Source organism: Anopheles coustani, chromosome 2 (genome assembly GCF_943734705.1).
Source record: "Anopheles coustani chromosome 2, idAnoCousDA_361_x.2, whole genome shotgun sequence".
NCBI classification, from domain to species: Eukaryota; Metazoa; Arthropoda; class Insecta; order Diptera; family Culicidae; genus Anopheles; species Anopheles coustani.
In genome coordinates this window covers 54035836-54319276 of record NC_071289.1, presented here as the reverse complement: position 1 = coordinate 54319276, position 283441 = coordinate 54035836, and the positions used below count along the sequence as shown (strand labels likewise).

The window sequence follows — 283441 nt, the reverse complement described above, 5'->3', positions numbered from 1 at the left end:
GCGCACCGCAACTCTAATACGCAACCGCCGTGTGCAAGTATGCGATCCAAGTTGGGTCAATGTCTGAGTGGAGATGTTGTGGCGGTGGTTTTTTGGGGCAGGCTGAACGAAAAGTTCCCGTACCGCATTGGCTAACATTGTGAGAGCAAAACAAGCAAATGTATTGTACATTTAGACTCAAATGTATATAAGATTTTTCAATGTACATCGGAAAATTATAAAAAAAAAGTATATAAACATATGAAAAATAATAAATTTGTTTATTTAAAAATATGTTGAACTAAACGCTACATTAAAAATTAGTAGGTCTCTAGAAAATCTTTAATTCTGTTATCAACTCCTCGGTAGCTTCCTCAAAAAAAATTCTAAGATTCTGTCTACCCAACTGTAGTCTAGTTTAGTAAGTGAGAGTAGACCACAAACTCATTAAAAATTTAAAAGGAAAATAACAGCATAGGAAAATGTAACAATTTATGAACATGAAAATTCACGCGCATACATCAAATGCCACTAAGTTTTACAACATTAAAAATCTCTTAAGCTACTTCCATAGGTTCTATTGACATATTTTCTTACGCGTTTGTAAGTGTCTCGTTCATCGAGTGACCTAGTGACAATGAAAGCAAATGCTGAAGTATTAGTTAGTCTCTTGTAATAACCGTCCACCACCGACCCCACAATCATTTTTTCTCATCCCCTCTGATATCACCGGCGTACGCTGCGTTGTGTTAAAATTAAAACAAAACTCAACATAAAGCATAAACAAAAGCCCAACGCTGCGTTTGGTGCCCTCGGTGCTCTAATTGGGTAAACACGTTAATTCTCAAGTCATTTTTCCACTTTTTATGTTTTTTTTGCCGTCCTAGGTTGTGGCTTCTTTATTTGTCTATTTTCCTCTCCACGTTTACTAAAAGTTGTATGAAATTCGATGCGAAACCAAGGGGAACTCAGAGGAAAGGTACGGGGTGAATAATGATGCTATCCTCAAGTACATCACGAAATGAGATCACATCATCATGGAAGGGGAACGAAAGGTGGTAAACATAGTCTACCCTTACAAACTCTAACCTAAAAATTACCCACTTTAGCGAAATGCACCACTGGCGCAAAGAAAAGTGAAACCTGCGTGCCGATTTCTTACTTCAATTAGCAAGTTCCCCTTAAAATTATCGATCGATTATCTCATCACTCCTCTCACGATGATGTTCGACTTTGGCGCACAGTTAAACCCGAGTAAAAGTACAAATAGGGAACAGGAACGGAAAGAAGAGGGAAAGTGTTCGTTCGATCGTTGGACGCCATCGATCAGCTGCTTCCGGTATCGGTTGGGTTTGGAGATGGTTCGACATTATAGGTTCGAATTGTTTAGTCACATGCGAATACAAAAGTAAAAGTATTTTTACCTAAGCAAAGGAACTAACGTAACAAACATCAAACTGAAATTTAATCTGTCATCGATTACTTCATAGTTTAGAGGTGGAAAACCTGTCGAATAGGAGTATCTTTGGAGGGCCCTATCTACAAAACCTACCGCAAGGTGAAAAGAAAATAATGAGCACAGCAAAGCACTATCGGTTGAAGCAATCGTAAACATTTTTGCCTCTTCAGCTAATTATACAGTGGGTAACAAAACGGAAATGCCGGTACGCCGTGCGGTAATCGAATTGAGATAGAAGCAGTTTGACATGCATTTGGGAGTGTGTACACCATTGAAAGAATCAATCATTTGTTTGTTTAAGAGAACAAAATACGTTTTTCACATCCTCGTTCTCGTTCCATAGGTGTGTTTTAAAGACATCTCATAATCCAACGGTAGTTTAAAATATAGGTTACGGAAAAATATTTTTCACAACTAAAAGTGAAGAGTTTGAGGAAGTGTGTCGTAGTTTACCGATAAGCAGATCTATATTGTTGGTTATTACGGAGTTTACTCACGCAAAACAAAACAGTATTTTCGATCGTCACATAAATTTCGTTTCTTTCGCCTGTTCGTCACGTGGTCCGTTAAACAGGATCCTGTAGGTAAAGAAAAGTAATAGTATCTCATTTTACCGACTATTAGTTTAGCTCAGCAGGAAAACGAATTTGTTAAAATTACTGAACACAGTTTTTAAAAGTATCGCCAGGGTACTTTTTGATACCCAACGAATGTTTCTTCCTTTATTTAAAGAATTTAATTTTCAAAACTATTTCCTACACTTTTAGGGCCTAAAATGGGGGAATGCACATCAACTTTTCATGATTGACTCGGCTTTTCTTAGCATAAAAACTAACCAACCAATAATTTTGATTTTTCCTGTCATAATTACGTTGTGAGTTTTCTACATCTACAAACTTAATGAGATTTCAATAAAATGCCCATTCTTTTATAATATACCGGATCACATGTCCAAAATGATCTATATGTACACTGGCAATGGCTAGGTGGATCAGATCGGAAGGTGTTGGTACCGTTTGTTTTTTTTCCGGACCGCTTCGCGCCCGGAGAAAGTCTCTCCTCGTCGGACGTGATCACCGCACCCCGAAGCCATACGACCGCTCTACGCTTCCAGCAGCTGTTCGGCATGCCTTCCAAAATGGTGAGCAGGAACAACTTCACATCCCTCGCACGTGCCGGTTGGAATGCCTCCGATACTCTGCCTTTCACGAGCCAGCTTCCACGCCGAGATGCTCCAACGCCGAAGAAAGTGCGCCCTGTGTGAGTAACGGGGAAACACACTCACTCTCTCGCCACACGAACCAATAGACGAGTAAATCTGTGACGAGAGAAATGTATGTCTTACAAGCCCCACAGTCGCGCAATATTCGAGAAAAGATCGAGCCTGAACGGGGTTGAAGTTGGTCCAAGGTTGGTCAAACCTCTTGACGCAGTTAGCGCTCGGAAGTCAATGGATCCGGTTTCGTCAGGCTTTGTGTAGGGAAGTGTTATGGTCTGCGATCAGAAAAAGTCGTGTTAAACGTCCTCAGCAAGTGTATTGTTTTAGCAAGTGCACCCGTTTGGGAGATTGTCAATTTAGAGGCATTTTTAGCGTTATAAAACCGGTGATTAAAATTAGGTCAACGCCAAGCCCGTTCAAATTATATGAAAGTTAATTTCTCTGATGACAAATCGTACAATCCCGTATTTGAGTGCACTCAAATCTCTATATTTTACTAGTGCCAACGAAAGGAGCAATACATTTTGAGAAACAAGAAAGTCAGGTTTGGTAAGTATGAGTTTTTGAGATGTGAAATCCTAGAAAAAATAGACTCAAATTTGACAGACTGTGTTTAAATACTTTATAGTTCAATCCGCTAAATAGCGGCAATAAATAGTTGACCTACAAACATGTGACACCTTTGCAAGTTTAAGATTTTTAACTCAATGATAGAAGATAAACGGTTGTGTAAAGCAGAGTTTTTAATTATGTTTTCTGTTGTGTATTTTTGCAGCATCTAATATGCGTTAGATTAAGATGAAACGTAGATTTGAAATATATTTAAATTTATTTACACATTAAACATATTTGTAATTTGTAATTTTTATTGAAATTCAACGGACCATATTTGGCCCCCTTGAAGCGTTTAAGTTAGTACAGTACATAGCTTAATACTATTTACATCTAACGGGTGACCGGTTGCACCCCACGAATAGAAAACAAAAACGCGGATCTAGACATGTCAGGTTCAAAATGATCACAGACAGCATTAAATTCACGGCACATATAGGAGTTTACAAGCAGATTTACTGCCAAGTTGGGGCCCTGCTGCAAAATACAAAACGATCATTTCTTCTTTATTTCAATGGGAAAGCCGATAAGCAGTTGCAGATCCAAACAGAAAATTTCCATTAGATAACGGTTCGATCAAATTATGTAACACCCTGGTAGGGTCTAATTGGGCCATAAACCTGCTTGTACCGTTTAGTTCGTCCGTTTATTTGAAAACGCCCTAACACTACGACTGGCGTTTCGTTTGTCGGAATGCTTGAAACCCCGAGGGATATGTTGTTGCCCCGGACGCATAAATCGATACGAATTCGGTTCGGAGCCCTAATGCTCAAATTTATTCTGTTTCCAATTCTCATTTCATCTAATAAAAGGCATCCTTCAGGAACCGTTAGTATTGAGTTTCGTTTCAACAAAATATTTATTGGTTTGCGTCCAGATCTGGATCCAAATTCAAATATTTTAATTGTTGACAGTTTGCTGTATATTTTCCTAGTATTTTGTACATAGTGTAATTATTGTTTTCGTAAGACATCAAACAGAATAAAAATACAAAAAGCGTTAGTTATATTAAACAGAAAAACTAATTCGAAACACATAATAAATATTCATTTGCCATATGACAGAAAGTGACACATTCATTTGCTTTCATTTCAATCTCTCATTATATTGCACACCTTACTTCCGTCTCCTTTATTGCTTGTCACCTACACCCGCATCAATGAAACAGGCGGCTAAAACTTACTTCATACCATACTTTGTCCTGCATTCCAACCTAAGCTCTACTTTAACTACTCTTAAGACATCATCACCATCCCTGGGGTCGATTTCACGTCTATTCATATTCTCCTAGAGCGCCATTTTCCAAACCACACGTGTTTAGCGTCTCCCACACTATTCACAACGACCCTACTGGCCACTGCCTGACACTTGACGTCTTGCCGAGGGCTGTAGACCTTTGTAACAGCCGACATGGCGAACAAAAAGTAGGTGACAGTGAGGAGGTGAGCGATTTCTTTTCACTTTCAAATGCTTCGGACGTCCTGGGGTGTATTTATCGAAATAGTTTCTTATGCTGCACGGCGGTCGATACGCATAATTTTCCCCAAAAACTAACAGTTGTTTATGTGCTCTACTTCTATTTGTTTTTCCTTTTCCAAATAAGTGAACAAATGGAAAGGGCCTGCATTAATTAAAGCTTAAAGGCAACGTTTTTTTATTCTGTTGAACTATGTCTTTCATTTTATTTAAACATCACTGCGACCATTTTAAGTATGTGGTGCACCATCCAAAACGAACACAGTATCCGGTTTGACCCGGTAATATTCGATACATCAATGGACACCCTAGAAATGAAAAAACAATCCCCAAGCATGGTGTGGTAATTTAGAAAGTATTTCCTGCATTTACGAAATTTCTTTCTGCCGATTTCGAACACAAACAAAAGTTTCAGTAATTGCGGAACCTGTCGAGTGAAAGTTATAAAGTATAGAACAATCCAGAAGTTTGCATTGGGCTCGTTTATCTTTAATCTGTTTGATTTTAACATTGATGATGATGATTTGAAAATTATTTCAACACATAAAACGCGTAATACTAAATAGCTAAATATATTGAAATAAGTCTATACTACTCTGTACTCATTCCAAATATTCTGGCAATAATGCATAGCGAAGATAGTTTTCGAAACCGGACATACATATCCATGCACATACCACCGGCGTACGTCAACCATTAAATCATTCGACGAGGCTTTGCGGGGATTTACAAATGGTGCAAAGTACAAACCTCAGATATCGCTTTGTTGTGCATTTCGTTTACGCGTTCGAGGTGGATTGTTACCAGTACATGCATCTCGAGGAGTAGATAGGAATGTAAAACATCACGCGCCGCAACAGAGCGAAGGAGAATTAGCAGTCAGGACTTTCACTCATACCGAAATCAAACCACGAGCGTAAAGTAAAAAAAGTGAAACAAAACCCCGAACAAGGGCGATTTATTTTACAGCATGCGCAAGCCCCGCAAGTCCAGATGCAGCTCGCAACAGATAACACTAAAAACAACAATACCAGCGTCTCGAAAAGTGGACCATCAGAAAACGCACTACAAAACCGCATACACCTTCGAAACCAGCTTCCTCGAACAATAGTCTGCTCGATCGATGGATCGATGCAACAGATCCGGTGGAGCGCAATTGCTTTTGATTCTAGACCACTTTCTTCGTCTGTTCGGTTGCGGTTTCGAGCCATTCCTTTCTCATTCCGATCGAATACTTTCCTTTTGTTCATTCGCAGATTGCAACAGCCGAATCGCGTATCCCTCCGATCAATCAGTCAGCGATAGTCGATGAAGGTGCTCGGATCGGCGATCATTGGAGTGCGAAGATTTAGCAGAACTCTTTGCATGGATCAAGAAAGTGTCTACTGGAAGTAAAGTTAACTCAAATTTGGTTCAATAGTTCTTGTGAGATATTTCATACGAAATTTCGTGATGTCGCTACTGCTTAGAAAACACAGAACGGTACCTATGCTATGGCAGGTCATTGCTCTGTTCCTGATTACGATCATCCTAACGACTACAGTCGATTCTGCTAGTCTAACGACGGATGAACACACCCTCGGAACGGGAATCGCTGGTATGTTTCCTTATGTCCCAGATATACCTCAAGTATTAATCCACATATTCCACCTTCCTATCCAGAGTCTCGGACATTCGGGCGTATCAGACGACTGCAGGCAATGATCGTTCCGGTAATGTTCTTCCTCGGTGTGATGAAAACGCTGCTCGCCTTCCTGGTTGCCATCAGCCTGAAGTCCCTGTTCGTCGGTGTGTCGATACTGATGATCAACATCGGCCTAGCGATGGCTAAGGTGATCGCCTTCTTCAAGACGAAACACTCCTACGAGCATCATGGCCACGGTGGAGGTGGCTGGTCGGACAAGAATATCCACGTGCACATCCACAACGATGGCTACGTACAGCACGGTAGCTACCCGGTGGAGTTTGAACACCCGCCAACGGGACTGCAGCACACGGCCCCGAACGTATTCCCCAGCTATGGTCCGCCGGTACTACAGGCGTACTCGACGGCGGCACACCGATCACGCAGTGACGTCCTCAGCAATCCGGTCTACGTTACGTCGACGGTGGACCATGAGGAGGATCGCTATCCAAAAGTGCTCGTCACCGACAGGGATAAGCTGGACCAGATTTACGCTGGATGGCGGCAGCTGAACCGCAAGGGCCGATAAGAGGATGTTGATAGTCCTGAAACCTCGAGGCGGACCATTATCGCCGCAACTTCCAGAAAACAACCGATTGCCTCCCATGGATCTAGCGATACCAAAAATGAAACACAATTTAAACGAACCTTAGGTTTTCGACCCATTTTTGAGATGTAGAATAGGCCATCTTGTAGCGAAAGTAGCTCGGGTGAAACTTAAACCTCACTGTACTATATTATTTAATTTCACTGTTTCACGCGGGTTCTGCGAAACCGCCAGTACTAAAATAGCATGTAACTAGTTAATTGTAAGCTAAGGAAAGGATATAAATAGATTTCAAGGTTATCTCGCGGAAGTAATGAGAACGCAAGAAAGCAGCAGAGACGAGGTTGAAGAAAAATCGGATCCCTACAGTGAATCCGTGATACGTCGAAAAGCTGCCCATTTTGGAGAATATCGGAACTAATTGTTGGGATTTAATATGAACAACAAAAAAACAACTTGTAGGGTACCTGCCAAGCGGTGGTGCGTGAAATGAAGAAATGTTAAACATGTTCAGTGGTATTTTCTAGAGAAACGAATGTTAGTAAAAAATTAAGAAAATTGAATAAATGGGAACACAACTATGCATACCCGACCGTAATGTTTTGCATTGATGGGTCCAGTAAAAGCTAAGGAAATTATCCCCCGGAGCCAGAAGGATTGCGGTCATTCCTTACCTCCGGGTTACTTGAACATCCGATTCAACAAAACTGCGAGCTTAAACGAGGTGCGTCTGTCGGTTTCACTTTCGATGGGCATTAAAACAAGGTAATTGCATGCCCGGGAAGATTTATAAGCACCATTATACGAGGGAATCGGGAATATGCGAGTCGAAAGTAAAGACAAAAAAATCCAACCATAAACTCACACGCGAGCTGGCAGGTTTCAAGATATGATTTGATAGTTGGGGTAGTAAAGCATGTTGCCGGCACAAGCTGCAAGGCGCGGTTCATGCGACGCGTGCCGGATTCAAATACATTGAGAAACCCTGGCAGGTAAGAGTTGTTCCCTTTTTGTAGCTTTATTAGGCCAAAGCAAATGTTAGCTAATTAATGCTGACCGTTCCCGTGGGTGTTTTCCCTGCGTTTAATACAACTACGAAAAAACAAGCTGATCGACGTTCCATTTTTTTCGGGTTTATGGGTTTCAGGGCTCACAAAACTAATTTTCTTCAGTAAGTTTATTTTTCTTTCAACCAATTCTCCATGCTCAGTCAAGGATGTAAATTATTTGTACACCTGGGAAAGAAATTTTTCGCTTGTGTGATCACAACGCCAATTTCCAGCATAGGCACATCATTGTCCAAAGTGAAATGAAAAATCCAATTCAAATGTCACAAACCATGCTACATTGTGTGCCACCTACTCACTAAGATGAGATCTTTTTGGAAAAATAAGAATCGTTTGAACAAAAGCTTTCTAACTGTTCTAATCACCTTACCTTTACCTTTTTCGGTTCATGATTAAAAATATATTGGGATCGAAACTCAAAACAAAAAAAAAGAAAACTATGGGATCATTCAAAACTGCAAGTGGATTTTACTTAACTCTTGTTGTCTTGTGTTCTCCTTAAAACAATGATTGAAAAACATAGATAACAAAAGATTTGTTGTAAACATTTTATATTCGTTTATATTCGTTCATAGGAGAAGTATAGTTTTTTTCAGTGTGGTTACTTCCCGGATGACAACTTTCGTACTATTACTATTTAAGATCCGGTCAACAACCTTCTTAAAAAATGTAGTTTTAGCACATGATAGGAATAGCAACATCAGAAGAAATTGTAAAGTGCATCATGAACGGAAATAATTTAAGATTTTCAAAAAAAAAACACGTAACCGTGGGAACAAGCAAGTATCTGCGATTATTTCCTCCGCTTTTTATTCCGCTTAGAGAGATTTATTTATCTTAGAAAACGGGTAGTAAAATAAAAAACGACCAATTAATTACAGAACTTAAGCTATTAAGGAAAAAATGCAGAATGAATGTCTTGTGCAGGAAGAAAATACAAACATTAAATTAACTGAGGCAGTAGTAGTAGTGAAGCGTATTGCATATATTAAGGCGCCTCGAGTAAAGCTCATGGAAAGCTTTTGTGCAATCCTCGTCGAGGCAATGCACTGTTGTGATTTGTCTTGCAAATAAATTATAATTTACACTTTTTAAATAATCTGCATAAAACATGCAATTTTACTAAATTTACAGTGATTACTCGATTCTACATCCAAGATAAACTTATGAGTGGCTTACATATTTGAATGCAACAGGTTAGTCTTCATTGCAGATTGTTGGTTAAAACTGGTTTTACAGTTTTATATTCTTCTTCTTCTTCTTCTTGGCGTAACGACCTCTTGGTCATGCCTGCCCGTTAAGGGCTTACGAGACTTGTTTCCCTGTTGTACGTGGATAGTCAGTCCTCTCGTACAGGGGACGGTCCGGTCTCGGTTGCGATTCGAACCCACGCCGTCGAGGTGGTGAGCCCCGGCGCTCAAGGGCCGATTTTCTAACCGGCGCTCCACTCGGCTGTCGCGGACCCCCAAACAGTTTTATATAAAAGTATATATTATTTCGGTAAAAATAATGCAACAGTACTAGTCAAATCATGAGTGCCATTTTTGGACGAAAAGGCGATAGGGAGGGGGATGTCATACTCTCTTATTTCTTTGAGCAAGGACTAAATGAAATAGCCCATGTTTGCCTGTTCAATGAGTAAAAAAGAGTGCTTCTGATAGACATTATCTTCCAACAAGTCGGTGCACTAGCTGCTAAGAGGACCTACAATTTGCTAGCGAATAATATTCCGGCATTTCAAGAGAAGGAAAAAGCCCAATATCAATTTATAGGGGATTTTTTTCTCTACTGATAAAAATATTAAATCGAAATCGGGTCACCCCAAGCGGAGATCACGAAGGTAATTATATGATTAGACCGAGATACAGGAAACCTTGTATGTAGTTTTTGGAAGCGTCTTGGAAGAGTATAGTAAAAATGAAAGTTCTTTGAATGATATACCTAAACATTTTCACACAAAACAAAATGAAATGACCCGCGAAACATTCGATTCATACATATACAACAAAGTATTGTAAATTTTCTAAACCATGTGCGTTACTGCAAAATGTTATCACCCACGAAGGTGTAATCAATAATTGCTTATTTTAACTTCCTTTATCACATTCCATAACAACTTTATCCCATTTTTAAAAACTGTATTTTAAAATTTTCTATCAACCCAAGCCGCAAAAACTTACCTTAATTGTTACCGAAAAAAGTTTTGTAATAGTTATTTCTTACGTTTAATATCTTATTCTTTCACACTAAATCAATAATTCTAAATTAACCAAATATTTTCGGCTCCATGTTGATTTGTTTCTTTAGAGTTATTCCAAGCGTATTTCCGATTCAATTTCACAAATTCTTCTAATTATACACTACGGTCGAGTTTGTGGAAAAATCTATGAAAATACCAACATTTATGCAACAATCAATCATGCACAATAACTGCTACTTTTTAACTAAATAATGAAAAGCTATCCACCCACCTTAAACTACAATATCATTACATCCTTTCGTTCACATTTCCCAACGGTCACCGCCGGGACAAAATTCCATTAACCTTCCATTCAAGTCCACTTGACGCGCTGCGGCAATAAATGAAAAGCGTCTAGTCCCCATCAATTGACCATGGCCAAAGGGACCCTTCTTTGTTTGCGATTTTTCAGCTCGTTATCGACTGAATGCGATGAGCAACGCTCAACTGCAAATCATATCGATTGGGGCGCGCGGTGATTAACATCGAACGCTGCCACAACATACAACATAGTTTTCCACTGGCCGGTTGTGTCTGCGTGCCGCTATGCGGTGATAGTTTCGCAGTGATTGAGATGCAAGGCGCTGCAATGAAGTGAAGAGTGCATGCCTGTTACTACTCCAAAAAGTTAACTCTTTCGCGCAAACTTTTCGCATGAAAAAACAGATATTCTCCCTATTGTATTGGCATCTGCCGCTTCCCCCAAACCGAAGACAAGGCTTAACGGGAGAGATATTGAATGATTTGTGCAGAAAATAATAAGGGGGGAAAAGGGAAAAAGCTGTTAAGAAAATGCAAAACGCAACCAAACACAAAAGAAGCAACAGAAACAGCAGGTAGGATGTGTTCCCGAAAGGAAGTGACAGTCTCCCGACGTCCCGGCCATCTTGTGTCGACTGAAGGTTGTCATGGAATATTAATGAGCCTCTAGCCTATCCTCCAAAGGGTTTATCGGCAACGGGAATGAGCGCACCCTTCGCAAAGTCGGCAATATTTTCGCTTTCTACTGCACAATCCCAGCCATTCAACGTCGTTCCAATCGGAAGCCATCCTCAGATCGAACGCGCCAGGAAAAGCTCACATTCCCGGTAATGTCTTTCGCATAATGGCCTTTTCCTCGGAGCTTGCTGGGCGAAGACGAGTCGAAAGTACAGTATCTTATCCTATTCGTCCCTTCTTGAGAAAAGTGAGCAAGAAGTGGCGAAAGGGTAGTCCTCCAGGTGGGCACGATTTTTCACTCCAAACCAAATCGGACTCTGATCAACGGACCTCAACCTCGCGATGGGGAAGCATCCCGTATGTCGGCTTGGATCTTCCCATCGTCAGCCCTACAGCATCCGACGATGCATCTGTCCCTGACCTTACTCAACGAAAAAAAACTTAGCAGCAACAGCCGTTCACTCACTTCTACGGCGGTGGTGACAAGCGTTCCGCAAAAGAAAATCGTGTCTTGTTTCTTGTTTCACCTCGCGACACCCATTCCGATGCGAAGGAATCCTTCTCCGGTTACGGATTCCACTTTTTCCTGCGTCCCAAAAAACCGTACGAAAACCATCCCAAAACCGGCTTCCGCTTGATATGGTATGCGATGGACACTTTCGCAAGAACCGGCACCGGGGGATGGATATTGGCGCACGGCACCTGAAGATTAACGACCGGTTAGACTTTTCTAGTACCAGCAGCTGCAGACACTACATTTTTCCTCTCAAATCTCTAGCTCAGCTTTCCGATTATCCTATTGGATTCATATGTCGTGTGTGTTTTTCCTAATTTACCTTAACGGATAAAGTGACAGCATGTTAGCGGTATGCGAATCAAATCATTTATAGAGAAATTGAAAAAGAAGCCGGCACAAACCAGAGGGAAAGAGACTATCATTTTATATTTTGATGTTGTACTTTATATGATTTTCAGCTGATTCAAACGAAACATTTCACCCATAATTTGAATCAATTGAAATAAATGACTTATTACAACACGGAAAATATAGAATGTGTTAATAGACAGAGTTAAAAAATTAAGATAAGTTTACTATACAAATTGCTAAACAAATCAAACATAAAAATCACTAAAATGATAATCACACGAATTTGGAAATTCAATCAGCTGAAAATGAATATCATGTTGAGATTTCAAACTTGTTTTGCTCTTGTTGAGGAGCTAATTACAGAACTGGATATAACATGGAAAAGGTAATCAAACCGGTTATAATTTTCACACATCGGATTCAAACAGAAACCTTAGTTTTCCTTTCAAAAATATGCAAATATGCAAACACAATCAAAAATATGTTTAATACTTAGTGCACTTTTACTCAGTTTTTCATAGTTTTGTTTAAGTAACATGTTTGAGAAAAATTAAAAGAACATAAATTTTACGAAATACGTAAATACGCGAAACACAAATAAAATGCAACAGTAGATTAATTTCGTGGCAGATAGAAACACCTTAAACGATTACCGATTGCTATTAAAATCTTTACCTTCCCATTCATGGTGATAAACGTTTTCGAAGGGTGCAAAGAGAAAAGCAAAATACACAAAATAACCAACACATCACCTTGCTAACAAAAGATGCCAATGGGCACGATGCACTTTTGTACAAACACCATCGGTGCAACAGGCAACTGCATCTTCAAAGGGCTGATAATCGATGTACGTGATGCCTCTTATTCGCTAATGTGTTTCTCATTCCAAATGCACTGACCGTTGCTTCTGCTAACGACCAGACACAAATGTGACTTTCTTCTCTCCTATGAGCTATTAGGAACCAAACCCTTGTGTTGTTGAAAAATTTTGTTGAGTAACAAGTAAAACATTTACAAGGCATAACAAATGATTCCTTATTAATATTGTGAAACAACCCAAAAACACAACAAATGTGACACATAATAGACTAATCCAATAAAAACTAAAACCAAAAGAAGGTTTCGATAAATATGGCTCCAAAGCAGTCCGAGATGCTGTTCACATAAAAAAATACAAAAGTGCAACACCATTCAAAAATTGCTTTGCACGTAACAAATGATGACATCGACAACAGTTTGATTAACATTAGGGTATATTGCTTTGGAATCTTGTCCAAAAGCTTTTTATCGGTCTTTTTATTATCTTTTAGTGGTTTTGAATTTTGATGCGCCTCTTCATCGTTCCATAAAGTTGTAATACATTAAGCCACATAACAAATCATCTTTAAGATGTCAAATGACCCAATAAATTGACATAATTTTAGAAGTAGTTTTGGATCTTTAGAAAAGCTTGTTACCTTTTTTTAAATTACTCACATTGATTTTGAGACATTGAAGTCGAAAATCGGATTCTAGTGTTAAGCTCATGGGAAAATATGTTTGTTTCTATTAGCTGGAGTTTATCTCTTCACGAACACAAATTTTGCCAAGCGTTTATAAAAACTGTAAATAATTTAATTTATACAAATACATTGTGGAAATAGAAGCAAATTCATTTTTGAAAAGTTGATTGCACGACGATTTGTAATGAACTAGATTTTTTGGTTCATAGTGAGACATCGTGTTATTATATTTGTCGTTAGCCTATGCCAATACCAAAACTTGCTGGCCCTTGGTCCAAGTAGTAATTAAAATTATTAAGAGCTAATGGAAATTATTAATACATACACGAATAAATATGTGTTTGAAAAAGTAAATTAAAGTATCGAAAACTAGTTTAATTCTTCAAATGCTTTTATCATTCAATCATAATTTGAACGAACCAACGAACCGAAGGGTGCCATTGGTTCCATAGCTATTTCAAGCAACCAACTGCACAAGCCCCTTGAGCTTTCACTTTCAAGTAGGAACCCAGCGCCGATCATCACGAAGATCAACACATTCTTTAGTTTTTCGTAGCGCCACATTCAGCTCATGTCTCAAAAGTTCGAAACGCCCAACAACTCGGTTCATCTGTTAATCATCTGCAAATGAACTGAGCGACGATCGGGAAATCAAACAGGTTTACGCGTTTTAAGTGAAACTATTCGTTACTATTCACTGTCCGGTGAGCAGTATATCGTCCGTTGGGGTCGATAACATCCTATCTGATTAAAATTCTGTCTGGGTGTTTGTAGGTTGAAATTTGTTAGCGAAATCACATTTGATTTGGCGTGAAACAACAATCGATTCCTACTAAAGTAAGCCGTTGATCCATTTGGATTATTTAAATGTATTCTAAATCGAAAAACAAATTGAGTCTGATAAACATTTTATCAATTATTTATCTGCACTTATTTAAATTAATCGGCTTACATCTCTTTAAAGATTTAAAGGATTGCACTACTGCCTTCTACAAATCAAATGAAACATCATCTTCAGCACGCACAATCATTAGCAATTAAATGTGACCTGAAAAAGAACCACATCCGTCTGCAACACACCCAAGTGACCCATTAACTGCCCTATTTCCCGGTAAGAAAAGAAAAACTCCTGGCCAGACCGGTTTCGTTAGATAATGTGTGCCCCGATACCAATCCGCACGCGATCGATTTGAACATTCGTCGTTTACAACTGTTTACTAGAGCCCTTCGGTGCCGCAGAAGTTGTGTAGCAGCCTCACAACAGTCGAGCCTTCCTTCCGACAGGCGAGAGAACGGTTAGCGAACAGAGTAACATTCCTATTGATCTGTTTTAACGCTTACAAGGGCCGTCATGTCGGCTGTAATCGGTGAACTATGGCGAGGGGGAGCAGACAAGACTGAAACATATCTATCAAGCCGTCGTTATTGCTTCCTCGCGGGTTGGGTGGAGATTGATGAGAGTGAAAAAAACGTGAGAAAGACGCACATGTGTGCAGAGTGAGACGTGCTTTATAACCCTCTCGGTTGTCCGCAATTTCGCTCACGAGATTCCGTTATCCCACTGCCATATGAAGATGAAATTCTACGTTCAACACCGGTCAACATTTCGCGGCGCGATTTCCGTTAGTTACTGAATCGAGTGGACGATGAGATGAACATCTTACAGCTTCCTATACGAAGCCGGTTTCGTGGCGCGATCGTGTGATCGCTTGTTCACTTACTGAACGCTTCTACTCTCACTTTTGACAGCACAAAGTACACCCTCGCTACACGATCATTTCTCTCTCTGGCTTCATGTACGATGCAGCCAACTGAAATTCCTCACGGAAGGGCTCACGCACATCGAAAGAAAGTAGAGGTAAAAAAAATGCCCATCCCTTCAAAACGGAAATCGCGGCAACGGAACACCTGAACGTGAATTTACTCATTATTTCACCTTCTCACCGAAGCGATGATCGCGATCTCTCGCGCTCACTACGATCTCACTTCGGAAGCGGGCGCGAACGCGGTATAAAACCGATCGTCCGGAAGCAGCGCACGCTTAATATTACCTTGATCTTGAACCGGTACGTATCAGCTGAGTTGAAGCCATAAGTTTTGCGTGTTTTCTTGTGTGCTTCTGTTGGGTGCTTTTGCTCCAAAAATGTTGCGAAATGTATTCACTGTTACATCAAGTTTATTAACAAAATACACGTGAAAAGTGAAATAATGTGCCACCTCCGTTTGTAATTTAGTTCCTTTAAAATTACTAGTATTTATAAAACGAACGTTCAACGAATTCTTGTGACGGTGCATGAATAAAATGGTTGTGAAGAAACACGGTACAGAGAAAAGACTGAAAGAAAGCATTCGTATTTGTGATATGCACTCGCTCTTCGAACATTTTGCATCTCAGTTATTGAATGCAGTCGGTGCAAGTGAAGAATGTGGGTACAACGAACACAGCCTCCACCATAGGAACACTCGCATACCAAATAAAACCTCCCGAAAAAGGTCAAGTAGGCCTGAGAAAGTGTGCGTGCATCCGTATCGACAATTTTGGACACTCGTTTCCTTTTTTTTATTTCCTTTTTTCCTGTCCATTTCGATCTTCATCATCGACTGGAATTCGAAAATCTCACTGACCCATTGCCCTTGAATTGGGGCGAGGGAGATCTTTGTTTTGATAATCGCATCCAGGGAGTTTTCAAAAAGTTAAAAAAAGAAGAATACAGTTTGAAGAAATAAAAGCTGAAAATGGGGATTAAATAATTTATACAATTAAAACACCACACCCGTTTCATGATGGAAGAGGTTTACTTATCGCACGCGTTAGATGTTAACTGGTTTTAATTTATCCTGAAAACGCATCTTGCGCTCATCCAGGCGCAGACGTATATCTTTTACCTTTTCGGCCAAGTTTATCACTGTGCGTAGCGTCCGTGACCTCACCACGACACTCGTGAAGACGCAGCGGACCAGAGTGCGGATGATGATCCCGTACACACAACTGACCCGCTTTTTCTCCGATTGTGAAATTTTTGGAAACGTTTCATTCACGTGTATTTTGAGCATCCATCAGCAATAATAACACCAAACACATTCATTACACTCCCGGTGTATTTTTAACACAACGCTCTGTTTTCTTTTCCCAATCCCCAATGCTGCGCTGGCTGGCCATCCATCGGTTGGCCGAAAATTTGAAACTATCGAATTGCGCCCAGCAGCGCGCTCGACACCGCGGCGGAACGTCGAACAATCGAACGATCGGAAGTAAGTGCACGTGACCGTGATACGAGGCGCGACACCGTAAACATGACCAGCATAGCCAGGCGGAACGGATGCGGGACACGGCGGCAGAGACGGCCAACGGTCGGAGTCGTCTTCGGACTGGCGCTGCTCGCAACGGTGGCCATTTCGGGGCAGGCGCGCGCCGAGGTGAAAGTGGAAAATGCAGGTAAGTACTGCACGCGTACACGCAAGGCCGGTCAATCAAAATTGTGTTTTCAATCCATCGACCCGTGGGATGTTCGCTATTTTATTTTTTGCCAGTTGCCTCGCGGAAGAAAACGGTAAGGTGTGGTTGGGTTTTCAATTGATGGAGATTCCATTAGAGTCAAATTCCATCCGGCTGCGGTACGTGGAAGGAGTGCGGAATGTGGATCGTTGACGCATGATAAGATTCGCAAATGCGCCAAATTATCGTAAGCTTCCTTTTTTCTCCGATGATTTTGCCTTTTCCAGGTCAAATCTTTAGAGTGTTTGCATCATTTATTGGAACAATGCCGTTCAAAACGATGCAAAAAAGAAACAGTTTCAAGTTGAAAACAGTTTTCTATGATTATTTTTGTAACATTTCTAACATTCAATAAATGATTACTTATTATTGAAGAAAACTAGAAAACATTTCTCCGCGACGGTCCGCGACAGCCGAGCGGTAGCGCCGGTTAGAAAATCGGCCCATGAGCGCCGGGGCTCACCACCTCGACGGCGTGGGTTCGAATCCCAACCGAGACCGGACCCTCCCCTGTACGAGAAGACTGACTATCCACGTACAACAGGGAAACAAGTCTCGTAAGCCCTTAACGGGCAGGCATGACCAAGGGGTCGTTACACCAAGAAGAAGAAGAAAACATTTCAGCCAATATAATCTCAGCTATAAACATTGAAAATGCTATTTAACAGTCTACTGGAAGTGCAGAAAACAGTATAAAATATTACAAATCAAATAAAAACACCTTAAAATTTTAGAAAAATGTTGTCATTCAAACTGGTAAAGATTATTCTAATTATAACAAACAAAAACAAGATGGACAAGAGCTTTACGAAATACTCAAATCTTATATTCAGTCAAGACTTTAAAAGAGGCAAAATCAAAATTGAAATTTTTTGTTTTTTTTCTGAACAATAGTTCAGAAGATCTATCAGAAAAAATACTCCTTGCACACCGAACGAACGCTAGCTCTAATCACGAATAAAGCCACTATCTTTTAGTACCATTACCACAACCATTTCCACCGGCAGCGATGATGAGCCATTAAGCTAACACCGTACCATAAAATCTCGCCTCCAGCTCTCAACGAAATTATCATTTCCTTCGTAACCACCTTGCACGAAGGGAAGACCCTTTTCGAAATCGCTCTAATAGGCATCATCTCAGCTGTTCGTTCATTCCACCTGAATTACATTCCCTCACATCCCCGAAGGAAACGAAAAACGAGCAAAAAACACAGAGTAAACAAATTAGCTATCCGAGACGGGAGAAAGAAAGACGACCACAAAGTGACCAAAGATCATTCACACTAACACGCAGGTGAGGAGCAAGTTTTACTTTCTACGATCGGCTTTGATGCGCAAAGCACAAATTGATGTTTGTTTTGGACGAGTTCGGTGGTCAAGGTGGTCAGCAACACCCTTCGAGAAGCTGCCCCAAAGGCTAATGTTGCGCCGGAGAAAGTATTACAAATCGTCTCCACATTAGTGTCTCGCAGGGCTATGGGAGAGAAAATGGAGAAAAAGTTACCGTAATCATCCACCACCTTAGATAAGATCTATGATCTATGAGAAAGAGGTAGTTCAAGGTCGTAATCTCCTATTCTGTTCTTTGCGTTTGATCCCAAACGATGATGTACCTGTCAGCAGTCGTTGGATGATGGTTGCTTTTGTTGGATCCCGAATGGATTAATGAGATCGAATGTCAAGTTCAGATAGTGACATGAAATGCGTCTTCAACTTTGTTGAGATCTCACTATAACCTTTGTTAGTGTCTTCATGCTTCTACAACTTCATGATGAAAGAATTTCGTTCTATAAAAAATAATATAACTTTAAATTAATTTCATATTTCAATTTTAATTTAATTAATTAAATAAGAGTTGTTCCAGAATGTTTTTATCATATCATATATTTAAGTAAAACGCATTAATATTCATTCGACCAATCCAACCAAGTGGTTATTTTTCACGGCGCCAAGGATGGTGACCTCAATGGTCAGTCAAAAGAATCTCAGCTTTGAGTTAGTTTCATTTTTGACAGCCCATAAATAGCTATTTTTTTATAATCCCCCGACAGACAGACCTACATTCAACGCCTTCCGACACGATAGTGCATCGTAAATCAATAGAAAATCGCCGTTTTCCTCATGCCAACCGTTTGCGGCCAAGGTAGTTTCAGTGTTTCTCTTTAACTACGCAAATTCATCAAACGATTTGCTTGACAAAGGAAAGAAAGCGCTGGCCACAAGCAACAGACACAGCGTGGGGAGAGGGCCCGAAATTTCAACCTCATCGAATTAATTTTGATTAGGATTTTGCTTTACCTTTTTTCCCGACGGAAAGTCGTACTTCCTTCCGCCACTTTCATAAAGCGAAAAAAAAACCTCAAAAAATTGTCGACCATACAACCACAACGCAGGTGCGTACCAGAGATCAAAAGATTCACCTGGGTGGGAAAGCGACGAACCCGTCAGTTTGTGACAAAATTGCGATGGAACCATATTGACACGAATCTATGACCTATGGCCATCCGGGGCAATACAAAACAATGGTAAGAAAAAAAAATAATTAGACAGTTGAACATATCGTACATCCACAAAAGAAAACAATACGTGTTTAAGTTTATTCGAGAGAATATTTCTCAGTCCACTGCTTCATTTAAGTTTCGGACTCCCTTACGTTGAATTCCGTCATTTGTGATACTTTTTTTTAACAATTTTGTTAGAAGATTCATGAGCAAATATAACACCTTCCATTTCGGCTGCAGATACCCGCCTTTAAAAAGATTCCAGCATCTATCTCCCGAAGCGTGAGTTCGCAAAAAACGGCCAGCAGAAAACGCTTTCACTTTCCCTTTCCGGGATCGTGGGACTACTAACGTACCACGCACTGAATCATCGAACAAGCGTTTCGTCTTGCGTCCGGTGTATTTGAATACAGTCAAACCCACTGGAGCACCTCCAGGGAAGGTTGGATTCATCGATCGCTCGTAAACGATCTCGGCTAGCGGAAAATCCAACCGTACGGTTTTGTCCTCACCGTACGACCTACATACTGCCTAGATCGAGACACGCGCAAATCCTGTTCCGATACCAGCCGGGGCCGGCTTTGGCTTTGACCCATATACGACTCGGAGATGACTCGCGGGCAACTCGACCGTTCTTCTTTCATTATCGTTCGAAGGCCTGATAACACAGTTCCTCCTTACATCATCGTTCCCGGCATCAATTCTCGTCCGCCTTGCAGCGGGTGGCTTCCATTCCGATGAAACTAACGGTAACTGTGAAGAACCGGATCCACCCATTAGCGGAAACCCGATTCCACCCGGGCAAGACCCATACCACGCTTGACCATATCCGGGTGAGCCCTCTGGCCCATCTCCGGGGATCCGCTTTGGCACATTTTATAGAGCAAATCTTCAGATCAAGATGGTTCCAGTTATCCTCGGAGGATCCCTCAAGGCATTCTGATAATTACCGCTAATTTTTCTATCCAACTCGGGCAGGAAAACCTGAAAAACAAACTGTGCCACTCATTTTTCCACCCTGAAGGACACCATTGCGTGTGACAAGCGAGTGTGTTGGATTAAACTGGAACAAATATCTTAGACGCACTAGAAGCACATTGCTTGCATTTCCGTGTAATTTGTTTAATTGTAGATCAACAGTCCAGTTGCAGTTGGTGAGTTAAACGACCAACAATGTGCATAAACCGCAAGTGCTTCACCACACTCGGTGGCATTTTCTAGAAACACACACCGCGTGGCAACAACGAGGCACAAATTACGGCCTATTTGCGTACTGTTTAATCCCGTCAAGCGTTAAATGTCCCACAGGCGATGCATGTACCACCCGGAGGTGCTGAAATAGGTGCTTCAACTATCGCTGCGGTTTCATGGCGACGTTGCTAACGATCGTTTTGCTCGTTTCTTGCTTTCCTTCACAGTTCCCGTGGACTCGTCGGCGTTACTAGAGGCGGCTCTATGCGTGATGAAGGCCAACCCGGGCCAGTGCGTCCGACAACAGGCCGCCCGTGTGCTTACCAACTGGGAAGACATTCTCAACGCGAAGAAGATGGAGATGTTGGGTAAGTTGGCATCAGTTAAGTAATTATTCATAAAACACCTAGATTTGCTCTTGCTATCAAAAAAGGTTCGTAGCTTACTGGTTTATATTTAGAAGCACCTTTGTCGGAAATTCATACGTATCAAAAAACCAACCTAACGGAATTGAAATTTTCTAATGCATATATTTCATAATTCTTACACAAAGTTGAAAGCTTCATAAGAGGTAATAAATTGTATTGTTTATGAGATGATACGGTAGAAAGATCACCAGCATAAGTGTACAGTTGTAACTCACGTAAATTGATAGAATATACTTTCATGGATGTGAGAGGAAATGCGGCATGGATGTCAGAGGAGATACGATATAACAATGTACGATATAGTTCCATACATCCGTACACCATTGATTAGTTACTTTTTCCCTCGAAGCCAAATCGTAATAACGACTTCATTAGCGGTGGTTTTTCCTATTCGCCCTTTCAACATAGTACAAGTTCATGAACCATTCAACCGTTAAACTCTTTGAAGCATGGTTGGTCTGGGTCAAGAAGGAGTAAGTTATTCGCCCCTCGTGGCCTACTGTTTCCTCAATTGGATTATATCGAATATTTTACAGCTCATTTCACTTAATTTATTTTGACCGTAGGACACATTTCTTTTTTCGATAATTCATATGTTAAATTGCTATATACCAGAGAATTTTAATTTAGAAAAATCCTCATTCATTTGGCGATGAATTTGTTTAAATAAAATGGTTTTCAAATGAAATGTTAACTACAGAGCTTGATTTCCAACTCGACTATTTGAGCTTTATTACAACCAAGCACTTTAATTGTCTTTATATTGACAAACAATAAGGTCACGAGCATCATCTTCATTTCGTGAATTACTCTCATTACTGTGTATTTTGGGTAACTCATCCAAACATCCAAAGTTGGATAAGCTACACTTTATTGGAAGCATTGGCGCTCTAATAATTAGCTCATAGTGAACCAGATTGAAGAGAAATTTGCAGATGAAAAAACTCACTCTAGTAATTCTTAATTACTGGAAAAGCTAGCTTCTCTGTGCTTTCCCAAGCCATACTTTCTTTTCCTTAAGTGCTTTTATGTTGCTTTGTTATTAATTTTTTTTATTTACCCTAAGAGATGCTAATAAATCAAGTAATTCATTTCTCGTATTACAGCTTTGTGCCATCCAATTCAATGTTTAAATTGTATCGTTTAAACGTTTTAATTTGAGGTGACATTTATGGAGGCTGAGAAATTGGTGAGAAGTAGAAGTGCAAAGCAACACTGAAACCTATAGAGCATGGTATTTGTCTACCATATAGTTCTTTTCCATAGATTTAACCTATTCAGACACACGGGTTCACCTTAAATACTCTGTTTCAGAATCCAGAAACAATCAAAACTGATAGTTCTTAAGTTCTTATGCATATCAATAAAGGGCAAGCTTTACATCATCAAATCAATCCTCGTTCAATCTAACCCGCTCTAGACGGCAGTGGGTGAAAATTGACAACAAAAACTAACAATCACAAATTTACTGTAGGAATACTTTCCCTGCAAAATATCTGGGAGTCTTCAGCCTACAACCACCAGACTGGCTGAAGCGAGAAGCACTCTTGTGGAGTATTTGAAGCGAATAGAAAATCTGAGGATTTATGTGAGGAGCCTGTTTGCAATTCAAATAATCGTGCAATTGCTGCGATTATTGCATTCCGATAAGCTCAATCAACGTCAATATGTGTACGACCACAATGCTCCCCGGGGTAAACAGCGGGACACCGGTAGCCTTTTCGGTAAAGTTCAGTTCAATCGTCTTCTCCTTTCAACGGATGGTAGAAAACGTCCTCACGATGTCGTAGAAAATGGAAAGTGACTATTGGTAGATTTCCGGTAGCCGCTTTCCTCAATACGGTAGCTAACGATGGGACTACTTCCAGGCGAACATTATGTCGAAATATTATCCCAACCACTCACGGAGATCGTCCCCAATCGTGCGCTTGAAAGTGAAAAGATGAAACAAGAAAAAAGTCGATCCAAACTTTCACCGCGTGGGCTGTGCGAATAGTGATTCTCGAAGAAGATCAAAGATATTAGAAGACGTTCACTGCAGTTCCTTTCAGAAGGAACGCTATCGCTTTCCAAAGGGGAACTAAATTCCACAAATGCCATAGGGCTACCGTTTCAATGTTCGTATTTGCTTTGAGAGAATGTTTTTTCAACTTAAAGCATACTTACGATAATTGGCAAACATTTAATGGGAAGGAAATACATCCTCAAGACTCGATAATAATCATTCCTTTTTTCTTGCGTCGGCAAAAGTCCATGTTTATTAAAGAAAAACAAATTTGTTACATTTTAATTCAATTGGCTTAATGATGAATCAAAAACGTTTCCTTTGAATAAAATAATGTATATGCTAGAAAAAAAATGCTTCTACGGAAATTATCTTTTTAAAAGTACTACCACAAATAACTGTTTTAACGTTAATCTTGAATCATATTGTACTCGTTTAAAAGACTTCAATGCTACCTGTAAAAACGAAGCTTAAGTGAAACCATTTGTGAAAATTTCAATTACTTTCAAAATTTTCATAACAAAAAAATACCTAAAACATGGTATTGTTTAAAAAAAAGTACCACAGAACTGTAATAGACGAAAGTTCCACTTTAAAATCCGGAAAGCAAAGGAAATCCAGTATTGCTGGTTTGCAAGCCGGTGCAATTTTCCTACTGACCAGCTTTTTTCCACGGGCCAAGTACGGTCCACGATGCTGCCACAGCCTCGAGAATCTGGATCACGAAGATTTGCGGACCTAATTATCTCGTACCACTCGCACTGCCTCGTCGTAGCTTCAGGTCGGAAATGGAGCAAACTGTAAAAACCGCTGGCCATACCATATCGAGACGGAGCTACCGGTTGCACGGCAATGCATAGGACAGGAAAAAGCGTTGCTGACAACGCGTTAGAAACCAGTTTATCGAGTGAATCATTGCTCTTGAAAACCAATTTCAGAGCGATTCATCACACCGACTAGGAAATTTGCATGCTCTTGAATTAGCTGCTTTCGTTAGTGTAGTTCACTTTCGCTTAAATTTCGACATGAACAATTACGATTGCAATGAAAATGAAAACTCCAAAATAGGGGACAGAATGGATTTTGGACTACTTATTTTCTATCTAAACTACTTATTTTCTAACCAAGGTGCCAAAAGATAATCAACAAATCAACAAAAAGCAGCAATCAAACAGCGAAAATTGCAATCCAAAGCAATGCGTTCTATTATAATAAATATCTAAACATTTGGTTATTCTTTGCAGCTGAAGCGGACCAGGAGGTGACAGCCAAGCAGCAAAGCCGTGGTTTAAGCGACGCCGAAATCGCCCGCGGAAAACCATCCACTCTCATGGAGCAGATCGAGACCGGACTCACCGCAATAACGGAGTTCGTATCGGACGGTGTCGACGAGTGAGTGTTCGAGCGTGCTTCACCCAAGACCAATCCAATGTCGTACCGATACTTCTCGTACATTCGTTGTTAACTGAATTTGACGCATCCCTTCGCACTCCGCAGATACGTCGACGACAAGCGCCAGGAGAAGGCGGAAGAGGCGGCCACATCCAAGACGCACCTGCACCATCTGCTGAAGCTAGGTAACGCCGGCAACGGCTCGGCCCAGGACGGTGCCTCCGTCGCTCGAGCGGCCGACGACGAGGACTACCGCGATCAGCTCGCCGCTGTGGAGGATGGTTTGGTGGATTACGCTGGCTTGGCGGGCAGCCCGGACAAAGCACTTGGTAGAGGCAAGCAAGAGGGTGACCAAGCGGATTATGGGTTTGGTAGTGGCGAACATAATGCTGGTTATGGAGGTGGGTCTCGTAGCGCCATCGAGGGCGGTAGGACGGCAGCCGGCGACGGCGACGGTACGGTGCAGCGGCAACGGCACGATGCAACAGGCGAGGCGATCGAGGGGGGCTCGGTGGGCGAGGCGCGGCGCGGACCAGCTCCGGCGGCCGCCGTGCGCTTCGACGACGACATCGGTGGACTACGGAGACGACGTACGCACACCAACGGGCGAGCAGATCTGCTCTTGCCCTACTATGCTTTGAGTACATTGGGTCCAATGATTTTCATCACAAGAAAAACGAAAACCCACTCAACCCACCCACCTACCCGTTGACCTTCAGGGGATCCTGCCCACGAAGCGCAGAACCCGACCTATTTTCCCCGTTTTCCTGGGAAAGGTTGCCTCCCCGATTCCGATTGGTACACTTTAAGTTTTTCCTCCGGCTACAACTCGATTGTATCGGAAGTCCCCGAAAGTAGTCTCATCTTCTTTTCTCGTCTCTTATCACTCCGCCAACACGTGCTACAAACACGGGAGAGTGATTTATTTCAGCAATAGTTCATTTTATCCCTTGCTCTTGTTCTCTGACACCTATTTATTTTCATTCTCTCAACGCCATGAAACATAGTTCAACAAAACTCCAAATTTTATAAATCATCGACACCGGTTTTATCAAACTGAGTTGTATTTGACCCGCGATGAACTTACTTTCCAACCATGCGATCAAACTTTGCTGGTTTGAATCCCTTTGAACACCCAAATATTATGGTATGATAAAACTATTATTTTCAGAAACACTGCCCACACACGCACACACGCCCACATTATCTCTGCAAACAGACGGATCGACATGCAAACGAAGTAAAGCAGCAGCAGATCAGTTTTCCTCCAGAACAGTTCCAGAAGCGGCGGTTATGTTCGAACTTTAACTGTGTAAATCTGCCACTCCCAAACGAAAAAAAAACCATATCAAAAACATAAATGAAAATCCGTTGGTCACCTTCTGGGGCGCATTGCATGTTGGCATTGGAGTCGGAATGTGGCTTAATGATTTGTTTTGGCATGATCATTTTGGCTTTTGGCACGCTGCACGTCCTGATTAATTCGGCTTCGAAATCAATCATTTAGTTTAACCGGAGCGAACATTCACTGTTTGCATCAAGCGAACGTCATCAGCATCATCTCTCATACCCACGCTGGACTCGAGACAAATTATCACATACATCACATCACCCACACAATCATCTTACACACCATCAGTACCATCATATTTATCAAAAGCATCATTCTCATCGTTCATACGCTTTGCAAAAATGCACGATTTGGATCGACCTTATACAATCACTATAGTATTGCAAATATCTTCCTTAAAGTTTCAGTTGATATTTTGTTTTTATACTGTTTCACTGTTTTGAAAACCAATTCTGTCATAATTGGTTCAATGTTGCACAGGCTTATTAAATTTTTCTGTTGCATGTCTGTTTTTCGTTTTCAATATAGTTTTAACACCTGGTTATCTTTACGCGTTGTTATGCTCGGTTTTCTTTTTTTCTCACCTTTGTTTTTTGCGCAATTATATATTTTTTTAGATCGGACATAACACGCATTGCGAAAAGATGTTCATTCATGCAAAGATACTAGTCACGCCAAAGCAAAAACTGTTGACTCCCAAAGCGAATTAATGCTATCTATAAGCACACAAAATAAGCTTTCTTTTTAAGTGCTCGCAGTCACTTATGTATAAAAAATATCTCAACTTGGTGTTAGACTTACCATCAATCTGTCACATATTCTTTATCGTCCGCTCACGAAGATTTATATCTTAATGTGTGAGGTTTTTTTTATTTCTGAGTCAAACAGCCCATAACGCGCTTTGGTGTAGAAATATGCGAACCTATTCCACAAGATACATTTTTTCCTATCTTCGTCGAAAACTGTGAAGCTGGATTTAAATTCACAATACCGTCCGTTTTGTAGCTACGGAACGATCTACAATGTTTGATTTCGGACAATTAAGCAGTAAACAAGCTACCAGTTGAGTACATTATTTTAACATGTCACTCTGCATATAAGGAGACAATGTTCGACCACACCTATTGAGGAAAGAATAAGTTTTTCGGAAGAAGTACGATGTCCCCGTCGTCGCCATGATTCCGCAATCCGATACCACAGTGAAACGATAGAAAACGCGACTTCACGCGACATGAATAATCAACGGCCGTCTTGAGACGACCGAAGGAGGAAACCCGTATCGACGCATTTGAACGCTTATAGGTTTTGTTTGGTTGTCGTGCCCCGATTAATCCCATTAACATAGAAGTAGCTCACTCCGTAGTCTAACCGATAGAAAGCCCAAAACCCCTCCCCACCTCCCCGCCATCCGTAGAGTTTGTGCATTCGAAATGCTTTGGAGTGTTCGTAGCGCTTTTCGTTTGTTTTGTTTTCCATTCAGTTTGCTAACCGTGTCCGCAGTAGAAATCCGTAGTCCTGAACTAACGCAAACATTCGTCCGCCGTAAGGGACGTCGAGTGGAAAAAGGTTTGGAATTGTATTAACGATGTTTACCATTTTCTTTCCCCCTTCCTCGTCTCACTGGCCGATTTCATCCACGTCACACATTAACGTGGCCCGGACCGGGTGAAAATACCTTTTCATTCCGATCGCTTCAATCCCCCCCCCTTCCACCATTAGGAAAGCGTAAGGGTAAGAAGAAGAAGACCTTCATGAAGTTGTTCATTCTGGGTGCCGCCCTGAAGGCCAAGATCGAGCTGCTGCTGAAAATCCTGTCCTTCAAGCTGCAGCTGAAGTTCTTCGCCGTCGCCCTGATCGGGCTGTTGATCAACATCGCTCGGTTCTGGATCGACTTCAAGAAGCAGCCTTCCCCGCAGAAGGTAACCGAACCGAGGTGGCCCCCTACCTTTGCACATCTCACGATCTTTTAATGGACCATTCTAGGTTATCTACTACGAGCACGCACAGCATCAGCATCACTACGACGATCACGGTGACGGAGACTTCGGTGGCTACTGGAAGCGCTCGCTGCACGCCGTGAACGACGACGAGCCTTACCAGGGTGGACACGATCGCTCGGAGCGCTACGACGAACCGTACCCGTACCGGAGTCCAAAGTACGCTCCGACTGGAAACCACTACGCGCCCCAGCATGCCGATTCGCACGCCATGGCGTACCAGCAGCAACGGCCATATTGAAGAGCTTCCGGAGTTACTTACTATTGCGCAGAACCGCTTTTCCTAGTGGTTGAAATGTTTTCCCACCCTCATCTAGGCCTTGGACCTGGTGTATGTTTTTTGTGCGTAATTTAAACAGCAAACAAATACGACATCATTAGTATCTTTTCCGTTTGCTTGCCTGAGGTAGTCGAAATTAAATTGGTCAATTTGGAGTTAGTTTTTCTTTCACGAATTTTGCTCTTAATAAGGTTACACAAAATTGATCCAATCCTTCATATATCTTTGACAGAAAGCTGCATGGCTCATCAGCTAGCGTAATAAATAGTTAAAGAGGGATGTAGATTGAAAGGAAAAAAAAGCTAAGCCCAAACGAGAAAATTTAGTTGATAAAAATGTTCTTGAATGGAGATTTGAAAACGGAGGAAAAAAGAAAACTGAACACCACACGGACACGCATTCAGCTAGCGAAGGTTCATGCAGTGTACGGGCACACTAATTTATTAAACTGTTAACTTATTCATATTTATTTGCCCGTTCAATGCGATGCGCACTTCATCACTTGCTCGTCTTTATTCAAACCATTTTCAAACATATTGCTTTCTGTTTGAGTGTTTTCTCGGTAGTTGTGTAAGATAATTGTCAACGTTCAGTGACAAAGACTGTTTAAAGTTTTGACTGGATGTTTCCTTGCGTTAACTGTACTTGCGATTTGTAATGAAATAACGTACGAGTAAAGCAATAAAAACCCTTGCGATTTAAAAACAATTATTGACTATTTTGTTTGAGTTCATTTCGCGTAGCGAATTAATGAATTCATTTATTATTCTAAGATAATTTTAATTTAAAACTGAAAAACAATTGCCGTTCAAACTACATTTAAGATGTAAAGATTCTCTATTTAAATTTAAATTTTATATTTAATGAAGTATAAGTCTCATGCAATAAATTAGTATGCAAGCACTTTTACAGTCCTCTTCAGGAATTTATATGATTCCGGAACAACTCATCATCATAAGTGTAAGTCATCATTATCCCAGGATTAATCCAATTCTGTTTGGTATCCTAGTCAGAAAGTACCATATGATTCCTAACAATCTGTATTAATTTGGCATTTGTAACTTTTAATTGATCCTGTAATACATCAATTTGAAATGAATTAGAGAACTTATCGTTGAGCTACCATATTTTATATAAATTGGGGAGCTACAAATAAGTTTTTATTTAACATCGGTTTCTAAGATGTTTAGATACAAATTCCGTTAGATGATAATTTAAATTTTGTAATAAAGTTTTTGAAGCCTATTCAGAATTATCTACTTTATCCAACTCGTACCTTTTTTAATAAAAATAATCAATCGTTTTCTATCTTGAGTACCATTGAATCACTAAGCTGAAGAATGTTTCAATTTTAGAATGCACCAAATGACAAAATAATGTACCCAGCTTTGTTTATTTCCCTCATTAGTTTAGTTTAAATTGCACCTACTACACTTTGTTTCAATGTATCCTTTATTCTTAAATTTCAAAGATCCATATTTGATTACTCTTAAATTTCGAAACAATGTGTTATTTAAATGTAAGAATGTAAACACTTTTTGTATTTAGCATTTCCATATGCGTAGATTGTTGCCAGCAGTTAACTTTGGAGTTATCAAACGATTAATGCATCGTCTAATTTTTTATTTATAGTTTTACATCTGGATCATTTTAAACTTATCCTTATTGTGATGTGCGCGTTAATTAAAGATTGCAACGCTAAGGTTGTAAAAAATGCATTGTTACGATAGGGGAGAAATTCGAGCCCATTGACCTTATCTCACGGTATACTTACATACATTTTTGTCTCCATTCATGATTTTATTTTTAAAACGATAAAGGAATAGTAATTTAACAGCAGGGGGAAACCTGCCATCCAATGAACACAAGTCTACGGATAGCAGTTGCAGGGCGAATCATTCCTAGGAGGGCACCAATAAGCGCAAAAAAAAACAAATGCTGCTCGCAAATATTAATTCCAATCACAACTCAAAAATCGCAAACCGTTCGAAACCGTGACGCCTCAGGGCGAAAAAAAATAGTATCCCCTTGCATGACGAGCCTTCGTATCGGTGCGGAAGATCGCGCACGTAGTACTGCTGATGGATACAATGTCAATGTGCCTGGTTCAACCCGTTTCCTTGCCCAGTTCTTCCACCCCTCTCCTACCATAAGAAAAACTATTTGTGGAGATGACGACTGCTCAAAACTCGGTTTGGTTCTTTCAAGATACAAAAAAGAGTGGGGTGCCATGACACAAGCTGCGATAAATTGAAACAAAAGACGGGATCATTCCGTCATGATTTGCTTGTGTGCATTCCTGACAGGTGCAACCAGTACTAGAAAAAGGAAATGTTTCAGTAAAATGTTAACGAATTCAACAAATTAAATTTTGAAATACAAATTTTTCAAAACAAAAACTAAAATTGTTTACTTTATTTCACCTGTACCATTTTAAAAACTCGAACAAAAAGCATCGTTTTTTTAATGATATCAGTTTTTTCAATTATCTTATGGAAAGGACTTCTTAGAAATTTCGCTGCTCAAATATAGTATACACGAGAAGTATTATTGAACTTTCATGTTCCTTAGTAATTTTGTTCTATATTATGATTTCAGTGCAACAAAAGCTACTCAAATTTTGCTTTAACATTTTGTTTTTTGTTAAAGTTGAAAGTAGGGATAGCTATTGTTATTTGTAGCAAACTATTTGGGTGTAAAATGTTGTCCATTTGTCGAACTAACTGTTCCTACTATTCGTAGAGACCAATTTCTCACCAAACGACAAGTTTTCGATGAAGACATCAAGTACCGAGCTACTGAAACTCCTCCCGCGAGTACGTGCTCTCAACAATTGGTTATCGTGGTGCAGGGGCTGCAGAAAAGAAAAAACCAACGTACGTCGATTGGTGGTAGGCTTTATGCGTTTTTAATTGAAAGGAAGCGCACGGCACGTTTACCGATTTTCCATGCTGCCTCGAAGACTGTGTCGATGAATGCAACTGGCCTTTCTCCGGTAGGTTCATCTGTTCCAAGTAGGAAGCACCAATTTATGCTGCACTGTGTGATTTTTTATTGGGATTTAAATTATTTTGAAATGATGAAGCTAACGCGATCAAATGGATCAAATGATATCTAATAATCAGTATAAACTGTAATATTTCAAATAGGATCATTCGCAATATATTTAATTTTGTATTGATTATTTGTGGTTTTAAAAGTAAAATATTTTAAAATTTCTTGCTTGGTACAAATTAACCTTGATAAAAATGTTTTTCAACAACTTTGTCCAACAAAAGTGTTCTATGGTAGATGTGCAATTTAAAAGCAACTAAATATTCCGTAAACCGGGTACACAAAAAAAATGTAAGCTCTTGGAGGGGATACTTTGGTTTTTACTTCTCGTTGCACTGCTACCCCATGAATAATTCAGATGGTTAAGAGTAACCACAAGCTAAGGTAGCCTGAATCGGTCAAGAGCAGCGGATCAAATAGGGCGATTTCTACAAGAGTGTTGGTGACAAGTTTTTGGTGATCTGGATTTCATGCAAATTAAATTGCCTACTTTCCATCGTCCAATTAGGAAGATCATTTTTCACCTGTTTGTTACTCTAGATAGCAAGCAGTTAGTTGATACCGAATGACTTATTAGCTACAAACTTTAAAAAGATAGGTTACTGTTGTAATGCAATGTTTTTTTTTTTTTTTTTTATATATATTTGGACGGCCAGGCCGTATTGTACTTGTTGTACCGAAAATATAACATTTTTCTTAACCTACTGCTTAAAACTAATTGTAGCGTGGCATTTCCTCCAGCTAACAGCGGCTGTAACCTTATCCCGGGTTAACTCGGTTGTTGTTGGCGGATTGGCTGTGGATTGTGCGGGCGGGTTGTGCTGTGGTCGGTGCGGGCGGTCGGTGAGTTGGGTCTCATGTATGGTGCGAGGTGGCTGGAGATCGCATGTGTGGTGCTCGGCAGACGCAGCGATGCAGCCCCCCACCACACGCTATCCCCTCCCCGAAGTCCATTGCATCCATACCTACACATTAATTCACACAACAAAAGGAAGACAGGGATAATGACAAAAGGGAGACAGGGAAACGGGAATGAAAAGGAGACAGGGATGGTTAAGAGTAACCACAAGCTAAGGTAGCCTGAATCGGTCAAGAGCAGCGGATCAAATAGGGCGATTTCTGCAAGAGTGTTGGTGACAAGTTTTTGGTGATCTGGATTTCATGCAAATTAAATTGCCTACTTTCCATCGTCCAATTAGGAAGATCATTTTTAACTTGTTTGTTACTCTAGATAGCAAGCAGTTAGTTGATACAAAATGACTTATTAGCTACAAACTTTCAAAAGATAGTTTACTGTTGTAATGCAATGTTGTTTAATTTAAAAATTGTATGTCCGAAACATTGTTAGCCTTTATCTTCATATATCCAGTAAAATTTCTCTTTCAAAGTCACATACATTCGACCACATTAATTAACCAATCCTTAAAAGCGCTACTCGCTTCCGGCTGCAATGGAAGTGCATCGTAGAAAACCACAGAGCCCAGGAACGTGAATAACGATCCAATCGCCGGACGTGATTGACTTTCCTTCCACCCCGAGCGGAACGGGTGCATCCTTCGCGTGGACCAACCTTTTATAGCTCGTTCCGTCAACGCTTCCTAGCGCTCCCTTTCAGTTACAACGAGATCCGAACCGTCAAACAGCACGCACCAGGCTTGACGTTGGCAGTCATTCAACCAGAACAACACACGTGACAGTCATAAACGATCGATATGTCAACAATTTGGAGATCGTTCGTGTGATTGGGGGGAATTTTGTTTCAAGTTTCCATTTTATGAACGAAATCGACAATTCTCGTCCCACCGTTGAGCGGGGCTGATTTTCACACGTTTGCCACCCTCTCTGTAGGTCAGGAAATAAATCGCCGTAGAATATTAATTTTCGGATACTTTCATTACACGTTGCTGGTGTCCGCATTGGCAGGGTGGTGACGGTCAGTGTCACATTCTGCTGGTACCACTGCTCAATATTCGGTTGACATGAAACTGAGCCCGTAGGGGCCTGGTAGGGACGCCGGGGGTGAAAAACCGGTAAAAAGGAGCGACCTGTTGCTTTGGAGCGAGTGAAAATCCGTTGCCATCCATTCCGTGCGGTACGTGCGATCAGCATGTAAATCGAGGAGAACATTTGATTTCGAGCGATTTTGCCCCCAAAAATAGAAACATTCGGAACCCCTAAGGCAAATTAAATTCACGTTTAGGGTAATTATTATCGTAACGACGACCTTAGCTACGTACAGTCAGGGAGCATCACGCCGATAGTTTTTCTTTTATTTTCGGGGGTTTATTGCTTACATTTTATCGATTTCTATTCACTGCAAGCCATTTCACTTTTCACGCTTTCGAGTTTGTTTTTAATAGGTATAAGTTACGCTTGCAGTATCATACAATTCCGCATTTGATGCAATTCCGTCAATTAAGAAAGAATGCGAAAATTTTTAAATCGATTTAAACACAAAAACTTTCATTTTCTTGCTTTAATTCAAGAAAGACAATGTTGTTTTCTGCTGGAAGGAATTTTATTGAACTAAAGCTGAATTGATTACTGTAAACTAAAACTTCTATCACATGAAAATCATTCACAAGGAAATTATGTATTATGGTTAATTTAAATACAGTTGGTACTATATAACACGCGGGGTCCACGACAGCCGAGCGGTAGCGCCGGTTAGAAAATCGGCCCATGAGCGCCGGGGCTCACCACCTCGACGGCGTGGGTTCGAATCCCAACCGAGACCGGACTCTCCCCTGTACGAGAGGACTGACTATCCACGTACAACAGGGAAACAAGTCTCGTAAGTCCTTAACGGACAGGCATGACCAAGAGAAGAAGAGGTCGTTACGCCAAGAAGAAGAACTATATAACAGAGTGATCATCAAGGAGGATTATTAATTATATTAATGACAATTTAGGTTTTGTATATGTTTGTAGTGGGAAATGTTCTACACTAATTAGAATTGATTACTATCTCGAGAATTTTGATCATCTCACCTTAAAAAAAATGAATACAATACGACACAAGTAATATAAACAATGAAATAAGTTTTTGCAAATGTGGGTCATTGAGTAAAATAATACACTGCATCGCAAAAATATTTAGTGTAGAAAAAATAGTGGTCAACATTCAGCGAAAAACATTCTTATGATATAGGTCTCGGAATGGTTGGTGGGTTCAGGTAGGAAGCCCGAAGTCTCCAACCAACATCGACAGGTACGTTACTGCAGTGCTTGAAATAGCCCATAAACTGCTCCAAATTCCGTGGCGTACCAACTGCACTGCCCACCGGTCACACTCTGACCTATATAGAAATAACAGTCTATAAAATATTCTGAACCTGTCAGCCGAGAGGAAGCCTCCTTTGCAATGCAAAACGCTGGCAATTTTGGTGGCCGTACCGTAGACGGCCGATGGCGGGACCGGGCGCCTCAAGTGGGTGGGACTTCCCAGAGCCTAACCAGACGTTACCCGGTCAATTCCAGAAGCGCCACTTGCGAAAGGCGCCGTTCCATCTGCCTCCTTCTGCCTGGGGACGCGTTGGGGAATGACGATGAGATGTGCATATGTGCCGTTAATGAAATTATTGCCGTCGAAATGCTACGCGCAAAGGTGAGCACGCGAGCACGATCGGCGTAATGGTGGCCGTTGGTTCACAGGTTCTAGTGCAGGGGTGTTACCAAAACCGTCATCAAACCGGTCACATGATGTCGGGCTCGCGACTCTTTTCCGCACGGTCGGCTTGGGTTGAATAATTTATGAGTCCTACGAGTACATTCTTCGTTCTGCTTGCCCAACCCGTTGCCTACGGGCAATGTTGCCGACGGACAGCGTTTTAGAAGAGCCTAGAGAGCTGTTTCCCATAGAGCACTGCCACTTAGCACCCGAGTTGACGCCTTCGAGTGCAAACAAACGACAAAAAACCCCTGACAATCCAAAATGCAACGAGTCTCTTTCGTCCTGCTGCACTTACTGCAACTGGCAGAAGTCTTATTTAGGATACGCACAATCTTATCAGCCCTTACCATCGTTCGATCGATGGAAACGGACAGTTCTAGTTTTAATCGACGAACGCAACACCGGACGTGCCTACCGTCCGGTTAAGGGCAACGTTCATGGCCATGAACGTTTGCAAATTTCTACTACTACTGCACGCTGCACCTGTGGCTAGGGTTCTAGTCAACCATAGAGGTATTAACATTCATGTATCGGACGGAGGTTGTTTTTGCTGTACTGCGTTACCACGTCTGTTGGTTGGTTTGGTCACATTCCTGTGCGTAAGAAATATTCTGGGACGTTCTTCGTTCGGAAAGAAATTGCAATTATTTGCCTTATGGCTAATGAGTCATCGATGTACACAACCCTCAGTTCAATAAGGGTTGATAGTGCCGTCTAAAAAACTAAAATCACAACAACCAAGAGTTATTCAACGGTTGTTAACTATGTGTTTTCCGAACAAGTAAATAATATGAATAAATTATTATTATTTACAATCACATATTGATATCCATGAACATACCGACAGATGCCTGATCGATCATCCGCATAATTTACTCTACAAGGGTTTGTGACAAATTTTTGCAGTAAATTTGAGTAAAATGTTTCTTATCTTTAAGTCCAATTATTCAGATAAGTTTGACAGCAATGGAAAGGTCATTATATTGAGTATCAGAAAAAATATCCAGGGATTGCTAATCGTAACGATATCGAACTAAGAAACAATCGGTTTTTACACCGGAAAAGTGTAAAAGATTCTATTCAGTCAGTAAATGTATCGGAAGCAATCAGTTTACAAGCTCAAGAAAGTTGAATGTACCTTTAAACTTTTAAACATAATCTTCAAATCTGATCAAGACATCGTTAAAACTTTTAGGGTATAGTTAAACCTCGGTACAAAACGGTAAAACTACGAGACCGAAGTTTTTGACTTCATTAACAAATTATAAGATTTGAAAGCGATTTTTTTATATACCTAATCTAATGATCTAATGATACAATGCCCTTAAGTGTATCTGTGCCGCTAATATAGATAACAACTAGTTTTTTAAGTTGAGGGCGACAAATTCCCGATGCTTCACTATTTCAATCCTGACAAATTTATCAATTCTGACTAGTTGGGGAATATTGATACCCAAATAATTTATTTCAATTTACTACAAAAATACTTTACGCACCCTGTAATTCAACAATTGCCTTAAACAATTTACGATCTCATACTATAGTTTACCGAAAATGCACTCGTATTAAACTTGTTCCGCAGCAATTTTCTACACATCATTCCGAACGCCAGAATCCACACTGTCTGACTATTCTGTACTGAGGTTCACCAAACTTGGTCTGCCAGGCCTTCGATCGACCCTGCAAAACGTCGAATGTCGAAGAGGAACGCAAAGGTCGCCGGTTGGTTGTGCCGCATATTCACTACAGCCGCCCGCGTCCGGCCAGCTCTGGTTCGGCTTCAGCTCATCGGCCACTTCCTTCCTCTCCCGGCAGACATTGCTTAGCCGCATACCGACGCCAATCCGGTCCACCCGGTCCACGCGAACCTCTGACGGCGGTTGGACTATGCTGCTTGCATGCATAACCATTTCAACGGGCGCATTTTTCTTTTCTTCGCGCTTACCGCGACCCAAGCGCGGGTGGATCGGGCCCTCTACTCTTCCAGAAGTTCCTTTCCTTATGCTTCTGTGTGTGTGGGTATGGAGTACCTTTCTGCTATCTTTCTTACACGCGCGTACTTTAGTCGAGGTGAAAACTGAACATCGTGTAAGACGACGACGTCAGCATACCGAACTAATCGAACACCGGCGACACCTTCCAGCTTTTGGAGGCATTTGGAGGAACGCCCTACGCCGTGCGCTGGTAGTTGTGGCCGGAGGGCCACACGTGTATGCGTATGTGGCCGGGTGTACGGACGAAATTTGATGGTCCCTACACGCGCGAGCGACCACACCGCGGCCACGGAGATTAGTAAGAGCTTTTCACTATAAATTGGTGGTGTTTGACAAATTTTCCGCACATACCACAGCTGACCGAGCAAGGGTCGGGTTCTTGTGTCCAGCTGCCACGTTTCTCGCCACGAATTGTGTCTGCTCCCATCGCTTCCACCTTGACCAAGAGCTCGAGGAAGTGCGGTTCCAAACGAACGTTGGAGTACCCGTCAAGTGACCACAGTGGCAGATCGATATTGAACCGTACCACAGTGAACCGTTAGCGTGTACCGTGTTGTGACCGTGATTCTAGCTGTTCGTGCGCGAATCTGTTTCCCTCTATACCTGGTGGGAGAGTGCCGTAAGGATTTGAAGCGTATGCCCGAGACGGTTGTTAGCTAGACGGTTGTAGATCCCAGTTCGCTTTCGACCATTAGTTAAATTGTACTAACGCACCATGCTGCCTCCTGCCACAATACAAAAAGCGTTGATAGCGCTTTTACTGATGCTAGTGACGATCGCCGACGCCAGAATACTGCCGAGCCGGGTAAGTGATAGCCCATTGCCGTTCAATATTATCTTTGACGTGCTCGATTCTTCATTCCACATTCGAGTCAGGGCTGTGATGCTAGGATTATTCAAGCCAATTTTATCAATTTCTATAGAAATTTATCAGTTACTTAATTTATCAGTTTCTCTGTTTCTCTGGAATACAACAGTAGACCACTTTATTTCATAAATAAAAAAAACTAAATCCTGAAAACTGACGCAAAATTCAAATTCATAATAACAAAACCGCAAAGAGATTAGTGGAGCAAAAATGGTTTTGAACGCGAAGATAAACCCTAAGCTTTGGCCGATCCAGAATTTAAGCTAAAACTTTTCTCTTGCAGGATAGTTTTGGTATATTCTTATTTGAAAGGTGCTATTTCGAAAGCTGAAGTTAGTACATTGCATGTTTAGCAATTCCGTAAGGTAAAAAATTATGTAGCCGCTAGAAAGCAATACATCACTAGTAAAAAAATTCAAAAAGTAATAAAACTAATAATAAATTATGACACCGATTGGCGTTATTAAGCCAAGACAATTCATAATTTGTTATTTATCTTCGAAGGATAAGCAACAAAAGATTACATTTGCATACAAATGTTTATTACAATCGGTATAAAATTGTACATTAAAACTAAACGAGATATTGTTTCTTTCTAATTGTCTGATATTTTAAACATTAACGTAAACAGTCGTTACAAAACTTTTTTTTTCTACATATTAAATATATGAAAAAAATAAAGCAGAATTACCTGGATAAGACTGCAGTTAAGTGCGCAGAATTTTCTGTTGGGTGGTTTAGATAGTACAAAGTAAAATTTTACATTGCAAGAACCATTGTTTTAAGCAGAAGAATTGTTTCAAGAAACTCCAAAACGTTGCATTGTATGAAAGGATCTCTTGAGAAATATTGATTAAACTCGATTTTTGAAATTTCAAGAAATCATCTTATAAGCCTTAAATCTGTCCCATGCAGTACTTTTGAAAATATTTTTAAAATTTATTATTTATAATCTTCCTTCAATGCGCTAAAAATAACACTATTGACTCATCTCTTCTCTCTATCTGACACTCCCTTTCCCTCCTCGTTTTATAATTCCGATTTATTGAACTTACTCACAACGATCCTTTTCTTCCAGAGCAAACAAGTGAAAGTATACAGCTACGTGCTGCCAGCGGGAGCGGAGGAGATACGTGACGATATTAATCACTCGTTTGCGTGCGCCAACCGTTCCGATGGGTTCTACGTCGATATCGACAACGACTGCCAGGTAAGGAGGATGTGCGAGGCAATGGCCGGCGTACAAATGGTACACGTGTCACGCCACATACACGAAAAACTAAATAAAATACGAAATCAAAGCCCCGCTTGGTGGGAAAAGCTTTTTTAATGGCCACCCGGAGAAAGGGGCTTCCAATTCCGCCGGTCTTGAGTTTCTAATTTTACGCTCATTTTATAGCCACGCGTGTTACCATTATGGAGTTGAAGTGCCATCCGTGACATGGGTGGGTTCGCCTCGCGAATTTATTGATCAATGTAATAATGGCTTTGTGCGTGTTTATAGCCTTTAAAAACATCTTGATTTTCATTGTCTCGAACCATCGGTACTCTTTACGTATCATTAACAATGCTGTATCCATTGTCATCTTTCTTAATGAGATACGAAAAACATATTTCAACATCATAACTCGAATGAATATTAATCATTAAAGCATTGATTTTAGGTTCTATAAAAAAATTGGCTACACAAAAGATGCGATAGGAAATTGAGTTAGCACAGTATTGAGTTCTGGATCAACACAGTATTGTATGATATATAATTGTTTATTATCTTTTTGTTAATCTCCATGCTGGATAGAATTGTTTTACTCTTGGCAAATCAAAAAATAAATTTTCAATAGCAGTAGCTAATGGTTTTTGAACTAGTCTAAATACATAGATTGGAATGTTGGTAAATCCTTTTCCATTTCGAAGAACACGATTCCATGCAACGTCATCACTTTATAATTCCTATATTTTCTGCATAATTAGATTTTCCATCGCTGCCAGGATAGAGCACGGTTCAGCTTCATTTGCGCCGAGCGCACAGTATTCAGCCAGATGTACCAAACCTGTGTTCACGATGGGCAGCTAGGTTATCCCTGTGAGGACTCCGTTCAGTATTACCCCGAGGGTGAAGACTATGAGCCTTCGTCGTCCGGTTACGAGTCGGCTGCAGCGCCAGCTCAGCCAGAAGAAGCCCAACCTGACCAGCCAGCCGAAGCTGCAGAAGCTCCTCAAGCACCATCCAAGTCTTCCGAAATGTTCATGCCTCCAGTTGAACCTGCGAATGATGTAGAGGCGATCAATGAGGTACAACCAGTGTCACAAGACAATACGCTGGTAGCCTCTGAACAGACTGTGGTAAAGGTGGAGGAAGCGAAAGATGAAGCCGAACAGGAACAGCAGAACGATGCTAGTCATCATCAAGTGAATGCAGACCTTTTCGATTCGGTCGAAGACGAGAGTGACGTGCCATCGGAAAATTCTGCACAAGAAGTTCTGGACGATGCCGAGCCTGCTGGTGCACCTTTCGTGGTACCAACAGAGCTTTCCGGCGCGGATTCCATTAGCCAAGAAGAAACTCAGGAGGTGGAAGTACTGGATGATTCCACGCAGCAGCAACAGGAACAGGAGAACCAGCAGGAACTGGAAGAAAAGGTTCAGGATGCAGCATCGGAGACCTTACCCACATCGGAAACATCGAACGTTTCTCAGGATAGTGAGATTACAAACGCAGAATTTCCAATTCATGAAAACGTCCCCGCCACTCCGGAAATGCTGTTCACGCAAACTGTGCATGGCGAAGAGTACGCTGGTGACGCCCTGTTGAATGCTGTCCAGAGCGTGGAAGAACTAGAACCGATTGTTCACGATATCATCGTCGAACACGCGGATCAAAACGAGCTACAGCCGCAAGTGGCCGAGATGGTGCAAGACCCGTTGCCAGCGAAGGTCGATGCAATGGAGGAGGGCGTCAACGAAGTACTCCCCGAATTGGACAACGCTCCGGCCGATATGGAAGCGGCACCATTGGCACTAGTCACGGCTGACGCTGGATCGAGCGAGGGTGCGGCGAGCAACGGTGTCGATGCTCTAGCGGAGAGTGCGGTAGAAAGTGACCAGCAGGTGAACGAACTGTCGCCCGGGTCGGCGATTGATGGCGACGTCGTCACTGCCGATGATTCATCGGAAGCGAACGTCAGCAGCGTTGTAGGGGATGTTACAAATTCGGACGAACCGGAACAGCTTGCTTCCGCGCCGGAAGTGGCTGACGTTAAGGCGGACAGCACCGATGAAGAAGCGGAGGAAAGTTCTATCTCTTACTTCTCCTTCGCCGCCGTGAACCAGCCTGCTGAAGATGATCAGCAATCTTCCGTTGAAGTTGTTGCTGCCGAGCCTTCGAAGGCCCTGGAAAGTCCTGCCATCGTCGAAGAGATGGTACCACTTCGACCGAATGACAGCGTCGACCTGCCGGAGCTGATCGTGTCAACCGAGTTTCATCTGGATAGCGCCACCCAGGGTCCGGCTATTCGACGGAGGAAAACTTTTCTCTTCCGAGCCGATGCCATCCGGTCGAGGCAGTGAAAGGACTCGCGAAAGCGGTCGTTCTCGATCTGCCAGTACCGGCGCTTCCAAGAGCACGCCTACACTAGCTATATAAATGGGTTCACCGGCTGAACCAACCAACAAAAAGACACAAAAGTTCGCAAAAACAGCCGGAAAGAAGTAGTGTAGCAGGCATGCGTTCCTCCTTCTCCTACCGCTTCCAAACTATTTTTCGTAGGGCAAAAGTGTAGATTAAGTTAATTTATTACAATATACAAAATGATAAATCCGGCAGCATTCGTGCTATGTTTACCTTCCAGCCGAAAGAACAAACTGTGTAAGAATGTTGTATTCCGAACAAGCTTCTGTCGAAGTAAATAGTAAAACAAATATTGAACTCTATATTTGCCTTTTGATATTTTAAAGCGTGTTACAAAAGATGCTGAAACAGGAAAGAAAAACGAAGGTGTAACACTTAAACATAATAAATGTCCGACCCTATTTCCCACCAATTTAAAAACAAAATGAGTACCTAGTCCGATTAACTTACACATCACTGTAAAAAAACAAAATTTACCGACTCAAAATTGCATATTTTCAGGCTGAAAAACAAAAGTTGAATAACATTCTGCTAATGCATACTTATAGGCGTAAAAAGCATAGCGCCAATCATGCTGAATATGTAATCATTCAAAACATTGAGGATTAGTTTGTATAAGTCCATACGCACTGTACTATCAAAATATGTAACAAACAAAAATTAATTTCTTTCAGACCGATTTGACAATTTGAGTGGTTCAAAACATGCACGCGTGTTTTAATGGAATAAAATTACTATGAACTATAGCTCTGAAAAGCAGCTGGAAGATTCCTTCTTCCATTTACACTCAACTTATTAACCTATATAACATTGCTCAATTGTTTGATTCTATATGACATGTGATGGAGGTTCACATGGTCGCCTCTTTCGCTTTGCCTTAAGTAGTATTTCTTGACCGATTGCGATAAAAATTAGTTTTGAAATTTGACGAACAATGAAATGGGCCAAGCTTGGTATCGTCTTCGGTAAGTACCATCTTCCCGCTCATCACTGAACGATGCAATCATTAGCATAAATGACTGTACATAGTCATTAGTGTAAGGACTAGGTTTTGCACTCGGGTCGGTCCCCGCGTGTCTTATGTTCTATTGGTATGTTGTTGCTTGCAGTTTACCGCACTCTTTCGCTTACCCGATTGCTTATCACAACCGTTTCCGTTGAATAAAAACTAGTTCAAAACACAAAACTTGCTCTTAAAAAATGCATCACGCTTCCGTCTCTTGTTCCGTTATGTCCTGCTGCATTTCCTCCGGCGTGCGCAGGTCGATGGCAAACTTCTTCCGTAGGGATTTTTCTGAGTCTACGCCACTGCCACCGTTCTCTTCTTCCGATTCCTTTACCCGCTTCGAGTAGTCCTGGAAGGATGCAGCCAACGCGAAAGTTAATTTTCGTGCCATCGCCCTGCGGGGAGTAAAAAGAATGATTATTAAAATAAAAAAAACATTGCTACACATTCATCCCAAACTCACCTACTGTCACACACGAATGCGTGTACATCGAAGGGATTCTTCTCTTTCAGATTGTAGTTTTCCTTAACAACGATCATTGCAAATACTCGCGTATAGACGAGATCCTGCACGCCGTACGATATGGTATCGATCGTAAAATTGGACACCGACGTCAGCTTCGAGGTGATCGATTCGATTTTCACGCCGTCGAGCGACACCGTAAGATTGCAAAATGGAAGAATTCGGTTCGGTGGAAGATTTTTGGCCACACTGACCTAGAAATAATAGTAAGAAACAAACACCGTATGGTATGCCGAATAGATGGTGTCATGTGTCGTATGTCGCACTTACTAGATGGTCAACTGGGAGCCTCGTATGTTTGATTCCCCAAAGTCCCGTTGCAGGTTGACTGCCAAGGTATTTCACCTAAAACGAAAGGAAAGTAAGAAATGTTAATCTTTGCTCGGGAAATTTTTTGCAGGCAGGATAGCTACTAATGATAACATTTCTCATAACTCAAAACTTTAATAAAGTTCACGGTTTAAGCAGAAAGATTGGAAACATTGGAACAAATGTTTAATTGTTAGAAAATTTGATCACATCATTATATAATTGTAACAAAAGTTATGGGCTCTCTTCAATATTTCTATTATAAAACTGTTGATAAAAGCAGGTTTGTGCTACTTTTCAAGGATAAATAAATCCTTGACCACACAATTGGAGATTTTCACTAGTATTGGGTTCAGTGTTTTCCAATGAAAATATATTGTTATTATAGAAGGATATATAGAAAAAAGATTTCTACAAATGCAACATAAATTTAAGTCAATGATAAAAACACAACGAAAACGCCAGTACGAAATCTTAACCTAAAGATGTTAGGTGATTTTCATGATGAAATTATATAATATTATGTTGCGTTTGAAAATTTTTCATTCAACATAATATAAATTTAAGAAGTAATCATGAACATTAAAATGATCACCGTACCAATCCTAATGACTATCTCAAATTAATGTGATCAATGGAGAATATATATAAATATTATATATTCTTAAAATGTGCAGAAATATTCTTAAAATGTGCAAAACAGAAAAATAATACAAAACATATTTCCTAAAATCTTAATCTTTGAAAACTACTATCATCAAGATTACATTACATTAGGAATTTTTAAAAACTGATGATGAGTTTATTGGAACTACGCATACTATTATATTTAATATTTGACTAAAATCGTTTTAATTTCAATTCTTATTTCATTTACTAGTTCACCATTAACGACACGGTAAGTTATGCGGCTAGTTCCATCTTTATCGTTATCCCTTTTAGCAACATTTTTCCATGCGTCAGCGGAACTGAAATTTTATGCTTGACGAGCGGCCAACAATGCACCAGAACAATGGCGTTCGAAAATGCCACACTATCCGCGTTTTCTATATTCCACAACGATTCTGACCGAACCGGACGAGCCCGCGAGTCACGGGTTGGGTTGGAGCGCACGGAAGCGAAACAACCTGCACCCTTTTACATTGCCCCACCGTTTTGACCGCCTCAGACGAAGGGAACTTCACCTGATTTCACCCCTCGGCGTTACAACAACGCACCCGTTTCATCGGATCTGGTCGAGTGGGTTGCAACGGAAGCGTCCAGCAAGGAAGGGGAAAACTGTCGTAACGCGTTAAACTCACCTTAAACGAGATCGGCAGATCCTTAACGGTCACCTGCACGTCGGGCGAGTCGTTGGTGCTGTTGTTGGTAGTGGTCATGCCGGCATTGGTGTTAGTTCCCGGCTGCCCGCCGTTGCTCAGCTTCGTCGACATTGTTGTTTACTTTCGACCATACAGTGGAGGCTCGTTGACAAATAACGTCACTTTCCGTAGTGGATTTGTTCTTTCACCGATGTTCCTTTTTAGGCACCAACTTTTATTTTGTTGGGGCAAGATTTGCGCTAAGGAAACCAGGGAAAATTTCAAACTAATATTTCATTTCACTTTCACTAACTGACATCGTGTGTAAATCAGCCACGTTGCAGCCCAAATTTCAATAATTCACTAAAAAACAAACGCTCTCGTTATCAAGAATGCATACCTTTTGAGACCTGTAATTAGATTGAAAGTAAAACCAGAAATAACTAAAACAGAAAAAGCGACAGTTCGTGCAGATTTGGCGAAAAATGTTCACAGTACTTTCAATCATTAATTTCCCGGGCTAAGCCGGCGAATGAAAACGTGGCGAAAATGGATGGAATTTAACGATGTAATTATGGCGTAACAGTGCGCTGCGACGTCGCCGGTGTCGAAAAGTCGACTGACTTGCGAAAACTCTTCCATTTGCCAACGCACGGGAAATGGAGGGTTTTGTTATTGTTTCGGTATTTCCAATCGTTTTTTTTTGTCAAAATTACGAAAGGAAAAGCTTTACTCCCCCAACCATGATGCCACTAGGGTGTGTGTGAGTGTGTGTGGCTTTGCAAACATGAAATGTCATCCGTTTGCCGTGTCCACCGGAATAAAACATTCAATTAGTTGTCCACCGTGGCATGGAGCACCGCGGGTGAAAACAACGTCGGATGGCCATCCTTCGGACCTTCGCATCCGGGCAACCCGCACCCCGGTCCCCGCCCCGGTAGCCCCGCTGGCATTGAACCGGAACGCAGACGAGTCATTTTTATTTAGTTTCATCATCGGGGCCGTGTGTGTCTGTTTTTCCCCCATTGTCGGTGTTTTTTGTTACATTTATTGCACTCACTATTCCACTGGCCCCCATCGCGTTGAAGTTCGTTTCCGTTTTTCTTGTTTTTTTTTTTGTTCATTTCTTTTCACTGCCGACCATTATTATTTGTTACCATTATAACGCCACGTCTAGCATTTTGGTTTTTTATTTTTGAAAACGCTTGAAAGAGTAACCCTCTAATGACAGCCATTAAATTGTGCCAGAGGAAGCAGATAATTCACTCACTGATTTAAATTGTTTTAATCGTCAACCGTCCACGACAGGTTCGAAATGACAGTTATTATTCACACCGGCTTTTATGCTTCTTATTTTTTTTTTTCAAATACAATACACACCCTTAAACCGTCCGATTATCCATAGCAAAAGTTTGAAATTACGGAACAGCTTTCCTTCGCTTGCCGGAATCTTTAGCTTGATAAAATGATACTGGTATTTCACTTGCCCTTTCCAGTACAAATAGGCACGTCCGACCGTCTCCTGTCAACAACGGCGGTCCGTTACCGTTTTGCTTCGACCGACTAAACTCAACGACCGTTGGTATGATTTCTACACCGTCGTACACGAAAATAAATAGCCAGCACATCAGACTCGCAAACGGTGGCAAAACCTTCACGCCCAATATGCGCACACCAAAAACACGACCGCTAGTCTCGCGGTCGGCACGACTGAACGGTCAAACACGCGGTACGGACATAAAAACTTCCCACCCCCTCCCCCATCACAACCCTTGGCAAAGGGTGCACGTTCGCGACACCAGCGCCCGGTGCGATTGTTTGCAAAAACCCGCGACGAAGCAAAAACACACATGTGCCCGTTGCATTCGCTGCATCAACCACCTTGGTATACACACCCTAAACAGCCCCCCCACCCCCTTTTTGCGCGTTTTCCACGCGAACGTTAGTGATTTGTAGTGCGCAAGTAGTTATTGTTCTTTTCTCGCGCATGCTGCATTTTCCCCGGCCCGGCTGTCGTTCCGGTTCAGGCTTTTCAGGAGGGTGTGTGTGTGTGTGTTGCCACGCGACAAGCTGAAAATGATTCATTCTTCCATATTCTGGGCGATATTTTCGTTGCAGTCGCGGAAAAGTGTGATCAGCTTCGAGACGAGCGCCAATGAATCTCGTGCGGGGTAAATACAATTCGATTTCTATGTTTAAACATAGCATCTTTGAGCGTTTAAATTTGAAAAATCCTGGGAGCATTTGATTAGAAGTAAAGAAAAATTTTTGAAAATAGAAAACATGCTAAAAATGTTAGTAACAGTAAAAGCAAACAGAGGTAACTGATTTTGATAACACGGCACATTTCATATCATTTTAAATAAGCCACAGTTGAATCAATCAGTCAAATGAACGCCATGTTCTAATGCTCGACTTACTGCTCGCTTCTTTGTGTGTAATTATTCACGAGCAATTTTACAATTCAAAGTGAATTTTACTTCATTAAAACTGAATAAAAGAAATAAAATGAATTTTGAAAGCTTTCATGTTGGTTTCCGATCAATCACACCAACTAAAAACACTCACAAACTAAATACGTTGGCCAATTATTTATAATATTAACAAATAATTATTTGGGCAGTTTTTATTATTTAAAGTTTAAGGATATTGCTTAGACTTTTTCATGAATAGAAAAATGTTCGTTCACAATTACCGTAATTACAAAGACTCATTTTTTCGGAAAATGGTTTCTGTACATTTGAATATCTCCCAATCTAACCAGATTTATCTTTCATAGGTTTATCCTTTTGTTTCTTATTGATAAGTGGATAAACGTTTGGACTAAACGAAAATGGGCAAATTGATTATTAGTAAAACCTTTAGTAAAAAATATATCTACGACGTGTCAGGCGACCTAGCGGCATTTGGCCTCAACTTTAGCCATATCTGAGAAAATTATGGTTGTTGACATGTTTTACAGTTCTATTGTTTACGATCACCTGCGGCTCCGTTAGGGCTTGCAAATTATAGGAATAGATCCTACGTTTAGGGCTTGCCAATTATTTTTCGATTGGTAGTAATTTAAAGGTCGAGGGTTAGCTGAATTGAATAAATTGATGATATTGAATCGGTTTTGAACTTCTCCGATAATCCTAGGGCATGATTTGTTGCGGGCAGGTATTGACGCTTTTATATGAACATGTCCATCTTTTCAATAATATTCTCAACAGTCTTCCAAATGAACTTTTAACCTTTTTCTATAAGTGACAGAATGATAAAAAAATCCACATCAGTCGAGTTTAGTCGAACAAACCTTTAAGCATAGTTCATTTACTGCTTTGGCCACGATGGTTTCAATTTAAACGATAAAGCTCTCAAACTTGTTTTAAGTACAAACGAAATCCTACACTTGATGATGCTTTCAAAAGAAAATTGCCACACATTGCTTTAACGTTGGGAAAAATTCGTAAAATATCATTCTCTTCGTTACTGAATGTTTAGCTTCAATAGATTTCGGTACATAGGATGCCTTTATAGTTTAACATATTTTGAATTTTATATCCTGATTCTTCCCTAAATATCGCCCTACGATCACCTTTGGAACCATGGGCACAACATGTCGCTCACCAAAACACCGCTTTTAACTGTTCGCGTAACCACGGCTTGGCTTCGAGCCAAACAAATGTTGTCAAGCTAAACGTATCCTCCACACACACACCGTCCAATGCCCCACACCACGCACAACTCAGTCAGTCTGTTGACCAGAATCAACTACGACAGCTCGCGGTACCGAATGGTCCAATTATGCACCGGCGCGGAGTATTGATGCACTTGCCCTCGGCACTCGGTGCACACTGGGCCAGTAAACGATGACGACTCAACGACCGGCCTCGGCGTTAAATCGAAGCGCATTTCACTCGGATGCTCCCGTCAACCGGAACCACTTCCCGGTGATTTACACTTCCTGCTACGAATAGATGCCATTCAGTGTGGGGCGTGTAGCCAGAATTTCATTTCATTCACTTCACTGCACAGCACTTCCCTTCCTTGCACCAGCGGGACCCTCGGATGAGCATTTTAAACCACACCTGCTCTATCATCCCTCTCGGTTGGTTTGGCGCTGTTGCAACTCCGTTTGGCCACTGCTAATTACCTTGGGCAGCAGGGCCTGGTTGCGAGATAAAATACGTTATTCCAGCTAAACTTCTCGTGATCCTTCACGAGAGCGGCCCTGTGCCAATTACGTCTTCGAGTTGGTGGCGATTAGTTGATTAATTTCACTTTTACACAACTCATTACCCCGTCGCATCGAACGAAATGCCGGACGGAATTAGGCTGACTTGGTAAGTACTTTCGATGGTGAAATTTTGCTCATCAACCTCTTCTTGTATATAACCTCACTTACTATACTTTTCAAAGCAGTTCCATAGTATCGTTACACTTTCAAAACACGTTGTCTACAACCAGTAACCGTTCACCAACATCAAGTTCTGGATCTTTTAAACTTCCATTAAAAAATGGTAGCACGTGTCTTGTCTCTAAACAGTAACTCATTGTGATAAAAGCACTTTTAAACCCTTTTGAATTGAATTTCACTCCTTTTTTTTGCTTCACTTCACCCACGCCAAAGTGCTGATACACAATTGATAACATTTTTATGGATGTACTCTTCATATCGAAACCAATCAATAATACGTTAACGGAAAAGCGACTGACAGGCTGCTGATAAAGGCCATATTGTGTAGATACACCACGTATTTAGATTCAATTTACCTAGCGATCTTTCATGGACGTTTCTGCTCGAGGTAAAATGGTTGTTGTTATGAAAACGGTTCATATGTACCTAAAACTGCCACAGCTTTCGATGTTTTCCAAAGTTTAGGTAAGTTTGATGCACTTTTATTAGATCTTTTACAACTAGTGTTGTATACATTCATACTATAAAAAAATTGAATTGTTGGATAATTTACTGCTTCGAACATTAAATGTTGAGTTGTTCGCTCGGAGTCTAAAAGAAGAAAAGATAAGATAATGCACGATGTTGCTGATTGAACATTTTCTTATCATTACCACACCTGACCACGGCAATTACCACAGTGCCCGTTATAAAAAAAAAACACTCCGTTCCATGAGTTCACCCTCGAAAACAAAGTGTTTGTGTATCAGTGTGTGTGTTCATTTTTTATACGTAGCAATACGAAACGGAAAACTCATCCATCCACAATGGAACCGACGTAGTGAACTGAAAACACTTTCCAAATAGGCCCATTTCGTCGTCCAAAAAGCAAAAATGGAATGAAAAAAAAATCACTCAAACACGAGCTCTAATGCAGAACAATCAATGAAGATGTCTTCTGCTGAAGCTGTTAACGTGGCCGGTACAAAACGGCCTGCACAATTTCCAGGTCGCAGCAAACCGGTGGGAATGCGCTGTATTGGAAAATGGCCTCGTAGCTGCGTGTACTTCCTTCGATTCCTTTGCCTCCGATATACCGTGCCGGAAGACGGCGAATTCGGAGCTGGCGGATGTTGGCAGTTGGTGTTTGGGATGGGTAACAGAAGTAGAAGAAGAAGAAACAACAGTCAGTACACCGTGAACGCGGGGAAACGAAGCTACAACAGTGAAGGGAAACCCGATGAGAGAACAATAAAAAAGAAAACCCTGAAAACCACAAACCTGCCAGATACAGAAATGATCGAAATGACGTGTTTTCACCTAATTTCGTTTGTTTCCAATTTACGCACGCTGCGCTTATGGATTGCGGTTTTCCAATATGGATTCCGGATGGATTATTCGGTGCAATATGCTTGCCTCTGCGATGCAATGTTATCGAAATAAGTGGAATTAGCTGAACCTTTAAGCTCAACGTTCCCCGTGGGAGTATCTTTATCTATCGCGAGATGTTTACCAATAAATTAAATTTTCTGAAGCAATCTATTTGACTTTTTGCTATTTTTAAATAATTTTGAAAGTATCAAGAAAAAAATAATACATTTATCAACATGAAAATAAATTAAAACATAAAATTGAAAGCTATCCGAAGCAGTAACAAATGATTCTACATCCTATGAAAAAATAAAACGAGGCAAGAAGTATAAAAACAATTCAAAATTTAACATTTGACTGCGAATGAATTTTATCGCATACAATGTGTGAAAATCTATGTTGCTACACTATCAAAGACATGTTTAAAAAAGCGGCTTTGCTGTTCAATCGAAGGCCACTGAAAAACATTTCATTCGTGACCACCGGTACAGAGCGAAAAACTAAAAATCTTTAGCATCACACTAATCCCATAGGCACACGATGGGATTGAGCAGCACCACGGTTCGATAGTTCACCGTCAATGTTTCAGCAACTTCCGGGCTCCAACAGCGCTCTTATAGAAAAAAACCCGTCAAAAAGGCCAAAGAAAGGTCTTCCCCGCGAAACTATCATTTCACTTTTCTTCGCGGGCGGAGATTTGAGAGTTTCTTTTTGGGTTCATTGTAGCCATGGTAGGTTTTTCTTCTTTGTTTTTTATCAAACAATGCTGCACTTAAAGAACACAAAGACCACTCGATGGGTTTACAAAAAAAAACCCAAATTTCCCAACAACGGAAATCGCAAGCTTTAAATCGAAGACGTACAGGAGAAAACGAAAACACAGAACTGTACATCATTTTAGATCACCAGCGGTTCTGACTCACGGCAACGTGTCATGACACATTTGGAACGGTGCTGCCTAACAGTTATTCGCACAAGTAACACATTTAATAAAACATAAAAACTATCACTCTTTAGCGAATCCGGCGGAATCTTAATAGGAGGAACCTAAAGTATCCAACCACCGAAACTGAGCCAAACCAAGCAGCGCGATGGGAGTCTCTCGCGGTCTGATGTGAATCATTCGACCTCCTTTTCCACACTGACCGATCGTGTGGAAGTTGGGCACGGTGTTGCGTCTATGCCTCGGGTCTTGCTTGTGCAAAGAAATTGTACTGCCGAGGAGGTAGTTCATAGTAACAGGGTGCACACAAATACCACAATAGGTTAACAAAGAAAATAAAAATTTCTGTTTATTATAAGTTTATTCATTTGTGACTTTTTTTCATTATTTTTCTATTTCAGTATAACTTTTATTTTATTAAATAACCCAATCACGACGGTCAATGGATTTTTTATAAAAACAATTACGTTTAGCTAGGTATGCTAGAAGCGATATTAAACGATCTTTTCTCTCATTTCCTACATTTCTATTAAAACTAGTTGATTGTTATTACGAAAATTCCAGGGATACGAAGAACGATACGAACGTATACGAGAAACAAATATTAAATACAATACTTGATATACAGCCACATATTTTTTGTTTTATGCGAGATTATTAATTTTTATTTTCATTCATTCACTAGATTGATGCACCCTGTACATTGCTCTCTGCCAGTCAATTTGCGCTGTTAGGGTGGAATGAAACCTACGTACGAAATAAAGACACCTGCAAAAGATACTGCTACATGAAAAAGCAGATAAAACACTCGCTTCTGTTATCTTATCGTACATACTTCAATTGCTCCTCAACAGCACGAAACCTGATAACATTTTTGCTCGTTCACTGATAAAGATTGTTGACAAGCGCCCGCCATCGCGGCAAGTTAAAGCGCATGAAAACCAGACATTCCATGAAAAATTGTAGTTTAGGCAAGAGATGTTCAAACAGCGGTATGATTTTTCAAAATAAAATCAATTAACAAATCATATATGCCACTAGTAGATGAATCACTAACAGTTTCGTAATTTTTATTTGCTAAATATTTTGTGAAAAATTTGTCCACAATGACCAGCAACTCAAAACGCCATATTGTCTGGATACTCCAGATTAAGAATAGAGCAATGTTACTGCAACGTAACATAATGGACGTCCATTCACCAACGTTCGAAAAACTAACGGTTACGGTTCTGCTGCTCGACCCGATAACACGAAATGTAATTTCCTGCAACAACGGAACTGCTGTGTTTTTGTAGACTGGACGAGCGCACTGTATCTATGCATGGGGGAAGATACATGCTGGTAGTTTGTAAAAGTTATTTCAATGATTCTAAAAAATACGATACAACGTAACTGGACTTTGTTGTTCCACTTTCACATACAAAACGTTCATATTTTTCAAGTAAAGCATGATTTGAAAAATGTTGTTACTCAGTTTTGCTTTTTATTTACTCCCGTGTTTTTGTTTTAATTATTCTAATAAGTTTACTCATTGCTACAATAAACTTACCTGCTATGCTAAGTAATAGCACTGGGAAAATGTTTGAAACGAAACTGAGTAGAACCCCGGAGAAAGGTCAATGATACCATAGCCAGTTAGCTAACGCAATAATAATTTACCACTCAAGAACGACGCCACCTTCCAGCTGTTGGTATTACGCAGACAGTCCGGATTATTATATGCAAATTTAGCTTATCGCTTGTGAGCATTTCGGGCCCCGCATTTTTAAGCCTACATCCCATCATGAAAATGAAGCGCGTTGGGCCGAATCAATTTCAATTGGATTGGATTGTGAGCAAAAAAGGTTAATCATGCTAGAATTAATGTACGGAGCTCATGTAAAAAGTCTCAGAGAGATAAACGTATCAGATGGATAAATGAATCAGTGATGGAAACATCCTTTTAATTTATTTCCTGAATAATTTCTTAATAATTACATACACTTCAACTTTGTTAGTACTTAGTATTCCTTAATGAGTTCAGTTTTTTGTGCAGTTCTTTGAGATAAATTTCTTTGAAGCGTTTTCGATTTGCAAACTTATATACTTATTGTATAAGCCAAGTATATACCATGTGTTTGCACTACACACTGAGCCAGCGCAGGCATGTAAAAGTGTGCTGACAAAACTAATTGAACGAAATTATTTGAAGCAGTATCAGTAAAACTTTTGAACGCCACACTTTGGGATTTTCAATTTTTTTATATTTGATAATTTCTCAACGATTTTCTTTTCAACAAAAACTGATTAACCAGTCATTGTAGTATTAAGAATAGAGTTTTGTAATCCATATTCAATTCAGATTCATGAATCTGAATAATTCCTTGCGTTTTAGAGATTCATTATTTTTTTTTATGAGAGATTCATAAATCCCAAAGATACATCAACTGATGAGAAGTGATGAGCAAAGAGTGTGTATGAAAGAATCTAGGAGATTCGTGACACATGAATCAATGAAAGATTCATGAAGATTTATTAAGGGTTCGAAAGATTCATAAATGTTTGAAGATTCGAATCCCTAATTAAAAAGACTAGGTACAAGACATGTTTACAGTGAAGTGACGTAATGCAACAATTTAATGCAATATTTCAAAAAGCTGTTACGCTTACAGTATAGCAATGCTTCGAATGCTTTTAGTGCCAACTTTCTTTTTGATCAATACGTACCATATATGGTACGTACCATAGCTATATAGCTCGGGGTCTAGCATTGCTTGTGTCTGATCAAATGAGAAAATTGAAATTAATATTCTTAAAATATATGTTTTCAACTTCAAAGAAAAATTCGATTTCATTATCAATCGACTAAACCACACATATTTCAAAATTGTGTTCAAGGTACAAAAAATTTACATCGTTGAGAATTTGTCAACATTATCATAAATACATGTTGTGAAGTATTCCAAACTATTTCTTGCAACAGCAACAACCAACACCAATTTAACACCATAAACTTTCATTAACGGAACCGAATCATAAACTTTAACAAACGTGTTTATCATATCGTGTAAAATTGTATAACCTAATACACTCACTGGTATTCGTAAAAAGAATAAACATAAGCTCTCACAAACACTTCCCCCGGTACGAACTGTAAGTTCAAAGACTGGCTGCAACGCAGTCGCACGTGTTTGACATTTGCATGAGCAGGGAACCCTTATCAGTGCGTCCTATTGATACAGGGTAAGGGTTGTTCCACTTTTCACACCTGACATCACTTTTGTATATGTAGGTAAAATAGTCAAGTATGATAACTCCACATAAATTGAATGTTTCTGTACATGCAGCACTATTCTTTTAATTAACGGAGAGGAAATCTTTCAAAGGACCCTCACTTCTTAGCGTAGTGTTCGTTAAAATACTTTGAATCGTTTGGATACTGCTAGCTCACTGAATTGTCTCCTCTCTTCTGCATTGATCATCGCCACAAGCAGTCATAAACGGGAAGCGACATGCATAGTCGGTTTATACTACAATACAAAACATTCACTGCTTTAAACACTCACATGTGACAACTTCCTGAAAACCGCTGCGAAAGCGAATGATCTACAGCAATTGGTGAACCACGACTAACTAAAGTATACAAGCCTACTAGTTACTCCCACAGCGTCTGTTCAGCATTATTATAAGAGCTTCAATAGCTATCGCGACGTTAATCGATGTAAAGAAGCGCAAAAACTCATGCATGCGCAGTGATAGACAATTTTTCCACACATACCATGACAATTATCATCATGAGGGGTTCTGGCTGATAAGGACAATTGTGTACATCGATGGTCTTCCCTAGGGGTTTTTTGCCCCTTAACAAATGTGGGTCTAACGAATCCTCTCGTACAGAAGAAGACTCCCACTTGGTTTGGATTTGAACCTACGTCTCTAAGGGTTTCGATTGCACTTGTGGCCCGTATTCTAGTTCTACCATTGCACTGCTTCTCTAACTGTGGCACACAGCATCGTGAATATTCTTCAATGCTCTATACTTCTTCTTCAATTATCGGAAGTAATTTATGATTCCGTTCCACAAGCCTACAATTATGCTCCACCTTCTCCAATAGTTATCTTGAACTAAACATTTAACGAAGAACTAGTGAATGATCGAGTGAAACAGAATATATTCAACATTCTGAATTAGTTGCTCTTTCGATTCATGGTTAAATTGTGTTACCTTTACAATGAACAGTTCTTGGGTATGTGTTTACCATGAATAATTCTACTACAGTAGCTCTATGGATGCTAATATCCATCAAGATGGGAATGTTTTGTTCGTTTTATTTACCAGCAATAACATGGAGATCATAATATAACATGGCCTCGTAAACATGCATTTAAAAACCTTTATAAATAAAAAAAATAATTTGATAACTGATGTTTGTTTTTATCGCAAATGATTACGTTTTTGATGCAGTAATACCACAACTTTTCCAATGCGTGACTGTTTTTGATCGTACATTTCAATTTTTCAAATTTCAATGAATTCTTCAAACTAGAAATCATCGCCTATAAATTATGTCCAGTTCACCCATCGCAACACCCAAGCGATTCTCATTACATACTTTTAGGCCATAAAAAATATAGATCGAAAAATAACATGCCACCTTACTCTCTATTGCCTACATCTAGGCAGTCCAAATTCATTCTTTTACCGCTTTCGCTTCTGAATTCAAACAACAAAAACAATATGTATGATAATTTTCACTGCTTTTATTCAACCCAAATTGTATGTTAATATTTGACCGTTCCTTAGAAAAGTACCAAGATTATTTTGTATATTGTTTAAATAACTTTCACCCCCACGTAAAAATTTCCAATTGAGTAAATGCTAATGTGAAAAGGTTAAATTTTCACTTCTTCTGTTTGTGGCAAATCTTACAAAAACTGTGAAGCGGGCAAGGTGAATGGTGTACTTGTCTCTTCATTGCAAATCCACACCGAGCCGTTGTCACCTTCACGAATAGCACGCACTACGCAAGCACCAACCGCATCGGGGCTAGAAAAACACATAAAAACAAATTGAAATTAGAACGAATGTTATTATAGCTTCAATTAGATTTTCACAAGATATGATATACCTTTGTGCCACAAAACGAGTTAGGTAGTCTTGAAACATCTGTTTCAAAGCACCTACTTTCATTGAAACGGACCGACAATTCTCGAACAACCTTGTTCGTGTTGCTCCAGGACAGACGGTGATAAATTTCACTCCTGTTTCGTCATAGATCGGTGGCACCTGATTCAATAAAGAATTTTTTGATGAAAAAGTCGATTTGCATGTACAGCAACATACTCCTAGGGAACGCGTGAACCCAACTACTCCATATTTGGACGCGCAGTACACAGGAAGAAATGCAATCGGTTCCAAACCTGCTATGGATGCCACGTTTACAATTACACCCCCTCTGCCTCCTTTTGCTCGAGACATGACATCCAATGTGAAGAGGCAAGCATTAATGACGCCGGTCTGAGAAATGTATACCATTAAAAATGAAGGGTTCTTCATTCTACGATGTTCGACTTCCATATCGTACCAGATTGACATCAATCACACTGTCCAAAACATCTGCAGTAGCGATTCCAGATGAATTGACGAGTAGATCGATCGAACCCAAAGCACCGACAACATCTTCTTGCAATGTCTTCTGCAGTATCGTACGCTTGGATATGTCGCAGTTTTTATACACAATCTCGGCCTGCTCGTTGACATCCTTCAAGAGGACCCTGTTGTGCTCCGATAGTTCCACAACATCCAGTACACATAGTTTCTGAACACCTTCCTTGAGTAGATGCTGACAAATGGCAAACCCGATTCCTCCACATCCACCAAAAACAACAGCGTTTTTGCCTTGGAGAGACATCTTGACACCGATCTGAACTCTTCTAACGCGCGGGAACAACTAACGCCAAAATGCTAAAAAATATTCCAGTTATATCCACACTCACTGACACAAAAATCTCACGACAGCCTCGGTAATTAAAACCACATAAAACAAGGTTGTTTAATCACAACTTCCATCACCAGTAACGTTCTGCGCTCCTTTAACGATAGAAATAATAGAAGCGTTATCACTCTCTTGCTCCAACCTTACGCGGTAGAGTGAACTGGTAGAATGCAGCCTGTTTGCGGAAACGATTGTACTGATAGATTCACCACCATTACCGCTTGTAATGAGAGTATGTAGGTAGGTTTTCAGTGTTCAAACCTGCAACAGCGTCTAGTAGTTAATGAATATGGCTACAGAGACATAACCAAAAAATCTATGAACAAATTATTAGCGTCTATGTTGCAATACTATAAGAAACATTAAATTAAAGAAAACAAACAACAACATTAAATGTCATCTTCTAAAGATGTATATGACATGCAAATCGTTACTTTGCTAGTCATTCCCACAACAAAAGTTTGAATAAAAAAGTAAAATCTGATGCTTCTTACCTCTCGGATATTTTAATCATGTTTTAAATTTGAACGCCACAAGGGTTATTATACTTGTATCAGGGCTGAAGAACCCAGGAAAATTTCAATTAGCTTTAAAACATTTACTTTTAATACAGTTCGTATCCTTATGCGTTCCGATTTAAATCACTTTTACGTTATCTATAACATTACGTATGTAGTCTAGGTTATGTTGGAAAAAAAATTATTTATCTTAAAATACGTTTCAGTAAATTGTCTTACCAACATAAAAAAATTTATAGAGAATGGTCTGAATACTCATATTTTCTGTACTGTTTCTGCTTCAAAATATGCCACAAGTAATAATCATATCATCAAAAAGTTTCTGATTTTATCACCTTGTAGCGCGATGCATTTGCAGTTAGGAAGGATTCCGCAAAAGTACATCGTATCAAAAAGCGGTAATGTCAAAATAACGTACTCAAAAACGCATAATATTTGTGCGTTGTCTTATGTAATCTTCAGCATCTCATTTTTTCGCATAAATATCGCAGCCGAATAAGAAACATTTAAAACAGTGGGCCAAAGCGCTTAATCGGACTCTACTACGACGAGTATTATACTGAGCATTAGATTTTTAGATTAGACAGAACTGTTTGTTAGTATAAGATAAATACTTTTCATTAATATTTTTGAAAAAACAATCCCTTTTGCACCAAGAAACTGAAAACAGTGCTGTCCCAAAATGATAGCCTCACCTAGGGTTTTGAATAAATTATTAACAAAAATAGCGTAAATGGATTTGAAAGTCATGTTCTAAATCATTAGTGGGTCCTCCATAACGAATTTTTACTTGGAAAATTCTTGACGGCATTCTATCCGATCATTTTTCTAAAGTATCTACGGATAAGGAACGCCAACCATTTCGGATAGAAACTTTAAGCTCCTTTATGGTCTCGTAATGCCTCCCAGCTTCATGATCCTTTCGAGCTAACATTCCCCACACATTTGCTATTGGATTAAAGTCTGAGGAAACGGCTGGAAAAGGTATTGTTTTGATACCCAATCGTGCATGGTAAGTTCTTGTTGTTCATACGTGTTGGTACAATCGCTAATTCATTCCTGCCATGTCCGCTGAACGCACCCCAAATCATGACGAAACCCCCTGACGGAATGACGGAAAGTTTTTGAGGACGACCAGAAGACTTCTCAAGCCCATATGGACTTGAATCTTTCACATAATTATTAATAAGTTTCGCGGATCTATCTATTAGGACACCAAGCTCACAGTTCGACTTGCCATTAAAACGATAAGCATCAGCAGCAATTACAAAATGAAGGAAGAGTATATTTTTCGAGGTATTTTTCTGAAAACAGAACTAAAATACATTTCTATTCTATTGAGACGTATGTTTCTGTTATTTATTTTTCCTTGCGATCATTTAAATTTGCATATGAGTGAAAAAAATAGGTGTAACTATAATTTTGGGACGCAGTGTAACTTTAACCTTAGATAAAATGCCATAGGCTAATAATTATATTTTTATGTTAACATGAAAGTACGCTTAAATGGCTGAATTCGTTTTGGATTTGTTCGACATACGATTGCAATTGATTCATAAACAATGTCAAGTATCAATTTACACCGTTCGCATTCTCTGGTTAACTTGCAATTATAACCTGTGCGTCAGGTTCACTTACAATTATAACCTGCCGCGCAGTGAAAAATAAAAATCACACCTCGTTTCTTGCATATACTTAGTTTTGCAAGTAAAACAGGCTTGAACGTGAACATGTATTAACTTCCTCAGTGGATAATATGGAAGCATCAAAAACACACCGACGGTTTTCTTATAGATCATCACTTATCATCCGGATGGCGAGGATGTGCCGGCACGAGAGGTTGTAGCCATCCGTAACAAGTTTAGTAATCCAAAACCTGTTGATGTGCATAATTAGAGTACATACTTTCCGTAATTTTTAAAGATTATTACTGTTTTATTACATTTGCTTTCCTCCTGTTACAGAAACAGAATAAAAATAGCAATTTTATAAAGTTAAATTACGTTGAAGGGTCGTAAATGTTTTTATATCTTTCCGTTTAAGCCGGAAAGGTTGGTTAAGCATCCATCACATTTCACACAAATTAAACCATTAACAATAAACCCACACCGTAGACACAATTGGCTAATAGTGTTCTTCTTAAAATCAGTGAATCATTAAAACCCGTACTCTTGGCAACATCGCTCTTCTCATATTTCCGTCATAGAATTCAAGCTCATGCGATAGTCGTATGTGTAGTTTTGTCGCTGGCGCATTAAACACTTCGCCTCATATTACGATACCGGTAAATATCAACCACCTTCCCGGCTTGGTGTTTTATACGCCAGCTCCATTTCCGAATCCCGATCTTAACGAGCCATCACTGAAGGGGGTCTCGCACCTAGAAGGGAGTTGCTGTTGTTTCTTGTTCTTACCGGCCGAGAGTACAGCCCAAATTTCCTTCTTTCGCACAACTCAACTGACAAGCGGCGTTCGGGGACGCCTTACACGAATAAGCCGCGTTCCATTGAGGCGGGATAGCTGATGAGGATCGTAAAATACCCTGTGACATTTCGCGGGATCGCGTTTTTTCTACTACTCGATACGCAATACTCTGTGGCGATTTCTTCAGATTCCACGACGGCAACAGGTGGTTGAACTTGAACGGCCGACGATTGACCAACGGGAGTGATTGTTGTCATGAGTACACGGACATCTGGTTGGAAAGATCGGCTACTGGTTGCACGGGAATGGTACAATGGATAGTGAAATTACACTGCTGAATGGTTCAATTCAGTCTGAAGAGTTTTGCATGTTGATACATGAGCAAAACATTGAACGCACGTCAGAAAAAGGGAACTACCAGTATTCGATATAAAATTCTCCTATGGAATATCTCCCATAGAAGTTATATTTATTTATATAAAATAAAATAGATTGTTGCGAAAGACACTTTGAAATAATTTGCTAAAAATTAAAAAAACATCTTTTAGTCAAAAAAAAAATTTAGTAATATGCTAATACCATGCAAACCTGTTTTTGATAAAAAGTTGAATCGACCTGCATTCATTAAAAGTTTGATAAAACAGATTACAGACAATATTGTGTTATCTTTCCAATGTAGCATAATTTATGAATTCAGCAATGGAAATTGAATTTCGCATAGCACCACATTATTAATTTAAATCTTTTCCCTTTGCAAGTATTGTTTGTTCATTCGAATTTATTTCTTTTTAACTATTATTCTCACTAGTAATTCGAAGTGCCAATGAAACTTATGTCATGAAATCACGCAATCGTACTTCAATGGTATACTATTAGAGCTGCGAACTATTTAAGCCTGTAATGGAATCTCTGATATAAACTAAACTTAAGTTGTTACCATACACTATTCCCTCGGTCCCCGTAAATTGCGTCTTTAACTTGCTCACAGATAAACAAAAATTGAAGATAATTCAAGAAACTTCTCCTCGCGCAAGGAGATGAACCTGAAAGTGCAACGATGGTGCATAGGGAACCGCGAGAACCTTCTGCGAGCAACAGCTTCCCAATGGATGAATTATTAGCGAATCATTAATTGTTCGAGGTGTTTATCCTGAAATGCCATCCTGCACCTCAAAGTACTTTAACCTCCAACATATTCACTGCTGCCAGGGCAAGAATAAACTCCCCTCCAACACGCAACATTTTCAACACGTTATCGATGAGAGAAATATGCACCAATCATCTCTTTTTTTTAAATTATTTATACAGTCCCACCCAAGCAGCAGCAAGTTATTCGAGCCATGCATACATGGTCCGGCGGCACCGTAGGTTCTACTTTTACTTTTATCTGTAGCGACATATGCGTTATGCTATCGCCAGGGCAACATCATCTCCGAGTTGCATCTGCGTACTCCTTTTCTGGGCGTTCCCAACCGCACTGGGCTCAAAGTCTGGAGCTAATTAATTGTCACACGTTTTACTTCCCGCTGTTCTTTGTTTGGAACATGTTCTCAGCGTAACCCGTACGATGTTGACATATTTTGTTATTTATTTTCCTTCTTAGAAGCGTGATGTAGCACTATTTAAAATTATCTATTTTTCAACCTACGCTATGGCTTTCTGCACAAACCTCTACAATGTTTGGACAACAATCAACTGTAATTGACATTTGGTAAACTGTTAAATAACTAATTAAATGTATAAATTAATTTGATAGTGATTAACTAGCCATCACCAAGTAGCATGTTTCATTCTCAACCGAACATAGGGATGGTCCACTACCATGACATTATCATAATCGCTTCGGGGATGCACTTTTACACCTTCCCTTGATACCATCTTCGGACTTCGGAGCAACCGCTGCCTTTAGAAACACTTCCGCGTGAACGGGAGGCTCCGAGCGGACGTGCGTTTTATCCAATAATCGAACGTGGATGGCCCGTGCTGCAGTGCTTGATCGGGTAGCATTCCAGATCTTGTTTCCCTTTAAAGCATTCGTTTTTCCCAGCAAAAGGGTGTCAGTTGCTATGCAACGGGCTGATCTTGACCTTTACGGGAGCTGTATCCTATTATGCTGAGGCATTTTATATGGGGGCTTTGCTAGGGTGATAAGATTTTTAGGATTAGTGTTCTATTTTAATGTGTTAGTATCGTTAAGAAAATACTCGATATATACGATTCAAACAATATTAATTATGGAACAAACAATAAACAATCCTACTCTAGTTCTGTAACCAAAAGTTAGATTAAAAATTTATAAAACATTTCACGTAGTTCATATTTCAAATATCAAAAATATAAAGGGCTTTGCTTTGTAGTGATAAGATTGTAAAACTTAGTGTTTTATTTGTACGGGTTAGTATCATTAACAAAATGATTAAAATACATCTAGATGGCAAATGCATAAACCATGATACATAGCTCAAATTTCTAACATGCAAAGCTATACTGTTTAGTATCCTGAGACAGTAACTTCGCATGAAACTAGTTCTGAACAAATATGAAGCATATAAAATCATTTTATGATAAACATTACACGAACAGCTCAGAATCCCTGTATTGAGAAAACTCAACCGAAGCCATACAAAGGAAAATCCCTCGGGAGAATGCATGCAGACCCGTCGGGCTAGTCAAGGTGATGGTCATGGTTGCTTCCTCGAAACTGCCCCCGTCCCTTGCATTCACTGCACGGCGGCAACTATAAGCCTTAACATTTGCCGCTGATAATGAAAGTGAATGTGAGTGAATCTCGTCACGCGAAACGATACCAACGAAAAGCGAAATCCTTTCGGAGGGCAGAAGAACGAAGCGGGTCCAGCCGGCGTACGCACCGGTATCTGTAGCAAGGTCATCACCGGTCCCGATGTAAAAGGCAACGCCGAGCGCGGCGTGTCCAGTACTCGGCGGTCCAGAGGAACCGGTTCGGTTCGGGATCGAGAATCATCGCGCGGCATCGCCCCACCCGCCCAAAACCACACGTCTGCTGTGCTCTCCTACAGGACGTGCGTTGACCGGGACAACAAACCATCTCGGGCGGACGCGTATAAATACCCGCCCCAATTAACCGGACCAGCATCAATCGTGTTCTATCCTCCGAGTCGAGCGAGTACTGAGTGGTCCATCCTCCGAACCTTCAGCAGCGCTTTCGTACCCAAACCCCCAAGTATCAAATATGAAACTGTTCGTCGTAGTCTCGTCCCTGTTGGCCGTCGCCACCGCCGCGCCCTCGGCCGCGCTGTACGCAACGTACGCCCAACCGGCTACGTTGTACGCGGCCAACATTGCCGCCCCGACCTACCTGGCGGCGATTCCGGCCGAGCTGCAGAGCCAGTACCACTCCCAGGACGAGCTCGGCCAGTACTCATATGGATACAGCGGAGCACAGTCAGCCAAGGCGGAGTCGAAATCGTTCGATGGCATCACCCGCGGCTCCTACAGCTACGTCGACGCCGAGAACAAGCTCCAGACGGTGGCGTACACCGCCGACGCGGTGAACGGCTTCCGTGTGGCCGCTTCGAACCTCCCGGTTGCCCCGGTTGAGACGCGCACCGCCCCCGAGCCGGTCAAGGACACGCCGGAAGTCGCCGCCGCCAAGCTGGAGCATATGGCCGCCATTGAGGATGCCAAGCTGCGCAATGCTGCCGCCGAGAAGGACGATTCGGCCGAGGTGATCACTGCGGCCGCCCCGGCTGCCATCCCCGCCGCCATCCCGCTGCCGGTGACCAGCTACGCCGCCGCTCCGGCCGCCTCCTTCGCCTACTCGACCCAATCGATTGCCCTCAAGAGCGCCGAGGCTCAGCCCATCGCCTACACGTACGCTGCTCCGGCAGCCGCCGCCATCGAGCTGAAGGCTCCCTCCTCCTTCTCGTACTCGACCTACACCCATAGTGCCCCGGCCAGCTACGCTCTGCCCGCCACCATCCAGTACGCTGCCGCTGCCCCGCTCGCCTACTCCACCAACTCGTACGCGGCGCCCATCGCCAGTCTGCCGATCGCCTCCCAGTACGCCACCTTTGCCCCAGCCGCCCCGATCGCCATTGCCGCCCGCTCGCAGCCCGCGCTGGCAGGCGAGATTGTGGCCCTGCCCGAACCCGTTCAGGATACGCCCGAGGTCGCCAAGGCCAAGGAGGAGCATCTGCAGGCCGTCGCTGAGGCCAAGGCTCGCAGCCTACAGTAAGCTGGTCGACGGTTTTTGATCCCATCCAACCACACGCAATAGCCCCAGGCCCCAGTCATTATCCACCCAATCAGCCCCAGTACATCCCGATGGTAAATGGAACGCAGTGAAATGGCCCACGAGATGATATTAGTATATGCAAACAAAAAACTGTACAGGAAAGTGTAGTCAGAAAGTGGAGGAAAATCAAACTTGTGAAACGAGAGTATAAAATGATCTTAAAAAAAATAAAGCAATACCAACTCTCACCGTCGAGACGAGGAAGGAGGTGACAAACCTTGCAAAATCAATTACATACAATACTTGTTTTTTATGGTGCGTATAATGATATCCGTGGTGCGTATACAGCCTCGGCCACGGTACACGGGAACTTTGTCATTGATTATGGGAATCTTAGCCGTCGAGGTCCGAACTGCGGCCGTAGATGCGGTAATAGCTGTCTCTTTTTGCCAAACGTCGCTTTAAAAATGCGATTCAGCGCACTCTTTCTAGCACACCGTTTTCTCAGCCATTTGGCAAGCATATCAGAACATCCTTAAGGTATGCAATTGATTATGCGCTGTATAATTTTCTCTCACTCACTCACTCAGTTCATTCGATACCAGTGTTCGATATTGAACGCCTGAAGTTATGCCGTACATGTGTCCCAGGTGCCTGTAGAAATTCAAGGGTAGAAAGAGTGCGCTGAATCGCATTTCTAAAGCGACGTTTGGCAAAAAGAGGCAGCTATTACCACATCGACGGCCGCAGTTCGGACCTCGACAGCTAAGATTCCCATAATCAATGACAAAGTTCCCGTGTACCGTGGCCGAGGCTGTAATGATGATATTTGGGTCGCAGGGCCAGTCACCCGGCCCCAGTACCTCCGACTACAGAAAGACGAATGAATATACGGAACGGATTCAACGGTAACGGACCTATGCAACGCCCCCGGACAACGATTAAAACGGGCTCATGGAACGTACGCACAATGTATAGAACCGGAGCTTTGAAACAATTGGACGACGAACTAGCCAAGCTAAACATGGACCTCGTCGCACTACAAGAGATACGCTGGCTAGGTAGTGGTGTGCAGAATAGGCGTGGCAGTTTCTACGACATCACTATAGCTGCCACGACCGCCACCACATGCTCGGCACGGGCTTCGCCGTAGGTCAACGCGCGAAGTCCGCAGTCATTGATTTCAAGGCCATAAACGATAGGCTATGCTACCTGCGCATGCGAGGCAAATTTTATAATATAAGCCTCATTAACGTTCATGCCCCTACCGAAGACAAAGATGAAGAGGAGAAGGACCTGTTTTACGGCCACCTCGCGAAACTCTATGAAAGTTGCCCCAGGTATGACCTCAAAATCATCCTAGGGGATTTCAATGCAAAAGTCGGTAGGGAGTCGATGTACCGCCAGTACATCGGAACCCACAGTCTACACGAGCACAGTACAGTTGGTCCCCGCAGTACGCGAATGTTTGGGACCGAACGCAATAGCGTATATCGAATTTTCGCGTATTGCGGATTTCCTCTGCCATATCGTTTATACCTCATATTAAAGAGTTGACACTGAGAGGGAACCGCTTATTTAACATATCTTTTATCCAAATAACTAATAAGTGTTCCATTTTTTATATTGCATAGTTATATCTCTGTTAAAAAATGCATATTAAAAACTTCATTCTACCAAAACAAAGTAAAATTGACTAATCAGAACTCGAGCAACGCTATGAGCTGTCAGTTTTAAAAAATCGCGTATTGCGAATTCGCGTATATCGAGTATCGCGTACTGCGGGGACCAACTGTAATGAAAACGGTAGTAGATTGGTCCAGTTCGCAGCAGCGAGCAATCTGGTCGTCGGAAGTACCAAGTTTGCGCGACGGGACATCCACAAAACCACGTGGGTGTCCCCGGATGGAGCCACTTCCAACCAGATCGACCACGTGTTGATAAACCGCCGCCATCAATCGAGTCTGTTAAACGTCAGAACTTGCAGAGAGGCCAACATCGATTCTGATCATTACCTGGTTGGCTTAATGATAAGATGCAGGATCGCCTGCCCACGAGCCAATGTGGGTAGAAACAACACGCAGACACGATACAACACGGACTCTCTTAAGGGCAGTCGAGTCCAACTCTCCTACCAGGGAGCCATAGATGAGTCTCTACTACTGCAGCAAGGAGAAACAGATACGAGCCGGAAATGGGATGCTCTAAAAACAACGATCACGAACTGTGCCAAAAACATTTTAGGAGAACGTCGCAGCAACACCAGATCTGGCTGGTACGACGAGGAGTGTAGACTTGTGAATGAACGCAAAAACTGTGCATACCGAGCAATGCAGCAGAAACAAAGAACACGGGCATGCGCAGAAGAATATCACCGGTTCAGACGTGAAGAGAAACGAGTTTTCAAGCGGGAAAAGCAACTGTGGAAGGACGCTAAAATGCGAAACCGCCACCAGGCCACCGAAGCACCTGTACTCCGAAGGTGACCTGCTGTCGCAGCAAGGGTGGAGATCTGGTCAGCAACCAGCCAGAGGTCCTCTCACGGTGGACTCAGTATTTCGATGAATTACTAAATGATCAGTTTAACGAGCAGCTGGAGGCTCCACCAGCAGATGAAATCATGCTTCAGCCACCTAGCATTGAAGAAACACGAAAGACTATCCGTCGCCTCAAGAACAATAAGTCGCCTGGCACGGACGGAATAACAGCCGAACTGATCAAAAACGGAGGCGTAAATCTAGAGAACGAAAGTCATCGACTGATATCTCAGATATGGGATAGCGAATCGATGCCTTGTGATTGGAATCTTGGCATCATCTACCCCATATACAAAAAAGGGAGATAAGTTAGAGAAGAGACGAATGACCGAATATGTCAAAGTCTCAAAAATTAATAAAAAAAAAAAGTTAGACTGCAGTAACTACAGGGGTATTACGGTGTTGAATACCGCCTATAAAATATTCTCCCTCGTTCTTCAAGAACGACTTGACCCATACGCTGAAGAGTTAGTAGGAAACTATCAGAGGGGATTCCGAAGAGGGAGATCAACCACTGATCAGATCTTCACCATGCGGCAAGTCTTGGAGAAGATGGCAGAATACCAAAAAACACTTTCCATCTCTTCATTGACTTTAAAGCCGCATATGATAGCATAGCCAGGGTAAAAATGTATCAAGCCATGAGCTCATTTGGAATCCCGGCTAAATTAATCAGATTTGTAAGAATGACCATGACCAACGTCACTTGTCAGGTGAAGGTGGATGGAAAACTCTCAAGTTCCTTTGCTACCACCAAGGGACTGGGCCAAGGGGTTGGGCTTGCCTGCATACTCTTCAACCTAGCGCTAGAGAGGGCCATCTGAGACTCGGAGGTGGAAACTTCGGGGACCATCTTCTATAAGTCAATCCAGATCCTGGCATACGCTGATGATATTGTGTATGGATACCGTATATCCACCACAATTGATATCATTGGTAGAAGACTCTCCTATTTAGCAGAAGCATACCAAAGGATCGAGCAAGCGGCGAATAACCTCGGACTGCAGATAAACGAGGGAAAAACCAAGATGATGCTGGCACCATCAGCGGCCCTGCCAACAATTGCCGAAAGCCTACGAGGGGGTGACGTACAAGTAGATGAACGCACTTTTGAAGTCGTCTGAAATTTCACCTATCTTGGGTTAAAGGTCAGCACGGACAACAACATTGAAGATGAAATTCCCGCTAGGGTGCTGGCAGCCAACCGGTCATATTACAGTCTGAGAAATCTCTTCCACTCACGATACCTGTCAAGACAGTCGAAGCTGGGACTATACTGGACATACATAGTACCAGTGCTCACATACGCCTCCGAGACATGGACTCTGTCCAAATCTGACGAAACCCTCTTAGCCGTGTTCGAGAGGTAGATGCTCAGGAGGATTTTTGGCCCCGTATGTGAGGAGGGACAATGGAGGAGCCCATATAATGACGAACTCTACGAGCTGTACGGTGACCTCACTGTCGTACAGCGAATTAGACTCGCCAGGCTCCGGTGGGCTGGTCATGCCATTAGAATGGCACCCAGCCCGTAAAGTCCTTTTAGGCTGTCCCCAAGGACTGAGGAGGCGTGGTAGGCCTAAATTGAGGTGGAAGGATGGCGTAGACGAAGCCGCCAATAAAGCCGGGATACGGAATTGGACCAGCGTGGCGAGCGACCGTGAGCGGTTTCGGATGGAGCTTCGTCAGGCCAAGACCGCTCAGCGGTTGTATCGCCACATAAGTAAGTAAGTATAATGATATCCGAAACGTTTCCCCAGGAAAATATCATATAATTCATTATTTCATCGCAAGCATTTCACATTCTAAAGATTTCCTTTATTGCCTTTAATCGAATTACAAAAGATGACAAATCGCGAACTGGATCCTGCACTAGATTTCTAACTAACGAAATCGCCTGTACATACAAGGCATGTATGCAACATTCCATTATTTGATTGCAAACTTCCACAGTTTTCATGCACTGTTCCAGTCAAAATGATTACTATCTCAGTGAACAAATTACATCCCGAAAAAATAGCCTTGATTTATTAGAAAAATAAAGGAAAATTTTGACAATCGTTCTTAGTTTTGTTTATGTCACAAAAACGACCAGATTAATAAAAATCTTTATCTAATCTAAATCTACAGAAGCAGTTTTTTAATTTAGCATCTAATTTTTTTATCAGATTCATAAGGAATTGATGAATTTCAATTCCTTTCATGCCCAACGATTCCGACAGTTCACCCTATGGGCAAGATGCACCATCAAAACAAGAGTAAATCAAATTTCGGTGGGGATCCACGCATTTTTGATTTTAATATGACTTATGTTGAACATGTGATGTGAGTTTCATATTAATGAATATTTATTAGATCTTAACCGTTACCCGTTCAACCGCCTACCTTTTGATTGGATTAGAATGCTTAGAAAAACTCATTTTCTATCGTTTTGCTAAAGACAAAAAAATTCTAATGAATTTTAATAATTTATATTCGCGTTTTTCGGTTGATACCCCGCAAAAGTTCAACCGGACTACCCGGGTAGTCCATACATTTTGTATGGGAGAATCCGTTTTCCTGTACTTCACACTAAATATCTTTTTATCTAGACGTCGGGGGTGTTTCCCAAAATTTTGTATAACTTTTATAATCTTAAAAATTCATTAAGTATGTTAATTTGAGACCGGACCCTCCCCTGTACGAGAGGACTGACTATCCACGTACAACAGGGAAACAAGTCTCGTAAGCCCTTAACGGGCAGGCATGACCAACAAACAAGGTCGTTACGCCAAGAAGAAGAAGAAGAAGTTAATTTGAGGTTCCAAAAACCCTTTTACCCTTAACATCTAGAACCATCTATCTGTGTAGTTCATACATTTTACAAAGAAGTTTGCATTTTTCTGTATTTTAGTACTGATATCTTTGCTCTTAGATACTCAACTACTTCAAACTTTTTGGAAAGTTACATAACATGTTGTAAAAATTAATAAACTTTCAGTCGCTTTATGCTATCTTCATGCTTCAACTGGGAACAGAGTTTTGTCCGTTATTTTATTCTTTTATTGTCGGAAATGCTGTTCCTAGCAATTCTTCTATGTGTCTGTTCAGTTTTATCTACTTTGTAGGATTGAGTTTTTCCATAACTCTCACTTTTACTAAGCTTTTGTTGTACCTCGAATCACATACATAGTCGAATAGAAGCGGATTAATAAACGTGTTTGTGGCGCACATTTTCTGTACAAAATTATGTGTAGCACACTTGTGTTTAATATTAGATTAAGATTTTAAGACCTAAACGTAAGGCATAATTGCTTAAAATAAAGGATTCGTGTTTCCGAATGAAACAATCCTATTTGAACATTTAACATATCTACATGCACCAGAGAGGATCGTTAGCTGTGCACTGGATTCCTGAAATAGTTAGCGAAAAGTAAGGTTTATTGTTGTTGTTTATTATAAAATATTCCCCGTCCGCCGCGAAGACTTAACGAGAGCTCAAACACATTGTACATACAAAACGTTATAACTTAACTTTAAGGTCGAATCCTATTCTTAAATGTGCTAATATTTATTGAAAAGTCAAAATGACTTGCTAGAGTATTGAATATTCGGATCATCGCGTTCATCGGGGCATTTGCAGCGTATTGTGTATTACTTCTTGTCTCATGGAGTAGCCTAGCTGTCAAACGGGGGACTGTGAGCTGAAGACTGTCAAGTAGGGATGGAGCGTCGATACTCCCGAGCAATAGTCCTGCAATGAAGCTTGCTTGATGATTGCGCCGACGTACTTCTAAAGATTCTAAACCTAATAGCTGGCAACGAACATTATATGGGGGTAAGGCGGTTTGATCAAGCCAATTTAGTTTCCTTATGGCATAACGTGAACATTTCCGCTGTACTGCCTCTAGTCTTTGTATCCCATTTGAGGTGTATGGGCACCAGATGATCGAGCCGTATTCGAGGATAGGCCTAACGAGACTGCAATACAACGTCTTAACACACAAGGGGTCGTCAAAGTCTTTAGTCATCTTAAATATAAGCCCTAGGGTCCTGTTAGCACGTCCGGTTATATCCTCAAGGTGAGCTTTAAAAGTCAGTTTAGAATCTAATAATATGCCTAGGTCACGCATTTGGACGGTTCTCGCAATCACGTTAAGATGAACTGTATAGTCAAATTTTAGACTGTATTTCGCAAAGATCATTAATATATAAAAGAAATAACAGCGGTCCGAGATTGCTTCCCTGTGGGACACCAGAGCTGCTGGAGAACTGACTGGATACACACTGCCCAAACTTCACCTTATACGTCCGGTCAACAAGGTACGATCGGAGCCATTCCAGTATCGTATGCGAGAGGCCAAGTATGTACAACTTCTTCAGAAGTATATCTATGGATATGCTGTCGAAGGCGGCCTTCAGATCCGTATAAATGCAATCGACCAGCATTCCCCGATCCATGAAGCTCATACAATCTGAAACAAATCGTACTAAATTTGTAGATGTTGAGCGTTTTGGCATAAACCCGTGTTGTTGCGGACTGATGTATTGCAGGGACGAATTAAGAAGGAAATCGTGAATGATGAGCTCCAATACCTTAGTGACGGATTTTTTGCCAGATTTTTATCGCCTTTTTTGTAAACGGGGACCATCCAGGAAGTCTTCCATATTCGTGGTACCGCACCTTCACAAAGCGACCTCTCAAACAGGTTAACCAGGAAGGTTATCTCGATCGCATGGTGCCGCCGAGCTGGGGCTCAAGTCCCAGCTGCCGCACATCTCGTGCTGTTTGAGTCAATCAAGCGGACCTCGAGTTCTTGTGATCTGACAAACGGAAGGAACTATCCCTCGCGGGGACGGGGTGGACATATGGCTTTTATAGTCGGTCCTAATGGAAGAGCCCCTTCATAGGAGTTCGGAAAGAGTAGGTACGCCTCTGGTTACGACAAAGGGAGCAAATTGTTCGACTTAGAGTAGGAGGATATAACCCGCCTTATAGAATATAATGGAAGAAGAAGAAGAAGACGAAGAAGAAGAAGAAATAGATAATTGAAAATTTTGGATCAGAGTACCTAGGGATTCGCGAGACTGTTCTTCTGTGTAAAACACCGGACCAGGATCCTGTTGGTCGCCATGATTGGCGATATTAAGTGTGATAGTCTTCCTCACGCGCAGGCCGCTGCAGAACATATTTCGAACGCCTCAATTGCTTGCTCTGTTGATGAAACATACCAAATTGCAGTTGTGCCTTGGCTGCTCGTATGAGGTAAACAAAATTTCAACCAACTGTCAAACATTTTCCCAACCCCGCTAGGCGATTTCGGGCAATCGTTCTAAAAACGTCCTAAAATGAAACAAACATCGAGCGGTTTTGTATGGGAAGTAGCTCGAAATAGAACGACTTCTCGAAAACGTCCTGCATTTGTTTCACCCCCATACAAAAAAATAGAACGTTTGTACCGCACGTAGGACGTTTTTAGAACGATATTTCGAGCTGCCTAGCGGGCGGTTTTCGGCTCGTTACATGGTATGCTGCGACCTCTTTTCCATTGATCTTGGTTACTCCCAATGTTGGTTTGTGTGAAGCGATTAGTCAGGTAAACATGAGGCCATCGTGGAATATATGATAACTATACACATTTATACTGATCGACTGCTACCAATAAAATAATTTCTATATCAGAAAATCTGTTTTATTGGAACTTTAAGGAAAACACATATCTGTGTATCTACAGTATCCGGCAATTCGAACCTCAAAATTGCTTCATTTTAGTCATTAGGCATCAACAAGGTAAAGAGACATGAAAAGCTGTGGCGACCCAACCTCTAGTTCTAGTAATCTTGGCTATGGTCAAACCAAGGTGGGTTCTAAGGGAGGTGAGCTCAAAGGCCTGGTCGTGGCAGTCATTTTTAAGTTAAATTTTGACAACCGTTCTTGGTTTTGTTTACCAACAAAATGATAACGACGCGTTAACACGTAACTGGAACGTTGGTTCCAGTTGATACGGTTACCAGAAGATTCTGCCCTCATTAGCCACAACTTTACTGAGGACACAGTTCCATCTACTATATATTGCAAAGTCATCTAGTAAATGAAGTTGGACGAGATGGGTAAAGCGGTTTGGTCGTCCAAAGGCACAACACTTTGTAGCTACAATGCTACACGAAACGTGTTGTTTAAAACGACAGTATCTTCTTCAATTACAGTTTGATGAAATCTGCGACTCGGAAACGTGCTTGAATCGTCACTTTTAAGATGCAACGGGGAAACTGCACTAGTTTTACATGGAATCCAATTTTTTTCTTGAAAATTGAAGCCATTTACGTCACCTTTCATCATCTACTGGAAATAGATGAAATATAACATCGACCCCGCATTTTTTCACATTCCATGAGATACTTTTACAAAAAACAGCTGAACAAGATAAATTTGAACGCCTCAATTCTTTGTTCTGTTGATGAAACATGCAAAATTTGCAGTTTTACCCCACTTTCTTCGCTGTTCGTGAGAAGTAAACAAAATTGCAACCAACTGTCAAAAATTTTACCACGGTTTTCGGCTCTTTACATGGTATGCTACGACCTGTCTTTTGATTGACTTTGCTTTTATTAATCTTGGTTTGCTCACATCACAATTTGTGAAATTGCGATGCACAATGTTGCCATTTTCATTTGTAAGCTGCACCTCGTGTTGTTCGGTTCATAAAAAAATGGTGCAGCAATGTTGTGAAATATATAATAATTGCCGTATCGGGTGTGTCTTCCTCTATTGCAGATGGCCCTTCGACTGTGTTGAAATTAACTGAACAACGAAAGTTGCAGCATAAGACGATCAAGCCGAAATTTTACTGTCCTGACGCGGGGAAACGCTGATTGGAGTGACAGAATACCGCTGCGGTTCCAGCGGTTCATAATACATTATGATTTCAAGATTGGAAAATGGATTTGCGAGAATCATACGACTCCGAACCTGCAGCATTTTCTGCTACGAGTAAGTGTTGGAACATTATCTTTTCTCGTAGATGCAGCCGAGCGTAACACAGTGTGTGGCAGTGTTGAAAAAAGGAATCGGATTCATTGATTTCATATACCACATGTTATTGATTTAATTTGATAAGTGAAGATCTAGCGATAATTTGCAGATGCAGATGCAGATTTTCGTCGGATTGCATGGTTTTGGAGACCGTATTTAGTTGCGGAAATATTCCGGCTTTACCTTCGTATGCTGCAACCGTCGTACTTCATAAAACACCAACACAATCTATGTCATGTGTGTGACAAGATATTACGCGTTACGGCAAATATTACATCATACTCTCATCTGAACAACTCGAGCGTAGAGTTGTCATCGGCAATTTCAGAAAAAATGGGAAGCAGTTACCATCCGTGTCTGTACACTGCTATATTTGCTATATTTTAAACAGTATGAATGGTATGTTCAAAACAATCATGAAAACTTAAAATTAAAGTAAACCCCACCAAGGTGACTGGCGATCGCGTTCTAAGTAACGATTTGGCCATCAACGAACTTATGCTTATTATTTGTAAACTCAAAAACTAACTATTGACTTGAGTTTAAAAGGTACAAAGCACACCAGCAGATAGCAGATGTGGGTACAGACGGTTTCGGTCTTGCTTACAGTAAAAATAGGTTTCCATCTAGATTAGTTTAGAAATTACAATTTAACGTGGTTTCCAGAGTTAGCAAAGTTAAGCAAATTCCACTACATTTTCTCTACTTACATGAGTAGTCTCAATTCAGCCATTGTAGCAGAAGTAGAGATATTTTGAAAAAGTGTCTTGCAAAAGTGGTATTTTTGGAAAATACGAACGAAGCATTCTCATGGTCGGCCATTACAGCCAATTTAACAGTCGCATTTCTGGTTCGGTACTTACTACTACTACAGCAGAAAACGATCCGTTTTTATACGAAGTGTAATGCGCAAAGGGTATGAAACCGTCCATGCGAAGTCATTCATCGGCATGGTATGCGTAAACGTGGCCCAAGAGGCACCTACCCCGAAGCCAAAAGCCAAAATCCATTAAAGGATAGGCAGACATGATGTAGTTGAGAGAATAGTCGGAACGACGCGATCGTTAGTCCCAGCAGATCGAAAGAGATGCATAACGCAGAAGGTAGAGAAACGAAATAAGGCTAGCTGAAGGTGAACACATGACTGGAGAGGGACATGGGCGCGATGTCGCTCGTATAAAATGTTGGGTTATAAATACACACTTGCAGCTAAGACTCCGAATCGAACGGATGATCGAAGACGGTTGTGAAAGATTGAACCAACTTTTCATCATAACCTTCCTTTCGGATGCTTCGCGTGAAACGCGTGCACTGCCACGGAGGAAGAAAAAGCATAAATTTGTTCAGCAACTCGCGCATGGTTTGTAACTCCATCAGATCGAAAATACGTGGTGGAAATTAGGGCGTGCTGTCGCCTGATAAGAACAGCAGTGAAAGACGTGGCATTACCTAATAAGAACAGGTTATGCTGTTATCAGTGACTGCCGTACGGGGTAGGGCTGTCATCATATCCAGCGATATCGGACGGGCCAGTGAGCATTCCAGAAGACACCATTGAAAGGCTCGATAGGTAAGCTGGAAGGAAAAGCCGCCATTTTGCCGGCAGGCGGAAAAGAATGAATATCTGCGTGCAACTGAATTTTGATCAGGTAAATTATTGTAGGAGTTGTTAAAGGGAAAGTTGTGAAAACATTTACAAGCTTTGAAGAATACAAATTTAATTCATATTCAAAAAAAAACAATTGTGTGCAAATCGTTAGACAAAATGGTACAATCCTGCAAACGGTCACATGGTCCCGAAGCGAATGCGTTCCCAAATTCTTACAATAACTGAAAATTTAAATCCTCTTCATCATACGTATGATGTATTTGATATTACAATGGTTCCCAGAATGAAGATGATCTCGTCGCAAGTATCCCTTAGCACGAGCAATATAGCAATATATTCTTGCTTCCCAATCTGACGATGCATACTTTTAGAGCACATAAATTCACTTATCCTTATCTCTTATTTACATGACATCAATTTGTTTCCCACTGCGGAGGTCGATGGTCAACATATTTCTCTCTTTCAAGTTTAAACGTTGAACCGATGTTTTTTAATGATAACCCCCTATCTGAATATAAACTGACAGCGACACCGCATCACGTGATAAAACATGATTTATGAATCCCTACCATCCATCCATGAACATCCCCTACTTGGCACAGCTAAGGGAATTGCGCATAAAAAGTAGAATAACAAATTCAATGCTAAGCCAAATCATACTATTTTTTGTAACTATAAGTAAAATAAGTGAGAAACACGTGCCTTACTTAGTGTTCCTTACTTAACGCAATTAAAACAAAAAGGATTTAGTTCATTAATTGACTAACAGCATTCAATGGTCAACGTTAAACAATAGAAATACATTTCAACAGCAATCAAATAACCAATTAAGCAGCGGACTTAGTTTTCAAAACTTTTAGCTACAGAGACTTTCTTTGTTTCACGAGTTGCTCTCTTTTTAGCGCGAATTTGTCCCTGTTTTTGCTTGTCCGATTCGATCTGTTCATACCACGCACGATATTCGTCGCTAGTGGCAACTGCAGGCAGACGAACTGGTATGCGTGTGCCTTCCAGTGTCGAAGTCTTCGACAAGATTTTTGGCAACAAAAATGCTTTATTGAACAAATTTTCCTTTTGCTCTAAGAGAGTTGAGTAAGATGAATTGTCTAGCATTGGTTCTGGATTTACGCCCGGTCTTTTATCACATGTAGATCCCTCAGACCGATTACTTTGAAATCGATCAACTTCACCTAGACTTTTATCCTTTGTTGGAATTATTGGCTTGAGGATTGCAAACGAATTCCATGTTGATAACAAGACGTGATTCCTTTGTTCTGTAAATTGATAAAAATGTAGTTTAAACGCCTTTAACAGGTTTAGATGTCGTTACCATCAATCTCATCGGGCTCAATCCCAAGGAACTAATTTTGGTTATCATCTCGCGATGTGGTGGGCTGATCTGTATTCTTTTTCATTTCCTGCCAGACGTAGAACAATCCGGCCAAATCAAATGAAGATGAGTGATAGGGGATTGGTATTTCTCGAACATTTGCAGCAGACCAACCTTGAGATTCGATTCGAGGCATTTCGAAACCAACTTTTGCCTCTTTATTTTTGGTGATCTTGTCATTCTCGGATTCAATCATGATGTTCTATTCAATACTCGAGTTATCTTGCAAAAGCATACCATAGTTGATCGCACTTCGTATTCCAAGGCACGTTTCCACATTTGCGGAAACATGGATGTGGTGATCGTTAGTGAAGAATTCTTTTTTTTCGGATTCTGAATCAAAACACGGGGACGTTCGCTTCGCATGACAGCTATCAATCGACTGACTCTTTATTCTACCTTAATGACACTTCTCTACCCTACATACTACCCTTACTCTACTCTTATTACACAAGGATAAGAAAAAAACTCTGTTTTCGTTAATAAAGCTCCATATCTTCAAATCAAGCAGGAGCCCGCAAAGATCGTTTTGGTCTCTGCATTCCCGTGCTTACAGAATTATTATTTTCTGGATTATCTGGAGTTACTTCGGTAGTTTCTTCGGTAGCATTTCCCAAGAATTCGTTATAATTAGTCATATTTAAAGTGATTTTCTTGACATCCTGCACATTTCGAGCTAATCAAACTCCACTTTCTTTGCCTATTACGACTTTAGCCCCATCCCTAGCTAAGACTATGAATGTTTCTTATGAAAACGATGGGTCGGTTTTCGTTTTCCGTTGTGTCGCAACTAGTGTTGGGCAAAGTGCGAGTGTGTGCACTGTGCGCACCACACACCATACTGTGCGCACCGCACAGCACAGTGCTTGAAGTGCGCGCACTTCGCGTAAAAGGTCACGTTCGACTTCTATTGTTCTATTAAGAGCTAGCGGAATATTAGTAAATACGTGCCTCGAAGAGGGCATATTCTTATCATAGCTAAGAAACAGTGGGGGAATATTGAATTTTGGAAATTGAGTATTTGATTGTAAAGCATAAACTGGGTTACCCGCTGAATCCATAACGTGAGGATTTAAAACAGGAACACTCAGCCCTAACTGTAAAACACTGTACAGTCTTTCCCCGACTTACGCGAATAATGCGTGCCGGAGGCATTCGCGTAAGTCGAGTTCCGCTTGACACTTGGTTTATACCTGGTGTTAAGAGATCGAGTATTTAATATCATCATTCAAAACATATTCAAAATAATACGAATACGTTAAGTTCCTCTTTTTATTAAGTTTATTCGAATTGTATTCTATACCAAATTCATTGTTAATATTTTTTAATTTACAAAGTTATAACAAAATTGTCCAACGTCAACTGTTTTGCAGTTTTTTTTTTTGTCTTCCCAAATTAACTTATAGATTTGCATTTTTTCTCGTACACTGCTGCTCACTGCTTCAAATCTATCCTTATCATTGTCCATCGCTTCGATGGCTGATAAAGCTAATTCCAAATGGCTGAATGCTTCAGCTAATCCTTTTGATGTAAAGCATTTATCTTCCTCAATAACATTTTCATCTTCGTCTTCTAAATACTCTTCGAGTACTTCTAGCGTTTGCATTTTAATGAGCTCGTCATTAGATAAAGGCTCTCCCGCTGTATTTACAAGCTCCTCCATTTCCTCGTAATTTACTTCTATTTCGAGAAAATGTGCCAAGGAAACACATTCACTTAACACAGTATCCAGAGTCTCCTGGCTACTGACTGGTGGATGATAATTTACAAAAAAATGTGGATAAACCTTCTTCCAAGCCGCTTGCATTGTTGTCAGTTTCACTTGTTTCCAAGAAGCTGCAATGTTATTTATTGCATTTAAAATATTAATGGTTTTCCAAAACTGGCTAAGTGTCGTAGATCCATTTTCTACCGTTTTCAATGCTTGCTCGAATGTGTTTCTAATGTAATGCGATTTCAATGCAGCTATCACTCCTTGATCCATCGGCTGCAACAAAGACGTTGTTCTTGGAGGTAAAAATAATACCTCTACATTTGGATGCATAGTCTCAAGTTCATTCGGATGGCCAGGAGCGTTGTCCAGTAACAATAGCACTTTGAACGGTATGTCATTTTTTTCGCAATATTGTTTCACTTCGGGTACAAAACTTTCATTGAACCATTCGACGAAAATGGCTCGGGTTACCCATCCTTTCGCATTAGATTTCCACGTGACCGGCAGATTGTTAATATTTACACTTTTGAAAGCTCGTGGCTTTAGAGAGCGGTAAACGGCAAGTGGCTTCAATTTGCAATCTCCTTCTAAATTACCCCCAATCATTAGCGTTATTCTATCTTTAGCTACCTTATAGCCTGGCATTGCGTCCATTTCTTTAGTAATATAACTCCGCGAGGGCATTTTCTTCCAGAAAAGCGCTGTCTCGTCTACATTAAAGATTTGTTGTGGAAGATAACAATTGTTTACTACAACTCTGGCAAATGTGTCTGGAAAACAGGTGGCGGCATCATCGTCAGCACTGGACGCTTCTCCGTGAATTTTAACGTTTCGTAAATTTGTTCGTTTTTTAAAACGTGTAAACCAACCATTGCTTGCTTTAAATGGTAATCCTACAGTATCGTCGTTATTGGCTTGACGTTTTATATCGTGATGTAACGATACGGCTTTATCTTTAATGTTTTGCAAACATAGCGGAATTTTTTTTGTGGTTAGATCCTCAATCCATATCAGCAATAAACTCTCCATTTTCTGTATCGTTTCATCACGATGCGACGTAACTATTGTACCCTGCATCAACGCATTGCTTTTCACGGATTCAAGGAAACGATCTTTTGTTTTCACAATGGTCCGTATTGTCGACTCGGGACGATTCACTGCACGGGCGATAGCTGTAAATCCTTTTCCTTTTTCGAACAGCTTCACTATTTCCAATTTTTCAGCAAAAGTTATTGCATTTCTCTTTCTTTTTTCGGTATTTTTGCGTATGTTATTCATTTTACTCGCTTTTAATTTTGTTGACGACGTGTTTTGAATGGCGGTGTAATGATGTGAAAATTTGCAAATGACAAGTGACGTATGATGAGTCTGAAGAACTGAAGTTTACGTCATAAACTCAATGAACTGTCAAAATTTGAACATTCGCGTAAGTCGAATTCGCGTAACTCGAGTGTCGCGTAACTCGGGGAAAGACTGTATTTGATTGTAAAGCATAAACTGGGTTACCCGCTGAATCCATAACGTGAGGATTTAAAACAGGAACACTCAGCCCTAACTGTAAAACACTGTATCTGGTTGCGGTAGTACACCCCCGAAGAGCCCTTGCCCCAGAACTACGTAAAATTTTTCAAGTGTGCAAGGACGATCAGGCGAAATGAAAAGCTCAGCGACAAAGTTAACGATTACAACAATTGGTTTAGATGAGGCGTCGTCAAAAATTTGATTGGATATATGATAGTTCTCCAACTGACGAAAGGTTCCTTCATCAATCGTATTCACTTCCGCTCCAGAATCGATTATGAATCTCACAAAAATACCTGCCACCAATCCAATAACCGACTCAGTCCCCTGTTAACTAAGTGGATCCAGTGTACACATAATATACTCGTGATGTGATACGTTCGATGAGTTCTTCATATCCGAATCAACTGCAGCATGTATCCCTTGAACTGTATTCTAAAAGACAAAGTATAACATTAGTTTCTGACTTCGGAAAATTTGACCAAGATCGAATAGATATCGAAGTTACATTGTATTTTTTCGCTAGATATCGAAGATCAACTTAATAATTGTCATTTCGAACCTGCTCAATCTGTTCTTCGACATTCGCAGCCGAAAGCGCAGTAACCTTATGCGTCTTCGAAGCGGTAGTGGCCAGGTCATCGTTTGCTTCCCGTTTTGTACGAGTACAAGCTCGCTGGATATGTCCCTTGACCCGGCACAGATGGCAGAACATTTCGATTGCATAGCACTCCTCTGCTCGATAGCTAGTACCGGTGCAGCGCCGGCAACGGGTAACCAATCCTCCATCGCGACCAGTACGATTTGACAATTCTCGACGACGAAAATAATCTCTTGGTGGGGGTGAGCGAGGTGATCCACGGCCCAATGAAAAAACCCGCCGACATTCTTCTGGAGGAGGATGCATCATGTAGATGTCCTCTGCTTGCTTTTCGTAGTCCGAAACACGAACTCGATCGATTAGCTCTTGAAGCGAATCTCCTTTCCGTGCTGCTTTTCGGGCTGCTTCGCGAATGCAGTGATTTGCAGCGTGCCTTTGCAAAACATCCGCGACGATTCCCACCAACTGATCCTCCATATAACCGCAAAGTTTGGCGACCGCCGACACACGGTGGACGTACTTTAGCTCCGGTTCGTCTCGTCCTTGCGGCATCGCTCGTAGTTTTTAGCGTTGCAACAATGCGTAGTCGCGCGAACTGAAGTATTGGCGAAGACGGTGCATTGCATTCGTGTACGGCTGTATAAGTACGTCTGGACCATCTTTAACGAGGGTGTTGTCCAAAATGTCCAATAGTTTAACTTCGTTACTTCGACAATGAAAGTGATTTTATCGATCTCTTCCCCTTCTACCGGTTTGCATTCACCGATTTGCATGGCAGCAAAAGTAAATGATGGGACTGCTCCCTGGTATTGTCCATAAGGGTTGACGCATTGTGGTGCCCCTTCGTCATTTTCTTCAACGAGCCATTCTTTCTTCACTATTTTACGCGGCATAATGATACCTTAAGTATGAACTTTTTTTTATATATGCACTGAACCTCGTGTTGAACTTCGACCTACGAAAGCACCGATCACAATGATTGAGCGCGAAGCATCATGCGGCAAGTATCTTGCTATTACTTCATAACAAGTCGCAATCAAGATGAATAGATACTGTTGTTTATACTATCTTAACTGGGTATAGCGATCCTATAGCGACCGACGTTTTATAGCGATTTCCTTCTACTTTTTCGTTTTGCACATAGACTACACGGATCATTTAGAAAGCTAGCATAAATTTCACATGGAAATACACTATTTCATCGACGACATGATGGACCATTTACAAGGCCGGCATCGATTCACAAAGCAGGAAATGAACCCGCTTGAGATAGTCTTCAAGACTATAACAGCGTCTGCATCGATTCCATCACGGAATGTGCATAAGTCCGGCATCGATTCGATGGAGGTATATGCTCGCTTCGGAAAGGGCAAGATCGGCTTCGATCCCAAGAGAGATTTCTTATAAAATATTCACCTATACCCCAAATTTCAACCTAAGTTCCACTCAAACCGATTGCTACTAGTGCCGCTCAGGCCAGCAGGTTTTGTTGCTTGGGACGAAATTTTTGAAGGAAAACGCAAGACGTCAAAAGTATTTGACGTGACTATGTCACCAACAGTAAATGGGATAGAACTCGTCGATCTTCCGAGAGTTTGGTCTGTGCCGTGACAATGCCAACGCCGATTGAAGTGGGACCGGTAAATTTTCGAATTGCTGAAAAGGTAGAAATTATTAACACGTACTTCCTTTCTTCACAATTGTCGAGGTTGAGATGGCTTTATTCTATAATTTCGTCGGCTCATACATCTAAGATGTTCCTATCGATTAAAAAGCGTGGGCGAGAAGATAGAAGATTTCGTTCCAGAATCCATATTTGATCGCATTTGCGATTGACGTTAAATCCCTGTTTTAACCTGTTCATTCATGTTTCCAGTTTTTCTGAACGAACGGTGCTATGCCCCGATATGCCAACGGGCTTACATTGTCGTTTGCCTTTGTGTTTTGGCCATGCGTTTGGGCCTTATGTTGATCGCGTAAACAATTGAATATTGTTTATGGCGTCGATCGAAACGCAACGTTTATCGGTAAGAAAGGCCGCCATAGCTACTCGTGTAATCCATCGTTGACGAGTGTTCTGGGTGATCAAGTGGAGGGAGATGCACATTAGGGCCAGCCGGATGAACCGGTCCTTCACTGGCCCAGCTCCTGGGATGTACCAACCCAGGTGGGTGGGGAAACAATCCAGCTTCCCTATGACTCAGTGATCTTCTCAGGTATCGGTATTGGTCTAAACTCCTGGAGGTAGAAAATTTCAGCCGCCACAAAGATCTCTTGCACAGGCAGGCCTTGCAACACCACTCGATCGTTGAGACTGTGTAAACCGCTATGGCTTCCCCACGATTTTCACTTACATTTTTGTTCGATGGATTGATTTTTTTTTCCTTTGAAGGCAACGGATTATCAGGAAAGGCCGAATGTAGGATGGAAGAGAAAACTAGAGAAAATCGGACGGAGGACCGAGGTTAAGGAGAGAGAGCGGCGAACGGTGCTGCTGTATGAAGGTGGGCGCGGTGCCGCTCGGTGTCAAGAGTCGAAACAAAAGCCCGGAATGTGCGGGGCGATAATGAGTCGCGAAGTCGAGGTCAAACTGCAGTATCAGTGTTTCTATTCCTGCCGTGAATTCTTCTTCTACCTCCAGCACATTCTTACATGTATCAAAAAAATTGTTTACATCTACTTCGATAATTCCACAGTTTCACCTGAACGTAATTGAATTGTTTTCATGTATCCAAGCGCTTCTTTTTGTATCTGGTGATAATTGTTGAGAACTTTATGTTACCCACTTAAAATTCGCTTCTTAAGTATACAACATTCAATATGGAACTGGATGACCGATTCGCAGGATTGACTTCTTTCTCTTCGGAGCCGGACTTCTTAGAAGAACGGCTACAGACCGAAAGTTTTGAATCACTACGCTCCATACTCGCTATCATGAAAGTCTCTAATAAGCGGATCACTTGACTACTGAAAACTTTTTAAACTAAAATGTATGCTCTTTCATTGTTGTTAAGCGGTTCAAGAACGATATTCTATGTTCTAATATCTCATTCCACGAAACAGAGCTAAATTGCAGCGAAATACTCTGCAAATAATCTGTGAACAAAATTGTTTGCTACTCCTTCAATAATTCCACAGTTTCACCTGAAAGTCATTGGATTGTTTTCATGTATCCAAGGGCTTCCTTTTGTATCTGGTGATAATTGTTGTTATACGAGTTGACAGGAATTTAGCTTATTTCGGAAGAATTGTAACTGTCCACGATGTACCTCCGGCCGAGAGACGGTCAGTGCTGCTAAGGCATTATATGGCACTAAGTTTAGAAAGTGGATCATCTTGACCAGTGGAAGAGTAGTCGTCACGTTCATCGGATGAAGGCGCAGTATCATTCGCGGCTAAAGCATATGAGATGGGCACCATCTCAAGAGATTTGGGTGTAGCTAACATGATGGACGAAGTACTTAAGTGGATAACTGACAGATTGACCACTAAAAGAGTGAGCTAGGGTATCAGTGCAAGTAATATCGGATTATGAACGTCTCTAATAAGCGGACACCTGAGAACTTTTTAAATCAAAATGTATGCTGCTTCATTGGTGCTAAGCAATTCACGAGCGATATTCTAAGTTCTAATATATCATTCCTAAAACAAAGCTAAATAGCAGCGAAAAACTCTGCAAATAATCTGTGAACAAAATTGTTTGCAACTCCTTCTTTAATTCCACAGTTTTACCTGAACGTCATTGGATTGTTTTCATGTATCCAAGCGCTTCCTTTTGTATCTGGTGATAATTGTTGTGAACTTTATATTACCCACTTAAAATTCTCTTCTTAAGTATACAACATTCAATATGTAACTGGATGACCGATTCACAGAATTGACTTATTTACCTTTGGAGCTGAACTTCTTAGAAGAACGGCTACAGACCGAAAGTTTTGAATCACTACGCTCCATACTCGCTATCATGAACGTCTCTATTAGGCGGATCACTTGATTACTGAGAACTTTTTAAACCAAAATGTATGCTGCTTTATTGTTGTTAAGCGGTGCAAGAGCGATATTCTAAGTTCTAGTATCTCATTCTTCGAAACAGAGCTAAATTGCAGGGAAGTACTCTGCAAATAATCTGTGAACAACATTATTTGTAACTCCTTCAATAATTCCACAGTTTCACCTGAAAGTCATTGGATTTTTTCATGTGTCCATGGGCTACCTTTTGTATCTGGTGATAATTGTTGTGAACTTTATGTTACCCACTTAAAATTCTCTTCTTGAGTCCATCATGTAATTGGATGCCCTTTGCCAGCTATGACCATACGACACCTTTTAGGCATTGCTCCAAACGGTGCTGAGCAGTGGACAGTGGTATCATTATCCATTCATGTTTCATTGCCTCAAATAACTGATCGGTCGTCAGATGGGAAGCTCTCTCACGGACCACTCTCTTCACAGTCGACCAAAGGTTTTCTATAAATCCCATATGATTTATGCCAGCATTGTTACCAGACCCAGTGGCGCCAAGAACACGTCAGTATTCCAGGCGATCATCACGACGGCGGAACCTATGTCGGCACTGTTGTCGAGCGGTTTATTAGCAAAATTCTAATTCTAATTTCTATCGAAAAAAACAAAAGAGCAGCAAAATACTTTGCAAACAACGCATGCACAAAATTGGGTACAACTACTTTGATAATTCCACAGTTTCACCTGAAAGTAATTGGATTGTTTTCATGTATCCAAGCGCTTCCTTTTGTATCTGGGGATAATTGTTGTGAACTTTATGTTACCCACTTAAAATTCTCTTCTTAAGTATACAACATACAATATGTAATTGAATGTCCTTTGGATGCTCGATTCGCAGAATTGACTTTTACCTTTGGAGCTGGACTTCTTAGAAGAACGGCTACAGACCGAAAGTTTTGAATCACTACGCTCCATACTCGCTATCATGAAAGTCTCTAATAAGCGGATCACTTGACTTGAGAGCTTTTTAAACCAAAATGTATGCTCTTTCATTTTTGTTAAGCGGTTGAAGAGCGATATTCTAAGTTCTAATATCTCATTCCACGAAACAGAGCTAAATTGCAGCGAAATACTCTGCAAATAATCTGTGAACAAAATTGTTTGCTACTCCTTCGATAATTCCACAGTTTCACCTGAACGTCATTGGATTGATTTCATGTATCCGAGGGCTTCCTTTTGTATCTGGTGATAATTGTTGTGAACTGTATGTTACCCACTTAAAATTCTCTTCTTGAGTCCATCATGTAATTGGATGCCCTTTGCCAGCTATGACCATACGACACCTTTTAAGCATTGCTCCAAACGGTGCTGAGCAGTGGACAGTGGTGTCATTATCCATTCATGTTTCATTGCCTTAAATAACTGATCGGTCGTCAGATGAGAAGCTCTCTCACGGACCATTCTCTTCACAATCAACCAACGGTTCTACATGAACCCCATATGATGTATGCCAACATTGTTACCAGACGTGTCCAGTGGCGCAACGTGGAGGCCAGTATTCCAGGTGTCCATGCCGTCGACACAGTAAATCAGGTTGCCCCACCACGACGAGGGGCACTATGTCGGCAATGTTGTCGAGCGGTTTATTAGCAAAATTATAATTTCTAATAACTTATACTTATTTCTGTCGAAAAGAACAACAGAGCAGCAAAATATTTTGCAAACAACGTATGAACAAAATTATTTGCAACTCCTTCGATAATTCCACAGTTTCACCTGAAAGTCATTGGATTGTTTTCGTGTATCCAAGGGCTTCCTTTTGTATCTGGTGATAATTGTTGTGAACTTTACGTTACCCACTTAAAATTCTCTTCTTGAGTATACAACATACAATATGTAATTGAATGTCCTTTGGATGAGCGATTCACAGGATTGACTTCTTTACTTTTGGAACCGGACAGAAAGCTGGACGAGGTATTTCATTCCTCGAAACAGAGCTAAATTGCAGTGAAATATTCTGCAAATAACCTGTGATCAAAATTATTTGCAACTCCTTCGATAATTCCACAGTTTCACCTGAAAGTCATTGGATTGTTTTCATGTATCCGTGGGCTTCCTTTTGTATCTGGTGATAATTGTTGTGAACTGTATGTTACCCACTTAAAATTCTCTTCTTGAGTCCATCATGTAATTGGATGCCCTTTGCCAGCTATGACCATACGACACCTTTTAGGCATTGCTCCAGACGGTGCTGAGCAGTGGACAGTGGTATCATTATCCATTCATGTTTCATTGCCTTAAATAACTGATCGGTCGTCAGATGGGAAGCTCTCTCACGGACCATTCTCTTGACAATCAACCAACGGTTCTCCATGAACCCCATATGATGTATGCCAACATTGTTACCAGACGTGTCCAGTGGCGCAACGTGTAGGCCAGTATTCCAGGTGTCCATGCCGTCGACACAGTAAATCAGGTTGCCCCACCACGACGAGGGGCACTATGTCGGCAATGTTGCCGAGTGGTTTATTAGCAAAATTATAATTTCCAATAACTTATACTTATTTCTGTCGAAAAGAACAAAAGAGCAGCAAAATATTTTGCAAACAACGTATGAACAAAATTGTGTACAACTACTTCGATAATTCCACAGTTTCACCTGAAAGTCATTGGATTGTTTTCGTGTATCCAAGGGCTTTCTTTTGTATCTGGTGATAATTCTTGTAAACTTTATGTTACCCACTTAAAATTCTCTTCTTAAGTATACAACATACAATATGTAATTGAATGTCCTTTGGATGAGCGATTCACAGGATTGACTTCTTTACTTTTGTAGCTGGACAAAAATCCGGACGAGGTATCTCATTCCTCGAAACAGAGCTAAATTGCAGGGAAATACTCTGCAAATAATCTGTGATCAAAATTGTTTGCTACTCCTTCGATGATTCCAAAGTTTCACCTGAAAGTCAATGGATTGTTTTCATTAATCCAAGCGCTTCCTTTTGTATATGGTGATAATTGTTGTGGACTTTATATTACCCGCTTAAAATTCTCTCCTAAAGTATGCAACATACAATATGTAATTGAATGTCCTTTGGATGAGCGATTCACAGGATTGACTTTTTTACTTTTGGAGCCGGACAAAAATCCGGACGAGATATCTCATTCCTCGAAACAGAGCTAAATTGCAGGGAAATACTCTGCAAATAATCTGTGAACAAAATTTTTTACTACTCCTTCGATAATTCCACAGTTTCACCTGAACGTCATTGGATTGTTTTCAAGTATCCAAGGGCTTCCTTTTGTATCTGGTGATAATTTTTGTGAACTTTATGTTACCCACTTAAAATTTTCTTCTTAAGAATACAACATACAATATGTAATTGAATGTCCTTTGAATGAGCGATTCGCAGGATTGACTTCTTTACTTTTGGAGTCGGACTTCTTAGAAGAACGGCTACAGACCGAAAGTTTTGAGTCATTACGCTCCATACTCGCTATCATGAAAGTCTCTAATAAGCGGATCACTTGACTACTGAGAACTTTTTAAACCAAAATGTATGCTCTTTCATTGTTGTTAAGCGGTTCAAGAACGATATTCTAAGTTCTAATATCTCATTCCACGAAACAGAGCTAAATTGCAGTGAAATATTCTGCAAATAACCTGTGATCAAAATTATTTGTAACTCCTTCCATAATTCCACAGTTTAACCTGAAAGTCATTGGATTGTTTTCATGTATCCAAGCGCTTCCTTTTGTATCTGGTGATAATTGTTGTGAACTTTATATTACCCACTTAAAATTCTCTTCTTAAGTATACAACATTCAATATGTAACTGGATGACCGATTCGGAGAATTGACTTATTTACCTTTGGAGATGGACTTCTTAGAAGAACGGCTACAGACCGAAAGTTTTGAATCACTACGCTCCATACTCGCTATCATGAAAGTCTCTAATAAGCGGATCACTTGACTACTGAGAACTTTTTAATCCAAAATGTATGCTCTTTCTTTTTTGTTAAGCGGTTCAAAAGCGATATTCTAAGTTCTAATATCTAATTCCACGAAACAGAGCTAAATTGCAGCGAAATACTCTGCAAATAATCTGTGAACAAAATTGTTTGCTACTTCTTCGATAATTCCACAGTTTCACCTGAACGTCATTGGATTGATTTCTTGTATCCAAGGGCTTCCTTTTGTATCCGGTGATAATTGTTGTGAACTTTATGTTACCCACTTAAAATTCTCTTCTTAAGTATACAACATACAATATGTAATTTAATGTCCTTTGGATGAGCGATTCACAGGATTGACTTCTTTACTTTTGGAACCGGACAGAAAGCTGGACGAGGTATCTCATTCCTCGAAACAGAGCTAAATTGCAGGGAAATACTCTGCAAATAACCTGTGAACAAAATTGTTTGCTACTCCTTCGATGATTCCAAAGTTTCACCTGAAAGTAATTGGATTGTTTTCATTAATTCAAGCGCTTCCTTTTGTATATGGTGATAATTGTTGTGAACTTTATATTACCCACTTAAAATTCTCTTCTAAAGCATGCAACATACAATATGTAATTGAATGTCCTTTGGATGAGCGATTCACAGGATTGACTTCTTTACTTTTGGAGCCGGACAAAAATCCGGACGAGATATCTCATTCCTCGAAACAGAGCTAAATTGCAGGGAAATACTCTGCAAATAACCTGTGAACAAAATTGTTTGCTACTCCTTCGATGATTCCAAAGTTTCACCTGAAAGTCATTGGATTGTTTTCATTAATTCAAGCGCTTCCTTTTGTATATGGTGATAATTGTTGTGAACTTTATATTACCCACTTAAAATTCACTTCGAAAGCATGCAACATACAATATGTAATTGAATGTCCTTTGAATGAGCGATTCGCAGGATTGACTTCTTTACTTTTGGAGTCGGACTTCTTAGAAGAACGGCTACAGACCGAAAGTTTTGAGTCATTACGCTCCATACTCGCTATCATGAAAGTCTCTAATAAGCGGATCACTTGACTACTGAGAACTTTTTAAACCAAAATGTATGCTCTTTCATTTTTGTTAAGCGGTTCAAGAGCGATATTCTAAGTTGTAATATCTCATTCCACGAAACAGAGCTAAATTGCAGCGAAATATTCTGCAAATAACCTGTGATCAAAATTATTTGCAACTCCTTCGATAATTCCACAGTTTCACCTGAACGTCATTGGATTGTTTTCATGTATCCAAGGGCTTCCTTTTGTATCTGGTGATAATGGTTGTGAACTTTATGTTACCCTCTTAAAATTCTCTTCTTGAGTCCATCATGTAATTGGATGCCCTTTGCCAGCTATGACCATACGACACCTTTTAGGCATTGCTCCAGACGGTGCTGAGCAGTGGACAGTGGTGTCATTATCCATTCATGTTTCATTGCCTTAAATAACTGATCGGTCGTCAGATGAGAAGCTCTCTCACGGACCATTCTCTTCACAATCAACCAACGGTTCTCCATGAACCCCATATGATGTATGCCAACATTGTTACCAGACGTGTCCAGTGGCGCAACGTGGAGGCCAGTATTCCAGGTGTCCATGCCGTCGACACAGTAAATCAGGTTGCCCCACCACGACGAGGGGCACTATGTCGGCAATGTTGTCGAGCGGTTTATTAGCAAAATTATAATTTCTAATAACTTATACTTATTTCTGTCGAAAAGAACAACAGAGCAGCAAAATATTTTGCAAACAACGTATGAACAAAATTATTTGCAACTCCTTCGATAATTCCACAGTTTCACCTGAAAGTCATTGGATTGTTTTCATGTATCCAAGGGCTTCCTTTTGTATCCGGTGATAATTGTTGTGAACTTTACGTTAACCACTTAAAATTCTCTTCTTGAGTATACAACATACAATATGTAATTGAATGTCCTTTGGATGAGCGATTCACAGGATTGACTTCTTTACTTTTGGAACCGGACAAAAAGTTGGACGAGGTATTTCATTCCACGAAACAGAGCTAAATTGCAGCGAAATATTCTGCAAATAATCTGTGAATGAAATTGTTTGCAACTCCTTCGATGATTCCCAAGATTCACCTGAAAGTCATTTGATTGTTTTCATGTATCCAAGGGCTTGCTTTTGTATCTGGTGATAATTGTTGTGAATTTTATGTTACCTACTTAAAATTCTCTTCTCAAGTATACAACATAACAATATGTAATTGAATGTCCTTTGGATGAGCGATTCACAGGATTGATTTCTTTACTTTTGGAGTCGGACAAAAAGCCGGACGACTGATTCCTCGAAACAGAGCTAAATTGCAGGGAAATATTCTGCAAATAATCTGTGAACAAAATCATATGTAACTCCTTCGATAATTCCACAGTTTCACCTGAAAGTCATTGGATTGTTTTCATGTATCCAAGGGCTTCCTTTTATATCTGGTGATAATTGTTGTGAACTGTATGTTACCCACTTAAAATTCTCTTCTTAAGTATACAACATGCAATATGTAATTGAATGTCCTTTGGATGAGCGATTCACAGGATTGACTTCTTTACTTTTGGAGCCGGACAGAAAGCCGGACGAGGTATCTCATTCCTCGAAATAGAGCTAAATTGCAGTGAAATATTCTGCAAATAAACTGTGAATGAAATAGTTTGCAACTCCTTCGATGATTCCCAAGATTCACCTGAAAGTCATTGGATTGTTTTCATGTATCCTAGGGCTTCCTTTTGTATCTGGTGATAATTGTTGTGAACTTTATGTTACCCACTTAAAATTCTCTTCTTAAGTATACAACATAACAATATGTAATTCAATGTCCTTTGGATGAGCGATTCACAGGATTGACTTCTTTACTTTCGGAACCGGACAGAAAGTTGGACGAGGTATTTCATTCCTCGAAACAGAGCTAAATTGCAGGGAAATATTCTGCAAATAATCTGTGAATGAAATTGTTTGCTACATCTTCGATAATTCCACAGTTTCACCTAAAAGTCATTGAATTGTTTTCATGTATCCAAGGGCTTCCTTTTGTATCTGGTGATAATTGTTGTGAACTGTATGTTACCCACTTAAAATTCTCTTCTCATGTATACAACATAACAATATGTAATTGAATGTCCTTTGGTTGAGCGATTCACAGGATTGACTTCTTTACTTTTGGAGCCGGACAAAAAGCCGGACGAGGTATCTCATTCCTCGAAACAGAGCTAAATTGCAGTGAAATATTCTGCAAATAAACTGTGAATGAAATTGTTTGCTACTCCTTCGATGATTTCCAAGATTCACCTGAAAGTCATTGGATTGTTTTCATGTATCCAAGGGCTTTCTTTTGTATCTGGTGATAATTCTTGTGAACTTTATGTTACCCACTTAAAATTCTCTTCTCCTTTGGATGAGCGATTCACAGGATTGACTTCTTTACTTTTGGAGCCGGACAAAAAGTCGGACGAGGTATCTGATTCCTCGAAATAGAGCTAAATTGCAGTGAAATATTCTGCAAATAAACTGTGAATGAAATTGTTTGCAACTCCTTCGATGATTCCCAAGATTCACCTGAAAGTCATTGGATTGTTTTCATGTATCCAAGGGCTTTCTTTTGTATCTGGTGATAATTCTTGTAAACTTTATGTTACCCACTTAAAATTCTCTTCTCTTTTGGATGAGCGATTCACAGGATTGACTTCTTTACTTTTGGAGCCGGACAAAAAGCCGGACGAGGTATCTGATTTCTCGAAACAGAGCTAAATTGCAGGGAAATATTCTGCAAATAAACTGTGAACAAAATTATATGTAACTCCTTCGATAATTCCACAATTTTACCTGAAAGTAATTGGATTGTTTTCATGTATCCAAGGGCTTCCTTTTGTATCTGGTGATAATTGTTGTGAACTTTATGTTACCCACTTAAAATTCTCTTCTTAAGTATACAACATACAATATGTAATTGAATGTCCTTTGGATGAGCGATTCACAGGATTGACTTCTTTACTTTTGGAGCCGGACAAAAAGCCGGACGAGGTTTCTCATTCCTTGAAACAGAGCTAAAGTGCAGGGAAGTACTCTGCAAATAATCTGTGAACAACATTATTTGTAACTCCTTCGATAATTCCACAGTTTCACCTGAACGTCATTGGATTGATTTCATGTATCCAAGCGTTTCCTTTCGTATCTGGTGATAATTGTTGTAAACTTTATGTTACCCACTTAAAATTCTCTTCTTACGTATACAACATTCATTATGTGATTGGATGCCCTTTGCTAGCTAACAGATTGTAACAATCATCTGCACAGCCAATCCATACACAGTTGCTGATAATTGTTTGTAGCAAACTTCGTTGTTCGTAATAAAAAATAAAAAATTAAAACGAGATTCGAATGCTTAGCAATTTGTGTCTAATATACACGTATTTTCGGGACATCTTTAAATTTATTTCAAGTTTATTGGAAAAAGAATTAATTAGCAGCCAAATACTCCGCAAATAATCGATGTATGGAAAACAATGTTCACAATTCCTTCGACAAAGTATGGAAGGCTTCACGTCGTTCGCGCCATAAGCTAGTTGGATACATCAATGAAGTGTTAGACATAGTTTATTGTTTTACCGTCCTGCCACGGTGTTGTTATACAATTTCCTCGACCATCTGAACAAACACTGTCTGCCAGTGAGACCGGATGAGGAGCAAAATTCTAAGTTCTAATATCTCATTTCTCGAAACAAAGCTAAATTGCAGCGAAGTACTCTGCAAATAATCTGTGAACAAAATTATCTACAACTCCTCCAATAATTCCACAGTTTCACCTAAACGCTTTGTTTTGTATCTGGTGATAATTGTTGTGAATTTTATTCTGCCCACTTAACATTATTTTCTAAAGTACATCCAATATGTAGCTAGATGCCCTTTGCTAGCTATTACCATGCGACACCTTTTAGGCATTACTCTACACGGTGCTGAATAGTCAATGGTGGAATCCTTCTCCATTCATCATTCATCGCCTCAAATAGCTGATCGGTCGCCAATGATTTTCGATTGGATTCAGGTCGTGTGACGGCAATGGGAGAACGCCAATCCAATCTCGAGCAACACGACATGTGTGCTTTGAGTCGTTGTCGTGCTGGAAGATCCATTGCCGGTTGCCCAGGGTTTCCTGGGCATGGGAAAGCATGACCGTTCGTTGGATTTTAACGTGGCCTGCCCCGGTCAGCATACCGTTTATCCGGTGTAGTTCATTAAAGCTGTAACTCTGCTCGTCAAGGCTTATCTGGTAATCACCTATGACATCCGTTTCATGCTAATTCAAAGATGATCTGTTGGTCTGGTAGCCCACACCATTGTCGATGGTAAACCATAGCAGAATCCGAGATGACCCACGTTATATATACAGGCATGCCATTTGGGTTTTGCACGAAGTTTAAAACGGTGTTGTTTCACGAAGAAATACACGTTGTAAATTTACGAGGCTCAAGATTGGAACTTTATTTGTTTCTAGCACTTAAAAATACTATTTAACACGATGAATTAGCGCACGAAGGCTTGGGTTTTACGCGGAAATCTTCACGTCGTCACCGGATAAAGAAGAAAAGAGAGCCCGCGATCCGTTGATCGACGGCTTTATACGCATGCTGACGCCTCTCCACTTTCCCTCGTGTGGGAGAGTTTCCCTTAGCAAAAGCTTTCTCACGGGCTCCCTCATTTGACGTACCCAACACGCGCTGACATTCCAGCATGCGGTTTTTGGCATGTCTCACGATTGAAAGCCGTTTGTCGATCTTGGGTCGTGAAGGGGATTTACATAATCGATAGTCGCACGGAGGACATAATTATTTTGGCGTGAAATAATTATTTCTTATACAACCACCATCCATAAGCCCATTTGAGTTTACTGTTGGGTTATTGAAATTTATTTTGTGGCATGCAGTTGTGTTTTTGTAATCGATCTTGAGCACTGTCTCCCATATTTCAGAAGTTCGGTCATAGATCTTACCTTTTATTCCTTTACTCTGTATATCCCACTTGTACCAAGTACAGGAAGTCTTCATAAAGCACCATTCATCACATCCCAAGTTGTCAGTTGCGCAGCCGAACCCTGTCGTAGCATGCATCCCCATATCACGGCACTTGCCAGTGCAACAGTACCCATTACCTTTGCATCATGAGTAATGATGTGTCTTAATCTCATACGCACTCGTAAAGTACATAAGGCTGTACCTTGTCCTAATGTGAGCTATCTTCAATTTCATTATGTCACCAGTATAATCCTTAAAGCAGACAACAGACCCAGTCATTGGGGTTGCCGACACCCACAATGCTGTAGAGACCTGGTTGCGAATCAATATCGCACAGTACAACTTTAGCAGAGGAGACTAGTTTCTCATCCTTACCGAAAGACGCCATTTGAAACTTTTTTTTTATATTGTAGTTATTTCTTAACACACGATATTGTTGTTAACACAATATTATTGTTAACACGATATTGTTGTTATTTATTTCGTTATTGGTTATCATCGAATCCAAATTACTCAAATTTGTAAAGATACATATTTTATTGAACTTATCTTAATCATATATTATTATATATTATATTTTTATCACACTTTTTACCAAGTTAATGCCAAATGTAAAGGAGTTCTACCCCATGTATCGTAACCCACCAATTCTTATTGGGTGCCCGACTTATGTCTACGATGGTATCATGGACCGGACACGAGGTGGTAATGTGTAAGTCGCGCAAATGACATAATTAATTTACGATTAAATAAATATTTCCCACAACCATTGCCCATGCGTTGCACAGTCAAAGTACCATCGTGGTACAACCGCTCCTGCTGTTCCTTTTGGCCCTTCATTATGTCTCCTAGCTGACCGGTGAGCTGCTCGATGCGGGCACGATGTTCGCGATTCTCAGATCGAAGATCTTTGGTTATACACTGCAATTCCTGCGTGACCATCGTGCTTTATTCCGGCGCCGGTTGCAGCGCCGCTAGCGTTTTCAGGAGTGCTTGATGGTCCACAAGTTCAGGTGTGAAGTCGGTCCCTACCGCCCCATCCACGTCCGTGGCGAGTTACTGTAGCGTGCAGGGCGACACCGGGAGAACGGGATTTTGTGTTGCATCCAAATGGATTTTGTGTTGCTGATGTGCGACCAAATGCGAAGATACTTGATCGCGAGCGTTGTCGCCCCCAGCTTTTCAATCCCTCAGGCATCCTTACGAGTTTCACTTCAATGCGTTCAGTTCCGGACCGGGCTAAGCCGGAGACGGAGGAAACGAAGTTAAGACGAAACTCTAAGCTTGAGAAATCACGCAAAGAATTTAATTTCGGGTCGGTCTGTTGCGTAATTCTAAGCCCTTTCGACTCGAACTTCCTAAGGCTCGATTGCAGTACGTTCAGTTCCACGACGGTCTAAGCCGACAACGGAGCAAACGTTGTTGAAATTCTCGCCAAGACTTAGAATATTCTTGAAAAGTTCAGTTCCGTGCTGGTTTAAGCCGGAGGCGGAGGAAACCACGTCAAGAACCTTACAAGGGGTTGGCCAAAGGAAAAAAAATCTACTTTCAGATTTGGACCTTGGTAAAGAATAAGGCGTCGATTCCCTTCTCCACCCCAGTGTCCTTATGACCCATAAAGATGATGAGTATGGTAGTGTAAATGAACCGTTTTCACCGCTAATGCGGAAAATACGATCCAACCGTTCTCCATCCATTTCATTTACGGCCATATCGTAAGCAATGGTTTCACACACACACAATCCGCTCTTCAATATTCTTCCCATTGCACTCTCCTATAAAGATAGTCCTTTGCCATATTTGTATCTTTATACGTTATAGTTTTACCGATGGTTTTTCTATCCTTTATAAAGCCAACGAATTTCTTCGAATACGTGACATGTTTCAATAATTTGTTTCAAATTTCAATATTCTTCCCATTGCACTCTCCTATAAAGATAGTCCTTTGCCATATTTGTATCTTTATACGTTATAGTTTTACCGATGGTTTTTCTATCCTTTATAAAGCCAACGAATTTCTTCGAATACGTGACATGTTTCAATAATTTGTTCCAGTTTGAGTAATTTGCTTCTAGTAAGATTACTGTTTCTTCGCTATGTAACCCTACCATTCGAATTTCTTCATCTGTGGTTCGTTTATCGTAATTGGATGGCCAGTCTTGTTCGTCATCTTCTAAAAATCACGGACCGTTGTACCACTAGCCTCATATTGCTTGAAGGTTTAGTGGCTAAATCTGCTGGAGTTCGTATCGACGCCCCGTATCTCCGCTGATCCATACTCGAAAAGTCTAAAATTTCTCTTACTTTGTGAGCCAGGCGAGCACTGTTTGTGAGTCACTCCAAAATGTTGTCTTTTTTACTGGAGATGAGGAGTTCCGTTTTATTTCAATCGCGGAATTGACATGGCCTTTATCAGTGACACTCTGGCCTTTGCTCGTCATGGCGACTTCCATCATACACACATGCTTCTTCTGAAGCATCAACGCATGTGCGCTTCTACTCCATTCGGTTTTGATACCACTCTCGGTCTAATTATAGCCAGATTGCCTGCGCTACGTATTATTTTCTTTCACTACAAAAATTTAATTTTTTGGGAGTTTTATTGTTCTGGGAGTTCACAATCCCAGTCTTCAGTGGCGATATGTGCCGCTTGCATTGATATCAATTGATCATTACCCTGAACGGTGAGATGACTGATTAACCCAAGTGGATCGAAAAAATACATTACGAAACTGACCAAAACACGTTTTGTCAGTGCACTGAACTGATTATTTTACGGAATCTTCACTGTGTAGCTAAGGGTATCAGTCACTGTATTTCAATGCACTCGCAAAACTTCCTCTACGGCTGCATCTTTTTCCTCACCTGCTACAATGACGGTGTTTAAGCCCGATCGCTTGCAATCCATTCTAACAATTGTTTTTTATTTTATGCAAAATTACGAAACCACCGTTTTGGTGTGTTTTGATCACTTGTTCTGCGATATTCAAATAGTCGTCTACATAATGTTGTTTCACAATAGGATCAAAAACCGAAAGAAGCGCTTGTTATTGTTCTAAAGCATTTTTTGTTTTTTTACCACTTGTGCACAAGCTGGGGTATGAGGTGTGCCTTTGTCTCTCAATTTCTCCACCGAATTTGCTGGGCGTCCAGATCCTCACGTCTCTTGGTGAAACATTTCTTTAATGTCCCCAGTTACATAGATCATTCCTTCCCAAAAACGAATCAACACTCCGGACAAGGAAGCCATTTCGTTGAGCCCCGTCAAAAGTTGTTCCGTTGTGGATTTAACGAAACACTTATCCTGCGTTTGAATAATACCTCAATCACCCATACAATTGACCTCGATGTATGCAAATACTGCAGATGTTCCATAAAGCCGTCTATAAAATCGGATACTGGCCACAGTCATACATGCTCATGCCCCCTATTTATACACATTTGAATTTGAAAGACTTTGTTTTCTTCAAGCTTATCATTTATTAAATTTTATGTAACATTTCCCTTTAAACATTTCTAGAGTATTTTAACTGTTCTCAATTTCGTTGAATCCTCAGGTGTCCTCTAGTTTTTCGCCTATCAAAACAGTGCCGCTCTTCCAGCTAACTTACCGTTTTAATAGAAATTCATAGTCGAGGAAAGCTAAATGTTACTCCGAGTCATCATCATTAGTAGTAATAGTGACTGCGTGACATAGTAGTTTAGTTTTGTCGTATCTGGCAATATTTCTTCATCGAAGAGCTCTCTAAATTCTATCGCACTGAATCTATCCATATTGTCGACCTGTACTGTAATTATTTCCATTTTATTCCACATGTGGCTGACTCTAGCAACATATTCAGCTATTTCCTTTGACGGAGCATAGTTATTAACGAAATCCATGAATCTTAATGGACCGACGATGGGCTCAACCTCAACCACTGTCTCACGCGAGGTTCCAAGGTTAGCATCATGTCGTTTCATACCGTGTGAAGTCCCAGGAACGAGCTCTTCACGTTTTTCCTTTTTACCCCGTGAGGCGCTAGAAGCGGTGTCCTCGCGGTTCTCCTTTCTAATATGATGATTTACATCCAGAAGTTCAATCATCTGGTACAATACTGGACAGAAGAACACCTTCGGTCTGCTGGAATGCTCCTATCACATGGCTAACCGATGTTAATCGAGATCAAGACAGCTTGGATGTATAACTGATCAAAGCTGATCGAAATGCAGATTTCGTGGAAGTCTTCTCAAGCAAGTCTTCTCACACTTTAATCTTCAGTTAGTTGCGATTCTGTTTAAAATGTTGTTCCTCTTTCTGCGGGGGACTTTTGGAAATTTGTAAATGTCCCAGAATAATGCAACGATTTTCGTTACTTGATATGCGATTTAATTTCTGGAAATACTACCAACAATCCCAACCTGTTAAATACGTTAATCCTGGATCAACGTTCTTGGTTGGATTATCTAACAGTTTCTAACAGTATACTAACGAACTACATGTATACGAACTAACGACTAATTAACTATCAAACACAAAGTTTCCCATTACCTGTTTCTACCATCACCTTGTATCTTGTGTTAACTTAACTTAACTGAATTGATCTCACAAGATTGAATTTAACAAAACCGAGGCGATTGAAGTAAATGGCGGTAATAAATGAGATCGTATTAAAAAATCAACCAAAGAAAAGTTACTAAGCAAATGCCAGTTAAAAATAATTATCAAACAATGAAGAAACAACGCAAAAATGATATTATCATCGCCCGGTACCCAAATTTCGCCGTTTTTCTATTTTTGAATTGAAAAAAAAATAAACAAAAATTAGGAATCCTTCCAATGCATTGCAGAAAAGCGAAAAAAACAATGTCTGTTAAAAACGGAAAGCGAAAAAGAAGTAAAAAGTACTGTGTGTAAGAAAGATTTTGCGGTTTCCACAGACATGCACATATAACTACAGCAAAAGTGAGAGAAGAAAATAGAAAGGAATAATCAAACGATGACCATGATTTTTCGAAGAAAAAAAAACCAAAAACTATTATTGTTAGCTTGGGGACATTTACATAGTGACTTTGAGTCGGGCAATTACTCGCATGGGATTACGCACACATTAAGCTTCTTTTTGATGGACGGCCACCGGCGAGGAATCTTACAACGACGGAGACGCAGAGTCAGCAGAACGGACAACGAACAGTGAAGTGCTTACTTCGTCAATCCAGCTCTCAGTTACTACAGCAGGACGCAACAAGTAGACGATTATCGTTGGGAGTGTTAAGAGAACAACTGGTAAAGGAGGAGTATTGAAGTTAGCAGCATCTTCCGGGAAGACGCGCTGGTTGACCACGAGCATGAAATCAGTATGTGTATGATACTACAACAAACCGAACCAAGACCTTAACAGAGTAAGCGCAGAAACGGCATCGATTGTACATGTTCGACTGAATTCCTCGATACTAAATGGGGATACATGACTTGGAATGAGGACCTTATGGCGAAATTAGTTACCATCGGCAGACACCTTGATCTCTTCATATGCTTCAACTTCAAGTTCAACCTGGTAGAACAGTATCCTGGAGAACTACTAAACAACGTCATGTAACATCGACAAGTAATTATCAGCACGCATGAACTTCAGCGAAGCAAGATTAAAAAGATACGGATGTATGATGAAGACCGACACTATGTTCGAGAATGATAACCAGCATTTGTGAAATTACATCATCGGGGAAGTGGAGAAGTTGAAACGAAATCGATTGCACCCATCTGTTGCCCAGCCTAACAAACGATTGCAGGAGATCACCAATTACGAGCTACCTCAATACTGAAGCAACTTTACTACCGACGCTTTAACAAACTGGAGTGACGCTCTACTTCGATGCCTTACGGAAAACGGCCTTTTATGACACTTAAGTTAAGGGCCTACGAAAATATCCTGAGCTTGGTGTTCGACTAAGAACACAGGTGCAACATCGGTGATAAACGTGCTATCAGTCAGAATGCGTTCTAATAGACATGGATTCTCAGCCAACGCTTCAATGACACTCGTCAAAATTAGCCCAAGTCCCAACATTACATCGACATCAACCGACCTACAAGATATCTTGTAACCAGCGCGTTCTTCATCAGCGATACACTGCAACATGCGGAAATACTCTACGACATACAATTCCTTTACCAGTTTCTCTTATCACAACGAAGAAATGACGCAGCAAAAAATCAACACCTACACATTCCCGAAGACGTGCAACCTCGCAGCAGAGGAGTCAGCTTACCAGTCGGAAGCGTGCGTTTATCTCTTGTTGAGTACCCAAGCCGACCAACGGTAGTCTTACGTGTTAAATTTAAAATAATGTTCAACCCACACAAAAAAGCTCTATTCTGAACGTAAAACGCTCTATGTAACGTAAAATTGGTAGGGACCAGAGAATTAAAAGGTATTGGGAAGGAGCATCATGGACCATTGAAGCGCGAGATAAAGTGTTCCCATAGTATGCGTAAACAAGAACCGCCTAAATCAAGCTAAATCATTTAAGGACGAATGTGAAAACAATTTGTATAATCACGACTCAAAGAAACTACAAGACACGATTCGTTAGGACCAACGAATGGTTGTTCATAAACATAAAACATTATGCTACGACGTTTACGAATGCCAACCCCATGAGAAGGTGGAGAATGGGAGTTGAAGGCTTGGCAGTTGAGGGAAAAATAGGTATGGACAAGTAGTGACTAAAGATGATGTTTTGTTAAAAATATACACTTCGAAAACTAGAAGGAAGGATTCGAGTAATAATGTTAGTTTTAAAATATCGAAATGATTATACACTTCTGTTACGGCAATCCAAAGACTGATTTAATGTAATACTTTTAACAAAAGAATTTTAGCATATACTCACAGAAAAGCTATGTACAATAAATTGTTGTTTTATAGAATAAGCTAAAACAATTTGTGTATTTCTTATCCCTCTAAAATTGTGTGTTGGCTTTAGCAAGAAAGAAAGACAATTTTAATTGCACTAATATTGAATAAATATACGCAGATAAATGTTTCAAGAAAATTCTTTCATGTGACAATTTATTTCACTTGGTAAGTAACACGTCAATTGAGAAAAAAATGATGACAATAATCGAAATAAAAGTTATGGAAAAATGAACATCTACAAAGCAAATTAAGTTAATATTTAGCCCTTTTCTCCTAAACACCTTGGCCGAGCGTTGCGAGTGAATCCTGACTCTGACCAACACCGGTCGCTAGACTGGAGAGTGTTTCGAGCGATCTGCTGAACCCGACCGTCCGTAGCGCTTTCATACCATCAAGCAAAACGATCTCCTGCTCCCTATCCGCTCCCTGACACTCACATGCGATGTACAGCGACGTTTTGGGGTATTGCAGCGGTGCCAATAGGCGGGGAGACTCACGCAAACCGATGAACGCACGTCGCTCGTCATCCGCATGCGATTGCTGGCAGGCTAAATCCTTTGTGTAGGACTTGCTGATGTACATAACCTGTACGCAGTCGGCATGGGCGATGAACAGACACGATTCACGGTAGTAAAACTCGACCGGATCCTGCAACCAACTGAGATTGTCCGGGCGAGAACGCCAGCCGGAATCGTCCACAAAGATGCCCACCTCCCGGTAGCACAGAAGAAATTCTTGGCTGTTGATGCGGAACGCGGCGAGCGGCGCACAGCTTCGAATATCCCGCAGAGACGCATCCGACATGTCAAGGAACTCTTCTGCCGCGTACGTGCGTAGGTCAATCTCGAAGAATTTGTCCGATCCGACGATGGCCGTGTCCTTGGTGAACAGCACCGAGGAAACTGGTAAAACTGTGTCGAGACCGCGCACCGGTTTGAAGCGACCCGCTTGAACGTCAAATTTCAAGATTACAATGCGCGAAGAGGTGGCCGCAATTGCAATCGCATCCGAGAGCGACCCACCAGTGGGAATGTTCTCCATCATTCGGACAATGTGCCAGCGTTCGCTATGCGTTCGGTTCGCGATCGAGAGATCCAGCACAAATGATTCCAGCTTCGGTTGCAAACAGGACGATGCATGCGCACGGCTCTGAAGATGGCGTAGATCGCACTGGTACAAATATTCTCCTTCCGAACCGATTATAATAGCTTTCGGGATGACGTGCGATACGGCAAAGGAACGAACGTTGGAAATTCCCCGGATGTGTACCACTTCACCCGTTTCCAGGTGGTACGAATAAAGTCCTGTGTCGCAACCTGAAAGAACCGAAAATAAAATTTTTTTAAGTGATGATTTCGATTAGTTATAGAAATTCTACGTTTTAAAAAGAATAGTTTAACTACAATAAAGTCGAGATCGTTTAACTAACCAACCAACTGGCAAATCTAGTAGTGTACTTGAACCGTAAAACGATGCAAGCCTACTGTAAAGTAAAGCACTGACTGCTAAATCGCCAAATTTACTGCTTGGAACACAAAACGGATTGACTAGACCAGGGATCTCCAAACTACGGCCCGCGAGACCCTCTCCTCCTTGGGTAAATGTGGCCTAACGCTACGGTTATTCCACCCAATGCGGCCCGCGTTAAGAAAAGTTTGGAGACGCCTGGACTAGACAATTTGTAGCTTTGTATGATGTGCCGCAATGATAGGATTTTTGTAGTGTTTTTTTTTTTCGTTAATGCTATCAATCGAGGTAAAAGGTAAAAGTAGAAAAAATCGCTTTTTTGCTTGAAAAACATACTACTGCGAGATTTGCTACGATAAGCGCTCATTTCCCGATGCGATACAGGGTCCGCAGTCATACAATGGCAGGCCCCAACCGGTACAGGGATTCATGAACGTGCTAGGGGGATTGCCTGTACCGGTAGAGGGATATCCGCGGGCATATAATTGCAAACCGCGGTGGCTGAGGGGAATCAAGCTGGCGTATTGTTGCGATTGTCAACCGGTCGCAAAATAGTAGGTATCTGGCAACCGTGCATGATTCAAATGTGTCGCACAAATGACCGTTAGATGGCGTGCTAAACAACTAATCGAACACGTTGAAAGGAAATATCAAATTTAGTTTTTGATATAATATTCTTTCCGTAAATACTAAATACGAAATTTCATTTGAACGTAGTTTTTCGTCGTTTTTACTTGAAATCTAACGGTTACTCATGCGATACATTTGAGTGTGCGGTGCACAGCACCGCTCATGCACGGTTGCCAAATACCTACTATTTTGCGACCGGTTGACAATCGCAACAATACGCCAGCTTGATTCCCCTCAGCCACCGCGGTTTGCAATTATATGCCCGCGGATATCCCTCTACCGGTACAGGCAATCCCCCTAGCACGTTCATGAATCCCTGTACCGGTTGGGGCCTGCCATTGTATGGCTGCGGACCCTGTAAAGCGATCGTCGCATACCTTACCCTGCACCCCTCGACCAGGAACTGTCTACAAATACCATGCATACGATACCTATCATTACGGTAGATCGTAGAAAGCTACGAATTGTCTACTTAACCCTGCTGGATTTGTCTGTTGGTGAGTAAAACGCTTTAAGGAATAATTGAATGTATTAAATAGCGGAAAGTGTGCCAAGAAGTGAGGTGAAATGTATATGGAAAACAGTGCTCTTAAAAATTTTGATAACAATCTGAGAGTTGTATCGTCGTTTTTCTTGTAGGAAAAGAAAGCACAGAAAATGGTTGTGTGAAAATTTGAGGTATTTTTCATAAGAGCTGCAAGAAAGTTGTTCGCTTGAGAGGTGCATCTTGCCTCACTTCCTTACAAGTTTGTTTAAAAAAAAGGTGGTGATGGTTGCAAATTTGATTTTTTTGAGCTTATTGGTAAATTAAAGGATAAAAGATTTTTCGGTAAAGAATCCATTTTAAAATACAACAATAAAATGTTCATTCCGTACTGCTGTGGACTAATGTGTTATTTAAATTTTAAGTACGTTTTATGAGGACGTTTTATGCTACTGCATGGATTATATGAACCGCTAAATATTTAATAATTTATAAAGGATGGGTTGTTAAAACTTACCCAAAAGAACTGCCTTTTCGCTAACCTCGTAGATGTCATTCACAAACAAACGTGGCTCTAAGCGCTTCGTCTTAAATAGCAGATCCCCTACGTAGCGATCTTCCTCCGCCTTCTCCTCAGCACTGCTCGTCATTGAAAATGCCGGACTTTTTCGTCCACTCTGCCGGTGATGGCGGTTGAGTGAATCAACGTCAGTATCCGCATCTTCTCCTTCTTCTACGTCCTGCTCGTCATCTGCCGTTCCAAGTTCTTCCGCAAAGTCATCCAATGATTCGTTTGCGTTCACACTTTCCCGACTAACAACAGCAACAGCATTTCCTCCGTCGCCGCACTTGCTCGACACCGACGAGCGACACTTGCGATGCACGGTCAGACCGCAATCGGTACACTTCCAGTACGGATGACCGGCCAGGATGAGCCGATCACAGGCGGCACACAGAATCGCAGAGTTTTTAGACGCACTCGACGTGCTTTCGATAGTCATGTCGAACGTGTGTGCCTTACCGGGAGCACTTGCACCACCAGTTGATCGTTTATTAGCAGATTCGCCCTCTTTGGACGAATGACGACGCTGAGTTTCCTCCACAGGTGTATCCTTTGTTGAGCGATCCGGCACTCGTTCTTCGCGATGAGTTTTTTCAACCTGCATATTTTCATCGTCCTTCTGCTGCTTCTTATACATCGATGTGTTGTTGTTGTTGCTGCCCTGGGAAGCGATGAGGTCCGTCTTCGCGCGCAAAAGTTGCTCCTTCAATTGATTCGTTCTTGTGCGCTCTTTTTGCAGTTCCTCCTGCAGCTTTCGATAGCTTGCGGTTGATTCAACGGATATGTTGTTGCCGACTCCACCGATCGTTCCAATATTCGGCGTAACATTCTCCTTGCGTTCCGTAGATGAGGACGTACCAAAGATGAGCCCGGCAAGCGTTTTCTTTTTCTTGATGTGCGCATTGCATTCCTCCACTTTTGCCTGCAGGTAATCGATTAGTTTCTTGTGCTGGGCCAGCGTCGCTTCACTCTTGATATCCCGCTCGGTGTAGAACGTTTTCTGCTCCTGGAGCACCAGCTTCACATGGTCCAGTTCAGCCATCACCTGCTCGGTATGGTTCTTATGTTCTTTAATCTCGTTTTGCTGTCGCGTGATGTGTTCCTTGGCCAGGAATAGATCTGTCAAAATACGTGCGTTCTCCTCTTTTAGTATGAAGTGGTTCTGCTCGTAGTTTGCTACCACTTTTTGCAGGTTCTCGGTATCGTGATTGAGCAGCTCGATACGCTCCTGCACTTCGAACAAATGGCTCGTTTTTTCAATCAGTTCCCGCTGCTGGTCAACCATCTGCTGTTGCAGTTCTTCAAACTTCTTACGTAGCTCTTCGTACTCGGCTAGGAGATGATTCGTCCGCGACTCGCTCAGTGTTTTACCAGACCGTTCTTCGTACAGCTCCTGGCGCACTCGCTCCACTTCGTTATCCTTCTCGGTTAGGCGCTTCCGGAGAGCTTCCATCTGCTCAGCGCACTCCTTGTTGCGTTTCGACTCTTTCTCGAGCAAAATCTCCATCTCACTTAGCTGAGCCTCCGTTATGTTGCAGGCTCCCTTCAGCAAATTGAAGTTCTTGGTAACACTGGCCAACCGTTGCTCAAGATCATCGCTGGCTTCCTTCGCTTCCGCCAACTCATCAAGCGTTTCGTGCAATTCTCGTCCCAATCGCCCATTCTCTGACGACAGCACTCGCACGCGATCATTCAGCTGATGGTGCTTCTGCTGACTGTCCTTCAACTTTTCTTCCAAAGACTGGATCTTCGCCACACACTCGATCAGCTCCGTTTTCTCCGCCAGTCGATCCTTTTCCGAGCTGCTCCATAGATCACGCTCCTTCTTCAACTCATCTTTCAATCCGGTCAGATCCGATCGTAGGTCCTCGATCTGCTTATCTCGATTTGCGATGGTTTCGCGCTGTTGTTTCATCTTGAACTCGAGTTCTTCCTTCTCGTGACGGATGCGCGTCACACGTTCGTCCGCTTGCTCCATGCGGCGCGTTAGGATGCTTTTCTCACCTCGCAATGACTCCAGTTCCTTTTCCAATTTCCACAGCGACAAGTTAGCCGTGCGTGCCGATTGTTTGTCTAGAATTGCCTGCTCTCGGATGGCGGACAGTTTGTCCTCGAGGCGTTCGTTTTGTTTTTCTAGCAAGCTTTCTGCACCAGAAGAACCAGCACCACTTGTCTTCAGCTGATCGATAACTTTTTCCAATCGACCTACGACCTCCTCAAGATTTTCGGCGCGTTTACGTTGCTCGTTTTCGTTTTCTCTGCAAAAGGATACAGTCAAATGGAGGAACATGAGGTTAGATCTAGTATAAAAAATATCCTTTTTCCCCTTTCCGCAAGCAGCGTGAATGGAAGTCAGTTGATTTTGGTATTTCTCACTCGGTATTCCTCACACTTAAAGAGAATGTAAATATGGTGTAGGTGAGCGAAATTTCCGTTCCGTCTTAGTTTCCGTTATAGAACCATATAATTACAATTACACGCTGGAAGGACAGCTAAATTTCTGTACGAATGCACCCTAATTCACACACATAGAAAAATTTGATGTACAATCTGAGGACAATCAAATTCCGCTATATTTGTTTCACAACGATCCTAATCGGTTCAATTACAAAAAAAACTATGTATCTGCAAGCTGCCGTCAACCGTTTCTCTATAACATTTTTAAACAGCCTGTGATACTGCTATCATTGTTTTCTAAACGTAGCTGTAAACACACACTGTGAAACTCCAGCTTTTAAAGTCAAAGCAAAATATATTCTCCTCTACACTTACAAAGCCAATACAACACTATAATAGGAACGTCGTCTGCTTCGATTTAAACTAAGCGATCAGATAACGTCTTTAGAAGGGCTAAAGGGGGTTAAAAGTATGGGCGTTGGGTATCACATATACACTCTACGGATATCAGTCAGGCAGTCCGTCCAGTTATCCCAACGTGTGCAACGTACTTTAATAAGAGGTACTAGAAATATTTCATAATAATACAGCGTTTTACATCTCACCTAGCAACCGGGGCAGTGTATGTAGAACATCAAGAATGATAGCCTACTGCAGAATATTTGATGTAGAATAGCAAAACCCACAAGTGGCAACACAAACCAGTAAGTAGAATATCCATCACTTTCTAGGATCTACCAGAATGAAAGTTGTCGCGTGGATGTTCGAAGTAGGCACGACCAGTCGAGGGGTGCAGGTAAAAGTAGGGGAAATCGCTTTTTCGCATCAGAAAACGAGCGCAAATCACAACAATCCTCGCAAAAGTATGTTTTCGACTGGAAAGCGATTTTCCCCTACTTTTACCTGCACCCCTCGACTGGTCGTGCCTACTTCGAACATCCATGAGACAACTTTCATTTTGGTAGATCCTAGAAAGTGATGGATATTCTACTTACTGGTTTGTGTTGCCACTTGTGGGTTTTGCTATTCTACATCAAATACTCTGCAGTAGGCTATCATTCTTGATGTTCTACATACACTGCCCCGGTTGCTAGGAGAGATGTAAAACGCTGTAATATTGTCGCGGGGGGTCCGGGACAGCCGAGCGGTAGCGCCGGTTAGAAAATCGGCCCATGAGCGCCGGGGCTCACCACCTCGACGGCGTGGGTTCGAATCCCAACCGAGACCTGACCCTCCCCTGTACGAGAAGACTGACTATCCTCGTACAACAGGGAAACAAGTCTCGTAAGCCCTTAACGGGCAGGCATGACAAAGAGAAGAGGTCGTTACGCCAAGAAGACGAAGATAAATATTTCAACCCGTTTAAAAATACACATGGTTGTCAGGAATAAATTGCGGGATCGTTGTTTGAATATTAAACTGTTTCTTTGAAGGATTTTTCAATGCCCACTAAAGAATACATTCGGGACGGTACAGAAAAATGGCCAGTAGTAGTGAAGCTGCTGAGAGCGTGTTTAATCCGAAACCCAATTTTTATTAAAAATTCTCCATGACTTTATTCATAATTCTGTGCATTTATGAAAATTCAATACCAAAAAACATAACATCGCAGAAGCAGGTATGTAGCTAGAAAATAAAATTATTAGAGGATTTCAAACGAGTGCATCAGTTTTACGATGGACTCTTCCTCACAGGTTTTTAAGGCCGGTCGTTTTAATAAGCATTGTGCGAAACTCCGTTTTTCAAACGGTAGATAGGAACATCAAAATACTTTGCTCTACGACGAAAAGGAAAAGAAACGAAAAAATGATTACGCATTGCCAAAATAATACTGTCTACATATTCCACAAATGAACTTCTTTAGTAAAAAAAAAAGATGTACCAAAATGTAACGCTATATCTTACCTTGCTTTGATTAGATCATTTCGCAACTGCGCCTCAACATTCGGTCGTTCCACGATGATAGCCGTCACATCCTGCAGGCTAGAGTTTGCACTGCGGAACTCCTGCTCGTAAACGAGCGAACTGCGACGGCTACTGTTCACGCTGCTGTTTGCTGTCGCTGTCATCATCGTTTGCTCTTGCAGCTTGCTGATTTCATTTCTTAGATTGTCGCACTTCCGCTGCATCTCTTCGCTCATCTTATCGGAAAATTGTTTCGCTTCCCGGAGCATGTTGTTCTCCTCCAACTGCATCGTCATACGACGCTTGATATTGTCGACCAGCTTCTGCTTCGTCTCCTCCACAAACTGTACGCTCGATTCCTGTTCCTGTAGCTTGTCACGCAGTTCGCGCACTTCCGCTTCCATTCCCGCACGCCTTTCCTTCTCCACCTTCCACTTTCCACGCAGTTCGGCGATCTTCGCGTCGTATGTTGCGATTAGCTCTTGCTGGCTACGATCAAGACTCTCCTTGTCCGCCATCAGCTTGTCCTTCGATTTCTTCAGCAGATCCTTATAGTTTTCCACTGATGCGTGCAGATGCTGACATTCATCGAGCCGGGCAACCAATTCTGTCTCCACCTCGCGTAACTTTTCGTTTGCCGCGGCGAGTTCTGTTTTCCGTTCAGCCAGTTGCCGTTCATAGGCCTGGTCCGAAGCTTGCTTTGCCTTTTCCCACTTCTTGTACGTCTGCTTTACAACGTCAGCAATCTGGGCATCATTCTTCTGGCGCTGTTCTTTCTCGATCTTGAGACTGTTGCGTAATGTTTTGTTGTCTGTGCGGATTGCTGCCAGTTCAGCCGTTTTCTCTTTTAGCAAATCCTTCATACTTTCCAGTTCCTTCTTCGTTTCGTCAAGGATCTTGCTGTGCGCGCCCATCGTAGCGATCTTACGATCTCGTTCAAGTACCTCCCGTTGCAGGCGGTGTATTTCGCCACTGTGCTCCTTAAGTCGACGATCCTGTTCCTTCAATTTAGCCGCCAATCTAGTCGCCTTCATATGTTCATCCGTGTCCCGGTACATTCCGGCCACATCAGGTTCCTCGAACACATACCCATAGCCAAGGTAGCGCAGATCGTGCCCTGAGAAATCGTTCATCCGTGCTATGTTGTACGTAGGCATTCGACCACCTCCGACCATCGATTTGCGCTTGCCGCTCACTTTGTCTGCATCCTCAAAGTTGGAAGTGTCATCATCCGCGCTCACAGTTGGAATGATTGGCGGGATCATGTAGCGCAGACGGTCCCAATGCAAATCGGAAAAGAACGGGTGCCGGATTATCTCTGCGTGGGACATACGGTTAGTCACGCTCGTTACCAGCCGATCAAGAAAGTCGCGATAGTGGGCAGAAATAGAGGCGTGCGCAGGATAGGAGAGTTTCTTAGCGAAGCGGCCTTCAGCGTGGGCTAGAATTTTGGAATATGTTTCGTTCACGTTATCGCCATGAAAAGGCGTTTCTTCCGTAACGAACTCGTAACCAATGATTCCCATCGACCAGAAGTCGCACGTCACATCATGTTTTGCCCGGTTCGTAGAACGGCTTACGGTGGCAAGAGTTTGCAGCAGCTCTGGTGCAATGTAGTCCGGTGTTCCCACCGGTGTCATACTCGTAACACTTCCATCCTCATTGATCGCTGTTGCGTTTCCGAAGTCCACCAGCTTCAGGTGGCCGAATCTATCAATTAGAATATTTTCCGGCTTCACGTCACGATGCACATATCCAATTTCGTGAACCGCGTGCAGTGCCGCGGTCATTTCAGCCAAATAGAACTGAGCTACCTCCTCGTCGAATATACCAACGCGCCGCATGAGACACAGTAAATCGCCCCCCGGAAGGTACTCCATCACTAAGTAAAGGTAGTCTGAATCCTGGAAGGCGTACTGAAGCCCAGTGATCCATTCCGAGCGCCGACTGGCCATAATGTCACGCTCTTCACGTACCTGTGTCGAAGATACAATATCTTTGCGCATCTTTTTCATCGCGTATACTTGACCCGTCTGACGCTCCGAGATCAACTGAATGAGGGTTTTATTGGAAACGAAAAAAAAATTAACAACAAAGTTGAAGCAAACTACTCTATCAGAGGAACAATACTTACATGCACGTCTCCAAAGTATCCTTTGCCAATTAAACATTTTACATCGAAATCTTCGATGTTTACTCGTAGGGAACGGGTTTCTTTGATGATGGGGCGATCTGCAAAACCATGTACGATAAAAGCGTACAAAATAGAATGAGTTTAGTTTGAATAACCGACCCAGCATTCACTAAGCCATATTACTAACATTTGCTAACGAACTCTGCAATATTCTTGTCCTTTTTCTTGATAACATCCTTGCTGCATTCGTCATACAGCACGAATAACGAATCCAGCAAACCTTCACGGCTGATGGCCACTTCCAGGTTGCTATCATCGCCTGCATTTTTACCATCGCCACCATTTGTGCGCCCCACCAACAGATTGTTAAGACGCGCAGTTCTGGCGGCAATTTTCAGTTGCTCTTTCTTGCCTTGCTTAGACATGGTGCTTTAGAAGATGTTCAATCAAACGTAACTCAATATATAACAGGGAGAAACTACTTCCTAGCGCAGAATCACATTCGTTTTACAACTTTGAGCACATTTTCTGAGCTTGAGGCCCACAAACACTAGAAAAATGACCTGAAACGAAGAAATTTGTTGCCACCGTCCGCACGGCGTATTCCTTGTACTGTGAAGTGTTTACCCGTCGCTTAGCTTTGAGTCAGAAAAACCGTTGACCAAAGTGATTACTACTCAGGTGGGCTCATTCCGAACAAACAGAACGGATTTTATTAGGCTGGTGTCAGTGCTTTACTGCGTCAGGTTTTGACAGACGAAAATGTATGAGATTTGACAGCTGCAAGCTTCGCACGATTTTATCGTACGATAGAATCAAAATCATTTGATTTTATCGGATGGACGCATCCGATTTTATCTGTCAACAATGTTGAACTTTATAAAATCGGAGTTCCATCTTCCATCTAAGAAAAATAATCAAATTCATTTAACCGTCTTCTTCTTCTTCTTCAATTCGGCGAGGATTTACTCCAGTACGGCTATTGAATCCAGCTTCCTGGGCCTTCGCAAGCTAACCTGGAGACATAGACCTCTATTGGTTTAGGACTGGCAACTAAAGGCCATATGTCCTGATTTTCTGTGGTTTTCGATTTTCTGTAGGCGTCGCCTTTTGACTGCCACCATGCGGCCAGGAGCACTGCTAGCCAACCACGCTAGTGCGCAGTCAAAATGCGGCTGTTCACCCGCCGTAACGAAAGGAATATTTCCTTCCGTTTGTCAGATCGCACGAAACTCGTGATCCGCTTGATTACTCAAACAGCACGAGATGTGCGTCGGCTAGGATTTCTCTGACTTGAGCTCCAGCTCGGCGACACCACGCGGCCGTGCCTAAGATAACCTTACTTTTCAGCTAACCCTTTTCAGGAACCTCGTGCACTGCTAACCATCCGCTCTGATGCGACGCCGACCTGGAACTGTTTAACCGTCTTACAATTTAAAAAAATTACATAAAAATTGGCGCACCTGACGTCCGACAAAACATCGTGCGAGAAAGCACTGACACTAGCCTTAGAAAAATAAACAAAAAGTTTGGCAATCGCTCTGAGTTTGGTTATGTTTTCAATTTGCTGGTTGTTGTTGCCTTCGAAGTTGTTTCTAAAAGTGTGGAAAAATGCCGTATTTTTCTTGTTCAGCTACTTTTTGCCAGAATAACGCATGCAATGTAAGAAAACGCGGGGTCAATGTTATGGTTTCAATTTTATAGTCAAGAAGAGAATTGGATTCCATCTAAATCTAGTGCTGTTTGCTCGGTTCATTTTGAAAGTGACAATTATCAATCAGAAAAGTCGCCTTTGATGAAACTAAACAATAATTTTCGAAGATTGAAACCAACAGGTATTTTAAATAACACTAAAATAAGCATAATATAATTACAAATTGAAACACAGCTGGTCGGAATAGCCAATTAATATCAATTTCTTAGCCTTTCTCTCGAACTTTCCTCTATTTGCACCTGGGATGTGCACGTAAGCCGAACACCCATATACCTTCAGGTGTCTCAAATCAGGTTTCCTTCCAAACCATTTTTCGTACTGGGTTGAACCAACAGATCGCGACGGAAGTCTATTTTGCAAGTATGCGGCTATAATCATCGCCTCTTCCCAGTACCGCTTGTTCAGACCTGTATCTAATAGCATGTACAGGACGTCCCCATGTCGTCCAACCTCATTCACTATATCGTAGATGGAACCAGGATGGCTTCGCAATATATCGCAGATGATGTTCTCAGTAAAGCTGTGGCCAATGAGGGTAGAATCTTCCGGTAACCGTATAAACTGGAACTATCAGCTTGCTAAACACATGGTTGTCCTTTTGTTGGTAAACAAAACTCAGAGCGATTATCAAAAAGCAATTTCAATATGGCTGCCATGACCAGGCTATTGAGCTCACCTCTCTTAGCACCCACCGCAGGTTGGTCCAACGCCAGTGTTGCCAAACACATAGAATTCCGAACTTCATCGACTACTATTTTATCGACAACCCGTTTTGTCGACTACGATTCGAAAAAAAAAAACGTTGCGCTTACAATTTATTGCAGAAAAAAAGGTAATATTGAGTCATTCAAGGGTCTTTTGCACGATAAGTAATTTATTCGAGTAATTGTTATCTAAACAAGCACATCAACAAATGTACTTGATAGCTAATTTAATTATATATAATTTCAACAAAACATTTGACGTTCAACTGTGTAAGTGTGCGTACGGTGTTTTGTTTTTATTTTTATTATCATCTTTCAACAAACTGACAGTTCGTTGTTCAAGATTTCTGCGCCACCAACAGCACAAGAGAAAACAAGCAATCTATATATGGGTTTCCTGCTTTAACCCGTACCAAACTAGCATTTGCTCCTGTCCGCCATGTTTGCAGACAGTCCTTAAAGTCCAAACAAAGTGAACCGCTTGCCAAACACCGCGAAGGTGAAGAGAAAATCTTAGGAAGCACCCGGAAACAACATGCAGATTCTAGCCCGAACACCTACGTCCGGTTCTTGCTAGGGTGCAGCGAGTGCAACCGTCGTCATTGACGCTGTTGTTTTTTTCTGTTTCGTCGCCATCGTAATCGTATGTTAATGAGTTTCTTCGTCTCTGGACCGTACAGCGTAGTGACTCGCCTGCTGCTGCTAGACAGGTGCGACAAATACTGACGGCTGTGTTACCCAATTCGATAAATAAGTGCTGGATTTGCTCAAGTCTGGAAAAATTAGTTAGCCGAATTGCCCGAATGTCAATCGGTTGTACCTAACTATGTGGTCGATCAGAACTCAAGAAGTCTAGAGGAGGAAACCATAGAAACCGAGAAGCGATCTCTAGTCCTTAGAGGACCGTAAATTTACGCTACATTACGCGCAACGACGATATCGTCTAGGTGTATCGGAGCTTTTACTAGAATAGCAAAAACAAATCATGAACGGTAGTAATAACCGCGGTGCTCATGGCAAGGACTCCACCAAGCGGTTCTCCATACATGACGCATTTGAGGAAGAAACGGATGAGGTAATAAAGGTGTACGGCTCGACCGTCATCAGCACACCTATGCGAGCCAAACCTCGATCCCCGGATGATGTGTCGATAAGAATACACGATCAAAGGTAAGACAAGCTATCCATACGCGCTTCCGCTTTCGCTTCCGTTTTCTTGTGGTGATTGGTAGTAGTAGTAGTTCTTAACCGTAAAGCGCTCGATGAAGCACACAAACAATTGACAACACGTCCGACAACAGTAGACTGGGTATATTAGAACTATGGTATTCTTTTTTTCTCCTTCTCTCTTTTTCTTCTAATTCTAATCCAATTCCTCGGCCCATAACAACACGCCCTCCCCGGGATTGTTCGGTAATGTTGTGTCCCTTCCTGTATCGGTAACCAACTAAATTGAATTCGATACCCGTACACATAACACTCGCGCACGAAACAAATGCAAATACGCTCGTCATTTGAACTAACATGCATCGTAGCAATAGCCGGAGTCTAAAATACACCGATGATACCACCTCCAGGGATAGCGACTCGTTAATACAGGAGTACGGTCATCTTTCGTCAAGCGAATCGTACACGTACTGCTGGCGTCATCCGAAGGTGCGGGAAAACTGGCGCACCGTTCTGGCGGCAATCGCACTCCTTCTCATCGGCACCGGTCTGATCGCGATGGGAGCGTACGCCCTGGTAGAACCGCACAATGGGTCGCAGGCGGCCGTCTTCTTCGTAGCCGGATTTATCTGCTTCGTTCCGGGCGCTTACCATGTCGTGTACATCTGGTTGGCGGCCCGAGGATACCGCGGATTCGACTTTTACCATCTTCCGCTGTTCACGTAAAAGCTAACGGCACGGAAAGACAACGACAACAGGCGTTTCTTCGTCAAACGCACGATCATCACCCTATGTGTAAGACGGTAAACTTATGCAGCATTATAGTAACATTGAAATCATGTTTGTGAATAATTATTTGATTAATAACATGATGCTTCCTGGCAGCTGAGGGACTTAGTTTTTCTTAAATAGCTTATGCACCAGGAAGTGTAGGGAAGCAGTAATAGCAGTACACCAGGAAGTATAGGGAAGCTCTACAGAAACTCGAAATTCTCTAACGATAGGGGATCGCTTTTTTATATCAATTGTTTAATCAACACATTCCTGAAAAAAACCGGCATAGAAATTGAACAAACATTTATGAGCTATCTTTTTACAATAGTATTACCCCTGAAAAAGTCCACCATACTGTAGGCCAGAATAGGAAGAGATTCTCACAACAAAGACTAGTTCTTATGACGTTTGGCTGATCGTTTCTTAAACCGAACAAGAGCAAAACTTATCATTGGAAATCAATCGTCAAGTTACTGTTGCGTGGATACACATTAACATGTTTTGATACGCGTAATGTTGTTGTTAGGACGAAAAGAAGCGAACCTTTCTCGCGTATCTTATATTTTCCTTGCTAATGATGAAGCTCTCCAATATGCGGCCCAAATGCGATTCTTCTAACCAAAATGCGTGCCATTGTATATCTATTTCTTTGGTCGGGAGTAGCAGATGTGTTTACAAGGATTAGTGTGAAAACAATCTCTACAGGGGTTGTAATAACTAGGACTTGGCTTACATGAATCGTGTATTTAAAATCGGCAGTTTGACGTGATATTATACAATACAAAAACTACACGCCCAACCGGTCAGTGGCGTGTCATTAATATATCCGTTAAAATTCTCCTTTGCAACGAGGAATTCTAGAATGTAGTGCAACCTACAGAAAAAAAACTCTACATACACTAGCTGGTAAAGTTTGTTTTCTTTCGTTCCACCAATCAAAATTGTTTCTTTTAAATTTTACAGGCTTTTTGGCTACACAGTTCAATCGTGTATAATAATGCATAACAATAATAATACACCCAAAACAAAAACATATAATAACAATTATATCCATCAACTATGTAATCACAAAGCGCAATTGGCTTTTATAGATCGCTTTATACTGTACACAGTTATAATTCCGACCGTGGATAAGGTCACATGAGCAGATGGATTGGCTATTATATTCAGAATGGGATAGTGATGCTGGTGCAGGTACCACTGGAACCAATTTTGCTATCACAATGATTTACTCTTGTTAGGCAAAAATTTAAAAACCAACACAAAAGAGCTCTCTTCATTGCCGGAAGCTTATAAAATGATAGATAACAAGTATCTTCCTGAGGGCGTTTTTACTGCACACAAACCGGTTAGTAAGTGATAGTGGTTTTCACTGATTCACGATCGAGCTAGCAGTTCAGAGTCCGCACGTGTAATTCATACGATCCCGTATACTAACGGTTTCGATAAATGAAAGCAATGGTGCACCTTATGAACACCTACTAGGTTAGCAGCGGTATTACGTCTAAAGGAAACGTGGTCACCGTAGGTGCCGTCACAGTAGGTACTCCACCGAGCAACAGGCAACCGTGTGACAATTAATTCGAACCCGTTAACTTCTTGTGATAAACTAGTGATACAGACTAGTGAAAATCAAAATCAAGATGGCCAAGCAAAAAGCGTAGCATACGAGCGAAATGAAAGCGGCAATGGGGCTTGTAGTAGTAGGAAAAAGTTTACTAACCAAGTTAGGGAATCATTTGTACGTAATTTTCAGCGGATCGGATCCGATCCGTTGATAGTGCACTCAACTTTTTTTCATTCAGCTCATTACAGTACATTATAAATAGTATTTATAAATCAAATAGTTATGCATTGCTAATCGCTCGTATATGTTTTGCGGGCATACTCATGTTTAACGATAAGCCACTATTCTCAACCCCTCATTTTTGGCGCATGGAGAGACGATCATAGAAGAACACATAAAAGATTGTACCATTTGTGGAAGTGGAACAAAATTTGCGATCGATTTGTGTAGGAGGGAGTTATATTAAATAATAAAAAAAAATACTTATACAGATCAAATTATTGACTGAGCTTTAACTATATGTTCCGATTCGTACGGAATTTTGAGCATGACGAGTACGCGAATTGATTTCGAAGGAGTAGGGTTCGGAACGGGCCAATGCACGTTGGTATGCACGATTTTGTATGTAAAATTAAGAAGCACTTCAAACTCCAATTAACTTTTGTACATCAATTGGAACTGAAGAAGCAATGTGGGCAACAATGGTAGGGATTAACGAATCTTATTCTAGGCCCAGGAAAATGAACTAACAGTCACTTCTAATGAGAAATTAATAGCAATCCTTACACGACACAACCATACGAAAAAATAAAACAAAAACATATGTAAAAAAATAAAAAGCTTTTCAATACTAATTATTATTTATTCGAAGTTTCAGACACATTTTATACATTTTAGTTGGCTTTTTATATGCTCTTTGATATTTTTAGTGTTACAAAAAAAACATCAGATATTTTAAACTTTTTATTTAGTATTCAAGAAAAAAAATGAAAAAAATCCTCGGCGCTATTGAAATTGACCAGTTTTTCATGAAAAGTTTCAGGAACGAAAGGCAAGATTCTGATGGCCCGGGAGCTTTCATGAGCACTTAATTTAGCGTGCATGTAATTAAGCAAAATGATTATTTCAAGCAATTATCTCGAGATTCTTCGCATGCAATCGTACCTAGGCTGACTTGATTTGCAGGCAGTTCGACTAATAGTTGCGGGTAAAAAAATAAGTTAAGCTATATTTGTACAGCAATTTGCACGCGGGTTTCCTAAGAGATTCTTTCTACTATTCTTCTCTTTGACGTACTAAGTCGTGCAAACGTATTTTGCCTGCAAACCGCAACGAAACCGTACGGTGGAAAATGGCAAATGGCGTCTTTTTGGAACACGTCCCTAGAAGAAAGAAAATGACCAGCAATGCTGATTTCCAGTTGCATGTAAAGGACCAACTGTGGTTGCGTGCCGTTTGACCATTGGCCACGCCATCAAAACTTCACTTCAGCCAGCCCTCCAACCAACAGATCCGATATCAAGTTCATGCATATTGAAATAGTATAGAAATTAATTCAACGCGCTTCGAGCCTGATACCGTGTCATTAATGAATTGAAATCCTGAGAAAAAATTGTACCATAGTGGTTCGTCGGCGAAGTGGCGTTTGCAGCCTTTTTATTGACCCAAGTACCAAGGTATTGAATCTCACATCTCGTACCCACTGAGACTCTTTTCGGTCATGACGCTGGCACTTTGCTGAACAGTGTGATGCTTTGTTTTGAAAACTTAATCTAATAAACCAACTTAACTAATCAAACTGTATCAAACAAAATAACATGCGTAGCAGGGTAGAATGTATTCTGGAACATCCTATACATTGGAATTACGAAATTTCGGTTCTACAAAGCAATAATAAAATACTATAAATCTTCTTCTTCTTCTTCTTGGCGTAACGACCTCTTGGTCATGCCTGCCCGTTAAGGGCTTACGAGACTTGTTTCCCTGTTGTACGTGGATAGTCAGTCCTCTCGTACAGGGGAGGGTCCGGTCACGGTTGGGATTCGAACCCACGCCGTCGAGGTGGTGAGCCCCGGCGCTCATGGGCCGATTTTCTAACCGGCGCTACCGCTCGGCTGTCGCGGACCCCCCTATAAAACTACTATAAATCAGAACATTTAAATAACTGTCTCCAACCACTATGAAACTATGATACTACCAGATCAGATCAAATTATAACAAACGAATTCAAATGACAAATAACTTCTACCGACAACAATTTTAACTGTCGACTAACCATAAAAAGATAAAACAAAACAAAACAAAATTGAAGAAGTGTTGTAAAATTATCGATTTCTCACTACTAGTGTTCTAGTAAAAAACTAGAATAATTAGAGCACTTGCAGGCTGGAAACGAAGTTTCATTCTTTCATTTCAACCATACTAGTGACATCCATTGATATTGGTTATGCTTACTATTTCAAAATTATTTTCACTGACGAAAACAATGCATGTGTTTATTTTAATTATCGAAATACTTTTTATTCGGTCCTAACCGTACGAGATCTGATGTATTGCATTTCTACGGCGATTTTTAGAATTCTGCTGTTGCTGTTGCTGCTTACCGGAAGAACTTTGCCGCACGTCGTACATGTTCTGGTGCTTGTTGATCGAGTTGCGCAGCTTCCCGTGCAACCACGCGGCAAATGCTTCCTCATTCGATTGTGCCTTCTGGCGTTGTTCGGCCGTGCGGCGTTGCTGTCGCTCTCGGACCCGTTGCCGTCTTGCCTCGAGCCGTCGCTTCTTTTCCTCCAGCTCCTCGCGCGACAACCCGTACTCGGATCGATACCCGTTGTAGTACGGCAGTTTTTCGCTGGTCGACTTCTTATGACGGCAACACTTGCGCCGACAGTTGGCCGACCGCTTCGCACGATGCGCCTCGATTGGACGTTCCGCGTCGGAGTCGTCCTGATCGTCGCCATCTTGGCCATGGTCTGCATCTTCGTCGTCGTTCGCCGTCCCAGTGGCACCATCTGGGCCGTCTGCCTCTCCGTGATCACCATCGTACTCATCATCGTCGTAGTTTGTTTCTTGTCGATCGTCCTTTCCATCGTCTCCATCGACGCCGTCTTCCCCCTGGGAGTCTCCCGAGCCAGACCGGGAGTCGGCCTCGCTGCGGTACGTCTTGAGCGGACTGCTGCTGATGTCTTCGCTGCTCTCCGGATGGTGGATCTCCGTGTCCACGCTCGACCCATCCGTTGGTTCTTCCTCTTCCTCGTCCACGATGTCCGCCTCACCATCCTCTTCTCGCACCAGTCGCTCCTCGTCATCTTCCTCCTCCTCTTCCGACACCACCGATTCTCTTTCGACACCAGTCTTATGTTTCTCCATCCTGTCTCCCGTGATCTCGTCCTCGTAGTCCCCTTCGAGCTGCTCGTCTTCGATCACTTCCTCCTCCTCCTCCTCGTCCTGCTCTTCATGAACGACATCTCCGCCCTGTCCACGGTCGTGCAGATGGAGCTCCTCGATGATAGTGTCCGCTCCGTCGACCCCATCCACATCACCAGCCTGGTGCACGTCGGCCACCGTTTCGATCGTGGCGTGCCTCCTACGCCCCTGGCCAGATCCACCCCCACCAGTGCCACCGTAACCGTCGTCCTCACTGCTGTAATCGTCCGGCTCGTAGTCGACTAGCTGCTCGCGGAAGGTAACACGCCGTTCTCCGTTCGCGTGGTGTCGCGGGGACGGTGGCGTCGGTATCGCGAATGACTCCTGATTGGCTTGGATAATTTTTTCCTTGATGTTGTATTCGTTCGCTGGTCGAAGAACTGCACGCGTGATGGAGAATAGGAAAGAGTTTTTAAAAGTTGGTTCGAAAATTTACCGTAAATTGTTCATTGTCGTACTCATGACTACTGAACTCTCCCTGGTCACATTGCATGTCAGTATCGGATGCAAGGCTCTTCAAGGACCTTCAAGAGCCTATAAAACCAAAAAACGTATGTCGCGACTAACTACGTATTGATTGGTTCTGCGTCGAACGACAATATAAATTGGCCTGCTTCCAGTTCTGTGAGATTTTTGTGTACATTATTTTGTTACGTTAGTAAAGGATTTGAACTGACAATAATTTTAAAAAAATCATATACATATTTCTTTATATTTTAATATGTCATGCCATATGTGGGCAATAAATTGATTCAATACGTCAAAGCCTTATACAATCATTTGTAATATTTTTTAAATATTTAAATCACTCACAAAAATTTTGTTTGAAAAATTGTAAAATATCTTGTTTTTAATTGCTGTTTCCACGTCGTCATTGACTCTTTGGATTTTTGTTTTAAATTTCTAATCACAAACAATTGGCCAACAAGATATTCGAGAATAAGGTTTTTTGATTTTTTTTTTTTCATAATAAATTACACATGTGCCAATGCCAACATCCATTTCGAACACAGTAGTTCCCCTATTAACCTGTGCCTTTGTCTTACTCTTTGAACGTTTTTCATAATTTTAACTAATTGTCCTTTATTTGAAATATGACCTTTGTTACCAAGAGAAAACATATAGAAATGACCTTTGTTACCAAGAGAATATGCTAAATATACTTTTTTATAAACGTCTTCTGTAACACTTTAAAACAATTCAATTCACTCTGTAGCAATGTTCGGATTCTTTCCGGCTAAGAACGCGCGTGTGGCTAGTGCTAAGTTACACTTTATTTTACTAAACTGTAAGATGAAGTGGGCTTGAAAAAAAAGGAAAAATGACAACACTTACAATATCCTTCATAGTCATCCTCATCGTCCTCGATCATGGTCCAAATTCCTAATGCATCCGATCGTTCTTGTTTTTCTTCACAACACCAAACTTGTTTAAACAAGAAGGAACAAAAAGTTTACACAACACTTCCGCATCTATTCCAAATAGGAAACTCAATTGCTGTTCGAGAAATGAGTGTTAAACCAACGTCACGTGTCCTGTGGCATTGTTGATCACTCCATTTATTCCACTGATTTTCTCATAAAAAAATATAAAAAAAACTAAGAAAAAAGTCTCTTCACGACGGTTGTTCGAATTTTACGCGCAAACACTTTCTTCGACGGCTGCAGTAAACTAAACAACTTTCCCTGTCGACGGCGGGTCGACAACTGAATGGCCACGAAGGACTTGCCGATGCATGGCCTGGGTTTGGTTAGTCCCGGTAAATACGACTAAGTAACGACAGTCCGCGGCCGTTGGTTCACCCGGTCACCAACAAGCTTCAAAGATCGGTCACCGTTCGGAGTCCTTTGCTAAACGTTCTTAGCCAATCCTGCCGAGCAAGGACTCGGAAAATCTCTTTCTCTCTCTCTCTGTTTCAATTTCTTCGATAGAGTTCGTATAAGAACCTGAATTAATATAATTGATACTTATTGTTTGAAAAATTCTACTTATTGTAACTTCGAAATGGGTAATAGCGAACAGTTTATTTGTTAATAAATACAAATAAAGAATAATAGGTGAAAATGTGCTTTAGCTTTGAGCAATCACCTTCAAGGGTTTAGCGTCTAGCGACAATACGCAAAACTTAACAAGTACCAACAAAACTCATACGAGCCTTCGCACCGGAGACTATCGATCAAGCGGAAATAGCAGATTCGATTGCAATATTTCCAGCCGGTACTTTTTCAGCTGAGGAAAATCGAGGGAAAAAAGGTTCATTGGCGTGGCTCGTTGCTATGTGAGGGAGACATAACCCAAATAGAAAAGAAATATACAATGGAAACAGACAAACCACGCGTAAAGACAGTCCCTCCGAACAGTCTGGACGGTCAACTCCAGGCCGGTGCGGTCCTCAATGCAGAAAATGGATTGATTTATGCGTTCGCTTACAAGGATTGTGGTTTCGGCCACAGCTGGCTCGTTTAGGAAAGTAATCACCGAACGACAAACAGGGCTTTTGGGAGGCTCGCCAATGCGGTTCGGAAAAAGGACTGTCAATGGGATAGATCTTGGAACTGTCGCGTGATTTTGAACAATTATCCATCGAGGAATGTACTAGCGCTGTGGTGTTGTTTGATTTTCCACATAAATGCCGTAACAATATTTTATGTTTTGTTATTAACATTTATGGCATTCGAACAACTACACAAATTGTCCGAAGCATATAAACTGACAAATTAAACTGTCACATTTAGTTTTGAAAATCCCGAAGCTGGGAATCCAACGAACCGTCGGTTCAAAATTGCTAATGTATCATACCCAGAACTATTTATAAAAAGTAGGAACTATAAAAATCTAAACTTAAGTTATGAATACGAAAACCTGCCAAGGGTGACGACTGTGAAACATTCAACTGAAAGTTAATTTGTGTAGAAAGCGAAATTTGAAAAGCGTAATGGACTAGTTTTAATCTTTTACAGCGTAATGTTTAGCAATACTTTCTGCTGGTGGAAACTTAAAACAAAAATAATTCAAACTGAAAAAGCTGAAAAAAGTATCTCACGCTATGTTATATTATGCAAGCTTAACACCATATATTTGCAGACAGTATTCAAGGAATACCATGTAAGTCATTATTTTAAACGATAATCAAACATAAAATTACTATTATATAACATTTAAACAGAATCGCATAAATGGTCATGAGGACATCAAAACCGTTATCTTAAAAAAAAAAAAGAAAAACCCATTGGCAATGTCACATGAGGGATCTTAATAGTAAACTCGCACATAATTATATGATGAAGATATGCAAATAGTTTCGCACCGTATCCTTCCTGCCCCATTAAATTATATAAAGCTACAAGATTATCAAACAAACAACCCGCCGGAAGGCCCACATTTATCCACCCCGCATTTGGCGGCATCACTGAAGGTTACTAAGTTAATAAAGCTTCTCTTATCGTGCCCAATAGATCGTGAAATTAAAAGAAATGTTATGCCTCACAGTACTGTGCCTTCTGGTGGAATTCCTTTAATGCTTCCTTCGGCGTTCACTCCAAGGGATACAAGCAATGCATACGGGAACCGTTGGTATGTCCAGCATTGGCTGGGCCACGTGCTACCAGGCGAACGCTACCACCAAATAGTTGGCACATGTCACGGCACTCGGGCAAGTCGGTCCGAAGCTATCAATCTTGATAATATACTCCCGGTGGCACACGTCCCAACGAATCGAGCCGAAAACAGAGAAACTCCCGTAAGAAACTCGGTGGGAAAATTCCTCCTGCTCGACGAGAGTGTTGGAGACCCCATAATTAATTCGTTCCACCCACCGGGCAAACATTTTTTTCCAAGCGTCGAGAGGTGCACGTTATGGAGTAGCAAATGTGAACCAAAAGTAAGAGTTCTCGACTTGGCACGTTCCGGCCATCGTTGGAAGCTTGTTGACGTTGAAATATTAACCGCCGTCCTCTGGTAGTGTGCTAGATGTGCCAACTCAGAATTGAGGCCTAACAGTCCCACAAACTTTTTAGTATTTTTTCTTCCATTTCACGTTCGAATGAGCGAACATACATTCACGGAAAATAGTGAGCACTTATGAAAAAATACGTGTTTAACTTTTAACGTTTTTAATTTTAAAGTACTTGTTTTGAATAAATGGTTTTCTCATAAAATAGCAGTCGATTTTCCCGTTTACTTAAACAGTTACTAAATATTACAGTTACAGTTACAGTTTACTAAATAATTTGTAATTGTTTTTTGAACAATTGCTTTTAAACGATTTTTAATTTTCTTATTTCATACTCACTTTTTCATAGATTTAAAATGATATGCTGTAGATGAAACAATTTTGTTTCGTTTTTGTAACTTTTGAAAATGGTTGAAAGTAGTTTTATTCAAAACTTGACCCGAATGTCCGCAGCAGTTGTATGTGAATGTATGAAGATGTGTCAAAGAATTTCTGCAAAGTAATAATAATTGGACCACTGAGGTATGCAAATAATCAACATTTTCTGAACAAAAACTTCGTTGTACCGAGATGAACTTTCTATACTTTCTTGTAATTGTACACCACAAAAAATCCACACTTACAGTTGTGTGAAAAGATTTTTAATAGCAGAAATTACGGAACCCTTGGCAGTATGAGCCTGCGGATAAAACGAAGAATGAATTGGAAAAGTCAGAACTATGTACCTACAAACCCAAACACTGTCACGGACTGTCGTACGAGTTGGCAAATAATTACCATAAAACAGTGATAAATATCACCCCTCCTTCGTTAAAGAAGAACCTCCCTCACTATCGAACGCATCCTAAACAGAGGGCCCCAAAATGGATTTTGCCTGAGTTCACCGCGAGGAGCTTGCGTTTAAATGCACACGGAAAATGGTAACGTTTCCCGGAGGAAAACAAATGTCGACGTTGCCGTTGTCGCATGAAGTTAAATCGTAACGGACATACCGCAGCCGGAGGAGTCCCACAGAGTACCACCTTAATTCTATCGATTTATTGCGCGCCCCCGTAGGCTTCGACGCCGGTGGCTGGTAAATGGTAACGGTTCCCTGCATAAATCTCTCGGAGACCGCCTAGTACGTACTTTTGCCATGGCAAACTGCGTGGGGAGGTCAACGACCTGTTTTCCTTTTGTCTTCTTTCCGTCACTAGTTTTGTTGTTTACTGTTTTAGTGGTCTTTCTGAAGGGCACGAGCTCAATCAATCGACAACTGCTGAAATCTTTGCATGTCAGAACAGAAACAGTTCAATTATTAACAGTTATTATTCCACCCGTCGGCAGGAAAAGCTAACGTTTCTGGACGCGAAGTGGTCGGTCGAGGAAAATAATGACCTTCTTAACTCCACTAGCCACTCTGCGCTGATTAAATCGTAAAGTAATTTTATGCCCTTCACGGTTCCACCGTAGCATGGGCTGATGGCTGGGCTTTGCGATTGATGACGCTGATGCTGCCGCGACCTGGAGCACACAACTGTGTGTTCATGGCGATTTAGGATTGAGAACGTCACGCTAACAAAATCAATTCGATAATTTCAGGATAATAGATGGTGAGAAAGTAAATGATCGTTGTAAGGTACATAAAGCCGGAGAAATGATGAAAGATACAGCAGTGTTGGCAACCCATTACGTATAGTTTCTCAATTTCCAACATCTAACGAATGTGCCGGATATAAACTAAACGAACAGCACTAAGAAGTATGTTCTTTACTATAGAGCACTTTTTGTACTCTACCGGTATTTATCGGCCTCTTCTTTCATTTATTTCATTTTTTTCGATATTTTCATACACTCTGCATTGTTACCATTTGTTGGTTCATATTTTTCACAACATTCCAAGCATCCCACTCAAATATGCTGCACTACTCATGATGGTGGAGAGACCCGCATGCACACCCCTCTTTTTACAGAAACTAATACAGAACTACACCCCTGCTACTAGTCTCTGGCCTAATCTTCCCATTCCGTGTCCCGAAACACAAGACGATATTAACCCTTGCTAGCTGTTCGTGCTCGTACATCGGATCTGCGCGGCTCTAGCAGTTTAGATGTGTTTTCGTTCCTGCCTTTGTTTTATTCTTAACAATATTTTGTCTCATCCTGTGCTTCGTTTCATTTTATATCATCTACTGTTTTCCTCAGCAAAGCAAGCCTTTGGCTACTTGATCGCCTTTTGCCTGACAATGCTCTTTATCAAGTTCCGGTTCCGGAGTTTTAAAGCTTCTGATTGTTCTCAGTGCTTCCATTTACCTTTCGGTTCGCCCCAATCCCTCTCGTGTGGCCGATAATTTGTGGATGCTTTGGGGCAATACACACGTACAAATATTCGTAACCGACACCCCCGCCGTTGCGCGGGAATGCAGACTCGAGCCACTCGGTGATGTGTTATTTTATATAAAAAATAAAATCAAACACTGTTTGCTGCGTTTACGTGGTTTAAGTATCGACACTGGAGTATTTGTCATAATTTGTCTAGCATAATCGTTTTTAATTTTTTCACGCTGTTTTCTTTTCTAATATTAATTTTTCTTGCTTCATCTTCTCACACCACCACCCGTACCCCGGCTCGACCTCGTACGTTGCATTTATTCTTTTATTTTTTGTCACCTCGTTTGTTCAACAACAAACAACACATTGCACCGAGCGCATGTTTGGACTACGATTCGCTTCTTAGAACCACTACAATTATGTACTCCGCTGCTACTTTGTTTACTTGAGTTACTATGTTTGCATTTAAGTGGTTTAATCATCTTCAGCTTTCTTTTTCGATACCGATACAAGCGCTAGAGTACCTGCTGGGAGTTTTTTTATGAACCTGAATGAATTGCGCGTCTTAAGAACCAATTCATTTCATAAGGAAAAGCGACTGCCGTCCAAATTAGGCCTCGGAATATGAATTCCGAAAAACCAGAGGAACATTATTTTATTCATAAAAGATTACTAAATAGGTACGCGCAAAATTCCTGAATGCTACAGAATCAATTACACCCAGACACAGGCAATAAAACAAGCGAACTGAACGGTTATTATTGATCCAATTTTGCCGATTTGTATGATTTATACTTTATTTTGGCAAGGTAAAATGTGGATTGACCTAACGAGGCGTCTATGACGCAGCCCTTTTTCACGACTTCACTTCCAAATTATGGTAATGATACTGCCTGTTTTTTCGATTTAACCCTCTTAATTCTTGCTCTCTTGGCCAAAAGCTCGTGCAACTTGCACAGTTTCGCAAAAAAGAATAATCCGATTTACTATCTCATTTATTTGCACGGTTGGTCCATCTTTGTTCATCTCTGTTAGGACACGGGTCAAACTTTCCACAAATCTAGCTCCCACCATTTTTACTTGACTTTTTGTCACACGCTTCTGGGCTTTAGGTTAGAGGTTTCTCTTAATGTTTATATGTATTCCTTTCTATAGTTCTTAGCTTGTACCCTCCTCTCAACGATACATATTTGATAACGTACCTTCTTTGTGTTTTCTTCTTAGCCTTTCCTTTTCTTTGATTAGTGAAAAATAGTATTGATTTTGAACCCGTTAACCCACCCAACCAGTATGTTTTAATAACATGTGAGTGTCGTCGTCTCCTTTACGCTTCGTTATTCTTCACAACATCCATTTGTCGTGCGTAAAGTCTCTACTACTTTCATGCGCGTGCAAACATTCTTTCTAAATAATGGTTATTTCTAGTATGTTAAAATAACTACATACGTTTTCTTCTTTCTTCTCTTTATATCTCCACATTGTTTCCATTTTTATATATTCCTCGTTAAGGGAGGTTTTTATCTCACGTTTATTTTTGCACACTTTCTTATTACTTAAAAAATGTTCGGGGCATTTCGATACTAGTCACTCCCGTCAAGCGAGGCTTGCCAAAGATACTTGTTCCAGTTGTTGGGGGTACATCATTGACATCATTCACATTTTTTGTTGGTGGATCTGCATAAAGATCTGCCAGGTATGCGCACTCCTGGTCATATACATTTGAAAGGCCAAATAGTTTGGTTATTTGCCCAAACTCAAAACGTATGAAATAATTTACGAGCTTTTTCTTATTTTGTCTCCTCAATTCCAATAATGTATCTCTCTTCAGGAAGGTTTCTTTTGTGCCATTGCATTGTATCAGTCCCTCAGAACTTAGTCAACAAATCAGGAATTTTCTTTAAACATAGTGTTCTGAATGTTGAGATGGATACATTATTTTTTTTATTATTAGCCGGGTCTTGCTTTTTATTATTGTTATGACATTTCCTGTTTTTCCATCCATAATTACCATCGACCATTCTTCTTAGATCACCATCCACGTTTATCTGTTGCTCTGCTCAGGTGAATTTAGTCCTATGTTTGTACGAAACCATTCGAAGTTTCCGACAAATATACTTCATCTGCAGCTTTCTACTACAGATTAGTATAGTGAGTAAAGTTAAAATTTGTTTGCAACGAGCATGGAAATCGAAATTACTACCCGGTGCTCCCCTCTATAAAGTTGTAGTTTTTTTTATAGTAACCGCACATAACACAAATACGTTGTATTTCGATGGTTTGCTTTGCTCCTTTGGTGCTCCTTATCGGACGGCCGGTGGGTCTTCCTTTGCCAGATCCGGTAACTAGGCCGTTACGTGGCGCATGTGCTATTTCGATCGCCATCGATTTCATTTCCAAATTGAACACACCATCATTAAAACATTTATTCAAATCGGAAGAAATAGATAAAAAAAACTAACGAACGTAGAATTCTACCCTCCCACGCGCCATCCATACGAGCTTCATTCCGTCAGGATACTTTTACCATTCGTAAGACCAATTCCGATGACCAACATTTGTTTCCTTTCAGTTTTTTGTTTTTTGTTTACTGCTTTTCTATATTTCCAGCTCATTCTCAATGTTTTGCAATTTAAATATAATTATTCCGAAACTTAGTAATTAGATTCCCATTACATTTTGAGCCGGGTGGCTTCTTTCACCTCTTTACATTCCCAGTACCTACACGTTTTTCACTATTAGTCTACTGATTCTAGTGTGTGTTTGTCTGTGTGTTTTTCGCTCTTGCCTCTTATTTATGCCTTGCTTCTGTTATGCTTTTAAATTTTCACTACCACTTCCTGCATTGAAAGAAACACAGATTGAAAGATTGACCCCATGTAAGCGAGGGAAGTTCTGGGTGGTTTTGAACACTAAACTAAACTTTAACAAACGATTTTCTATTGTCCCCACCGTGGCCCTATTCTCTTGGCTTCTGCGTATTCGTGTCTCTGTCTCTGCCGGTTACCATCAGATAGCATTGTTTAGTACTACTATGCATGGCTCCAAAAGCGAATAATTTTATCGTTTGGTTCCCTCTCTGCTATCATTTTTTCCTCTTATATGATCCAAATTTGTTTATGTGAGATTACGGTTGTACACTTTGCTCTAGCATTTTCTGTATTGTACACAGATAAAATCACACACCACAACACGATCGACCGAATGAGCGGGACAGTTTTGTTCCGTGCAGTTGTGTCCAAAGGAACCGTTGTGTATTCTAGTTTACTAAATACTCCGTTAACCGCTCCTGCACTTAGAGAACGTATTCGCTGAGCCGCTCATATGCTTTAAAAAATCGTGGCGGAGGTCAATATTCATCTCTCATAAATAACTCGTTCGAGGATACACATTTGGAGCAGGGCCAAGGAATAGAAAAACAGAGGAAAGGGATTACGAGTGTACAGTAGTAATTTTAGTATAAATCTTGCCATCAATCAAGCCCACCAGTCATAATTTAATATCTGGAGACACAAAAGACGAAAAGAGAAACTTAAATGAAATGAAATAATACACTTTGAAGCAAAATCAAAATAAGAAAAAATAAAACTAGCAATGGTATAAACTATAAAGATAGAACAGGATTAAAGATTACAATGATTCGCCCTGCAATCAAATTTTCAAAAACAAAATTTAAAGTACAAATAGTTGGCGTGAGAAAGTAAATTTAGCCAACGTTGGTTAGTAATTCCTTCACGTCAGAAGCCAAACCAACCACATCGGTCCTACCATCTGTTGTCCCGACCCTTCTTAACCGAGTTTACCGTCGAGAGCCAAAACTTCAGTTTAAACTAGTCCCATTTACTCGTGCTAGCGTCGCTTTGGAGGCAAACAAACTGACAAGCCAAACAAAAAAGCAATGCAAAGGCGGGTTTCCTTTAAATTGCTTTAGATAAAATAGGTGTGAGCCGTAAATAACCGATTCGATAAATCATGCCCTCTTTACTGCTCACGGATTCGGACGGATGGGACGGTTTGATCGTCCGGCACGCTTTTACACGGCACACATCTACACGAATGTGTAACTTTTGGAACTGCGCTGCGACACACTCTCTCTCTCTCATTCTGCATTATTATCTTTCTTGAAAGATGGGTTTTGTTTTCTTTACGACGGATTCCCTGTCTTCTATCCAGTTCCACACTGTATACAATCGTTCCCTATCAGGCCCATTAGAGCTGCTGGAACCAAATGATGCTTGTCGTTTTGGAAGGCATGCGCATATTTTTCTACTAACGCCGTTTTTAGGAGGATTTAAGATGCTGGACTTTTTGACTCATTAGACACAACTAAGCGAACCATCGGTGGAACTATATTCCCTCCGGATCCTTTTTGATATTCATCCACTACTATCTTTCTCGCCTGTAACTGCCGCTTCTTTCGCGGAATATTTAATTCTAACACAATTAAAACTAACTTTCCGATGATGATGATACGCGTCTGATTAGGACACAGGCTGGACAGGTAAACAATGGCTCCCACACGAACGGGTGGAATGCGATGAGATGAGTTGGCGATGGCAATGACAAGATGCACTTTCACAACAAATGTGCGCTGTGTGGTGGGTAGGTTCCGTAAGAACCATTGCGCCGGCTTTCTTTATCAGGTCTCTATTTTTCGTCTCTATTTCGTGATTTGCCTTCTTTTTGTTAGCTGCTGTCATAAAGTGTTCTTTGGACCACCTGCTAACTTGTTACACTGTTTATGGAAATAGAAGGTGAGGAGAATTTCCACCGTATACACACATTTTTTGCTTCAGCCAATCAATAAACAGTCCTTATCTGTTATCCATCCGATTCCGTTTTGACACCATTTAGCGTTGTTTTCTGGTTTGTTGCCTCCTCTGTTCCCAGCACGAGGATCAACGACAAAAACACAGAACATCAATGGCTGCTGATTTTGTTGAAGGATTATCACGGCGAACATTATACTGGAGGTAAACACGTTAAGCGACATTTACTATCGACTCCTATGTTCTGTGGTCCGAGCATCATCATCCGATCATAGTAGCTTTATCGTCAATTGCTGAACCAAATCAGTTTCTTCATCTTGCTACAAAAGTACCATCGCATTGCATTGGTACATCTCTTCCTTTTCAGTACGGATGATTAGAGATAATGACTATGTTCTTTCCCGCATTTAAATTTGTGTAGCAGCTAGCACCGTGTTTTCTACATTCGCTTCCATAACCTTCATATCAACAATTTTTCGCACAGGGAGGTTGTTTGCTGCGTCAATGAAAAAACTGGAAGGTCTATAATCAGCAGTGTCCGCCAACACATCGGCGTGCATCATTATCGTTTCTGCCAGTTTCGTTTGCCTGCCAGTATTCTGCGTTTGCCTGCCAGTATTCTGCTACTTCTTTTTATAACAGAGAAGCGCGCACACATGTTTTGCCGCCATGTTTGCAGTTTTCCTTCAACACAATGTCTCTTATTTTGTTCTCCACAGCTTCATTTGTAGCGCAACGCTACTTGCACTTCGTGTTTTACAAATCCAGTACAGCACAGCACGCACACACACAAACACACGTGCATACTCCTGCGATACACTACTTATAATGTTCTGTAGATGACTTATCGTTGTTAATTTCATTACTGCTTTGTCACATATGCCGTGCGCGTTTGTTTTTAAAGATTGGTGACAATGGTTGTGAGTTTCTTTTGTCTAGAACTTGGTACTGCTCTCTTCTGGTATGGTGTGTGGTTTGCATTTGTGTGGAAGTGGATGTATTCTGTTTTCCGTTACTGTAACGCTATACGGAAATTCTCTTCTACAAACTTCGACTCAACTTCAATTCATTTGTTTGACGACTTAATCTGAGTTCATTTTGTTTTGCTCCTGCTTTTTTCAGCCAATTTTCCGAACGAAACTAGTCAGCTTTCTAAAAGTAAGAGTTTCTCCGTGGTGTTCCGTTTTTTGTAGCATTATTTGCCTGCAGTGTGGAAGAGAAAGTGGAACAAAATAAGAATAAGCTAAGATTCCCCCGCACCCTATAAGCGTTCTTTGATCGTACCTGCTGCCACTTCTATGACGGCCGGTTGCTGCTGTTCCTGGTTAGAAGGGGCAGCCGGCGTTGCTTGGTTCTGTTGCTGCTGACCGCCAGCGTTCTGGTTGTTCTGGCCGGTAGTACCGCCCTGCTGCTGCTGGCCACCAGATCGGTTATGGGACATACCGCCACCGTTCAACTGATTGTTGCGGTTTCCACTGCGGCCCCGATAGTTGTTGCTGCCGCCGCGATAATTGTTGCCCCCACGGTGGTAATTGTTGGGACCACGGTTGAAGTAACCGCCTCGTCGGTTGTACCTGATCGATGGGAGGGAAACAAGCGTTAACGATTTTATAATCATTTATCAACAGACTTTTATATTTGAAACGACGATTAGATAGCACAACATGCGATGTAAATATCCTGTAATAGAATAAACTTAAAAGTAACGAGTCATGAACAGTGCTACAGTTGCTTTTTAGATCAGTAAAAAATGGACAATTATGACAACATTTATAAGAGGTGCTATTTTGGAAATGTTATAGAACCAACATTTGCCAAGTGTTTACGTAACATTCTTTAGAACAATGAGAGTATTTATTTTCGAGTGTATAATACCACTTTTTCACCTTCGCTTCTAAGATCCATATTTCGGTTGGTGGTATACACGGATTGTAAAGGATTTAAAACGCATAAATCAACAGAATGGGAAAACATTTTACCATGGTATAACATAACGATTGTGGAGAAAAAAAAACTTCAAATATATCGAACTACCAGATACTTCCATGAAGAGTCTGTCATAAACTTACCCGCCACGTCTGGTCGATCCAACGCCGAACGTTTCGGTGTTTAGCTTACGCTCCTGACGCCAATCCGTACGCTGCTGCTTGCCCTTAGCGCGTTCAACCGCTTCGCACGAGATGGTATCGAAGAAGGATTTGGCCTTATCGTAACAGATGACTTCTTCTTCTTCCTGCTCGTGTTCGCCGGCACCAGTCTCGTTGCCCGAATCATCCTTCTTGTCCAGCGTTTCAGTGATCTACTCGAACGATTTAGGAGATCGATGAAAGGTCGCAACCATACACAAAAATGTATAAATTAGTACAATACACAATAATTGAATCGTTGAAAAAAAGGTACACACGTACATCATCTTCAACAAGAGTGCAGGTGCACTAAAATTCGAACAATACCTATTGAATAATAGAGATTGTAAGGCATCTCGAGCATAGAAGATGTGCGTGTGTGTTTTTTTTGTGTTCGGGGTTAGGGAATAATGGAAAGAAAGAAGACGGTGGTAGAAAATTTTGAGATAATTCTGTTAAAATTGTTCTTTTTGTAGCGTTGCGACAATCAGTCGTAGTTTTGTCTTTATGCTTAATTTCCAATTTCCAATTAAACCAATTTATTAAAATTCAAATGAATGTATTCCACCTTCCTCTTTCTCTTTTTGCCTGACGATGCTCTGCATTTTTCTTCAGTCGACACTAGCCGAGCAAAGATGTGAAACGTTGATGCGCGTTTATGTGTATGTTTAACGATAAAAAAACACAACCAAATAGTTTTAAAACGTGCAACTTATGTATCGTAATAAAAAGCATACCATAACAGACACGAAAGCGGATGTACGTACAGGAAAACAACTAATTGCGTCCGAAAGAAAATATATTATCGATAATATATGTGTGTTGATTAGGTTCAAGCACAAGCAATTGGGTGAACGTTAGGTCAATTAAAAACATTGAGCACTAGGATAATAAATTGAGAAAACAAATCTGCATAATTTCAGGGATTGTTTGATGTAAGCAAAAAAATATCACTAACAAAATGAAAAAAATGATGAATTGAATCGTTTTCCAGACGATTTGAGGTGATAGAAAAAGACATGGCGATTGTGGTAATAACCGGTAACTTTCTCACGAAAACAAAATTTAAAAAAGGTGGTAGCAAGAAGGCAATTGAACATATACTTTGAAAAAGCATAACTGTTAATTCAATAAACGAAAGCATAAAACAACCCTAACCGGTCACTTATGACGTTTTCAATTCGCAAACAAAAGTTATCAGCATAATTGTTATCTTCCTCCCTCAAAGTACAACGAAATGGGCATTTCAGGACAGGAAGAGTACTCTTACTTCATTTCATAAATTGTCAACTTAAAATGGGCATGGAGATTAGAATAGTAACGAAAAATAACGTAATGTGCGTGTTTCCCCGCTAAGAAGGGCCTGTTATCCTTGTATAGACACATTGAAACAGGAATAGCAGTCACAAACACAAAAAAGGAAATACCATCTTCTTCATCCACTCTGGGATTACACGTTGGGTGATCGGAATAAGGGAAAGAAGTAGGAAGGAAAGTATGGAGGTGAATCAAAGAAAGACAGGATTTGAGAATAGAGAGAGTAGTGGGTAGTGGAGAGTTGGAGTAGTTAGAAAAAAGAATAACGAATCAAAAAAAGAAAATACCTGCTCTGGTTTCACTTCTTCGCCCACCTTAAGTTTAGACAGTTGCGATCGAAGCTCTTCGAACTTGCTGTTAGCCTGCTCGAAATCGTAATCGTTATCAAACTTTAGCAAATTCTTCGCACGCTGTCCACCAGCACCGCCAGTGGTTCCCTGAAAAAAAAAATCAATCATTCCCAACGAAATAATGTAAGTAAGATTATTTGAAATGTCATCAAACGATTACTGACTTTGTGTGCCGTTCTAACACCCACCTGCTGCTGCTGCTGCGGTTGGCCAATGTTACCACCACGCGGTCTACCGCGAATGTTGTTTCCTCCATTGTTGTGGTTGTTCTGGTGATTGCGATTATTGTTCCATCCACCTCGGTTCTGCCCACCGGCTCCTCCTTGCTGCTGCTGCTGAACTCTTGCCTACAATTTGAGGAACCGTATAAAATTTATCATTTATCGAAGAATCTACCGGGGGTATTGATGAGCCGAATATACCTTATTATTGTTATAGTTTTCCTTAATCTGGTTGTCAGCAATTTGCTGCGGTGTTTGTTGCTGCTGCTGTTGCTGCTGCTTGCCGGAATCGCGTCTCTCTCGCTGGTTGTTATTCGGGTGGGATCCTCGATGGTTGTTGTTCTTGTTGCGTTGGTTATTGTTGCCACCGTCACGGTTGATCTGCTGCATCATCTGCTGCTGCTGGGGCTGCTGCTGACCCTGATGATGTTGCTGCTGCTGTTGTTGCTGCTGCTGATTCGTTTGCACAGCAATGTCCACCGTAGGACTCTTGCGCGACAACATGTTGCTCGGCGTTCCCGATCGCGAACCGCTTCCTCCTGCCGAATCCCAACCAAAGAGCAAATCAAATGGTTAGTAAACTGATTGTCGTCAACTTGTCAATTGTATTGGGCTTGGTGGAAGACCAAACCAAGAAAACAATATGCTATCAATCCGATGATGATCGAACCACAGACCAAGTAAAATTAGTCAATTATAAGACAATGATATTGATAAAAATAAATAATATCAAACAAACTGAAAAATGAAGAATTTGACAAATAATCCATAGACAATCAAGAAAACTCAAATATACAACAAAGCAACAGAAACTAACATGCTACTGAATTTAAAGTCGTGTTTAAAGCAGGAGTCGGGTAGCAGCGATAAAAAAAATACTGTAAAAGTTAACAAGAGCACAGATACTGCATTAAGAAACTAGAATTGGAAAACAACAGCTTCAACAACAGCAGTGACCATCCAGAGAAAGACTGCAATCCTTTGTCGATTTTTTTATTAATCAACGATAAAAGCTTCGAATAAACCGTTTGAATATAGTTTTCCAAGCGCAATTTCATTGAGCTGTAAATAGGACTTAAAATGAAAACACTCGCCCCTTGTCTGGGTGAAATCTTAGGAAGGCGCACTTTCGCGAATTTAAGTAGAATATCTTACGAATGAAAAGTGGACCAAGTAGGCGCAAACATGTTCATTCATCCAATAAATTGAAAGAGAGATATGCCGGGTATAAATACAGGCATTCTTTAATAAAAAAGCGGATAAACGAATGAATCAAATGAATGTCACTAGCAATAACAACAGCAATAGCGGCAGCAGTAGGGAAAACAAATTTAAAAAAAAAAAAACAGCAAAAGCAACGTAAATAGCGATGAAAGTTTCAGAAATGCACGTGAAAAAGTAAGTAAGTAGATTCCCTACGCTGATATTTTTAGTGTGGTCCTGAATAGCTGAATTTATACGTAAAGAATGTTAGAAAAGACGATATAATAAAAGCTTGTCAGAGCATTAAGCTTTTTTCTTAAACAGGTTATGTATGGGCAATCCAGCGGTTCTATGCATAGACACCTTATCAAGATTGCTAACTGATCGCGTTTCCACAACAAAAATATTTTTTATATCTATTTATTGCGCAACGCTACAATTGTTTTTTTATTTTTACTATTGTAGATTTGTCTTCTAAAATTCTACATGTAATAAAATCCAGCAACAATATTTTATATTGAATTAATAAAAACAATCAGAACGAGGATGGTAGTATGAGAATTAGAATAAGCCGTACAATTGAAAATGAACGACCAATCTATGTGACTAAAGTAAACATGTAATGGAACAAAAGGATCTCTTTGCGATGGAAAAAACAGTATGAAATAATAATAAATATTTGAACAATAACTCTAAATTCAGAAAAATAAAAATCTATTAGAAAAATGAAAACCAGATTCTCGACCTGTGATCATTCATTTGATTCTGTTGGTTTGAATTTTGCAATTCGCACGAAAAATAGATATCCTTTTTCTGGGTCCCACCTTCCTGCCGTTGCTGATGCTGCTTTTGCTGTCGCCCATTCCGATTAACAGAAACTCCAAAGATCCCACCCGGGTCACCACCACCACTAGCAATGACAAGGTTATTAGTTTCACTACCGGAAGAAGGCGTAGCAACTGTGGAAACGAAAGGCGAAGGAGTGTTTGCTGCAATTTTCCGGTTTGCTCCGTGATCCTGCTGTTGCTGTTGCTGTTGTTTTGATTCTTGACGATGGAGGGTGCCAGATTTCGCGAAAAGTTCAGATGGTAGAAGTTGAACTCTGGCACCTGAAGCTTCTTTTTCCTGCAAATTCAAGGATTTTTCCGGCGGCTGCTGCTGTGGCACCGCTGGATGCATGTGCTGCTGTATCGGAGCAACAACACCTCCTTCGGATGGAGTTTGCGAAGAACCTTTAACACCACCAACACCACCATCATCGAGGAACGGATCGGTTTTAGTACAAATAGCGGCGTGCTCGCTGGATATCATACCTCCGAGATTATTCATTCCACCGAAGCCAGCGTTGTACGATGGGACCGCGGCTCCACCTCCACCCATCTGGGGCTGCTGTCCGTGACCCGGAGGCGGAGGACCACCCATAGGTGGCATCGGACCACCGGGTGGGCCGCTGGCCTGAGGTCCGCCCATCTGCGGCATCATGAACCCGGGCTGCGACTGGTAAGCCGGTTGACCAAGCTTACTCGGCATCGCCATCTGCGGCGGTTGCGGCGGTAGATGCATCTGCATGATGGCCGGATCATTCGGCACCGGGTTGTTGTTGATCACCCGTATATCCTTGATGTCCGTCCCGCGGAACAATATGTAGTCATAGTATTGGTTCTGCGGCGCAATAGGGAATTGCGTTTCGCGATCCTCCGTGCCGTACGATTTCACTAGGTTTCCGTATTATGGATGCACAAATAGGAAGAAAAAATGGAAAGAAAAGAAAAGTTAGAATGTGGCGCCATTTTCTCCCGTGTCCCGATTGATGTGTCAAGCTTTTCCATGAGGCTTCCAGAAGTTTCCTGATCAGTCAAATGTACTCTAATTTTAATTGTTAAGACATGTTTTGTACGTAATAAAAAGACACAAAAATATCCCGTTTATTTAAGTGACACATGTACTACTGTACATATTATGGAGCTAAAACAATAATAAGGACTATAAGAGTCCAGCATTTTGTCCTCCATTGCTTTTTTCAGCGGAAGACATTTTGTAACCAATTTCAGCAAAAGGGCTTCACCATGGCACCTGAATAACTCATCTTCGCTTAGCTGTATTAGATCTGAAGCATTGTTTAATTTTATGGAACATTCAGGAAGATTACTCTTGATTTGTATTAAGTTAACGAATAGTTTATCGCTCGATTGTGCATAATCGAGTGAGGTTATATCGAATAAGGCTAACTTCGTGGGGACTTCGATTTTCGCTTACCTCGGGCAAGGGCGATCGTACAGCGCTCCGGATCGACGGTGAACAGGAACCCCTCATAGCGGATATCGGCTTTCGATATCAGCGAGATGCAAGAACCAATTTCCGGCATTGGACAACTCATCTTTATGCCTTCCTATCGCTGGATCAAAAGCACCTTAACTTTTCGCTAATGCTTTCACACTCAAAGGTCGCCGGTGATCGAACGATGTCTCCAGCCTGCGTGAGCGCACACACACGCACAACACACACTTTGGAGACCTTTGTTCCGGGCGTATGAGTCCTGAGACGCCGACGAGGTATCCACACAGCACTTTCTGTTCGATTTTTCGCAGGTTTGGCGTACTGATGATTATTTCAAGAATTATTCACTGCACCGCAAAATTGACACTTTCGCTCTTTCTTTGATTAGGAGCACGGACCTTAACTCGGATAGCTATGAAAAGCAAAACAATGATAAAACAGTTATGAGCAGATGATGTGCACGATCTCGTGTATCTTGGAAATAGTTTTCCAACAATATTATCAAAACCTATGTTGCGGTGGTACGAAACCTAAATGGTTCCCACCAGACACGTGCGTCCTCAGCGTGCGTGACTGACCGAATACGATTAGAAAAATAAATGAACCAAACCGCTCGCATGCGTCCTTAGAAGAAGCCTGACGTAGTAACGCCGCAGATGTACCGTAACTAAGTAAAGCCGTCTTCTATGTTACTTTTTCCCAAACCGTTCGGGAACTTCCGCTCCGGACGTTTGCCACCTTTGGTCGTAAGGAAACGCAATGGCGAATGTAATTGATCGCGTCTGATGCGTCGAACGTCTGCACTTTGTGTGCGTTAGGGATCGGTGCGAAGTAATGTCAATACTGCCCTGTGCCCAAACCTATAGTTACCCTTAGTACACACAAACAAAGCTACTATTCCTTACAAGCGGTATACTACATGCGTTATAGTACTGAAAAAGTCTTCAAGTATATTCATCATAATTCAGTAGTGTCTGCCTAAGAGCTGTGCTTGCATAGAATATTGTCTATCGCTTTACTTCAACACTTTTCTGCGTGTACTTGCCACGACTACTCTGCAACTTTGCAGTATATATGGTGGAATGTACAGTGAACTGGAAATCGGTCGTAGTAGAGGAGCAAATAAAGCGGTTACTATCACGCGAAGTGCGCGGGGAAAACGGCGACTGCGATGATGCTGATGGTGCGAGAGTAATTCAAAGATGGACGACACTCGACCGCCCGTTACTGCCCCTTGTTGCAAGCACATGCATTGGTACGAGCGAGTGAGGTGATGCCGAGTGTTGGTCTCGTTTTGCAAACAACCACTGCCGTTCAGCTGGGCAAGCGAGAGAAAAGGATAATGTTAAAGACAACTAAGAGCGGGATGAAGAAGGTGACGGGTAACATCCGAAAAAAAGACATGGTAAGAAAAGAAGGAACAACGCGACCGCGATTCCGTACAAGCACTTTTTTCCTTCATCAGCAGCTGGTGGTGGCACTGCAATACACAAAATACAATGCATTTGGTTCCAAATTTTCCTTCCTCTTCTGCAAATGGCCTGCACACCGGGTCAAAGATGAAACGAAATTGAACTTGTTAGTCGGCGGCGTTCGTAAAAGACGAACGACGCAAAAGTGGTAAGATGTGGCACGAGCTATCGAAGAAGGCTTGTGAAAACATGTCGAACAGGGCAAACATCAACACGAATCGTAAAAAGCTACGTTTGGACTTTTCCTAAAGCCTAGGTACACATGCTGATGATGCTGCTACGTGTTTAAGTTTTTTTTCACACTGAAAAGTGTACACCGGCCATCGGACACTCGGCCTCGGTCCGTCACCTGCCTTGCGGCCGCAAAATAACCAACCTGGACGCTCGGAAACGTTTGCTAACAGCACGCCACGATGCAACGAAATTTGCAAACTCGAAGCAAATTCTGTTACCGTGCCACACACCTGTGCCAATGGCGAACCGCGAATTTCTACGCGACACACCGGACCGAAGAAAGGAACGCACAATATTCCGCACACTCACTTTCCGTGACCATCCAAAAGAGACGACCCCGCTATACAATTTCAGACTAGCCAAAGTAAGGACTACGGGGTTCAAGCTGCCTTCGTTAAATAGGCAACGCGAGCCATGCAGAATGGTAGACGATGACGAGCGACACTGTTTGTGTTTATACTTAGTAATTCATACCTGTACCACAACTGACCGGAGATTCAATGTCCGATTTTTTTAAAATATTTTTGATTTCTTCGTAGTTATATGCATTGGAAATAAAAACAATAGTTTTTCCATACAGTTATAAATTGATTTCCGACCCTCATTATATCATTTTCTTTTGTTGCGTTGGAATGAACATTGTACAACAACTTTTTTGAAGTATTCGAACGAAGGAGCAATACAGTAGATTTCGATATAGCGAAATGTCATTGTTAATCGATTTTTCGATGAAAACAAAACGATGACCCAAATTCTTAAATTATCCTGCATAGCAGGATGATTGTTGTTCGAAAACAAACTGTATGAGTTTATTTATGGTACACAACCGTTTTTAGAAGATCATGTTATATTTTACGCCATAAATCGTTCTCAATCGAGATCGATTAAAACCCAGCTGTCTTTACATCCGTCACCTAGAAATCGCGTCGCAGTGTGCGAATCTGTCAAACAGACAGGACCTTCGTTCGACCGGTGCGGCGGGACAAAGTAGGAACGAGGCGGCAAAAGCGAGAACGAACGACCATTCGACACAGTCACGACAGAGTGTGCGAGAAATCTTTCACTTGCCCCGTTGCAGTCCAATCATGGCGGCTTTCGTAGGACGAATTTGTGGATCCGGATTGTTGAGCCCGAAAAGTGGTGCTACCTTGCAGAAGGTCGGTAATAACGGGCCCATGTTGGGGAATGTGAATTCAATATCAATATTACGCAAATGTACGCGTGTTTCCCAAGTGTCCTATTCCGTTCTGAAGCGATGTTGGAGCGATCCGTGCAAAACGACACCCCCGTGGTCGGTCGACCCGAGCGTAGAATACGGCGAGAGTGACCCGACAGTGAGAAAAATGTTGTGTAATCACAGAACGTGCGGAATGTTCAGAAAACTGTACGATCCAATAACAGATCCGGCCAAAACCTCCTTCGCGAGCGCAGTGAAATGAAATGCATAAAATTGTGAAATTGGTAATGATAGCACGGAGAAAAATATGCCTTCTCATAAACGTCACGGAGCGTTATGTGATGGATCTGTGTGGCATCCAAAAGTATGTTCATCGATCGTTGTACACAGCCAAATTGTTGCTATCTGGAAGATGACGATCTCGTAGCCTTTCCTTAGCAAAACTATTTCTTCTTACAGCTTTTCTAATTTGTCGGTAAACCACCGACGGAAACAATGGAACAAGTTGGTGCACGCTCGGTATTGATTGTTTTTCTTTGCCGAGAGCATTATGTAATTGTTGCGGGGTAGGACGGATTTGATGATTGCTAGGGTAGAGTTCGATCAGAACCAATGGCAATGTTTATTTTTGTTGAATAACTTTAAAAGTACCTAAGCAAAGATAAACCGTATATCTATTTTAATTGTTTATTCATTTTTACAGGTACAAAACTTCTCCACGACCCGCGCCTGGACCAAGAGCCAAAAGGTATTTTGGATGAGTCTGAACAAACGCATGAACGATGAATTTGTTTTTGTTAATCATTTTCCATTATTGTAGGTTGCAACCGCAGCCGGCGTGTTGGTTGGAGGGGCCGGAGCCCTGCTGTACGCCCTTGAGCAATCGGTAGCTGCTTCGGGTACGGAAGTGCACCCACCCGCGTTGCCATGGAACCATAAAGGAGTGCTCGATTCCCTCGACCATGCATCCGTCCGCCGTGGCTACGAGGTGTACAAGCAGGTGTGCGCCGCCTGCCACTCGATGCGCTTCATCGCCTACCGTAATCTGGTCGGCGTGTCGCACACGGAGGCGGAGGCTAAGGCCGAGGCGGAAGAAATCCAGGTGCGCGACGGACCGGACGAGGCCGGCAACTACTTCATGCGGCCGGGCAAGCTGTCCGATTACTTCCCGAGCCCGTATCCGAACGAGGAGGCGGCCCGTGCTGCGAACAACGGCGCTTACCCGCCCGATCTGAGCTACATTGCACTAGCACGCCACGGTGGCGAGGATTATCTGTTCGCCTTGCTTACCGGCTACTGCGACCCACCGGCAGGCGTGGTGCTGCGCGAGGGTCAGTATTACAACCCCTACTTCCCCGGCGGAGCCATTTCGATGGCCCAGGCATTGTACAACGAGGTAAGTGCACTGACCCGTTTTACCATAAAAGTAGGTCTCTTGGTTTTATATTTCATCTTCTAATTTTCAAATATGGTTCATTAAATTAATTGCTAGAATAATGCAGATCCAGTATATATGAAATCAAAATATGTTATCTGAAATGGTGCATTAATGGAAAGGATTATTTTGCTGGATTGATTCATGTAATTTTATAAACTTGATTGCATCACGTTGCGCCTTAAGCTATGCAATCTGATGCACCAAAATGCAATGTAAATTTATGTCATTGTTAGGATGTTTATGTCTCGTGTCGTTTTTTTCATACATTCGTTGAACGAAACTCAAATTGGCGAAAATTTAAAATTGTACCTTATTTACTAATCTGTCCTATTGTTACAGGCTGCTGAATATTCTGACGGTACGCCACCAACTGCCAGCCAGCTAGCCAAGGATGTGTCGACGTTCCTGGTTTGGGCCGCCGAGCCGTATCACGACGAGCGCAAGCGCATGGGTATCAAGTCTGTCGGCATCATTATGATCCTCGGTGCACTGTCGTACTATATCAAGAGACACAAGTGGGCCGCGCTGAAGACGCGAAAGATTTCCTTCCACCCAAAGAGCAAGTAAAATAGTAAAATCACCAGCAAAGCAAGCAACCAGTAGCAACAGCAAATGCACCCAGCGATGTGATGTAATGTGCGGGGTAGCGAAGAGTCGAAGCGACTAGGGGGACACAACAAAGCAGCCAACACATATTGTGTACCGTAATCGAGGGGAAGAAAATCTATCGCCCAAACTTAAAGCAAAATAAAGCAGAAATGAATGAAAAAAATCACCAACTCAACCAGCAACAACAGAAAAGGAAGAACGAAATTTAAAACCTGCCTGCTTTTGCTGTCGTTAGTAACAGTGACAAGGAATCTGTGCAATGGGCGAAGTGGAAATGCAACGAGAGGAGAGAGAGTAACCGGAACAGCTTCAAGGAAGAACACCGGCAACTAGAAAATGTTGTGGATACAATTTCACCTTCCGGCTACAATGCTGCCAAACGCTTGCGTTTCTGGTCGCTGTTCCTTTAATTCCCTTCCTGGGAAACCCAGCCACTGCTTTGCCAAATTGTGCGGGTTCCATTGCATCGCATCGTTGCACAGATTCTTGGCTAGGTTTTTTTTTAAAAGAAAACTGTGCATGTATAGTTCAATTACCATTGTACGAATCACTACATAAAAATTATTCAACAAAACGACAGCACGATTGTGTCTAGATTGAATTGTCCGAATGTTTAAGAACTGCATGGAACCTGCTAATTTTTATTCCGTCTGACGGTTGGGAACGATGTGCAACCAATACCTACTTTGCTGTTTGCAGAGCTATTCTTCGTTTTGATGCGCTTGTTTAATGGAATGATTAGGAAAAATCGAAATAAAAAGAGAATACGATCATTGTTAAGTTAAACCGTACTTTGTCTTCAATATTTCCGTTTTTTCTTACCGTTGAACAAGATTAATCACATTCAATGTCCACTCCAGCACACAGAATTGAAGGGCAATGGTACACTAAAATATTTCATTGTTTTACCTATGTCTTAGGCCAGTCTCGTGTTCTACGTTTATTGATCACGATCACTTAATCCAATAGCAAACCACAGGGAATCGGAAGCGTGTTTTAAGTTTCTAATGCAAGTTTTTTGCAACAAAAAAATAACAATTTCAGTGGGTATGTTCACATTGCAGCATGTTTTATTCATTACCTTGACATATTTTTGTCAAGTTTCTGTTTAATTTCCTTATTAATTTTTTTAAGTAACCGAAGCAGTTGAAATTATTTGTGATTCTAAAATTGCGCCACGTTTTCTGATGATTCTCCGTTGCTATTTTACTCTTATTATTTGCATTGCTGTTTCACCATTTTTGGTATGAAATATGCGTTAGCGATGGGTTAATGTTGATTTGTAAGTATATTGCCTAAGCAATAATACCAAACCCTTCAAACTTAAGTATTTCAATTTTAACGTCTTGCTATTTATAGCATCCTAAGATGATACTATGGAAAAGTCGTGGATAGAAATAAAGTACCCAAAACAACACCAAAGTAAAACAACATGTTATGCAGGCCAACAAGTTGAAAATCGTTGCAAAATGTCAATGGAGTTCAGTTTTTTCTTTAATTAATGTTAAAAAAGTATATAATTTCTTTCGCCCTTAATGTTTTGTTCTCACCTCTATGAATTGTATTGTGTTCGTAATGATGCGAATGAAACTAATATACGTACAAATACGTAGAGCCAAACACAAACATCAAACAGTAATTATTTTTTAAAGATAAGACACTACCGAAGAAATATGGAGGAACCGTTGAAGGATCAGTTAAAACAAAACGGCACGAACAACTCGCAATGCCCACGTTAATCAATCATCCATGATAAAGACGCAAAAAAGAAAAAGCTGTTGTAAATAGCTTAGTTGATGTGATTTCCATTTAATATACCGAGCGCGTAAACAAAGGTTTTCCACTTTCCACCGTTTTAAGTCCGTGCGAATCGCATTGTCGTTTACAAAGAGGAATCTAAGATCAAAAACCTTGAATTCATGTACGAAACATTCCCGAAGGTCTAATGCCGGCACGATTGAACTTTCATGGCTACTTTCCTTTTCTAAACAATCTTGGTTGTACCTATAGATACACAAACAAACCAGCCAGAAAGCCTGCGTTATTCCTCGAATGTGATTAAGTGTTCCGGAAAAAACCCAACATCGGGATATGACTATTATCACTAGTCTTCTAACTTTCTTTCTGCCTCTGCCCTACTGGTGATTTCTCTCTTTCATCCCATACGACAACTCTTCCTAATATTCCAATGGTTCGGTAGTTATGGAAACCGCATTCACATGGGTTTTTTGTATCTTCTGCAAGGGTGGAAGATTGTATTAATCGATTTCAACAGCTGTTTTAGCATCAGAAAGCAGTTCCTTTTATGGTGCCAGCGTAGGCTCTAAAATAAGGTGATTAAAAGATTTTCTGTAATCACGATTCCCCTAATGGACCAACAGTGGTTTTTTTACGAATGCACATTGCGACAACAAAAGCTTTTTGTCGTCTTAAACGCGACGTACACGCTGGTGATGTTGGGCAGAAGACCACGGGACAGTTTCGGCTTTTCTGATGGTACTATTTTCTCAACTTTTCGCAGCAGCCAAGGGTTCTGTTATCATTCTCTTCAATTATTCCCAGGCTAAGGGATAGTTTGTTAGCCACAGTGTATCACCGCTACTTTCTTCTTTGCTCTGTTGTATGGGTTTGCCTTCTGCTTACCCTCTGGTACGTTATTGGTTGGATATTACGATTAGCGGTTTAGCAGGTTTTTTCTTCTGTTTGATAATGTAACTCTCCTTGAATCGTTTTCATTTCCGTTCATATCCATCCATCTTCTGTTTATTACCACTCTTCAAGACTTTTCCACTGACGGTTGTTGTGTTTCCATTTTCAGAGATGATTTAAGTGCACTAAAAGCAACTACCCTCCGGCGGCTGTGTTAACTTTAGGTTTTCCTTTAGCGTCATAATCCTACGTATTTCTTGTAAAATTGTCTTAATCGTGTAATCACGGTTCCATCTGCTCAGCACAGGAACCATCCTATGATCAACCTGCAAGCACAAAAAGATTGACTTTGAACCACGACACAAACGTTATGACTACCTTCTACCATGTATCAATGCTTGGAATGTACGTACCACACCGTTCTGACTGTTGATGCAGTTGATGTTAATTTTGGAAAGAAACTTCAACGTTGGCGGCTCGTCTGGGTAACGCTCACCACATTCGACCTTCAAAGAGTACATTCTGTTTTCATACGGTGTCTGGAAGAATGAAAAACAAAACAATCATCAATTAAAAAACCTAATTTGAACTTTCTGCTTTTGGATGTCGAAGCAAAACACTTACTCTAGGCGGACCAATGATCATACCGGTCCAGTGAGTGAGAGTCATATCGTCATCATTCTCGAGACCCCAGGATATTGTACCATCGCCCACACCTTTCTGGCCAGCTTCCAACTCCTCGAGCAGGCGAAAGTTTCTTGGAACAACTGCAATGAATGGAATAAATGTTTGTAAAAGTTGTCATTCTCTAACATAATCTATATTCTTTCTAGAGTATCCTGAGCGTATCTTATAAATCAAGATTTATGTTGATTTTCGATGATGATTCAAAATATGTACATTTAAATAGGTCCTATAGCGCCAACGTTTATCACATGGGAACATTTAGCTAAACTCTCAAGCAGGCATAACATAGCAAGCAAAGAAAAAGGCTGGAGATAATTTAATAAAGACTATTGCATCTACGTCATTTTTTTCGTGCCCAGATCGAGTGCACAACCAAACCGTATGACTAAGTATCATTAATCAATGCTTTGAACAGAACTACCATAGTTTGTGCTTAAAACAGCCAAAATACATTGAAAATACTCACCAACTCCTGTTGACGAAGCCATCTTTGAGTATGTTCGCTGCTGCACTGTTTAAAAGTCCAGACTTTCAGATTCGTAGGGTGGAAATAGTGACTGCCGTTGCAGTCGTCGCTCCTGCGGGGGGGTTGATTTCTTTAGCAAACAACTAAACTGCTGGCCCATACCGTGTGTCCATTATATGCCAGAAATAGTGATCCAGAAGAATTTAATAGATACAGAAAATATGGAGGAAGGGAAGATATTAAAAGAAAGTTTATGAGTCATGTTTCGCCTGGTTCATTTGAACTATTATAGATTGTTAATTGTAAATGACATTTGCCCAAGTATTACTATCCTGACAACTAAACGAACAACTTTGCCGGATGCAATCCGGGTGCGTAGTAGTATGTGAATGAAATGCGCAAGCGAAATAAAATACCCATCGATATATCGCAACGAAGCCGACACTATTGAACGTTTTCACCAAATTTGCAGCTTGCCTGTCGCTCGCGAATGTTTTACTAACAGATTGAAGATTCAACGATTCGTCGGCGACTTTGGCTAATCCATCGTCTACCAGCGTTTGCGTATGTGAAAAAGGGATGTTTTCGTCCGGACTTCACTTCTTGCTCCCTGACCATCTGGTCCCGTCACAGTGACAGCAGGATGCTGATAACTGCGGCACTTCGTACGTTTTCTGCTGAATGTGTGCATTTAGCAGCAGCTCGAAGTGTTCCTATGAAGGTATTGGTATAGCTGCCTCACGGTGGTGTGTTAGTTGCTTTTGCGTGATTTCTAATTGATCCCTAGCGCAAGAATATTTCCAAATTGAAATTATTCCAAAAGCGATTGCATTTTATGCTGATGGGAGCAAGCAACTTAGAGAAAAAGATTTAATGTTTCACTTATTCGCATACACTGTTCAAACACACTGCGGCGTACAAAGTACGGTGTTCTTTCTACACGGCAATTTTTCCACCCTTGTCGGGGTCGGCTCTCTTGACACCAAGGAATGAAAATGATGCTTAGCAAGTACTGCCGGATATATCGTACTTTTCAGGCGCTTCGATAATCATTAATCCGTTTTACCCCATACGCTCAATCGCACCTATCGGTTAGTTAGATTCCAGAGACAGCTATCGTGGTACGACAAAAATTTCGTCTGGTGATTTTTTTCGCCGTAAAGCAACTCACCGGAGACGTCAATGACGAGTAAAGGAAAACTTGCACTCTCGACCAGTGTCGGTGTTGCTTGACTTTACTTTTCGTTGATCTCCTTCAAAATGGAGTGCTTTGGTCTTTTCCAAGCTTTCGACTTGTTTTAAGCGTGATCACCAAGGGGCCACCGGAAATTTTACAGGCCAGAGCAACGTATAGCGAATCGTCGAAACGGCACCGACAAAATTGTTCACCCTACAATAGTAAAGGGCGATATGTGTGTGTTTTCTTTTTGCTTACTTTTTTCTGCTATGTTACCTCCCGAGGAGCAAAGGTCACGGTTAATGACTACGGTTATGGAATAGGGGATTTCATGTCCACCATATTGATTAAACTCAAGTGTCAAATATTGTTTATAAACAAAGGGAAAACGACGAGCACTGACGACAATTTTCCCTTTTGTGGAGGACCCATCCTTACTCATCGGATATCTTGATGAGAACGCCTATCTGGGACAACTGCGTATCGGCAGCAACTTTCTGCACTTTTCGGCGGCAACCAGATAGCACAAGCCTGCTTCAGATAGGCATGTGTTTCATTCACCTGTTTCACTAGCTTGATCAAGAAGCAAGACAGCGTTTCGTCGTCCACATTGCCTACTGTTCCGTTGACCGTTTCGCACTTTGGAAGACCCTTCAACGTGTACGCAAACACCTGACCAATAGCAATATGCAACGCGGGATCTTTGTTCAACTTCAGTAGCCTAAGAAACCGAGACAGCACCTTCCGGAAGTAGTACTCGCGATCGCCGACGGCCAGATAATCGTGGCAGTGAGCAGCATCCTTGCAAATCTGCCTTCGTGTGCGCTTAAATTATGAAAAATTTTACTTAAAACAGACACAATTACCACAACTGCAATAGCACTCCCCAACATAACGGTCGTTCTAAAAGCAAACAACATTAACCGGACTGTCAAAGGTTTCTTGTATTTTTCTTTTGACGATTTGTCAAAATGCTCTACAGTATTTGACCAGAGTATTACATTAGACCATGGTCTAATGTAATACTCTGGTCAAATACTGTAGAGCATTTTGACAAATCGTCAAAAGAAAAATACAAGAAACCTTTGACAGTCCGGTTAATGTTGTTTGCTTTTAGAACGACCGTTATGTTGGGGAGTGCTATTGCAGTTGTGGTAATTGTGTCTGTTTTAAGTAAAATTTTTCATAATTTAAGCGCACACGAAGGCAGATTTGCAAGGATGCTGCTCACTGCCACGATTATCTGGCCGTCGGCGATCGCGAGTACTACTTCCGGAAGGTGCTGTCTCGGTTTCTTAGGCTACTGAAGTTGAACAAAGATCCCGCGTTGCATATTGCTATTGGTCAGGTGTTTGCGTACACGTTGAAGGGTCTTCCAAAGTGCGAAACGGTCAACGGAACAGTAGGCAATGTGGACGACGAAACGCTGTCTTGCTTCTTGATCAAGCTAGTGAAACAGGTGAATGAAACACATGCCTATCTGAAGCAGGCTTGTGCTATCTGGTTGCCGCCGAAAAGTGCAGAAAGTTGCTGCCGATACGCAGTTGTCCCAGATAGGCGTTCTCATCAAGATATCCGATGAGTAAGGATGGGTCCTCCACAAAAGGGAAAATTGTCGTCAGTGCTCGTCGTTTTCCCTTTGTTTATAAACAATATTTGACACTTGAGTTTAATCAATATGGTGGACATGAAATCCCCTATTCCATAACCGTAGTCATTAACCGTGCATTAGACCATGAGCAAAGGTGATCGAAGCAAAACTTCCGATTAGTGTCGGCAGATTCGGGATTCGAAAAAGCGAAGACTCGATCCCTTGACGGATTCCAAAGAATTCGATCCCACTTGACGGATTTGGGCAAAGTGATTACTATCCAGGTGGGTTCATCCCGAAAAAATCGCCTTGATAATTTTAGAAAAATAAAGGAAACATTTTACAATCGTTCCGGGTTTTGTTTATGTTTACAATTTGCCAGTTGTTGTTTCCAAAGTTCTTTCCGACAGCGTACCACGCTTTCCAGACTGCACCGTCGCCTGACAGGCGTTGAAATCCATGCAAAAAAAATCTAGCGCGATTCGCGCGACTTCGCGCAAGGTTTTTTTTTATATATATACTAGGAGTTAAGAGATCGAGTTCTTGTGGGCATGTATCATAGAATATTAAAAAAATTACTTTGTCCATTAATATGAATGCAATGCAAGCGTATTCAAACAACATAAATTGCAACAAACGAAATAAAAAGTGTAGGTTAAGGATAAAATCCGTTCGTATCGAGTTGTCAAAGGTCACTCACGTTGAAAAGCGCGGGCAAATCTGACTGTCAAGTTTCACTCACCGCCTCTCAAATGTGTTCATTTTACCTGCCATTTTGAATATGAACGAAATGAACTCTTTTTGCAAATCCTTTCGTTCCCGTTTGTATGGGAAGAAATCCGCGAGGTTTTAAGCCGCGGATTCTCAACGAATTCGTACATTTGAAGGTTCTTATTTAAAAAAAAAGTGTTAATTGCTTTTACGAGGATCCTATTTGTAGTTTTTTTATGAATTTATCATCATTTTGTGTAATTATTTAAATGATTACCAACGACTTCGTTTGAAAAGAAATGATCATCCACTTCACGGAAACACTTGAGCGCCTTAGGTATAAACGAAGCTGGAGGCTTCAAATGAACCTTTGAACATATAAGGTATAAACGCACAGAGTTCATTTTTCACCGACCGTCGAACGGATTTTATCCGATCGTAGTCCGTGCTCTATCCGCATATGTTCGTTTATTTTGTTTTTGAGATTTGTTATGTTTACATTTATTTCTTCTTCATCTTCTTCTTCTGGCGCATTTGAGTTTGTGGTTAGCTGCCAAAAACTTTGCGGGTGCAGTTTTCAGCTCACGGAGCTGAAAAGTTTCTGACGTAAACTTTTCGGCTGTTCCCCTCTTTGCGCCGCAAAGTTTTTAAGTTTGCGGCTCGTGTAGCGTGGCTCTAAGAGGTGTAGGCACGATCGAAAACATGGCGGCCGGGGTCTCATTTACTCTTTTACCGCCAAAATTAACAGAGCTATTCCGAGATCCGTTTCGAAACGGTCTCGAACGCGAGCGCTCGTCTCGAATCGAGATTTTTTCGGTATTCTAACATTCGAATCGAGTCGACAAAGTCGACATAGCTGTTCGGCAGTTGTCAAAATCAAATGGTCAACACAGATTTGGACATTGAATGTGGAAAAATCGGTTGTTATTAGTAGGGTTTCGTGATAAAATCTATGTAAAATGATATTATCTTCCTTTTAATGGTACGCATGTATCAATCACCGCTCCAAAAGTAATAATAACAATCAAATCGAATTATCGAACATCACCAAAGGTTTGTTCAAACCATTAAGCGGCCGTGTCCCGAATGTTATCTACAATCTGTCAAACTGACATCTTCTAGGTCACTTTCGGCACGCGCTAGCCGACGCGCCTGCCTGGACGCAGAGTTGCTTCGAGCAAGCAACTCTGCGTTCCACGCGCTAGCGCGTCCGTTGACGTTTCAATATAAATGTTCAGTTATAATTAGTTCGTTGAGTGGATGTTGTATAAAAACACACATCACACCTGCCACGCTAAGAAAGAATGAGTTTTTCTTCTTAAATTCTTAAAATAAAATATTTTTAAGCTGGCGACGCGCGTTCAAAATGGCGGGTGGTTAGCTAGACGATGCGCGTCCCACGCGGGTAAATGACAATTCGTTAAACGTCAATTAGACCCCATTTTGACTGATTTTCGATAACATTCGGGACGCGGACGCGCCGGACGCGCGCCGTCTATTAGCGGCCTAACAAACTCTCTTTTTCGGTAGACCTAGCGCAGTCCGCTCGCTGCGCTCGCTGCGGGCGCGCCGCCGTTTCCGCGCGTTCTTACGGTCAGCACTGCAACCACCGTTTGAGGTTTAGCCAATATTTTTTATGGCACTTATTTACATTAAAGTAACTTATTCAAAGCACAAAATCCACAACGCAGCGGTAGGAAAATTCATAGTTACATTTCAAACGCACCGATCGGTGGAGGATCGCCCTCGTAGATGAGACAAGCGCAAAACAGATGCGCGCATGGACGCTAAAATAATTCGTGAGGTCAAGAAAAATTCAAAAGTAACTGTCAGGGAGATCTTGGAAATACTTCAGCCATCAGTTTTTGAAAGAATTATCCGTCGCCGGCTTGTTGCATACGAGTTAAAGAGCAGATTTGATAGGAGGCGCCCTTATATCAGCAAGGCCAATAAGGCCAAGCGTCTTAAGCTCGCTGAGGAACATGCTGCTATGCCTCTAGAGTACTGGAAAACGGTTCTGTGGTCTAACGAATCAAAATTTGAACGTTTTAATCGAAGATGGCATGAACGTATACAGTGCAGATCGAAGGAGGCAATGTTGCAGGTTCGCCACATCCAGGGCACAATATGCCATGAAGGAGGCAATATGGTGGTCTGGGGTTGTTTTTCGTCCAGTGGAGTGGGGAGCCTTGGGAACATTAACGGTGTTAAGACTGCAGATTACAACATAAACATAAACATCCTGCAACAAAATCACTCACTCGGAGATTTCACTGATCCTGACGGGCCTTGAAGAGAAGTTCGTTCTCCCGGCGGGGGCAAGTTCGACGCAGCCCGGCGGGGCCAAGTTCGACGGCTTGTCGGACAAAACTGTTGAAATGGCCGCCTCAGAGCCCGGAGATTAATAATTTGTGGGCAATTCTCGATGCCAGGGTGGACAAAACTGATGTATCGAATAAAAAAGACAATTTTGAAGCTCTAATGCGCGCTTGAGAAGAATAAAATCCCCAAAAACTAAAAATCCTAGTAGAAAGTATGCCAAAACGCCTTCAGCAGGCTAAAAGAGAACACATAAAATATCATAATGCATTTATTATTTCTTATTTTTATGCATAATAATGAATAACTGAAGTGGGCACTTTTTCTTGTCACTTTTTATTATTTTTTTCTCAAAATCAAAATATGTTTGTTTTCGCTTACTCAGTAGTGGATCTTATATGAAATATGTAAATCAATATACGAAAAATACTTGCAGAATATTTAGTTGGATTGAGAAAAAAATATTGAGCGAAAATAAACAAAATTCGAAGTGGGCACTTTTTCCTGCCGGTCACTGTAAGTTTATAACAATCCTAAGCAAACAACTTTTGTGGTTCTATGACGTATACAAATATTTATTTATCAGTATAATCAAACTGAAAGTATACATTGTTTAATGTAGGATTAAACTTAACGGTCCAAGGAATGATGGCTGCACGATTGGGGAAGCTCCGTACTAAATGTACTCCCTGGCGCCAATTCATATTCCAGCGCACCGGCTCATCGGACGCCTCCTCTACCGGTACTACTGGTCCACTAGATATCGTTGTTTTCGGCCCAAGACTACCATCCAGGTGCCACTCGATCCAAATTGCGATTCCATTACATCGACCTGGTTCAGATAGACAGAATTTGCCACTCGAAAGTTTTGTTTTCTCGAAATCACCGACAAAATCAATGTCCATCAGACGACTGGCACCGGCAAGAGGATACGCTGGATATTCCCACAGTGGTTGAGCTTCGACCGGCGAATCCGCGTACAACGAATGTTGCTCGATTAGTTTGTCCATCAACGATAAATCGAAACCCTCGCATGTACCAAGTGGGGCGTTAATTTTTTGTAAATCTAAAAATTCTACCGGTAAGCCGTAAAGTGTTGCGGAAGCCGGAATGACTGCCACGCTCGCTGGAAGCAACGGTTTAAGGTTTTTGAGCAAATCTCCGTAGTGCAAATTGTCCCATGGTAGAATGGCGGAAGGGAAGTGTGGTTCACTGAACACGTGCGTCACAGTGGCTACCTGCTCCGACTCGAGGGAATCGGCCGATGTTACAAACTGTACATTTTGAACATTATTGTTTTCCACGAACGCTTCCATACAGCGGCGAGAGATTGCGTTCGGCTCGTAGAGCAATACTTGCTTGACGCCCATGCGTGCTGCGGCCAGCCCTAGCAGGGAACCTTCACTCAAGACGAGCACCACCGAATCTCCGGAAAATACGCGCTCGAAGTAGTTCAGATATCGTTTATTGCGCAGGCTATCGTTCAACTGTCCGATACGTGATCGTGACTGTGCAATGTGCCATCCGCAACTGCAATGCGGACGGGTTAGTGGTGTCTCTTCACTAATGCTAAACCACAGCGAATACTCATCGTGGTATGACTGGAGCATAAACTCTTGTCCTTTTTGAAGAGGAATTTTAACCGGCGGCAAGAAATACACTGCCTGCATCCAGTGGTCTCGCCAAGGTATCAAGTTGCTCTCCGGAAGCCGACGCGCGGGATGAACCTGTGCATTTTTAAGGTGTTCATAATCGGGATGCGCCCAGTACGGGGCACAACTCAGCGCCACGCTTGCTTCCTTGTCCATCGTTAAATCCCACCACATAAAGACTGCTTGCGGGAACCCAGAGGTGCGCGCTTTACATAGATTTTTAAAACAGCGGTCCGTTTTTAGTTCGTCCAGCTTGGACCAGCAAAACTCCATCACCGGCATCGGTTCCGTGAGGGCGTTGAAACTATGTGCTGGGAATTGACTGAGTTGTATATCAAAAACCGCGCTTGACCCTCGGCAGGCTGTCACCTCCGGTGGAACGCGTAGCAGAATGTCTCCGTCGGCATTCGACAAGGTCTTCAGACACTGCCAGTTCAGGGCGAGCGGACACTCTACCACTTGGGCATAGATTGTTGCACGATGCGGTATCGTCAGGACATCATCCGTCAGCAAGTGCTCCAGCGCGTGCCGATAAGTTCCGATGGCACCTTCGCCGATCAGCTCCGTATCGAATAGTTCCGTTACCAGCACGTTCGCGCGTCGCTCCATATCCATTCCCGGACCAACTGTTAGCTCGGTGGACCGCTTTTTGATCAAACGTATCCGCTCGTCCATTTGGTTTGCCGCTATCACACGTTCGGCACAGTCCGCCATTGGGCGGAAAGCTTCACAAGCTATTACACTGTCTGCACCTGCACGTACAGCCATCATTGAGAGTAGTCCGCTGCCGGTGCCAATGTCCAGAACATTTGCTTGCTTGCCACTTTTGTGAAGCCGTTCAATCGTTATCCGGAGTGCCTGGTCGTATTTTTGGTTACGTTCCCAATCGTGGCACATGTCCGCAAAGGCGCTTCGAGCTATTTCTTGCTGCAAATCGAAACCATCATCGCCTACTTCGGCTATTTCCTCCATTCCTAAGATATTCGCAGTAATGGACAACTTGTCGTTCACTAATGTTTTGTTTACAATCCGAACCGGCTAATGACAACTGCACGTGCTTGGTTGATACTTAAAGCTGAAATAGTAAATTTATCAATATATTTATGATCGCTTAACCGATTTGTACTTGTGACCCCTCAAACGAAAAGTTTTTGTAAGACACTACTTTGTCTTAGAAAATATGTTTCACTCTTTTCTAGTTTTTGATAAATTAGTTGTGTGGAAAAGAGACAGAACTCTACAAGAACAAGGTGGATAAACCTTGATTAGGAATTTAGCAAAGTCAATGGAAAAGAGGTCGCAGCATACCATGTAACGAGAGAAAAACCGTGGGAAATTTTTTGAAAGTTGGTTGAAATTTTGTTTACCTTTCACGAGCAGCCAGGAAAGTGAGGTAAAACTGCAATATTGGTATGTTTCATCAACAGAACAAGGAATTGAAGCGTTCGACATATGTTCTGGAGGAAGACTGGGTATAAGGCAGACCAACAAACTTAATTTAGGCAATCACAGCGAGCAAAAGGATCCATATCCCATGATTTCACACAGAAGAGCACTTTCTATCCCCAAGACCATGGATACTGTGGAGATCTTCCACAAATATGCTGGAATTTTTTGTAAACACGTTTTTAACCAACTGTCACAACAATGGCGGAGGAAAAAACAGCTTTGACCAAGGTGGGTCCTAAGGGAGGTGAGCTCAAAGGCCTGGTCGTGGCAGCCATTTTGAAATCAATTTTTGACAATCGTTCCTGGTTTTGTTTACCAACAAAAGGATTACGACGCGTTAGCAAGCTGCTGGTTCTAGTTGATACGGTTACCGGAAGGCTCTGCCCTCATTAGCCACAAATTTACTGAGGACACAGTTCCATCAACGATATATTGCAAATTCATCTAGTAAATGAGGTTGGACGAGATGGGTAAAGCGGTTAGGTCGTCCAAAGGCACATATGTTAACACTTTGTTGCTACAATGCTACACGAAACGTGTTTGTTAACACGACAATATCTTCATTATATCGCATTTTTTCCCATTCCATGAGTTATTTTTGCAAAAAACAGCTGAACAGGATAAATACGGCATTCTTACGCTATCGGAAAGAGCTTTGGAAACAACAACTGGCAAATTGTAAACATAAACAAAACCCGCAACGATTGTCAAATTTTTCCTTTATTTTTCTAAAAATATGAAGGCGATTTGTTCGGGATGAACCCACCTGGATAGTAATCACTTTGCTTTTGAGCTCACCTCTCTTAGAACCCACCATGGGCGGAGCAAAAAATAGCTTTGACCTGACCTGTCTTTTGATTGATCTTGATCTCGATTCTGCCAACACTAGCCGGAAGCTATTTGAGAAGTCTGTCATTCCGACAACAATGTTTTCAATTGTTGTCTTTCTAACACCAACATAGCTACGCAACAACATATTTTCCATAGATTTTCCTGTGTATTGTTGATTTAGAAAAGTGTTTCTTAACACATTCAATACAAACTATGTCAAGCAGCGACCTGACGTCCAAGGAGGCGATTGTAAGTATGGGAACGAGTGATTTTCGCTATCGTTCATAGCTTATCATTAGAAAAGTGCACTTGGTCATTATAATTCCGCAGTTATTCAAAGCGTACGGGATCAAAGTGTAGCGATAATGCTAGCTAATAGTGCATTCTTATTCCATTGGGATTTCAACGCAAGCGCTAAGTCAGCGTAATTTGATATCGTGCCATTCATTCCATCGTGCTTCATGAAAGGGTTATGGCGTCCTTTAGGCTTTGTTTCAATTTTTGAGGTTAACAATTTACGTCCCGCTGTGTGCTTCGTTCCTCAACCATGTAGAGATTCGCATGAGACCCATCGTCCCACACTGATGAACATGAAGCAATGAAAGCAATTCTCTGCGTATATCGCTCTTCGAGTCTAATCCCCGGCTTGCCGTATACTCTGATGCCCTGTTCTTTTGGAAACCATCGCAACATAGAAAGCGCTGCTCTTCTGCCGGATTGGTTTGTATGACGGGTCATACGGTTGGTAAGACTGGCTAAGGTGGAAAACTCTAAATGGATGGATGTTGTAATGGACAAGGTTTTGGCTATCAATGTATTTGCAAAGCGCTAAAGTTGTGAAAAGTTGTTCGATTAAGGGTTCCATGCGTATGGTCCGCGATTTGAGGTCGAAACGATTTTCGATCGGTAAATGAAATGATAACTTATGTTTCTATTGAAGTCGAGAGGCGTCGTCGTTTCAACATAAACGATAAGATCAAGGAACTGGGAACGCTGTTGCCGAAAAACATGGAAGGATCGAGCAGTGAGCTGAACGGCAAGGATGGTCGCGTCAACAAAGGAACCATCTTGAAAGGGACGGTAGATTATGTGAAAGAGCTGAAGCTGGAGGTTAGCATGCTGAGACATAATGATGAACTCGTCATGGCACTTCGCAATGAAAATGCCATGCTACACAAGAAGGTGGCGGTAAGTTGGGAAAACACCCGGAAGGGTGTAAATGGGTGAAGAATGAACGATTACTCAAGCGCCAAATACCTCACCAACCAAAGTACGCCAGAATGTAGAACCTATCAGATACACTTAACTCATTTTCCAAGTTTACAGGGATCCAATTCGTCGTCATGTAAGTAGCCGTTGGATAAGGTTATTAATTATGCATTTGAAAAAACGTGTTCAGCTTGTGTCCCGTACATGCGGAATTATAATGATCGTAGCATTAAAGGACATATACTTTTCGGCACAATCAATTCGCTTCCTAACTAATACCGTTTTCGGTACACATTGTTTCTTTCTTCAGTCTAAAGTCGAGCAGCAGCTTTCCCCATCCAAAGATGGAATCATAGGAGTCACATTCTATATATACGTGGACATGTGCGAAAACAATCTGCAGCTTGAGAACCACGCTAAGCGTTTGCAAAACCTTCGCAAGGAACTAAATTTTATCAAAGAAACCGACTGGCAGTTCAATTCAATGGAGAAACTGCTTGGTCAACATTAAATTTGGTTGACATTCCCAATGTCGATATTAGGCGCCAAGCGTGGTATTGTAAATTTGTTGCTTCCACGGTTTAGTGCCATAGTTGATGCTGTTTTTATTTGCCCTATTATTTTTTTCAATTGAAATAATTATCGTTACGTTTAACGCACAATCTCAAAACTTGAAAAACGAAAGAATTCTATTCTCTTAAGTACTTTAAATACAACGCAATCATGTTACGACTTGTGTGGAAGATCCTTAGCGGAAACTCGCAAGCTGAGGCCTCTGATATGAAACTCTTGCAAGAAAAACTACGACGCATGGAAGAGGATCTTCGGGACAGTAGTGATGTCAATACAACACTGCACAATGAAACTTCACAGGAGCCACGTGTCTACGATGTAGTAGAACCGACAAACTGCTTTAAGAAAACCGGTAAGACACACTACTCTGCACGTCTGCTTGATGTGAGGGGGGCTGGCGTTGCTTCAAAGGATGCTGTATTATGAGATGATGACTACAAGGTGGAAAAATGTGTTTCCCTCTCCACAGGACGCGTAACCGCCATGCGCGGGGACCACTTCATTATTGACCAGCTTTATTTTGTGCCGAAGACAATGCTGAAAAATTGCGTTTCGTCGGAACGTATCGAAGAGAACTCGCGCCTCTCGTTTCTCGCTTATCGTAAGCATGATGAGGCATCGGGCGAAAGTACGGTGAAGGTGGTTAAAATTTTGTCCCTCATCGATGAAATGTGGACGGAGAACGGGATCGCGGTGGATGAATCCAACTGGACGGTATGTATTAAACCCTGATGGAGCACACCATGATAAAGATGTTTTTCCTTTGAAAATTGTATAGATGGCCACAATTAAAAAAATTGATAACAATATGGTAGTGACATAATTAAAATTCTTGAAGGTCTAGAATCCTTTTTTTTAATGTTTTCAATGACTTTTCTTCTGACTCTGTTCTTGCAGGAACAGAACGCAAAGCCAACATCTGGCAAAGATACTGTCTATTACAAACGAACACAACGTCGGGAACCGGGAAAAGTCATCGAGAAGGACGGCAACGTGATTGTCATCGAAACAGATATTGGCGCCCCGATCAACGTGGACATGGATAAGATACGCATGTCGTTCGTCCCGGTACTGGGCGATTACGTTACGCTCGATTGCTATGTGCAGATGGACAGCGAGTATGTCGATTTCAAGGGTGAGGTGCTGGAAGTAATTGCCATCGAACCGTCGCGTACAGTTAATGGGAGTGGAAAAATTTCAACCATCGATACAAACGGTGGTGAAATTTTCACCCTAAGCGGCAAATATGTTTACCAGGCCGATGTATTGGCTGGCAGCTATCGACCGTCAGTTGGAGATACGGTAACCTTTATAGCCATCGAGAATGAACACGTTCAAATGCGGTGTCTGAGTGTTAAATATGTTGAAGGCAGCAAGATTGTTGCTAGGGAACCAGATCGGACCAATGCAACTGTACCTGCTCCGAACAGTACCAGTCAGTCTGAGAATGATAAACCAAAACCTTCAAACGGAACCAAAATAGCAGGAAGAGAAGGCACCAAGGAAGAAACGCAAATATGGTCGGATAAACAGGGAATCAAAATTATCGGCGATTTCGAGGTTCAGCTGAAGGGAACAAGTGAATCGACCGTATGCAAGATCACTGTAAGGAACGAGTCTAGAAAACGTCACCGGATTTTACAGGTTAAACCAATGAAAACCATCCAACAACCAATAGTAAACCTGAAAAGTCCGGTGGCCAATGCCCAGCTCGTCCTGTTTCCCGGCGATAGGGAAGAATATGTGTTCAGTATCACCGGTGACTCTTTTCCCGGATGGCACCGTGAGGGCTGGGTGTGGATGTTCGCTGGTAATTTTCAAATAGGTCGCACTTTTAACATCAACATTGGTGATAATGGGCACCAGCTATCCGACATAAGTGGTGCAACCGAGAATCCGCAAAATCCTGCCAGCAATGCAAGGTTGAGACAATTGCAACAAAAGTTGGCTGCCCTGAACATGCGTCGAGAAATGAAAACGGCACGTATCATCCCGGGACAGCGGATAAGCAAACCACCCAACTTCGTCGCATTCAAAATCCCGATGTACACCGTACCATCGGAGCTGTTCGAGCTGGTCCTCGGGGCGGAAAATAGACACCAACTTCGGGAAGCCCTCGGAAAGCCCCCGTATTGTCTGGACGAGCCACTGTCCATTCGTAACTATACCCGCCTGTTCGGACACTGGATCTTTCTGGAGGAAATAAATCAATATATCTCGTTCCGGAAGTTCGACATGGAACGTGCACACTTTATACCAGTTGAAAATTTTTTGGCCCTGCACATGCCCAACATTGCCGAGACACGTCCATCCGTGATGCTAGGGGACACGGTAAACGCTACCGCTCCGTGGTGTAAAGAGGACGACAAAGAAGTGCCCACTTACCAAGGAGTCATTCACAAGGTTCAGCAAAACCGAGTCCTGTTGAAGTTTAACTCCAACTTTCAGTCTCGTTACAACGGCGAAAGCTATCGAATTACGTTCTCGTATGGACGGGGTCCCTACCGGAAGCAGCAGCATGCCATCACGCGGGTTAGAGCCACCATGGGGATGGAGTACCTATTTCCGGAGAAGATTGCAGCCCGAGAGCCTGCTCTTAACGTGCGTCTAAATGACAGCGAAGAACTGGTGTTGGAAAATGCAGACGGTACACCGGGTGAAGTATTACCCTGGCGGAATCCAAATCTGAATCACTATCAGAAGGCCGCGATCATGAATGTATTGCGTGGCGAAGCGCGTCCATTGCCGTACATTATATTTGGCCCACCTGGCACAGGGAAAACGATCACCACAATCGAGTTGATTCATCAGCTGGCACTAAATTCACCCGACAGTCGGCTCATCGTCGCTACGCCGTCAAATAGTGCCGCGTATCTTATCACCGAACGGTTGGCCGTGGCTGGCGTGCTCAAGCCAGGCGATTTCATCCGACTGGTCAGCACAAACCAGGTGGAACGGGAATCGATCCCGGAACATTTGGCTCCCTTCTGCGCAACGGTAGACATCTCCGAAGAGCGGAACAGCTCCGGTGAAACGCTGGTAACCGAATCGGGGCTGCGCATGAAGTGCCAGGCGAAGCACATTGGACGCCATCGGGTGACGATCAGCACCTGTTCGGGCATCGGCGTACTGATGCAGTTACGCTTTGCACGCAACCATTTCACGCACGTCATCATCGACGAGGCGGGACAGTCCAGTGAACCGGAGGTGCTAATTCCGATCTCCCTCATCAACCAGACCGTGGGCTCGGTAACACTTGTTGGCGACCCGAAACAACTCGGGCCGACCATACTTTCGTTCGAGGGAAAGGCCTATGGATACGATATTCCACTGCTGGAGCGACTTTTAAACACCGCACGCCCCTACAGTATTGATCGGGATCGATTTCCCGACACGCATGGCTACAATCCGCGGCTAGTGACCAAACTGTGCATCAACTATCGCTCCATCCCGTCGGTGCTCAAGCTGTACAGCGACATCTTCTACGATTCACAGCTCGTGCCAAAGCAAAAAACGCTCAGCATTGAAGACACCATGTTGCTAGCAACGCTCCAAGGCATACTTCGTATAACGCGACCAATCGTTAATCACGGGTTCTTTTTCTGTGGCATCGATGGTACCAACCTGCAGACCCCGGACAGTCCGTCGTGGTTAAACGCGCCCGAGGCAAATATGGTGCACTCAATCGTGGAGAAGCTGTACCGAAAGGGTTACCAGCCGTCCGATATTGGCATCATCACGCCGTACGTGAAGCAGGCTAAAATCATACGGCGCATTTTTGATACCGCATCGCTCGAGGCACCGAAGACGGGCTCGGTGGAAGAATTCCAAGGCCAGGAGCGCCGGATTGTGATCGTCTCGACGGTTCGTTCGTCCCGCACGCTTGTCGTACGCGACAAGGATTCGCTGCTCGGGTTTATTTCTTCTCCAAAGCGAGTCAATGTGGCGCTCTCTCGCGCCAAGGTGGCGCTCGTTGTTGTCGGCAATCCAAAACTGCTCGCCATTGACCACATTTGGATACGGGTGCTTCAGCAGGCTGTTAACAACGACACGTATTTCGGATTTCCGCTGCCCGCAACCCTGCTGGCCGCCATCCAGGCTGGAACACCACTCGTTACGGCACAGTAAAACAAAAGGTGGTTGAGAAAAAAAACGATTCCCCTGCTGAATCCCGAACTTGAATTACAAATGCAATACTACACGTTCCTTTCATGAGTTTGGATTCTTTTCATCGTTTTATTTTTGGTAATAATTTCTTTCTTTTATCCAACTTTGGCTGCCGAATGTATGAACAAATTTTCATCTTCTAATTATATGAAATAAAACTAAAGACGATTTTTGTAACACAAGAGCCATATTTCAGTTTTACTTATTTCCTCCTAGTTATCCCTTCCCCAAGGTGGAACATTACGTCTGTTTTTCTTCTCAACATCTTCAAATCGCTGCCCATTCCTAGGTCAGGAAGGACTGATATTGTTATTGATGGCTTAGCGTTATTAATTAAAGTAAAAAAAACATTGCTTCTGGTTGCTAGTAAGATCAGTGCTGTTTCTAGTTGCTTTTTTTGTATATACGTCGAAGCGATCTTTTTGTAAGTGTGATACCTTCTGTTCGTAGATGCATTAACGTTAAGCCTCCTGTTCATAGATGTACAAGTTAATAGTGTTAGCCGTTTGAACGGACACTCCCGAGAAGAGGGAAAACAAATTGACATCAAATCAGGCTTACAAAATTCTATGCGCGACTGATTTGTTTGTTTCGGAAATGGCGAGCGGTACAGCTTATTCGCTAGTATAACTACAGGAAAGAGTCTGAGATTGATCAACAGCTGATCTCTTCGGTAGTGTATATGCTAAATATCCTAGAACTTAAACTGGAAATAAGCCTAAGAACGAAAGAAAAACAAAATGTAAATCATAACAGTCTCTTTAGCGCAAATGTGATTTTTGGTTTTAAACCTTGGTTAGTTGGTAAATAATCTCTCCAAAATATCGTTGAGGTGATATAAAAAAAAAAAAATAATAATAAAAATAAAATAAAAACCCCCGCACACAACATAAAGAACACGTTTGTAACGAAAAAGTCCCTCTCGAGATTCCAGAGAGCTTTCTTCATCCGCAACCCTGCTGAAGTGGGCTTGTTTGTTAATTCATTGCAACTATTCTGGTTACGGTTAGAATAGAGAAAGAAACTGTTAATGCATTGCGCTACGATCAACGTGTAATGTTTTGAGCTTATGCTATTGGCGGCCATCGTTCCCGTTTGTGCATTGGTTTAATATGTATTACTGCCAGTGTTCGTTATCTTTTGCTGTAAATGCCCTCAAATAATCACACAATCTATTTACAGTCCACTAATGGTATAAATAATATTTCATTGGATTACGCGTTTTTCGCTGGGTTCTATTTTTTTGACTTATTTTTTTTTTGTTCAACTGTTTACTTTTGAAAAGTAAAATGCTTCCTTAAGAAAATAATAATCGGTCCATAATGTAAAAAAAAAAATACAAAGCTAGTCCTTCACTATCGTCGACAATTGCTTCTAAAACTCTATCCTGTTGTCCCGCGCCTTGGACGCATGGAAGCGTCGTTCGTTTGGAAATCTCATAGCGTTGGGGTTTACTGGCGCACCATTCATCAAATTGTATTACGCCAGTATGTAACACATAATAGTGTGGTTTTTTTCGAGTAAAACGAATCTTGCTCTGCGATGGATGTGCTAAATACTAAATTAACCGACCGATCGTCCTCTGCTCCGTATATCGTCCTGTATGTTGCATGGAATCTTTCTTTTCTCAACAATAGCTTCCAACGTAGCTAATCGATGGGCTTTTGGCGGTAAACTCCGGTAGGGATACTGGCTTCCAGTACCACCAGTTGTAGATCACTGGAAGATTAAGAGAAAAAACAATATAAGTAGAAGACACGTGTCGAAATCGGTACCGTTCAATTAAAATTTACATAATAGAAAGATTTAGTAACAGTAAAACTTATGAATGACCCCAAAAAGTTGCATTGTATCATTAGATAATAACCATCATTTGATTATGTTAACAGTATACTCTTTATGATTTAGTAAGTAACTATCTTAAATTGTAACCCTTTTCGAAATGGAAGTTCAAGTGTAAAAAAAGTGAAAGAAAAAGGTTGAGGCTGGGGCCGACACACGTTGCACAGAAGGTGCAATAAGGCCTTTAATTTTAATGCTAAATGTTATATATTGTAGATATTTTTAAGACTTATTTGGAATCGCTTGTAAAATAAAATGGTTGAATTACATCGCATGAACGTATTTAAAAGTTGAATTTAAAATTGCCTTTTTTGTGTATGTTACACCACTTTTTTCCACGATTATTTTTGGAAATTACGGTTTTTTTGTATTTTTATCAACGGAATATGAGCCCTATTTAAAAAAAAATGATGATAAGAACCGTGAACATCTACTGCACAGCTGCTAAATTAAGTAAAAGAAAGCAAATAATTGTAAATCAAACCTTTTCTAAAAATTAAGAGTTAAAGTTATACACGCAAACATACGGCAAACGAAGTTAAATGTATTCTCTCAATCCTAGTCAGAAGTTTGAGGTGGAATCATCATCATATATATTTGTGTTTTGTAAGTCCGATTAATATTTTCACGCGGAATGAACTTTGCCGATCCCTGGGTAAAGGATTAAATTGTCTTTATGTGGATTGATTTGCACAGAAGCGATCCAATCTAGTTGCCATAGATGAAATAAACAGAATATGGTAAACAATATCGGAATGAAATAAAAACCAATTGTGCAAGAACTAAAAATTGCCGATTCGATGTTCAAAACTCTTGTATGTGATTGTAGAATTACATGCAACTGACTTACATCCATAGTACGGTGGCAATCGTACGGAGAGTGTCCTGCACCGGTGCCGGCATTCCTGCGTCGGTCGCAGCAAAAACGTACGGCTACCGCTGCCCTGAATGACGAACATGTTGGCACATTCTGCGTCCGGGATGCTGTAGAGTGGGGCCTGCGGCGTATCGATCAGCAGGTAGCGCTCCAAACTAACGCCCGTCGCCGGCAGCCGTGAGGGCCGGGGAAACAACCTTCGCAGGAGTCGTGCCGGTTCCATCCGGTTGCATCGCCACACGCTGTGGCTTTCCGGTGGGGCCGTTCCCGTCTTTGGCGTACCACCGGTTCCGCCGTGGCTGACGTTCACAAACACCCGGAACAGATCGTCCAGGTTGCGGATCGCGTCATCGGTTGACTGCACCCTGTACGCGTCTTTGGTAAATACTGACCGGTGCTGCTCGAAGAGAGTCTGCAGACTCCCGATGTCGACAAGCTCTTTTTGCGTTTTGAAAATGTAAGGATAATTGACAGCGGCCGCTGCTGCCGCGGAGGCCGATGTCGTCGAACGTGACTCCAGTACGGCAGTAAAGTCGAGTACGTTGGCCACGTCCGCACAAGGATCGCAATTGAGATTTTCCACTTGAAAGTAAGGATTCGTCAGCAGGCAGCTTTCATCGTAATACTCCGTCAGCGAGGGGTAGGACGCAATTATCGGAACGGTAGCCTTGCGCCAGAAGCGCATTCCAGGATAGATGAAGCTCTGGATATTACGAAGAACGACGGTGGATACTTCGTGCTTGTACGAGAAAACGATGAAGAGCGTCATCAGCAGGAAGATGAAGTTAATTATCTTCTTCTTCCGCTCGATGACCGTCTTCAGGAGTATGCGACTCGTATGCTTATCGAAAATGTAGTTGATGATGTTGTTGTTATGGAAGTAGTGCCGGATAAGGTAGTTGTTGAACTCGCCCTCGCTGACCTGACCACGCCGTGCAGCCAGCTGTCGGAGGCGGTTCAGGTTTTCCACGTACTTCCGGATGATTTCATTTTTGTCCCGCAGCTCTCCAAAGTTCATGTCCAGCTCATCGCCCATTGAGGTGATGGTTATTGGTGGTGGCAGAAGAAATCAAGGAACACCTACACACACATACACTCACTGGCGCACACGGCGTATGTGCGATTTTGCAAGATGCAAGAAATCGCACGCACGGCAAATGGTGCGACACAATTGACGAATCCGTTGTTCTTTGCTTGCGTTGCGCTACCCGAAGATTACATATTTTCACTAAACCAAAGAAGAGAGCTACGAACAGGCGTTGCGAAAAAGTACAATCGCAACAAACACTAATATCAGGTACGTGCAGAAAGCTGGTCCAGCAGCTCGATGAGAGATTCTATTATTTTTAGCCTTGCTGGAGGGTTTGTCGACCTTAACACCAGTCTTCACTAATTTAGGCGGAGGTGTTATTCTGTTGTGTGTTCTCGTCACTTTCAGAAACTCACGATTATTCACATACTACCCGTATATCCGTTTACATTATTCACCCATCCACACAGTGGATTCCATTCTTCACTACCTTAAATCGATTATAAACAAACACGGAAAGAACTGTCATGCGAAACGGTTGAAAGCGGTTATAGATCATTTAAAAGTTCACAGCGCAACGGGCGAACGGTTATAACAAATTTTACAGCCGAAAATGTTGTAAACGTTGTCCTCAGCTACAGGGGAGGGGGGGTAATTGTGTGAAAAACCAGTAGTGTTGAAGTAACAACAACTAACCGTTATTAAATAATCATATTGGCAGACCAGGAGACGCATTTATATTTTCGGTTGCCAGCACAAACTTAGCAGTACAAGGCGATTTTAAACATTTGTAATTGAAGAAATAAAAATAATCCATCTAAAACATCATATCCATGCAAAACATATATTATAGATCGGTGGTCAGCCGTTCGTAATACCGGGGGGTGCCAAGACTCGAGATTCGATCTCACACCTGTGGCGTGGCACCCCAAATGAATGAAAAATATACAACATGAAAATATTGTAGTGTGACATTGTTGAAATATATTTATTTTATATGCTTAGCGTCGTGTATCCGAGGTTTCTTCGGATGAAGTAGCACGTTCAAGTAATTTTTAGATGATGAGGGTTTATTTATAATAAAAAACCTCTTCAATTACGTCTAGCAAAAAGATAAATTACTTGAACATGCGTACCTCTTCGAAGGTAGATAAAAGAATCCTGCAGCCATAAACTCACGATGCCTTGGTTGACGCTAGTTGCGTGGGAAGTTCAACGTTGTCCGTTTTATTCCTCCAGCGATTCTTTTTCGCTTCCGGTTGCATCAACGATGGGTCTTCAGCCTTTTCATTCGTTGCTTTCTCGGTATCGGCCAACTTTCGCTTCTTACGCCCAGGTTCCTTGCCGGCCTTTTTCTCGATGCTTGTGTTCGACCAGCTTTGCGGAACGTACGGAAGTGATTTGATGAGTTCCGTTGTATTTTCATTTCCAGCTTTCACCCGTTCCTTCAGCTTTGAGAGCAGATTAAGTTTCGTCTGGGAAAAATAAAATGTTGGTGATCGATTAACAAAAATCACATCCGAGTAATATACGAGGAAAAAGTAGAGACCTACCATATTGGCAATGGTCATGCCATTTCGAATCTTTATGATGGTTTGCTTTTCTAGCTCCAGTGCATCGCGTAAATCGTTGAGAGCAGACAAATATGTTCCTGCAAACTCTTCCTCTGTAGACGATTTTATGTCGATTGCATTGAGTTCATTTTTTCCAGCTTCTTTAAGCAGCGTCTGTGAATGTAAATAATTCAATGTATATGCAATCGATACATTTGGTTTTCCATTTGTGAACAGCTTACATTAAATTTACTCTTTTCCTCATCTATTAACATCATAATAGATGTACCGCGATTACCAGCACGACCCGTACGACCAATGCGATGGATGTACGTGTTAATATGCCGTGGCATATCGTACGAAATGACCACCTCGATATCGTCGATATCGATACCACGTGCTAACGCATCCGTACTGATGATTCCGTTTACCTTACCCAGGTTGAACCGACTCAAAACGGATCGCCTAGCCGTTGGAGTGAGCGACGATGACCACTCTTCTATTAGCAAATCAGTTCCAAAGAGTCGTTGCAGAACGAAAGAAAGACGATGCGCGGCGTCAATGGAGTTGGTGAAGACCAAAAATTTCTTGTAGCCGTTTTCGCGAATCAATGCGAATAAAGTCAGCGGTTTGATGCGGTACTGTGTGAAGCACACTAATTCCTTTAGCTCCAAAGGCGTCGTGTACTGACCAATGAACTTTCCACGTAACTGTTCGGAATTCTTGGCGTTAGTTGGACGCGCCGGTTTCATCATCATCGGCATATTCGGTACGGCTGTGAACAGTTTTGGGTGGAATAATTTGAATGTCTGCAGTTTTTCCGGATCGCGACTGAGGGTGGCCGAAAAGAGCAGTTTGTGAGGTTGACGTGGTCTATCAAAAAGTTCTGTTTGCGAGAGTTGTCCAGCTGCATGGCCCAGCAAATATTCATCCGATTCTTGCTTCACGTGTTTGTTCAGATGGTAGAGCCAGTCATTTTGAATCTGGTTCATTACACGATCCGCTTCGTCGATGATCAGGAATCGAAGCTGTCGCAATGTAAAACCGGGGGTTGAATGAAGATGCTCCACCAGGCGACCAGCCGTCGTCACCACGATGTCCACCTTCTGGATGTACTCTCCGTTGAAGCATTCCACCAGTTTCGTCTGCTCTAAATGAAACGATTGTTTTCTCGAGAGAACAATCGGTCGTAGGTTGGTACCTGCACAGAGTTTCTTGAACACATCGTGGACTTGCTCCGCAAGCTCTTGTACAGGAAGGATTATCAGGGCTCTAATTGCGGGTGCGACTCGTTTAAGCAGCAGTTGAACAATCGGTACGGCGAAGGCTAGTGTTTTACCGCTACCGGTAGGGGAAGAGATACAAACATCGCGCGGCCAGAATGGAGCTGGCTTACGGTGAGCTTCTAGTATCCACGGAATAACTTGATGCTGCACGGGAAACAATTGTTTGAAGCCCATGCTTTTCAAATTTTTTTTAATAACTTCTTCCAAATAGGGTTGTTTCTTGATTGAAGGACCTTTGGTGGAAAGATCACTCTCAATAACTGTAGGATGAGATAACCACGGCGGAAGAACTTCATCTGTTTTCTGAGGGCGATGCAATTTATCTCCTCCCAGAACAATAAAATCTCCTAATTTCTTTGCATCTATTTCGGATTGTTGCGTCTGGCCATCGACTTGGGTGTCGTTTTCCTTCGTTTCATCATCATCTGCTGTTTCTTGTTTATCCTGAGCATCTGTTACTTCCGGAACGAGGGTGTTCTCATCGATCCCAGGGTCAGCTGTGCAATCGGCCTGCTCCTCTGAATCTCTTGTAGCTGGCGGTTCCTCATTTTGACCCACAACTTCATCATTTTCTACCGGTAACTTTGATGCGCGCTTAGATTTCTTTTCCTTGCGAGACTGCAGCTGTTTCAAAATGTGTTCCTCTTGATTCCTCTCGTCGGCTTCATTGAGTTTCGTCGCATCGTAGCTGCGGAAATAACTTTCATCTTAGCGCTTATACATAATTAATACCAATATTTTTGATAGTTACCGATTTACTGTGAATAATTCCATATCACCGGCAGGAATGCACAGATTGGGCGCTTCAAGGAGTGGACAGACACGTGTATTTGTTTACAAATGCTGGCGATGTAAATATTCAGTGACAGCTGGTTTCATGTACTAAATTGTAAAACAAAGTTTAGTACAAATTATGAATTTTTAAAACTGATGTATTTAATTAAAATTATATTTTTTTCCGTAAACTTGTAGTCGCTTCCATAACAAACTTTCATATATTAACCGCAAACTTGAAAAAACCTTTTTTTAAAAGAGGAATTATCCGTTATTTTGATCGTTTCAATTGTATCGACTGCCAAAAATTTGACAGCTATACTGACACATTTGCCGCAAGCAAATTGAGGTTATGGTCGGCTGTGAAAACTGCTGCACCCCCTGCGCCGAGAAGTGTGCAAATTTTGCATACTGAATTAAGAAACGATTGTGCATGGTGACGATCTGTGTGCCGTGGCGAAAAGTCCGTATTCCGTTTGAAAATTGTATGTGCAGTGATAAAATATACAGTCTGTGCTTTATTAAAGTATACTCTAGGATTATCCATTTCAGTCCACAAGTAGATTAGCGCTACAAAGCTGCTGACTTTGGTATTTCGGTGGCGAAGAAACCCCACGCAGTAGGAGATCAAATTGCCGCAAGATGGAACAAATAATCAAAAATCTCTTAGTTGCTGATAATGATATGATACAGCAAGTGAGTACAAAAACATGAATTCGATGTAAATAAAACCTATGCTGTAGATCCCGGTTCGAAATAGCATCGAAGAGTAATGCCATGCTTGACTAGAGAGAAGCATGGCCTGATAGATGATTGATTGAATTTCCTGTAGTTTAAAATCGTTTCCTGTGTTCTAATCATCACTGCATGTAGTCGACGCAAAGTGTAGGAGGCAACAATAAATTTTTCTAATTTAAATGCATTTTGTATTATACTTTCTTCGTAGGCTACCGCGGAATTGAAAGAAGCGTTCAAAAAAGCAGAAACAATTCCCCAACTGTGTCAGATCTGCGTATCTAGCCCGGACACCCAGGTACGACAATACGCGGCAATGCTTTTGAAAAAGCATTTATGTAAGCTGCGTGCGTGGCGGGAGGTCCCAGTTGAAACTCAAGCCCTTATCAAGAAGGGTATGTTGGAGGCCATCGTGAATGAATCGGAAAAATCCGTCCGCAACGCTATCACAGCCTTCGTGGGCGTGCTTGTTAAACACGAAGCTGAAAAGGAGGACGGCTGGATGCATGAGGTACTAACGTTTATGTTCGAGAGCACCAAGTCGAGCGACCCGAAACTGAGTGAACTCGGTTCGTCAGTATTTGCCACGCTGACCGACGTAGCACCGGATCAATTTATGCCGCACATCGAAATGGTTTGTCAACTGTTTTCTGGTGCACTTGTGGCAACGGAAGCAACGGGAAACATGGCAACACCGGTTATCTACAATATCCTGCTAGGAATGTCCCATCTAGTGCCGTTCATTCCGGGCCGACAGGAGGTAGAACAGACGTACCAGGACTCGATTCCGTACGTGCTGAAAGCACTGGCTGCATTCGCCGAGCAGGATTCGTTCAAATTTATCGAAGCGTTCGATATACTCGAAAGTCTCGCGGACGAATCGTCCCGTACGCTCACACCACATCTGAAGTTGCTCGTTGATTTTTGCTTACAACTGGGTGGCAACGCCCAGCTGGACGATTCGATTCGAGTCAAAACGATTACCTTTGTGGGTTGGCTGGTAAGATTGAAAAAGAAGATGATCATCAAACAGAAGCTAGTCGAACCAATTATATTGGCGCTGTTTGCTCTCATGAGCACGGCCCCTGACGTGGAGGACGAAGACGAAGAGTACTTTGGCAGCAACGAGGTGTCGACCCCGAGCACCTGCGCTACGCAATCACTCGATGTGCTTGCCCTGCACATTCCCCCGAAGCAGCTTATTCCGCCGTTGATGGCACTGCTCGAACCGGCACTTGGCGGATCGGACCCGTTGGCGAAAAAGGCCGCCTACCTCTCGATTGCGGTGATTGCTGAGGGCTGCTCGGAGCACATCTGCAACAAATACCTCCGGGTGTTGCTCGATGTAATCAAGCGCGGAATCACCGATCCGAACGTGATGATTCGCAACGCGGCCCTTTTCGCATTGGGACAGTTTTCCGAGCATCTGCAGCCGGAAATTTCCCAGCACGCCGAGGAAATCCTTCCCATTCTGTTCGAGTTCCTTCAGCAGCTGTGCCTTCAGATACGCTCGGGTGGCAAGGAACCGCAGCACATCGATCGTGTATTCTACGCTTTGGAAACGTTCTGCGAAAATCTGGAAAATCAACTGACGCCCCACCTGCCGGTGCTGATGGAGCGTCTGTTCGAATCGCTGGACTCGCGCAACACCGTCCATTTGCGTGAACTGTCGCTAACGGCGATTGCTGCCACAGCAAACGCCGCCAAGACGCACATGCTGCCATACTTCCCTAGGTTGATCGATTGCTTGAAAGTGTACTTGGTAAAATCGGAAGACGAAGACATCCGCACGTTGCGCCCGCAAGCAATTGACACGTTCGCCGCGTTGGTACGCACGATCGGGAAGGATAACTTTTTGCCACTGGCTGTGGACACACTCAATCTGGGCCTTACCATGCTCGACGAGAGCGACGATCCGGACCTGCGCCGGAGTTGCTACAATCTGTTCGCTTCGATGGCTTCCTCGGTGGGCGAGGACATGCAAGGTTCGTTGTCGAAGATTGTCCAGGTGATGCTGGACAGCGTACGCAGCACGAAGGGTGTTGTACCGACATTCAAAGATGGAGCCGGTGATGATCTACCAAACCTGATGAACGAAAGTGGCACAAACGGAGTCGATGATGGAGACGACGACGACAAGGAGTATGATATCGAAAATTCGATTGAAGGAGACGACGACGATGAGGAGGAGGATTTGGCTGGGTACAGCATCGAGAATGCGTACATGGACGAAAAGGAAGAAGCCATCCTGGCACTGATGGAGTTTGCTGAGCATACCGGGTCCGCCTTTGCGCCCTTCATTCAGACGGCCTTCGAAGACATCTACAAGCTGCTCAACTACCCGAATGAAAACATCCGCAAGGCGTCAATCGATGCGGTGAAGCAGTTCGTCGTTGCGCTGCACCAGCTCGGCAACGCGGAGGGCGTGAAGCAGACGGTACTGATATTGATTCCCAAGCTTAGCGAAATCATCCGAACGGACGAGGAACGTACGGTGGTTATGTCGGCTCTCGATGGTTACACCGACATTCTACAGGAGGTCGGTGCGGACACGTTTGTGGCGGATGGACAGAAGGATGCCATCTTCAGCTGTATCGTGGATGTGCTGAACGGTAAGGTTGCCTGCCAGTTTGACGAGCCGGTGGACGAGGAGCAGGAAGAAAGCGAATACGATGAGGCGATCCTCGAGTCGGCTGGTGATATTCTACCAAAGTTTGGCCGCGCTCTTCCGCCGGAAGAGTTCGCTATTTATTTTGGTCGTGTTTGGCCGTACTTTATTCAGAAAATAGTAAGTAATAGGTTGGGGAAACATCATCCCATTCATAATCGTGATCAGTTGCTTACGCCTACTTGATATGTTTGCTTTTTTGCCAGGAAAAGTCGAAACAAAAAGATGAGGCGACGGACTCGCAACGAGCTTTTGCCATCGGTGTGCTGGCCGAGTGCTTCGAGGGCTTGAAAGAATATACGCGCAACTGGATTGAGACGCTGTTACCAATCTTTCTGTCGTGCGTCCAGGATCGCAATAACGACGTACGTAGCAACACCGTGTACGGACTGGGTGAGATGGTGATGCATGGAAAAGAGTGCACTTTTGGGTAAGTATGAATAGACTGAAAACTGAACCCTTTATTTCATTTATGGAAACTAGATGGACTCAGGTCATCAGAGAACTCGCATATTGGTACTAAATAAACTTTGTTTCTCTGTTTATCATAGTCATTATCCTCAAATCATGGCAGCTCTCTCCCAGCTCGTCTCGAAAGAACAGCATGCAGGCACGCTGGATAATCTGTGCGGTGCGCTGGCGCGGCTAATAACGACGAACTGTAGTCTGGTGCCACTGAAGAGTGTACGTAAATGGTTTTCTTTACTAATTTCCCCATTGCAACTTTCTCGTTGCCGTTGAGCTTTATTTGATTTTCTTCTCTTCACCTCTCTAGGTTCTCCCAGTGTTTGTGCAGTACTTACCTTTGCGGGAAGATTTCACCGAAAATTTGGCTGTTTTCCGGTGCCTCGATCTCCTGTACAAACAGGGCGATGAAAACCTAGTACCCCTGATGAGCAGAGTCCTAGTTATCGGACTGCAAGTTCTTTACAAGAAAGAATATCAAGACGATGGTATGTAATCTTGAAACAAAAAAACCTTTCCTATATACGTAGGTTGCCTTTTAAGTTTCGGGATTTGAAAAAACGGGTGATGCAATCTACCAACTAACAATTTTATCGTAAAGTTTGACGTTTTTGAGGCTATACGTAGTCAGAACGTTTTGACATACGAGCGCTATTTATGTTGTTAAAAAAATGTTAAAAGTTTCAACTCTATCAAATTATGAAATTAGATCGTGATCATTTTCGTGTGATTATTTTTTACAACTTTCGACGTGAATTGACACAGCAGTAGTGCATGAATGAACTTAATGCAACTTTTTCCGATGAAGCTCCATCAATGATCAGTATTTATAGATGGTTTGGCGAATTAAATCGTGGTTGGAGTTCACTCCAAGATTAATTTTGTGAAGGTTGTCCAAAATCAGTTGTTGTTCTGAAAAACATTGATGCTGTGCGTGAACGGATATTGCAAGATCGTCGTGTGACTTATCGTGAGATAGAGACAACCTTAGGTATTATTGGGACCAGCATATACTTAATATTGCATGAACATGTAACTGTCAAAAAAATTTGCTCGTGTTGGATTCCACACAATTTGTCAATCTCTCAAAAAAAGACTCGTGTCGATTGGTCGGAAGAAATGCTCGAAAAATACGATTGCGGTGACAGATGATGAGCCGTGGATTTACACGAATGAGCCTGTAACTAAACTGCAATCGACTGTATGGGTGTTTCAAGATGAGCCGAAACCAACCAAAGTTGTTCACGCACGAAGCACTTCCAAGCAAATGGTCGCATGTTTTTTCGGAAAAACTGGATATATCGCAACCAAACCTCTAGAACAACGCAGAACAGTCTATTCTGAGTGATACAGAACAATTTGTTTGGCAGTTGTCTTCCAAGAAATCAGGAAATTCAACGGCCGTCGACGGATCATCCGTCACCACGACAATGCGAGCTCTCACACATCGGCTCAATCAACTGCATTTTTGAGTACTCAAAACATTTGATGAGTCATCCGCCACATAGTCCTGGATCTAGCACCAAATGACTTCTTTTAATTCCCGTACGTAAAAAATAAACTGAGAGGTCAACGTTTTTCAACACCTGAAGAAGCGAAGATCTCTCAAAAACGACTCGTGTCGATTGAAACTTTAAACATTTTTTTAACAACACAAATAGCGTTCGTATGTCAAAACGTTCTGAGAACGGATAACCTCAAAAGCGTCAAACTTTACGATAAAATTTTTAATTAACATATTGCATCACAAGTTTTCCCAAATCCCGAAACTCAAAAGGCAACCCTCGTATGTTTGGATAATTTGGTTTTATTTGATGTAAATATTTGGCAATTTTGGCAATTTACCCAAGTTCAATTCCAACATATTTCTTCTGATACTCCACAAACATTTAGAAAAATCTTTTTACAAATCCGTGAATATGCAAAAATGCATTTGCGAATAATCCACCGTCCTTACCGTTCCAGAATGTAACAAATTGGTGCTCAACCTAGTGAAACAAATGGGCAAGGATTTCCCGGACAAATTCAACGAGGTGATCCGCGGCGATGCAGAGCTAGCCGCATTCGTACAAACGATAGTGCTCCAGTAGAAGTTAGCGAAACCGCATTTCATGCGCAAACTATTCGTAACGTACATCAATCCATATCTGCTGCATAATACGTGCATGAAAAGGGACAATGCGAAGTAAACTTATGCACAAGAAAACGAAACAGGTAGGCAGAAAAAAGAAGAGAAAGAAGAGAAAGATCAGAACATTAACTGGGGAGAGCAAGGGCTCGTCATTTGCGTTATTGTCGTATATCCTTGATCGATGGCAGAGAAAAAATCACTAGACGAGAAGTATGATATAAGTTTCGTTGAAAAAAGTATGTTTGGAGAAGTTTGAATAGAATTCTAACGAAAGCCAGCATAGCTGAGCCGCTGGTGCGTGAGAATGTGTGCATTTAAGCAACAATAAATAACTGCGCAGAGACGAGTACTCGACCATTCAGCCGACAGTCAGTCACGCTCTGTGCAGTCACGCTAATCGCCGTGCAACTACTAATCCACCTAACTCACCCATAGCAGGAAACAAATAAGCCACCACAACATTATTGAATGCCGCCGAACAGATCCAACATTACCGTAATCGTAAAACGTTCACATTTAAACATTGCTGTTGGTATTGAGTGGGTCAAGTTGAGATTCAGTTCAGCGTACAGCTTTCATAAAAAGTGGTTTGTTTAAAATTTTCAATTCGAAGACATGTATCGATATGTTCTTCCCTTTTTTCCATTTCTCTAACAACAGGTTGCAAATTATTTTGTACTGCCGTTTGCTAAAGGTCACGTTGATAAGTGCCAAAAGCGTGCATGTCTCCTCTGCTATGTGCTTTATAGTTCCTCCTTGCGCTAGAGGTCACTCTATGGTGTATTACTAATGGAAGAATAATTTACCATATCTTATAGATATACGTTAGCATGTTTTTTTACTAAAACTCATTTAAAGGAAATTATATAATCGCATCGTTAGCAACAGGAGTTGCATTTTTCGTTGGACGCTAATTATTCATATTTTCGTACACCCTTTCACAATTTATCTCAAAATAAAAATCTCTGCAATGTTGTTAAGCAGATGGGATGTAGAAACATTTGGTTTTTTTCAAATTTCCAGAATTCGATTTCCTCACGGCTTTTTAATTAAAATTATTATTAAAATCATTTGCATGTGCGACTCATAGAAGAACGAGGAGTCTAGAAACCAGAGAAATGGTACCGGATTATACTTTTACTACGATTATACTATTTGCATTTAAATACGAGTTAAAGATATAGGTACATTTTTTAACAATAGAAAACAAACATGTTAGGTAGAGCGGCAAGCAGTATAGTTTGATCCTATAGAACTATCGACGGTAATGGCATGTTCCTCGTGAAAAGGAAAATTTCAAATTTCAACTACTTGCATTGGCTCTACATCATCATTGCTGACTTGACTGCTGTCCACTGATCCGTTGGAACTACACCTCCGGAAATCATAACCTAAAGAATACTAGTACTTTAACTTTAGCCGACCACCAAAACTAAGTCACAATGCCATCGGCGCATTGCAACAAATTTAAAAACCAACAAAAGCTCTGAGAATGAAATGGTCACAATAGGTGTTTGGGCGCCTTGGTGAAAAATCTAAAAACATGAAAAGGAAAAATGCTACCGCAGATCTAGATGTAATTTCAACATTATCAACACCGTTCATTACCCATCACACATAGAAATGAAGAAAATGAAAGGATAGAAGTTTTAGATGTGTGGCGAAAGATTTAGAGAATGTGCGTGTGACGGTCGACTGAATCATGTTACGTGGAATATTAAGCATTCAGGACGCTGAGCTGTGGACTTTAAAATGTTGTTTATTGCATGTCTAATTTCTCATCTTTGATAGTAACTGAAACGATTATTTTCAAATTATACTCTTTACGGACTACGTGTTTTGTGTATGCGAGTTTTAAAAATACCACTTAACGAGCATGATGACATCAACAAAATAGAATTAAATCTACTGGAAGTGCCACAGACTGGTCATATTATATTTAGATTTTTTACGTAGGAATTTGTTTCGTGTGCAAAGCAGTGCATGTTATTTAAATAGTTTCTATTTCCTGCTAAGCATGAAATGTACCTACTCTTTTTTCGAGGATGCAATCATATTCTCTTTTTCCACAACAGTCCTCCGAAAGTTCGGGCATCCAAGGGCGTGTAAAAGGGCTTGGTAAAAGGACGTATTCGCTTCAATGGCTGTTGCGTTAAAAACATCTAAGTAACGAGCAACATCTATGTAATCTTTGGTCGATACAATCAATTATTTATAATAATCCATTCATCGAAGAAAAAATGGCCCTTTTCCAAAAACTTTAAATACTTCAATTAATTTTTGTTGAATATTAGGCAACGCGTAAGAAGTCAAACCGAAAATGTAAACGAACGAACACCAAATGTCAGCAGGGACATCAACCTGAGAATAAAAGTCTTTCTCTTTTGCTTCAACCCTCAAACGAACAGGACGTGTAACGTGATTGCTCTGCTAATCCGAATCTAATCGTTTCACATTTTAACAGGTTATGGGCCCAGAATCCCATAATGGCGGAATTAAATAAAACTCTCGGAATCGAAAGATTAATTGGACGCGAGAATTGGTCAACGTGGAAATTCGCCGTACAAACTTTATTAGAAGTCGAGGACCTTTGGGACGCTGTTCAACCAACGGTTAAAGCCGATGGAACATTGGAGGCAGTGGATCCCGTGAAAGATCGAAAAGCACGTGGAAAAATTATTCTATTATTGGAACCGCATAATTATTACCATGTGAAGGAGACTCATACTGCACAGAAAGCGTGGCAAAAGCTTTGTGAAGCGTTCGAAGAGACGGGCTTGACTCGAGAAGTCGGGTTGCTGTACAAGCTAATTCGAACCGACTTGGAGAGCTGCGGATCCATGGAAGCGTATGCGAATAGAATGATATCTACCTGCCACCAATTGAGCGCAATCGGGTTCGAAATTGCAGATCGTTTTGTTGGTGCGCTGCTTCTTGCCGGACTACCTGAACGCTACCAGCCGATGGTGATGGCGTTGAAAAATTCAGGTACGATCATAACGGGCGACTCGGTAAAAACAATTTTACTGCAAGAAGAAGAAGAGTCATCCCGTAGCGAGAGGATATGTGTCGCACGCGGTGATACACATACGGCACGCAAAACGAACCAGGGCAAAAGAAACGATCGGAAAGGCCCCAAGTGCTGGAAATGCAATAAATTTGGTCACATCGCCAGGCATTGCATTGAAAATTCAGCGAGTGCAAAGGGGAATGCGTTGGGTGCAGTGTTACTAAGTGTCGGTGAGGGAGCGGAGAGCGATTGGTGTGTGGACTCGGGAGCCACAATGCATATGACGAGGAACCTGGAGCTCTTGGATGCTGTAAAGTATAAAAGTGGAACGATCGTGGCAGCAAACAAAAATGCAATGCAGATAAAAGCATGTGGTGTTGCACGAATCTACCCAGCGGAGAGCGATCTAGGGGGTGCTCTACCAGTTCACAACGTTCAGTATATTCCTGATCTTTCGATGAATTTACTATCGGTGGCCCAGATAGTAAAGAAGGGGAATATAGTCGTGTTTAATAACGAAGGTTGCCGGATAATCAACAACGATGGCAACGTTATTGCGACTGGAGTAATGGTGAACGATCTTTTCAAAATGGTGGAGAGGAACACGCGTAGACGAAATGACAAGGTAATGGCCTGCTCATCAAGTGTCTCGATGGAGATCTGGCACAAGCGTTTGGGGCACATAAACGCAAACAGCTTGCGGAAGCTGGCTAACGGTGTGGTTAGTGGTGTGATGATGAGCGATAAAGGTGCAATCAGTGACTGTCGAATTTGTCCCATGGGAAAACAAACGCGCCTGCCGTTTAGTAGCAGTGGAACGAGAGCTGATGGATTGCTAGAAGTAATACACTCGGATATCTCTGGTCCGATGGAAGTGCCATCGTTGGGAGGTAATCGGTATTATTTAAGTTTTATCGATGATATGTCGCGACGAGTGTCTGTTTATTTTCTGAAAAGCAAGTCAGCAGATGAAGTATTAAAGTGCTTCAAGCATTTTCACGCAAAGGCAGAACGACAGTGTGGACGACAAATAAAGGTTCTACGAACCGACAACGGAAAGGAGTACATCAACGGAATATTTCAAGTGTACTTAGAGAAGCATGGCATACGGCATCAGACGACTAATGATTACACGCCAGAGCAGAACGGGATGGCAGAGCGTGCTAACCGTACCATTGTGGAGCGAGCACGATGCCTGTTATTCGAAGCGAAACTACCAAAACCGTTCTGGGCGGAGGCTGTGCAGACTGCCGTATACTTAATAAATAGATCTCCTACGAATGGCCATGATTTGACTCCGGAGGAGGTGTGGAGTGGTCGGAAACCCGATTTAGCGCATATTCGGGTGTTTGGTACGAAAGCAATGGTTCAGATACCAAAGATAAAAAGACGGAAGTGGGACCCGAAATCCAGAGAATGTGTACTTACTGGATTCGAAGAAGACACGAAAGGGTACCGACTTTATGATCCAGCTGCGGGGTGCCTATTGAAAGGTCGTGACGTTATTTTCATCAATGAAGGTGGTGAAAATAATGAGGAGATTCCCAAAGGTGCTAGTAAAGTATTGCTAGATTTTAGTGAAGCACAGGGGAGCGACCAGTTGTGTGAAGACGAATCGGTGCGCGCAACGAATAGCACAGTTGGAGTGAACGATACATCATCGCAGGCCGGCATGAATACTCCATCAACTACTGCGAGTGAGCAAGTGTCTCCGGCAGTGAGACGAAGTACACGTCAGCATAAAGTACCGGAAAAGTATAAGGACTATGTGATTTCCAGAACGAAACCAACAGGTTTTGCATCGTCGGACGATAGCAGTGATGTTGATTATGCTAGTCCGGAAGACGAACCAGATGGGATTGCTGCATGTCAACGAGAATTGTCCAGCGACGAACCGAAGAGCTTTGCAGAGGCAATGGATTCCTTGGATGCTGATAAGTGGAAGCAAGCTATGGCAGAAGAGCTGGAATCAATAGATGCTAATGAGACATGGACGTTAGTGGATTTGCCTCCAGGACGTAAAGCAATTGGGTGCAAATGGGTTTATAAACGTAAAACCGATGCAGATGGGAAATTGTGTCGATACAAAGCCCGTTTAGTCGCACAAGGGTTTAGCCAGCAGTATGGAAAGGATTACGACGAAGTATTTGCTCCAGTAGTCAGGCAAACAACCTTTCGTACGTTGATGTCAGTAGCAGCTAAAAGGAAAATGATGATAAAGCAATATGACATCAAAACCGCATTCTTGTATGCTGAGCTAGATGAGGAGATTTACATGCGACTTCCGTGTGGTGTGAATGCTGATGGAAAAGTCTGTAAACTGAATAAGGGTCTTTATGGACTGAAACAGGCGGCACGATCATGGAATTTGAAACTGGACGAGGAGTTGAAACGCCAAGGTTTTACCAGTTGTTTAGCAGACACCTGCTTATATCGAAAGCAACAACGAGGAAAATGGTGTTATGTGCTCGTCTATGTAGATGATTTGATAGTGGCTGGTGAAGATCCCGGAATGATTTCATCTTTACTTACGGGACTACAGAGTTCCTTTGAAGTTAATGTTATCGGGGACGTTTGTTTCTTTTTAGGAATCGAAATAGAAAAGGACAAACGAGGAGATTATTTCCTGAGCCAGAGGAAGTACATAAGCGACGTGATCAAAGCTAGTGGCCTAGTCGATGCGAAGATCTCCTACATTCCTCTCGACCCCGAATACGTTAAGACTGAAGAAGAAGGTGATGCACTTCCAAGTAATTACGACTATCAGAAAATGATCGGTAAGCTACTGTATATAGCGATTAATACGCGACCAGACATCGCAGCAGCCGTTTCGATCTTAAGCCAGAAAACGGTAAGACCCACACAAAGAGATTGGAATGAAGTGAAAAGGGTGGTACGATACTTGAAGGGAACAAGCGAGTTTCGTTTGCGGCTAAGCAAGATAGGTACAAGAAACGGAGTGATCGGATACTGCGATTCTGATTGGGCAGAAAACAAAAAGGATAGGAAATCGAACAGTGGTTACGTATTTCAAGTGAATGGTGGCACAGTTAGTTGGGCATGTAGGAAACAGAGCTGTGTGTCACTTTCAACCACAGAAGCAGAGTTCATAGCATTATCGGAAGCAATGCAAGAGGCAACATGGCTTAGATTACTTCTAAAGGAACTTAACGACGAACAAGAAGTTATAGTCTACGAAGATAATCAGAGCTGTCTTAAACTATTAGATGGAGAAAAGTTGAGCAATAGGACCAAGCACATTGCTACGAGATATCACTTTACGAAAGATCTAATCAAGAAAGGTGATATGAAATGTGCATACTGTCCTTCGGAAGAAATGATAGCTGACCTCCTTACAAAACCTTTGGCGAGATTGAAAATGCAGAAACTCGTAGAAATGATAGGTTTGGCTGTATAGATTTAGGAGGAGCTAATTGAGTAATAACTACGCGTTGAGGAGGAGTGTTGAATATTAGGCAACGCGTAAGAAGTCAAACCGAAAATGTAAACGAACGAACACCAAATGTCAGCAGGGACATCAACCTGAGAATAAAAGTCTTTCTCTTTTGCTTCAACCCTCAAACGAACAGGACGTGTAACGTGATTGCTCTGCTAATCCGAATCTAATCGTTTCACATTTTAACAATTTTGAATTTGGTTTTATTGCAAGATGAAATAATAGGTCCATTGAATTTACATGTTGTGACTGTTCAAAAAATACTTCACGGAGATCGGTGAGCGGTTCCTAGAGCCAGGAATATGAGGTTAAATGGTATTCTCTTAAAATCCCGTCGACCCATTTGTAAACCACCTCTACAAAAAAGGAGCACACATTATTTGCTTTTCAAATGTTTTAACATTTTGTATTTTATTACACTCATTCAAGTTTGCACCAGTTGTTTTTCCTCCTGCTCCGAAAACCTATTTTGTAGGGGATTTACATAAATCATCACAATGCTGCAAACAAACCAAATTTGTTTTCTAACTCTTCTAAGGCTACCTATTGCAATCGATATCTATTCCTTCGGTAGAGAAAAATACTAACAAAAATCAAAAATACAAAAACAAAAGATAAAGTATAACTTTAACTTTAACTGTTTCCACGCCACTAGCTTTGTGCTGATTTCTTATTTTCATTAAACGTAGGTGGGTCTTTCTAAAAATGCACGTTCTGTTTCCCTCTCTGCGTACAATTTGTATAGATGGTTTAAATAATAAAAATGAAATAACACTTGTTTCAGTACGTTTTGTTTTCTAGCTCGCTGTCACGATGGTTTTTTCAATTATTTCCGTTTCCGCACTCACAGTACCGCTAATAAATGGAATTGTCAAATGAGTTGCATTAATTGCTAGCTGCTATGCATCCGTTGCACACTTCGCGCTACGCGCCATGTTTTGAGCGGAAGTTCCTGTAGCTGCCGGATTTTGCTGCTACCCCATCGGTACCAGACCAGCCCATACAGCAGACAAATGAATATCTCTATATAATACCCATCGACCGTTATCGAGCACTTGCCACCACCGGCCGTGCAAGCCTAGAAAGGGAAAAGAAGAAAATGGGATAATATGTTGTTACAAAAGTGGTCGTTTTGATAGGTCAAACCCGGTTAGTGCTTTTCTTACCTCTTTCAGCATACTGTCCGAACAATCGTTGCCCGGTGTGTTCGAACAGTTCTTCCACGTAAGGTAATCCACAAGCCATAGTACGACCGTGGTCGGCCAGTTACCACCGAGGTTGCTGAGCGTGTTGAGCAGTGTCATGTAGGTTCCACCGACGGCAGGATCGCTAACGCGTGCGAAAAACGCCATCACTGCTACAAACATGCTGTACAGGGCGATCTGGTACAGACCATAGTTCGTCAGCAGCAGCACGTAGTAATAGTACGGCACATGGTGGTCGCGCACAATCGCCGGTGTTATCCAAACGATTCCCGCTGCTACCAGCGTTAAGCCTATCCGGTACGGAATCGCCTTCAGGTACACCTCCATCGGTCGTGTTCCGGCGGTATATTTGCTAATGGCCAAAGGAAGGATGATTTGCAATGGTACCAGCGGTACCACCAGTAGGGCTAGTTTATCCTTCGGTACACCGGCGTCGATAAGTTTCAGTGACGTCACCGCATCGCAAGCGGCAAATCCTGCCTTCGCCGTTAGAAGTATGGCCACGAGCGTGAGGATCGGTTTCATCTTCATAATGTCCACCAGCAGTCGGTAGGTTTGCTTGATGTCTAGCTCCAGATGTTCTTCGTGGCCCCGGTCAAGACTGGGCGATATTTCGCGTTTCAACAGCGCCACTAGTGTGGTTGTAATCAGGAAAACCAGACCCCAGAACCAAAGGTACCCGGAGAGGTTCACCAGCCCTTCGTCGGCTGGTTCCGTACGAAGATAACTGTTGCAAAACTCGGCCGATTCTAGCGCCATAAAGGCGACATAGCCGAGAAAGTAGCCGGCCGTCTGTCCCACACTGTTGCAGGTTGAAGCGTGACCAACATTGCATCGTTTCAGCATCGTTAGGGCCCACCCATCCACAGCGATATCCTGCGTGGCGGCGAGGAAGTTTAGCATGAAAAATATGCCCGTCAGCAGGGGAATGTTCAGTGTGCTCTCGATTTCGGTGGAATGATCATTTGTGCTGCCGGCAGGGGTTTCCGCGCCGAGCCAGCGGTTGACGTGCAGCGAAAGAATCAACATAAAAATGCCGATCAAGTACTGCGTTGGAATGAGCCATGATTTTCGTCTCCCAAAGCGCTTCCAGAACAACGAGTCGACGATCGGTGCCCACAGGAGTTTCAAGCTGAACGGCCAGTGAGCAAAACTGAACTCGGCCTGCAAATGTTAACAACCAAAGAGAGAGCATTAATGGCCACGCGATAACTGGTGATTCTTGCATAACAAACTATAGTGTGGAGATCTCATCCATCATCAACCATGATAAGCCTACTCTGATAAGCTTCCCACCAAGGGCACGATCGATGGTGTCATACTGATGCCCGGGGGTATGACCTACCTGTTGTTTGTAGCTAGCACCCCGATTTTGTAACAACATCGGTATGGCCGACGCCAGCCCGATCGGTATGCCTTGGAGAAGATAGAGAAAGAACAGGATCGCAATGTTACCCCAGTCTCCCCGGAGGTCGCTTTTCTCGTGCTTTTCTTCATCTTCCGACGCTGGAATGAGCGTTTCGTGGTCCATGCGGTCATTTCTCTTCCGACGATTGCTCATGTTTGTCCTCACTTGCACAAATCGAGTTGGCTATAGTAGATGTTGCAACTGCCACGAAGCCGCTAATCGAATGGATAAATTACACTAGAAGCACAACACCAAAAATATGTTGATTAGCCAGAAAAAAATCGCCCAAGCACGGCGTGGCTCACTATTGCCGCTAAGTACACGTCACTAAACTTGCCGGAACGGAATGTACGGAAATACTGGGACAAATGAATACGTGAACACACCTGTTAACCTGTGTCAGAAATGGAAAACGATAGATTTAGCGACATGCGATTGAACAAAGAACTACAAGCAGGGGCATGATATTAACATTTTTCTGACTACATTAGTTTGGATCCCGATCGTCAATGAAGTGCTTCGTTTGCAAGAGTACGTGGAGTATGTTTTGTTTGTTGTCGTTTTGGAAATTGATATTTGACAACAATGTCAACGACAAAAAATCGATGAATATGCGTGAAATGAGCCCGGAATTTTTCATCAAATCATCAAAAAAATAAAACAAAGAGAATGCACGTATTTGAGTTGTTTATGTTATTGTATGGTAATTACACAAAGTATGATAACTGTTAGTTTTTTATGCTAATTATCTTAGGAAAAAAAGATGCGGTTGATTATTTTCGAATTTCCACAAAGACTGTTTCGGTTTTACTCGGGGTCCACACTACAGCGCGACGTCCCGTCACGCAACGCGACGTTGCCTGACAGGCAGCCGAACTCCATACAAAAAAAAAAATGTCTTCTTCTTCTTTCGCTATGCGAGTCGGGGTATATCCTCCTACGCTAAGTTGAACGTTTGTTCCCTTACTCGTAATCAGAGGCGTACCGACTCTGTCCGAACTCCTATGAAGGGGCTCGTCCTTTAGGACCGGCTATAAAAGCCATATGTCCACCCGCCGTCCACGGGAGGGATAATTCCTTCCGTTGTCAGGACACAAGAACTCGTGGTCCGCTTGATTGACTCAAACAGCACGAGATGTGCGGCAGCTAGGATTTTTCTGACCTGAGCTCCAGCTCGGCGTGGCCACGCGGTCGTGCCGTAACCTTACTTTTCCGCTAACCCTTTCAGGAAACTTGTGCACTGCTAACCTCCGCTCTGAATCACTGCCGAACTGGAACTGAAAAAAAATGTCGCACAAATCGCGCTAGTGTAGAAACAGCGAAAAACGCGACGTCGCGCTAGCTCTTGTCAATTGTCAATTCGAAACGTAAACAAACCGACAGCTGGACAAAACGTAATTCAGTTATCAAACTCCGTTTTAATTGATATTTTTACCAAAGTGTTTTCGGGTGCCGAAACGTAAACAAACTGCTCTTCAACAAGTAGGAGATGATGTGGAAATATATACTTCCTACGGCGGGCCAAAATATCGTCGTTGTTTGTTTAAGTTTGTTTTCTCAGTGAATTTCAAATGTGGAAGCGCCAACTCACTCAGGGCGCATAAAACACGTAGCTAAACAAATATCATGCATTACTACCTCAAAATTCAATAAAAAATTTTAGCCGAGTTTGCGCCCCAATGTGATACATATTTCCACATACTCCCCTACCTCTGTCGCGCTTGGCTTGCGCGATTGTTCTGCCGAAACTGGGCTATTTTTGAAACGGGACGTCGCGCTGCAGTGTGGACCCCCAAATGAAATTACATGAATCAAGTCTTTTTCAAATCCGTCAAGGGATCGGGTTGTCGAATCTTCAGAATCCAAATTATCCCAACACTATTCGGCGTTGCGAATCGTCATCTTTTCCTTTCGGTAGTCGGACGTTCAGAACTGATTGTTCACATGTCGTACTAGAGACGGTATTTTCTGTGAAATTTCTTTCGATATTGTGCACGGGAGACGCCAATCTAGTAACAATGGCCAAGTTTGACCTCACGGCGAAGAATTGCCAGTATCTGGATCGCCATTTGACGTTCCCTTTGCTGGAATTTTTGCTCCAGAAAAATGTAAGACAGCGCTCATACAACGTAGCACAAAATCGGCGATGTAGATGGTGGATTTATCGCAAATGCCGTGTTAAATATTCCAAGTACTTCATGGAATGCCTATTAGAACGAAAAACTGTGTAATAGTAGCGTAATCCTTTCAGCGGACCGTTTGTGCAATATGTTTTGGAAACCAATTTCCTGTGAACAACTCTACCGAAAGAATATAACCTCACTTTTTGTGTTTTTTTTTCCTCCGGTAGGTGTACGACCAATCTTCCTTGCTGAAGTTTATCCTCGAGACCGTCAGCAAAACGAACATGGTCGATTACACGATGGACATTCGTGAGCGTTTGACCCTGGAAAAGACGCTTCCGGAGGAGTTGAACCAGCGACGAGCGAATGTACTTGTTACACTCAAGGAACTCCAGGCTGAGGTGGCACCGCTGATGAAGTGTATGGAAGAGTTGAAGAATCCGGATACGTTGAAAGATTCGAAATCCATCATACACGCGTTGCAGCAAACGCTGGATGTAAGTATTGTAGATTTGCTGCTTTATTAGTAACGTTGTCATCACTTTCATTCTTTCAATTGTTTTCTAGTACGACATCATTCAAAGTGCTCAAAAGTTGGCCAAGTATCTGTACGAGTGTGGCAATTACAACGATTCATTGTCCTACTTGTACATTTGTATGCTGGTGATGGAGCCGAATGATAAGAATTACCTGAGCGTACTGTGGGGCAAACTGGCGGTTGAAATTCTGACGCTAAACTGGCCAACGGCCCTGGAGGATTTGACGCGCCTGCGTGACTTTATCGAGAACTATAACTTCTCACCGATTCAGGTGCTGCAGCAGCGTACTTGGTTGATCCACTGGAGCGTGCTGGTGTTCTTCAACCACGCCAAGGGGCGTGATCTGATTATCGACATGTTCTTATACAAGCTGCAGTATTTGAACGCCATCCAGACGATGTGCCCACACATTCTACGCTATCTCGCGACGGCGGTCATCATCAATCGAGGGCGCCGTAACGCACTGAAGGATTTAATTAAGGTAATCCAGCAGGAATCTTACACCTACCGGGATCCGATCACCGAGTTTGTGGAACATCTGTACGTGAATTTCGATTTCGAGGGTGCTCGTAAGAAGCTGCACGAGTGCCAGACGGTGATCGTTAACGACTTCTTCATCATCGGTTGTCTGGACGAGTTCGTCGAGAACGCCCGTCTGATGATCTTCGAAACATTCTGTCGTATTCATCAGTGCATCACGATTGGCATGCTGGCGGACAAGTTGAACATGAAGCCGGACGAGGCGGAATGCTGGATCGTCAACTTAATCCGTAATGCGCGGCTCGATGCCAAGATTGATTCGAAGCTGGGACATGTCGTGATGGGTACGCAGCCGTTGTCACCCTACCAGCAACTGGTGGAAAAAATTGACTCTCTCTCCGTACGCTCTGAAGCGTTGACCCTGTTGGTCGAGCGAAAGCACAAAGCTAAAACTCAAGAATCCGGCGAAGGACACTGGAAGTATTACTAACGGGAGAACGCGCTAATACCATTTTTTAAATTGCCTGTTGCGCCGTATATCGCATCGTTGGTAGCGTAATTGGTCGTTTTTTGAAGACGTATTGAGTGTTGTTCGGTCGTTCGGAAACAGCACCGTGAGGCAAGTGACGTACAGAGTAGACAAACGTGTTCTGCATGAAAAGAAGATACATTTGTGCTTCGGGAATAACAACAATCAAGTGTTTGGGAGAGTGCTCCGGGGAAAAAAACTGCGTGAAACGAAACATTCACTTAATCAGCAGCTGCAGAGATGATTACCCATAGGCGGATAATTTGGAATAAAATACATACGCTAGTGAGAGATACACGCAAAAAACGCATGTTGGTACAGTTTTTACGAAAGAAGTGTTGTACAGGTGGCCATTACACAAATTCTCGTATCAAAAGCTGCTATTTAGTAAATAGCTCTGTTTTAAATTGTGGAAATCATTTGGGAAATACTTTTTTTGCAGAATAATCAGCTCAACACGATAAACTATAATGTCCGAATGCAACGTGTATGTATACGATATTGGGCCTATTAAAGCATTGTAAAATAATGTATATTTTATTGATGAACAAAGCAGGCTCTAAATTTGCAATTGTATAATATTAAACACATAGGCATCGGATATCCCAAAAGAATCGGGGTTGCTGCTGTACCTATGATCCTTCGTACAAACCGTACAAATTTTACCCTAATTGACAAAACAACCTAAATTCAAAAACCATATAACCCTTAAAGTATCATGGTCTTTTATGGAAACTGTCAAATTGTGGCGCTAATTGTGTCACTACGGTAAACAAAGTGGATGGATTTTTTTACAGGAAGTTTTCTTCATTTCAGATAGCAGTGCAATTAATGCAAAATTTAAAAAAATGCGACGTAGTTCGGCACCGTCAATGAAGCGGCCACTGGAGCGCAGTAATACAAGCAATATTCCGATTCTACCTACTTCTACAAGTGTAGGGAAAAGTGCTGAGGTAGTCAACCGACTAACACCGGAGCCGGCATCGATTGCCGATGCGGATCGGCTAATGATCTACAAAGTCGTTTGGGGTAAAATAAGCACGAGAAAACATAAAACATGGGAAGGCGACGGAACTTTAGAAGTAACGGGGCGCAGTGCGGTTTTAAAAGATGAAAATGGCCGGTTCATATCGAATGCAAGCGGTCTTAAGTTCGCCGAAGTGACCGAAGGCATTCAGATGGTGGTTGGGTCCAAAGAGGTGGAAGTGTTGGAAAAAGTACAAGGAAGATTAAGTTCAACATCGTCAGAGGTACCGTCATCACCGTGCAAAAAGTCTCGCAAAGATGTCCCGAAACAACTTTTTAAACCACCGGAGCAATTGGCATACGATTCTCGAAGTGCTGAGGAAGAAACTGAAACATCAAGTACCTCGTTTAACCGTGATCTTATAAAGGATCCACTTCAAAATAGATCACCCGTTTCTGTGCAAAAATCAGAAGCAGTTCCAAGAGAAACAAGTTTAGGTGCAAACAGAAATTTTAAATCCGTTGTAAGGACGCCGATGAAAGAAGATGATCCGATCGTGGAACCTTTAGTCATGAAGAAACCATCATTCGAACATCAATTTCACAACAAAGCTAGCAACGAAGAGCCAGTAGAGGTTCAAGTCCCATCGTGTCTCACCAAACATTTGCGTCCGCATCAGCGGGAAGGCGTCGCTTTCCTCTATGAATGTATTACTGGGATTCGGATGGTGGATCCACCTGGCTGGGGTGCGATTTTAGCGGACGAAATGGGACTCGGAAAAACGTTGCAGTGCATTGCACTGATGTACACCCTAATGAAATCCGGACCTTACGGGAAACCGCTGGCAAAACGTGTTCTTATCGTGACACCTAGCAGTTTGGTGGAGAATTGGGATCGAGAGATAAGCAAATGGTTGCAGAATGAACGTATATTTACATTCATAGTGGGTCCGAATAATAAGCTAAAGCTATACGCACAATCGTCCCACATTCCGATACTGATAATATCGTACGAGATGCTGTCGAAACAGATCGCCGAACTATCCACGGTTAAATTTGATCTAATTTTTTGCGACGAAGGCCATCGATTGAAAAATAGTAACGTGAAAGCCTTTGGAGTTCTCAGTCGAATCGAATGCAAACGGAGGGTCCTTCTAACGGGTACACCCATTCAGAACGATCTGCAGGAATTCTTTTCTCTGATCAATTTTGTCAATCCGGGCGTTCTCGGTACGTACCAGGACTTTAAAGCACGCTACGAAACCCCGATCGTAGTATCACAACGTCCCGGAGTGCTACCGCAATCGATCGAGCTGGGCATAGAGCGATTGAATGAACTGAACACCATAACGGGCCGCTTTGTGCTGCGTCGTACGCAGGAGGTAATCAACAAGTACCTCCCGGAGAAGCACGAAGCTGTGCTCTTCTGCTATCCCTCAGAACTGCAGACCAAGTTGACCCGAAGTGCGCTCTCATTTTATGAAAATGAAAAGGGAGCAAACGCTATCTCGCCACTGCAGTTGATTACCGTTCTGAAAAAGATCTGCAACCATCCTTCCCTCATGTCGGTGCAGGGAAAGGGGGATCCGGAATCGTTGGTTAGTCTGTTAGCGAACCAATTACCTTCGTGGCAAAGGATGGGACCAAACGATTCGGCAAAGCTCGGTATTGTGGAGGCTTTATTGGAGTCGTTGCTGTCAATACAGGAAAAGATCGTCATCGTGTCTTATTTTAGCAAAACGCTCGATATGATAGCGGGCTTGTGTGAACATTACAATTACAAGTACTGCCGCTTAGATGGTTCTACAGCAGGGCCCGACCGGAGCAAGATCGTCAACGTGTTCAACAATCCCTCCTCGGACATCTTCATCTTTCTGCTCAGTGCTAAAGCCGGTGGGGCTGGTTTGAATCTAATCGGTGCCTCCCGATTGGTACTGTACGATAACGATTGGAATCCAGCCAACGACCTACAGGCAATGTCCCGCGTGTGGCGTGATGGTCAACGGAAACCCGTATTTATATACCGATTGCTGACAGCGTTCTCGATCGAGGAACGAATCTTCCATCGGCAGATATCGAAGACTTCGCTCAGTGGGACAGTTGTCGATCAGAAGCAAAATCTGAATAATTTAAAATTTTCAGATGATGAACTGAAAGACCTGTTTACGTTTACTGACCCAAACCATGTGGATGATTGTTTAACGCACAGTTTACTCGAGTGCCCGTGTGCAGGAATAGGAAACCCACCGGAGATTATTGGGCATGACAAGGATACGGATGGTAGTCCAACGGAAACCATTGAACCAGAGGCGCAAGAAGAGAGTCGGTATCGCGTTAGACCACCGAACGTCAGACGGAACAAACCACGCACGAAGTATGCCCTCAAAATGCAGGAATTGATGCGCTGGGAGCACCATAGATCACCGGTGTCGGAGAGTGTCTTGGAACAGCTGGGTTTGTCGCGGTGCACGGAGGATATCGTATTTCTCTTTCGAAACATTGTTTCAGCGAACAAATAAAGCACTGCGCTTCGGGTGTCACTTTACCACGGTTCTGCCATTTTATTCGTCATTCTCCAAATGAATGTTACTGCCGAATCGACCGTACAAGTAACCCTTCAGGTCGTTCATCTTTTGCTGGATGTCACGGGTAGTCTGCTGAATGCTATCGATCTCTTTTTTCTTTTTCTCCTTTGCCTCTGCTAGTAGCTCCAGAGTTTTCGTTTGATCGTGCGACATGAACACCTCTCCGCACAGGAATGGAATTTGCACATCGTCATCAAGCAGTTCAATTTCGTCACAGGCTTCCTCAAGGTTTTTCATTTCGTTCTGTTTAATCTTCAGTTCCTCCTTGAGATCCTCCACCTTCGCATTGTAGTTTGCGAACTTATTGATCTTCATTTGGTCTTCGTACGTGATATGAACATCTGAGTCCTAAAATGGTAACAACATGCGGGGTTCATATTGGCTGTGTCTGGTAAACAGTTAAAGAGTATACTTACTGGCTGAAATGTGCCCTTGCCTTTACTTTCAACTTTGCTAGCCATTGGGAAAGAGGTGTTTTGAGATAATTTTAATTCAAATAACTTGAAACAAGCACGTTCCTCTAGGTATTTCGCGATGAAAATTGTATTAAACACCGGGAGAAAGCTGACAGCTCTGACAGATCGAGATAGAAGACATTGAGCCGCTGTAAAAAGATGAGTCACAGGGGAGATGTTTGATTTTTCCAAGTCTTATTCCCCTTTCTCTTGATAAAGTTAGTTAAATAATTTGGTTATGAATGCATCAAAAACATTTAAATCAGTTAAATAAAAACAGAATCAGAAGAAAGAGGTTTTGCAAACATATGTTTAAGTTCTGTAAAAGAAATATGTAATGTATGAAAAAAAGTTCGGGTGGTCCAAAGTCTATTCATACTTCAGGCTAGTTTTTGTTTATAAAATTGCGTTAGTGTTATTTTTCATATTTCGAGCAAAACTTCATTTTCAGGAATTATTTTTGTAATTATTTGTATAAAGGAAAACCAAAGCATATGGCCTAATCCTCTTAATGTGGTGATTCGGTGTGTAGAAATTGTACTCCAATACCTACCGATGTTTGTTGACTGATATCGTACTGTCAAAATTAGCTTTTGATTAATTGGCTTCTTCAGTGCTACTACCTTGTGCAGTGTTATACATACCATGGCTCCGTTTAAGAAAATCTAGAAAAAGTTGTGTCTCTGCTACTTCGTCAGGAAATAAATTCGGCTAACTAGCCAAGAATCTGGTGTTTTAATCTTGTTCTCAAACGTTACAGTTGAAGTTAAAGCCGTTAACACTTGCTGTACTAAACAGCTAGTTGATTTACTTACTCTGGCAAGACAGCGACGATGACTCGAAACGGAAGGTAATAATCTTGATTGATTTTAAAGCAATCCATACCCCTCTGTGTTTGTTGCACTGTTGATGTATGACCGAATTGCACGATTCAGTTACAACGTCGGTCAAAGTTAACTTTGGGAAAGGTCATCGAAAAGCTTTATTTACTTACATATTTTGGCCTTTTCTGGAATCTTTCTTCATCTTTGTCTTTTGTGGCAGACGACGTAGTCGAAGTAGAAGCCCCAGAGGCCGGGGCGGTCCACCAGCTAGTCGCTATGAGATTGGCAAACTGCAATCACTTCGCCCTGTGCAATGGTCTCAAGTAAAGCTTGAATCAATCGTCCGGGAACCGTATCGGTCGAAGGCGACCTATCGTCGAACTGAACGCGAAGTTTCCGAATGGCGCCGATCGAAGGAAATCACGACCAAGGGTCGCGAAATTCCCGATCCAATTTTCACATTCGAAGAGTCTGGCTTCCCAGCGGAAATAATCGACGAACTGCGGTACGCCGGGTTCACCTCTCCAACACCGATTCAAGCCCAAGGATGGCCGATAGCTTTGACTGGTCGCGATATGGTCGGCATAGCTAAGACGGGTTCTGGAAAAACCCTGTCCTATTTGATACCGGCCCTTATTCATATCGATCAACAGCCGCGTTTACGTCGAGGCGATGGTCCGATAGCACTCATTCTTGCTCCTACGCGCGAGCTCGCCCAGCAGATAAAACAAGTGGCGGACGATTTCGGGCGCGCGTTGAAATATAAGAATACCTGTCTTTTCGGCGGTGGCAAAAAGCGCAAGCAGCAGGAAGACCTAGAGTATGGCGTGGAGATTGTAATTGCCACGCCCGGCCGACTGATCGATTTCCTATCGGCCAATCAAACTAACCTACGCCGCTGCTCGTATCTGGTACTGGACGAGGCCGATCGGATGCTCGATATGGGCTTCGAGCCGCAAATACGCACAATCATTGAGCAGATTCGACCTGATCGTCAAACTTTGATGTGGTCAGCCACCTGGCCAGACGTGGTTGCCCGCCTGGTGAAGGACTATCTGAAAGACTATGCCCAGATTAATGTCGGGTCGCTGAAGCTTGCCGCCAACCACAACATACTGCAGATCATAGATGTGTGCCAGGAGTATGAAAAAGAGTCCAAGTTGAGCATCTTGCTGCGCGAAATAATGGCGGAGAAGGAGTGTAAAACTATCATTTTTATTGAAACGAAGAAACGTGTGGATGATATCACGCGAAAGGTGAAGCGTGATGGATGGCCTGCTCGCTGTATCCATGGTGACAAATCGCAGAATGAACGCGATACTACATTGAACTGTAAGTATGGCTGTATCGACGATAAGAATGTTCGCTGATCTTCAAATGAATGGCTACGCGTTCCTCTGTTTCAGCATTTCGTTCCGGAAGGACTCCAATTTTAATCGCAACCGATGTCGCAGCGCGCGGATTGGGTGAGTAAACAGCAAAAGAAATATTATGCTTCAAATCATACATTCTTGGATCATTGTTTCTATTTGGAGAGCATATTTCGTTTCTCTAGGAAAGAAGAATGATTCATATTGAATCTAATTCTATTTCAATTCGACTAGTTATTGACATCCAATATTTATTTGAGATGTGAAGTATGCTTTTGTATCGGTAAATATTTTAATTAAAAATTTAATAAATGTTAACGATGCGTTTATTGAGTCATCAAACCAATTTTGGACAAAATTTCAATAGTATAAAAATAATGGTTAAAAATGTTCATCCATAACTAAATTCATATTCACAAATGTATTTCGGTTCCTAATTCAATTTATTTTCAACCATTCTACAAAATTCCTCTAAATTTCACCCGTAACGCTAAAACAGTAATGCCAGTAATACGTGATATTTTCTGATAATTTTAAGTTGAAAATCTAAATTAATTTAAACAATAATTTTCAAAGATTAAAAATTTTATCTTCTATGAAATGAATTTTACCACCTGCTAGTTTTCATCTAGTAGCATATCAATGCCGGTGATAGTGTTCATGGGGCCATGAGGGCACTTAAACAAAGTTAGATTCATAACAATATACAATAATATATTCCAACATATGATAGTTGATACAGTAGCTATTTCTACAAAACTGGAATCATCATCGGAAAAATTCTATCAAAATAAATTATGTGTTGACCAGAATGCTAAAAGTACGTAAAGTAAATTACCGTGTTTAGTTGGTTATTTACTTTATGTACTCCATCCACTAGCCAAGAGTAATGGTACGGTCGCCTTATTATCGTTCAATCAGTTTAATGTGCATCTCACCATTTAGCAATTCATATTTAAATTTTTTAAAAATATTTTAATGTTCTTATTATTGTAAATTTAACATGAACAGCTATGCTGAATTAATGCATTTTATGCTCTTTGAACAATGTTCAATTGTAGGCAGCATTAGCTATTGTCCAATCTGATTACATCTACTAAAGTTTGTGTTCGCTAAAATAGCATTCATTGAAACTGTACAACATAAACTTTCCGTTACCCCAAACGGCAAGATAAAAACTTTGCTCAGCTAGTATGGTTTAACTAACTACCGTTTTATTCTTTCTCAGTACACATTTGACATTTTTCGCAAACCAACAGCAAAGAAAACAACAAACAAATCGAAACGAAGCGTGCAAAGGTGTTTAATCGAAAGCTAACGTAGTAAAACCTGGCCTCCCATTCTATCCTTCCAGAGGCACACACTCACCTGTCTGCCTTGAAGTGAAACCCTGGCCGTTCCGTACCCGGCGTGTTCCGTTGCGCACGGGAGCAGAACTGGCACCGGTTTTTGGTAGTGGGAATGGATATTGCCAAGCAAAGCGAGCAAACAGCAAACTCAGCCCCGGGAAGGGGTCCGTTTACGGTTTGTGCGGTTTTGTCCTTCGGCGGTGGAGGACGAACTTCGCATTCGTGCGCACCGCCGCGGCTCGCTATCGCCCGATGGGGACGACGAGTGCGCTGCCGCCTTATCGCCGGGGACGCCGAATGCGGACGAAACGTCGGCGGTACAGAAGAGGAGCAGACCGGCCGACGGAAACCGATGGAGCGCACGCAGCGGCGGCGGCATCCGGTTCAGGGGGACCGTCGTCGGGACGAGCCGCCCCCTATCCGATCGGCCACTACCACCTGAAGAATGGCGGAGGCTGGTCGGAGTTCGGTCGGTCGTTCCAGACTCTGACACGCTGTTGCTTAGGGACTGTCGCTGCTGCTGCTACTGCCACAGCCCGTCTCTTACGGCCGTCGTCGTCGATGGTCATCGCATCCTGTACGTCAAACTCGCAGCAGAAGGTGTGCCATTGCCCTGATGGTCCGCATCACGTTCAACTACAGAGGAAAATTGTTAATCGTCCACACCGACCGCGTCTCCATGACCGCACGATGAACCATGTACTTCATTGTGGGATTGGGAAAATGACGCATTAATTCGACGCGGGGCTTGGATTCAGTCGGAGATAAGCGGTGGCGGTAGCGGCGACAGTCTTGCCAGCGGCAAGGTTCCTGCAACGACGTCGACAGTGCTTCTCGTCGTCATCTCCGATTGCTGTGCACCGTCCGTCAGCGGTCCATATGCCGCATTGGCTGCACGCGTCCGTTGCACTCACTACGTTTCCATACCAGCTCCAGCTGTTCTGGACCTTGGGAACAGTGGTGATGGTGGCTTCGGAGGCAGTGGCGGAGGCGGCGGCGGTGGTAGCGGTGGCGACAATGGCATAACGAGTGGCTGTCCACTGCTGTTGCCGCCCGGCAGCTGCGGCCGACCCCTCAACCCCTTGAAAATGCACGATGTGCGGAAGAAGAGCGACATCTAAGAGTGAGAGAACGAACGCAAGAGAAAAAGGGAAATGGGACAAAATATCGTTTAAATTTCACGGAAACATACGAATAAGTAAATCAAAGTTATCTGCATACAAAACAAAAAAAGATCAAAAAAGCATCATGTTAAAATCTCGACACACTGTTTCCAGCCACAACATTTTATTTCCTACTTTGGTGCTGTCTATTCGTCTGTTTCTTCGAGATATTTGAGTTTTCTGTTTTACATCCAACATTCCTACAAGCTGACAGTTATAATTTATCTGACTATGAACATTGTTCGTTCAAAGCTCTCAAGTGTGAATGTCAAATGCTTTAAATCATTGAACCAGAATTTAGAACTGTATTGTTTCGTATTCGTTCGCTGGTATGGTCTACGGGAGCGCAGTCCAACCAGAGTGGACATTATGTTTATTTCTATTTCTCGTTTTCCTCTCTCTCCCTTTTCTCTGTTGTGTTGCGTTTGATTAGATGTGGACGACGTAAAGTTTGTCATCAACTTTGACTTCCCAACCACGTCGGAGGACTACATCCATCGGATTGGGCGCACTGGTCGATGTAACAACACCGGGACGGCGTACACATTCTTCACTCCGAACAATGCCGCCAAAGCGCGTGATCTGATCGATGTGCTCAAGGAGGCCAAACAGGTGATCAATCCGAAGTTGGTCGAGTTGGCAAACATGAAGGTGAAGAACAGAGGTAAGAGCGATGGAGAGGACGATGTGGAGAGTTGGGAACGACTGATTATCGATCATGTGTGTGCGCTTTCAGGAAATCGCCATATGATCTCGCGTTATCCGCGAGAACGAAGAGCATCGCGTTCACGATCCAGGTCGAAATCGCGCTCACCAATCGCCAGTCGTGGTCGGGCCGGTCGCTCCCGATCACGATCGCCACTTCGTCGCTCGTCGATTGATCGCCGTTCTCCAGCACGCCGCGATACTAGGACGAGAGGAGGGTCCGTGGGTCGACGCAGTGGGTCGCGTGATGCTCGACGCACCCGCAGTCCACGACGCAGTCGCAGCGATAGCCGACGCCGGATGTTACCCGTGACCCGGAAAGCTTCCCGTTCGCCACCACCGAGCCGCAGTCCGGTAGCGAGCCGTCGCAATGGCCGGGATCGCGATCAGAGAAACGGTCGTTCGGTGAGCCGTGATCGTGAGCGCGATCGTGAGCGGGAGCGCGAACGAGATCGGGAACAGCGTGATCGTGATCGTGAAAGGGATCGTGATCGTGATCGTGATCGGGACCGTGATCGCCGTCGGCGCAGTCGTAGCCGCAGCCGCAGCCGAAGTCGTAGCGGTGGTCGTCGGTACGGGGCGGGTAGCAATGGAAATGGGCGGGCTTCTTCGTACGATCGGTACTAGGCGGGAGTAACCCAGCTGCAATCCAGTGAAACGACGGCAACAACGAATCGCTTGACCAACATTGCTTTGGATGTCCTTGGTACAAATTGAAGGGAATGCGGAAACTGAAAGAATTTACCTTTTATAAACAACCTCACGGTGCATTCGAACGCAACCCTGCATCACAATGCACATTCAACCAACCTCCCTGCCACGCCCCATCATCCCATTTTACCATTTTCAATTTGGTACGCCAAATTTCAATCACTATTTTAATGAAATGTGAGGTTTACAAGAACAACAATGAACAATCGAAGAAATTCCTACGACATTAGGTGAGGAAAAGCGGTAATCAAAGATGTAAGCAGCATCATAAAACAACTCGTCCCTGCACTTAAAAGCTGGGATGCCATCATTTATGTTTGTGAAGATCGAAACATAACGATAGGTTAATATGAGCAGCAGTTATTTTCTATACAAAAACAACATTAATCTGCATTAATAGGATATTTGATTTATGAATATGCATTTTTCTAAAGGTCACTATTCTGGTAAAGTTAGGACGACATGCAAAGAAGTATCCTGGAACGCGTTCAAGGTATACACACGCGTAAAATGTATTAGATATCGAATTCTTTGATTAAATCATTGAGCACAGGAGGAAGCAGATTGAACGATTGTTCGTTATTTTAATTCTAGTGAGATAGTAGCAGTGGAACGCAGGTGGCACCTATAAGGACATTGAGCCAGCTATAGGCGGTTCCTAGATGAAGGTTCGTTGCAAAACCACCCACCCTTAAAACCCATTCCTATGGCCCCGGTTCATGCATAAGTATATGATACGTGTACATCTACATGTTAAAGCCTTCACATGTCACAAGTGTTGATCCATCTTAAATGTAAAAATTAACCTATTGGTCGCGATTGAATACTTTTTCAATTTTTTTCTTCTCATAGTTCTTATCTATTACTTCAATGGCAAATTCTCTACCTATGTTTATCTTAATGTTTATCATTTAGTTTAGTTTGTTTAGAAATTCTCATTGAGCATTGGAATTCAAAATAAATAAAATAAAATTTTGATTTCGAAGACTTTTAGGCTGCATACATGTATTTCGTGCTCTGGCGAGAAACGAATGGCCAGGTACATCCACATTACTGTGTTTAATTTAGTCTAATAAATGTTTGGCGAGAAACGAATAGCCAGGTACATCCACATGACTGTGTTTAATTTAGTCTAATAAATGTTTCGATATGAATAAATGTACGAACATGTAACACTGTACGATATTATGGAAACATTTAAATTAGATGCTGAAGTATGAGCTACTTCTCTGTTGATACCGAAAGTTCGTTCATTGACACTCAAAGTTAACTTTATTAACTTAAGTAAATTTATTGTTTCGAAATTTAAGATTCCCAAGACGGTTCTTTTCTTTTCATATCAAACACCCCCTATTAGCTTAGTTGGTTTTGTTAGATTTATTTTCTAGTTTTCGCTCGTTTTCACAATGTTTGTTTCACAATATTATTGCTGGCGTTAATCGATCAGATAATATTATCTATCTATTCTAATACCGATTTTAATTTTTTCGCGTCACTAAGTTAAGGCTAATTTTCTGAGTGTATAATTCACCTCTCTCGACGGTACCAACTAAGGTCGGATAAGAGTTGTGCGCACGTTATCTTCCAAAGAATTCATAAATCTAAGCTTTATATTACTTGTCGTTAGTGACCATCGACGAATAGTTTAATGGACATTTCGGATAATCGCTCCGGCTTAGCCCTTGTCTATTTTAGTTTTGCTTTCTTTGCATTCCACGTCGTCAATTAGTTTCGTTCTAGTATCAGTTCTTTCCGCTCAGTTAAACAGTAATTAGACTAGCATAATCTTAGCTTACTGCCCTAGGGATTCTAGTGTATGCGTTTGTGTATGTGTGTACCTAGCTTAATTTGGAAAAATTTTTATTTCGTCACTGAATTTTAAATTTTATGTTAATCGCGCCGTCGCATTACATGCAAAATTTTTCTTTGTTCTACAATATGTTCTTAAAAATTGCCCTTTTTACAGTACATTTTTTTTTTGCGATTCGGGTTTCGTAAGAGGCTACAGAAATACGTGTTTATTGGAAACGGCAGAAAAAGCTGCAATTTATCTTACGTTAGTATCGTTTTAGTATTACCGGGTAGTTGAAATTAGTCACTAGTTTGTTCGTATTCATGGTCATTTAAGCGAAAGCGCGGTTTCGATTTAAAATAAAATAAGATCCGATTTAAAAACATAATGCACCATTCCTCCCCACTAGTCTTGACGCCTTAAAAGTTTCGCGATACAGGAGCGTTTGCTATCGAATTCCATCCATGGTTTTTGCTCGTTCGTGCCAAATAGCCTATTTACAAATTGTACTGCTCTGCTCCCGATCTCTAAACGCTCGATCGCTGGTCAAAACCGGCGGGAAACCCTACGTCGTCGGTGGTTGGGCGAAGGAAACCCGAATGGAAGTACGGAGCGAAAGTATGGCGCTTTTCGTCCCATTCGCCTTTCATCGCTCCTCGGTCGAGACGTAACTCTTGGCCTGGCCGCGCCAGCTTGAATCGTGGTCCGCTTGGTGCGAGATCTTATTCGCTTCGAAATCGTGGGGCTTTCAATGGCGAATGGTGGAGCGCTGGAGCAGGGCGAATAGTGGCCAGATCCCCGCAAACAGCAGCCCCCTCAGAACGGGCAAACTGCTCGTCCATCGTGGGGATGCATTGTTGCCGGAGCTCAGCTCCTCGCTGGGCACGTCCTGCCTCGTAATCACCTCGCGGAACATGATCGTTTCCTCTACCTTCGCGTTTTCGTTCCCCGGCATGACGGTCGTTTCGTCCGACTGTACGTCGTCGTCCGAGGCACGCATGGTGGATGACGGCTCGTGGATGCTTTCGAAGACGTTGCCGGCGCGGCTGTTTCGGGCCAGTTTTTGGTTGGTCAGCTTTAGCTGGCGAATTTTCTGATCAATCTCTGATACGGTATCTGAGGAAACGGAATAGGTAGATGGACAAGTTTAGTTTTTTTTTAAAACATAAATGATAGGAGAAAGCTTACATAAATTTACTGAACTAAATTTGACGTTTGTACTTAAATTCCAATTTTCAACAACTATAGTAGTTGTATACAACAACTATAGTAGTAGTGGGGGATCCGCGACAGCCGAGCGGTAGCGGAAAATCGGCCCATGGGCGCAGAGGCTCACCACCTCGACGGCGTGTGTTCGAATCATAACCGAGACCGGACCCTCCCCTGTACGAGAGGACTGACTATCCAAGTACACATAGGGTAAAAGTCTCGTAAGCCCTTAACGGGCAGGCATGACCAACAAGGTCGTTTACGACAAGAAGAAGAAGTAGTCTAGTATTGTATTTAAGTATTTTACAATAACGGCACGGTGTGTACTACACCCATTTGCAGATTTAATTACATTCGCTACGATGTTTTTTTATTTCGTGAATCGTATTTTCGTATTGATTTTTTTTTATTTTGGATGATGATATCTTGTTTTGATAGGTTACATTTGCATGAACAAAAATGGACAACTTTTAAAGATTCTTCATGTAAAACCAAAAAAATCTACCATTTTTCATTTGAATGCATCATAGATAGCATTTTTTATGTTCAGAACAAACTTGACAGCATTATAATTTACACTGACTGTGATAAACTGAGTGTTTAAAAAAGCAACCGTTCAACTGACCAAATAGTTAAAAACAACATACGAGATGTTAAACAAATGAGTCGAGGCTAGCCACTCAGAAAGAACGGCTAAAAGCTCTAGTGTAGCATGTTTTCGGAAAATCTTGACGTGATCATTACCGATACAGTTACTTATATGCAGCTAGATGACAATGTCCTTTTACTTTGTTCAAATATCTTGTATAATTTTCTTTTATCGGTAATGAAAGTTTATCTATTTAATTAATGTAAACTTACTACGTATATACTTTTTTTAATATACATTCTTGATCACAACATATATGTCTTATTAAGTTTGCTATAGTTTATTATTCTGTATAAATTATTATTATAAATCCAAGATAAAGAAAAGTTAAGTAGTTATAGGCTGTACAGTCTTAAAAATAAAAAAGAATCTTACTTTGATCGGCATTCTCGTCATAGTTGACCTTGATAAAGGTGGTCATCGTCACCTCGTAGACCTTGTTTGGGTCGGCAGGGGTGGCACTGATCTCACGCCGACGCCTACCGAACGCAGTCTGGCCGTTACTGCAGATGACACCCTTGCACCGATCGACGCAAACGTTGACCGTTCCACTGAACTGAACGTAGATCGAGTCTGGGAACTTGAATGCCCGGAACTTGGCCGCCAGCAGGTCTCCGTCGACGGTGTTGAAGTTCTCGAACAGATACGGATCCACGGAGCAGCTGCAAGAAGGTAGACGGTAAAGACACGCAAACGAATGTCAAAATTACGACGCATTCGGCGCTGGTTGGTTTGGGAAAATATCAATTACCCATTGAAAATGATCGTCTCCTCCTGCCGGCTGTCGTCGGACACTTGCATATAGTTGACACCCAGCCCGTATATCGGTGCCGAGCTGTTGTCCAGCGCTATTTCCATCTGGAGGTTGGCGCCGGGACTGACGGTGAGATCACCCGTGACCAGCTTGTCTCCCTGGCGGATCTGGATGCTGAGCGACGGAACTGGCGCGTTTCGCTCAATGGAGCTCGTTATTTCTAGGTCCCTAGAACACATCGTGTAGCAATTGTTAGCTTAGGTACACTATTTTAACAGTTGAAGTGCGTCATGTGAACGCTGTTTGTCGATACTTACTCGGGTTCCTGAAAGCCTGCCGGCAGGACATCTCGCTTCACAATTCCGTGCGTATCATTGTAGTTCGGTCCGCTGGCAATGCACTTCACGCTAACGACTTCCTTGCCCACCTCCGGATCACCTTCGACAATGATCCGATGGTAAAACACTTTATAGCCCTGTTTGAAAAGTTTGAAATCGAAATTAGCTCCTGCTTCTTGTTGTGGCGAGCTTAAAGTACCGAAGCGAACGAAGTGGTTCTTACCGTAATTTGGTTAATCACTCGAGTTACTCCGCAGTCGTAGATGTTTGTCAGCGACAGCTCGAACAGGGCCTGGTTTTCCTCGATGGTCGGCTTGCACTTTGGGTCTGGGTATCCTTTCATACCCTCCAGATAGACTGACACGTTGTGTGATGGCAGAGCAAGAGCCACGCGCATCGTTTCGTCCGCACATGTTACCTTGTGAGCGGCTGTGTGTTGATAACAAATAAAAAAAATGGGGGAAAATTATTACTTTGATAACTTACTCTTGAATAACTCAAACAAATTTACATCACGAAAATCTAGGAAACAAACAGCGGGTTTCTTTATATGTTTATCAGGGCAATATCCCTACATATTTATTGATTTCATTGACGTTACAATGAAGAGGTATGGAACGTTCTAAACACGACGCTTAAGGCAAGGGTAATCGTGACGATCAGTTCATGCCAATTTTCGTTCTTCACTGATTGCATCGTACGATCAGCAAAGTACATCATCATTTAACCACCAGCAAACAATCCAATCTAAGCAGTTATCAGAGATGCTGCCTTCGTCCCACCAATTATGGTGACGAGCGAGTAAACCTGCAGCATCATTGACAAGTGATGTTTCTGTGTCACGAGTACCGGTCCTCGATTGATGACAGTTTATGGTTGCGTGCATTCGGCTCGTTGATAAGCGGAGATGGTTAACGTTTGCACATAACTGTGTTACGTTTGTTATGATTACTGTAACATATATAATGAATTACAATCATGAGCTAGAACTTGTAACAAACAGAACAAGCTTCATCTCTTTTTTTCTTCATGTCATTACGATCGGAAAAAATCGAGGACGTTGCCTGGTATTGCTGTAGCGATATCTGTTCTTTGATGATAATAAGGGCCAGGTAAGTGGGGCAGTGAGCAAAAGATTTATAGTTATTCTGACACGTACTTTCTTTTTCTGCGTGCAAAAAGAATGGGTTGGGTAATGAAGAAAATCAGAGAGGACGGAGCCGCTTACGAAAAGGAGTTGCGTTTCTCTGCCCTCCAGAGGTGCTAATGGGAGATCGTATGAAGGTGCTTATCATCGAAGCGCCATCAGTTTTCTTAGTATGAGTTGTGTGTTGCCGTGCCTGTGATGCATTGCCTTCAATAGAAGGGATTAATAAAAACAGCACAGAGTATCAATAACGGTTAATCAATACCGACAGGCATGATAAAGATTGGTGGCCGATTGTGTCATTGAAAGGGGACAAATGCATTTGCTAGAGGTCCAATTTCAAAAGTAAAGGATCACCTTTGGTACAGACAAGAGCATCATTTCTAACTTCTAATAGCTAATGTTAGAACCGCTGCGACGAGTTTGTGTTATCTCAAAACCTTTTGCTGTACTGCCAATGGATTCAGAAAAATTAAAACATCCGTTCAATTATTAATTATTCAGTTTATGGGATATAATTGCCCTACATTCAGCAGCAGAATATCTTGATGGTCGGAAGGAAAAACTCCGAATGTATTGTATGGTAGGTGCAGGTTATCATTTTTCGAATCACCATTTTTACATAAATGTTCTGTTCTGACAAACTACAATATCGGAAAATTGTGATTATTGAGCAAAAAAAAAACAACTTCTGAAATCTTTTTTGACAATGTATGGGATCTAAAACGAAACACAAGTTCTACAAGTTTAGTAACTTAATCATGAAACATGAGTTTAAAAAATATCTATGCTAAATTTGGGAAGTTTCGGGCTCCATTTTTTCTCTGTTTTGAAATGATTGCATTCATTCCTTGTCAGAACACATTTTGGACATACGTACTTGAGTGAAAGGTTTGAAGAATTTTCAAAAGGAAGACATTGTTAACGTTTCGCACATTCCCTCGAGCCCTTTGGTATTTCCCGGCAGCATTGGGTGCATTTACATCGACATATCGACGTCTCAGTACCGTTACATTTTTGTTCACTACCAATGTCGATGGACAGCTCCATCACATTGGCCGTTGTCATGTCCGTAGAGTCGTGCAGCCAAATTGCATTTGTCAACTATGGCATTATCTGAAGCCCAATCATTAACTCTATGGATAATTTATTGATTTTGACGTTCGATCGAAAGCTAGGCTATACTTGAAATGTGTCTAACCGGATCAACGTGTCTCTCATGATGTAAAATTGCTTATGTTTTATAAATTTCTTCGCTGTACCAACTTCATTTTTCATTAAAGAAAGCAAATGACACAGTTAATAGTACATCAAACTAAAAGAACTAAATTATACCTCAGTCGGTTTCACACTAACACAATTCAAAAAGCGGTAAATTTGGGTCAATTGAATTTCGTAGATTTATCATGCACCAACAAAACGAGTTGGAAATTGTCTTTACATTCTTTTTGAAGAAGTTTTTAAAAAAGCCTAACCAGGCAACAGTTTTTAAGTGAAAGAAGAAATCTGCTCATCCTCTTTATTGGTTCCTCTTTTTCACAAAAGCTCCCCAAATGCAGAAACTTTCGCTGAAAATGGGTCCCGGTGTTTTTAGTTTTCGGGTACGCCAGACAGGAAAATTACATGGTCCAGATCGGGAAAACTGGTGGCCAAAACCGGAACACGTGTTCGTTGTTTCCCGACGCGCTGTCCCGGAAGAAATGGGCACGCGATTTACGGTGCGTTATGTCCCGCAACAACCGATGATGATGCGTCTGTATGCGCCGGTATCTTTGCTATCTTACGCAACGCCCGCACAAAACCAGTGCTGGTTTTACTTCATTTCTTTTAATTTTATTTTCTAGTTCAATCGATCATGATCGCTCGATAATTGCTCCAGAAAAATAAATTAGACCGATTTTCGAGGCGGCATGGATTCGGTGGCGTGGCCGGCCTGTTTGAAGTGAAAGCAGAACGTAGCAAGACGAAGCGGAGGCGATGTAAACGGGAGAAGAAGAAGAAGAGCACAAGAAAGCGGGCAACACTAATCGACCACCAGCGGGTTTACCCTAATGCATCCATATCCCAGTTTTTTGGGACCAGTTTTGGTACGATCGCAGTGTCGGAAAGTGAGATTTCCCGCCCGTCCCGAATAAACAGTTGGTGGAGCGGATAAGAAATCGGGGAAAACGGCATGAACCATGAAAGGGAACACGCTTCAACCCGCTCCGAACGATGCACATGCAGGAGTATGGTTTTCTTCATCTCATTATTTTCTTAAATTTAAGGAGGATTTGATCGATCGAAAATTAGGTCCACGAAATTACCGCGATCCATCAATCTTTTTCTTCGCCCTATATGGGAGGAGCTAGTCTTTTAAGATGGTTGCAGTTTCGTAGTTCTGGCTCCGTACATTGACGTCGGTGGCACTTTTTGATGCATTTGTCGGCAACTTTGTTGTTGTCTTCCATTCGCCGTCGGTACCGGGAGGAGATCGATTAAATTTGACAATTTCCATTCTCGGAAGACCCAAGTGCGGTGGTAGGCGGGAACGCCTCTAACTGTGGTATTTTATCCACCCCGTTGCCCGTCCTACCAGGTGGTGAGTCTTTTAAGGGATAGCGCAACATGGCTTGTCAATAACCCTGTGGCGAGAAGCATTTAAAAACTTCACTTCGATTGGTGTCGGGGTGAAGGTAGCCTTTTTCTTACTGTACAGAGTTTTTTCTCAGGCTCGAGATCTCCCCAAAACTTATTGATTAGAATTGACCCAAAATAAATAAAATGGTAGTCCGACTCTACCAAACAACAAGATATTGAGAAAATAATACTAAATTGGATTTTTAATGTGAAAGTCGTGATATGTAGACAGCCAATGAAAAGTGATGGAAAAGCTAACTAAGAATCTTTCACACACTGGTCAGATTCACTAGTATTGGTAACACAAAAACAGTTCTGGTTGGTAACACAAAAACTCTAGAGAGAACAGGATCTTTTCAGCATATCGATCGTTATCGAGCAAGGTATTTAGTTAGTGGATGTTTTATTAAGTTTCGGAAATTTTAACGATAACTACTTTTACTGTGATAAAGTACTTTCTTGACATAAAAAACATGATTAATTGGTTCTCGGAATGTAGGAAGTTCGCAGCAAAATGCGCACACGTCATTCAGGGTACAGGTTTGTTGTTTTGTCTCAATATATTAAAATATTTCCCTAAAAATAAAATAAAAAAAATCACACAAATTTTATAACAATAACAATATACGGAATATTGTGTAAATAGTTGTTCGGAAACAACTAAAAAATTGACTGTAGCATAGTATAAGGTCGAATCAACGTCATTTAGAATGGAAAGTATTTAAATTTTCAAATGACTGTGCAAACTCAATCGATTTTCCAGAAGCCTTGAAAATAAAGAAATAGTTTTATTCAAAATATCAGTTTTGAAATCTATAAAATGCAACTAACCTTTTTTGTAGCAAAATGATATGATTCATCAAACGATCGTATGTTCGTTTGGTAGAACCACTTTGTGACCCAATCAGAGCAAAAGATCTCTACATTTTCCTTATGGTCTGCTGCATATGCGATCATGGGAAAGTGAACTTTCAGCCGACGAGACTTGATAATATGATTCTCCAATCACATACATACACCATTTCATACTCGTCCTAAATGGCGTGTTTCCCGATGTGATTCGTAATCTAATTCCACCCGCACACTAACCGATCCCTTTTCCCATATTTTCCTTTAAACGCTTCCACTCGCGCTGGTTGAAACTCCGGGACTCTCGTTAATCGAATCGCCGTGCGGATGAATCGGCATCAGCTTTCGGACAGCCCTGGGGCTGAGCTAATGAGTTTTACTACGTTCCTCCTGTTTGTTGGTGTTGCTGGTATGTTTGGATCAATTTCACCACCTTCGGCATAGCTTTACGGGCTGCCCGTTGAGTGAACGATGGAGGCGGCGAAACGGAATCGGCGCTACTTCATATCAGTCGTTAGAAGGTTGGCTGTTGGTTAACTCGGAAGAAGGCAGACCAATCAGTCAGTCAGTCAGTCGGTAAGTCAGCCTAAGTCGAAAGTAATGTGCAGTTTGGGACCTCGTGGACTACTTTCGGGGCGCACAATGCCACCTGATTTGGCAACCCGAAAGACAAGAGGCTTTCACAACCAAACAGCTTGGTTTGGGCATATTTGGCGGAAGGAAAGATGGTGGATGGATGATTGAGGGTTTTTTTGTGTTTCTAATAATTGCCTGCTTCATCTGCAGCCTCGGCCCGGCATTCAACCGTGCGGACATTTTGGGGCCGGAGCTACAAATTACCACCAATCCGCATCCGAATCCCCATCCAACAGTGCTTCCCCCGTGTTTTCGACCTCGGACCTTGGAGCGGTCTACGGAAGCCTCGCCGGAGCCGGAGATGCACTCTTCGGCTGGGCGTGTGTCCGGGTGCGATTAAGGCTAATATGGACCGACGAAAGGGAACAGATTAGGGTGTTCACGCGGGCTTGTGGTTGTCGCTATCTTGATAATCGTCGCCGATTAGCAGTGTTTACCTTTCCGCCGCAGTGCTGATCATTCGATCGATTGAGCCGAGGAAAATGAAAACTGAAAAGCGAATCTGGGATAAGTTGATTAGTGCGAGTTGGGGAGCGCGATTTTTTTAGGGCAACACTCGCCGAACGGTGGTCCAATTTGTTGCTTCCTTTTGTAACGCTCACATCAGAGTTGAGTGGGGTATTTGGGGGAATGTTGTACTGTGATTTCGAAAAATATCACCTTGGTGATCTATGATCTCGGTGATCGAGATGGTTGAACCCCATGGGAAAGTGGAAAAACCCCGATTTGTTCAGTTTAGGTTCATTTGTAAATTTTCAATAGAAAATGTTCATCCTGCGGGTTCGTTGTTTATTGATCAAGTCTTTCTATAGATTTTTATAAAACATTTGCTTCTCACGATGCTAAATGTTCAAACAGAGACTATTTAGATAGATCAAATGCATGCATTGGAATTGTTAATTTTAATCCTTGCTATTCTTAATAAATAAATAAAATATAATTATAAAATTTTCAAACTAATTTTAAAGTTGCCTCGAGTTCGTGGCTTGTGGTTGAAGTCTATTGATTGATTTTTTTTAGAAACAAATGTTTCTCATGATTAATTTAATTTTAACCATTCATATGAAACGTGTTTTTTGGAACTGTATGTCATCGTTACTGGTTTGTTTGTTTGTGAAAATAATTAATAATCAAAAGCTCTATCGCATGAACATTATTCTATTAAATGAGTTTTTCAAAACACCCCATCCCAACTCATCCCGTGGGATCATCGATTAAAATCACAACCAGCATCAATCATTTCGAAAACAATGAGGTCATCGGTAAAGAAGTTCATCGTGCTAACGAATTGTGTTGTGAGCCAGTGACCCCCAGAAATTCGTTTCGCAGGCGGTTTTGGTGCGATATGGGGAAAAGTGGTCCATCAACGATCATGCCGATGGGTGCTCACAATCGATTTCGTTTCCATTCCCTGTTTTTGATTGCTTTGATCGTTTTGCTGCTTGCGCTTCTTACCGGAATGGAGCATTGGGCCAGCTCCAGCAGCCTTACATAATGGATCTCTTAATTAATTATGCCACTTAAACGCTGCCACTTGAGGCTCGCCATGTGAGAGCTAGCGCTCGTTAGTGGTACGTTTGTGCGTCATGCGAAACTGAAAAGCCCGACTTAACGCCAAGTTGAATGCATTTTTCTCGGATGATTGTTCTTGCATATGATTATGCAAAGCTGGTCCATCCGTGGCATCCAGCCGTTTTTAATGAGAATTTGCTGCACACACACTCACACACACACACGCCTATAGAGGTGTGCCATTAACACCGATGATTAAGGTACGATAATGTTTTGCGACTATGCACAGTGATGCCGCAGTAGCAAACGGCACGTACGAACATATCGACCTTGGGCAATATTTCTGATGCTTTCCCCCGGTATCCCACTTCCCCTTTCGTGCGCGGTAAACTTTATCAATTACCATCCTCCCGAGCCCGAGCTGATAAGGTGGAAGGCGCCGTAACGGCAACGGCATCTCCTTTCCGGTGGCGCACGGGCGGCGAGAATGCGGCGAGCAGCAAAACGAAACCCTCGTCTATGCATATGGTTGCTCTTGAAAACGTCTTGATTACGGCAATCAGACCCTCCCAGATGGTGTGATGTACTGGGCAAGCCGTGCAAAACATTAATTAACCGGAACTGGCCTCGCTAGCGCCAGCCGTGGCCCGCATTTGATCGTGATCCAGTTGCGGATACTGGTGATACTGGCCATGGAATTGGAGTGCGAAGATTGTAATGGGATGGGTTATGGTAATTTTCGTGATTAGAATCCTAATTGCACGTTACGTAATGAGCGTTCCCGGGTGCTAGCAAATGGATATGTTTGCGAGTAAATTAGCGTAGTCGTTATTATTTGTTTGCATTAACGAGCCGCAATGAGTATCATTTGTTATCGTCCGAAATTTCACAAATAAATATTACTCTATCGTTGATCAATTGAATATATTTTAAACCTTTAAAAAGGCTTTACTAAAACGTGTGCGGAATTGAAGACAAGATTAAATACAAAAATAGAAATGCAGTTAGTGTTACTAAAGCACAGAGTGTGTTAATATTATTTTTAATATTTTGCCAATCTTTTTTGGCAAAGAAGGCAAAGAACACGCGATCGCCCACCAGTGGGATATCATATCAACAGATTGGCCAGAAAAGTTGGCGAAAACCGAGCAGCGCGGGAGGATAATTTCCCTCTACAGCTAGTTGATTCGTAATTGAAAATTGCCCTCCAAACACATTGCCGGCCAAATCATACCGGTCGATAATAATGCGGCTCGTCGGGAAGGAAAATTGGCTGCCACCGAAGGCAAAACCATTCGTACGGTGTTCGGTCGAATGACGTAACTGGCGGAAAATCACAGCTGCACGTCGGTTGAGGGATACTTGGAGGAAAAGTGGGAAATTGTTTTCTCAACGCCATTGGTCGCTAGATAACGCAATGTCGCAACCCGGCATCCTAGGGGTAGGGTACTGAAGCAGCTGTGAAAAACATCTCCGGAACAAGGCAAAAGTCAACCTTCACCCTGGTCAATGACCAGCGACGTTGTGTTGGTTGGCTCCAGAGCGTCAATTCTCTCAAAGGAGACGCGCCGGCTCACCTTGAACGGGGAAGTAGATTCTATTTTACGAGCAAGTTTTCCGAGAATAAATTTTCATTTCATTTGACGTCGATCTCCCCTCGCGGCGACGAACGCCGTTTCCGATCGAAATGAAGATCTGGAAGGCAGAAAAGTGTTCGTATTGTTGAAAAAGGGGTGGTGTGGTCGGAATCTGCTGGCATGCGGGAGGCGATTGTTTAATCCTCAAATGACCGAAAGGCTTGATACTGGATTTTTTTCTTATGCAGAAGCAAAAAAAGGTACGATTTATTGCAGCCTCGGGCAACGCATCTCGGCTTAGTGAGGAAAGAACCAAACAGTGGGTTTTTTTCGCTATAATTTCTTCAACTTTTCCCCACTGTTAACGATAAAGAAGAAGTCAAGCAAGGTAAATAGGTAAAAATAAGGTAAAAGAAACAAGAGAGGGAGATTCTAGGAACGGTTGTTAATGGTTTTGTTTTCATTGGCTGCCATTGACGCCATTTTTTGTTGTTGTTCGCAGACTTTCCACGCGTTCTGTGCACACTGCTCCGGGGTAGGTTTCACTCGCTATGGAAATTGCTGAGAATTTTCCCATGGGATACATCTGCACCACCAACTGACTGCACGTTGGAAGAGGCTGTCGGTACGTCCGTTTTCTCGTGCTGTTTTGCACCTTACGGTGCGGATGTTTTCGCTACTATTACTGTGCGTTCTTCGCTGGACGCTCACGTTGTGCTCTGCTGTTTGTGTTTATTGATATGTTGTTCATTCTTCGTTTACAAATTCGTTCCCCCGCCGACACAGCGTTGATTGTGACTCGAAAGAAAAGAAACTTTCTCCGTCTAGGTCGGGTTTTCCGCGCAGTAACAGGATCGTTTCGAGAGAGTGTTTTGTAGATCCATGGTGGATTCCACAAGGTGTACGATACCAATGCGAACCGTTGGGTCGCTGCGAGAGCCATTATCGAGAAACCGAAGCGGTCCTTCTACGTCAGTAGAATGCACACACGAGCACAAATTGTTTCTCAATCCGTTATCGTCTATTTATTGGAATGCATTGTACGTGCATGGGGAACCAATGTGGTATGAGGAACACTACATTACACTATCTCCTATACAAGCTGTTTCTTATTTATCAATCACTGATGTATCTGCTTAGATCATGTTGTTTAGTGTCATATGTTTTCTTAATATTTCCTACAGTCAAATTAAATCGCGTACACAACAAATGAATTCACCAGTTTAATTTAGCTTTCAGCAGAATACAAGTGCATTGTACATTCTCTACTTTGTGTGTTATAGATCTGCATAATAATATTTTTGCGTTTACAACTTATGCTTCTTTATGCTAGTTCGATTGTTTTGTTATACTTCCGATTATTCCATTGTTTTCAGAATTGATTCATATCTACTCCAGCAGAACAATTGTTGAATCGACATGCTCAGGTATGTTACAAGAATGTTACGAACACAATAATTTTAAAAAGAGCGTCAAATATAAATCCAATCTGATATTTGATAGTATGCAACGATAGGTGAAAATCTATAGAATTCATCAAATTCTGATGTAAAATGCATAAACAGAGTTGTACGTTCGTCCAGTAGAAAGGAATGTTGTTTTAAAGTAAAAAAAGAGACTAGTTATGAACATGATCTGAACATTATGTACGTATACCATATTTATAGATACCTATTTTAACCACCAGTAAGTTTATGCGCACGTTGTGATGATTTTGGTTAGTGTCGCGCTTCTCTAGAACCGCTGCTGCGCTTTGCTCTACAATTTTCCTATTTTTGTTTAATTTATGACTTACCATAAAGAGTGGTTGAAATTACAATTTTACAGTACTCCTTGAATACAATTACGAATCGACCGTTTTTAAATTCAAAGCTGTCTGTATCTTTTCTACTCTAACGTGTATGAACAACTTGCTACCTACTTGCTAAAGAATCAATAGAATGCGCTTCACAAAATTTCTATCTTCTCCACTGGCGGTCCAACGTTTGTGTGGCCGTCGGAGTGACGTAAAATTATGCGCACGAACAGTACATAAAACTCCGGAACAGAACGTTCGATGCACCGAACAATCGACCATAAAACCGATCAAGTCGAAAGCGATTAGTTTCAACATGGATACGGCACACACGCGCCCGACTTCACTTGCCGATCTCGCTGGATCTCCCCGAACAAACAGTTCGATTTCGTAGTTGTTGCCCCCGAGCCCATCCGTCCCTTTTGGATTTCGACCAGTTTGGCATGGTTCGACTGCGTTTTGGCCAGCACGGTGTGTCCAGCACACTTTCGGGAGCGATTGTGTGGATGTGGTGAGGTCTATAAAAACCGAGGTTATCCCTCGGAAAACCCCTTCGTCCCGACCGAGCTGGTCGATCGAGGCACGAGCGGCTCACGACATCACCAGCATTGATGACGATGCCAGATTTTCCATTTTTACGGTTATGGGTGGATTGTGTTCGGCGACGGAAGAATCGGCGTTAGAACCGGCTGAAGGTGAGGTGATTTCCAAACGTGAGCCGGACGAACGTTGCCGATTTGTTTGCAAATGACACAAACGCCCATTCTTCCTTTTTGCCGAGGCGCACGGATCCGGCGAATGTTGAAGATAGGTGCGAAAGGTGCTAGCAACAAATTGAACGGTGCATGCCTTCGAAGGCCTGTTTCCGAACGTCGTTTTAACGGTTCTCGCGTCCGTTGATCTTACTGGAAGGAATGATTTTTCTTTTTTGTTTGTTTTTTATTTCAATGGTCAGAGGGAAAGGTGTTTGACGATCCGGACGGCGTTGCCACCCATGGCGTGTAATCCAAGGGTGCCAGTTTTGACTGGCAGTTATATTTTATGTTGTACCTTTATTGCCGGATCGCGAGAAGCATCCTGTGTTATGGTTTCATATTTTTTTAAATGATAGATCGAAACTCAGGCCGAGCAAATATTTTCAACATTGAAGAAATGGTGGACAGTTTTATCTCGTACACGCTGAATGACAATAGCTATTGGTTTTTCCAATGTGGAATGATGAAAAGAAAAGTTTGTTTAACATTATTTAGAACTTTAAGGTTTTTTAAGTTTGTGAAGATTGCATTGACATTTTCGGATAATCGATTGTATTAATTTTAAATTGATTTAGATGAAAAACATTGGATTTCATTCGATTTTTCATATTTTGATAAAACTATGTAAAGTGCCTGGGCGTCCAAATATACATATAAAAAAACTGTACAAAATCATTAAATCCAAATAACGACGGTAGGCTAATGAATCAATGTCTTCCAGGTAGACAAGTAATATTATAAAGACAATTCTTAAACTAGAACTAATTTTGAAACCTATTGAAACCTAATCTAAGTTATTTTATTCTCACACTTCGCACAATCACACATTCAATACCTACAAAGTAACAAGAGCATGTTGTAATGTCCAACTTGAAATTTGTTACCGTTTTCTTTTGCCGACAAAGGCTTCTTACGGAAATAGGGAAATGAGCAAGTGCATTTTTGCATCACAATAAAAAAAACAGCACAAACAACGTAAAGGGTAAGAACGTAACATAATCCTGGCTGACTATTATGTTCTTCTCACCGGTAATCGCTGTAATTAGCTACCTTTCTCGACCACAAACAAAGCGATTGCTGTAGATACGAGTGTTTCGCTGCCACCAGCGGTCGGCAAATAGCATCACGTGCCGCCGACCGAATGGAACGCGAATGGCAAAAAAAGGTAATGCATTGGGTTGCATCTTTACCGCCGCATCTTCACCATTTCGACTGTTTGTTTAACCTTATTGCTTCGCCACGTACGTCGTACGTTGGTGCGTTGTGGAAAAGAAGAAGAGCAGCGAGCGGTAATTAGCGTCCACCCGGGAGGCAATAACCTTTTTCCCACCGACAGAACTTTTATGTTTCCCAGCGATGATTTTTCTGCCTTCGCACGGTGGGATGGTTGCGCAAAATAAATCAAACCCCCAATAGGACCGGACTAGGTTGGGTTTGTATCGTCAGATGCCTTAAAACGGTACGGTCGCATGAGAATCGTTACTGCAAATCATCGGCTCGGCTCGGGGAAGCATTCACCATTATTAGCTCTCGATTCGTTTCAATTGGATTGTTAAGATGATACATTTTCAGTCCTGTCGGACGATGAGCGGCATGTTCGAATCCGATGCGCGTTAGAATAGCGTATTGGATTGCGTCTTCATGCTACTTTAAGAGTCTATGAAGACGATCGTAAGATGCGTGTAAAAACCCGACGCGGACCCATATCAGTTACGAATGATTAGAGGGTTGCGATCGCAAGAGAAAAGTATTTATGGTTGCTGTTTCGTGAATGTGTTTTTAATATGAAACGGAATACGTTATTCTATAACCTATCATTTACTAAAGGCTTAATTTTAAAAAAAGGTATGTTATCAAAGTGCTGATAGGATTTGGCGGCCTTCAATATCTTCAATTTTGTGTTGTCTAGTTACTTATTCTCTATTTTAAATTATTTTTTGCACTGTTTCGTTTCTCATGCTCGTTACATGCAATGTATTTTGATAAGAGAAAACATTATTTTATATTTTTCTTAAGCATTCGTTTGCGTGCAGGTTGGAATGCGATTATGGATGCATATTTGTCGGAACCATTTAAATCGCAATTATTACTGGAAATGTGGAACGTGATGGCGGCACACGAGAACAAACGGATTCTAAGGCGAACATATTTAGCATATTACACATGAACTTTCTTCGCATTGCGAGAATAATTGCCCGGGCATAGCAAACCAAGATGGATTTAAATCGCTTTTAAACCATTTTTTCCCCACGGTAGGTTTGTTGACCTTACGGCCTGAGATGGGGAAGTTTATTTCCGTTCGATCCGTACGCTATCTTTCCCTTCTTTTCGGGTATCTTACGATCGTTCCTTATCTTCTTCCATATTATTTCTATTGAAATAGGGCATTGTTATGCCCCTTGGAGCATTTTTGCTCTGCGAGCATAGATGGATAATGCCTGGGATGAGAATTGCAATTTACCAATCGATAGTCGTCACGATTTGTGCATTCCCCGTTCTGCTCACTGGTAGAGACCCACCAGCTGGGTAAAAAAAGCAGCCGAACGGAATACAAAAGGCTGCCATCTGAAATGCACAACGGTTGCAGTGAGTCGTCGTAGAATAATCAATCATTTCCCTCAGTTCCATTGTCCGTCGACGCTACCTGATTGCACTTACTCTTGGCACATTGAGCAATGGAATATTTATGTGTCGCATGTTTGGTGCACAAGCATCCCGGTGTGTTAGTTTTTATTCTGTGCCTGATGGTTGCAGGCAGAGGCGGATCTATCTATGAGTGGAATGAGTGGCCGTGGGGGCCCTGTGCTTAAGGGGGCACCGTGATGAAAACCCCAGACCGAAAAAGTAACTTTATTTATTTTCGCTGTGGTATACATACTTTGATTAAAGTTATGTTTAATCTACTTGGAATTTACTTAAAAATGGTTTATTTTCACCTTTAAAACCTTGGCTTAATACGTTTTCATCTGTATTCTTTCCATCTAATCTTTCCGTTTGACTTAAAATGCTCTCAATTCACGGGTAACCAGCGAAAAACTGCATTGTTACCTTTTTAAATTATTTTCCTCATCGCTATTTAAATTGATAAAAAGATGTAATAATTCAATCGGTCTGGTTGGTTTTGGATTTGGAGGCCATAATTTACAGAACGAAAGGAATATTATTAATTTATTCAGATTGTTTAATTCAGATTGATTATATTCAGAAAAAGAAGTCTAATTGACTGAAACATGAAAGTTGTGGCAAACGGAAATCTAAGTTACCTGTCACATTAAATTGTTGATAAATTTATTTATTTATTTTAGATTTTTTGCCTGAATTAACATTTACTATAAGATATGGAACGAAGTTATGGAAAATAACACAAAGGTGTGTAGCATTTTTTTTTTCAATTAAAAAGCATGAAGATTATATGCTGATATAATGTGCAAAGGACTGCAAGCTGTTGTAAAAAATAAGTCCAATTTTGGCCATTTGGGTGTCGAAATATTTAGAGCAATGAAAATGTCCCCGATTATCCAACCGCTTGGGACCCCGGAACGGATTGATCCACTTCGGGTTGTAGGAAAAGCAATTTTATTGTTATTGAAATATTAGTGCACCCGGCTCATCTGTTATGTCAATTTTTAGCACGTGATAAATATTTCTCAAGAAGATGAATGTAGGCAAATATTAATGCATTGGACTTATTAGACTGATAGCGAGATATGTTTGATTTTGCAAAATGAATTCTTATGCTATTCGTTTCATTTGACGAAGAGTTTTTCTGTAGGATTTCTTTTCGAAAAACATTTTTAGCTTAGATCCAAGCCAGTGGATTATTGAATTAGTGAAAATTACTGCTATATCATGGAATGAGACAAGTGCAAATGATGATGACGGATAATGGGTCTAATTGTGGCTTTGATCAAACCCCTTCTTAATCTGCTTCCTCCATCCACGGCGGAGGCTATAGTGTCTGTTTAACAGGAGAAAAAACTAAGAAGATGAAAATAGCACAAGTGTGCATGACGACCGCGTAACATAAATGGATGCACTGGGTAGCGTTTAATTTTCAATTTCCTTCCGCACGGTTGCGGCAAGAAGAAATGCAAGCTGCTGTTAGTGGGAACAGAAGGGTACCGCAAATCCGACGGATCGAACAGGGCAAGTGTGCAGTATTGGAATTAATTGCCCGAAACGATGGTGACGCATCGGATGGGGGACTGCGATTAGCTGGTTGATGATGGGGTCCGAAGGAAGATGGCGGCGGAACGGTATCGATAAGTGTGCCATCTCGCGGTCGGTTCGATTTGTGCCGAATGGGAATTGGAATGGGCAATTGAACATCGCCATCCTGCCGCTCGCTTTCTGGATCGCAGAGCGATTGAACGAAATTCCCATCGATTGCGTTCACTGTTGAGAAGACCATTCCGAAGGCTACCCGGTTAACCATCGTCAGCTTATGATTATATGGTAAGGAAATAGTGTCAGGGTAGAAAATTTGTAAAATCATTCCCAACAATGAGTGTTTAAACTGGCCTTTGAAATAATCCTCTGAACACCTGTATTAAAGGTAATTGCAGATGGTCGTCTTGCTACCTCTTTTTCTTGAGGTTGTTCTAGAATGTTGAAATCTATTTACATCTTATTTGTGCAATCTTCATGTTTGGTGGTTTATGGATAGTTTAAATCTATGCAAGTTTTAAAAAGTATGTAAAATATGTTTATCATCGTATCTACAGAATCTTTATTTTTTAAATCACTTTACTTGAGTGTCGTAGATGGAAGCAAAGTAAAATATTAAACAATAATCAATTTAAGTGCATTACATGTAATGGTATTGTATTTTCTTGATGGTATTAAAAAACACCGCTAGTTGAAAGTCACGTTGGAAAACAGAAAGAATAAAAAAAAAACAAGTTAAGCACACTTAACTAGACGCCATGACTGTGCCTCCCCTAAGACGGCCGTTTTCGCTTCCAGCACAAAATAAACCGGAGATGAAACGATCGAAAGGGAAAGTACAAGTCGTGACAACGCTTTGCACCGAAAAAGCGGCACCCGCTTTCCGACCTACAGAACGTTACACAGCGCAAACGCTCGATTTAGCCCGGTGAACTGCTCCGGCCACAAGATCACCCCGAGATGCCGTGAAGTCCCGAAAAAGGTTACCGAGTCAGTGGTGGCCCCGGCCGGTCGTGTTCTTGGGCCAAATCTGGAAAACGCTGTGGAATGGAACTCAACAGTGAGGTTCGTCGCTTGTGCCGCGCACGCGGAAGTATACTCGGGGCATTGAAGTCTTTCGTTGCTTATTTCAACGGAATAAACACGAGCGCCCTAGAACCGTTTTAACGAGATACATGATTCTAGCCTCGCGGGTTCAGCGAGGCACTAGAGGTCTATAGTTTTGCATGTTTTTTTCTATCGTAATTGGGGTGCATTTTGTCAAACGGAGGTTGAAGAAACGAATAAAAATCTTCCACCGCCAGACTCGTCTGAAGGATTGGACAAAAATAAAAAGTAACAACAAAATCCCGTAACCAGGCATTTAGAAGCGAACGGTCATCGACGGGAAACAGTTCACTAGGAGCCGTCTATTTAGTGGTCGCAGTCAACCGGATGCAGTCCAGCCGCTTAATTACGTCCACTTTATTACGCGTGACGTGTGTTCTGGATGTGCTGAATGCTGCGACTTGTTCACCTCGTTTTATAGAATACCCAGCGACGCCACGCATATCCGAGTGCGTGTTGTTTTTTCGACCGACATCCAGCGATCGATAAAATTGAACGCAGAAAAGGCGTGAAGCGTACCTGGTTCAGTTCGTTTCTTGTTTTCTTGTGCAAAAATCAATGCGGGTTGAGTTGATTCGAACGGAGCTGGGAAGAAATTAAGGGCTTTTGAGCTGAGCGAAACCAGATGGTTTGTCCCGATTTAGAGATGTTTGTCGACGTCGTCGCCGGCGTCAACCGGTGCTGTGGCATGTGCGTAAAGTATGAGATAATGGTCGACGGTGGCACAATTTTCGCGACGTGCTATCGTAATGGCGATATGACCGTTTGTGACATTCCACTTGATATGGCGTGCGCGTAAGTGGTTGGACTAGAAAACCGGTAGACAGTTGTGTGTGTGTGTGTGTGTGTGTGTGTGCTTTCGGTTCCATGCGGTTCCAACACCAAACATCAAACCATTTCCCAGGCAGCATTTGATCGTTTGACCCGTTTTGCGAAGGTGTAGACTGGGAACTGAACTACATCTACACTCACGTTTCATATCGGGATTTCTTAATGAACGCTAGAAGATCAAATGTGCTCTAACTTGTTTTCTAGCTCCGTTTTCAAATTCAGTTTTATTTGAAAGCCAACTGTACAGCTTTTCTTTCGAAGAAAAATATTGCTACTCATTTGCGTCATTGCAGGATTCAACTTCGTGCCAGTCGTGTTACCTCTTTCAATTACGCAATTTTATTCTAATACCTCTGGCAACCGTTGCTCTCAAACGCAACAACTTCATTAAACGGGATTTTTTATTTCCTTCGTCCAACCCCTTGGTCCCGTTTGTCTAGCGAATTTCGCCGTTTGTCCGAACGCCGCAGGGAATGAAAATCCGTCCACCTGGATTGGTAACAGTTTGTAGTGCGCCTCGCTTTTTATCAGCAAACATGCCCTCGAGCGGTTTTGTGGCAGAAGAGTGCTTGGTCCGTTTCAGTATGTATAGTTGCGAAGCGCACACGTTTGTACCTACGAACGAGTATTACCTTCCCATTAGCAGAAGTGACTCTTGGCGTAGCGCCACAGTAACAACTGTAGTTGGTCACCGTAAAACCGAGCCAACCCATCCCATCAACGGGATCAAGCGGTTGATGGTCGGGTCTTCATTTGTCATCGGGATGTTGTTTGGTTTAACATGCCCCGGCTCAAACAGGCTCCGTCCGAGAGCTTCGAGTGCAGCTGCAGTCATGTTTTGTGCCTACGCCCTACTTGGGTTGTTGCGCCCCTGAGCACCCCCGGGTGCCAACCTGGAGTGGTCCGTTTGGTGCGAGTTAATGGTGTTGGAAGTATTTTATTAGTTTCTTCTCAAGCCTTAGCCTTTGGAGTGGCATGTTGTCGGCACCTCGGTCGATTTGCTCCGATCCAACGACCTACCGGGGGAAATACTTCGCCAGTGGTGACCCTTTGAGCTTGAGAATTATTGGCTGCTTCGATCTTGGGTTGAGGGTTGGAGATATTTTGATGCAAAGAAGTTTTAAGACAGGATCTTCTATATTGAGTGTCTAAGTTACTTTAGTGCCCCGCGTTTAGTACACATTTTCTGTGCATTGAGACGGAACACATAATATCAACAAAAGTTTACGAAAATAGTGTGAAAAGGAGCCCCAACTAGGTAAAAGACACATCTTTCTCAATTGTTTAGCGTTAAGGATTAAACTACTTAAAATGCTTAAAAAGTTTAGATATGATTCACTGATAATCGTTCGGAATGCAATCCTTTTATTGGCAAACTAAACGGAACCAAACGACTCACAAACCGCTTTAATTGATTCGAATCACGATCTGCTTATTATGTGAACTATATTAATCCAATCAGTAGTGCGTAAAAGTGATACAAGTAAAAAAAATAGAAAAATATGTTCATATCTACTTTTAGTTTCAGTGTTATTTTTAGTTCCTTGTCTACAATTTTTTGTCACAAAAATAAACCATTTTTAAAATGATATACCCGGTAAGGCGTTGATGCGTTAAGTGCGGAATCGTTCGCTTACGCTCGATTGACTCACCATACACTTTTGAAATAGATTCGCACCAGGAAAGAATAACTCGAAAAATAACTCACACATTAGCCACTTGCTTCCTTATGTGGCTGTTTGCTAGAGTGTAGCTTTTTTGCAGCAGATAGTATTGTAACGATTTTCAAATCAACAGTATTGCACTCGTACCATGCGTGATTCATGGCTCGTGCTCGAACAGGTGGAAGTGGCATTTTATCAACAACTCATCTAACGATCGTTGTTCTGCTTCTAACGATCGTTTTCGTTGTTTCCACCCTTCGTCCTGTTCGAAGATAACTTCTTCCCGCAGGGAGGTTTGTGCTGAATAGTGTATTGGGGCCAAAAAGGTGGAGGTACGCCACTCACTAGGTCAGTCGTGTCGCGTAATGAGCGCACTTGCGTAACAGGTAGAACGAGACATCGAGAACCGATTGGTGTTGCACAAACCGCGTACGGCGATTGGCGTCCCGTTTGCTGTGCAAAGTGAAAAACTAAGCATCCGAGTGGGCCCTTACCTTGCTTTCCGGGCCCGGGAGAGCCGGTTTTGGGCCGAGGGATAACTGTTACTAGCGCTAGAACGGTGCGATAAGCGCTTAACCGAGTGCGCCTGCGCTCGAAGGGCGCGTTTGTTGATCGAAATCGCACCTTACACCGGTTGGTTAGAAGCGGAAAACGGAGTGTGTCCTCTTTTCCTGGGTGTGGTTTGTGGACAGTAAGTTTCCCATCGGGAAACGGAGGAGCGCTTTTCTAAGCAACAACGCCATCGTCAATGTGCCTGATTTACGACTAAACAGTTGTGTCCACAAAGCGCGCGTGTTCGCTAGTTCGTGCTTTTCCTCTTCGAATGTTTTGTTTGTCCACTTCAGTAACAGTGTTAGATCGGTTTGCGCTAGATTTATTGCATGGAAAAGGGTCGAACGAACGAGAATGACCATGACAAGTTTTGTTTTAAAAAGTTTTCTTACATTGAACCGTATTGGATATTGAATTGAGGTTGGACTGCATTTCCAAAACTGTGAACTCGGTATCCCGATGGTATAATTCTGATGGAACATTCAAAACATAACAAAAACAAGTTTCATATCTTTTCAAATGCATTGGTGGATGTAACTTATCGAATATATCCGATTTCTATTCCAGGGTCATGCGTTTATTTATCGAATGAACTCCGTATACCTATTGACAAATTTTGTCGCCAATAAAAAAAAATGTAGAAACAAACGGAGATTACTGCACAAATTTTTGGTTCGGGGGAAGATCCGTAGACCCAACATGAATGTTCCATCTTATAACTCTCCTATTTCAAAAGACGCTTATCAACTTAACAGCGACGCTGTTTTAGTACATTTTATAAGTGTAATCGTTTTCGATAAAATTTGACTATATAATTTATCAAGCCAACAGTTTTCATGTTTATAGTTCCTATAAGTGGACTACTAAATTAGTGTAAAGGAGTGATGTGGATTGCTGCTGTCACTCGCGAAACGGGCTACCCAGCTATCAACGTGCTATGAAGAAACAACCAATGCAAGCTAAGAAATCCGCCTTATTGCTTTTTTTAATTTGTTCTCTAAGATTCCCTCAAAAGGATGGTAAACATGTGTTTTTGTTTCTTAAGATTTGTGCTGTGTATTCATACACATTCGAACAAAAGCAAAATTAACTCCCTAGTCTCTTCTGTATAAATAGTAACGAAGGGTCTTTACCACTTTGCGATGTTTCCACAAGAAATTGCTCGAAGCCACCCACAACCATTTTGCGTTTTTGTTTTATTTTACACCTTCATTTTTTATGGACCATTATTTATATAAACCGTTTGCATGAGTTCATCACGTTGGAAACGAAAACAAAAGTAGTCTGTTTATTTGTCTCCCCATTACTGATGGGGGCTGCAACCTTCTCTAAAGTTGTCCAGTGCCAGTCCAAGGCTGTCGTCAAGCGAGACGGGGAAGTTTTGCAGTTTGCAAGAGAATTCGCAATTATGTCATTAGTGGGAAGGAACGAAGACGAGCGATCCTTGGCAAGCCAATTGAAGGCTTTTGCACCGTGTCGTTATTCTAGACTCTACTTGAATGCCATCGTGTGCAAAGGTTCGTCTGACCTCACGAGTCAAGGTTGCGTGGCGACGCGTCGAAAGTAATTTAACTCAGCAAAAGTAAGGAAAATAGCTTCAACTAAAGCAATCGGCGTCCGCGCACTTCCCATGGCGTCCAGATGTCACGATCTCGGGGAGCGGAAGGGGCTCTCCTTAAACGCAATTTAAAGAGCTACTAATAGCGCAATTCATCTCTTCGACCTTTTCCGTTGTTTCTGTTGTGTCTACTCTTCGGAAGGAGATTCGTTTTCGCATTCGTTCCCTTATTTAGTTCATGGCCATGGCCCCTCTCTGGCCGGTTGCATTCGAATAGTTGTTGTTGCGGCAAAATTGTTTGAAGGAAAATGACGATTTCGTACTGGAATGCTTTCGCTGCTGTCGGGCGAAAGGTGAACGCAACGTGTTGCGGCTGCGCAGTCAATTGTGAACGCCGTAAGTTGTGAGACGTTCGTGAATCGTGGGCACAGTTTTCCCAGCATCCTTTCCCTGTCTGCAGCGAGAAGCAGAGTGGAAAGGAAACCAACAAAGCAACACATTGGCCGCAGTGCTATCCTTTGATGCTATTTTCGCCACCACAATCGTTGTTATTACGATCACCACGAGCAGCTATTGCTATCATTACAATCATCGACGGAAATGCCGTAATATCTCGACTACGTAAGCGAATAATTAAAAGTAATTTATACCACCACATCTGACTACTGTTGCTTTTATTAACATGGTCGATTTGAGCGGGTGTTTGATCGAGAAAAGAATGCAATTCATTTCATTCTAGAATTCGTGGCATAATTTGTACCATAATGAAAAGATATAACTAGAACTTTTGTTACATTACTACGCGATTCCAAAAGCTATTTTCAGAATTTCAAAGCATTTAACAAGTAATATAAAATTTGATAGATGTATCATCCTAAGAGCAATGGGAAATATCTCCAATTATTATATTTTTATAATTTCATATTTTGTGAACAAATCCCTCTAAGTAAGGAAAATAATAAATGGATTTATGGTAAACTTGGAATGCAGTATTATTTGAATCGATTTGCATAATATTCGCATTAATTTGCAGAAGCTTAGTTTGTAATCTCTGTTGTTGTATGTAATGCAGTTGGTTGAAAACTCAGAAAACCATGATTATCTGCTTTTATATTATAAAGATGATACTAACCAAATTATTGAACTTCGATTTCGTGCAACAATGCAAACAGTCATTTATGTTAGAAATATGATGTCATAAAATATAGTCGTGACATGTTTACGACAATTTCCCAAGCAAAGGTGGATGGTATTGCATAAAAACAATCTCACATGACTCACATCGTTGCGCTAGGCGACAAAGAATCGGCCATGTAATATTGAACTACTGATAGCTTTATTTTATTACGGTTTTACTTTCAGATTTGTTTATTGAGTTCCGCCTGTTGCAGAAGTGTGAGGAAACGGGGGATGAAAATTGTGCAAGCGCCAAACAGGAAAGTTCCCGCAGCGGGCATTCAGCATAACGATGCCCGTCTTGCCAGAAGCGTGGTTGACGTTAAGCAATGGGCAACTATTTAAATTGCCAATATGCAAACGAATCCTTGCCGCTCGCCACATGCCAACCAGGCACCCGGTCGACGTAAATCGATGCCGGGTTTGGGTTCTGATGATACTACGTTGCAATCAATGCTCCAACGCTGTCGGGGCATCGGAGAGCCGATGGGAATGCTTTGTGGAGCACTGAAACACAGCCCGTGAATCGAACCAGTCCTTCTACCGATTCCGAACCGGAATGCGCACCGCAAATACTTATGCGCAATTACGTCGCCCCGGAACGCTGCAGGGCTGCAGTTGCACTTGCGTAATGCGAGTCAAGGGTGGAGATGCAAATGTGCAGACTCTCGATCGCGATTTGTCCAATTCGATCACCGATTTGATGCTGCGGTTTGTGGAAATGCACCGGTGCTTCGATTAAAAATGATCAAACGAACGCGGGTTGCTTGTGAGGGTGATCTGATTTGGTTCTTCGTCTTCGGGCGCCCATTAGAATGCACCTGCGGGTGGTACGTTAGTTATTAAATGGAAATTTATTGACACACCGAGCAGAGGAGGAAAAAGCCTTGTCCTTTTTGCATTTGCAATCAACATTTTTGTAATGTTTTTTTTGCCACGTATGTAACGTGTTCGTTCCTTCATGGCCACAAAGCCCTCAGGAATCGCTGTGTTGTGGTACGCAAAATTGAGGCCTAGATTTCCCACCGACGTCCATTTACGGTGTTTGCGGCGAGCATCGTTTCCAACGGCATAGGGTTTGATTTTGATTGATTTCTCCCGATTCCCGCCTCACACACTGACCCAGTTCTTACGCAGGGGGGTGGTGTTGGGAGTAAGGGGGGGAAACACACTGAAGGGAGTGTAACGTGGTACTTCCGGTTGTACGAGGTACCTACAGGGAGATGCGCAAGTGCGTTACGTGGAGCTATTGCTCTAGCCACGAAGTTCTGGGCGAGGCTTAACGGAATGGTGCAATTTAATTTTATTTTTCAACCACTTTGGCCGTAATGTTGCCCAACCACCACGTTCTGCCGTGCCGTTGCTGGGGTTAATGGCAGCAGTACTGTGGTGTACTCGTGCTCAATACACCAGCGAAGGAATTAATGTGGCTCCGTTCGCTCCGGATGCGATCATCATCGTGCGGTTGCTGATTGATCGCTGTATGCCACATAAGCGTCCAATGTGGACTTGAGTGTGTACACGCACACCACGCTGCGAGCCCCACTGAGCATACAGCCTAGGAGTCACCACAGAGCCTTTTTTCCCGTGAGGCCCAAATCGCAATTACCTCGTGGCGTGTTCTCGTGAGTTTGCTCCGTTGCCTTCAACACATTTCTGCAAACCCCATCTTTCGGCCTCGGCCGGGCCAGTAAACTTTTAACATAATTTTACATTTTTTCCGACACCATTTTTCACTCACCTCACTCCACCGGATCCCAAACCCTCAATAGTGGGTGGGTTGGTTGGTAGGTGAAATTTAATTTACCGTGAAAGTTATTTCACTGGCGTGCGCGTTCGTGACCTTCTGCCGGCTGTTGGCGGTAATCGGGTTTCCACACGGTGGCACGGTTTTCATGGGGCGGAAAGTTATGGGATGTTGTGGCAGCACTGAAGCGATCGTAAATTGTGCCCGCGCCAACGGTGGCGGCATCAGGGATTTGAATTTCCGACGCAAGGGAAAAATCTTGATTTTCCACGACGCTTTGTGTTGCGATGCGTGCTTTAGTGTTGTGGCTATGTTTTTCCACCGGACTGTTGCGATGTGAGGGAGGCCCATGAATGAGAATGACGGTGTGTGTTGTATTTTTAATGGACACACTTCTGAAGGCCTCCGTAATTTTGGGTCTAGTTCGTACTCTTGCTCTCCTTTTCAGGCTCTGTGGGGCTGTTCATTAATCAGACGCATCTTTTACGCATAAATCACCACTTGTTTCGCTTTATGCATGAGCTGATAGAGAATAACTTCGTGGCTAACATCGTACAAGGGTTCTTTTCTAAAAACTGATCCAATGAAAAGTTATTTCTATTAACCATACCAACGAGTTGTCAAATACACTTCCTTGTTTAAATGGTGGCCTGGTTTACATTAAAAGTTGATCAGTTGATAACAGTTTAATAAAAAAATGCGATAAAAACCCTTAAAAGGTCGTTTTGTTTCAATCAAGCTAAGCAATAGTTATATTATCCAGACAGTACATATTTTTGAAAATAGCTCTAATTAAGGACAACCAGAGGGGGATAACAGGGTAAGCAAACAAAGTAGCTGTTTTGGATTTACTTTTGAATGAATTAAAGACAGAGAACTATTTTAATTGAGATTTGATGTTGAAAATAATTATGGTACAATTTAAAAAAAATCCTGTTCACTTGAAACAACGAGCACAAAACTATGGAACAATTCTAGCATAATTTAGTGTTTTTTGGGAAGCACTTAAAAGATTATTCACTTTTGAAAATTAATAAAGAATAGGAAAACTCTGTGAATGGTTTGAGGATTATGGAAATAAATGGATTAACAAAACAAAAAAACTCTTGCACATTCCCAAACATACAAATAAATTATTTATATCTAGTTATTTCGACTGGTTCCGAGAAAAGGTCTTTTACAATTTTAAAATAACCGGAAAGATATTTAAGAAGCAATGTAGACAAGAAATATTGACTTAGTTATCAACTTGTACAATGAAAGTGTAAGTGTTCAATAAGCTCTTCAAAATTATTGATGATTTGGTACAAAAACAGGCACGTCAAAACTGTTTTATTCAATATATTTGAGGTAAATTGTCGTTTAATCTCAATTTAAAATTTAAGTAAGTGAAATAAACAGATGAGTGGTGAAAATGTTACGTAGGATATGTTTTTGTGCCTCAACTTATATTTACTTGAGACCCTTAGAACCCTTAATCCACTTCGGAGGGCAATGAGTTCACAGAAAGCAACACAACGCTAAAGAATCGCAGATTAACTTGTCCCTTTAAAATTGCCGTTTCGTGGCTGTGTAAACAAGCATACATCAAATCCCGTTGGAGCTTAAACTGCTTGAACAAGATCGCTCGCTGGAAGATTGGCATCGATGTCCAGTGGTACGCTTGCTTGTCTACCGCGCTGGTAGCTGGTATGGTACAAATGACCGAATTTTATGCTACCCTCCCGCCAATCGTACTCGGACTCGCGCCAGTTGATTCGAGTGCGTTGTGCATGTGTGCTCATAATGTGCTCGCCCGTTGTCTGTACGTTGCTCGGTATGATTATTTTAATAGTGTTTCATTATACACCCTCCACACCGGGTGGACGGACCACTTCTTAGGCTATGGGCTATCGGATCGGGTCCACTGGTAGAGTTGCGCATCTTGTGCCCGTTACGCTGCGTTGGATTCGACCACACGAGGAGCTGGTAATGGGGAAAATCTTGGGCGTTGGTACGGTGCGGCTGGTTCGAAGAATGGCTTCCGGAACCAAACAGGGGGAAAACGGGACCATCTCCAAGCCTGTGAGGCTTTCGGCGGAAAGATCATCTCTGCGTATTGTTAACCCTTACCAGAGCAGATGCACTCACCGGCAGGGCATACATATATCTGTAACGGGTCTGTCAAAGGCTTGCCGGCGGATGTCACGCACCGTACGCAACCCTTCCTCACTGGACAAAGCTTGACCGGCTGGCCAGAGGGTACAAAGTGACCAACGGGTTGCAACAGTGGCTCCTTTCAGCGGTGGTACGTCGTGATGGCCCGGAGACTCTTCGGCAGACACACTGCTGACCGATATCCTGCCAACAGCCGCCACAGTAGCGATAGAAGCAGTCATACTGGTGACATTCGTATGATACACCGTTACCACGACAGATAGAACATCGGCCAGATCGAATCCAACCCAGCAGGACGGGATGATGCACGGCTATACGTTCCCGGAATGGGACGGGCCTATGTGTGCGATGATCGCTTTTAAGCCGATCGATTCGAGGTTCGAGTGCCGTACGTAGGATTTTCGATTCCCGCAGGACTCGGTTGTAAAGGAACACGGTTCGCATTTGCTCGCGGCCAGGATAGAAAAAGGCACAGATCGAACGACGGGCCCGCTGGACGTACGCTTCGATCACGATCAATGCCGCAAGTAACAGAAACATTCCGTAGATCCCAGCAATTGAACTGCTGTCGAGACGCACCGGCCTTGGAAGACACTCTTCGTTGGATGCTCGCAGATTGAGTTTTTCCTCGGTGCAAAATCCTTCGGCAATATTACGGATCAACTCGGCCAAGGCCCCGCTTCCTGAAACCTAAGAAATAAGTATCTCTAATTTTCTCTAAGTTCCGACGCTCGCTCCACAATATACTAACCGTAACGTTTACACTATGGTAACCCTGCTGGTGGTAATCGATCTTCGAGTGGCGAGCGACGATAGCCAATGTTTCAGACAGTAGCGCATCCATCAGAATAAGAATAGTGACCGATAGGCAGTGAAAGGACGCCAGAGCGATCGAACCGAGTACATGTCGCAGTTCGAGGTTATTGCAAATTCCTGCATCAATGTCCACCAGTCGTGAACGCTGTATAGTTCTCAAAGGCAATAGCGGGTGGTGATGGGTTTCATCCGCCGCACGGCGTTCATCTATTTTATGAAAGAGATCAGTAATGTAGAAGTTCTGGAAGTCAATCTTCCATAGGTACGCATCGTGGTATTGCATTGCACGGTAAATAACGCGCAGAAATATGAAGGCCAACACTTTACGCATCACGTATAGTACGCCGCGTAGGAGGAGCTTTTTTTCTCCGAATTCTTTGGCCATTCGTTTGGATGCACTCTTGATTGTGCTGGAAATGGTGGAATAAAAGAATTGAATTGCAAGACACACTGAGAGATATGACCATATGTACGCCATAGACCTACAGATAACTGGAATGATTTCGCAAATCGGGCACTTGGTAGTCGATGTTGATACCATCCACGCCCCCCGTAAGCTGCTGTTCCGTTTGTCTTAAAAGACGATAGTTTTCGCCAAAATCTGCGTCGAGTATATCTTCCATCTGGCAAACCGTACCGACACCAAACAGTTCCGCAGAGCTGCAGGCAAAATCTATCTTCATAGGCCAGCAGAGCAGTGTGTTCACCAGCACTGGTAGACTTTCGTGGCACTCATCGTACGTTCTCTCGAATGCTGCCTTGCAGCGGTCCACACCGTTTTGCAGCTGAGCATGACATCGTTCGTTGAGCTTTATCGTGTACAGCTGCTGGTATTCGGACGCTGTTAGGACTGATGGAGTATTTGGTATGATTGACTCACTGAAGGCACCTTCGCTCTCGTGACTATTTTCGTCTAGCTCATTTTCATTAGAAGTGGGGAATTCCACCTCCTTCGCGATTGGTTTGACAATGGAAACTATTCCAGAAAACTCTTGCTTCAATTCTGGGAGCTTGCTTTTTCCTTGCAGTAACGCATTTTGGAACGGCTTCGACATCAGGTCCAGCCGGGTCAGGGTCAAATTGAAAGCCAGCTCGGCGGAGCAGGTAAGTACGCGGATGACTTCCTTTCCGTTGAGAGCCATATTGTCGATCGGACCCGTAACGACGAGCGTGATAGTAAGCGTCTTCAGCACGTTGCGCCCAGCTCTACCGAAAAAGCCCATCCAACAGAGGGCACAAATACACCGGACCTGAGCCGAAAGTGCACACCCCAAACCTAAATGAACACAGCGAAACAATGGTGTGGCCGGAGAATCAGCTTCCAATCTTTGTCTAATGCAATTAGCGAGAATCTTACCCAACGCGAGGGCTACTGCAAGGCCGAAGTAGAACAGAACGGCATCGGGCAGGTCGAGGTTCACCAGAATGAGCCGATAGAACAGAAAGCCGACGGATAGCCCGTACAGTGTGAGCAGAAGCACACGCAACAGAAGAAAGCCGGGCCGCTTCTCACCCAACAATAGCCGGAGGACGTTGGGATAGTCCCGGCGTAAACGGTCAAGCCGAGCACGAACGAATTGTCTCGCGGTACGCCTTTCCATCACTAATGAAAAAGCTGATGACAGCTATTCAACGGCTACTGCGATGGTTTAACTCGGTTTGGAAACGCTGTTGATTAGGTGTGTAGGTCCTTCGCGATGGTTCATTTCGTATGCGTTATGGTTAAATTGAGGAAAATGAAGCCCTCCCATACCCTCCCCTCTGCTAAGGAGCTGCTTACCGCACAAAGAAGTTCTAACCCCGAGGCCCCGCCGAGATCCAGAAGGTGTAAATTCGATCGTCGCAATTATCACTCACCTGCGAAGGAAAGTAGGAAAGGAGAATGAAAACAAATCACATTAGATGCAAGCTAGACAACAAACGGCTAGGCAGGCCTAGACTAATGAAGGGTGAGATACAATCAGACCCATCGAGAGTAGTGCTCTTTTACTGCATGAACAAGCTGCCCTATGTTGGACTGAGGAATTCATGCGTTTTTAATTGATTGCAAAATAACCCATCCCCATTGTGGAAGGTGAGTGTAAAGAAGGGATAAAGTACAAGCACAATCGATAAACAATAGCGATAAACAAAATGGGAGTGGAAGAAGGAAGAATAAATCATTGCGTGGCCATGCGGTAATGCTTGGAAAGCGAATACATTCGCTTTGATAATTGCTCGGTTGCCAGTGTGCAGTGAAGTTCCAAATCTTTGCTCTCTATTTCAGTCCGCTTGGCAGAGTCGCTCTGGCAAAGTTCTCTACACGCGTAGCACTGTTGCCTGCCTATGCTGCGTTTATGTTATGTTGTCCGGTAGTAAAATCATACATTGGTGTCCGTAGACCAGGGATCGGCACACGTTTTTCAAAAAGGGCCAGATGATTAAAGAGAAACCGAAGGCGCGGGCCGGATACTTTAAACGATGCTTTAATGTTTCAAAGTATGTAATACCCTTTGTAATGGAGAGTGGAACTTTCTAAATAGCAAGGTTGCATAAAAAGTTGTAAAAGATAAAATATTTAAAATGTTATCGATAAACATGTAACAGGAATACCTCGTTAAACAATTATCATCTTCATTTTTGGGAAGAAAATAAACCTGATGTCGTGAGCAAATCCGATAAAAATTGGGATGGTATGAAGCACTTAAATATTCTTACGGGCCGGATAAAATCATTTGGCGGGCCGGATTTGGCCCGCGGGCCGCACTTTGCCGACCCCTGCCGTAGACACACGTACCAGCTCGCGTCCGTCAGCAACGATGTAGTTCGATGGAAGTCATCGCTCTGCGCTCCAGGGGCACGGCTGGCACCGTGGACTGGCCTACAACCTCTCCATCCTCCGGATTCTTCACCTACATGGAAAGACATACCGAGGTTCTAATTACGAGATTTTATCGTCTGTAAATAATGAAAACGAAAAGGCACGGGGGTCTTGTGTCGGCTGAAGAGCCCAACGCAACGTGGCGTGACGAGCGAGTACTCCTCAGTCCAATTCATAGCATTGTGGGTAGACCTTGCTGGAAGGCATTTGCGGCTCAGAAAGTTCACAGTGTTCAGTTATTGGGAAGTGGTGGCTGACCAGGGCCCTTCTTATGCTCGGTGGAGCAGTTTTGTCCCGTACATCACACAATCTTGGCAGCCTACCATACGGTGGGTTGTGGCGACTGGTCAGGTAGACCGCTTCCAGTCTGAATCCGGGCACGGTCTGTGCCCAGAACTCCTCGAAGGGCACGCATGAGTGAGGCCATGAGGCATCTTATCGCCATTCTCTAGCTCGCGGGGTAGCAGAATCATTCTCACTATGGGGTTCATAAATTCGCACATCCGTTGTTACTGGCCACCAGCGGGGAGAGTTCGCGTACGTGGATCGCCACCGTCGTGGCTGGAAGTACCGTGATGAGTTTACGCACCAGGTTGCGATATGCGAATAAATACCTCCACGCAAGAACAACGCGGCGTAACGAATGCGCGCAACAAGACGGAACTGGATGCGATATCCAGTGAGTGGGGGTACAGCCTTCCTTGGAATGCGCTTCCTTGGCCATTGCGTTCGTAATAAATGTGGCAGAAAAGCAAATTCTGAGGAGGTACTGGCGATAGTAAAAGTTTTTGAACATGTTTAGTCAACACGAGCACTCAAATTTGTGTCTACTAGCAATTTTGGAAGAATTCCAGGATAGTTTTCTCATTAGTACGAGAATTATTTTAAATGCATAATAAAGTTCAGCAATATCATACATAACCATTTTTCTCGAACATCAAAAACCGCAAAACCAAAGCTGAATTATAAAACCTTTTTTTCTGGAACAAGTTCTCGTTTCCCTCGTTATAATTTTTTGGAACCGACAAACCAGTTCAAATAGGTCAGATTTCTTTCAAGTACTTGTGCAAATGCGTTTCGCATCACTTCTCACCATCGAAAAGCAATTGCTTTAAGACTAGAACTCGTGCTAAACGCAAACATGTATCGTGTCTATGAAAATAATACGCAAGCACAGCATCGGTTGGAGGAGTTGCAAAGACATTCTTATTCGCAAGAAGATGAAGACATTAGCCGTTACTGACGATGATGGATCAGGCGCTGTCGTAGGTGTTTAAGAAGGAAACCCTGCTGGTGCGAAGGGCAAAAGCGGGGCTGAGAGAATTGATGCGGGCAATTAGGGGCCTAGGGAGAGTTTTTATGCACGATTCTGCAATTAAGTTATCCACAATTCGTCTCATTATCTCCCTTTCTGCTGGGTAATGTGGCATCGAGGTGTTACGTCCGGGGACGGGAGGATAATATTTAGCCTCTTCAGAATTATACTGTTTGCGAATGTGCGGAAAAGGCTCCATCTGGAGAAGATGAACGATTGAAACAAGTGTGTGTTAAGTTTCGACAAAGTAGAATATGCTAACCTTGCGGGTGGAACAATAAAAAAGGCGCCATACCGTTATGTTATGATGCAGGTAAACTTTTGATGTTCTCATAGTGGCATATGTACATCTAACCCGGCATTCGCTTTAGTCCGTACGGGACACACTGGAAAGCCTCCGTGAAACGAATTCGACATCAACAAAACAACATGTTTTCTAGTTCTGTTCTGTTAAGCCAACAGGCAAAATTGAAACTGAGTGCCATGAAGCTCTACTGAAGCACTTCAATTGGATATCCAGTCTACCAGTGATGACTTTATCTTAGCCTTACTATCTGGTACATGCAGCGCGAGGTTAGTGGACAGTGTTTTAAGGTCCATAAAATTGTATACACGCGTACACGCACAATCGTTAATGGAAATTACTTATACTGAACAAATAGAAAAACAATAAAAGAAAATGGATTAACTTCGCAAAATATCTATAAAATCTGTAGCCTGCGTGTTACATACCTCAACTTTAGGTTATGATAAGATAATGACATCATACAAAAAGTTTTTCTATATGTTTTTTTACTTTTTGTATGGAGGTTTGATACACGATACGTTGTCGAGAAAGCTGAAAGATTGCGTCATTATCTTATGATATTCTCATATTTTTCATTTCAACACATTTTCTGTTCAATTCAATAACTTTGGTGAATCTTAAGTACAGACAGCATAAAAAGAAACAAGGAACCTTTTTCATTATGAACCAAAAAGAATAAGGTTTAAAAATAAATCATAACTAAAATTGTTGTCAACAAAACTGCGAAACTTATCAAAAACTTAACAGAAGCTCCATGATGCTGCATGCAGATATATGTCCAGCTCGTGGCTCCCTCAGAAGCCTTAACATTGCAACATTGTACAACCAAGCGTTGACCCAATTGAATGGACAAGGAAGCCAGGAATTTCAACGCTCTCACAACCGGCCCATGCACACACTCTTTTAAATTGTTCTAGGAACAAAAAGAGCCGTTCGACGGAGGAGTTCAGCCAGCACCTCGGGATAAAACCGGGCCACCATCGGCACGAGATACTCAAACCGGCCACAGGCACCCGCAGGACAGGCAATCTACGGGGTGAGAGGTAATAAACATAAATCATAAAACGCAAATACATATTTATTGCTGGGTCCTTGCGTGCCTGACCTCAATAGCGCAGCATCGAAATTGAAGTTGGTGCGAGGCTCGCGACGGATCGCCACGTTTCGTTGCCTCAAACGTCCCCGAGAAATAATGGTAGTGTGGTCATAGTGGGAGATGTATAAAATGAAACTTTAAAAAGCTTTACTGAAGTATTAATAAATTGAAAGATCTAAGTTCGAATTTTCAGTTTAAATCAGCAGCCCTTAAGTTTCAAACCAAATTAGTTTATGTCAGGGAGCCATTTCTTCGCCGTCCGGAATTTTTAGATCTCTGCACGAAATACTAGCGTAAGATGGTATACCGCGGGCAGCAAGTGAGCCGATCACGAATTCATTAGCATTCAATTGATCCACAAATTGAACGGTATGTTCCCTAGAAGTAAACCCTTGTGGAATGTGTTTGTATTCTCTTCCCCGGTTTACCGTGTTTTCTTTTCGTAATTTGTTGCCCTGTGATCCATGGTCCATTTCAAAGATCTGACCAGCGTATGCTGACTTGTGCAGGTCGAGAAAATGGTATCTCACGAGAAATGGGTCCAATAGTCATTTGGATAAAAAAAGGGGAGCAGATAAAACAAAAAGAAAGAAAAAAAAACAAAACCCTGAATGAGAAAAACAAAAAGGTCTTTGTGGATGGGAAAGACGACAATCGCTGGACATCGTGCCATCACCTGATTCAACAAAACTAACTCCCCGGTGCCCGGCAAAGGCTAGCTTCCTTCGGGTTGAGATGGATGAAGTCACGTTATGAATTAAACATGCCATGACCGTACGACACATGGCAACGTTGGTTACAGACGCTCGATTTAATTGCGATCTCATTCCGGTTCCATTCCCGGTCCAACAGCAATAGTCCAACGTCTACTGGCTAAAACGATGGCTAGCCCGTTTGCTCAGCGTTGTGTTTAGATTGTTCTGTTGGTTATTGGCATTACTTAATTTTATCGTTATCTCCGGACACCGGTGTGCTATAAAATGGTAACAAATCGGCACAGGGAAGTTGAATTGGCGATGGAGGTATGTTTTAGGTTTGGAAAGTGAAAAAAGCAAGACATATCGAATGGAAATAAAATATCACCATTCAAAAGTACCGTAAAGGAGCTCTAGGAAAGTTGGAAACATATGCCATAAAAATGTTAGTAACCATGCGTCTCAAGTTTTTGTGCGATATATTTCGGTACGAAGCAATTGCGAAATCGAGGAAGGATTTTTTGGAATTTTCAACTGGTGCGAAGTTGACTATTTGGTGTCTAACAGCGTCGTGGTGTCTAATTAACATAGTTGCATGCTTTAGAAACCTGCATAGAATGTTTTTTCATAATCAAAAAGCCTTAACGTTTTGTTATTTTTTGTAGTAGAAAACAAACTCAAGATTGGTTTGTCCCAAAAAAATTTCGAGTAATATTAGGGAAGATAGTAAAATTTTAAAATAAGACGATTTAATATTTATTTATTTCATAAAGGACGGCGTGGTCGTATTGCTAAAACGGTTTAATAGAAAGAAAGAAAACTGCTAATTGATACAGACTCTAATCTTGTTCCAGCATTATGCATTCTATGGACGTAACATGAACAGCCTTGTCAAAAACTTGTTTCACTAGAAACAATCTCAAAATCAGATAACGCAGTATAAATTGCTCTTGCCGTTCGGAGTTGTTTGTCGTGTAACTATGCACAGTAGACCTTCAGCAGCATCTCAGCAGTGATGCCGGATTTCAGGAATCTGTCGAAACCCGTGGGAAAGCTTGGCAAAGGCACGATGGGAAAGCTCATCTCTCTGCCCATCGTACCGCACGAATGTACAGTCAGTTGATCGTTGTCATAGGACGCGTGTTGATGAAGTTTTTGAAAAATGAAAACTTTACGAAACCGGGTATGGCACTGGCGTGGGGGGAATCATGGTGGCAGTGGTCATAAATCTTACCTTTTGCCGTTTTTGTGTCAGTAGCATTGCATCGCATCGAGTTGAACCGTGATAAAGTTGCGTAACGGATTTGGAGATTTCAATTGACGATTGTAAATAGTGGAAATGTTAGATAATGAGTGAAAAAGTCAAATTATTATTAAATTTTTGTGACATAAAGCAAACAATGCACTATTTAGTTATGTACAACGTTTGAAACACTAAAAAAATATTATAATTGTACAGACCAAATAACAAAACTTGCAGTGAATTTGGAAATAACCAAGGTTATTCTTATTAGTAACAATTTGTCATAACCGTTGATATTGTACAAAAGTGTTCGATTCTTTAAGCTGATTTTGTTCAACAACAAGAGTCAACAAGGAACAAACTGATAAAACGCCTTTAATCCCAAGGATGCAGAATTAGCCTTGGAATAAAATTGTATTATTCCAATTTTTTATTTCACTTTATCGAAGAGGCTTTGCCCTTCTCGCATCGTATTACATCATTCCAATTATCCTAAAGGAACAAGTGCGAAAGCAGCGAAAATCGCAAACCAAACCCAACGTCGAAACCCAAAGCCCTTTTCTCTACCCAGTGACCCAAATACCAGCCAGAGTTATGTTAACTGAAGATAAACGCCGAACCCATTAAAGAACGGTTTGCGGTGTTCGATGCAGCAACCTTATGGCTGCGGGAAGTAATCGAAGCACCGAGGACGAAGTCACGCAGCTTGTGGAGGATACTGGATATCGCGCTAACTGGAATTGATAGGCTGAACGGGGAAGGTTGTAATTAATTCATTCTTTTCCCATGAAACAACCACCTGAAAGTTGGTCAAACTGTTGAGGGTTTGGTTTTACACCGCCTAAGGGGAGGGACTTGTCGAAGAGGATGGAGCTAGTCGATCCTACACCGACGTCTAATTGGAAACAATGGACAGTGTATCCGTTTGTTTGGTGCTTGTCGGTGTAGACCCTGTAGGCTATCAACAGGTTTTTACCGACGGCACTGGCCAACCGAAACTGTCGGGCGAGCTAGTGGCAATGATTAAATGCTTACCGGGGACAGAAGTATCTCGTCGGTTCCGTCTGAATTCAATTTGCCTGATTCGGCCGTGGTTAGTACGACACCACAAACCTTGACCAAACGCGAGCAGAGTACAGAGGTGTGTTCCTCCAGGAAGCAAACGCTGGGAACGCGTGATTCCTATTCCTACCTATCGCTGTTGGTTCTATTCATTGCTGCAGATTCAGTGTTTTTTTTCTTCGGAGTTTACAACCATTTGTTGCGAGCTTTGCAGTGTGGTCAGTTAGGGAACTACAAGTTCCAGAGTTGTAAACGCTCCGGAAGCTGCACGCGGAATAAGATATTCCTTAATTCTTTTCTCGGGCCTCAATTGGCTAGCACAGATACAGTAATTAAGAGGGACGGTCTTCGGTGGGTTTTAGGGGGTAAAAATTCCAACGGCGTTTACATGTCGGAGTCGGTTTGTTGACAGCAGCTCCATAAAGCCCCCATCGAGGGTTGCAACGTCCACCCATGAGCCAAGGGTTTTTCCCTCGGGTTTGTACCGTTCGGCACCTGACGCTGGTATGTCTCTGGTCTCTAATACGACGGTTTGTCATTGAAATTCCACTTTCCCGTCCCTTTCGGATTCGACACCAGCGTAACGATGGGTCGTGGATCTTGCGATGGACCACCGGCCATTTGCTGATAAAGAAGCTGCTTTTATGGGGTTTTCCTTGGATAAGGTAATGCGTTTGGAGCGTTGGCGCATGTACGATCTTCCGTCTGCGATAACTAATTGAAAGTCGTAATGGAAAGTTGGACAAATTACGACGGGCTGGTGACCGTGGGCATCAACAACGGTTTTTAAGATGGTGGTGTACACCCTACGGAAGACCAAGCGGTATTGCTTGCAACGGCTAGTGATCCAGTAGCAGTAGCGGGATTGAATTTTCTGGGAAGTTGGTTTTGGGTAGCGCAATTAGATGGTTTATTGTATTCTCCTCGATATCCCTCGTAGTTATCGACGGGAAAGATTAAGTTCATGGACTTCTGGGGGTATCATCACGAAGAACGTGGTGAAGGTTGCGATGGCGAAGAATGATTTAATTATCTCCCTTCAATCAAGCAAGGCCTTAAACAAGAGTTTTCATTAAAACCTTCGACGACCTAACGCTGTTCATTTGGAGCTGCTGCATTTGGAAGCTTGTCCAATTATTAAAAACGCTTAGCTGTGGTGGTATTCCAGCCTCATCTACGAGATCTTTCCTTCAATACATGTCCGTTACTAATCAATAAACGATACCCTATGATCGTTTCCAGCTGTTCGAGGCAATCATAAAAATTTGGTAGGACCACGGACAGAATTCGGAAGCTTCAGGTCCTAAAGTAATTAATACGCCTATGGCCGCACGTTCTAGTTTACTGCGTTCTTGTTCAATTCCTCAACCGATTCTTCAGCATGCTTACGCAGGTTTCTGTTTTATGAGTCCCGTAGGGAAGGATAATAAATTATCACAAGATACTGTAAATCCATCGTAGAACGGAACACGGCCCGGATGAAACTCATTAGCGGGTGATGATGGAGGAAAGTTGTCTCGAGTTTTCCATCCCTTCACCGGAAGATCGATCAAAACAGGTGCAGTAAGTGGTTTTTTCTTCCTTGCAGCATTTAAGAACTAACCGTATTCGATTGATTTCGATGATTGATGGTTTATTTTGCTTTGTTGAGATAATCTTTTGCTTTTCAAAACTCCAGTACGGATTTCGCTGAGTGCGACACAATCGATCGATTTGTAATGACGATCATTAACTCAGGATTCTAATTCTAGCCAGGAAAGTATCGTGATTATGCTCACTTTCGCCGGGTCGAACTGCGACCGGAACTGATGCAATTCCATCGTAGTAGGAAGTATTTTTCGCTTCAAGTGCGGCCTGCTGGGAACTTTTCAACCACTTCCGCCGTAACTTTGCCCGATTTTGCCCGGTATGGTTTGATTAAATTACTCACCACCACCACCAAAAGAAACACGATCAGTCAGTTATGATTGGCAGGAACGTTTTCGGGGTTCCATCCCTGTCGGGTTCCGTTGAGTCGTAATGAACATATTACGATGGACCATTTACGATTCTCACTCGGATCCTCCCGGTTCGTTGGTTCTTGGCCGCGTGTATACCGTTATCGGTCCGGTGTTCGATGGTACTGATTGCTCAATTGGGCTATTGGTCAGCTTTCCAATTCATTGTCAGAATCGGTTCTAACTTTCTTTTTTCCCGCTATTACTGGAAGCGCTACGTCACTTACAAGTGTTTCTTCTCAAGCCCGGGTTCATTAATCTTACCCAAACACGGGGAAACGAGACGGCGCTGCATTTCACTGATTGGATTTTTGGGCTGGCGTTGAGTAATCGAAATAACGAGCTTCAATTTTCTGTCTATTGTTTAGAGAGTTTAAAAATTAATTGCTATTTCTTTTTTTGAAACCTCCGATCACAGCTTCCGTGAGCAACAATAGATGAATTCAGAAGCTAATAAGTATGTTGATAGGATTTGATAAAAAAGCAAGGACTAAAGAATCTCTTCGAAAGAATATGTAATAGGTACGCCTGAGATTCTACTAAAAGTCCAACGGAAGTTCAATAAAAATTAGTAAGGTAATTCACCTGATCTAAATGCAAAATCAATATTTCTTGTTATTTTCTTACAAATTCAAAAATCAATTATTCCATAACACCATGTCGGATTTCCTTGGTATTTTTCAATTGAAAAATATATTTTTAAGAGACGAATTGCAGCGCGTTGTTGACTATTTTTTAATTCCCTCTACAATGGCGGTGACGAGGCTGAGCAATCATGTATTTTTTCCATTGATATCCGGAATATCCTGGAACCTATAATACCACAATGTTTTATGTTTGAGCAGCCTGAGACTGCTACAGAACAAATAGATTCTGTAGGAAAAAAAATAAGCTCGCGATCAGGGCAAACTGAACGAATACGCTGGATTTGTACAGCCCGATAAAACCGATAATTCCTATTGTAACTTCTAATGTTTTGATACAAAAATTACGTTCAGCTCACATATTCTTAAAATTCTTTATAATGTTGTTTGGGTGCGCTTGCTTTATGTTTTATTTTTTCATCGCAACCTAGAAGTTCTTATTTTTTATTATAAATGAACAGTACATGGTAAAAATCAAATAAAACCGTCTATGAGTTGTGTAGACATAGTAGAATGTTATAAAATATGTACAAAACATATGAACTGTAGCGTTTCTGCTTCAGCTTGACCAATAAAGTGTTTGAGAATATACATATTGGAGAATACATTGGACAATAAATATTTTCTACATCTTTTTATCCAACTGAATGGCCATTTATTTATATCGATTATTGATATAACGTAAATGTGGTTATTTTTTTTTTCTTCAAAACGTTTCTCCACAGTGTTCATTAATCTATGTCTGAATGTAGCGTTATGCATCTAAACTTTTAACTCTCATGGTCAACAATCTGTGACAGGCTTCATGATTGGAGAATGTAAACTATGTGCAACTCGGTCTTTCATTGCTCTTTTAAATGTTTCTCGTGTTCCAGATGCGCTTACACATAACAAAAAAAGGAGCGAAGCATCGCGTTGGGATATGGGATATAAAAGATGGGTACAAAACTGCCATCACCCGGCTGCCATTAGGCCCACATTGAGCTTCTGTGGTCCGAAGCCGGGCGATCGAAGGACTTTAGGCGAGACGGGGGAAAACAAAGGCAATAAAAACCCGACCACGAGCAGACCGCAGGATTGACAGCTTTGGAATGCTTTGCCCGGAGCGGGCTACCATCGATGTCGATAGGGGGCCAAGGATCGCAATCAACAGCAATCGTGGCCGTCATCGCATACGGCGCTCTCCGAACGGGGCTTAAAAGGGTTTCAGGTTTCAGGTTTCCACGACGAGGGGGTTTCATCGAGTTTTCCCTCCACCGTGAGACTGGTGCTTGAAAAGTGGCCATCGTATTAAGTGGTCCGACAAGCGCATCAGTGATAAGAACGTACCCTAGGGGACTGGTACCATTTGGGTGGACAAAGGGCTCGAGGCCCCTAATGAAGATGGCACCGCTACTCTACGCGACGAGAGGCAGTCCGAGATGGAGATGGTTCTTGCGTTTCCATCGGTAATGCAATAATGATGTTATGGAATTGGGCAACAAATCTGAGTTGCGTACTCGTGGTCGGAGCCGGTCGTATGTGGAATGATTTCCCCGAAACGAACCCACTGGACCGTGATAACTTAATTAGTTTGTTCCCGGTCGTTCAAGCTTTAAGCTTAAAAGGGAACTTATTCCCATTAAATAGCCGATAACGATCAAGCTAAGAAAAGAGCAGCATGCTTTTAGCATCGTGTTTAGGTGGAACAGGGTATCTTTGGCTTCGTAGATCAAATTAAACGACTACTTCTTCTCACCGGTTTTTGAAACGTCATTTCGAACGGCGTGCTTCTGGCGAAACCTTTCCGCAAATTTGCATGTTCAGGCAATTATTTTCACTGCATCAAACAGAAGGAAGGAGCATGCCGCCTCAGCTTTGTAAAACACAGCCACGAGTGTGTCATTTGCATAGACGTGCCCCGGTTCGTTGAGAAAGGTAAATAAATTCATTCGCAAACGCTGGATTAAGAGGGCTAGTATTAAAATACGGTTCAATTTAAGAAAACCAAGAGTTTTGGGAGCCGGGCTGCAATCGGTACCCAGCGAAGCAGACGCGCACCCGTGCGCCCGGCAGCATGGGAATTTTTATGAGCAAACGCGGTAGCATAAACGCTTCCGGAGTGTGCCAAAATTTGTGCCAGTTTTGGTGCCGACCGATCATCCTTGACTTGGCTGACACCAAAAAAGCAGCAAAAAAACGGCAGAAACCAACGCAAATCGTACGACGGTCGAAGCGAATGTTGGCGGAAAATTAATCTCAACCGCAGCACGTGCACAGTCAGAAGTGTGCTTCTGGCGTGGGGTCGGGAAATTCAAACTTGTCTAAAACCAGGTTGGGGGGAGTTTTTTGTTCCGTTTTTCGGTTGTTTCCTATTTTGGAGGGTGATCAACGAAAAACGCGCCAAAAGAAAAGTGAACTGGTTTAAATTTGAGAAAAGAAAATTCCTACCAAACCATCTTTCCTCTCCCGCTACACCCTTGCACACCAACACGAATAAAAACACTCCCCTGCGTACGAGGATGCACGTGCACAACCCAGGAAAAAGGGTGGAAAGTGCCGAAATCTAGCAAATGTTGGCGCTTTAATTGAATCAAAATTATAGCGAGTGCCGCCGAGTTGCTCTTCTGCCGGTAGTTTTCCTTCTCTCTTTGGAAGTTTGGAGGAGGATGACTATTTGGAACACTTTACGGTTTTACGGGTTGGGATGAATTTTCACACCGCCTTCTAGTTGTTCTTTCTTCAACGTGCCCTGAACATTTTGACTATGCGCAATTGCACAAGGCCTAACGCGTTTATGACGATGTTGGCCGGCTCTTTTCTTTCCCTAGTTGTCGAAAGTTGTTTCGGTAATTTCACGACGATTTTCGCAGCCACCGTGGGTCGCGATCCGTTTGTGTTTACCTTAAGTGGACACACCGCAAAGAGTACACGAATGTTGGTCAAGGTTAGTCAAGAAACCTTGTTTTACATTTGTAGGTTACTTTTTAACTGTGGAGGTCAGGTCTGGATGACTTGCTGAATAAACCACAATCATTGTAATTATCATAGTGGGAATTTTGTGATGTTGTGTGAAAATGTGTACAATATGATACCCAGTGTGAAACGAAATTTTACTCAACAAAAACCACTCCATAAGCGAGACTCGTATACTAGAAAAGTTATAAAACCATTACGAGATTTGGCCTATAGTTTTACTAGGAATTGGATAATTTGGAGAAAGATAAAACTCAGTTTGGATTTTACGTTATCCAACATATTACTCAGCAATGTACTGTATTACCAAGTAAGGTCTCAAAAGTTGACATATAAAACTATACTGGTTTTAATCAAATTCCGTCAAAAATTCAAAACACTTCTCATATGTTTTAGTTCATCTAAGTCGTACCAGATTTTTCAACTAGTTTGATTTACTAATATTTTTCCCTAGTTTGATTTACTCAAACAAAAAATCAAGCTATACTCGTTTCGGTTGGCTGAACTAATTGGTTTTGCTCCCGAAACCCAACGGGAGGAAAGAGTATTAATTGGAACGCCACGCTTTTTCGGCCCCATTGCGCTTGTACAAAATGTTCGCTTGGCTTGGATTACAACGAGTCAACATTAAACCATTATCTCCTTTTCCTCCCTTGGACCTGTGGGTGGGTCGGAATTCTCGTGCGCCTTTGGAGTGGAGTGGAGTGAGCGAAAGCAAAACCTCGCCCAAATTCAGTCAATCGGATGTATAAAACTGTAAAATTCGCACATGAGTGTACATGGTTTGGGGTAGAAAAAACACCTAGATAAACTTATCGGTTCTTGTACATTGAGCTTAAATCTCATTACTAGGGGAAGCGTTAGTTTTTGTGAATTTTTTGATGAAATTTTTTTGTTGCTGGTTGTGTGCTGAACTAAACGGTATTCTATTAAATCTACTGATCATTCCCTTAATAACACGCTCGAACCGGTGCATGCGCTACAGCTGAAAGGCTTTTAATTAGGGCTTTGCTCCGTCAAAGGGCTAGCGGTGAAGCAGAACTGGGTTGGGGTGATTAACGAGTCGGGTCCAACGTAGAACATGATCGGTTCCGATTGATATTTTCCGTTTCCGTACAATAAACATGTATCCGTTCGTTCGGTGTACGGTTTATCATGGGCACCGAATAAAGCGAACCAACTGGATGCTAAAACAACTTCGTTTTTTCATTAAAATTCTTAGAAATTAAGACAAAGCTTAGTTAAGCTTCACTATTCTTACAATCATCTTGTCGATCTGAAGAGCTGAACAATTTAAAAAATTTAGCATCAAACTCGTAATTAATCATTCCTCGCAGGTCGTGATTCAATTAAGCAAACATTAAATGAAAACTCCACCTAATATGCATTCTCAATTAAAATTCAATTGAATAGAGCCTTAGGGCGCCAGAATCTCCAGTCAAATGTCATCGTTCATCGTAGCTGGCAGGAATTAGTAGCCCTGTGGCATTCTCTTGAGACTTCCGTTTGCTCACCTTTAATTTAATCGGTTGAGTCGCCGACGGCGCGCCTGGCGGAACAAGTTTCCCGAGGTGCGGGCTTCTTGTTTTTAGCTTACTGCTAAACTGCGCATACTCATCCAGGGCCCTGCCATGACTTCATCGGCCGTCGTGGATTGCGCCCGCGTGGACGGGCATTTCCGTGGAAAAGATGGCTAGGTCTTACGACTTTGTAGGCAGACGGGTAGCAAAGAGCAGAATAGAACGTTGCTCACTGTCAAACCCACACACGGACACGCACTGATCTACCCCGTAGCCTACGTCTGGCAAAAGGGTTCAGGGAGCAGCATGTTGTTGGCATTAATTTATATGCATCCCGACTGCAACAGGCGCACAGTGGTACAAGCGACGGAAGTTTTGGAAAAAAAATGTTCTGACTGATAATGGGAGTTTGGTAGGGTGACATTATGTACATCAAATAAGTCAAGTCAAAGTCGACAACCAAACCCATTGCATTCAAATATAATTATTTTCATAAAGAGGTAACTTAATGTCTGCTTTGAGTTCAAAGTTAGAAAAATAAAAGTAAAAGCATGGAAACCTCGTATGTGAAGGCATGGCCGAAGATAGTCTTTACGCAACGGAGAATAAGAGGAACAATGAAATAAACACAACATAAATTTTCCTTTCGAAGTATAAACACCATAACCTTCAAAATAAAGTGCTTCTGATGAAAATAGTGATTAGTGAAATATAGATTAAAACAGTGAATAAAAATTGTTTTATAACTTATCCCAAAAATTTAAACTACCTCTTCATACCTGCGTTTTACAAACAGGTCTTTTTAAAGGTACTCTTCGATCAGTTACCAACGTTTTATTCGTTGATAAACCTTTTTCAAAGCGGAAATCAAATATGAATACTGAGTTTTTTAGTTCTGGAAACGTTTTAATTCAAACATGTATGTTATAAACACACACTGGTTTTGCAAAAAGTCAAAAAGATTTTTATTGATTACGGGGTAAAAGTAAATTAAAAAATATACTCCTTGTTTTCTGCTGCTTATAATAGAATGTGCTCAGTGCTTGCTGAGAACTAAGAAAAAGATAAGTTTATGGCTTTAAGGTAATATTTTGTATCCCTAATCTCGTTCCCTGATTCTTTGTCATGTGCTGTTAGACTGAGTCCGGGCTCATGGGTCCAGGCTGTCTCTAACAATAGATACATTTCTCTGAAACAACAAAGTTATGCAATATAAACGCGCCATTTGAAGCCTCAGGGATTCCTGTGTGGCTTCGACAAGTACAACGCTGTTATTTACATGCCCGTCGAAACATGAAATGCCCGGTAGTTTCCTGTACCTTATCCCACTGTGCAGTCGCGCGAACCGCACGCAAAAGCCAACCAACTGCACGCGTGAGTGAGAAAATCAAAATGTTAAACAAATATGTGCTAGTGGTATGGTGTTGCCGCGAACGAAGGAAATGCAAAAACAAGAACCACGCATGCAATGTGAAGCCACTGCGAACCTGCAGCTCAAACACGTTTGCACGCTGGCAAATGCTTCGATTTATTGCTGCGATTTTGTGGCCTGATGCTTTTGGTGTGTTTTATTTATATCGTCAATTTGCTAGAACTTGTTCTGTATTCTCTTCACTCACTTGCCCTCTGCCTGGTAGGCAGATGATATTGCTGGATAGATTGTGTAGGAATAACGCTTTGCTTTGCTTCAGCGGCTATGAAATCGGCGATGAGGAAGGTTTATGCAAATTGAGAAAAATAGTTTTGCAATCCTAACGTTTTTATTTTACAGAACCCACCCATCCGGAGGGGTAACGTCTTTGTTTCTGTTTCATTTTGTCTCTATTCGGAAGGCGGACCGAGCGCAAAGGGGTTAGCAAAGGTATCGCAGATTTCTTCTCCACATTCCACACGTCACATTGATCGAGCTGTCAATTTTATCACTATCTGTCGGGCGATTTTCACTCGATTGCTTGACCCTACCTTTACCGAGTTGGATCGAAGGGGAAAACGTTCAAACGATTATAGTAATAGCCACACTGGTGCTTCCTTTTTCTTCCTATCGTTTACCATGGGAAGGGAAAATCGATGGCCCTTGCCGATTCGTCTTTAGGTGAAATTCGCTGAAACCGTGATCGATGTGAGCCTTTGCCGCGGTAAAGTTCGAATGGCGACCCGCTGGAGTGTTGAGTCAGTTATCTGTCAGTTTATCGATCCGTCTATCGGGCGCGCTCTTCAATTTAGGCGGCACCAATGCAGATCGCGCGAACATTCAGCGGAAGGGTTATGATTTGGCCGTAAAAATGTGCACGCTTCTGGCTATGAAGAATCCAACACTCCCCACAGCTTCCCCTTCCTTCCTACCATCAGCGTCAGGCGCATGTTCGAAAAACGGTTCTTCGCACCTCTATCCATATCGCCGAGACAGCCAATGTTCCGATGTAGAACATTTTTAATCGCAAAATCTCGTGTGCACTTTTTGCATCCCCTCAATCCTGGCGCCGCTCACTGCTCACATCTCCCACCCTTGCGGCAAAGTACCAAGGTAGTGGTCATAATTTACACGTCTTGCGCAAAGTAGCTTCGAGAAAGGGGTTCGCTGCTCACCGTCCGTGCAATATCTTCGGACGGAACTTGGGCGCCTGCTGGGAAGTCGGCGACTTGCTGCAGTGGCTGCACTAGGATCATTACTCACCCATTGATTTACCCACCTGGTGCAAGCGTTACGCGTCGCGGGCGTTTTGCAAAGGGGAAGCAAACTGGGGAAAATCAACCACCGACGGAAGACAGAACTTGCTTCAGGAACTTCTTTCAGGCCAGCAAGGTACAGCGCGCCATGCCAGACTGAAGGCGATAAATCGTAATGATCATGAGCTGATGTTGATGTCGATCATTACTCACCACCATCAGATTGATGTTGTCGAACAGTGAATTTAATGTTGCTGCGGGAGAATGGATAGCTTTTCTTCTTATGTGCCCCAATCGAGATCTTTGCTTTGTTGAAGCCTAATTCGTATCATACTTAAATAAGAGTAATTCATCAAAGTAGCCTCAGTTCAAAGTCTAACAATATGGTAGATTTTAAAGACTTTTCCAGGTTTAATATTTTAGTAAACTATTCGAGATAAATAAAACAGTTCTATAAACGTTCTTACGTATATATCCATCTTTTCAGTGACTATCTTCGGCGTCAACTCCAATCTGAGAAGAAGAAGCGTTGATGTGCCTCTCATAGGTATTATCTGGAAACACCCTCACAAGGGGTCGGCTGAAAGCTTGCTTATCAGATTCAAATCACCATCGCACAGCCTTGCCGATACTGCCAGCCGTACCTCATAAACTCCATGACGACCAATTGAGGGACCTCGTTGGTCGTTGATTCCCATGAGTTGGCGAATTCAAAGGAGCCCCTTTTTTCTCACCAACCAAGAGTTCACCATGGGAAGGTCTGCTGATGAGTGGCGCATTATGAAACGCCGCTGCATTGAATTGTTATGCGCGAAAATTGCATCTTCGCTGCGCTGTGAGTCTGTGTGTTTGTGGGTGTGGCCGATTTGGGTGCTAGTCCGCTCCGAACTATATGCTAGGAAAATGTAGCACTTTTTCTACAGCATCATTCGCTTTGTTCGCAGTACCGTAGTAGCTCGTTTAGACTCTAAGGTTTACTAACGCAAAAACATTTTTCAAACCAAGTGAACTAACACTAAACAATTAATAACAATAACTTGAAGTAGAATATTAAACGTAGCTAAATAGAAACGGGAAAGACTGTTAAACAAAACACAACTCTCAATAAGAAAAATAAACCATACTACTTAATAATAGTCGTGAAAATGATCAACATATAGCAAATAAAAGGAACGGCACCGGAGAAGATCGTGGTACCGTTTACTGTCGTAAGAGCAAAATCAAATACAAGCGTCGGGGCTGTTTTGTGAATTGGTCTGGCAAACATCAATAACAGGAAATCTCACAGCGCGGTTCCGTCAGCACAGGAAAGAAAAATTGCGCAAGCCGTAAAAACCACCGACACACTTCAGGAATAACTCATCTGACCATGCACAAAGCCAGCTAGTCCGCCCAGAATGGCAAAAAGGCACGTATCGTATAAGGAAGCTTGTCATTGACGCCTTTTTCGAGGCCGCCCCGGCAAGACAAGTCCTACGCGCTCGCGCTGGCTGGTGGTCAATCGTCGACCGTCGGGAGGGGTCCCGAGAAGCCCACCAACCATACTGCAGACAACAACGCCACCCCGGCAGTGCATCCCACTTTGAAAACGACCGCGCATGGCCGAACGGAGCTTGGAAGGTTCGTCACCCGACAAGCGTTGAAATCTTTCACGGACGGAAAGATTGCCGGTTCGTGCGACGCGGGACAACGCAGGCGTGGGGGAAAAGGATGAGAAGGACGAAAATGAGTCGCTCCTCTAACAAACCCACGTCACCGTTCATTGCCAGAGGTGGATAAACCTTTTACTGGCGTTGGGTTTATCCATGTGGTTGTGTGACTGTGTTGGTTAGCTGTCAGTATTGTTTGCTCATCGAAGTAGTTCGTGTTAGGTGTCAACCCATCTTCTCGACAATCTGAGGCATTGATGGGACAAGCTGAAGGCCAAATGCGTTTCAAGGTAGTTCTATTTCGCTCGGATCTGAAAGGAAATGGGTTGAATGCCGCATTGATGTATTTTACTGTTAGTTCGATTAATGTGTAAATCGAATATATATGTTTTGCTATTCTATCACTGAAGGAATGCTTATTATTTTTATTACTTGAATATTTTATTACAATTTCTGTTCTTGAAACGTGTGAGCACTTTGTATTAGAACTGTTAACTAGAGTTTTAGTAAAACAAAACATATATAAGTGACCTTAAGGATCACAGGATCAGGACAACAAACAGGAAAAAACAGGATTACACAAAAATTATGACAATTTAAAACGACTGTAATTCAATGGTACTTATTTTCAAGTATATTTATTGCCCTAGAAAAGGAATTTACCATTTCGCCTCGTGTCGACATTCTTGACCTTGCTCACAAAGGTCACGAAGAAAATTAAATGCGCTTCCATATTTTCCAGTTCGTAACCGTTGGTTGGGTTAGGGAACGTGTTGCTGTATAAGCTTATTCTTATGCTGTATTACACCAAATGAAATGATTCTTCCCGTGGTGGCATTCCCTGAGGTTATCGCCGAGGTCAATATGAAAATTATTTTAAGTACGTTGGTTACAATCGAACTTCATGTATCATGTGAAGTGGAAACCCCACCAACAAAACCCTGCCCTTAAAAAGCAAGAGTTTACTGCGAGAAGCTTTGCGATAGTTATTTTTCTCGATGATCCGACGAATTCCCTGCTTTTCTAAGCTAAGAAAGATTGGCATTTGAAGCAAAGAAAAAAACGTTAGTCTGCGTCATCACGGGATGGAGAAAGTTTTGCATCTGCCAGCGAGCTGCCGCTCGCGAACATCCCGTCTTAAGATTGCTTGGCTACGCCGGCTAGAAACAGTTCCGCTCGTAAAGCGGTACGGGGTTCGCCATGATGTCATGCTTGTTAGGCGGATGCAAGCTGCTTTCCGAGCGAAACCGTACAGCACAATGGTTCGACACATTGTGTTTGGATATAATTGGTGTCGTTAGGGCGCGATCCCAGCCCTTTTGAGTGGGCTCATTAATGCGGCGCACCATCGATGGGAATGGTGGGAGATCATTTTCCTTGCACGTGAGGTCGATCGGGTGGATGGATGTGTTTTTTTTTTATTTCGGGAAGTGTGGACAACACTCAGTGGCGTCAGCTGGCAAGGAAAAATCTCTCCCAAGTGAAAGTAGTGGCCGGACTGGGGATATGGGAAAAATGGGAAAGCAAAGGCAGGAAAAACAACCGGCACGACGCTGGCTAAAATAAGAAAATAAAAACGCGTTAGCGAAAGTGAGTTATCGAAGCACCCCTGGGATTGTGTTGTGTCCAGGAGATAAAAAAACGACACGGAAGGTTGCAATAAGCCGGGCAGCTTCGCTTTATGGCTTCCGTCGTTTGCTGGTTTGGAGCGATATTTCAACTTTCTCCAAGCATCACGCCGGTTCACGGGGAAAGATGTATGCGTCCGCTGACGAAAAGCCTAAGAACGGAACGGGTCAGAACAATGGTTCACGTTGAACATTTGGTTCTATTTTCATTTTTGCTCAAACTGCCTTATCTCTTCTTTCCGTTTCATCGTGAAGTTTTAATAAAATGGCTAAAGTCAATGAGCTGAACCCAGGGACTGAATATTTATAAATTTAAAGAAAAGACTTCTGTGAGCAGCAAAGCGAGGAGCCTTTTGGTATATTCATGGGGAGGGCAGGAAATTTGTTTTAATTTCCTTCGATTCCACAACAAATCCGAGAACACTACTTTTTCGACCACAGAGCGAAAACTAACCGAGCGGAAGTCCGTCCCATCCGTGGGACGGAACGGTGCGTCATCTGACACCGTTGGACGAAGATTCGTATAGATCTCACGCCAAACGATGGCAAGGTAAGGGTGGTTTGTCATAATGAAATACTTCCCACAACGACGGGACAACCAAGGTGATGCGAGGGCTGCGAGATAGTCAACCGGCCATTATCGTATGACTACCGTTTCAGTCACTCTACGCTACCGATTTCCGTTTCCGTTTGCGAAACAAACGGCATTCGATCTTTCATGCGATACTGGAATAACATGATAGAACACAAACTATGAGCTCCATGCAAGGGGGGGGGGGAGGGACGAACTTAAGTTTTCATTAAGTTTAGACATACAGCAGCAAGGGAAAATAACCTTTGTCTTAAACCTCGGGCTTGACTATCCAGAAATTAAGCCAGACTTCTCAGTCTCCCAAGCAGACTTGATAATTTGCAGATGATCTCTTCGGTCCTTGTGTATACGCGTAATTAACAAAACATACACCTTCGACGTTGTACCGTGATGACAACGTGACATCGTGGCCGGTGTTGAAACACTGACTACGATCAAGTTGTAGCAGAGCCATAATTGCTTGTTCCGTCGCCCGTGTTTATCATGCATTGCACCAAGTGGTGGTGGATGTAAGAAAAATTTCCCACCATGACAGTGCCCGTCACGTCCACCTCCTTATATTTCCTCTCCCTTTCTTGTTGGAAGGATTCGTTGCAATAGGCGCAGAATCGCAAGCGATGGAATCGAGCAAGAATTTCGCTTTTACTCGGTCGTTCGTGCGATCGTGGCTTTGGGGAGTAGTGGCGACGAAGCCTCTCAATTATTTCGCTTTTTCTTACGCCCTCCGCAGCTCGGATTTGTTTCTCAGGAAGAAGGAAAAAAGTAAACACATGGAAACTCCAACCATTCGTTGACCGACGGCTCAGAATATTCTTGGGCAGCGCTAATGGAAGCGAATGATATGTTGGGAGTGCTGGTTGTTGTTTTTTCCTCTGTAACTCAAATGCATCGTTGGTGATGAGCAGGGAAAGGCACTGCACAAGCTCGTGATAAACGCATGGAAGCAAAGCAGCAGGGGAAAAAACGCTACGAAGTCGAAGCGATAATACGACCCAGCCTGTATAAATCATATTGCCATATTTCCGTTCCACCGGCTGCGATACGTGACGACGTCATCCGTGCAGCCGACGGCGGCGGCGGCTCGGCGACGGTGACCACCGGCTCGAAAAGAATTGGTTGGTTCCGCAAGAAAGGGATAGGCCGGGACGAACGATTCCGCATGGTTTGACCGACCGTCGGACGTCGTGGCGGCGCGCCGAGCAAATATGGAATCTTCGAGCCATAAATCAGTCAACCAGAGTCGAAGATTGTGAAGCTTCGCCCCGGCAGATTCGGGCCGCACGTAAGGCGATGGGCGGAAGCCCGGAATATCTGTGTTGGAGTGTGGCATTTGTGACAAATGCAGGATAAACACGTTCCTGGTGATTTGTTGGACTGCGATACAAACAAATTATAAATCGTGGTTCAATGGCTTTCCAAAAACTTAATTTGATACAATGTGCTCGATGAAAACCTTCGTTTTTAATGCGGCATTATTTTTACTTATATATTGGCTACTGCAGTTTCAAAGTTGTCCTTTGTCGACTAGCGGCCGTCATAACAAAGTAGCTATACACATAATTTCTGTTAAGTTTCCCCCGTAGAAAATCAAATTCAGACGTGATATTCCAAAAGGTCGTGCAAAAACGTGTTTTACAAGTTCGTCTATTTGAGGTTTCCTTCCTCTGCTTTCCATCCAATCACGTAACCAGTTACAAATCAATGAAGCATTTAACGTCCAATATTGGAAGGTTGGCAAATCAAACGGACTCGAATGCAAACGACGAAGCTAAATAGGTAGAGTAAATAAGACTGTCTCCAGTATATTAAGGCAGAGGAAACGAAACAGACAAAAAAAGGTAGCGAAATCAAAGAAGACCGGAGAAGCGTGACTGGAGGAGTGGAGCGAAAGCAATCGATAAACTCCTCGGCACCATTGCCGGGCATGGCCATCCGGGACTGCATTTCCGCAGGGTGATGTCATAGTCAATGTCAACGTCGTTCATCGAACGGTCAAATGCGAACATGCGACGCAAATGACACTCACCTAAAACGTTCAAATGAAAGATCACGAGCTGCGAGACGGAGCATACCCGGACGACAATGTTGTGCCGTCCGTGCTGGTTGTGCATGCAATCGCATTGAAGCCGGTTTGGGGGCGCTTTTGGAGGCGAATCGATGACGACATCCCCACCGATTAATTTTGTCCATGCGGTAGCCCGGTTGCGGGAATTGCCGCTTGCAGATGCCGGGGAGTCGTTTCGTTGTCGCGCTGCGTTGAGATTTGTACGCTCCGCGGTGACTCCAATGCTCAAAGAGCGCACGAACCGCAGCTCACCGGCTTCGTGAATATTTTTTGCGCGTACGATGGAAGCAAAAAGGGGAGCAATAAGAAAGGTACCAAAGGCACCCTTCTCTCCTACAACATCTACCGGAGTCCGGTGGCTCACGGTCAAGCCAACTCTCCGTAGATGGACGTGACGCGGCGATGTTTACGGCCAGATCGTGCGTGGCGCAATGAGTCAATATTTATGTCGACCATCGTCCACAGAAGGACCTCGGGGCCTACGACTGGTACGTGGCAAGGCCTGATCGTAGCTGTGTGTGAGAGGAAAGTTTCCTTTTTCGGCTCGGCTATGCTAATGGAACAATGAGGCCAGGGAACGGCTTAAATCGTGGTTTCTGGCAGCTGGTGACAAATTGTAAGTTTGATCCTTTTAATAGACTTGTAGTGCGAGTAGCACATGGTCATGAATAGAACATGGTTGAAAAACCCTCTGTACACATATGTTTCAAAGGATTTCCTCATGAAGTCCAAAGTTTTGGCGCAAGCTTGTTTGGCACATAACCAATTTGTCCTCAACCTTTTCGCAAAGTAAAATTAAACAAAAAACTCGATACAATTCCTTGTGCAATTCGCGTCCGAAACACAAAATCTCAACCATGGTCCATTTACCAGTCGCGTCTGGGTGCGCCTACACGCAAACCCCAAACCGGTCCGGGTGCCTTTTTCAGACGACGCAATCCGCGCGAAGGTTGACTCGCTGACAAGTCGTCGGATTTGACTGTTTTGTCGAGATTAACTTACCTTTCGCTTCACAGCTGGCCACGGCCAACAGTATGCTGGCTAGCGTGTAGAATAACTGCCTCATGATCACGTTGAGATTGGCTGCCGTCGACTGCAGGAACAAAACTTGACTTGAAACACACTAAGCGCTACACTACACACTGTTGCTACACAAATTATGCACTAAGCTTCACTAACACGCGCCCACAACGGCAGGGAAAGGGTACCGAGCAAGCTCGTTCGAACGATTTCAATGCTCACCACTGCAAGTGACGAACCCTTTTCGGGGGTGAATATTTACTGAAGTGCTCGGACTGAGTTATGTAATGCGCTGAGCTGAGCTTGCAAACTCAACGCTCTAGCCAAACAGCCGTCCCATAGACGCAACGGCCACGCAAGCACCTTTCAAGATTGGAACACACCTTCGCACTAACCGGGGGCACACTCTACTGTAATTACGCCTCGAGACTTTATGCTCTTTTGCATGCACTGCTGAATCACTGCACTTTTTCGGTTTCAGTAGGGCTGCAAAGTATAAGAAAATAGAAATAGGAAAAAAGCTCACCTCGTTACGTACTTGCAGCGGGCGATGTTCACTGTTTTGTACAGTTGAGTATTTTTCTAACCAATACGACGATCGGAGCTCATTGTTTTATTGAGTCAAGCTTCCTCCACAAACCATACCGTGCAATGCGATAGGCGTGTCCTGGAAATTGAGCTTTCAACAGCCGTATACAAACATGATGTGAACATGACACAATACTACTCACATGGTGCTTATGTTGGATTGGAAATACATTTTTTTTTTGCTTATCAATAATAATTATTAATTAATTTTTTAAAAACTACCGTTCTTTTTACAAAGATGAAGAATGGCAAACATATAGTACACAAACAATGGAACCCGATGAAGGATTTACACTATGGTAATAATGGACTAGAGCACAACCGATATTCCAGGAAATTCATACAAACTCAAATTATTATTCAAGTATGTTCGTGGTAAGCAAACCCCTTCATTGAAAGCTGCCGATACTGAGCTTCTGTTTCAATCAAATAAAAAACCGCATTGTACTATCACACAGAAAACTGCATCACCGCATCGAGAGTAATAAATAATAACCACCATAGTCTCACAATTTCTTAGGTTCCCTCGTCGGGTTTATATATTTCTTTGCTTTTCCCTCCCTTGCAAGATCTCCCTCTTTGTTGATAGCGAGCTGCGCGTACATTTGTGATTCCGGTGTGAATTGCTTTCCATTCTCCCGCGAGCCACAGAAACAATCACCCCGGACTGTTCCGCCGCTCAACACAAACACACTTGCACTTGCGGAGGGTGCGCGGGGTGGGCGCCTTAGAATCCAGATCGAGGATCGGGGCACTGATAAACGTAACCAGCGGCAGAATCCGACAGCGAAAAGTGAAGGAGGTAGTGCAAAAAGGAACGAATCTCCACATCAGTTCGGGGTGATTTTTTTGCAATCTCCCGCGAAAAAGATTGCCACAATCTGTTTTTGCCGATTTCTGCACTCACACAAACACCCACTCAAACACACAGGGCCAACAAAATCATCATCCGCCATCAACCGTTGGGAACCGATCGATGCTAACCCGCTTTGTTGATCACGAGCCGAGGCCACCCGCAGCAACCGATACGATGTGTACTAAACCGGCACAAAATATACCCTCGCTGGAGACGAAACTGATCTTCTCGTTCGCAACACCACCAGGGCTCCGATAATGTATGCAACCCACCACTGCGCCTCACACCAGAAAAAAAACCACTATGCAACGTTTCTTAGCCGTGCGAACAGCGAAACGGAAGACAAAGTGAAGCTACCTTCTCCGAACAGCGGTTCAAGACGAACTGAGCGAAACCGGCTCGACGGTAACGTTTCTACGCGGACGCGCGCGTCTTCGGGGTTCGGGCGCACGAGATCGTATGGCGATCGCTAGCGTTCGCGAGTTCGCGTTCTCACTAGAGAAGTTGGACCAGATGAAAAAAAAAAAAGAAGGAGCGCAGAAGAATGGCTTGGGGCTTTCAGTTTATTCCTTCTTGAAATGCGAAGGACGAAGTTTTTTGTAAGGATTAATTTTTCAACTGTTTTCTGTTGGTTCTTGCGTTCGCGCGACATACTTCGGCGTGAAACTGGTTTTGAGATGAAGGAGCAAAACATCTTGAATATGTTCCCAGACTTTCTCTCATTAAAATTCTTGTACGTTCTGTTTGGCGTTTTCAGGATTAAAATTATAATAATCCTGAAAAAAACAAGACCTATTTCTAGACCGTAACTTTTTTTAGACTCTTAAGCAAAGCTTACATATAGTTTTAGAGATTATGTAACTAGAAAAAACTTGGAGATTTGAATGCGTTTGTTCAGATTCTTCGCAATATTTTTTCCTTGAAAGGATTTTCTATGTTTTCTTTGACAAGATATTGTAGATAGAAAGACAGCTTAGTTGTTTGCTTCTAGTATAATGATAAGCAAATTACAATTAAGAGACGATGCACTGAATTGCGCATTGGCCATGTATGAAGCATGCATGTTCGATTTCATTTTATTTTGTTTTGCTAATTTCACATGATTAAGCATCTTTATACTGGCCTCTTAATACTTGTAGATATATTTCATATCTAGTGTACCTTAAACATGACAAATTTCCTACCATCAGTTGGAATTCTTCAGTTCAGTAGTGGTTACTGAATGCTGTATTATCTCTTAGGGAACCGTTTCTTGCATCGCGGGCTAGGGAAGTTTACCGCAGAATGTTGAATAATAAATTGTCTACACCATTGGACCTCTCTGTTCGATTCGCGTGCTGACCTTTTTCATCCAAGACGATCAGTATATCGTAACTTAGTGGTTTTCCCAAGAGTCTTTACGATCGGGAGGTAATATTCTATTGCAAGCAGTAAGTGAAGGACTTTCGGTGATAATTTTAAAGGAAGCAGATGCCCTTTCTGTTCCAAACCGGCGCCATTGTATTCCATTTCAAACGTAAACAAGGACAACAGCCTTTCGGAGGAATGCTAATGAAATATTTTTTAAATTTATCTTTTCAAACAAGAGCTCTTGTTTAAAGTGTTTTCAAAAGCTATGAGTAACCAAAATGTTACTAATAAATATAGAGAATAATGAATGATGATTATTGTAATAATTGATTTTTTTTACAACGTTCTCAATGGCTGCATTCGATTAACAGCCTTGATTGCAAAGTTATTAGTCTAAATTATATCATCCCTCTTGATTGCCCGCTGTAGCAATTCTGCAATACGTGACACACACGACGAGGGACTATCCATTTTCAACAACTAGGTTTCGCTTGTTGATCCACCTGCACTTATATGAAAGCCAAGATCTGATTTAAAACGTAAACCATCCAGCCTTGCGATGCAAAGTAAATAAGTAATGGCTTCAAAACCACAAACAACTAATCCCCTAGCATAAGGAAGGGGGATTGGATTAGTGACTAGCGACTAGATAGAACGATATCATACTCTTTCGGACGTTAGATAACATCGGCTGTCAGAAACACGTTTTAAAACTCAGCTATGTCATCCTGTGCACCGGCAATACCGTTTCTTTCGTGAGAGACAAGAAAAGAACCTCATCATGGAGGCTTCTGTTTTATCGTGCTAGAAGGGAAAAACTCCGGCTGGAACTTTTAGCAAGCACCAACCAAAGGTTACGCGGTTGGTTCAAGCGGAGCGAAACCGATGTTCTCATAGCAGCGGTACCAGCGGTACTAGAAGCTGTGCCTTCTAGTTTAGTCTGGTCCGTTGCGATAGCGTACCGCTTTGGGATGATCCGCTATAGAACATAAGCGGTCCACCGATTCACATGCAATCGAGCGGGATTTTTTCACTTACTTCAGACCTCCGAAAAGACCGGAAAGACCTACATTTGGTGGCGAATGGCGTACAGCGTACACTACACTATTAACACACTTACCGTGCATGCACACGCGCGTACTCACGCCCTAATGGCAGCATCTGATGAAGAACTTTGGGCGAAGAAGAGGTACTTCATTTCAGTACAATCGGGCGGATAAAACGGCGGATAGAATGATTTTTGTCTGTCAGTTCGCTGTTCGCCGTCTAGTTTGCCAGCGTATGAGACCGCATTTAATTCATTGCTCTTTGGAAGATAGTAATTTGAAAAAAAAAATACTTTGCGCAGGCAATCGAAACTAGGAAAAAATATATGTTAATGGACTGATTATATAAGTTTGTTGTATTTTGGTTGAAGCTAAACTTCTGGATATTTTAAAATTTTCTGACATTTTGAAACGTGATCTGTGGTTGATTCAGTATACATAGATAAAGAATTGAAAACTTAAAGTAAGGGTACGATAAAATTGACAGAGCGCAAGACAAACGCTTCATTATGAAAGTAGATCGTTAGAACTTTGGTTTCACGATCATGCGAGACATTTCCACGACGGCACATTGTGTATGGGACTGCCGCATTACATCTTTTTAGTACTGCGGGTTATTCACAAAAGAATAGAATGATTTGCATGGCAGACTTTGAAGTGAGAATATGATTAATGATCCAACACTGGAGTATGCTTTACTTCCCCGGCATCGTGCTACGATTGGTAAAGAATTTTTCCAATGTCATATCAAATTAATCGATACGATGCTTTTGGACGGAGTACCTGTATAAAAAGTGTTTCTTCAACATGTAAGATATATTTTTTGAGTATTGATTTGAAATTTCGACACCTTCTATATGCGAATTTTGTGAAACACGTTTGCTAAAATAGGATAAAACAAATTAACCCCCAGCATACCTGCACGTTGTCAGCATGGTTGATGGCATAAATTATTCTGTGTTTCTTTTGGCAAGCTGAGCCCATTCTAAGCCGGCCGCGCTATCCGATCGCCGTTCTTTGCACATTATTTCCGCAAGACGATGGATGCGAATTCTACCTATCACAACCAGGTAACGAATGGTGTTTTTGTTTTATTTGCTCTTCGATCCTTTCAGTTCCAGCATGATTCCTGTTTTATTCGGTTGCACCTTTCGGTGGTTTTTGGGGCGTTTGGTTTTTATTTTTCTGATGTTTTTTTCTCATGCGTGAAAGATGCGCTTCCTTATATATAAAACAAACCAGGGTAACAAAAACACAAAAAAAAATTGTATCACATTCACGCGTGAGACCCCAGAATATGAACAAACTAGACCCTGTCCCACGACTAAATATTCTGCGGTAGGATTACGAGCAGAGTGAGGAAGTTCTTTGACTTTACGTCTTTTTGGCACAAGCTCCTTTTAAGGGGTTGGCTTCAGATGGGGAGGGTAATGACCGCATCGACAAGGAGTAGCAAACGTAGTGTGTTTTAAAACAGGTAATACCTTCAGATATAAGCCATAACAATAATTATATTAGATGATTATTATATGATAGATTTTGTACATGTAATTGGTAATAGATTAATTTTCATAGGTATGCAATAAACGATACACATCAAAAACCGTTTCTTTCAATACGTTTCGCGTCGAGAGGTTCGTACATGTACGTTCGTTACACACCGGGCAGAATTAAATGGAAGCACGGTTCTACATTGATGTTGTCATCCATGCCACTATTGAAACATCATGTAGTTTTTGAAGTTTGAAACTCATTATTATAAACTAAGGTTTCTACTGTCACCTGTTGCTTACCACCCCGCTACACCAGCCGCAATCTCAAAAAGTTTGCGCAAAGAGAGGAACAGCCGAAAAGATTACGTCAAAAACTTTTCAGCTCCATGAGCTGGAAACTGCACCCGCAAAGTTTTTGGCAGCTAACCGCAAACTCAAATGCGCCAGAAGAAGAAGATGAAGAAGAAATAAATGTAAACATAACAAATCTCAAAAACAAAATAAACGGACATACGGTGATAAATTTACGTGTTTATTTTGCAGCTACAGTAATTTTTTGTTATTTTATAGCTAGAATATCAATTATAAATTCACTATAGATCAGGGGTCGGCAAAGTTCGGCCCGCCAACTGATTTTATCCGGCCCGTAAGAAAATTTTAGTGCTTCATAAAAAGAATTATTCTAAATTTTTATCGAATTTGCTCATCATATTAGGTTTGTTTTTTCCCAACATTGAAGATTAATTTTGTTCAACGAAGTGTTTCTGTTATACGTTGAAAAGAACATCAAAATACAACGAAAATAATAATAAAAATGTTTAAAAAAGTTAAATGATAAAGTTTTAAATATTTTATCTTACCACTTTTTATGTAACTTGAGAACATCCAAATCTTCCTTCTTCATGCGAAAAAAGATAATTATAGTTTTATTTGCTTACTCTGCTACAATATTGTCCAGCAAACGGTTGCCATCTTCCATTTGGCAGCCATTTTGAAATTAAATTTTGACAATCGTTCGTGGTTATGTTTACCAACAAGAGGATAACGACGCGTTAGCAAGCTGTTGGTTCCAGTTGATACGGTTACCGGAAGACTCTGCCCTCATTAGCCACAACTTTACTGAGGACACAGTGCCATATATATCCACGATATATTGCATAACCATCTAGTAAATGAGGTTGGACGAGATAGGCAAAGCGGTTTGGTCATCCAAAGGCACATATGTTAACACTTTGTTGCTACAATGCTACACGAAACGTGTTTGTTAAAACGACAGTATCTTCTTCATATCGCATTTTTTCACATTGCATGAGTTATTTTTGCAAAAAACATAAACAAAACCCGGAACGGTTGTCAAATTTTCCTTTATTTTTCTAAAAAAATCAAAGCAATTTGTTCGGGATGAACCCACCTGGATAGTAATTACCGCATGCGGTTGCGTTTTTTCCCATGGGAGAGATAGGAGCTGTCATGGGCTGTCACCGCAGACGCAAGACCTTGCGGTTTCTGTACTAAAAAATCAAACGAGTTTGATTCTTGCCGCAGACTCTTGCGTTTTTATATGTCAACAGTAAATATTGTTCCTAGTAGACTTTAATGAGATTGTATGCTCATATAAGTGGTATATTCAAACATTAAAGTATTATTTTTGGAAAAAAGCTGTGCTCGTTTGACAGATCAAAAACGCAACCGCGTGCGGTTGCGGAAAGCTGTGACCACAGGTTTATTCAGTATTTAATCATCGTGGTTGCTTTGCTCGTTGGGGTGTTCTTCGGCTGTCAACTATTTATTGTTTACAAGCAATGCGTGTTTGTCAATTGTTGTTTCATATTTTGTTGATGGTTGTGTTGTGTTCGACGAAATGGAAGTAAAAACAGAAGAATTTAACCACATGTTTGATTCCACGAGATGTCTGTTGTGCCACAAAACTACAACTGAATTATTTGCTGTAACTGATGGGCCAGAAGTGAACTTTGTAGCCATATTGTGTCGTCATTTCTGGTTCTCTTCTGAAAGCATCCGCTATCAATCCGTATGTAAGACGTGTTGGAATTGTGTTGACAAATTCCACCGGTTTTATATGGAAGTGGTACAACTATATACGTCTCTAACGAATATCGAAACACTGAGTGTTGAAAATCATGAATTTATAGAACCGGAAACACGGCTAGAAGAACCCGTAGAAACAGCCGAATGGCCAATAGAAACACGGCAGGTGGATCCACCTGATGATGATTCACATACGAAAATATCAAACATCGAGATGGTTGAAAAAGATCAATTTTTCCTTCAAGGGGAACTAATCATAGAAGAGAAAAAACAATCCTATGATCCACTGCATGTACCTGAAGAAAATAATGGAACAGCGGACGAATCGGACGGTGGAGACAAATCAGACAGCAAGATCTCCATAGAAAATGAAGCTTTTATTGACATCGATATGGGTGATTTCATCATTAGCAATCACACTGAATTGAAATGTCCCAGTTGTGAGATTTTAGCATCTACTTTCACGAACATTAAGAAACACATGCGCTCAATTCACAATGAGGAGGGCTATGTAGTATGTTGTGGCTTGAATTTCAGCAAACGCACACGACTTTTAGAACACGTCGTGCGAACAGCGAATCCCAATGCGTTTAGTTGCAAAGTATGCAATACAGCGTTCTCAGGACATGTTACATTAAATAAACACATGTATAAATTCCACCATCAGCCGGAAGAAGCAGAGGGCAAAGAAGGGCTTCATTGTGATCAATGTGATCTTTCATTCGATAGAAAATCGCAGCTCAATGTACATTTAAATACACACGATTCAAATCAGCAAGTCAACATGTGTCTCTGTCCGGAGTGTCCGAAAAGGTAAGGTTGTTTTGCGTGTTATTATATTGTTGTTATTCCAATTAGCCTTCCATTTTTTAAGTTTCACGACCAAGGCGCGCCTCAAAGACCACGTTCAAAGGATCCATGGCCAAGAAAATATTGTCTGTGACAAGTGTCCCCAGCGTTTTAACACAACAGCACAGTTGCAGGTTCATCAAAAAAGTATACACAACATAGGTGAAATTAAAAAGAAGCAATGTAATGTCTGTAATCGCTGGTAAGGCTTTTTTTGTTATAACCGAATCTGAATGAAATTGTTTTTCATACGTATTTTTTCAATTATTAGGTTAGCGGCTGGTGGATTAAGAAAACACATGTTAATACATCAAACTAGCGACAAACCGAATATTTGTACCATATGCGGAAAAATGTATCCTAATGCCAGTGCACTGTATAGTCATACAATGTTTGTTCATCGGAAGGAAAAGAATTTTCAATGTACCATTTGTAAGAACTCTTTCAAATTAGCAAGAGGATTGGAGGTAAACGTAAAAGAAAATGTTTTTTTCATAATGTGATAACTGATTCAATTATTTTATTATCAGAATCATATGTTAAAATGCCATAGTCCATTGGAACAGTCAACTGTGTTAAAATGTGATCAATGTGATCGTTCTTTCGATGAAAAATCACAGTTCGACGTTCATCTGAAGACACATGATTCGAATCTGCAGTCCGAGAATCTTCCATGCCCAGAGTGTTCGAAAAGGTAAAAGGCCACGTTCGTTAGACCGTGTCGAATGTTATTATATTGTTGGTATTCTAATTAAAATTCAATTTTCAAGTTTCACGACCAAGACGCGTCTCAAAGACCATATCCAAAGAGTCCATGGTCCGGACAACATTGTCTGTGACAAGTGCCCAAAACGTTTCAAAACAATGGCGCAGTTTCAGTATCATCGAAATAGTAGACACAACACAGATGAAGTTAAAAGACAGCAATGCAAAGTCTGTAATCGATGGTAAGAATGTGTCTGGTAATAACCGAGGCCGAGAATTCTATCTTAATACGCATCTTCTCCATCATTAGGTTAAAAGGTGCTGGTGGACTAAGAAAGCATATGCTCATACATCAAACCAGTGGCAAACCAAATATATGTACCATATGTGGCAAAAATGCTCCCAACGCTATGGCTTTGAAAAGTCACACCATTTTTGTTCATCTGAAACAAAGGAGCTTCGAATGTACCATTTGTGGAAAAGCCTTTAAATTGGCAAAACTATTAGAGGTAAGCGTACATTTATATGGTTTCTTGCTACGATGCTGATACATGATTCATTGTCTACTTTGCCAGGAACATATGACGACACATACGGGGAATATTTTGTACACGTGTGCGCACTGTCCAAAAACGTTCAATTCGCATGCAAATATGCTTGCACATAGGAAAAGAGATCATCTAGAAGAATGGAAAAAAATTCGTATGGAAAGGGAGAAGATATACGAGTGTCCATCAAGCTCGGCATAAAATGTTTGTATTTGAGTAATTTGGTTAATGATTACGATCTACGATGAAATAAATATTAAACTTTGATTTGCCTGTAGTCTTTTAAACTACTCGCATGGATTCCAATAGTACCTGTTTTACACTCGTAACCCAGCAGTGTTATTTCAATTGTAGGAGGGCACTGCTTTCTGCATTTGTGGTAATTCCCTCAGTACAGCTGAATGTGATATATCACATATGGATTATGAAACAATTTAATTAGGAGTAATGACAGAGTTGAATATCATTATCAGTCTGGTCATTCACATGTTTGCATTTGCTCAAATTTTAATGTTTTCTGTGCATTAAAACGAAAACGAAACGAGAACAATGTGTGCATTGAATTTTAACACGTTAAGCGCTACGTCGGCCCCGTGGGGCCGACAGTGTTCTTCCCCGTAAGCCGGCGTCGGTCTGCTCGGGCCGACAGAGCCCGTTGGGTAGGCCGGCGTTTCTACGAATCGCTGGCAGAACGGGAAGTAGTACAATTTGCGCGTAGCGCTTAACGTGTTAATTTGTATTTAACGTTTTTAACGCGTTTTTTTAAAGTTTACTGTTCAATATCAACATCGGAATGCAGCCCTGCACGTCAATTTCAGCTGACAGCACGTAAACAATCTGCCAAGATCCACGTATTTATATGCCAGAAATGTTCCTCCGGAAAAATCCATTGCGTGAAACAATCTTTTGTGTGGTGCATTGTGATGCATAATTTCCTACGTACACAATATACTAAACTGTTGTATGTAAATAGTAAGACGATGTGAAACATGCTTTTTGGTAACCTATCGTAGATACATAAATGTATACTATAGTTTTCGTTTGTGAACCACGCTCCTAGAAGCATGTTTTCGGCGGACCGCAAGCTTATCGGTAGACTAGGGCAATTTTGTATTTCAGCGCCAATTCCCGCGGGATTAAGCATGTATCATGTCATCAAGTCAGTAACAGCGCTTCGAGGAGCGAACGCAAGTGATAGTGCTCAAACTGTGGTGCTACGTACGTGAGCCCCTGGTAACGTGGGGCAAAAGATAGGAAAACAATACAATCGTTTGATGTCTGTGAGAACGGACAATACCTCACCTGCCGTAGAACAACGCGATCCGGTGTGTTTAGGGTAGTTTTATGTTTGTGCTTTCCACGAGCAGCACACGATAACGCAATGCGACCACGTAAGACGTTCATGCTGGTTGGTGTACTGGTCGTCTGGGTGCTGATGACTTATCTCGCATTTATGCGCACGGTGCGCGTATCAGATGGAGGTAGGCGTGCTGGTCCCGCCGTAAACAGCCGGTTCGTAATGGAGAAGGTGCAGTACCTGGAGCAGAATCTCAAAAGCTTTTCCGAAAATCGCCAGAATTTATACCGAGATATTATTAAGATTCTACGAAAGGACCCCCCTACTGCAAGCTCCCAGGCACTAAGGTTACCAGTTTCATCGGAGCCATTACCGGTGCGGCAGGAAAGTATTTTGCAAAACGTCGATGATTATGGGGAAAAGAAAATAGTTCCTAAAGATGGCGAAGTTGAAGGGAACGAACTGCTGGATGCAGCGGCTCCACTGGCCCCAATTCCGGAAGCCGAAGACATTCGACCGGAAGCGGAACGTGTACTTAGCAAGTTCCAGCAGCGTTACCTGAACAACGATCCCGCCTTCCCGATCATTCCGGTCGTGGTATTTGCATGCAATCGCATTTCCGTTAACAAATGTTTGGACGATCTCATTCGCTACCGGCCGAGTGCAGAGCAGTTTCCAATCATTGTCTCCCAGGACTGCGACGATGAGCCGACGCGCAACACTATCCTATCCTATCGGGACGAAGTTACACTTATCCGTCAGCCTGATCAATCCGACATTCCCGTTCCACCTAAGGAAAAGAAATACAAAGGATACTACAAAATTGCACGGCACTACGGATGGGCTTTGCGGACCGTGTTTGGTCAAGGGTTTGATTCGGTCATACTGGTGGAGGACGATCTCAGTGTGGCCCCCGACTTTTACGAGTATTTCCTCGGCACGTACCCTATACTGATGCGCGATAAATCGCTTTGGTGTGTCTCGGCTTGGAATGACAACGGGAAGGATGGCCTGATCGATAGCAACGCGCACGATCTGCTGTATCGGTCTGATTTCTTCCCCGGACTTGGATGGATGATGACCAAAGATCTGTGGGCCGAACTTGCCCCCAAGTGGCCTAAGGCGTGAGTGTTCAGTTTAATCGCTGCATAAATGTGAAGATGATTGAAACGCAGGTTTTTATAAACTGCTTGTGTGGTATGTTTTTAGCTTTTGGGACGATTGGATTAGACAACCTGAGCAAAGAAAAGAACGAGCCTGCATACGACCGGAACTGCCACGCACCAGAACATTCGGGAAAGTAGGTGTATCAAAGTGAGTAAAAAAAGCACCTTAATTGTACATAGCACAATCAGTTCATTCGTTTATGGGAAACCCAGCAAATTTTCATTTGCCAGCTGTATTTGCATTCGTAATGACTTAAAGTAGCTCAGATAAGAGCCGTTCATGTAGTTGTTGTTACTCCAGGCAGTGGGTACTTTCGCACGAGATTAAGTTCAAAATCTTGTACTTGTTTTGATAAGCGTCTCGACATGCGTTTAAAAAGCTTACAGTTGCAATCTCAAGACAGTTTTTTGCTTATGCTGTGCTTAAGAAGTTTTGTACAACACATTTTACGAGAAAAACATGTCTTTTCCCTTTTGTACTTTTAAACATGCTATTCAGTCGTTTGTTAATTTTCTTTAACACTGAGCAATGTTTGACAGGGTCTTAGTCCTAGTGAACTTCAAGAGGATGTTAAACATGTTACAGTGAAAGCCATAAGTAATAAAATTATCTTCAAGTTTCATCTGTCATAAAAAACTAAATAATGCATAAATTGTGTTCAATGGATTAATGCATCACTTTAAACATTTTTCGTATGTGTAAAGCATTTTTAATGGATGCTGAGTATCGTTTATCTGTTTCCTATTGAAATATTTAATACATAATCTGGTTTTATAATACTAATAATAATATGATATCTTTTTTCGTCTTTCAGTGGACTGTTTTTTGATAAACATTTAAAGTACATCAAACTAAGTGAAGAGTTCGTCAGCTTCACAAAATCCAACCTGACTTATTTATTAAAGGTACTTTTACTGTATGAGTGGTAGAAGAAAAGATTCGATTTAAAATACTAACTATCACCTTTTCCTACGTCTTCCGGGTGCAGTCTGTGTATGACGATGCGTTTCTGAAAGTAGTGTACCAGAGCCCGATGGTGACGCTAGACGAGCTGAAGCGCGGCCTGGTGATGACCCGGGAACCGATTCGTATCGCGTACCACACCAAAGAGCAGTACAAACGAGCCACCAAAACTCTTGGTTTGATGGACGATTTCAAGGTGTGTTACCGGTTCGGCAAACGTGGTTAAGCTTTATAGTAACTCTCTTCGCTATTTCAATCGTGTCTATGACTTGCAGAGTGGAGTTCCGCGAACGGCCTATCGAGGCATCGTGTCGTTCTTCTACAGCGGCCAGCGGGTATATTTGGCACCGAACGCCAACTGGAAGGGGTACGATCTCACCTGGAGTTAACAGCACGCACCGCTGCCCAGTCTCACGTAGCGACGGAATGCGATCATCGTTCTTTTGAGCAATTTTTTTCGAGGTCATCGTAATTGGTGAATTTTGTGGGACTTTTATCACACACATTAGCGAAACTTGCAGGGCCAGTCGAGCATATAATGTTAGCTTCAATCTTAGTTGTCTTTACGCAGCGGGTTTTTCTTGATCCGGGCGTTTTTGTCTTATTCTGTTTTTATGAGACCGTTTACCTTACATTACAGTTAAGTAAAGTTCCTTTTCCGTATGATCTACAATAGATACCTCCATTTACGTATCGTAAACACACGTCGTTTCCACTATCTGCTTACAAATACCGACACAGTAAATTTTTCATACAAATGCATCGCAGAAAACCGAAGCTGCGAACGTCATTCCTTACTACAATCAAGTGAAACCCCGAATTGCAAGAAATAAGAAAACAATCAAATGGATTAAAATTCAATACAAACAGTTTATGGTTTTGTACAGATAAGTATTTTATTGCCTTGTTTCAATGAAACGACTGCAAACTGTGTGTTTGACCTTCTTACCGGCTAAACTCAGCAGCAGAACCATTTTAAATGGTCAACTATCTGCCTTACATAATACGTTTTTAAGCTTTTTCGTAACGGTATCATTAAAGTTTCTCGTCTAATTTTCTTGTTTGTTTTTGTTTTGTTAATCCACCGTTTTCCGTTTTATTACACCCCTGGCCATCGGCGCATGTCCGACGCACTCGTATCAGCTAGAGTAGATCGTAAGGGGTATAAGCAAGTGCATGACAAGATGCGTTACAGCTAGTCACAAGTGTTCGGTTCATGTCCCATTGCACCCAACTTTATTAAATTGTCGAAATTGAATACCGATGTGAATGGGACGAAATATGTTTTAAGCAATACTAAAGAAACCTATAAGGCTAGAGTATTGACGAAAAGTTTGGAAAAGGAACGAAACATATGTGCAAAATTGAACTTTAGAGAAAATGAAACATTGCACTGCACTCGAAAAATGCATACACAAATAAAACCAATTTAAATGAATTATGAAAACAAACCGAACACTGCAAAAGAAAATTGTCACTTGTCATTAAAAACACTCAAAAACAGCACGTAGTAGGTATAACAATCGATTTTGTAAATATATGAAACGAAAATCCCAACCGTTAGGCAGAGAAAATTTACCAGGGAAATAAAAAATTCAGATAAGATTACATATGTGTCAAACAGAGAAAGAAAGTGCGCATGATTTACCGTGCGCCGAAGATAAATTGCTTGCATGGGAATGCAAATGTCACTTTGAAATAATGAAAAATCACGTGCTACATGGCACCGATGCAATGGCTGAATACTAAACTACACACTTTTTGCTTCGTGCGTATTGAAAAACAGAAATAGGTACACACGGGAAGAACCACCGTCGGCTGGGAGAGATTTTGTAAATAAATCAACTAATGTGTTACAGTAAAAACGTCATCGTAAAGATGCTTTGTTTCCATCGCGAGTATATGATGGTTGCTACGACTGGTGGTGAGTAATGAAGTCACATGAATTTAGAACATTTGATACACTCTATACATTATTTACAGGGATATGATTTTCCACCGCAGGGAAGACACATTTAAGAACTCTATTCACCCTACACCATTTGGGTGTCGTCTTCGATTTCTTCACAGTCAATATCACTGGACGAATCACTGTCTTCAGTACGCGGTAAGTCATTCTTATCGCAACATTGGTTGTTGTTGTTGATCGAGTCTATACAACGCTTTCCGGTCGATCGAGGGCCAGATTCGGTAGAAGAATCACCACCGACCCCAGCTAGACCGTCTATCATGTCACTCGGATTGCCAAAGGCACGCTCGAGATCAGCAATTCCGGAACCGTTACCATCCGCCGTTAGGAGTCCTCCGTTGATGAGTTCTGTTGGGTTAAACTTTGGTCCTGCCGGAAGACTTGTGGGCCCGTAGTAACCTCCATCGATAAACGTATCGCTGGTGGGTGCGGATAACAGTGGTCGTAAACCGAGTGCTGTCGGCATCCGCGCCGGTGGTGACGAAGGCGACAGTTTATGAAGGAACCCTGGGTGGCGCGGAGCCGATAGCGTGTGCATATAGCCAGCCGGGGCCATTGTTGAGCGGGTTGGGAAGTTACTTCCGGGTACGGAACCTGGATATGACCGTAGTGCGGCAGACTGTTGCTGCCCGATGGTGAGCTGTTGGTGTCCTGAAAGCCCACCGGGTGCTGGAGGTGGTCCATTGAGCAGAAGCGATTGGACTGGTGTTGGACCGTTTGGTGTCTGGCTGAATAGCCAGAGTCGGTCACCTACCACCATTGGCCGGGCGAAGCTGCCGATCCCGAGCTGAGAGTAGTAGTGCGAGGCAAGAGACTCCACGTCCGCCGTGTATTTACGCTTCCATTTGGTGCGTCGGTTCTGGAACCAGATTTTTATCTGCGTCTCGGTCAAGTGCAGCTGTTTGGCCAAGGCGGTTCGCTTCGCAACGGAGAGATACTTCCCGCGTTCAAACTCCGTTTCTAACGCTTTAATTTGGGCCGCTGAGAACGCAGTTCGAGGTCGTTTCTTCCGATCGTCGTTTGTAGTAAGTCCTGCAAAAGGTGTAAAAGAAATACCAATTAGAAAAATGTTGTCGGTAGCTTGACTTTTTTATGGACAGTATTCTTAGTCCATGACAAGAAATTTGTAAGAATTGATCGCTTACTTTACGTACTAAACAAAGTTTTGGGGTTCGTTGAAGGCAAATTTGGTTTAGACAATTTTGGTCATTCAACTTGCGTTGTAGAACAGCAACTATTTTCCACTTCCATCTACACCCGCGTAACCTAGTTCGGTAGGAACTTAAATTCTCTTTGAAACTAAACTATTTTTAGTACAATGATCCTCCTTGGCATGTCCCAGTACCGGACGAAAGTCGGATTTTCTCACATCCTTTTCTGCTCGCGATGCAGTTGAGAAGCAAACTGTTGAGCGACATTCGGTGACAATTAAGTGGCGTATTTGGAGGCAATTAGAAAACGATTAAACGCCGCTTTGTGTGCGGATGATTGATGAGCGGTGTGACAAGTTACTTGTGTGACGGGGTGTGGTGGAAGGCTAGGATGGGATACAGCATTGAAAAAAGGTAGAAAAAGTGGAAGTTAGTGTCGTCAAACGTTCGAAGGCTAGCCGGATGAAAGGGGCGTTAAAAAGTGTTGATATAAATAAGAACACCATTTGCCGGTGTCTTTTGCCCCCTTCGGTAATATTTTCTGGCAATGGTCTCTGAACAGCAAGGATGGATTAAGTTAGGGTGAAGCAGGGTGTTTCCAATTTGTGTGACTTAATTATCTACTATATTTGGTACGATCTCCCAGGGATTACAATCATTGTACGGTGGGTGAACGTAGGAGAGGTTTCAAATAACCGATAACCAACAAATAATCGAATGTTTTATTATTTACCATTTATAATAATTATTTTTTTACCATCACCACTATACAAAAACCACATAAGAGATGGAAACGCCGATATCGCATGGACAGCTAAAGAAATGCTACTCTATGTAACATTGCCAAATCTTTGGCAACATCGAAATATAGGTCCAGAACGTGAAAATTAACTCCGGACAGCCTGATTCAATTAATTGCGACAGTACAAACATTTTCTATACGAAGAAATGTTGTGTGAAGAGGAGTAGAACTCAGAGGTACAGATTTACTTGATCTAATTGGTTACAATCGTTCATAGACTGGGTCTAAATATCTATTCTTTGTAATCCAATGGCTCCAGCGTACCAAAAAATGGAGCATTACTTAGAATCTTTAGCATTGTTCGAGGTCGTTCCAAGCGGATTCTTATCTCAAATTTGACTTTCACATTAAGAGCAGTGAGAGTTGTTTGATGTATTTGAATCGGTCACTTAAATATCTATGGTTATAACTTAAACAATCATCTTTCTCTTTTGTTACTGCTCTGTAGCAGTTATCAGAAAAGTAAGAAAAAAGGGTGCAGTATTGGTATTTTGACCAGTATGTTCTAATTTCATGCAAAAGAAGTTTTAGATGAGTTTTTAACCCTCAGTAATGTATATCATCGTGAATTTGAGCATTATAAACATATTATTGTGAAAAAACAGAATTGTTTTCTCTTTTCATGTGTGCATTGTGGAAAATACTGTATTTTCGCGTGTTACATATTATTAGTTTTGTTAAATATCCTTCATATAATTTTTCATCCGTAATGATGGAAAAACTTCTTTTTTTAATCATTATTATTTTTGTATGTAAACCATTGATCCTTGGACTAAATTTAATTAGTTTGAAGAAAGATACAAAATTCAGATCATTGCTAGCTGCACGGTCGATATGGCAGTCACTATAATAGAAATAATATAGCAAATTTTGAATTTTCAAAATTGGCTATAACTTAACTATATATAACTTTATAGGCAGTAATTGAAGTTGGAAAAGGAAGTGTTACATACGCGAAATTGTGGTAAGGTAACATCCCAATATTATTTATTTGTATTGTTTAAAAGGGTTACTGAGTATCATAAACTTTTTGCTTATTTTGTTTGCATGTCAAAATAAATCATTGACAATTTAGTATAATAACTGTTTCTTATTGAATTGCTCAAAATTGCGCTGAACTACAAAATTGGGAAAGTCTTTCTGAATTGCGATAAAACCTTTAAACCTTAACTCACCTCCGGTACTGCCTTCAGAGGCCACCTCCGAACAATTATCCATCATATCCTCATTACAGATCGACTCTGGTGAAGAACTTTCCATTCGATCAACCGAATCTCGATCGACAAATGTATTTACTCCCTTTTCCACACTTTGCTCGAAGTACCCCGGAGCTGCTGTCATAGGAGCAGGTACTACATCGGTTTGATAAACCATCTTTTGGTAATTGCTGGTACCATGGCTAGAGGGTGTGAAAGACTCCTGAGGGTGTATGTTGGATGTTCCGTAGAAGGAGGACGTATTCGCGCGATCCGGCTTCGATAAAAGGTGTTCGATGGAAAAACTGTTTTTAATACGAGTGCCAGAACATGTGGCATGGATCATGCCAGTGCTACTGGAAACCATCGTCGATGTTGTTGTGGCCATTGTAGTGGATGTTGTGCTCGATACTGAAGGATTGTGGTTGCCGGAGAGAGGTTCGTTCATAGTATCACGCAATTACCGGGAAATCAAAGTAGACGAACAGTTTGGAACTTGACTATTTGGTCACTAGATGCTGAGTGATAGTTTACAAGAGACACTTGTCTTTTTCAACGATTTGTAACAATCTTTCACGAGTTGTTTACACTTTCACTTTTACGCTTGGCTCATAAAATTAGTTGTCTACAACTTTTCTTCACTTCGTTCATCACTGAGGTAAAACCCAACACTTAAATTGAATGCTACAATCGTTTGAGTTCACATTTCCTTAAACCATCTGCACCGGTGGGTTTTCCACGATCGACTGACGCTCGGAAAAGCGGCACATTTTAATTTTTCCTCCACGATCGACGTCGGCCGATGGTGTGGTGAACTACCGGGCGTAGTCTCTGAATGTATCCTTATTAACCCTTGGCGCAGACAGCGTTGTGACGCCTTCGCGTGATCTGCATACCAGATCATCTTCAGATTTTCAAGAAAAACCCAAAAAGGGGGCGTGGCCCAAGACGATCGAGATGATCGCGCTCGCTTCCCAAGCAAACCAAGCGAACAACGACCGAGCGTCGGAGGAACAAGCAGTAGCAATAAATCATCCGCTAATTACCAGCTTCGTTCTCGGAGTTTGGAGGAATTTCCCGGGGCCTGACGGGTCGGGGTTTCCTCGCCCGTTGCCGCTTTACCCTTGTGCTAGACGATCGAAGACAGCCGATTTCAATGGAGCGTGTCGCAAAGTGCCGAACGGTTTCGTCGCTCCCGGCTGCCGATGAAGGAACTTGAGGAAAAGTGTCCTGTCCTGTCCTAGATGTGTCGTCCTGCTCCTTCCCTTCTGTCATTGCTATTTGTCCGTCTTCTTTCCTCTTGTGATGTCGTTGGGAGCCTGAGTGGAAAATTATCAACGCATCATTTCATCGTTAGTATCTCATCTGTTCGGTTTTATAGCGGCGATATTTATTTCGCTATCGAAATTAGGTGGGAAGAGAAATGGAAATAAATTGGTAAAATCTGTTTATTGAGTCATCTGAGAGACGTTCCGCAGATGAATCAAGCTGATGAAGGAGTATGGGGAAGAAGGGTGTGGATGTACGGGATTGAACTTGTCGCACGTATACGTTTGTGGTTTTAATCGAAAAGCTAGTCGTCTGGTAGTTGCTAATTAAGCGATAATTATTTATTTTTTCGTGTCAGTCGGATTGAACTTTTAACTAGGCGTTGAAATTTTTTTTGTTACAATGCATTCACGCTATTCATTTTTAAAAGCACACAAATGACCCACACAACACGAAGTCGTATTAAGTTGAAGAAATTGAATCACATATTAGCATTTTTCGAATCGGAATCGCAGTAAGCATAGACAATGTACGAGCAATGTATATTCTTTGTTCCATATGATGCCGATTAAGAATGTAATACGATTTTCTTTATGCATACGTATAGATAAACGAGCAATGTCCGGCTGATGTATATCGTAAGTCGTATATGATGCCGACTTAGAAAATATACGACTAAACATATACATTTTGAACAATGTACGGTTAGCGCCTCCACTTTTGTACGTATAGGCATTATTTTAGCATCATTTACGATTCAATCATATTGCATAGAAGTACGATTATTTCAAATTGATATTCGATTTACATGCATATGTGTTGTGTGGGGAACTAATACAAGTAGAATATTTAGACAATAGTTCTCTTATTAGAAACTTTTATAGCCCAACAATTGATTATACTAAAAAAAGCATATCTTAAATTACTTGAAATTTTTGTTTTGCGTTAATTATAAAGTTTATAAATATACATTAACTTATCAAAGTTTAAAATTGGGATTTTTTTGCTTTATTTAGTTTTCCCTGGATTGCGCGTTCGTTTGTTGTAGGAAATACAATTCTGTTACTTTCCACCATCAAATTAGAATGCACGAAAAGTGTGCGGATACTGAGACAAAAATCTTGCCGCTCGAGCATTCCTTCAAATTAGCCAAAGTCGCAGACGGGTTCAGGAAGGTGCATGAATTTGTCGTCTGCCGAACGCATGAAATGTTATCCCGTACGTGACGGGAAACCGAAGAAAGACAAATGATTTAAACTATCTGACAATACCTTAAAAAAAACAATGAAAGCGGAAAACATCAGAAAACCCCTTTTACTACGTAAAAAAAACCTACGATCACACTCCATCGTCAATGGGTTTTCATTGCTAGGCTGTAGATTTTTGTGTTTTCCACTTCCTGTCTGTGGATGCCGGGAGTTGAATTTCCTTCGGGGTTCGCAACTCGACGTGCGATGGGGCGACTGCAAGCGAGAAGATAAATTAACCGCAAGATTTATTTTTAATTCCAAACAAAGTTCTACCGATCTTTGCCTTTCGCGAACGGGACCCCAGCTCGTGTTGGCTTCCAAAAGGTATGTATCTGTATTTTGAGCTATGTTGCAACCGCAACCGGGACGTCTGGAGTAGAGTAGAAGCGTTTTTCGTTCACTTTTCCTCCGAATGCCTGACGGGAGGAACGCTGCACTGTGCATTAATCAACGCCGGAAAGCATCAACCACGACCGGGAGGCGTTAATTGTTCGGTAATTGGAGCATAATTGATTGCATTCGTCGACTTTTGGCTAAGTGGCTTATTTCGGGAGCCGATACACCGTACGGGGCCGAAAAACAAGAAAACTCGTGGACAAGTGGATATTCGAGGAAGGACGAATGGGTTGAAGGTTTGTCAATGATCGTATGAATGAGTTATTTAGCCGGGACACAGTTTGTTTTGGGGGTCCGCGACAGCCGAGCGGTAGCGCCGGTTAGAAAATCGGCCCATGAGCGCCGGGGCTCACCACCTCGACAGCGTGGGTTCGAATCCCAACCGAGACCGGACCCTCCCCTGTACGAGAGGACGAGAGGTTCTGGTATTTTCTGCAAGCAATATGTTTTCGATTGACCTATGTTTCATCAGTCATTATTCACCAATATTATAAAATAAGCTATAGCTCATAGGTTTTCTAGGATGTGGCTTGGATTTCGAAAATCTAAAATTCCTTCAATTACAATTGGAGAAAAATAAAAAAAAAGCACAACCTCGATCGTGAAATTAAGGTTCAACAGAGTGATGTCATCTCGTGCAACCGCAGACATGAAGCATTACTTCCGACACGTTCGGAACCGATGACAAATGTGGCCCCTTGATGTTTGGGACTAATGGAAATATTTGTAGTTCATCAAGATTCCCTGCCGCCCTGTCGAGGGTAGCACAGTCTCTCATGCTCCTATCGGCTGCGGATGGTTTGCTGCCATCGGTGGCTGTTTTTTTGCCATTATGAATGTTTAAAAATGCGCGCTTCATTGCAAACGAATCACCGGAAAGTGGCACATTCGGGTCTGTGCGATGTGTCCCACACTCAATGATTTGTTGAGTAGGTAATTAACGAAAACCCAAACGAACCCGCGGTGACACCGCGTGCACATTCCCATCGTCGGGCATCTGTTTAGGAAAGGAACCTTAACATGCCTGGGAGTCTCGCTTCGAAGGTTCGGCTCCAAAGGGCCAAATTTTTGAGGTCCCCCTCGAGAGTAACCCAGGAGTCGCGGAGTACAACCAAGACAAAACGGCATCGGAATGTGTGAAATGTTTGGTTCATTGAAATTTTCTAAAACTTAATCTGGCGCCTGACGGTCGTGGTTTAGTGGCTCCAGCGAGCCCAATTTGAGTATGAAGGGTTTCTTAACGATCATATGGAGGCATATTTGAAGTTATTTTTTACTACGCTTCGTGAACAGATGATGGCTTGCTTGCGTTTGTTTAACAAGAGATGATGAGCAAACGACTGATGGAGTAATTTCCGTTGAAAAATATGTTTGCGATAGGTCAAAAAATATTTTTTCTGTTATTCTATTTATCCTTATACTTTTTAAGTGCTTTGATTTAGACCAAATAATTTTATTAAAAACTGTTTAAAAATTATGAAATCAACAGCTTTCGCGAGCCAAACCAAAGGCCTATGATACATGTTTGTAATTACTGCATACGTTGCTACTATTCGGCAAAACAACAATTTTAAAGTAATGCAAGCTTGCTTATACAAATATTAACCGTGGTAGTCAACGTGTTAAATGTTATAAAATCGCAACTGAATGTTTGTTGTTTGTCATAACAAAAAACTAAAGTTGTTTCGATCTCGACGTTAAAAACTATTCGTTGACTCGGTCATTATTAAAAAACAAACCACACATTTAACACATCTCATGATCGTACACGTCACATAAATGTCAAAATATAAACAAACTTGCCAGCATCAACGGACTAATGTTGGTCTCTGTTTGCCCTCCGTATCGATGGTGCAGTCTCCGGAACCGTAGTCATTTTTCACTTCCAAAGACAGCACCAAGCGTCCCCTCGGCTTCGTTGGCAGTCGCTGTGTAATTGGAGAACATGAGCGCTTACAGGAGAAAGCATGTTCTGTGGCACTGTGACCGAGCGCCTCTTATTATGATGCGTGCCGCTAGGAAAACACAGTCAGTAGTTTCCTATTACACCAGGATACAGTGGTTGCCGTGCATGTAGATATTTAAATTCGTTTTGCTTTTAAAACGAGTTAAGAAATTTAATAAACTCATAAAAAGTGTGAGTGATTCCTGCCGTTACTCGAAAGTAGGCATGTTTGTCATTAGTGTATTTTAGAATGTTGATTTAAATTAGCAGATCAGAGTAACAATTTGACCACCACTGTGGGAAATCCGCAGCATACGATCGCTGGTACAACGGATTTTGTTTGGCGCTATGTCCAGGATCACGGTCAATTGATTTATGATTATCGTAAATCTTAGTAGTTTGTTTCTGCCTGGGTGATCTGTGTGTTGCGAGATCGGGTGAGTTTGAACGATCGGTCGGAACTGGCATCAGGGTCTCGTGAAGGATGTAGGGTCACATCATTTTAAGAACCTGTTGACTGGTTGAGTAATGACGATAGTTTGATAGAGAACGTTACTATTTATGCTATGTTTGTTCCGGCAGTTTTCCGACAGTTCTTCTGTTTGAAATTCTGTTTTAAAATTTTACTCATGTAGTTCACCAGTTTTAATTTATTTCTTGCATTTTGAAGCAACTAATTGAACTGTTTATGCATTGCGATATCTGCCGATTTCGTAGGAGAAATCTGGAAGGAATTAAATCAAGCCAAAGGACATCCTTACCGTCGGGAAACTCCTTACCAAAGGAAATGCCTTACCAATTAGGCCCCATGGCTAGCAACAAAACTCAACCAGTTCACAAGACTGACACTAATCGATCTGATTTATTGGAGTGTTCGTGGAAAACGGAGCGACTTCGTGCATGGCCGGTTTTCCCTTCGACTAGGCGTGAAAGCAATCACAAAACAATCCTTCGCCATGTCGACTCAAAATTGGTGTGCCACGCCTCCGCCAGAATACGGTGTTCCAGCTGGACCATAATTAGGTCGAAAGCAAAGCACCATCCCTTCGTTACATTCGTCTTCCGTAGAAAGGGGTCTGTTTTGACATGGACTCGTATGTCATCGTTTCGTAAGTGGTGAACAATTACTAGCCAATATTTATATTCTGGTGAGCAAAGTAAATCCTTTGCACACTGGTTGTTGTCTTTCAATGAGAAACATGTGTACACAAGGAATTCGTTTGGTCAGGAAAACCAACACGAAACAAAATCAGGTGCTTGAGCAACATTCTATGCATTTGGTATATTTTCATTCATTGAATTCTCTGAAAATGTCTTTTAATGTTATCACCAGCATTGGAAGCTCGTGGCAGATGAAGAAATATTATTTTGGAATAAATCATTATATTTAATGAAAATCTACACCTACATACGTTGTGCCTAAAAGTGCATTTTACAAATAAATTAGTTACAGACAATTATGTCAGCTCAGCAATTCGACATTGATGTTTAACAGAGAAAATGAAGTAAAAAAATGCTAAGGGATTGGTCCTACAGCATTTTGTGGAATACGATGTACTATGCAAATATTTTCAAATAATTTGCATACCGAGTAGCTCTACTTGAACTATCTCAATAAGTTATTCGATAAATTCTTTATTTACATTTTTCGAAGGATAAATTAAATGTCTCAATCTGGGGCGACATACCTACTACCACCAATGTTGAAGAAATTACCTCAAAGTGTTCTACTCGATAATTAGGTATTAAAACTTGATCCTTCCTTTCAATATAAAACCTCTATAAGTCTCGCATGTGACTTTTTGTTTTGTATATTGTGTTTCGTCTTAAAAGATTCCCAAAAGAGTGCAACATTCAAGAAGTTACAGATATTTTAGTTCCATGTCTCGGGTAATTTTGCCCCACAATTATTAATGAGGGAATTTTTGAGACAATGTAGGATGTTTTTTGTTGCATAGATTTTGTGGTAAGATTTTGTTTTACGCAAAAATTGTGCATATCACCTTCACTTCCCCTAACTGGATTTAACTAACATACAAATCTCAACACGTGACACAAAGTTTGACCCAACCTCGAGTTTGATCTTTTGCTATCCCTTTTGTTTTGATAAACGCATACATGCTCTTCTTCTTCTTCTTCTTCTTCTTCTTCTTCTCGTTCTTCTTCTTCTTCTGATTTATCTGATAAAAACTATTCTTTGATACAAATTTTGTAATATTTTGCTATTTTGTATGCTTGTATATTGTTTTGAATAAAAAAATCCTTGTATCCCTTCTTTCCAGAACCCTGGGTTAAAGATGCTACATTACGTCACATTGGGATCTCGTTTCCAATTATATAATTACAAGCAACGTTCAACACCTACTTAGGTTCTAATTAGGATGCATTTCTTCGAAATCCAACGCGCCTCGCGTGCGTAATTATGAGACCATGGAGACATCGAAGGTATGCACCTTTCCTGCAGACGTGTGCGGGTTTCGTAATATGAAGTAAACATAATTCACGTTGTCCTGGTTGAGTTAGGGGTCAAAAATCCAATGCAGATGGATCAAGGGACGGAACGCCTATGCGTATTTTCCTAATAGGAAAATTTACACTTTTTCCCGCGTCGCTTTCCTCGGGCCGGATTTGGTTGATTTCATTTTGTTCTAATAATTTATCCGTCCCTCGTATTCGGCCTGCTTTCCAACTCCGAAACGAGCAACCATATCATATTCTGGTGCGTGTTCGAATCAGGCTCTCCTCACAGTGTTCCGGTTAACATGTGGTACCGGATCGTGGGTCGGTTGATGTTTTGCCTTTTTTACTGGAGAATAATTAATGAATAATAATTTCACCAAGACAGAGTTGCTCGGATGACAAGAAAGATTGTATGAGAGAAGTGTTTGAAAAAGGAGAAAATTGAGTAACACTTTCGCTACGCGTGCTTTAAAAAGCATGATTAGCTCGGCATGAGGGAGGAGTTTTGATTAATTAAAATATTTTTCATGTGGTTATGTCTTTTGCTAAGTGGTGGAAAAAGTATTGGTATAGTTTAAAAAATGCTCCCCTGGATAATACCCTGGATGATTAAAATGCTTGTAACAATTCATATGGAAGTTAATAATTATTTTTTTTATATTTTTAATGTGAAATGTTCACAGTATGACAGTTAACAATATTGCTACCATTCCAGATTGCTAAATAATGTTTACTATAACATTTGAGAACTTAGTCAATTATTCATTTAGAATGCGCTCATTATAGGCTACTTTAATAAACTCATAAGTTATTATTTTGATCCTTTAATCGTGATTAAATATTTTCTCATTATTAAAGGCAGCGAGTAACTCTGTTGTTCTGTACTGTCATATTATTTACACTCTAAACACACCACATCCTGTCATTAAATTGTCACGTGTTGGATCTACAACAAAACTAGCAACCAAAACAGCAGGTTTTTCAACTCTCTCCCCGTTTCCTGTGTACTAATTTGGTTGTGCAATAATGTATTTACCACGGTAGGCATATTAAAGCAATTATGAAAATATTTTAACGAAATCATTTCCTTCGTCACTCGACGGCGAGTTGCAAGTGTTGTCATTCTCCTCACTCCAATTGGAACCAGCATGTTTGATTAACTGGGTGACAATTTATGCTCCCTTTTGGTGCATGAGCGAGCAGAATCCCCACAACGACGTCTATTTGCGTAGAGGGGATGCTCGGAAATGCGCATCATCAGCATAAATCATCGCACGTTAAAAACGGCATTCACCACCGTGATGGCAAGTGGTGTTGAACCATTAAGAGCGCCAGTTAAACACGTTCCCGACCATTTGGATCCTCCCAAACACATCGGTTTTGCCGCGGTGCATCAACAGCTCGGCACCGAGCTGCAGGAGCGAAATTCGAAGAAATGAAGCAATTACAGGCTCCTAATGCAACCAGTGCATTGTTGTGCGCAAAGGGTACCGAGAGTGAAAACGATCGTCCGAAATGTCAACCCCAAACGTAGGCACCTTTGTACGAACGGACGACGAACGTGCGACGATCGTTCGTTACTGTCAGGAATCGG

The 283441-nt window shown here is 42.0% G+C and overlaps 27 protein-coding genes across 41 annotated transcripts; 14 read left to right on the top strand and 13 right to left on the bottom strand.

Moving 5' to 3' along the window:
* The first annotated feature begins 6233 nt into the window (after nucleotides 1-6233).
* LOC131264644 (uncharacterized) lies at nucleotides 6234-6958 on the top strand. Its single transcript, XM_058266914.1, has 2 exons — nucleotides 6234-6342; nucleotides 6408-6958. The coding sequence occupies exons 1-2, from the start codon at nucleotides 6234-6236 to the stop codon at nucleotides 6956-6958; spliced, it is 660 nt and encodes a 219-aa protein (XP_058122897.1).
* A 9927-nt stretch (nucleotides 6959-16885) lies between these two features.
* Nucleotides 16886-28195, top strand: LOC131264643 (uncharacterized). The gene is made up of 6 exons (XM_058266913.1): nucleotides 16886-17027; nucleotides 21009-21149; nucleotides 24459-24606; nucleotides 24712-25196; nucleotides 27677-27876; nucleotides 27941-28195. The coding sequence occupies exons 1-6, from the start codon at nucleotides 16886-16888 to the stop codon at nucleotides 28193-28195; spliced, it is 1371 nt and encodes a 456-aa protein (XP_058122896.1).
* Nucleotides 28196-37670: 9475 nt separating this feature from the next.
* LOC131264642 (histone acetyltransferase KAT6A) lies at nucleotides 37671-41390 on the top strand. The gene is made up of 3 exons (XM_058266912.1): nucleotides 37671-37760; nucleotides 38902-39033; nucleotides 39795-41390. Exons 1-3 carry the CDS (start codon nucleotides 37671-37673, stop codon nucleotides 41388-41390), a joined length of 1818 nt encoding a protein of 605 aa, XP_058122895.1.
* A 762-nt stretch (nucleotides 41391-42152) lies between these two features.
* On the bottom strand, nucleotides 42153-44948 carry LOC131263584 (uncharacterized). The gene is made up of 4 exons (XM_058265808.1): nucleotides 44591-44948; nucleotides 43251-43325; nucleotides 42921-43174; nucleotides 42153-42852 (listed from the first exon to the last, which is right to left on the bottom strand). The coding sequence occupies exons 1-4, from the start codon at nucleotides 44720-44722 to the stop codon at nucleotides 42657-42659; spliced, it is 657 nt and encodes a 218-aa protein (XP_058121791.1). The 5' UTR covers nucleotides 44723-44948; the 3' UTR covers nucleotides 42153-42656.
* An 11239-nt stretch (nucleotides 44949-56187) lies between these two features.
* LOC131264641 (alcohol dehydrogenase 1-like) lies at nucleotides 56188-57173 on the bottom strand. The gene is made up of 4 exons (XM_058266910.1): nucleotides 56847-57173; nucleotides 56606-56779; nucleotides 56391-56548; nucleotides 56188-56308 (listed from the first exon to the last, which is right to left on the bottom strand). Exons 1-4 carry the CDS (start codon nucleotides 57171-57173, stop codon nucleotides 56188-56190), a joined length of 780 nt encoding a protein of 259 aa, XP_058122893.1.
* A 6237-nt stretch (nucleotides 57174-63410) lies between these two features.
* LOC131265462 (cuticle protein-like) lies at nucleotides 63411-64415 on the top strand. Its single transcript, XM_058267726.1, has one exon. It carries the CDS (start codon nucleotides 63411-63413, stop codon nucleotides 64413-64415), a length of 1005 nt encoding a protein of 334 aa, XP_058123709.1.
* Nucleotides 64416-101793: 37378 nt separating this feature from the next.
* LOC131262964 (citron rho-interacting kinase) lies at nucleotides 101794-111875 on the bottom strand. Its single transcript, XM_058265069.1, has 5 exons — nucleotides 111439-111875; nucleotides 111252-111349; nucleotides 109118-111168; nucleotides 104771-107073; nucleotides 101794-102988 (listed from the first exon to the last, which is right to left on the bottom strand). The coding sequence occupies exons 1-5, from the start codon at nucleotides 111674-111676 to the stop codon at nucleotides 101946-101948; spliced, it is 5733 nt and encodes a 1910-aa protein (XP_058121052.1). The 5' UTR covers nucleotides 111677-111875; the 3' UTR covers nucleotides 101794-101945.
* A 2261-nt stretch (nucleotides 111876-114136) lies between these two features.
* LOC131267253 (transmembrane protein 134) lies at nucleotides 114137-117996 on the top strand. 4 transcript variants are annotated; one of them, XM_058270080.1, is made up of 2 exons: nucleotides 114137-114839; nucleotides 115253-117996. In XM_058270080.1, exons 1-2 carry the CDS (start codon nucleotides 114655-114657, stop codon nucleotides 115560-115562), a joined length of 495 nt encoding a protein of 164 aa, XP_058126063.1. In that variant the 5' UTR covers nucleotides 114137-114654; the 3' UTR covers nucleotides 115563-117996. The 4 variants fall into 4 exon arrangements, with proteins under 4 accessions (XP_058126063.1, XP_058126062.1, XP_058126061.1 ...); XM_058270079.1 differs by having other exon boundaries at nucleotides 115247-117996; XM_058270078.1 differs by having other exon boundaries at nucleotides 115211-117996.
* Nucleotides 117997-119689: 1693 nt separating this feature from the next.
* LOC131265571 (high mobility group nucleosome-binding domain-containing protein 5) lies at nucleotides 119690-121975 on the bottom strand. The gene is made up of 2 exons (XM_058267857.1): nucleotides 121939-121975; nucleotides 119690-120983 (listed from the first exon to the last, which is right to left on the bottom strand). Exons 1-2 carry the CDS (start codon nucleotides 121973-121975, stop codon nucleotides 119707-119709), a joined length of 1314 nt encoding a protein of 437 aa, XP_058123840.1. The 3' UTR covers nucleotides 119690-119706.
* Nucleotides 121976-128406: 6431 nt separating this feature from the next.
* Nucleotides 128407-141174, bottom strand: LOC131265564 (protein LSM14 homolog B). 6 transcript variants are annotated; one of them, XR_009178283.1, is made up of 10 exons: nucleotides 140974-141174; nucleotides 139105-139537; nucleotides 138162-138563; nucleotides 135847-136184; nucleotides 135613-135771; nucleotides 135389-135511; nucleotides 133701-133930; nucleotides 132916-133205; nucleotides 130739-132834; nucleotides 128407-130680 (listed from the first exon to the last, which is right to left on the bottom strand). XR_009178283.1 is itself a non-coding variant. In XM_058267850.1 (9 exons), exons 2-9 carry the CDS (start codon nucleotides 139223-139225, stop codon nucleotides 132827-132829), a joined length of 1698 nt encoding a protein of 565 aa, XP_058123833.1. In that variant the 5' UTR covers nucleotides 139226-139537; nucleotides 140974-141173; the 3' UTR covers nucleotides 130594-132826. The 6 variants fall into 6 exon arrangements, 1 of the variants encoding a protein (XP_058123833.1); XR_009178279.1 differs by having other exon boundaries at nucleotides 135362-135511; nucleotides 140974-141173; XR_009178282.1 differs by having other exon boundaries at nucleotides 135362-135511; nucleotides 141062-141172.
* Nucleotides 141175-141822: 648 nt separating this feature from the next.
* On the top strand, nucleotides 141823-144634 carry LOC131265573 (cytochrome c1, heme protein, mitochondrial). Its single transcript, XM_058267859.1, has 4 exons — nucleotides 141823-141988; nucleotides 142712-142756; nucleotides 142829-143404; nucleotides 143786-144634. Exons 1-4 carry the CDS (start codon nucleotides 141917-141919, stop codon nucleotides 144011-144013), a joined length of 921 nt encoding a protein of 306 aa, XP_058123842.1. The 5' UTR covers nucleotides 141823-141916; the 3' UTR covers nucleotides 144014-144634.
* Nucleotides 144635-145021: 387 nt separating this feature from the next.
* Nucleotides 145022-149267, bottom strand: LOC131265576 (ubiquitin-conjugating enzyme E2 variant 2). Of its 3 annotated transcripts, none has more exons than XM_058267866.1 (5): nucleotides 149029-149267; nucleotides 147858-148008; nucleotides 147329-147471; nucleotides 147118-147243; nucleotides 145022-147030 (listed from the first exon to the last, which is right to left on the bottom strand). In XM_058267866.1, the coding sequence occupies exons 2-5, from the start codon at nucleotides 147877-147879 to the stop codon at nucleotides 146890-146892; spliced, it is 432 nt and encodes a 143-aa protein (XP_058123849.1). In that variant the 5' UTR covers nucleotides 147880-148008; nucleotides 149029-149267; the 3' UTR covers nucleotides 145022-146889. The 3 variants fall into 3 exon arrangements, with proteins under 3 accessions (XP_058123849.1, XP_058123847.1, XP_058123848.1); XM_058267864.1 differs by having other exon boundaries at nucleotides 147858-148005; XM_058267865.1 differs by lacking the exon at nucleotides 149029-149267 and adding an exon at nucleotides 148274-148391 and having other exon boundaries at nucleotides 147858-148005.
* A 4942-nt stretch (nucleotides 149268-154209) lies between these two features.
* Nucleotides 154210-156316, bottom strand: LOC131265561 (protein arginine N-methyltransferase 7). The gene has a single exon (XM_058267847.1). It carries the CDS (start codon nucleotides 156277-156279, stop codon nucleotides 154231-154233), a length of 2049 nt encoding a protein of 682 aa, XP_058123830.1. The 5' UTR covers nucleotides 156280-156316; the 3' UTR covers nucleotides 154210-154230.
* A 1331-nt stretch (nucleotides 156317-157647) lies between these two features.
* On the top strand, nucleotides 157648-159314 carry LOC131265578 (uncharacterized). Its single transcript, XM_058267868.1, has 2 exons — nucleotides 157648-157836; nucleotides 159107-159314. Exons 1-2 carry the CDS (start codon nucleotides 157801-157803, stop codon nucleotides 159305-159307), a joined length of 237 nt encoding a protein of 78 aa, XP_058123851.1. The 5' UTR covers nucleotides 157648-157800; the 3' UTR covers nucleotides 159308-159314.
* Nucleotides 159315-159517: 203 nt separating this feature from the next.
* On the top strand, nucleotides 159518-163714 carry LOC131265554 (probable RNA helicase armi). The gene is made up of 3 exons (XM_058267836.1): nucleotides 159518-159721; nucleotides 159839-160083; nucleotides 160267-163714. Exons 1-3 carry the CDS (start codon nucleotides 159520-159522, stop codon nucleotides 163495-163497), a joined length of 3678 nt encoding a protein of 1225 aa, XP_058123819.1. The 5' UTR covers nucleotides 159518-159519; the 3' UTR covers nucleotides 163498-163714.
* Nucleotides 163708-167759, bottom strand: LOC131265572 (uncharacterized). The gene is made up of 2 exons (XM_058267858.1): nucleotides 166229-167759; nucleotides 163708-165255 (listed from the first exon to the last, which is right to left on the bottom strand). The coding sequence occupies exons 1-2, from the start codon at nucleotides 167289-167291 to the stop codon at nucleotides 165164-165166; spliced, it is 1155 nt and encodes a 384-aa protein (XP_058123841.1). The 5' UTR covers nucleotides 167292-167759; the 3' UTR covers nucleotides 163708-165163.
* Nucleotides 167760-168248: 489 nt separating this feature from the next.
* On the bottom strand, nucleotides 168249-170945 carry LOC131265558 (probable ATP-dependent RNA helicase Dbp73D). Its single transcript, XM_058267843.1, has 4 exons — nucleotides 170876-170945; nucleotides 169081-170812; nucleotides 168839-169012; nucleotides 168249-168760 (listed from the first exon to the last, which is right to left on the bottom strand). Exons 1-4 carry the CDS (start codon nucleotides 170896-170898, stop codon nucleotides 168461-168463), a joined length of 2229 nt encoding a protein of 742 aa, XP_058123826.1. The 5' UTR covers nucleotides 170899-170945; the 3' UTR covers nucleotides 168249-168460.
* Nucleotides 170946-171275: 330 nt separating this feature from the next.
* Nucleotides 171276-178730, top strand: LOC131265556 (importin-4-like). 3 transcript variants are annotated; one of them, XM_058267838.1, is made up of 7 exons: nucleotides 171276-171383; nucleotides 171451-171594; nucleotides 171845-174421; nucleotides 174508-174731; nucleotides 174853-174985; nucleotides 175077-175254; nucleotides 176732-178730. In XM_058267838.1, exons 2-7 carry the CDS (start codon nucleotides 171541-171543, stop codon nucleotides 176854-176856), a joined length of 3291 nt encoding a protein of 1096 aa, XP_058123821.1. In that variant the 5' UTR covers nucleotides 171276-171383; nucleotides 171451-171540; the 3' UTR covers nucleotides 176857-178730. The 3 variants fall into 3 exon arrangements, with proteins under 3 accessions (XP_058123821.1, XP_058123824.1, XP_058123823.1); XM_058267841.1 differs by having other exon boundaries at nucleotides 171289-171361; XM_058267840.1 differs by having other exon boundaries at nucleotides 171292-171361; nucleotides 171436-171594.
* Nucleotides 178731-183749: 5019 nt separating this feature from the next.
* On the bottom strand, nucleotides 183750-186501 carry LOC131265566 (acetyl-coenzyme A transporter 1). 2 transcript variants are annotated; one of them, XM_058267852.1, is made up of 4 exons: nucleotides 186364-186501; nucleotides 185915-186214; nucleotides 184531-185733; nucleotides 183750-184442 (listed from the first exon to the last, which is right to left on the bottom strand). In XM_058267852.1, the coding sequence occupies exons 2-4, from the start codon at nucleotides 186128-186130 to the stop codon at nucleotides 184257-184259; spliced, it is 1605 nt and encodes a 534-aa protein (XP_058123835.1). In that variant the 5' UTR covers nucleotides 186131-186214; nucleotides 186364-186501; the 3' UTR covers nucleotides 183750-184256. The 2 variants fall into 2 exon arrangements, with proteins under 2 accessions (XP_058123835.1, XP_058123836.1); XM_058267853.1 differs by having other exon boundaries at nucleotides 185915-186371; nucleotides 186450-186487.
* A 1385-nt stretch (nucleotides 186502-187886) lies between these two features.
* Nucleotides 187887-189971, top strand: LOC131265569 (eukaryotic translation initiation factor 3 subunit E). Its single transcript, XM_058267856.1, has 3 exons — nucleotides 187887-188085; nucleotides 188328-188597; nucleotides 188668-189971. Exons 1-3 carry the CDS (start codon nucleotides 187996-187998, stop codon nucleotides 189607-189609), a joined length of 1302 nt encoding a protein of 433 aa, XP_058123839.1. The 5' UTR covers nucleotides 187887-187995; the 3' UTR covers nucleotides 189610-189971.
* Nucleotides 189972-190490: 519 nt separating this feature from the next.
* Nucleotides 190491-193162, top strand: LOC131265557 (DNA repair and recombination protein RAD54B-like). Its single transcript, XM_058267842.1, has one exon. It carries the CDS (start codon nucleotides 190497-190499, stop codon nucleotides 193131-193133), a length of 2637 nt encoding a protein of 878 aa, XP_058123825.1. The 5' UTR covers nucleotides 190491-190496; the 3' UTR covers nucleotides 193134-193162.
* Nucleotides 193150-193758, bottom strand: LOC131265577 (probable prefoldin subunit 4). Its single transcript, XM_058267867.1, has 2 exons — nucleotides 193616-193758; nucleotides 193150-193547 (listed from the first exon to the last, which is right to left on the bottom strand). Exons 1-2 carry the CDS (start codon nucleotides 193658-193660, stop codon nucleotides 193176-193178), a joined length of 417 nt encoding a protein of 138 aa, XP_058123850.1. The 5' UTR covers nucleotides 193661-193758; the 3' UTR covers nucleotides 193150-193175.
* A 542-nt stretch (nucleotides 193759-194300) lies between these two features.
* Nucleotides 194301-200956, top strand: LOC131265563 (uncharacterized). 2 transcript variants are annotated; one of them, XR_009178278.1, is made up of 6 exons: nucleotides 194301-194504; nucleotides 194699-195810; nucleotides 195885-195944; nucleotides 198794-199024; nucleotides 199097-200815; nucleotides 200879-200956. XR_009178278.1 is itself a non-coding variant. In XM_058267848.1 (5 exons), exons 1-5 carry the CDS (start codon nucleotides 194488-194490, stop codon nucleotides 199690-199692), a joined length of 2016 nt encoding a protein of 671 aa, XP_058123831.1. In that variant the 5' UTR covers nucleotides 194301-194487; the 3' UTR covers nucleotides 199693-200956. The 2 variants fall into 2 exon arrangements, 1 of the variants encoding a protein (XP_058123831.1); XM_058267848.1 differs by having other exon boundaries at nucleotides 199097-200956.
* A 1360-nt stretch (nucleotides 200957-202316) lies between these two features.
* Nucleotides 202317-259441, bottom strand: LOC131264640 (uncharacterized). The gene is made up of 7 exons (XM_058266909.1): nucleotides 259433-259441; nucleotides 256481-256571; nucleotides 204742-204947; nucleotides 204498-204655; nucleotides 204178-204408; nucleotides 203802-204088; nucleotides 202317-202684 (listed from the first exon to the last, which is right to left on the bottom strand). Exons 1-7 carry the CDS (start codon nucleotides 259439-259441, stop codon nucleotides 202317-202319), a joined length of 1350 nt encoding a protein of 449 aa, XP_058122892.1.
* A 4253-nt stretch (nucleotides 259442-263694) lies between these two features.
* Nucleotides 263695-266272, top strand: LOC131265560 (oocyte zinc finger protein XlCOF6-like). The gene is made up of 7 exons (XM_058267846.1): nucleotides 263695-264693; nucleotides 264755-264931; nucleotides 265001-265196; nucleotides 265260-265423; nucleotides 265500-265676; nucleotides 265745-265943; nucleotides 266010-266272. Exons 1-7 carry the CDS (start codon nucleotides 263723-263725, stop codon nucleotides 266181-266183), a joined length of 2058 nt encoding a protein of 685 aa, XP_058123829.1. The 5' UTR covers nucleotides 263695-263722; the 3' UTR covers nucleotides 266184-266272.
* Nucleotides 266273-266880: 608 nt separating this feature from the next.
* LOC131265567 (alpha-1,3-mannosyl-glycoprotein 2-beta-N-acetylglucosaminyltransferase) lies at nucleotides 266881-270109 on the top strand. The gene is made up of 5 exons (XM_058267854.1): nucleotides 266881-268403; nucleotides 268489-268593; nucleotides 269261-269351; nucleotides 269435-269605; nucleotides 269685-270109. Exons 1-5 carry the CDS (start codon nucleotides 267364-267366, stop codon nucleotides 269796-269798), a joined length of 1521 nt encoding a protein of 506 aa, XP_058123837.1. The 5' UTR covers nucleotides 266881-267363; the 3' UTR covers nucleotides 269799-270109.
* A 1333-nt stretch (nucleotides 270110-271442) lies between these two features.
* LOC131264639 (paired box protein Pax-6) lies at nucleotides 271443-274915 on the bottom strand. The gene is made up of 2 exons (XM_058266908.1): nucleotides 274489-274915; nucleotides 271443-272410 (listed from the first exon to the last, which is right to left on the bottom strand). The coding sequence occupies exons 1-2, from the start codon at nucleotides 274913-274915 to the stop codon at nucleotides 271443-271445; spliced, it is 1395 nt and encodes a 464-aa protein (XP_058122891.1).
* Between the last annotated feature and the right edge of the window lie 8526 nt (nucleotides 274916-283441).

What these genes read in the sequence shown, in the direction of transcription:
- LOC131265561 (XM_058267847.1), bottom strand. Translation starts at nt 156,279, where the DNA reads ATGGAGGAAATAGCCGAAGTAGGCGATGATGGTTTCGATTTGCAGCAA.
- LOC131264639 (XM_058266908.1), bottom strand. Translation starts at nt 274,915, where the DNA reads ATGGCCACAACAACATCGACGATGGTTTCCAGTAGCACTGGCATGATC. An exon ending in AGGTGAGTTAAGGTTTAAAG is followed by an intron (nt 272,411 to 274,488) that starts GTTTTATCGCAA and finishes CACCTTTTGCAG; the next exon opens with GACTTACTACAAACGACGAT.
- LOC131265558 (XM_058267843.1), bottom strand. Translation starts at nt 170,898, where the DNA reads ATGGAATTATTCACAGTAAATCG. An exon ending in GAATTATTCACAGTAAATCG is followed by an intron (nt 170,813 to 170,875) that starts GTAACTATCAAA and finishes TTATTTCCGCAG; the next exon opens with CTACGATGCGACGAAACTCA. An exon ending in GCATGACCATTGCCAATATG is followed by an intron (nt 168,761 to 168,838) that starts GTAGGTCTCTAC and finishes TATTTTTCCCAG; the next exon opens with ACGAAACTTAATCTGCTCTC.
- LOC131264642 (XM_058266912.1), top strand. Translation starts at nt 37,671, where the DNA reads ATGCTGCCTCCTGCCACAATACAAAAAGCGTTGATAGCGCTTTTACTG. An exon ending in CCAGAATACTGCCGAGCCGG is followed by an intron (nt 37,761 to 38,901) that starts GTAAGTGATAGC and finishes CTTTTCTTCCAG; the next exon opens with AGCAAACAAGTGAAAGTATA. An exon ending in ATATCGACAACGACTGCCAG is followed by an intron (nt 39,034 to 39,794) that starts GTAAGGAGGATG and finishes CTGCATAATTAG; the next exon opens with ATTTTCCATCGCTGCCAGGA.
- LOC131265556 (XM_058267838.1), top strand. Translation starts at nt 171,541, where the DNA reads ATGGAACAAATAATCAAAAATCTCTTAGTTGCTGATAATGATATGATA. An exon ending in GGAAAAGAGTGCACTTTTGG is followed by an intron (nt 174,732 to 174,852) that starts GTAAGTATGAAT and finishes TGTTTATCATAG; the next exon opens with TCATTATCCTCAAATCATGG. An exon ending in GTCTGGTGCCACTGAAGAGT is followed by an intron (nt 174,986 to 175,076) that starts GTACGTAAATGG and finishes TCACCTCTCTAG; the next exon opens with GTTCTCCCAGTGTTTGTGCA.
- LOC131264640 (XM_058266909.1), bottom strand. An exon ending in GAGACGATCATTTTCAATGG is followed by an intron (nt 204,089 to 204,177) that starts GTAATTGATATT and finishes ACCTTCTTGCAG; the next exon opens with CTGCTCCGTGGATCCGTATC. An exon ending in TGACGAGAATGCCGATCAAA is followed by an intron (nt 202,685 to 203,801) that starts GTAAGATTCTTT and finishes CCGTTTCCTCAG; the next exon opens with ATACCGTATCAGAGATTGAT.
- LOC131265578 (XM_058267868.1), top strand. Translation starts at nt 157,801, where the DNA reads ATGTCAAGCAGCGACCTGACGTCCAAGGAGGCGATT. An exon ending in TGACGTCCAAGGAGGCGATT is followed by an intron (nt 157,837 to 159,106) that starts GTAAGTATGGGA and finishes TTCTTTCTTCAG; the next exon opens with TCTAAAGTCGAGCAGCAGCT.
- LOC131265569 (XM_058267856.1), top strand. Translation starts at nt 187,996, where the DNA reads ATGGCCAAGTTTGACCTCACGGCGAAGAATTGCCAGTATCTGGATCGC. An exon ending in AATTTTTGCTCCAGAAAAAT is followed by an intron (nt 188,086 to 188,327) that starts GTAAGACAGCGC and finishes TTCCTCCGGTAG; the next exon opens with GTGTACGACCAATCTTCCTT. An exon ending in CGTTGCAGCAAACGCTGGAT is followed by an intron (nt 188,598 to 188,667) that starts GTAAGTATTGTA and finishes ATTGTTTTCTAG; the next exon opens with TACGACATCATTCAAAGTGC.
- LOC131265462 (XM_058267726.1), top strand. Translation starts at nt 63,411, where the DNA reads ATGAAACTGTTCGTCGTAGTCTCGTCCCTGTTGGCCGTCGCCACCGCC.
- LOC131265577 (XM_058267867.1), bottom strand. Translation starts at nt 193,660, where the DNA reads ATGGCTAGCAAAGTTGAAAGTAAAGGCAAGGGCACATTTCAGCCA. An exon ending in GCAAGGGCACATTTCAGCCA is followed by an intron (nt 193,548 to 193,615) that starts GTAAGTATACTC and finishes TTACCATTTTAG; the next exon opens with GACTCAGATGTTCATATCAC.
- LOC131265566 (XM_058267852.1), bottom strand. Translation starts at nt 186,130, where the DNA reads ATGAGCAATCGTCGGAAGAGAAATGACCGCATGGACCACGAAACGCTC. An exon ending in GTGCTAGCTACAAACAACAG is followed by an intron (nt 185,734 to 185,914) that starts GTAGGTCATACC and finishes TAACATTTGCAG; the next exon opens with GCCGAGTTCAGTTTTGCTCA. An exon ending in CGGACAGTATGCTGAAAGAG is followed by an intron (nt 184,443 to 184,530) that starts GTAAGAAAAGCA and finishes TTCCCTTTCTAG; the next exon opens with GCTTGCACGGCCGGTGGTGG.
- LOC131264644 (XM_058266914.1), top strand. Translation starts at nt 6,234, where the DNA reads ATGCTATGGCAGGTCATTGCTCTGTTCCTGATTACGATCATCCTAACG. An exon ending in CCTCGGAACGGGAATCGCTG is followed by an intron (nt 6,343 to 6,407) that starts GTATGTTTCCTT and finishes CTTCCTATCCAG; the next exon opens with AGTCTCGGACATTCGGGCGT.
- LOC131267253 (XM_058270077.1), top strand. Translation starts at nt 114,655, where the DNA reads ATGAACGGTAGTAATAACCGCGGTGCTCATGGCAAGGACTCCACCAAG. An exon ending in ATAAGAATACACGATCAAAG is followed by an intron (nt 114,840 to 115,204) that starts GTAAGACAAGCT and finishes CATGCATCGTAG; the next exon opens with CAATAGCCGGAGTCTAAAAT.
- LOC131265557 (XM_058267842.1), top strand. Translation starts at nt 190,497, where the DNA reads ATGCGACGTAGTTCGGCACCGTCAATGAAGCGGCCACTGGAGCGCAGT.
- LOC131264643 (XM_058266913.1), top strand. Translation starts at nt 16,886, where the DNA reads ATGACCAGCATAGCCAGGCGGAACGGATGCGGGACACGGCGGCAGAGA. An exon ending in GAAGAAGATGGAGATGTTGG is followed by an intron (nt 21,150 to 24,458) that starts GTAAGTTGGCAT and finishes TATTCTTTGCAG; the next exon opens with CTGAAGCGGACCAGGAGGTG. An exon ending in AGCAGCCTTCCCCGCAGAAG is followed by an intron (nt 27,877 to 27,940) that starts GTAACCGAACCG and finishes GGACCATTCTAG; the next exon opens with GTTATCTACTACGAGCACGC.
- LOC131264641 (XM_058266910.1), bottom strand. Translation starts at nt 57,173, where the DNA reads ATGTCTCTCCAAGGCAAAAACGCTGTTGTTTTTGGTGGATGTGGAGGA. An exon ending in GGTTCACGCGTTCCCTAGGA is followed by an intron (nt 56,549 to 56,605) that starts GTATGTTGCTGT and finishes TTATTGAATCAG; the next exon opens with GTGCCACCGATCTATGACGA. An exon ending in ACTCGTTTTGTGGCACAAAG is followed by an intron (nt 56,309 to 56,390) that starts GTATATCATATC and finishes GTGTTTTTCTAG; the next exon opens with CCCCGATGCGGTTGGTGCTT.
- LOC131265576 (XM_058267866.1), bottom strand. Translation starts at nt 147,879, where the DNA reads ATGGCTTCGTCAACAGGAGTTG. An exon ending in GGCTTCGTCAACAGGAGTTG is followed by an intron (nt 147,472 to 147,857) that starts GTGAGTATTTTC and finishes CATTCATTGCAG; the next exon opens with TTGTTCCAAGAAACTTTCGC. An exon ending in TCAACAGTCAGAACGGTGTG is followed by an intron (nt 147,031 to 147,117) that starts GTACGTACATTC and finishes TTGTGCTTGCAG; the next exon opens with GTTGATCATAGGATGGTTCC.
- LOC131265571 (XM_058267857.1), bottom strand. Translation starts at nt 121,975, where the DNA reads ATGATCGAGGACGATGAGGATGACTATGAAGGATATT. An exon ending in GGATGACTATGAAGGATATT is followed by an intron (nt 120,984 to 121,938) that starts GTAAGTGTTGTC and finishes TCACGCGTGCAG; the next exon opens with TTCTTCGACCAGCGAACGAA.
- LOC131262964 (XM_058265069.1), bottom strand. Translation starts at nt 111,676, where the DNA reads ATGTCTAAGCAAGGCAAGAAAGAGCAACTGAAAATTGCCGCCAGAACT. An exon ending in TGCAGAGTTCGTTAGCAAAT is followed by an intron (nt 111,350 to 111,438) that starts GTTAGTAATATG and finishes ATGGTTTTGCAG; the next exon opens with ATCGCCCCATCATCAAAGAA. An exon ending in CGAAAAGGCAGTTCTTTTGG is followed by an intron (nt 102,989 to 104,770) that starts GTAAGTTTTAAC and finishes CGGTTCTTTCAG; the next exon opens with GTTGCGACACAGGACTTTAT.
- LOC131265572 (XM_058267858.1), bottom strand. Translation starts at nt 167,291, where the DNA reads ATGGGCGATGAGCTGGACATGAACTTTGGAGAGCTGCGGGACAAAAAT. An exon ending in ATTGCCACCGTACTATGGAT is followed by an intron (nt 165,256 to 166,228) that starts GTAAGTCAGTTG and finishes TTAATCTTCCAG; the next exon opens with TGATCTACAACTGGTGGTAC.
- LOC131265567 (XM_058267854.1), top strand. Translation starts at nt 267,364, where the DNA reads ATGCGACCACGTAAGACGTTCATGCTGGTTGGTGTACTGGTCGTCTGG. An exon ending in GCCCCCAAGTGGCCTAAGGC is followed by an intron (nt 268,404 to 268,488) that starts GTGAGTGTTCAG and finishes GTATGTTTTTAG; the next exon opens with CTTTTGGGACGATTGGATTA. An exon ending in GGGAAAGTAGGTGTATCAAA is followed by an intron (nt 268,594 to 269,260) that starts GTGAGTAAAAAA and finishes TTCGTCTTTCAG; the next exon opens with TGGACTGTTTTTTGATAAAC.
- LOC131265564 (XM_058267850.1), bottom strand. Translation starts at nt 139,225, where the DNA reads ATGAGTTGTCCAATGCCGGAAATTGGTTCTTGCATCTCGCTGATATCG. An exon ending in AACCGCAGCAGCAGCAGCAG is followed by an intron (nt 135,512 to 135,612) that starts GTGGGTGTTAGA and finishes TTTTTTTTTCAG; the next exon opens with GGAACCACTGGCGGTGCTGG. An exon ending in GGATCGACCAGACGTGGCGG is followed by an intron (nt 133,206 to 133,700) that starts GTAAGTTTATGA and finishes CCCATCGATCAG; the next exon opens with GTACAACCGACGAGGCGGTT.
- LOC131265560 (XM_058267846.1), top strand. Translation starts at nt 263,723, where the DNA reads ATGTTTGATTCCACGAGATGTCTGTTGTGCCACAAAACTACAACTGAA. An exon ending in TGTAATGTCTGTAATCGCTG is followed by an intron (nt 264,932 to 265,000) that starts GTAAGGCTTTTT and finishes TTCAATTATTAG; the next exon opens with GTTAGCGGCTGGTGGATTAA. An exon ending in AATTAGCAAGAGGATTGGAG is followed by an intron (nt 265,197 to 265,259) that starts GTAAACGTAAAA and finishes TTTTATTATCAG; the next exon opens with AATCATATGTTAAAATGCCA.
- LOC131265573 (XM_058267859.1), top strand. Translation starts at nt 141,917, where the DNA reads ATGGCGGCTTTCGTAGGACGAATTTGTGGATCCGGATTGTTGAGCCCG. An exon ending in CCTGGACCAAGAGCCAAAAG is followed by an intron (nt 142,757 to 142,828) that starts GTATTTTGGATG and finishes CCATTATTGTAG; the next exon opens with GTTGCAACCGCAGCCGGCGT. An exon ending in CCCAGGCATTGTACAACGAG is followed by an intron (nt 143,405 to 143,785) that starts GTAAGTGCACTG and finishes CTATTGTTACAG; the next exon opens with GCTGCTGAATATTCTGACGG.
- LOC131263584 (XM_058265808.1), bottom strand. Translation starts at nt 44,722, where the DNA reads ATGTCGACGAAGCTGAGCAACGGCGGGCAGCCGGGAACTAACACCAAT. An exon ending in GGCTCCCAGTTGACCATCTA is followed by an intron (nt 43,175 to 43,250) that starts GTAAGTGCGACA and finishes TATTATTTCTAG; the next exon opens with GTCAGTGTGGCCAAAAATCT. An exon ending in GCATTCGTGTGTGACAGTAG is followed by an intron (nt 42,853 to 42,920) that starts GTGAGTTTGGGA and finishes TACTCCCCGCAG; the next exon opens with GGCGATGGCACGAAAATTAA.
- LOC131265563 (XM_058267848.1), top strand. An exon ending in ACGCGATACTACATTGAACT is followed by an intron (nt 195,811 to 195,884) that starts GTAAGTATGGCT and finishes CCTCTGTTTCAG; the next exon opens with CATTTCGTTCCGGAAGGACT. An exon ending in CATGAAGGTGAAGAACAGAG is followed by an intron (nt 199,025 to 199,096) that starts GTAAGAGCGATG and finishes GTGCGCTTTCAG; the next exon opens with GAAATCGCCATATGATCTCG.
- LOC131265554 (XM_058267836.1), top strand. Translation starts at nt 159,520, where the DNA reads ATGTTACGACTTGTGTGGAAGATCCTTAGCGGAAACTCGCAAGCTGAG. An exon ending in AAACTGCTTTAAGAAAACCG is followed by an intron (nt 159,722 to 159,838) that starts GTAAGACACACT and finishes CCCTCTCCACAG; the next exon opens with GACGCGTAACCGCCATGCGC. An exon ending in TGGATGAATCCAACTGGACG is followed by an intron (nt 160,084 to 160,266) that starts GTATGTATTAAA and finishes CTGTTCTTGCAG; the next exon opens with GAACAGAACGCAAAGCCAAC.